The sequence below is a fragment of the Myotis daubentonii genome, chromosome 3, assembly GCF_963259705.1.
Source record: "Myotis daubentonii chromosome 3, mMyoDau2.1, whole genome shotgun sequence".
Lineage (NCBI taxonomy): Eukaryota > Metazoa > Chordata > Mammalia > Chiroptera > Vespertilionidae > Myotis > Myotis daubentonii.
In genome coordinates this window covers 126,708,142-126,996,499 of record NC_081842.1, presented here as the reverse complement: position 1 = coordinate 126,996,499, position 288,358 = coordinate 126,708,142, and the positions used below count along the sequence as shown (strand labels likewise).

Below are 288,358 nucleotides of genomic sequence, written 5' to 3'. Positions count from 1 at the left end.
CAGCCCTGCTCTGTGGGTGATAGAGGGCGGTGCCCTAACCCTCCCCCTCGCCCCCCCCCCCCCCCCCGCCACCGGGCCCTGCTCTGTGTGTGACGGGGGGGAGCTCCCCAACCCCCTGATGGGCCCTGCTCTGTGTGTGACAGGGTATGGAGCCCCAAACCCCCTGATGGGCCTTGCTCTGTGAGTGACAGGGGACAGTGCCTCAACCCCCTGATTGGCCCTGCTCTGTTCATGACAGGGGGTGGCGCTGCAACCTCCCCATCAACCCTGCCTTGAGTATGACGGGGCAGTGCCCAAACCCCCCAATCGGCCCTACCCTGAGCGTGACTAAGGGTGGCATCGCAACCTCCCAATCTGCCCTGCTCTGTGCATGACAGGGGGCGGCTCCCCAACTCCCCAATCGGCCCTGCTCTGAGCCCGACCAGGGGCTGCACCTAGGGATTGGGCCTGCCCTCTGCCACCTGGGAGCAGGCCTAAGCCAGCAGGTCATTATCTCTCGAGGGGTCCCAGAGTGTGAGAGGGCACAGGCTGGGCTCAGGGACTCCCCCATCCCCCCAGAGTGCACAAATTTTTGTGCACCTGGCTTCTAGTCCTATACTAATAAAAGAGAAAAATGGTAATTGGCGTACAACCGATACCTTTTTCATTGGCTAATCAGCAAGATATGCAAATTAACTGTCAGCCAAGATGGTGGCTGGCAGCCAGGCAGCTGAGAATAGGAGGCTTGGTTGCCCCAGCGATGGAGAAAGTCAAGGATCCCTGCAGCTGCAGGGCTCTGAGCTCCTGAAGCAACAACTCCAAAAGATACAATGTTTTAATTATAGAAGCTAAAAGATGGCGGTTAATTTGCATACTCAGGCTCCAAGCAGAGCGAAGCCAAACAGCCCTGAAGCAGCAGGGCAGAGAGGCCTCAGGGCCTGGGATCAGCAGAGTCAAGAGGCCTCCCGGCCCCGAGATCAGCGGAGCCGAGAGGCCTCCCGCCCCGGTGATCAGCGGATCCGAGAGGCCTCCCGGCCCCTGTGATCAGCGGAGTCCAGAGGCCTCCCGCCCGGTGATCAGCGGAGCCGAGAGGCCTCCCGGCCCCGGTGATCAGCGGAGTCCAGAGGCCTCCCGGCCAGGTGATCAGCCGAGAGGCCTCCCAGCCCCGGTGATCAGTGGAGTCCAGAGGCCTCCCGGCCTGGTGATCAGCGGAGTCCATAGGCCTCCCAGCCCCGGTGATCAGCGGAGTCCAGAGGCCTCCCGGCCCCGTGATCAGCGGAGCCGAGAGGCCTCCAGGCCAGGGATCAGGGGAGCCGAGAGGCGTCCTGGCCCTGGGATCAGCGGAGCAGCGAGGCTTCCCAGCACCGGGATCAGTGTGACAGGGTGCAGAGCCCCAACCCTCTGATCGGCCCTGCTCTGTGCGTGACAGGAGTGGCGCTGCAACCTCCCTATGGACCCTGCCTTGAGTGTGACAGGGGGTGGTGCCCCAACCCCCCAATCGGCCCTACCCTGAGCATGACTGAGGGTGGCATCGCAACCTCCCAATCCGCCCTGCTCTGTGCATGACAGGAGGCGGGGCCCCAACTCCCCAATGGGCCCTGCTCTGAGCCTGACCAGGGGTTACACCTAGGATTAGGCCTGCCCTCTGCCACCCAGGAGCAGGCCTAAGCCAGCAGGTCATTATCTCCTGATGGGTCCCAGACTGTGAGAGGGCACAGGCCAGGCTGAGGGACCTCCTCTCCCAACCCCGAGTGCACAAATTTTTGTGCACCGGGCCTCTCGTAATAATATAATAGTATAACTGAATGTTTGTGTCCCCCCACAAAATTAATATGTTGAAGCTCTAACTCCCCCCACAAATGCAAGTGCTTTCGTAAGAAAAGGAAGAAACACCAGAGCTGTCGCTCTCTCGCTGCACCACAAGAGGACACAATAGGAAGGGCCATCTGCAAACCAGGAAGGGGGCTCTCATTAAAAACTAAATCAAGGGGCACCTTTGTCTAGAGACGTTCCAATCTCTAGAACTGTGAGAGAAGTGTCTAGTTTTTAAGTCTGTGGTATTTTGTTACTGCAGCTCAAGTGGACTAAGACATGTACCTGTCTATCTCCCCAACTCAGTTTGTTGTTACATGTAGGTCATGTTCAGTTCATCTCTATATGCCCTGTGCCTGGCCCAGAACATGGTGCCTGCCAATGGTGGGTGCTCAGAAATGTTTGTAAAAATAACAAATATGTCCCAAGGACTTTTGTTTGGAGATATTTGGTTATTCTAGATTAAGATATTAATTTATCCTTAATAAATTAAAGATAACTGCTGATTGGACAGTCCTACTCAGATATCCCATAGTACCCTCAAATTCAGCTAAATGTATACTTTCATTCTATGAAATTAATGCCTCACCCTAGACTCCTAATTTCTTTCCCTCTCAGCACCATCATTTTTCTAGGCTCAAAACCTGGAGTCATTTTTGCTGTCCTCCTCCCCGTCTTCTTCTTCCATATTTGATAAGTCATCAGTCAACCACTTTTGCCTTCAAAGCATCTCTTGTCTCTAACACCTCCTCCTCAATCAGATGCCATTTTCTAGTCCAGGCCCATCACCTCTTTTCTAAAGTATTTGAATGATCTCTCTCTCTCTCTCTCTCTCTCTCTCTCTCTCTCTCTCTCTCTTTCTCTCAAATATATTTTTATTGATTTCAGAGAGGAAGGGAGAGGGAGAGGGAGCGATAGAAACATCAATGATGAGAACCAGTGATCGGCGGCTTCCTGCACATTGCCCACTGGGGATGGAGCCCACAACCTGGGCATAGGGAGATGCTCAACTACTAAGTGATGCCAGCCAGGCTGATATTACTTTCTTTCACAGGTAGTAATAATATATTACCTTTCTTTCTGTTGAAATATAAAAGTTGAGCAGTCACAAAATAAATGTATAGAGAAAAAGACTTATTTTTCCTCATTTCCCCTTCAATCCCACTTTCATAAAGCCAATCAATGTTAACAATTTGATATATATATTTCCATACATATATATATATATATATATATATATATATATATACATACATACATATATATTTTAAATAGGGCATATAGTACATGTAATCCAATGTACAAAAGATAGTTCTTTCAAGCAATGGGGCTGGAACAACCAGATATCATGTAGGAAAAACAAACCTCTACCCTATTACATGCCATATGAAAAAATTAAAATGAAATAGACAATAGACAAGAATGTAAAACTTAAAATTTCTAAAAGAAAGTACAGGAGAAGATCTTTGCAACCTGGGGTAGCAAAGATTGCTTGAATAGAACACAAAAAGCACTATTTATAAAGAGACAAATGAAAAGTGGTGCTTTATTATCAAAGTTAAAAAATTCTGGTTATTCAAAAAATGCCATCAAAAAATGAAAGCTTGAACCACTGACTTTAAGGAAATATTTTACTATATATCTCTAAAAATTGTGCCAGACATATAAGTAACTTACAATTCAATAATAAGAAAACAATGTAATTTAAAACAGAGGCAAGACTTGAAAAGTTGATTCACAAAAGTATACAAATGCCCATTAAGCACATGAATAGATGCTTATCATTAGTTTTTATGGAAATGTAAATTAAAACCTCAACATACACTGTACATCTAATTAAATACTTAAAATAAAAAAGATTGACAATACCAAGTGTTGATAAGGATGTGGAGCAACTGGAAACCTCATATATTGTTGATGGGAGAATTATTTTGTATTGCTTACAAAGTTAAGCAGACACTTACAATGCAACTCTGGAAGTTCCCTTGTAAATAGTTACCCAAGAAAAATGAAAAGAGTTTGTATAAAGACTTTGTACAAATGTTTATAACAGTTTTATATAATAGGCAAAAACTGGAAACAACCCAAACATTTAACAATTGATTGTGGCATGTTCCTACAATAGAATTATACTCAGAAATAGAAAGGAATGAATTACTGACACAGGCAACAATATGGGTGACTCTCAAAATATTATACTGAGCAAAAGAAGCCACACACAAAATAGTATGATTCCATTTATGTTAGGTCCTAAAAGAGGCAGCGTTAATCTATAGGGATAGAAAGTTCAATGTTTGCCTGGGGCTGGTAGAGGGAATCACTGCTAAGGGGCACAAAGGAACACTATGGATGATGACAGATTTTTGAATACCTCCATTGAGGTCATAGTGAATGAATGTGTGCATTTGTTTAAAACTCATTAAATGATGCATTTAATGGGTATATTTTATTGTATGCCAATTATAATTCCATAAAGTGTGTGTGTGTGTGTGTGTGTGTGTGTGTGTGTGTGTGTGTGTAACAAGAACATGCTACACCTTATTCTGCTTTTTTGCCCACCAAAGTGTCATGGACATTGCTTTGCATCAAGAGATAGAGGCCTAGCCCATTCTTTTTAATAACTACGTGATATTTTATGGTGTGGATACCTTCTTTTCTGTGGACATTTTGAATGTTTCCTTTCTTTCTTCTTGACAAACGTGGCTGCTATAAACATTTTTCATGTCTGTTTTTATACACTAGAGCTTTTATATCTGACTAGAGGCCTGGTGCACAAAAATTTGTGCACTCTGGGGGAGGGGTCCCTCAACCCGGCCTGTGCCCTCTTGCAGTTTGGGACCCCTCAGGGATGTTCACCTGCTGGCTTAGGCCCACTCCCCCGGGGGATCGGGCCTAAGCTGGCAGTCAGACATCCCTCTGGCAGCCCAGCAGCCCTTGGGGGATGTCCACTTGCCAGCAGGGAGCAGGCCTAAGCTGCAGTCGGACATCCTTAGCACTGCTGAGGAGGGGGGAGAGTGTCCCGCCACCACCATTGTGCTGGCAGCCATTGGCCTGGCTTGTGGCTGAGCAGAGCTCCCTCTGTGGGAGCGCACTGACCACCAGGGGGCAGTTCCTGCATTGAGCGTCAGCTCCCTGGTGGTCAGTGTGTGTCATAGTGACCAGTGATTCCCAGTCATTCTGCTGTTAGGGTCCATTTGCTTATTACCTTGTTATTATATAGGATAGAGGCCTGGTACATGGGTGGGGGCTGGCTGGTTTGCCCTGAAGGGAGTCCCAGATCAGGGTGGGGGTCCACACTGGGGTGCCTGGCCAGCCTAGGTGAGGGGCTGATGGGCTGTTTGCAGGCTGGCCACGGCCCCCAGTGACCCAAGCTCCCAGCGAGGCTGGCTGGAAGCAAGTATCTGAGATTTATTTATCTTCTATAATTGAAACTTTGTTGCCTTGAGCAGAGGCCACAGCCAGCCAGGGCAGGCGCTGGGGCAACCAAGCCTCCTGCTTGCTCCAGCTCCGTGGCTGCTGGCTGCCATCTTGGTTGGGTTAATTTGCATATAGTCGCTCTGATTGGCTGGTGGGCGTGGCTTGGGGCATAGCAGAGGTGAAGTCAATTTGCATGCTTCTCTTTTATTAGATTAGATAGGGCAGATTTACAAAGTTTGCATTGATGGTTCAAGGGGGTATGGGCATTTAAAATTTTAGTAGATATTGGCATATACTTTTTATAAAGAAAAGACACTCTCTTCAGCAATATATGAGAGTACTATTTCCTGTAGCATCAGCAGCACTATATATTGCCACTCTTTCTGCCATGTATTCAGTGAAAAATGGCATCTCATTTTAATTTGTATATCTCTTGCTACCAAAGGTGTTGATCTTTCTTTCCTTTCTTCCTTCTTCTTCTTCTTCTTCTTTTTTTGAGCATACTTGGATTTTATGTTTTAAAATTACCTACTTCCTTTGCCAAGTTTTCTTCAGTCTACAGGCCAATGCTCTATCCAATGAGCCAAACCAGCTAGGGCTATGAGTTATTTTTCTTTTTAAAAATTTAATTTTTCTACTAATATCTTAGTGGAGCTCTTTGTGTATTGACTTTTTGTTGTTAGAAAATTATTTTTGTTGCCTATCTCATTATTTAGGGAAGACAGTGTAGTCATTGAATGAACCTCTGTGAAATAACCCCTAGCACCTGTTAAAAGTAAATTCCCATGGGAAATTTCTAAAATGTTAAAAGTAATCAGAAAAGTTCTCCCTCTTTGACTTTACATAAATTTCTGATGATTCAAATATGCCCTCACCTGCAACTGAAAGTATACAAACAAGGTTATAAGAATAAAATGCTAAATTCAATAGTAAAGTTGCTTAAATGTAGTATGTTGTTTTTTTGAAATAAAAAACAAACTAACTAAGAAGACATTGTCACATGGCACCAATGCCAGATCAATGTCATTCCCATGTAACTAGGTAAATTATGTTCATTAATAATGGAATAAAGCCTCAATTATTTATATTGAATATTTTTTTCCCTTATAACTCTAAACCTCAGTCAATCCTTTTCCATTAGAAAACCTAGCAGTTTATTTCTCAAGAATTGTTCATCCATACAAATCCCAGTGGGATGCAGATGCATCGCAAGACTAGAAGAAGAAGGCACTTGAGATTTGAATGTTTTATGCACTGAATTAGCTCAGGATTATGAGATGTAATCCTTTCACTGTGAAAAGGAGACTGGGTCACTTTTGTCCATTGACCGGATGCCCACAAAACCTATGCTCAACTGCCATAATTTCACACAGACAATAATATGGATGACTCTCAAAAGATTATGCTGAGCAAAAGAAACCACACACAAAAGGACTGTGACGGATGGTGTCCCTTAGGAGGTGATCTTTGCATTATGGACAGAAGGAAGCTAGAAGTTAATAAAAAAGGTGGGGATAGGAAAGGGAGGGAAAGCTTCCAGCCAGGTGGTACTGTGCTGGAAGAAGCACGTTACAGCCAGAGAGTAACAAAAAGTTGAATGTGACTCAATGTAGAGCGAGCTGAGACATGGAGGTGAATGGAGGCCTGTCATGCAGGGTTTTGTAGGTGTGTTAAGAACACTGGATATCCATGGATGGTTTTAATGGGGAGACTGGAATACCAGATTGTCACCAGGGAAACACCACCCTGGCTTCAGTATCACCAGCGGAGGAAATGGCATCAGGATGAAAGTGAGGTACCCATTTAGGAGGCTATGCAGTGGCCCAAGTGAGAGGTAATGGATGCTTGTACTAGAATGGAAGGAGAGATGGAGAAAAGAAAGCTTTTTCGTTAAGAATTAGCAGGGCTTGGTGATAAACTCAATCGAGGGGTGAGAGAAAGAAGAGAGTACACAGGTACTGAGGTTTTTGAAGAGCAGGATGGACCATGGGTGCCATTTACTCAGGTGAAACACTGACAGAGGTCCAGACTGGGAGACAGATCATCATGACTTTGTTTTTGGATATGTCTCACTTGAGGTGCTTCTGAGATATCTGCAGCAGAGACTGATAATACTCTATCAACAGCTTTTCTCCTCTTTTTCTTTTAATAAGAAGTCTTCCTGAATTTAACTGCACATAGGGCTGCCCAGTTACAGATGATACTTCCCAACCTTTTTTGCATCTAGGTCTGTCTATGAAACTAACTTCTGGACCAATAGGATATGAATAGAAGTGACGTGTACAACTTCTGGGTCATGACTTTAAGAGGCATCATTTATGCTTCCCTCATCCTCTTCCCCTTCCTGCTGACTGGGATGCGGATGTGGTGAGGGGATTTGAATGATGATCTTGCACCTAGAGCTGAGAACTGCAGAAGGAGGATGGTAGAGCTCTCTATCACCTTGGCCAGCCTATCACTGGGTTGTGGTTTGAGAGGGAACTACGCTTCTACCTGTTTTAAGGCATTGTGTTTTTGCATGTCTTTGTACCTTAATCATATAGTCTCCAAAGGGAGATGTCAAGTTAGATATATGAATTCAGAGAGAAAGTTTGGAAAGGAGATGAATTTGAGAAGTCTTAAAATGTAGGAAAAATGAAAGCCATGAGTGTGGATGAGATTGGTGAAGATTAGAGAATGAGATTCTCAAGGAGTTTGTACTTTTGAGAAAGATGAATCATTAAAAGAAATGGAAGGCTCAACTAAAGTAATAGATCAGTGGTTCTCAACCTCTGGCCCTTAACTGTATTTAAAATACAGTTCCTCATGTTGTGACCCAACCATAAAATTATTTTCGTTGCTACTTCATAACTGTAATGTTGCTACTGTTATGAATCATAATGTAAATATCTGATATGCAGGATGGTCTTAGGCGACCCCTGTGAAAGGGTCGCGACCCACAGGTTGAGAACCGCTGTAATAGATGGAGACCCAGGAATGAGCAGTGTCATGAAGTCCAAAAGAAGTAGGTGAGTGCTTTAAGAGGGAGGGAGTGATTAGCACTGTTGACCTTAAACATTACCCTTTGGGGAGATTTTATTAATCATTGGCCAGCTTGGTCAATGATAACTTGAGCCCCATTCCACATCTCTGTCACTCCTACCAGTCTTGACATGGTTTCTTCTATATATTTTTAGTTACAAGACTTGTTCAGCTAGACATCAGGTGGCTGTTCTGTAGTTGTAATTTTGATATGGTCATGGGAGGATGTGAGTATCCATTTGCCTAATTTGCCATCTTAACTGGAACTCTAATGAACTAGGTTCATAGATGAGGAAGAAAGGAGAGAGGCATGCCATCACTTATGATCCATTCAGAAAATAGAAGTCATTCAAATGTTTTCAGCAGAGAGAATTTAATACAAGGAATTTATTACACAAGAAGAGCTGAGAAGCTCCATAGGGGATGATGAGTCAAATTAGAGCTTAATAAAGCAAGAAGCCTACACCAGCTTTAACATCAGAAGTGTGTGAACTAGAAGCTGGGGCACTGGGTGAAAATGAAACCAATCCAGGCCTGCTGAGAGGGAGCTGGGATCGTGGAGGGAGGGGCTATCTGATGGGAGATGGACCCACTGTCAAGAGATGCTGCCTGAGGTTTCTCTCCATTCCCAGGGCCTTTTGCTGATCCAAACTCTTATAAAGCCACTTGGCAAGGGAGTTTGAGAAAAGAAAAAAAGGGAAAGAGCATGGATGCACAAGTGAATAGACAGGGAGGTGGTGAGAACGGCCATAATGGACAAGGCACTGTGTGTCTTTAGGAGGTGCCTATTAATGCTGCCATCTTATCTCTGGGGATCAGAGAGGGATAAAAGGGATCAGAGAGATACAATAAATTGTTCGAAGTCATACTAGGGCAGAGACAGACTTTGAATATTGGGCTGTCTGGCTCTGGGTTCTCCAGCACCACATTGAGGAATAGGATGTGGCTTTCTGTTCTGAGGAAGAGGCTTTCTGGGGATGCTTGGGTGGAAGAGGACAGGGTTGAGAAGCCACTCAGGTGAGGGGGTTGTTAGGTGATTCATTGCTCCAGGCCAGCTAAGATCAGCTCAGGTGCCAGTTTTCCAGGATAAAAGCAAAGCCTGCCCATTGCAGTACCTTTGCCCTTCCTTGGCAATGGTATGAAGGTTTTGGTTTGGATCAAAGATGAAAAGGTATCTCTTATTGAGAGAAGGCCCCATCGATGGGCCAGAGCAGGAAGGACCTTGGAAAGCAGGATGTGATGTCTGCCCAACAAGTACTTTCCCCTGCTTGGATTCTGAACATCAGAACGTTAGGAGCAGCCACATGAAAAATGAGAACGCTGATTTTGGCCATGGTTTGGCTGATGGGGGAGGAAAGGGGGGAAACTTACAGGTCACACCAGCTGCAGGCAGAGCCCTTGCTGCCGTGCTATCTGTCAGGCAGCCAGCTACATTCTGGGAGGACAAAGGAAGCATCAAAGCCCCAATCTTTTGAGCTCATCTCTTCAGTGCACAGTTGGATCTTCCCCATGAACAACACTGTGGAGGCCTGGAATGGATCTTTGGGTCGCAGCAGTGTTTTTCAGCTGGTTGTCTCACTTAAGTGGTGAGTTTTCAGAACGTGCTGGGAAGATTTGAACTCAGATGATGAAGCCATGTTTACTGCAATGCTGGCTAGTTCGTGCACAGCACCATAGGATGGTCACAAAGTCATTGCCAATGTTTTTAGAATGTATAGGCAGGTTAATCCAGGTATTACTGCATGGGATATAACCTATGACAGGATTTGTGCTCTCTCTGTTCTCTAGCGTGATGGTTCAAAAGTGCCACTTAGAGTCCAAGCTTCTTTTCCTCACCCTCCCAGCCCTCTCATTCTGTTAGTGCCTTCTGACAGGAAGGAGAAGCATCTTACCCTGTCGGCAGCATCTAGGCCACAATGCCTCCTGCTCACATTGCAATCCCAGAGCAATGCTTTGCAAACACAGTCCTGTGTAAGTGATTGCTAAAGTGGAGGGCAGGAACTGCTTCAACAAGGCTAACCTGGGTAAACAGAAACCTTATCAAAGCAAGTGTTAATAGTTGAAAGAAAAGGGAAAATTAAAATGGTACTTTACCTCCATGCTTTTTACCATCTCAAACTGTACTCTGGTAGTTTTCTTATGTGAAGGGCATTGAGCAACATGGCCCTTTATCTGGGACTGGATAGAAACCATTCATTTTTGGGTCTGAACAGCCCAGTCTGGCAGTTGATGATCTCGTTCAAGGGACAGTTTGGCCCAAAGAGCATTTTATTAAATATAGTGTAGTCATCACAATGACATGCCCAGGAATCTGCTTCTGTGCTAGGAGAACAATCCCACTTTGTAACAATCCACTTTATTTAGCACAGTGTATACTTGGTGTGACTGATTGCTCTCCTGGGAGAAAGACGTGGGTAGATTGGAGAGGAGGAGGAGGGGCAGTGACTATTTACTACTAAATGGAAGCCACACAAATTCTGCCCTCACCCTGCCCCTCACCATCTAGTAAAATGGGATTCTATAGCCTTGCCTGACAGAATGGCTTGGCACTAATATGTCCTGGGCCCATGGTCCTTCCAGGGAGAACCAAAGTCTGCCAACTACAGCCATGGGGATGGCCAAAGGGCCTGGCACTGGCACACCCCAGCTCCCCTACACACCTCTTGGGCTCCAAATTCCTTCACTCTTTTGACAAGTATTGAATAGGTGAGTCCTCCCTCTCACCGTTTGTGGTGGGTGCTGGGCATACACTAGGAGAGGGTTCTTGTTCTCAAGGAATGTAGAGTCCCACATGGGAAAGGCACTGCGGGTGCGGTTAGTTGCTGATGCTTATTTTTTGGTGCTCACTCTGTTGTGCACTCCTTCTATATTTGCACACAGTAAGTTCTAATGGAACTATGAACTTTGGGAAAATCATCATAGAGTCCCTCTGTTTCCCTGTCTCTGTCATTCTTTCTCATCCCTTCCTCCTTTGTCTCTCCTCTCCATCTTTTCTGTCTCTGCAACCAGAAATCATGAACAGTGGTCATCTTTTCAAAGTTGGTCTATAGAATTGAGACCAAGTCAGTCACAGCAAGGCCTGGTTTTCAAAGCAGGAGTAGAGAGGACTGAATATGGAGAAACACCAAAGTCCAACTGTCAACTTAGAGACAGGGATCCCCAGGCCCGGCATGCTCAGAAATCAGTGCACAAGATGGTCGTGGGACAGAGGTGGGCCAGTAAGCAATGCATGGAACTGCAATTACTTACTGTGGGATTCCAGGAGGACTGCTGAGGTCAAAGGGAGCAGAAACAGGGAAGACAAGTGACCACTGCCAACAAGAACACATGGAAAGAAAGGCAGCCTCCTGGCCCAGCTGGGCAGCCCCTTGCATTCCTGTGCTGGACAGAGCCCATCTGAGAACAAGTTTCTTTGGGAACTGCAAGTGGGAGTTGGGAAGAGGCAAGTTTGGTGAGGAGTTTACAGCAAATGCATGGTCAGGTTTAGCACCTGTCTAGATTCAGCCTGAGCTATTTTTGTTGTTGTTGATTTCCTGAAGTGCAGATCCAAACAGAGTAGTCCTAATAATTTCTGAGGGAATTCAATTTTGGAGTAACTTCTGAGAGAGATCAAAATGTAAAGAAACATCTCATTGGGACACTGAGTTGTGGACTGGCTTTCATCTCAATTATCTTCAGCTAATTTCCTTCCACATTTAAAGAAAAAGGAGAGGCTGTTTGTTCTGTCACATGGAACTGCAGTTACTCACCTGTGGAAGGATGCCCCCCTTGAAAATCTGGCAAGAGCAAGGGAAATGTCTTTCACCACTAGCCTGGAGGAATCCTCATGATCCTGGCTTCCATTCTGGTCAAAACTGAGATGACAGGCCTCGATGCAGCATTGAGGAAAACTCTAATTTTGATCCCTTTTACCTGCCTCCTTGAGGGAAGCAGAACTAGATGAAAAAAACTAGGCTAACCTTTCTCTGTTCTATGTACAGAGACATTCTGGTTCAGGTCCCATCTCAAAATCAAAGCCTCTAGGTGAGAGGAAGCAACTGTGAGAAGGGGCTGATTTTTTTTTAACCAAAGTGTTATTAGATAATATTATTGTATGTCTACTGCCTTAGTCCTTTTGGGTTACTCTAAAAAAAAAAATACCACAGGCTGGGTACTTATAGACAACAATTCTGGAGGCTGAAAGTCTAAGATTGGGGGCCAACATGGTCAGTTGAGGGCCTTCTTCTGGGTCTCATAGTTCTTATTGTGTCCTCACAGGCAGAAAAGGCTGGGGATCTCTCTGGGGCCTCTTTTATGAAGGTACCAATCCCATTCATGAAGGGTCCACTCTCATGACCCAATCACCTTCCAAAGGGCCCATCTTTATCACCATCACCTTTGAGGGTTAGGATTCCAATATGAATTTTGGGGGGAGACAAACACTTAGATCATAGCATCTACCCTCTTTTTGTCTTTGTATTTTTGTAATAGTTTTATAAATACAACTAGAGGCCCGGTGCATGAAATTCCTTCAAGGGTAGGGTCCCTAGGCCTGGCCAGCAATCAGGGCCGATTGAGGCCTTCCTTCATTCGGTGCCCCCCTGCCCCCCACAGTGGTCAGCACACGTCATAGTGAGCGATCAAACTCCGGTCTCCCAGTTGAACTCCTGAGGGAACACTTTGCATATTAGCCTGTTATATATATAGATTAGGAATGGCAGGATTCCTAGAGAAAATTTCCAATTGGTACAAATGAAACATCTTATATTGGATGATTGCGGACATTTCTATTTGGAGGATATTTTTTTACACTTCCTTACTTACAGCCCCTTTGATATATGTAACTCCATGAACTTTATTATTTCTACATTTGAAATTCTTTTAAAAAATTTTTTATTGGAGGAGAAACCAAGATGGGAGCATAGGTAAACACCGGAAATTGCTGTCTACCACAACAAATTAAAAAATACAACTAAAAGACAAAACGGACATCATCCAGGACTACAGGAAGGCTGGCTGAGTGGAAATTGTACAACTAGAAGGAAAGAGAAAAGCATGCTGAGACTCAGAGGAGCTGCGGAAGTGCAGAGGTATGGAGGCTCACACGGCAAGGGCTGGCAACTGAGGACGCGTCTGTCTTTTAGAATTGGGAGGGAGTCACAAGCCCCTGACTGCTCTGAACTCTGGTTCCGGGAAGTCTCTGGGGACCCGGACTCGTGCAGGGAGAGACTGGACTGTCTGGCAGTGGGCAGAACTCAGAACTCGAGGGCGGCTTTCTCTCGGAGGTGCTTGCAACAATTACCAGGACACTGAGACTCTGGGCCCCTTAGGCAGGGCTGAGGATCAGCCATAGCTGCTTGCTCCACCCTGTTGATCCCCTGAGACCCTGCCCCACCCAAGCTGTGGCAGAGGCTTTTGCATATGAATGCCCTGGCCCTTTGCAATCTGAAAATTACCTAACAAACTGCAGCTGGGCGAGACAGACCCAGAACTTCCAAGAGAAGGCCCAAGGCCCCACAGCAGCTTGCATTGCTTCACAGCTGGGCCTCATCTGGGCACCTCCAAACCCCAAACAAGGAAGGGGAATCTTCAGATCTCTTCGTAGCTCCTGCTGGGTAGCCTCAGGCAGAGGCTAAATTAGCACCTCCTTAGATACAAGAGCCAGTGTACCCAGTGGTCAGAGTGGGCCCATCCAATTACAATTCCGCAGATCCATAAAGGACACACTCAGGGGGCAGACTCAGTGAGCACCAAAGCCCCACTGAAGCAAGTCTTGCCCCAGAAGGGTGTCTTCAGCACAGAAGTTCTCCCACTGTAGACACAGCTGATTCTCACAGCCAATTGGCCTGGAGGTCAATTCCTCCCAGTGATACCTACAACAATCAAGGCTTAACTACAACAAGACTGTGCACAAAGCTCACAAAGGGGTGTAACAAGAGTGTCCACCTCAGGTAATTAGGGAGGCTGAGCCACTGGGCCCTATAGGACACCTAGCACACAAAGCCACTCTATCAACACAGGGAAGCATAAAAAATGCGGAGACAAAGAAACAGGTCACAAATGACAGAAATGGAGGAAAGCAAACGACTGGATATAGAGTTCAAAACCACACTTTTAAGGTTTTTCAAGAATTTTCTAGAAACTGCCGATAAACTTAGTGAGACCCTTAAGAAATCTAGTGAGAACCTTGAAGTTATGATAAAGGACCAACTAGAAATTAAGCATACACTGACTGAAATAAAGGATATTATGTAGAGTTCCAACAGCAGACTAGAGGATTGCAAGAATCAAGTCAAAGATTTGCAATACGAAGAAGCAAAAAACACCCAACCAGAAAAGCAAAATGAAAAAAGAATCCAAAAATACGAAGATAGCATAAGAAGCCTCTGGGACAGCTTCAAGCACACCAACATCCAAATTATAGGGGTGCCAGAAGGAGAGAGAGAGCAAGATATTGAAAACCTATTTGAAGAAATAATGACAGAAAACTTCCCCTACCTGGTGAAAGAAATAGACTTACAAGTCCAGGAAGCGCAGAGAACCCCAAACAAAAGGAAGCCAAAGAGGACCACACCAAGACACATCATAATTAAAATGACAAGAGCAAAAGACAAAGAGAGAATCTTAAAAGCAGCAAGAGAAAGACAGTCAGTTACCTACAAGGGAGTACCCATATGACTGTCAGCTGATTTCTCAACAGAAACTCTGCAGGCCAGAAAGGAGTGGCAAGAAATATTCAAAGTGATGAATGCCAAGAACCTACAACCAAGATTACGTTATCCAGCAAAGCTATCATTCAGAATTGAAGGTCAGATAAAGAGCTTCACAGATAAGGAAAAGCTAAAGGAGTTCATCACCACCAAACCAGGATTATATGAAATGCTGAAAGGTATCCTTTAAGAAGAGGAAGAAGAAGAAAATGGTAAAGATACAAATTATGAACAACATATACACATCTATCAACAAGTGAATCTAAAAATCAAGGGAATAAATAATCTGATGAACAGAATAAACTGGTGAATATAATAGAATCAAGGGCATAGAAAGGGAGTGGACTGACTATTCTTGGGGGTAAAGGGGTGTGTGGGATGTGGGAAGAGACTGGACAATAATCGTGCACCTATGGATGAGGATAGTGTGTGGGGGGGTGAGGGCAGAGGGTGGGGTTGGAACCGGTTTGAGGGGGGCTATGGGGGGGAAAAGAACAACTGTAATAATCTGAACAATAAAGATTTAATTAAAAAATTTTTTATTAAAGTTTTACCTGTGAAAAGTATACATAACATGAAATTTGCTATATTAAACATTTCTAAATGTACAGTTTAGTAGTGTTGTGCAGTCACTTCATTGTCCAACCAATTTCTAGAATTTTTCTTCTTGTAAAATGAAAACTCCCCATTTCTCCTCCCCAGCTCTTGGCAAACATCATTCTACTTTCTGTCTCTATGACTTGACAACTCAGATAGGTGGATACATACTGTAGTTGTCTTTCTGTGACTGGTTTATTTTACCTAGCATTATGTCCTCAAAGATTTGATATTCTTTTATTTCATCTTTAGAATAGTATTTCTCTTAAAATCTGAGGGCTAACTCATTTATACTTTGAAAAGATCATCAATAGAATTTTTATTTATTTTATTTATTTTATTTATTGCTTAAAGTATTACAAAGGGTATTACATATGTATCCATTTTATCCCCCCACCCTAGACAGTCCCCTAGCCTCCCCTATCACCCAGTGTCTTATGTCCATTGGTTATGCTTATATGCATGCATACAAGTCCTTTAGTTGATCTCTTACCCCCCTACCTCCTGCCCCCCAACCCTCCCCGGCCTTCCCGCTGCAGTTTGACAATCTGTTTGAGGCAGCTCTGCCTCTGTATCTATTATTGTTCAAAAGTTTATAATGGTCTCTATTGTCCATGAATGAGTGAGATCATGTGGTATTTTTCCTTTATTGACTGGCTTATTTCACTTAGCATAATGCTCTCCAGTTCCATCCATGACGTTGCAAATGGTAAGAGTTCCTTCCTTTTTACAGCAGCATAGTATTCCATCGTGTAGATGTACCACAGTTTTCTAATCCATTCGTCTACTGATGGACACTTAGGCTGTTTCCAGATCTTAGCTATGGTGAATTGTGCTGCTATGAACATAGGGGTGGATATATCCTTTCTGATTGGTGTTTGACCCTGTGATCCCACTTCTAGGAATATATCCCAAGAAATCAATAGAATTTTTAAAAACTAGTTTATAAACCTGGAAATGTTAAAGACAAGTGTGCATCTGTAAAACAGCATATTGCTATAGTGGAGTAGAACATCTCAGAGGTGAAAAGTCAAATGGACAATGCCTTCCTAAGGAAGGGAGAGGGGTTGTGTTAAGTGGTGCCGGCTGGGAACCTCCTGTACAGCAGGGAGCTGAGCCCGAAGGACACACCAGGAGCAGAGGACATTCTGCAGATGTGCTGTGCTCCCGTTAGGGGCCCGTGGTCACGCTTTTTGCCTGGGGCTGCAGCAACAGCTGCCAGTGGAGTGGGCTGGCAGAAGCTCTGGAGGGAGACATCTGCCTGGCTGTTGCCAGAACGGAAGAATAGGAGGCAGCTGCCTAGAAGTGAAGACAAGGATAGGAGCACAAGTATTGAAAGAACACCCTTGACGTCCTTGCACCCCCACCCTCAAAGCATGGTGCCTGTTTTAGTCTGTTCTTGGACAGAGAAGCTCTTGCCTAAGCAACCACTCAGCTGAGTCACACAAATGCTGGACCCAGGGTGGGTGGGGGGTGGGGGTGGTGGGGGAGGGGAGGGGGCTGACGGGGGACCCAGACTGTTCCTCTTTCAGGTGTGGCCTTTAAATGCTCCTTAGAGTTTTCTTATGTGTCAACAGCCTTGCTAAAAATCTCTAGGAACCATGACATCTTTTTCAAAGAAATATAATTTGCTACTGTCAACGACACGGATTTACCACCCCAAAAAGTCAATGTGCTTTCTTGTTATTTATCAAACCTTTTACACTCTGATGAGTAATGAAGAGCACAATGGTAATGTGTTACTGTTTTGGCATTGTTTGCTATTAGAGATGAACTGGGGCAAAGGAGTAATCAGTTACGATTTCATTCACAATTTACTCTCTCCTGAGGGAGTGTACACACATATCAATAAGACTTGAAAACCACAGTGTGAGTAGCCTTTATTAAAGATCTACGGAGGAATTTTCACTCTAAAAAGCCTTGTTCCCATCAATCAGTTCCTTTGGGCCTCACAAGAGTGTTGATTTTATTGCTCTAGTTGACTAGAATGAGGCTTAAAGAAGAAATGGCTTGTTGAAGGCCATATAGAAAGTCAGAAGAGCTAAAATATGTTTCCTGAGTGTTGAACCAGAGCTCTTTTTACTAACTATACCTGAAAAGAAGAGCATGTCAGGACCATAGCAAGAGATGGAAGAAATGGGTTCTTTCTTTCCTTCTCCCACTGTCTGCTTTCCCCACGCCCAGCCTAAATGATCCTGAGATGTTAAATTAGTGATTATTTAAAAATTAAGGTGGACATAATTATTAGGTTGAACTGTATAAAACTATCATTTTTAAAAGATTGAAATAGTCAAATATCAGCAATTTCATATTTCAAACTAATTGAGCTCCCCAAATTTGTATAGGTTACATTTCCTATGCAGCATCAAATTTTTTGTTGTTGTTGGTTAATTTGGCCAGTTGCTTTCCTTTCAGTTTTGCTGCCCTCTGATCCAAATGGACCAGTGGCCTCAGACCATTATTTTAGTGGCCTCCAAACCCAACTGAGCCAGTTGTAGAGGCAGCAGGACAAACTGTGCAATTAACCCCAAGCCAGGCAATTCAGGGTCATGTAAATATGACTCACAAATGGCCATCCAGCAAGAATTTTCAACAGGTCTAACTGGCTCCTTGTTACTGCCGATTTTGCCTGAAAGGGGAATTAACTCAGTATTCTTTTTCATTCATCTGGCATAAATACATGTGTCCTGGTGAATGGGAGACAGCTGATCTGCAAGGCTGTTACAGGGGATGATTAGAAAATCAGAAGGGCATCTTGGCCGAATGTCAAGAATAAAGGAAGGGGCAGCGAGTCAAGTAGCTAAAGAGACACACATTAGAGTCATTCATGTGTAGCGCCGCGGAGCTGGAAACTTGCATCACTGGCCAAGCTTCCCACCATCTGGAGGGAAATTGAGACACTCCCACCAGGGGTGGATGGGCTCCAAGTGGGGACAGGCTGGCAGAAGGCCCCTGGCCACACTGAAGGAAAACAGAGCCTCCTGCTTCCGCAGACGGCAGAGAAGTGAGGGCAGCATTCTCTGCACTCGCTTTTCTTTGAGAACCACTTGATACTGGGCATGAAATACTGAAGCTGCGAAGCCCCTGGTGCTGCTTTGGAGGAGTGGTGTTTTTAAAGCGCCACACCCCAGGTTTCTCAGTGTCCTGTTTTCTGGCAATAAGGGATCCATTTGCCCTCCGCACTCCAAGTGGGAAGAGCTCACAAAAGGGCTACATTGGACTGAACAACCCTGGTTCCCACAGCAAGGTTACAGACTCCGCAAGCTCCGGTTAGAAAGACAGGCCGGGGCCGCGGCCCACAGTCCTAGAGCAAATGTTACAGAGCTCGGTGGAGGGGTGCTCACTTCCACCAGATCAGTGATGGTGCTGTGCTAGGAAGCCAGCTCTCTGGAAAAAAAAATACAAAACAACCCTGATTTGTAACATCTTCAGATTTCCATGGTGTAAAACACTCCCACTGTGGTTAATTTCAAACCACCAATAACTTAACAACCGGCTCGCAAAATTTTTGGATGTTTGACAATCTCTCCTGAGCATGTAACATGGGCTTGAACACAGCACAACTTGGTGGCTTAAAACTGGAACTGGGCAAATGCATGAGCAAAGGTTAAAGCATAAGGATCCTGGGGGAAAGGTGAGTGTCTCGGGGCCGGACCCATCGCCTCCCCTATCTGCTTCCCTCTTTTCCTCCTAACTTGTCCTGAGCAGCTGCTCCCTTGATACATCACCGCTCAGGATAAGTGCCCTGGTCCTAGGCTTTATGTCCAAGCAATCTGACTCAAAATACTGCCCCCACTGGTCACATCCCTGAAGCACCTGAGCCCACGGTCTTCCTGGAGATGCCCTCACACACCTGAGCTTGCTGCACTTGCAGGTGAAGAGGCTGCCTGCTCGTGCTAGGAGGCTGCTGCTTGTGCCCTGGAGGGAAGCTCCTCAGGGGGCTACCCCATTGCTGGAGCATAGACTGGTCTCAGACACCCTCTTGCTGCGCCTCATGCATAACTTAAAATAGCCATCTCCATAAATAGAAATTTGGTTACATTGTTGGGAAGGTAGAACTCAGCTTTGAGCTGGAAAGGGTTTATGAAATGATTGGATGGGTTTATTCAGAACAAAGTTTGTATGGACTCCAACTTTTTTAAAAAATCAATGTTTAATGATACATTTGTCTTCCAATTATGCAAACACTAGGGCTGTACATATGTATTTTGGCAAACACACTTTTTTTTTTTTTTAAAACCTGAGCCAGGTTCCTTATGTGCAAAAATGAGTGGCAGAATGAACTGAGCTGTAAGGCAGCCATCTGTTCCGTCCTCTACGCTTCCGGGATTCTCTAAGGTTTTCAGGCCATTTATAAATTTGATGGTTGTGTTTTGAACTCCTGGAAGAGCTAGTGCTCCACCAAACTTCACTATTTACTGTACCACAAATAAAGGGTCTTTTTGCTAAATAAACTTGGGGTTACACTAACACCTTACTGAGCACTGTCTTCAGAATCTCTGTTACAGAGTGCTTTGTATGGTCTCCAAAAGTGAAACTTAATGGCTATGGGTTCCCAAACTTTTTGACTTCAAATCACCCTTTTCTAAGGGCAGTATGTTAATTTTCTAGGGCTGCCATAACAAAGAACCACAAATTGAACAGAAATTTATTTTTCAAGTTTTAGAGGCTGGAAGTTCAAAATCGATATCATTTACACTCATCACCATTTCAAAATCTCAGTGTTTATTAGACTTGATGCTAGATCTTGTCATTAAATATATATATATATATTTTAGAGGCTCAGTGCATGAAATTCGTGCACTGATGGGGGGCGGTGCTCAGCCCAGCCTGCACCCTCTCACAGTCTGGGAACCCTTGGGGGATGTCCACCTGCCAGACATCCTGACATCCTGACAGTCAGACATCCCTCTTGCAGTCCGGGGCTCTCGCAGTCTGGGACCCCTCACTCCTTATTGTCCGCCACTGCACTCACCAGCCGTGAGCCCGGCTTATGGCTGAGCTGTGCTCCCCCTGTGGGAGCACACTGACCACAAGGGGGCAGCTCCAATGTTGAGCGTCTGCCCCCTGGTGGTCAGTGAGCATCATAGAGACCGGTCATTCTGCAGGTCATTCCGCCGTTTGGTCAATTTGCATATTATGCTTTTACTATATAGGATATAAAATGAAGTAATATGCAAATGAGGTTGGGACTTTATAATGGTCATGACCAGTTCAGGAAGAGGGGCCAGGTGCGGCTCTGAGCCTGAGAGAACAACATGCAGGTGCAGCCCAGAGCCTGAGAAATCAACACAGAGGGGCACCTGCTCCGAGCCTCTGATGCGGCTGGGGGCAGGCCCCCAGTGGACACACACACACACACACACACACACACACACACGGGGCGCTTGCTCCGAGCCTCCGCGGCCAGCTGCGTCCATCAGTAGGACATCCCCTGTGGGCTCCTGGACTGTGAGAGCAGGCAGGCTGGGCTGAGGAACCCCCACCCTCCAGTGCACGAATTTCGTGCACCGGGCCTCTAGTGTGTTAATAAACACATAACACAAATCTTTTAATATTTTGATAACTGTATTTCAACATCATCTATTTTCTTAGTTATGCATTTAAAACACTATTCTGAGATGGAGACTGTAGGCTTTGCCAGAGGGCAGAGGTGTCCATGGCCCCACATGTGGAGAGCCTCTGTCATGGCCCCTGTGACCCGAACAACCTGGATTTCATAGAAGGGTTTAACCGAGAGACAAACACTGGCAGAATCTTTCCATTTTTTAAAATACAGAATTAACAAGTAAGCCAAGCACAGATATGATAAAACACTATTTGGAAATGCAATACCCAGTTAGAGCAAAATGTAAAAATGAGGTACACATAGGTTCAATAAGGTATCTTAGACACTAAACTTCAATTATTGCCACTCTGTGTTGATTATAAATACCAACCAGGTCACAGTACCAAGGAAAGATTTGTCTAGGTATCAGGATATATTTTGGAAACTCTCTATGTATGCATAAGGGTGTCTGAATAACTTACTAGAAGACACACACTTTGTTTTGTGTGTGTTCAACTGTATCAACGCTACTCCCTGTGAACACTGCAAAGTCTGGGGCACACTGGGCTGAATCTTTGAGCCACACGAATGAGCATGGTCACACAGAGTCTTGGAAGTGGTCACCCCGACTGAAGGTTTCTCGTACGCGTCACCCCAGGAGCACTCTGGCCTTGTGAGAGCACAGGAGCGTTGAAAGGCTGACACAGCCGGCTCTGTCTCCGCAGCCATGGGACTATCCATGCTGCCTAATCCTCTCAGCCTGTTTCCCAGTCTGTGGTAAATGGAGATACTGGTGTGTCCTGACTTTCTCTCGGGGCTGCTGGGAGATTCAGTTGAGAGAACTGATGGAGAAGTACTTCGTAAACTGTAAAAGTGCTATATAAATATAAAACAGAGAATAATTCTTTAATTTCACATGGCAACATCAACCTGGGAATAAATTGGCATCATTCTCTTGTATTATAAGACGAAAAGCAGCCTGTCCCTCTCATCCTTTCCCTCAAAGACTCTCAAACCCCAGGTCCCCTATCAGTGCTCAGAAAGGCATTGGCACCCAGCAATGCTGCAGGGAAGTGGCCCTGGGATGCTGCTAGGCTTCCATTTGCTGCCCAGTGCCCTCATCTTTCTCCTCTCTGGCCAGGCTCTCCCTCACCCTGTGCACCTCACCCCAGGCCCATGTCCATTGCTTCCATCAGCCTCACAGCATTCTTCGGGAGAGCTAGCCTCCGTTTCAGTTGAGAAAGCTCAGGCTCCATCCCACTGTGGCTGTGCCGGGTGGAGCAGTGGTCTATGCTGAAGCCAAGCACACTGGCTTCCACAGGGCATGGCAGAGCCCTTCTGATGAGCAGGCCCCTCCTGCAGGGAAAGGCAGCTGTACCAGCTGCAGCTCACACTGGATGCCTTGCCTCCCTCTCTGCATGCTGCTGTATTAGGAAGAGGATTTCTTAGTTCAGGAGAGGAGGAGTGACTTCTGCCCCCTTGACCCCTTCTCACAGGCACTGCTCACCTCCATTGCTCTTCATATTTACAGGGAGGAATGGGTGGAGGGGGCTGGGGGATCATACTCCAGCAGGCAGGCACACAGCCCTGCAGCCTGCAGTGAGGTACAAAGCCTAGGAGCATGGTCTGCTATCTTCCTCAACCTGGGCCCCTCATCTGGTTTGTTACAGGGGGCCTGGAGTCCTCCTGCTCAGGGCCCAGGAACTTCTCCAAGAGGCTATTGCCCTGTGGTAAGGCTCTGACTTCCTGTGTCATGGGCAGCTGCCAACATGGTGAGATTTGAAAGACCTTACAAAAGGACCGGCCTATTGGGTTTCCCTAGTCTTCCCAGGTCCCTGAAGTTACCAGCTCAAAGCCCCTCCTTCACCAAACCATTACACCTCCAAGAGCTCTGTGTTGAAATGTTTATACCCTATGAGGACCTATCCATTATTTATCTATTCCCCTCTAGAGCTGTGACAAAGCATGAATGGATTCAGGTCTGAATGCTGAGTTCTTGGGCAAATCACTTGCCTTCTCATCAATGAAATGAAGACTTTTGTCTTTTCCTAACATATTTCCACAGAACAAATTGCCTCATGTTACAGAAACGAATAGGGCAGCCCAGAGAAGTGATGTGACTTACCTACAGTCACACAGTAGAATCATTGGAGACAGTGGCAAGAAGTGGAGTTTTGTACAGCAAAGCCAATATGACAACGTGGAAGATAGCTTCACTACTATTACTGGTAACACGTTTGTCTGCTTTCCAGGGTGGCTGCTCAGTGGGAGTGAGAGAGGCAGGTTTGAAGAGGCGAGTTTGGAGAAAAAGGTGCTGTCTGTGGAGGTCCTGGTGCACTCAGGTGCTGCAGTGGGGAGCTCCTGATATCCTGAGTGCAACCTCAGAGCCTTGGGAATCTGGAGAAGACAGCCTAAGTGGGGAAGAGAGAAAACTAAACAGAAAATGCAAGACAAGCCCACATTTTGTCAGGCATTAGCTCAGCCCACCACTGAGGCAGGTGATGAAGAAACAGCAGCCCCTCTATGAGCTTGTGTGTACATGTCAGGCCCAGCAGGAGGATGGGACACTGACAAAGAATAATGCAGACCAGCAGGCAGGGCAGGAGACACCCTGAGGGAAACAGGAAACTGTGCAGCTGGGCCCGGCCTCCTGCGGGTACTGGCTGACAAGCACCAGGTGACCTAGGGTAGACCCTGGGTGTGGTGGCTGAGGGGCCAGTAGAGCATTCTCCAGGCCCAGCATCCAGGCCTTGGGAAAGTTGATTTGTACAGTGGGGAAGGACCCTAACCTTGCAGCCAGACTGAGTGAAGGCAAGCAAAATCCAGAACACTTCCTGCTCTGGGGGCTTGTGTCTCTTGTGATTAGAGGCATTTGGGCACCTGTTTCTTCAGGTGCACCTTCTGTGGCTCAGTGGATACAGTAGTGGCATGGCCCAGGCTCTGCCCGCATTCTTTTCCCAATAGACTGTGTGGCTTAGGTACACACAGTACCTCTCTGGGCTGCCCTATTTGTTTCTGTAACATGAGGCAATTTGCCTAGATGACCTCTAGGATCCCTTCCAGCTGGGCCTCAGGTTGCTTTATGATCCAAGACTAGTTTCTAAGGAGCTTAAGAAACAATATTATATATATATATATATACGGCTGCAGCATGTGGGATGGGGTTTACACATTTTCTAAAATTCTAGAATCTTCATGTTAAAAGCAAATACTAGAATATGGCATGCCTTAAAAAATTAAACTAGAAGTTCCAAAAGAATAGACTAGAAAGACTCAAATAATTACATACCAATGTTCATAGCAGTGTTATTTCCAATAGCCAAGAGGTGAAAACAACTCATGTGTCCATTACAGGATAAATGGAAACAAAATGTTATATAGTACAATGAGATATTATTCAGCCTGAAAAAGGAAGGAAATTCTACAACATTAAGAACATTATGCTGAGTGAAATAAGCCCGACAGAAAAAGACAAATACTGTATGATCACATGCATATGAGGTACCTAGAGCAGTCAAATTCATAGAAATTAGAATGCTGGTGCCAGGGCTGGGAGGAAAGGAAATAGGAAGTTAGTGTTTAATGGGAACAGAGCTTCAGTTTGAGAAGATGAAAAAGTTCTGGAGATGGATGGTGGTGATGGTTGCACAACAATGTGAATCTACTTAATTCCATTGAACTATACACTTAAAATTGTTAATTTTATGTTATGTGTATCTTATCACAACAAAACAAAAATATTGTTATATTTATGTGTTAATATTTTAAATTTGGTATACAAAATAATGGTAGTAAAGCACAGTTTGTGCTGGTTTGTAGACCTCTTACTGATATAAATGAAACCAATCACTAAACAATTAATTAAAAAAAATTAAAGTGGGAATTATTAAAAATAATGTTTCTATATTATATTTTAACTCTATCTAAATGTACATTTATTCACTGATCTTTGGGTCTTTTTCTCTGTGTATAGGTTTGCTGAGTAGAGTTTAGCATGGTGTCTCTTGCACAAACCACACGCAAGGCATATCATTTACAAATTCTAGTTTCAGAGTTTTTAACATGGCATGAGATCTTAGAGACAGTTGTGAATAAAAACAAATGCAGAATTATTTTAGATTTTTATGACTCTTCTTCATTCTCAGTTCTCTTATAATTGCACTAGAGGCCTGGTGCACAAATTTGTGCATGGGTGGGGTCCGTTAGCATGGCCTGCGGAAATTGGGCCAAAATCGGCAGTCCAATGCCACCTACTGCTCCCACTCATCCCGGCCCCACCGTGCCTGTTGCGGGCTTGCACCCAGTCAGTCCTGATCAGGAGATGCTTGTGCTGCCACAGCAGTGCTCGCCAGCCATGAGCCCTGCGTCTGGCACTCCGCCCCAAGGCGGGTTGGGGGGGAGGCCAGGACGCGATTGGCCCTCTGTGTGGGCGGTGGGACGCCCTTGCTGGCCTGGAATCCAGATCCGTCCTGCTGATGTTTGCGCTGGTTATTGGGAGCCACCTGGTGGCCGATATTGTTTCTTCGTTGCGGAGTGTCTAGGGAGGGGAAGTGGCCATGGTGCCCGAAGTCGATTTCCAGGGGGCCAGCAGCACTGTTGGGATCATGCTGGCGGCACTGATCCGTTGGTGCCTGGCCCATTCTCCAGAGATTGGACCTGCAGGACTATTGAGGGAGTGAGTCGCTGCTGCTGGGCTCGTAGGCCACTGGGACAGGTCAGTCAGCTGAGTAGCACTCCCACTGTGGGAGTGCACTGACCACCAGGGGGCAGCTCTAGCATTGAGCATCTGCCCCCTGGTGGTCCGTGCACGTCATAGCGACTAGTTGTTCAGTCGTTCTGTCGCTTAGGTTTTTATATATATAGATTGCCTCACATATTCCATATCTCTGTATCTAAATAACTATCAGTCTATGTAAATATTTTTAAATAACTAATCTTCATAAAGTTTTCTCAAAAGCATTCAATGCACTTTGCTACGGAAACAAAATAACAATTATAACCAACCTAAACAGGCTTGGGGACAAACACAATTCCCAGTGCATAAACGCAGAACTCAATGAACAGGGAGCAGGATGTGCAATACACGGTAAAATGAGTGAAAAGGTAAGCCATAACGGGGAGAAGATGTTTGTGAAAATAAACTGACAAAAGACTAGGATGTCAAATATGCAAAGAATTTAGCAAAATCAGTAAGAAAAGGAAATAACCCAATAGAAAAGGGGGCTTAACAACTGGACAGGTGTAAATCCAAATGGCTAATAATAAAAAGAAGTTCAACTTTTTAAAAAAAAACATATTTTATTGATTTTTTACAGAGAGGAAGAAAGAGGGATAGAGAGTCAGAAACATCAATGAGAGAGAAACATCTATCAGCTGCCTCCTGCACACCCCCTACTGGGGATGTGCCCGCAACCAAGGTACATGCCCTTGACTGGAATTGAACCTGGGACCCTTCAGTCCGCAGGCCAACACTGAGCCAAACCAGTTAGGGCAGTAGTTGGCAAACTGCGGCTCGTGAGCCACATGCAGCTCTTTGGCCCCTTGAGTGTGGCCACGAAGTTTCAATCGCACTGTACGTGCACACCCGCACGTGGTATTTTGTGGAAGAGCCACACTCAAGAGGCCACAGTTTGCCAACCACTGGGTTAGGGAAAGAAGTTCAACTTTATTAGTAATCAGGGAAATGCAAACTAAAATCACAGTGAACACGCTATATTCTTCTACTTGTTTATATCTTCCTCTATCTCTATTTTCAATGTCCTATAGTTTTCTGAGTACAAGTCTTTTGCTTCTTTAGTTACGTTTATTCCTAAGTATCTTAATTTTTTTGTTGCAATGGTAAATGGGATTGTTTGTTTAGTTTCTTTTTCTGAGAATTCATTATTGGTATATAAAAATGCCATCAATTTCTGGGTGTTAGTTTTGTACCCTGCTACATTGCCAAATTCATTTATTAAATCTAGTAGTTTTTTGGTGGAGTCTTTAGGCTTTTCTATGTAAAATGTCATGTCACCTTTGAATAATGACAGTCTTACTCTCTCCTTTCCAATTTAGATGCCTTTTGTTTCTTCTCATCTGATCGCTGTGGCTAGGACTTCCAGTACTATGTCTAACAGAAGTGGTGAAATCGGACATCCCTGGCTTGTTCCTGTTCTAAGGGAAAATGGTTTTAATTTTTACCCATTGAGTATGATGTTGGCTATAGGTTTGTTATATGTGGCCTTTATTATGTTGAGGTATGATCCTTCTATTCCCACTTTGCTGAGAGTTTTTATGAAAAATGGATATTGGATTTTTTCAAATGCTTTTCAGCATCCATTGATATGATCATGTGATTTTTGTCTTTCGGATTGTTTATGTGATGTGTCATGTTTATTGGTTTACAAATATTGTACCAGCCTTGCATCCCTGGAATAAATCACACTTGGTAATGGTGTATATTTAGAGAGATATAAACAAATGGAAAAATATACTGTGGTCATGGATTGGAAGAATTAGCATCATTAAAATGTCCATACTACCCAAAGCAACCTATAGATTCAATGCAACCCCTATTAAAATACCAATGGCATACTTCATAGATGTATAACAAATACTCCAAAAATTTAGAGGGAACCAAAAAAAGCCTCAAATAGCTGCAGTATTTTGAGGAAGAAGAGCAAAGTTGGAGTAATCACAACACCAGATATCAAGTTACACTACAAAGCCACTGTAATCAAAACAGCTCGGTACTGGCACAAGAACAAACATATAAATCAATGGAACAGAACAGAGACCCTAGAAATCGACCCAAGCCATTAAGCTCAATTAATATTTAACAAAGGAGGCAAGAGCATACAATGGAGTCAAGAGAGTCTCTTCAATAAATGGTGCTGGGAAAATTGGACAGATACATGCAAAGAAATGAAACTAGACCACCAACTTACACCATACACAAGAATAAACTCAAAATGGATAAAAGACTTAAATGTAAGTCATGAAACCATAAAAATCCTAGAAGAAGAAAATAAACAACTGGGACTACATAAAAATAAAAAGCTTCTGTACAGCAAAAGAAAGCATCAACAAAACGAAAAGGAAGCCCACTGCATGGGAGAACATATTTGGCAATGATTCATCTGATAAAGGGTAAATATCCCAAATATATAGGGAACTCATATAACTTAACAAAAGGAAGACAAACAATTCAATGAAAATTTTGGCAAAGGACTTAAATAGACACTTTCCCAAAGGTGACTATAATTGGTTAAGAGATATTAAAAAAATGCTCAAAGTCACTGATCATCAGAGAGATGCAAATTAAAATGACAATGAGGTATCACCTCACACCTGTCAGAATGGCCACCATCAACAAATCAACAAATGACAAGTGCTGGTGAGGATGTGAAGAAAAGGGAATACACTGCTGGTGAGAATACAGACTGGTACAGCCACTATGGAAAACAATATGGAGTTTCCTCAAAAAATTAAATATGGAACTGCCATATGACCCAGTGATCCCATTTCTAGGAATATGTCCTAAGAAATCAGAAACATCTATCAGAAAGAAAATATGCACCTCTATGTTCATAGCAGTGCAATTTACAATAGCTAAGATCTGGAACAGCCCACGTGCCCATCAGTAGATGAGTGGATAAAATAACTGGCACAGCCTTAGCTGGTTTTGCTCAGTGGATAGATCATCTGCCTGTGGACTGAAGGGTCCTAGGTTCGATTCCAGTTGGGGCCACATGCCCGGGTTACAGGCTCGATCCCCATAGGGGGCATGCAGGAGGCAGCCAATCATGATTCTCTCTCATCATTGATGTTTCTATCTCTCTCTCCCTTTCCCTTTCTCTCTGAAATCAATAAAAATATATTAAAAGAAATTTGTGGCACATCTATGCCATGGAATACTATGCAACAGTAAAAAGAAGGATCTCTTACCCTTTGAGACAGCATGGAGGGACCTGGAGAGTATTATGCCAAGTGAAATAAGCCAGTCAGAGAAAGACAAGTATCACATGATCTCACTCATATGTGGAATCTAATGAACAAAATAAACTAAAGAACAAAATAGATCCAGAGACATAGAAGCATGGAACAGACTGTAGCATCTCAGAGGGAAGGCGGGGGAGGGTGGGTGGCTGGGAAAAGATCAACCAAAGAATTTATATGTATATATGCATAATCCATGGACACAGACAATAGGGTGGTAAAGGCCTGGGGCAGAGGAGTAGTAGTAAGGACAGGATAGAAGAGGTCAAAGGGGGACACACATAATACTTTCAACAATAAAAATAAAAAAAAAAGACACCCCACAATGAAATACCATTATATAAGATAGGTGAAAACTAAAAATTCTGAAAATAGTATTGGGCAGCAAGCATTTGGAGCAGGTGGAAGTTGTATACTCTTATTATCTATCTGGAAAGAGGCTTGCATTACCTAGTATGACTGAAGATACACACACTCTGTGGTCCAAAAATCCAGTCTTAGGTGCATACCCAGAGAAACTTAAGCAAATGTACAGCAAGATACACTACATAGAAGAAGCTCATGGCAGCCTTGTCAACCTCATTTGCATTGGGAAACAATCCAAATAGTCACCACCTCTAGAACAGATACATAAATTGGTCAGACAATGAAATACTATATATAACAATGAACATGCTCAGTCTTATGTCTGCACAGAATATGAATAAATCTTCAGAACATAATATTGAGCAACAGAAGCAAGACAGAGAATACAATGTGATCACACTTATTTAAGGTTAAAATCAGGTAAAACAAAACTCTGATATATTGTTTGGTGATATATATATATATAGGTGGCTACCTTTGGGTGTGTTAGGGTTGAATGTTTGTGTTTCCCCCAAAATGTATGTTGAAGCTTTACCCTGCAATGTGATAGTATTAAGAGGTGGGGTCTTTGAGAGGTGATTAGATTTTGGTGAGGTTATGAGGATAGAGCTCTCATAATCCTACATAATAAAAGCCTAATATGTCAAGTGTCCAGTCATTCAACCAATCAAAGTGTAATATGCTAATGATATTCTAAGGCCGCTCAACTGCTTGCTATGACATGCACTGACCACCACGGAACAGTTGACTGGTTGACCAGTCACTATGACTTGCACTGACCACCAGGGGGCAGACACTCTGACCGGTAGGTTAGCTTGCTGCTGGGGTCCTGCCGATCTGATCTGAGCGAGACAAGCCGGACTGGCCCTGGGGCTCTCCCGCGGCCCCTCCCTGGCTGGCCAACCTCCCATGTCCCTCCCCCGCCTCGATCATGCACTGATGGGGTCCCTTGGCTTGGCCTGCACCCTCTGACAATCTGGGACCCCTGGGAGAATGTCAGAGAGCCGATTTTAGCCTGATCCCAAAGGCCAGGCCGAGAGTGCACGAATTCGTGCACTGGGCCTCTAGTAGGTTTTATAAGAAGAGACACCAGTGACCTTGCTTTGCCTTGTGAAAAGGCAGCTGTCTGCAAGCCAGGAAAGAGGCTCTCATTAGAACTCAATCATGCTGGTACCCTAATCTCAGACTTTCAGTTTCCAGAACTGTGAGAAATAAATGTGTGCTGTTTAAGCCACCCAATCTATGGTATTTTGTTATAGCAGTCCCTATAGACTAATACAGGGAGGCTAGGGTATGTTTACAATTGAGAGGGACACAAGGAAAATTACTGGTTACTGGCAATCAGCCCTCAAGGAGGGTTACAGAGTTCACTTTCTGATTATTCATTAAGCAATATGTGTATGTTTTATTCATGTAAATGTATGTACATTTCAATACAATAATTCACACTAAAAATGAAAAAAGAAGAAATATGTGGGTGTGCAAGCAAATAGCTCTCTTGTTGCCCAGACTCCGAAGCATTGTGGCAGGTTTTATGAGGGACAGGGGAGTGGTGGTTAATGTAGCAACACAGTTAAGTGAAGCTGGGGTGGAGGAGATGAGTAGAGCCTCTGAAAAAAACATGGTAAAAATTAAATGCTGGCCCTGGCCGATTTGGCTCAATGGATAGAGCATCGGCCTGCAGACTGAAGGGTCCCAGGTTCGATTCCTGTCAAGGGCATGTACCTTGGTTGCGGGCACAACCCCAATAGGGAATGTGCAGGAGGCAGCTGATTGATGTTTCTCTCTCATCGATGTTTCTGGCTCTCTATCCTTCTCCCTTCCTCTCTGTAAAAAATCAATAAAATATATTTGAAAAATGAAATGCTGATATATTCAGGTTGAGAATAGAGGTTCTGAGAGGTTATAGTAACACTTTCTTTTCATTTTACATTATTTATCACCTAATCCACAATATGACAAATCTAATGCATTTTCCTCTTCTTGGTGACACTTCCATTCAGTTTCTTCTCTGGCCCAGTCTTTGTATTTGGGAGAAAATGAGCATTTTCTGGGTATTTGGAGATATAATTGGGTAAAGGCAGAGAAAAATTACATTCAGAAATAATCTTTACACAATATTTAAAGCATAATAAAAGGATGTAATTTCACAATATCCACAAAACAAAAATGATCCCCTAGAAAAATGATCCCATAGAACCTTACAAACTCCTATAGAAACATGTACTTTTTGCAATAGAGTTTGAAATTATAGGATGGAGGAACCCTGCAGTGGAGTGTGGAGGTGGGGGGAGAAAGGGATGTTGAATAATTCTGACTTTAATAACACATTTTTAATAACTCTATAGTAGCTTTGTTAAATCTCGGAGATGTTGACTCAGAAATCTGATGACTGAGATTCTGTGAGAACAGAAACTGCTGTCTCCTCCACTCCCTTCCCCCAGCATCCAAGCACAACTCGCTTTCATTTCCTTTGTATTTAATGCGTGCTTGTTAAATTAGATTCTTGAAAGCATCCAAATGGCGGTCAAAGAGCTTTAGGAGTTCAGAAGAATGAAACTATCTAAGGGATTATTTCTAACTGGGAAATGGGAGAAGACTTCATTACAGGGAAGGAAGCTGAGCTAAGTCTTGAATAAACCAGGGTTGTGGGTGAGATTGGATTTGAGAGAGAAGGTTGCAAAGGCACAGGTAACAAGGACAAAGCATATTTGGAGAATGGGGTAATGTTTGTTTGGCTGAGTCTGTAGAAAATTGGCGGGAGAGAATTAAATTGAGGTGGAATTGAGGAGGTTTGTGCTAGAACTAGAGGCAGTGCACTCTGCTTCACAGGCAATGAGGAAAATGAATATTTTTGAAACAGGTGCTTCTGGGGCAAAGGTTGCTGTAATGGCAGGATTGGTAAATGATTGGCTGGAGCCTAGGGAATGAGTTAGGGGGCTAGTATACAGTGGCCTTAGGCAGGAGGTGAAAAGGATCAGGCAGACAGGGCTGGTAGAGCAAATGAAAAGTAAGGAATAACTGATGCTCGAAGAAAAAAGTTTTAGCTACCAAACGTATTGAGGGATACAGGTGGGAACAGAGATGGCCAAGGTTTTCGTGACCTAGTGACAAGGAGTATGAAGATATCATTAATGGAAAAAGAAGCTGGTGTGTGGGGGCAGATATTGAGCTGTTTTTCACTTGCTAGGTTTGAGGTGCTACTGGGGCATCTATGAGGAAACATCGGACTGGAGCAACAGATTTAGTAGACAGGGGCCTGGAAGTGAGCCCTGGATGTGAATTACAACAGAGGGAAGAATGTGGAACAAGAAAAGAAGATAGGATTTTTTAAACAGAAGGAAAAAGAAGATATCGTAATCTAAAATCAAAGGATAATATACATTTTTGTCATTTTGTAGCTGAAGAAATTATTTGGCTTTTAGCTCTTTCCACTCAACCCTGATATTCCAATAGTCAGAGCAAATTATGCTTCCAGATTGGCCCAGTCCTGGGTTCTGTGAGGAAACCCATTATTTTGGTTTTAAGTGGTTCTAAAAAGTTTACTTGCTTAAATAGGCCTCTGATATACCATTTGTCTTTGTGTAGCTAAATCTTGTAAAAAATGGGGGGAAAATCATTGTGAACAATGAATGCCTATAACTATATGAGAAAAAAAGTCAGTCACTCTGTTAAGCATTTTGTAGGCATTATTTCATTTAATCTTTAATCTGCTTGACCAGATATTAACATCTTTCCATTTAAGAGAAAGAACTTATGCTCAGATCAAGTAGGCTCTCAAAGCTAGTAAGGAGCAGTGAGTTGGAGTTCAAACAAGTTAACCCCAAAGCCTTAGATTTTAACTACTACATTATTCTGAGAGAAAAATAAAAGAAGCAGGAATGAGAGTATAGATCTAAGAAATATGAAAGTGAGGGAACTTTCAAGAAGATTAGTTGAAAATGTTCATAACCAAAGATGCCTCGACCTGGCAGTAGGAGAGGTCTCTCAGTCCATGAAACCAGTAGAAGGTCTTTATATCCTGGACAGTAAAGGAGAGTTTAGGGTCTCCTAGATCTAGTGATGCTTTGATCCAATCTCCCCACCTAAAGATTTGCAGAAGCCATCTTTAATAAGAAGATTTAAGGCATTTGAGAATCATGGTATCTAAAACAAATCCTTAGGAGAGTGATGTTAACACAGACAGAATAAAAGTTTTCTACTATCATTTCCTGACCACCCTCCCCCACCGCCACATCCCAACCCCACCAACAGAACATTGGTTTTGAAATCACTTATGGATGAAAATACCTTTGTGTGAGTCCAGGAGTCCAATGGATAAGTTCCAGCACACTCTCATAGGGGGAAAAAAATCCAAGATTGGATGCAATGAAGAGGCTAAAAGAACAGTTTCACTTTACCTATAGGTGGCACATCTAGATGCTAAGAGAGACCCCTTTGGCATACATTTCTCCCTTGAGGGAAAGTGACAATGTGTGAGTGAGTACTCAACTTCCCCAGCTGTACAGTATGCTGCCCAAGAAGTTCACTTTTTTCTGGTCCTACCTAGCATACTCAAAGGATTTGCACAGCTGAGGGGTTAAAAGAGGCTGGGATATAGCATCTAGGGCTCAGGACTCATCAAAAAGATTCTATTAACTACTTTAGAGTTCATCTTACTAAATACTTCACAGACTCAATCAGGAAACCCACACACAAGCCACTGGGGGCACCTCAACTGTGATCCTGGCCCATGAGCCCTTACAGTGAACTTCAACCCCTTCCCCCCACTACCCCCTACATGGCCAGATCCTGGCACATGCTTCTGTGGGTGGTGAAGGCAATGCTTTGCATATGGCTGCAGCATTGGGAGAAAGCTTACAAATGAGCATTTTAGGGCACTAGTCTAAGAAGAGAAACCCAGGAGGATCTCAACCCCCCCGCCTGAGCTTGAGGATTGAAAGAAGGCACACGATCTTAAGAATTCCCCTCCAAGAGGGAACACAAAGTGTGAAGTGGATGTATGCATAGAAAAGGTCCAAGAAAGCCTCAAAATTTCTGACTTGATGGACTTGGTGAAGGTGTTTCTCTCCCAAATCAGTAAGTAAAGACTGGAGGAGGTGATAGCTTCTTCAAATGCAAAGACAGCAATGCAAGGCTTCAAGGACTATGAAAAATCAAAGAAACACGATACCACCAAAGGAACATAATAGTTTCCTAGTAACCCACCCCAAGAAATGGAGATCTATGGAACTCTCGGAGAAAGAATTCAAAATAATTGTTTAAGGAAACTCAATAAGCTACAAGAGAATACAGACAACTCAATGAAATCAGAAAAAGCAATACATAAACAAAACAAGAGCTTCAGCCCTAGCTAGTGTGCCTCAATTGGTTGGGCATTATCCTATGCAACAAAAGGTGCTAGTGTGATTCCTGGTCAGGGCATATGCTCCAGGTTCGGGTTCTATCCCTGGTAGGGGGCATGCAGGAGGTAGCCAATCCATGTTTCGCTCTCACATCCATGTTTCTTTTTCTCCCTCTCTCTTTAAAAATCAAAAATAAAATTCTTTTTTTTTGTATACCCAAGAGGTTCAAAAGAAAGATAGAAATCATAAAAAAGCCAGGAAGAAAATTTGGAACTTAAGAATATAGTGAATAAAATAAAATAAAATAAAATAACACACACACACACACAAACACACACACACACACACACACACACGCACTAATATCAAACTTGACCAAGCAGAGCTTTTTGAATTACTCATAAAAGAGAAAGAATGAAAAAGAGTGAAGAAAGCCTTTGTGATTTATGAAACACCATCAAGTGCAAGAATAGATGTATTATGAGAGTCCCAGAAAGAGGAGAAGGAACAAGAAAGGAAGGAAGAATAGAGGGGCAAGGAAGGAAGGATGGATGGATGAATGGAGAGAGGGAGAGAGGGAGAGAGGAAAGGAGGGAGGGACAGTGAGAGGGAGGGAGAACAAGCTTATTTAAAGGAATAATGACTAAAAACTTTCCAAATCTTGGGAGAGAGATAGACATCCAGGTTCATGAAGCTCATAAGTTCCAAACAGATTCAATCACAAAGGATTTCACTGAGACACATTATAATAAGGCAAAAAAAATCAAAGACAAAAAAATTTTTCAAATCAACAAGAGAAAAAAAATCATAGCATACAAGGGGACCCTCATAAGGCTATCCGTGGATTTCTCAGCTGAAAACTTGCAGGCCTGGAGTGAGTGAGATGATATATTCAAAGTGCTAAAAGAAAAATACCAACAAATAATAAAAATTACCAACAAATAATACTTTACCTGAGAAAGCTGTCCTTCAGAAATGAAGGTGATATAAAGGCTCCCGAACAAACAATAGCTGAGAAAATTCGTCAGCTCCAGACCTGCACTGCAAAAAACACTAAAAGGAGTTTTTCAAGCAGAAATGAAAGGACACTAAAATGTAACATGGAAACATTTAAAAATACATAATGATAAAAGTGTATAGCCTGGCTGGCATGGCTTGTGGTTGAGCATCAACTTATGAAACATGGTTTGATTTCCAGTCAGCGCACATGTCTGGGTTGCAGGCTTGCTCCCCAGTAGGGGGCATGCAGGGAGGCAGCCAATCAATGATTTTCTCTCATCATTGATGTTTCTATCTCTCTCTCCCTCTCCCTTCCTCTCTGAAATCAATAAAAATATTTTTTTAAAAAGTAAGTGTATAGTCAAATTCAGAACATTCTAATACTATGGTAGTGATGTATGAATCATTTAACTCTAGTATAGTTTAAAAGAAAGTATTAAAAAACCCATAAGTATAGTAATTTGTTAATAGATGTACAACATAAAAATATGTAAATTGTGACATCAAAAACATAAAATGGGAGGCGAGTAAAAGGGTAGAGTTTTTGTATGCAATGAAAATTGCTATATCAGCTTAAAATAGACAGTTACAATTATAAGACCTTCAGTGTCATTCTCATGGTAATTGCAAAGCAAAAACCTACAGTAGATACACAAAAGATAAAGGGAGAGCTAGCTAAGCATACCACTATGTTAAATAATCAAGTCACAAAGGATGACAGCAAAGAGAAAATGAAAAGAATGAAGAAACAGCCAGAAAACAATTAACAAGATGGCAATGGTAAGTCTTCACCTATTAATAATTACTTTAAATGTAAATGTATTAAATTCTCCAATCAACATTTGTATAGTGGCTGAATGGATAAAAAACAAGACCCAACTATATGCTGCCTATGAGAGACTCATTTTAGCTTTAAGGAAACACTGAGGCTGAAGGTGAGGATACAGAATAGACATTCCACCATGCAAATGAAAATCAACATTGAGCAGGGGTATAATACTTATATCAGACAAAATAGACTTTAAATAAAAAACTGGGCTGTGACGTCACCAGCTGAGAGGCGTTCCGCTCCGCCTTGCCTTGCCGCCTTGTGTCCCGCAGGTCCTCGCGGGGAAGTGCTGTGGCGCTCGGTGACTGGCGACCCGCGGACCACGTACCGGTGCGGGAGCCCTGCGCAGGCAGCCGCGGGGCTGCAAATCCTACAGGTATTTTTGTCATCAATTTAAGAATTGTAATTCTGGGAACCAAGATGGCGGCGATATAGGCAGACGTGTCCCAGGTCGTGTCCCGGAGCAAATGGAGCGAGCAGCTGAAGCTAGTAACACTCACACCGAATTGGCGAAATTGCTCAGCTGGTGAGAGGGTTTGCAGCCGGGAAGAGCAGAACTCCCCTGGAAAGGTAAAAAAAACCAGGGATTTGGGCAGGAAAGTTTGCCAGACCTCTGAGCCCAGAGAGTCGGAGGGAGACCGCGTGGCAGACAGCCGCGTCCCCTGGGACAGGCACAGCCCCTGACGGGGGAAAGGAGAACCGCGGGATTCCTGGCGCTGCCAGGGAAATTGAGAGCTGGGTTCTGTGACCGCGGAGGACTGAGCCTAAAGGGGGCAGCCTGAAGAGCTGACCTGATCATGCAGTCCCGGTAAGAGAAGAAGCTTACAGGAACCAAGCCTTCCCCGTTTCCGCGGCCGGCATTTGTTTGTTTTCACTGAATCCTGTTCATGGGACATTTCGGATACAGACACTCACCTGTGCTGAAGAGAGGGAGAGTGTGCTGAGGAGTGGAATCTGGGGAGAGACTGGGGAAAGAGGGGGAGCTGGGAGAGGTGGTAGTGAATTGAGTGCTGAGACACCCCTGAGCCCAGGACTGGGGCAGCCACCCGCTCCTGAGAGTGAGTCTCCTCCCCCCAGCCCCCAGGCAAGGAGCACAGCCACACCCAGATTCCACCCTGTAGGAGATCAAGGATTAAGATAACCTGATCAGTCCCTGGGAGTTAACAGGGTCTGGCCTATAGGGGGATTTTCAATCCCAGCAACAACATAGCGCCGGTAACTAACTATTATGCAGTCAGCTCTGGGCAGTGAACTTCCACTGGACAGAGAGGCCCTATAGCCTCAGAGGCCAACCCCAGAACACTGCCACCCAGAGGCTGACCCACAAACTGATTCTTTGCTAAACACAAAATAAGGCAGTCTGGGAAATAAATGCGGCATGCTTTAAAATAAGGACTGTGGTTTACAACACAGAGGAACAGTATATCGCAGGGAAACTCAACACTCTCCTGAATACCTGGAAGGTCTAAGGCGAGCCACACTGAAGAATAGAAGAAACGAAGGACCTCCACTACTGCAATTTTTTTTTTCTTTTTTCACTTTTTAACTAAGAAACCATTTTTTTTTCTGTTCTTTTTTTTTCTTTTTTCTTTTTTTCTTTCTTTTCTTCTTTTTCCATCACCTGATTTTACCCTTTTAATTACTACCTTCTTATTTTTAACCAGTATTATTACTGCTACCATTTTACCATTTTTTAAAGTGCCATTTTATTTTTTCTTTATTTTATTTTGGGATTAGTGTTCTCCATTCTATTTTCATCGTTATACTATTGGTTGTTTCTAGTTTGCATTCATATCCAGGGAGCTGTTGCTGGAATTTGTTGGGATTAATGGCTGTTCTATAGGAGTATTCTCCTCATATAAAAAGTCTCTTCCCTCTTCCACTTCATTCTCTCTTTTCGCTCTTTTTTTTTTTTCTTTTTTCCTCTTTTCTTTTCTCGCTTTTATTTTCCCCCTTCCTTTTTCCCAATTTCATTTTTGCACTCCCTTTTTTTGGTCCCTACTTTTCTTTTCCTTTTTCTCTTTTATCTCTTTCTCTTCCTTCTTCCTTATCCCCTAATTCTCTTAATTCAGGTGGTCACCTTTAATTGGGGTTATTAATATCGTGAATATATTTGTGTATAGTGCCTGGTACGTGGTGCCTTGTTGTGTTGTATTTTGTGCCTTTAAATCAACGCAGCAGATCCAAGCAACAGCAATCTCCTGAGCACCTCATCCTCTGCTGAGGAACAGCAGCTGTACGTGAAACCTTGCCCCACCAGCCGGAAGAGCCACCACAGCTGTGAACAGCACCCACCAGAGGAGCTGCTGACAACTGAAGAGCAGCTGCTACCGCAACCGCCCGAAGAGCAACCACAGACCAAGGAGTCACTGCCACCAAGGGAGCAACCACTGAACAACTCAACGTCTAGATATGTCAGTGAGATCAAACATGGGTAGACAAAGAAACCCCCAAAGGAAAGAGAAGGAGGACTCTCCAGAAAAGCAGCTAAGTAATACAGAGGCATGCAACATGACAGATAAAGAATTCAGAATAAGGATCCTAGAGTGCATAAACCGGATGGAGGAAAAAATCGACAACCTCTGCAAGAAGCAAGAAGAAACAGATGAAAAAATCGATAACATATGGAAGAAGCTAGAAGAAACAGATGAAAAAATCGATAACATATGGAAGAAGCTAGAAGAAACAGATGAAAAAATCAACAACCTAAGTAAGACCCAAGAAGAAATGAAGAGTGATATAGCTGCAATGAAAAACTCCATTGAAAGTATCAACAGTAGACTAGGAGAAGCGGAGGACCGAATTAGTGAATTAGAAGACAAGGAAGCAAAACACACCCAAAATGTACTGCAATTGGAGAAAAAAATTAAAAGACAGGAGGAGAGCCTAAGGGAGCTTTGGGACAACATGAAACGAAACAACATACGAATAATAGGAGTACCAGAACAACAGAAGGATGAACAAGGATTAGAAAACCTACTCGAAGAAATAATATCAGAAAACTTTCCTGAGGTGGGGAAGAAAAAAGTCACACAAGCCCAGAGCGTCCCAAACAAGGTGAACCTGAAAAGACCCACACCAAGACACATCATAATCACCATGGCAAATGTTCAGGACAAGAGAGAGACGGAAAGTTACATACAAGGGATCTCCCATTAGATTGTCAAATGACTTCTCAACAGAAACACATCAGGCCAGAAAAGAATGGACTGAAATTTACAAAGTGATGCAAAGCAAAGGACTGAATCCAAGAATACTCTATCCAGCAAGGCTATCATTCAAACTTGAAGGGGAAATAAGAAGCTTCACAGACAAAAAAAGACTAAGGGAGTTTGTCACCACCAAGCCAGCAATGCAAGGAATGCTAAAGGGACTGGTATAAAAATAAGAAATAAAAAGCTCAGAAAGAAAACAGCCACACAAAAAAAGAAATGGCTACAAACAAGTACCTTTCAATAATAACTTTAAACGTAAATGGACTAAATGCTCCAACCAAAAGACATCGAGTGGCTGAATGGATAAAAAAACATGACCCATACATCTGCTGTCTACAAGAAACCCACCTCATTAGAAGGGACTCACACAGACTGAAAGTGAAAGGATGGAAAAATATCTTTCAGGCAAATGGAAAGGAAAAGAAAGCTGGGGTAGCAATACTTATATCGGACAAAATAGACCTCAAAGTGGAAGGCCTTAACAAGAGATAAGGAAGGCCACTTCATAATACTAAAGGGATCAATACAACAAGAAGATATAACCCTGGTAAACATATATGCACCCAATGTAGGAGCACCCAAATTCATAAAAAAACTCCTGGAAAATATCAAAGGAGAGATCGACAACAATACAATCATAGTAGGGGACTTTAATACACCATTGACAGCACTGGATAAGTCCTATAGACAAACAACCAGCAAAGATACAGCAATCCTAAATGACTCACTAGATCAGATGGACTTAATAGACATCTTCAGAACACTTCACCCCAAAGCCAGAGAATATACGTTCTTCTCAGGTGCTCATGGGACATATTCAAAAATAGACCACATATTGGGTCACAAGCAAAGTATCCCCAAATTCAAGAAGATTGAAATCATAAAAAGCGTCTTCGCAGACCACGATGGCATAATATTAGAAATAAACTACAATAAAAACAACCCCAAATACTCAAACACCTGGAAGCTGAATAGCATGCTATTAAATATTGATTGGGTTACCAATGAGATCAAAGAAGAAATTAAAAACATCCTGGAAACTAATGACAATGAAAACACAACAATCCAAAACCTATGGGACACATTGAAAGCAGTCCTGAGAGGGAAGTTTATAGCTCTACAGGCCTATCTCAAAAAACAAGAAAAAATGGTAGTAAATCATCTAACTCTACAACTCAAAGAATTAGAAAGAGAGCAACAAGAAAACCCCAGAGTGAGCAGAAGGAAGGAGATAATAAAGATTAGAGCAGAAATAAATGACATAGAGACCAAAAAAACAATACAGAAAATCAATGAAACCAAGAGCTGGTTCTTTGAAAGGATAAACAAGATTGATAAACCTCTAGCCAGACTCACCAAGAAGCGGAGAGAGAGGACCCAAATAAATAAAATCAGAAACGATAGAGGCGAAATAACAACAGACCCCACAGAAATACAAATGATTGTTAAAAAATACTATGGACAGCTTTACTCCAACAAACTAGACAACCTGGAGGAAATGCACAAATTCCTAGAAAAATACAGCATTCCAAAACTCAATCAGGAAGAATCTAAAAATCTCAACAGGCCAATAACTATGGAAGAAATTGAAGCAGTCATCAAAAAGCTTCCATCAAACAAAAGCCCAGGACCAGATGGCTTCACAGGGGAGTTTTACCAAACATTCAAGGAAGAACTAAAACCTATCCTCCTCAGACTACTACAAAAAATTCAAGAGGAAGGAACACTTCGAAGCTCATTCTATGAAGCCAGCATCACCCTAATACCAAAACCAAGTAAAGACAACACAATGAAAGAGAATTACAGGCCAATATCCCTCATGAACATAGATGCCAAAATCCTCAACAAAATCTTAGCAAATCGGATCCAGCAGTACATCAGAAAGATCATACACCATGACCAAGTAGGATTTATCCCAGGGATGCAAGGATGGTACAATATCCGCAAATCAATAAACGTGATACATCACATAAACAAATTGAAAGAAAAAAACCACATGGTCATATCAATTGATGCAGAAAAAGCATTTGACAAAATTCAACACCCATTTTTGATAAAAACTCTCAGCAAGGTGGGAGTAGAAGGATCATACCTCAACATAATAAAAGCCATATATGACAGGCCCACAGCCAACATCATACTCAACGGACAAAAACTAACACCATTTCCCCTAAGAACAGGAACAAGACAGGGATGCCCCCTCTCACCACTCCTGTTCAACATAGTACTGTGCCGGGAGCCGGTCCATCCTTGCTGTTTCAAGGGACCTGGCATATATGGCATACGGCTCTTAATATGTTTGCTCACCTTCTTGGCGCTGTGTTTTAACCAAGGTCACCTCTCCGAGAAAGGTTGAATCCCCAGGTAGGGATTTTCCCCTGAAGTTAGGGAGGGAATAAAACCCCTCAACTAAGTGCCAGGCACGTAATTAATCCCTTTAACTATGAACAATCATGCTTAAACTACATAATCTTTTCTCCCTGGAATGGAGATAAGAAACGCCCTAACCTTTGTAATAGAGATTGATAGGATTGAATCAACTGGTATAAATACAGTTGTAACAAGACAGAAACACTCAGAATTTAGAACAGAATCAAGAAGACAGAACCTACACGGAGCCTAGAGACAGAAGAACTTCGCTGGCGAGAGCATGCCAGAGGATCCTGGACCGGGACTGGCCTCGGAGCCTAGAGACAGAGCCTAGCGGGAGAACATGGCAAGGGATCCTGGACTGAACCTGACTACAGAGATATGGCAGGAGAACCTGACTGGAACCTGGACACTGAACCTGACTGGAGAGCCTGGACAGAACCTGGCTGGAGAACCTAGCGAGGGAACATGGCTACAGAACCTCGCTGGAGATCCGAAGCAGAACCTCTCTGGAGATCCGGGCTGGAGATCCTGGCTAGGCTGCTGATCAACTGAACGCTGTCTCCGTGACATTCCTTCTTCGCCGACTCCGTCCACACCTTTGGGGACCCCTGGACCCGCTGGGGCTGGACCCCGGCAATAGTACTGGACGTGTTAGCCATTGCAATTCGGCAAGAAGAAGAAATAAAAGGCATCCAAATTGGAAAAGAGGAAATAAAACTGTCCTTATTTGCAGACGACATGATATTATACATACAAAACCCTAGAGATTCCATCAAAAAGCTACTAGACTTAATACATGAATTTGTCAATGTAGCAGGATACAAAATTAACCCCAAGAAATCTGAGGCATTTCTATACACCAATAGTGAACTTTCAGAAAGAGAGATTATAAAAACAATCCCGTTTACCATTGCACCGAAAAAACTAAGCTACCTAGGAATAAACTTAACTAAAGAGGTAAAAAACCTCTACTCAGAAAACTACAGGACGTTGAAAAAAGACATAGAGGAAGACATAAACAGATGGAAGAACATACCGTGTTCATGGATTGGTAGAATCAACATCATTAAAATGTCCATACTACCCAAAGCAATCTATAAATTCAACGCACTTCCCATTAAAGTACCAACAGTATACTTCAGAGATCTAGAACGAACTTTCCAAAAATTCATCTGGAATAAAAAAAGACCCCGAATAGCTGCAGCAATCCTGAAAAAGAACAAAGTAGGTGGGATCTCAATACCAGATATCAAGTTGTATTACAAAGCCACTGTTCTCAAAACTGCCTGGTACTGGCACAAGAATAGGCATATAGATCAATGGAATAGAATAGAGAGCCCAGAAATCGGCCCGAACCAATATGCTCAATTAATATTTGACAAAGGAGGCAAGAACATACAATGGAGCCAAGATAGTCACTTCAATAAATGGTGTTGGGAAAATTGGACAGATATATGCAAGAAAATGAAACTAGACCACCAACTTACACCATACACAAAAATAAACTCAAAATGGATAAAGGACTTAAATGTACGACAGGATACCATAAAAATTCTAGAAGAATCCAAAGGCAAGAAAATCTCAGACATATGCCGAAGCAATTTCTTCACTGATACAGCTCCTGGGGCACTTGAAACTAAAGAAAAAATGAACAAATGGGACTACATCAAAATAAAAAGCTTCTGCACAGCAAAAGAAACCCTCAACAAAACAACAAGAAAACCCACTGTGTGGGAAAACATATTTGCCAATGACATATCTGATAAGGGCCTAATCTCCAAAATTTATAGGGAACTCATACAACTTAACAAAAGGAAGATAAACAATCCAATCAAAAAGTGGGCAAAGGACCTCAATAGACACCTTTCAAAAGAGGACATTCAGAAAGCCAAGAGACATATGAAAACATGCTCAAAGTCACTAATCATCCGAGAGATGCAAATCAAAACAGCAATGAGGTACCATCTCACACCTGTCAGACTGGCTATCATCAACAAATCAACAAACGACAAGTGCTGGAGAGGATGTGGAGAAAAAGGAACACTTGTGCACTGCTGGTGGGAATGCAGACTGGTGCAGCCACTATGGAAGACAGTATGGAGTTTCCTTAAAAAACTGAAAATGGAACTCCCATTTGACCCTGTGATCCCACTTCTAGGAATATATCCCAAGAAACCAGAAACACCAATCAGAAAGGATATATCCACCCCTATGTTCATAGCAGCACAATTCACCATAGCTAAGATCTGGAAACAGCCTAAGTGCCCATCAGTAGATGAATGGATTAGAAAACTGTGGTACATCTACACGATGGAATACTATGCTGCTGTAAAAAGGAAGGAACTCTTACCATTTGCAACGTCATGGATGGAACTGGAGAGCATTATGCTAAGTGAAATAAGCCAGTCAATAAAGGAAAAATACCACATGATCTCACTCATTCATGGACAATAGAGACCATTATAAACTTTTGAACAATAATAGATACAGAGGCAGAGCTGCCTCAAACAGATTGTCAAACTGCAGCGGGAAGGCCGGGGAGGGTTGGGGGGCAGGAGGTAGGGGGGTAAGAGATCAACTAAAGGACTTGTATGCATGCATATAAGCATAACCAATGGACATAAGACACTGGGTGATAGGGGAGGCTAGGGGACTGTCTAGGGCGGGGGGATAAAATGGATACATATGTAATACCCTTTGTAATACTTTAAGCAATTAAAAAAAAAAACAAAAAACTGTAACAAGAAACAAAACATGTTATTATATAATGAACATCTAAATATATTAAGTAAATAATACCTCTAAAGGGAGAAATAGACAACAATGTAATAATAGTATGGGACTTCAATATCCCACTTTCAACAATAAATAGATCATCAAAAAAATCAATAAGGAAACATTGGACTTGAACCATACTTGAGGCTAAATGTACCTAACAGAACATTCAGTCAAACAGTAGCAGAATACATATTTTTCTCAAGTGTGCATGGAACATTCTCTTGGATAGATAATATGTTAAATCTCAAAACAAGTCTCAACAAATTTAAGAGACTGAAATCATATCAAGTATCTTTTCTGACCACAATGGTATGAAATTAGAAATCAATAATAGAAGGAAAGCTAAAAAAATTCAGAAATTAAACACAGTGCTGACCAACCAATGGGTCAAAAATGAAATCAAAGGGGAAATAAAAAAATATATTAAAGCAAACAAAAAATGGAAAAACAATATACCAAAATTTAAGGATGCAGATAAAGCAGTTCTGAGAGGATTTATAGAGATAAATCCTTACATTAAGAATAAACAAATATCTTGAATAAATAATGTTACATTATTCCTCAAGGAATGAGAGAAAGAAGAAAAACTAAGCCAAGAGTTAGCAGAAGGAAGGAAATAACAAAGACCAGAGCAGAAATACGTAAAATAAATGCTGGAAAAATCAATAGAAAAGATCAATGAAACTAAGAGCTGACTTTTTGAAAAGATAAACAAAATTGACAAAACTTTAGCTTGACTAATTAAGGAAAAAGTGGTAAGACACATAAATAAAATTGGAAATGAAAGAGGAGATATTACAAGTGATACAACAGAAATACAAAGAGAAAAATTCCTAGAAACATGCAAACTTCCAAGACTGAACCATGAAGAAGTAGAAAATTGGAACAGACTGAAAATGAGTTAGGAGATTGAATCAGTAATCAAAAATCTCCCAACAAGAAAAGGCCAAGGCCAGATGGTGTCACTGGTGAATTTTATCAAACATTTAAAGAACTAATAACAATTCTCCAAACGTTCCAAAAATTAGAGAAGAGAGAATACTTCCAAACTCATTTTAAGAGGCCAGCGTTACCTTGATTCCAAAGCCAGACAAAGAAGTTACAAGAAAATTACAAGCCAATACACATGATGAAAATAGACGCAAAAATCCTTAACAAAATATTAGCATGCTTAATTCAACAGCACATTAAAGTAATCATACACGCTGATCAACAGGAATTTATCCTTGGGATGCAAGAATGGTTTGACATACACAAGTCAATAAATCTGATTCAATACATCAATAGAATAAAAGATAAAAATCATATGATGATCTCAATAGATGCAGGAAAATCATTTGACAAGATTCAATATCATTTCATGGTAAAAAATGCTCAACAAATTAGGTATAGAGCAGTGGTTCTCAACCTTCCTAATGCCGCAACCCTTTAATACAGTTTCTCATGTTGTGGTGACCCCCAATTTCACTGTTACAAATTGAACATAACTAAAGCATAGTGATTAATCACAAAAACAATATGTAATTATATATGTGTTTTCTGAAGGTCTTAGGCGACCCCTGTGAAAGGGTCATTCGACCCCCAAAGGGGTCGAGACCCACAGGTTGAGAACAGCTGGTATAGAGAAAATGTACCTTAACATCGTAAAGGACCCATATGGAAAGCCCAGGCTCTTTTTCCAAGGCACTCTTATTGGCTTCAAAGTCAGTTTTTTTTTTTTTTTTTTTTTTTTTTTTTTTAATTCTCACCCGAGGATACTTTTCCATTGATTTTTAGAGAGAGTGGCCAGGGAGAAGTGGGTGCATGCTGCTTTGGGTCACCAGCAAAGAAACAGCAATCCTAAATGACTCACTAGATAAGATGGACTTAATTGGCATCTTCAGAACATTCATCCCAAAGCTACAAAATATACATTCTTCTCAAGTGCATATGGGACATTTTCAAAGATAGACCACATATTGCGTCACAGGCAAAGTCTTTCCAAATTCAAGAAGATTGAAATCATATCAAGCATCTTCTCAGACCTCAATGGCATAATACTAGAAATCAACTACAATAAAAAAAATTCAAACACTTGGAGGCTGAATAGCATGCTATTAAACAATGATTGGGTTGCCAAAGAGATTAAAGAAGAAATTAAAAACATCCTGGAAATGAATGATAATGAAAACACAGCAATCCAAAACTTATGGGACACAGTGAAAGCAGTCCTGAGAGGGAAGTTCATAGCATTACAGGCCTACCTCAAAAAATAAGAAAAAATGGTAATAAATTAGAGAGCAAGAAAAGCCCAGAGTAAGCAGAAGGAAGGTGATAATAAAGATCAGAGTGGATATAAATGACACAGAGACCAAAAAACCAAAAACCAAAAACCAAAAACAAAAGATCAATGAAACCAAGAGTTGGTTATTTGAAAGGATAAACAAGATTGATGAACCTTTATCCAGGCTCACCAAGAAATAAAGAGAGAGGACCCAAATAAACAAAATCAGAAATGAAAGAGGTGAAATAACAACAGACCCCACAGAAATATAAAAGATTGTACAAAAATACTATGAACAACTCCACTCCAAAAAACTAAACAACCTAGAGGAAATGGACATATCACAATACCAGATATCAAGCTATATTACAAAGCCTGTGTCCTCAAAACTGCCTGGTACTGGCACAAGAACAGACATACAGATCAATGGAACAGAACAGAGAACCCAGAAATCAACCCAAGCCATTATGCTCAATTAATATTTGACAAAGGAGGTAAGAGCATACAATGGAGTCAAGACAGTCTCTTCAATAAATGATGTTGTAAAAGGTCTTGTATGCATGCATGTAAGCATAACCAATTGACACAGACACTAGAGTGGTGAGGGCATTGGACAGATACATGCAAATAAATGAAACTAGAACACCAACTTACACCATACAGAAAAATAAACTCAAAGTGGATAAAGGATTTAAATGTAAGACAGGAAACCATAAAAATCTTAGAAGAATCCATAGGCAGCAAAATATGAGACAGATGCAGCAATATCTTTACCGATACAGCTCCTAGGGCAGTGATGGTGAACTTATGACACGCGTGTCAGAGGTGACACGTGAACTCATTTTTTGGTTGATTTTTCTTTGTTAAATGGCATTTAAATATATAAAATAAATATAAAAAATATAAATCTTTGTTTTACTATGGTTGCAAATATCAAAAAATTTCTATATGTGACACGGCACCAGAGTTAAGTTAGGGTTTTTCAAAATGCTGGCATGTTGAGCTCAAAAGGTTCGCCATCACTGCCTAGGCTCTAGGGCAATGGAAACTAAAGAGAAAATAAACAAATGGGGTTACATCAAAATAAAAAGCTTCTGCACAGCAAAAGAAACCATTGACAAAACAACAATAAAGCCCACTGCATGGGAGTACATACACTGAGTGGCCAGATTATTATGACTATCTGACGTTTGTAGGCAATTTAGCTATAATTTCGCGCTGAAGTTGCTAGAGGGCCAGACCATTATAAATAGGGAAGCAGGTTGTTTACCACGACAGTAGAAGTGATTTTTTTCTGAAGATATGGGTAAACAACGTGATTTAACAGCCTTTGAATGTGGGATATATATATATTGAGTGGCCAGATTATTATGACCACCTGACATTTGTAGGCAAATTAGCCGTACACTGCATTGTATGGGATATGGAAGCCGAAGGCCTGTCTGAACACCTTTGCTGTCTGCAGTTAACAAGATAAAATGTCTCCAATTCACACAGGAACACAAGGACTGGACAGTTGAGCATTGGAACAAAGTCATGTGGTCCGATGAATCATGTTACCAGTTGCATCATGCAGATGGCAGAGTGAGAATTTGGCAGAAACAGCATAAAAGCATGCACCCCACATGCATGAGTACAACCCTTCAAGCTGGTGGGGGCAGTATTATGGTTTGGGGCATGTTTTCCTGGCATGATTTGGGCCCTTTAATTTATGTGGAACAACATCTGAATAGCACAACATACCTAAGTCTCATTGCTGATCAAGTTCATCCTATCATGCTGATGGCGTATCCCAATGGAGATGGCTTCTTCCAACAAGACAATGAGCCATGCCACGGTGCTCGTATTGTGCAGGAGTGGTTTCAGGAACATGAGGGAGACTTTACCTTGCTTAGGTGGCCCCCACAATCACTAGATCTCAATCCAATTGAGCATTTGTGGGACCAAATTAAAAGAGCCATCAGGCAGCTGGTTCCACAACCATCAAATCTCACAGAACTGGACAGTGCTATTCATCAGGCATGGTGTCAGATTCCTCGCATCACCTTTCAACATCTCGTGGAGTCAGTGCCAAAAAGAATCGCCGCAGTATTGAAGGCAAAAGGTGGCCCAACAAAGTACTGATGGGGTGGTCATAATAATCTAGCCACTCACATTCAAATATATCCCACGTTCAAAGGCTGTTAAATCGTGTTGTTTACTCATATCTTCAGAAAAAAAATCACTTCTACTGTCATGGTAAACAACCTGCTTCCCTATTTATAATGGTCTAGCCCTCTAGCACAGTGGTTCTCAACCTGTGGGTCACGACCCCTTTGGTGGTCGAACGACCCTTTCACAAGGGCGGCCTAAAGACCATCCTGCATATCAGATATTTACATTACAATTCATAACAGTAGCAACATTACAATTATGAAGTAGCAATGAAAATAATCTTATGGTTGGGTCACAACATGAGGAACTGTATTTAAAGGGCCAGAAGGTTGAAAACCACTGCTCTAGCAACTTCAGAGAGAAATTATAGCTAATTTGCCTACAAACGTCAGGTGGTCATAATAATCTGGCCACTCAGTGTATTTGCCAATGTTATATCCCAATAAGGGCCTATTCTCCAAAATATATAGGGAATTCATACATCGTAACAAAAGGAAGATAAACAATCAAATAAAAAAATGGGCAAAGAACCTAAATAGACACTTTTCAAAAGGAGACATACAGAAGGTCAAGAGACATATGAAAATATGCTCAAAGTTACTAATTATCCAAGAGATGCAAATCAAAACTATAATGAGATATCATCTCACTCCTGTCAGAATGACTATTAGCAACAATTCAACAGATGGCAAGTGCTGGTGAGGATGTAGAGAAAAGGAACACTTGTGCACTGCTGGTGGGAATGCAGACTGGTGCAGCCACTGTGGAAAACAGTATGGAGTTGTGGGGAAGCACAGGACTTAGTTGGAATGTCTGTAAGGAGGATTCTCCAAAAGGTTGGGGGCCTCTGAGGGAACCTTGCCGAAGGCGGCAGCCCCTACCTTGACTTTTCCAAACAAGTCTGATGCCCTGGGATGTTTTGCTAGAATCTCAATGTTTAGATTGTAGACATTGCGACCTTGTAGAAGCATATACTTTCTCAAAGATTCCTACCTTGCTAATTGTATCTAGAGGTTAACTTTAGTTCAAGCTGTTATAACAGTAAAAGCCAAAGGAGGCAGGCAAACAAGGCTATTTGGTGGCAATAGCCAAGTAGTTCCTTAGCCCTCTCTTTCAGGGAAATGTGTGTTAGAGCAATCTGTTCATCCATCACTCAGGGTCTGCCAGTCAGCCCTGGCATGGAGCTTCCTCAAAAAATTAAAAATGGAACTCCTATTTGACCCAGTAATCCCACTTCTAGAAATATATCCCAAGAAATCAGAAACACCTATCAGAAAGGATATATGCATCCCTATGTTCATACAGCACAATTTACAATAGCTAAGATTTGGAAACAACCTAAGTGCCCATCAGCAGATGAGTGGATAAAAAATGGTGGTACATCTACACAATGGAATACTATGCTGCTGTGAAAAAGAAAGTACTCTTACCATTTGCAACAGCATGGATGGACATGGAGAGATTATGCTAAGCAAAATAAGCCAGTTGATGATAGATAAATATCACATGATCTCACTCATTTGTGGAATATAATGAGCATAACCAATGGACATAGACACTAGGGGGTGAGGGGATGTGCTGGGGGGTGGGGGTTGCCAGGGAGAGGTCAATGGGGGGAAAAAGAGACATATGTAATGCTATATGTAATACTTTACACAATAAAGAATGTAAAAGAAAAGAAATTGCAGGATGTTCCTTATTTTCCAAGCCCGATGTGTTTAGGCTCTCATTTGTCCAGCAAAAGGGCCTATTCATAAAGCAATTCCAATTGAAAAGCTAAAGTTAAAAAAGCATCCATTCATCCCCGCCTCTCCTTCATTATCTCAATTCTTATCTATAGCCTAGAGCAGTGATGGCAAACCTATGACACGCGTGTCAGAAGTGACAGGCAAGCTCATTTTTTTGATTGATTTTTCTTTGTTAAATGGCATTTAAATATATAAAATAAATATCAAAAATATACATCTTTGTTTTACTATGGTTGCAAATATCAAAAAATTTCTATATGTGACACAGCACCAGAGTTAAGTTAGGGTTTTTCAAAATGCTGACAGGCCGAGCTCAAAAGGTTCGCCATCACTGGCCTAGGGTCTCTCAACCCTTAACCCTTAGCTCCACCTTGAAGCTTTAAAAAAAGCTCATAGAAAGTCAGCCTGAATTTAACTCTAGACACAAAGGAAGAAAGAGAAAGCTCAACAGAGAAGACAGGACATGATCTGGTCCTTGAAGAACAGGTAGGGTTTGGGAAGGGGAGAGGCAGCAGAAGGGAGGGAGATGGTTGAGGAAATGCTCAGGGAAAGGAATGTGTTGTCTTTTCAGTGGTCAATGAGGAAACCAGCCAAGTGAGGATAGAGGGTTTGCCCACACAAATGTGGGAGAGAATTCTGATACCATGCTCTTTCCTCTTTGCCATCCTCATCACACTTCATTGAAATGACTTATTGAAGTCTCCATTCTCCCAGCCAGTTGTAAGCCCATGAGAGCAGAAACTGAGTTTAACCTAGCTCACCCCTGACCTATATCTCTAGGGCCTGATTATATATATATTAAAGAAATGAAGAAGTGGATCAATGAGAGAGTGGGTGGACTTATTGGGAAAGGTAGGTTATGGGCATATTTTGGAAGTAGGAACGGGATCCATTGAAAGTTTTGATTGGGGATGTTTTAGGGGAGAATAACCTGAGGGGTTAAAGAGAGAGAGCAGGTGTGATGGAGGCCAATGAGGAGGCAATTTGGGGTTATGGAGGCATCAATTCGTGAAGCCCTAGACTCAGCTATTATCAATGGGGATGAGACCAAAAAGAAGGCACAGCCAGGAGATGAATTAAACAAGTGCTCCACAAACATTTTCACCCTGTGAATTCTTCTGGTGGTTTCTGCAATTCTTAAGATTCTTCCTAATTTTCCCACCTTCAGAATAATAGTAAAATTCTTAAAATATTCCAAACAATTAAAAAGAGGAGAGAAAAAGCCTTAACTTCCCACTGTTTGTCCATCTGGCTCAGCTTTGGAAAGATGGGCAGAAGGCAAACCCAAGAGGGGGGTAGGGGCAAGGGTGTGTGTGGGAGGGGGGCTGAAGGGGTGGGCTCTGGGTCTGGAACAGTGAGAGGGCTAGGCCAGAGGGCAGTGCTGAGGGCCTTGGCACAGGTGCCACAGCATTCACCTCTTTGGAAAAGCTGGAAATTCCTGACTTCACTGGTATGAAGTAAGCATTATAAGAGGAGAAAAGATTGGTAACTTTTTATTTTCTGTTCAGTTAAAAACCATGACTACATATGCTTTTTGAAATGGTTATACATAATGTTCTAAGGATTTTAAATTCCTCTCTAAGGACAAGCCTCAAAGGATATATGCCCCAAGGGAATATACCTGTTTTGAAGAACAAGGTCAGAAGTTGGAGCTGAATATTTCCTCAGAAATGCAAACAATTCTCCTCAGATTAAAGGTTGTTGCATTGGGTTATATTTTGCCTTGTTGTAACTTCAGGTGTTCCAAAGATCAGTGTTTAGATAAGATCTACTTTCATGGATCTATGTAGACAACAGAAGCCTGACATTTCCAGTTACCACTGCAGAAAGGGATTTGAACTGGGTCCAGATGGGAAGAACACTGCATGATTTTCTAAGCCTGGAATCCTCACATTTGTAGTTCATATTATATCTTGTTTGTTTTGGTCATGGTTAGTAGCAAAACCTTGCAGACAAAATAAGACTGTATGCCTGTCTTTAGCATAGCAAGCTGGGAAAGCTGGACTCTATTCAGTCAGGCCCGAGGGCAAAAGAACCAGAGGGGACCCAGAGGTGTGGAGAGCCACAAAGAAGTGATGTAAGCCAGCTGGTCTTGGGGCCTTTGTCAATGAAGGAAAAGTAGAACATCCTAATTAGAGGCTGTAATGGTTAATTTTATGTGTCAACTTGGCTGGACCACAGTGCTCAAATATGTGGTCAGACATTATTCTGGATGTTTCTGTGAGGATGTTTTTGGATGACATTAATATTTTAATTGGTGGACTTTGAGTAAAGCAGATTGCCCTCTGGTTGGTGAGCCTCATCCAATCAGTTGAAGGCCTGAATAGAACGAAAGACTGATGTCCCTCAAGCAAGAAGGAATGTTATCGGCTGATGGCCTTCGGACTTGAACTGCAATATTAACTCTTCCCTAAGTCTCCACCCTGCTGGCCTACCCTTCAAAACTGAACATGCTTGAGTCCATAATCATATGAGCCAATTCTTCAAAGTGAATATCTTTCTGTATATACATGTGCATCCAATTGGTTCTGTTTCCCCAGAGAACCCTGACTAGAGGCCTAGTTATGGCAGCTCCACAGATTTCCAGACCGCTATTGCTAGGACTGTGCCCAGATAGGAAGAGAAGCTAGCTAGAACAGGTAGGCTCTTCAGAGGTAGTGTCCCTAACTAACTCTGTTGATTACTCCTACTTGCTTTGGTAATCTGTGCTATTAGCAAAGCCTGGAAGAGTGCAAACCACAGACAATTTCAAGCAAGCTGAAGTTTAGAGAAAAGTCTTTGCATCATTTATTAGAAGACTAGTAGCCTTGCACACAAATCCGTGTGCCAGTAGTTCTCTGCAGGGCCTGGCTGCTCTGCGCCTGCTGCCCAGAGGCTCTCCACGGCCCAGAGGCCAATCCATGGCTGGGCACAGAACGCTTGCCTTGTTGTCAGGGCGATGAGACAAGCATTCCCCCACCCCAACCTGCTCTGTGCGTGCTGCCCAGAGGCTATCCATGGCTGGGGTGGAACTCTTGCCTTGTCGCTGTGGCAACAAAGCAAACATTCAGCCAGGCCGTTCATGCTGCCCGCTCTCAGCAGCTGCTCCCCTACCCCCCGGGGCTTGGGGACTCCGGCAGGGCAGAGAGGACGGGGCGCTGCCATCTTGTGGCTATGGGCACCGCCATCTTTGTGACAGAGTGATGGTTAATTTGCCCATTACCCTTTTATTAGATAGGATGTTTGCACATTATTTAAATCAAGGATGCCATAATGATTACTTGCCAAATATGATTCCCTTGACTTGACATTAGAAACAGATATGAAACAGTCAGGGACCCCTTGCTCCTTACCACCCGCCTGCTCACTGCTTCTTACTGCTTGGCTTGCTGCTCCTTAGTGCTGCCTGGGAGTTGGGAGAGGCTTCCGCCACTGCTGCTGCACTCACCAGCCCTGAGCACAGCTCTGGCTGAGCAGTACTCCCCCTGTGGGAGTGCACTGACCACCATGGGGCAGCTCCTGCATTGAGCGTCTGGCCCCTGGTGGTCAGTGTGCATCATAGTGACCAGTTGTTAGACAGTTCAGTCAATTTGCATTTAGCCTTTTATTATATAGGACTAGAGGCCCGGTGCACAAAAATTTGTGCACTCGGGGGGAGGGGGTCCCTCAGCCAGGCCTGTGCCCTCTCGCAGTCTGGGACCCCTCGGGAGATAACGACCTGCTGGCTTAGGCCAGCTCCCAGGCGGCAGAGGGCAGACCCAACCCCTAGGTGCAGCCCCTGGTTGGGCTCAGAGCAGGGCCGATTGGGGAGTTGGGGCACCACCCCCTGTCATGCACAGAGCAGGGTGGATTGGGAGGTTGTGATGCCACCCTCAGTCACACTCAGGGTAGGGCCGATTGGGGGGTTGGGGCACCGCCCCTGTCACACTCAAGGCAGGGTCGATGGGGAGGTTGCGGCGCCACCCCCTGTCACGCACAGAGCAGGGCCCATCAGGGGGTTGGGGCACTGCCCCCTGTCACTCACAGAGCAGGGTTGATCAGGGGGTTGGGGAGCTCCCCCCTGTCACGCACAGAGCAGGGCCTATCAGGGGTTGAGGAGCTCCCCCCTGTCACTCACAGAGTAGGGCTGATAGGGGAGTTGGGGCACCGCCCCCTGTCACACACAGAACAGGGTGGATCAGGGGGTTGGGGTGTGGCACCCTGTCACACTCAGAGCAGGGCCGATGGGGAGGTTATGGCTCTACCCTGTCACACACAGAGCAGGGCCCGAGGGGGGCAGTTGGGGCGCCGCCCTCTATCACCCACAGAGCAGGGCTGATCAGGGGGTTGGGGCGCCGCCACTGTCACACTCAGGGCAGGGCCGATGGGGAGGTTATGGCTCTACCCCATCACACACAGAGCAGGGCCCGTGGGGGGGCGGGTTGGGGCACCATACCCTGTCACACACAGAGCCGCAGGACAATCAGGGGGTTGGGGATCTCCCCCCATCAGGCACAGAGCAGGGCTGATCAGGGGGTTGGGGTGCCTTCCCCTGTCACGAACAGAGCAGGGCGGATATGGAGGTTGTGGCCCCACCCCCTGTCACACACAGAGCTGCAGGGCGATCAGGGGGTTTGGGTGCTGCCCCCTGTCACGCTGATCCCAGTGCTGGGAGGCCTCGCGGCTCTGCTGATCCCAGTACTGGGAGGCATATTACCCTTTTACTATATAGGATAGAGGCCTGGTGCATGGGTCGGGGTTGGCTGGTTTGCCCTGAAGGGTGTCCTGGATCAGGGTGGGGGTCCCCACTGGGGTGCCTGGCCAGCCTGGGTGAGGGGATGATGGCTGTTTTCAGCTGGTCACACACACCCTTCAGGGTGGGGGTCCCCACTGGGGTGCCTAGCCAGCCTGGATGAGGGGATGATGGCTGTTTGCAGCTGGTCACACACCCTTCAGGGTGGGGGTCCCCATTGGGGTGCCTGGCCAGCCTGGGTGAGGGAATGATGGCTGTTTGCAGCTGGTCACACACACCCTTCAGGGTGGGGGTCCCCACTGGGGTGCCTGGCAAGCCTGGGTGAGGGAATGATGGCTGTTTGCAGCTGGTCACATACCCTTCAGGGTGGGGGTCCCATTGGGGTGCCTGGCCAGCCTTGGTGAGGGGCTGATGGCTGTTTGCAGCTGGTCACACACAGCCTTCAGGGTGGGGGTCCCACTGGGGTGGCTCCCAACCGCTCCTTTTTTTCTTTTTTCTTTTTTTAATTCTGGGCCAGCTTTAGCTCTGAGGCTTGGCTCCAGCTCTTAGGCCTCGGCTGCTGAAAGCAGGTATCTGATTTGTTTGGGTTCCATAATCAAAACACTGTTTCAACTCCAGCACTGAGATCCTAGCTGGCTGAAAGCAGGTTTCGGGGGTTTTGTTTAGCTTCTATATTTGTAACAATGTTTCAAACTGCAAGCTCAGAGGCCGGCAGCGGCAGGCGGGGAACGTTGGAGTCTTCCGTCACTGACGCAAGCAAGCCTCATGTTTGCTTCAAGCTGCCTGGCTGTCAGCCGCCATCTTGGCTGGCAGTTAATTTGCATATCTCGCTGATTAGCCAATGGGAAGGGTAGCGGAGTACGCCAATTACCATGTTTCTCTTTTATTAGATAGGATTCCTGTCTGCTACCCCAGTTCTTCCATGGAATGGATTTTCCTTCTTTGGATCTGTTTCCCTGGGCTATATCAGGTACCTGCTACTAGGTTTCCCCAGTTCTGATGCTAATCACATGTCCATTACCTGTTTACAGCACTTGGCTTAGATATGACTCTAGATCCTAGGCTTCATCCAAGCCATCACCAAATAGGAATTTTACCTTGCATTTCCTTCTCAGCCTGTTTTGGACATAATTTAAATAACTGACCCCTGGTGTTGCTGTGTGTATGTTCTAATACCGAGGTTTCCCCTTGCCCCGAAGGACCTCTTGGATTCTAGATCTTGGCTTTTCTGTTCTTCCCAACAGTTCCCAATTGTTGGGAATGAATTGTGGATACAATTCCCTAAGCTTAAGGATGTGTAGTAATGGGTATCAGAAACATGCTCAAAAGCCTAGATTTTCTATATTGGGAGATTCAAAGTTCCCCCTCCCCCCTACACACACACATGCACACACACACACACATGTTGCAAATCAAGGACCAGCTGTACTCTACCAAGAAAAAGCCCAAATGTATTCATGCCAGGTGGGGTCCTACTCCTGTGATGTAAATGCAGGCCTCTGTCATAAATAGATCCAATATGGTCCCCCAAAGATATCCACACCCAAATACTGAAACCTGGGCCTAACTTACATGGCAAAAGGTGACTTGGCAGTATACTTTAGGCTCTTGACCTTAATATAGATTATCCAGGCGGGCCAATCTAATCATCTGAGCCCTAAAAAGCAGAGAATGTTCTCTGAATGGAGTCAGAGAGACAGCAGAAGGGGAAGTCAGATCGCTTCTAGTTGTGACAGGGTTTCAATGTGCCTTTGCTGGCTCTGAGATGTAGGGGCCATGTGGAAGGACTCAAGAGAGCCATCTAGGAGCTAATGTCCCCAGGTGGCAGCCAGCAAGGACACAGGCACTTCACTTCTACAACCACAAGGAACTGAATTCAGCCAACACTCTGAGTAAGCTTGGAAGCATATTCTTTTTCAGAGTCCCGAGCAAGGAACACAGCCCTGCTGTTAGCTTGATCTCACCCTGTGAGATTCTAAAGAGAGGACCCAGCCAAGCCCCACTGTCCCCAGACCTCTGAATTACAGAATTGTGTGATAATGCATGGTGTGGTTTTAAGCTACTAAATTTGTGGTGGTTTGTTCTGGCAACAGTAGAAAACTAATACAGGCCTTTGTCAAGGTCAGAGTCTTTGGGAAGATTTGCCATTTCCTCTTATCTTCAAGAGTCCAGGTCTGCAAAGCCCTCTCTGAAGCTCATCCTTGTCTGCATGGTTAGTGAGGAGAACCCCATGAGCCAAGAGGGTGGATTTTCATCTCTGCTTCACAACAGCTTTCTTCCTGGTTAGAAGCTTTCCTGAGAACAACACTTTGGATTTCGGCAGCCTTCCTGCTGAGCCAGAATGTGGTCATTTCATCACCCCTCCAGAGAGGTTGCCCAGCTGAACCAGATTCTAAGGAAGCTGTCATAAAAATGCAGACATTCATTTCATGTATCTACCACCTCCAGCTGCAAAGTAGAGCGGTGCTTATTTTGCAGCAAAAACAAAGTATCAAGGCAAACATTTCTGAGAAAGACCTGTTACGCAGGTGAGTCACTGAAGACCGCCTCCTTTTCAGCAAAGTGAAATAGTCTTCTACGGAAAAGGGCTGGAACAAAGGGCTCTGGTGGTTTTGTCCTGCATTCCCAGTGAATGAGTGGTTCGCTTTCTTGGGAAGAATCCAATGCTAATGAGGTCAACCTCAGAGATTGGCTCTGTAGTCAGGCCAGTTAGCTTCAGTCTGTTCCATGGAGAAAGACTCCATCTAATTAAAAATGCCTTTACTGAGCACCTAATATTTGCCAGGCCCTGTGTTATGGGCCAGAGGGACAAAGAAAACCAAAGTCAGATCCTGCCCACAAAAATTCACAATGTAGTGAGAAGATGGGCCTGTAAATAACAATCTCTAATACAGAGAAGGATGAACTGATGTTACCTGAAGGTATGGGAAATCTTCTATGCACAGAGGCAGGAGATGTTAATTCAGCCTGCATATTCCAGAGGGGGTTTCACAAGAAAGATGCCATTTGAGCTAGACTTTGATGGAGAGGCAGGGACAAATAATTGATGACATATATTTGGTGCTTTACATTTTGTATCTTTAATTCAGTGGAACTTTGATAGGCAGAGCATGATAAAGGTATTTTAATGTAGGAAGCTGTAGGGTTAGGCATAAATTATCATTAAGAAGTAAAAGTTCATGATGTTTCCTTGAATAGGTGTTTCCATTAATCACTAAGGTTTTATTGCTTTTGATGTATCTAGGTCCACTCAGTGGACAGGAAATAGATCCCGATATGTACTTTCATTTATGTCTATACTAGTGGCCTGGTGCACAAAATTTGTGCACTGGGTGGGGGGGGGGGTTTCCTAACCTGGCCTGCCCCCTCTCCAACCTGGGACCCCTCAGGGGATGTCCAACCAGCAGTCAGACATCCCTGTCAAAATCCGGGACTACTGGCTCCTAACCATTCACCTGCCTGCTGGCCTGATCACCCCTAACTGCCCTCCCCTGCTGGCCCACTTGTCCCCAACTTCCCCCCCCCCCCCGCCCCCGCCAGCCTGCTCCCCCTAACTGCCTCTGCCTTGGCCCTGCCACCATGGCTTTGTTCAGAAAGATGTCCGGAAGGTCTCCTGGTCTAATTAGCATATTACCCTTTTATTAGTATAGATTTATTCCTATGCCCATCTATACATATTGAAATCTATGAGTTCATACCAATGTGTTTAATTCCAAACAATACCTTAGGGTTCAGTTTAGTTTTTCCCCATTTCCATTCTTTGTAACTCCATTCTTCAGCAGTGGAATATAGCCTGTTTCAATCTGTTCTGGTTGCTATAACAAAAATGATATAATAGACTGGGTGGCTTATAAACAACCAAAATTTATTCCTCACAGTTATGGAGGCAGTGAAGTCCATGTTCAAGGTGCTGACACACTCAGTGACTAGTGTGAGCCTGCTTCTTGATTCATAGGGAGCTGTCTTCTTGCTGTCCTCACATGGCAGATGGGCTAAGGGAGCCCTCTTTATCAGGCCACTAATCTCATTCAAGAGGGTTCCACCCTCATTATTCAATCATCTTCCAAATGCCCCACTTCCAAATACCATCATATTGGGGATTAGGTTTCAACATAAGAATTTTTGGAGGACACAAGCATTCAGTCTAAAGCATGGCCCTATGTTGATGGCATAGCTGGAGAATAACGTATGCTGCAACAGAGAAGACAAATGCAAAAGGGGGTTTGGGATCTGCTTAGGAATGACCTTGAGGGTCATGATAAGATAAAAACTTTATCTCTTAGATACTGGTGAGTTATTCAAGGTTTTTGAGCAAAGAATAATAAAATTTAACAAGAAGAGTAATATTAATACAAATTTAAATAGAACTAAATAAGGCTTTTAGTAGAAAAGGAAAGACCAGGGGAAATTTTTTCAGACTTGTAAAAATTCTCTTGAATTATGTTTCACTTAGTTACACAATAACTCCACTCAGTATTCATTTCAGTCCCACTGAGGTGCCTGACAGTGATGAACTAAGCATATTCCTTCACTCTCTGGCTTGCCTTTTACTTGGAATCTGAAGTCTCAGTGAATGGCTGTAGGAGATTCCTAGTGCATACATTTTTTTTCACTATCCATGTTGGTAAGCATGATCCATTTTATTTACCCAGGAGCAAGATTTCTATGTATGCATTTTATAAATGGACTGGAGGCCTGGCCATTGAAATTCGTGTGTGGGTATGGTTCCTAGGCTTGGCCTGCAATCAGGGCCATCTTCCCTGGCTGCCTGCAGCTGTCCCTGCCCCCTGCCACCACCCACCCGCAGTTCCCTGTTTGCCATCGGGCGATTGGAGCCTGATGGCCGGGGGAAGGGACTGAGGGGTAAGCCGTTCCTGCTCCCTCACCAGCCTGGTGCCCGCCACCGGTCACCCTCTGTGTGTGGGGTGACTGATGGGGCTGGGGCCTTGGCCTGGCACCACCCACATCCCCACCACCCACCCCAGTTTCCCGTTCACCATCAAGCGAATGGAGCCTGTTGGCTGGGGAAAGGGACCAAGAGGTGGTCAGTGTGCCTCATGGTCAAGCAATCATTCTGGTCATTCTGCCATTAGGGTCAATTTGCATACTACCTTTTTATTATATAGGCTAGAGGTCTGGTGTATGGGTGGGGACTGGCCAGCCTGCCCTGATGGGGGCCCCAGATTGGGGTCTGGGTCCCCGCTGGGGGATGGGGCCAGCTGGGGCGAGGGGCTGCAGGTGGTTTGCAGGCCAGCCACGCCCCAATCGGGGTGGGGGTCCCTGATGGGGGGTGGGGCCAGCTGGGACCAGGGGCTGTGGTCATTCTGGTCTCTGGTCATTCTGGTTGTTTGTTTCCAGTAATGGAAATGTGTCTGTACTACTCTTTAGTGTGCATTGTTATTGCTAACTCAGCACCCATTCTCCCTTCTTCTTTCCTAAGAAACTTAAAAAGGGCTACACAAAGGTAGTAAGTGGTGGAGAGGATGGAAACCAGACAAGGGGTACAACAGGGGAACACTAGTCAAAGCTTGGTCTTGTTGGAATGGGATGGTTAGTGTGTTGAAGAACAAGGAAGCTGGAGGATCAGGGAAATCAAGTGAAGAGGAGGGAATAGGAAGACTCCAAAGGTTTCTCTTGGTGTAGATGATGATACTGATGACTGAGAAGAGGGCATGGGAAGAGGGGCAGATTTTCAGGGCAAGATTATTTAGTTTTGGACTTCCTGTGATTGAGGCATTGGTCACTGGGCTTTTATTATATAGGATAGTATTTGTAATAATGGGTGTGGGATTGTTAGAAGACACTGGCATCCTTTTTAAACAATTATGAATGAGTCATGGAGCTTTTGATGGCAAATAATTGAAAACTAACACAACCAGCTTTGAAAAACAAGGAATTATAATAAATCTTGTAACTGGAAGTCCAGAGGAAGCCTGGGTTCTGAACTGACTTAATCCAGTGGCTTTGAACCCATTTGCCTGGATCCTATTGGTTCTGCTTTCCTCCCAGGCTTGTAGTAAAATCATTGCACTGTTCTAGATCACACCTCAATGCCTGACATTATCCAGAAGAGAAAGCTTTCTTCCAGAATCTTTTCAGGAGGAGACTAACTTTCATAAAAATTGCTTGCAGTGGTCTCCTTTTATCTTAAGCAAAAAGCTTTTACTTTTTTCTTTTATTTCTTTTTGTTTCTTGTTTTTGAAGCAATCAAATTTACAGAAAGGCTGCAGAACATTACAAATATTTTTTCTCTGAACTATTTGAGAGTAATTTGTCACCTTGAAGTTCCATCCACCAGAATAATTTGTTCCAATGAAAAAAAGACATTCTCCTATAAATTTTCACCCACAGACTCCATTCAAGTTTAGCTACTGACCCCAACAATCCTATATAATAAAACTCTAATATGCAAATTGACCTGTCCCTATGATGCACACTGACCACCAGGGGGCAGATGCTCAATGCAGGAGCTGCCCCCTGGAGGTCAGTGTGCTCCCACAGGGGGAGTGCTGCTCAGGCAGAAGCTGGGCTCATGGCAGATGAGTGCAGCGGTGGTGGCTTGAGCCTCTCCCACCTCTGCTGCAGGTGGGCGATAAGGAGCAAGCGGTCCCGGACTATGAGAACCCTGGACTGTGAGAGGGATGGCTGACTGCCGGCTTAGGCCTGATCCCCAGGGGGAGTGGGCCTAAACCAGCATGTGGACATCCCCCAAGGGATCCCAGACTGTGAGAGGGCACAGGCTGGGCCGAGGGACCACCTCAGTGCATGATTTTCGTGCACCGGGCCTCTAGTGTCCTTTATAGGATCCCTGACTTTCATTATTTCAATGTTTAAAAAGAGTATAGCCCAATTATTTTATGCAATTTGGGTTTATATGATATTTCCTCAAGGTTGTATTTGGGTTTCACATCTTTGGCAGAAATAGCACAAGGGTGATGTTATGTTTGTCTCCTTGCATCCTATCATCTGACACATGATTTAAATTTGTTTAATCATTGGAGATGCTTATTTTGATCATTGGGTTAAAGTTGTATCTGCTAGGCTTCTCTACTATCGAGTTATTCTATTTTCTTTTGTAATTAATAAGTATTTTGAAGGGAAGTGTTTTGAGATAATTATCTATGTATGTATTTATATCAGTATGGACTCATGGTTTCCTATTTCAATGGTTTACAATCTGTAATAACTGTTATTTATTTTGATGATCAGAGTATTCCTGATTTGGCAGTGGTAGACCATTTAAACTGGTTTCCGTGTCCTTTTGAAATGTCCTCTAATTTGGGGGCATTTCCTTACTTTCTGGTAGAACAAGATGTTTCAAACTCATCTGGTCCTTTCCCTGCTTGAATCTTCAAATCAACCATTTCTGCAAGAAGCCTGGCCCCATTTAGTGCAGAATAATATTTTGAAGAAAACATTTGGATACTAAGCATTCTTATTGCTACTAGGTGCAATTGCTTCTAGATTCTCTCAGTGGACAGGGCAAGGGAATATATCCTGGTATATATATATATATATATACTTGTATTTATTTACATTTGTATTTACCTCTACGTTGATATATATATATTTCTACATTTGTAACTTCCTACTCCAGCCGTGAGGAACTTGGCTCCGATAATTCTCATTATATTTGTTTATTTGATTAATTTCCCGTATGTAATTAACTTTGCATTGCTGTAGTCCCTTGCTGGACTCCAGATGGTTCTTCTGTCTGGAATGCCTTTCCTCAATCCACTCCTGGTTTACCTGGTAGAAACCTATTCTACTTTCAAAACTCCAATTAAAAGTTGCCACCTGTATACATTTTTTTGGCTACCCTGTACAGATTTTTATCATATATTTTATGCAATTTATTTGTTTGCATGACTAGACTCTGAGCTCCTGGTGGGCAGGGGCTAGATCTTATTTACCTCTGAGTCTATACTCAGCACCAAAACAGTACCTGGCATATGACAGACTCTCAGTTCATGACAAAGTAATAACCATGGGAGGTCTCCACTGAGTGTCAGCCCTGCTGGAGGAAGTGTTCAGACAATGAGGATAGAAGCCAGACTGCTTGGGCTGGACACTGGAAGGAAAGGGGCAGCAGTTACCAATAAAATTCTTTAAACAGATTTTAATTCTTTAAATCATCAAAGCCCTAGCCAAACAAAATATGAAATCAATGCATCATAAATTAAAGATTACTGTATTTTACAACATAGAAACAAAAAAATCTAGAAAAAGCTACAAAAAAAGGAAAAGAAAACAAAATGGGAAAAATACTTTCAATTAATATCAAGGAGTTAATTGTCTTAATATACAAAGAATCTTACAAAACAGTAAGAAAAAGATCAACCATTCAGTGAGAAAAAGGGGACAGAGGACATAAACAGGCATTCACCAAGGGGGGGGGGGGAGGGAGACTTTTAACCATAAAAAAAGATATTCAATTTTATTTATAATTAAAAAAGCAAATCAAAACAACAAAGCATGCCAATTTTATGTATCATATTGGCAAAAAAATTAAGTTCAATAATACCTGGTGTTGGTCCCAGTGACCCAGGTTTAGAGAAACTTGAGTCTATCAACGTTTTTCCACCAACACTTTGACGGGAGTGAAAATTTCTCCAACACTGTGATAGAGAACGTTGTTGATATTTTTATCATTTTAAAATCACATACTCTAATTCAAGTAATTATATGGGGAAAGGGAAAAGGAAGAGAGATTGGGGTAGGCTGTGACCTCAGAATATATTTATTCTGCCGTGGCTAAAGCCATGGGCTCTACTCCAAAATCCTGTTCACATTGTTTCCTGTCCATGGTGGCTGTTTACATTACTGGGCTTTTCTCAGAAGTCAGATATTATCTTTTGGCTCAGGAACCAAGGAATTATGCTTCTCATCATTGGAAAGATGATGCAAGGGACCTGCCTTTAGTGTGACGTGTTTGCTTGGTTGAGAGTTGTTTGTTTCCAGTAATGGAAATGTGTCTGTACTACTCTTTAGTGTGCATTGTTATTGCTAACTCAGCACCCATTCTCCCTTCTTCTTTCCTAAGAAACTTAAAAAGGGCTACACAAAGGTAGTAAGTGGTGGAGAGGATGGAAACCAGACAAGGGGTACAACAGGGGAACACTAGTCAAAGCTTGGTCTTGTTGGAATGGGATGGTTAGTGTGTTGAAGAACAAGGAAGCTGGAGGATCAGGGAAATCAAGTGAAGAGGAGGGAATAGGAAGACTCCAAAGGTTTCTCTTGGTGTAGATGATGATACTGATGACTGAGAAGAGGGCATGGGAAGAGGGGCAGATTTTCAGGGCAAGATTATTTAGTTTTGGACTTCCTGTGATTGAGGCATTGGTGGATAAGCACATAGAGACAGCCAATAGGCCGTTGGACATAAACAACTGGGGTTCTGGAGAAAGTCTAGACTGTAGATGCAGATTTCTACCAGTCATTGATCATGGTTGACAGTGAGTGAGGTGACCAGGTAATTTAGGAAAATCCTGCATCTTATGCATGTATTTTAATTTAAGAAATACTTATGTAGCATTTTCTAATAGGTGTTTTGCAACTATTTACTCATTTAATATAAATAGAACTTTGAGGAAGATACTATTATTATCCTCATTTTGCAGATGGGAGAACTGAGGCTAAGAGAAGTTCCCTAACCTGTCCAAGCTCTTGCAGGTCATAGTGACATAGACAGAGTTCAAACCCAGGCTATCTAGCCCCAAAATCACCCACTACATTATGTTACACTGCCATTTATCCTGGACACTGATTGTCAATGTGCACTTCAGAAATTTCTAGGAGCAAGAATTTCTACCACTTATTCTGTCCTTGGGCCCTGAGACTGTTTGCATACTGACTATTGCTGCCTTACAGGTAAAAGCTGAGATTCCTGGGAGTGGAGGGGCATCACCTGGATTTCTGAGTAAAGGTGCCATGTTATCCGTGTGGCTTACTTCTCCACGAATGTAAGATATAGAAATAACAACAGGAGACCCACAGGGGGGGCCATTGGGCTCACTTGCATTGCTTGTCCACTTTCAGTTACTATCTACCCACATTTTCTATTTCTTCCTCAGTGACTTTTGGTTGTTTGTTTTGCCAGGGTTCACATGATGTAAATTTACCACTCCCACAATAAAATTTTTCCAAAACCATTACATGTCAGTGACAGAGAACATATGAAAAGAAGACATTAACAGATACAGATACATTTGAAAACAAGACAAAATTTACACGGTCCAGACATGTAACAGAAACACAACTCAGAGGGACAAGCTGAAGTCATGAGCCTTCTGGGTGGGAGTTTATATTCAGCAAAGTCCTGGGCACTAAAAAAACATCTCTTGTTGGGGGAGGGGATCTGGGCCTGGTTCATTGCATAAAACTAGGTGCTGGAATGGGGCTCCCCTGCAGTGATAGAAGCTGAAAGAATTTAAGGGCTGACTGTTTATTTTATGTGGGGGTCTCTGCCTTATACAAATACCAGGGAGGAGGGAGGAAGCAGACCCAACTTTGTAACCAGGACCTGGGCCAAGCTGCCTGCTGCCTGGATGGTGACTAAATCTGAGATACCCCATTCACTGTAATATGGAAATCCTGAGTCACCAACATAACATTTGGTTCAAGAGTGGAAGAGCTGAGAGAGGGGTACATAGAGGTGACCACCAAACTGCTAGGCAGTGAGTGGTAAGTGGTAGATGAGGGAAGAGGAGACACTGAATAAATTTAACTTTGTTAATTATGGTTAATTATGATTGTTAAAAATTGAAGAGTAAAACTAAAAGAACAGAACAGTGTATTCTTTCAAAGCAGCCAAGGAAAGATGGTGAATTAAAGAAAGCATTATTAAAATTTAAGAGAAGTTAAGAAAGGAGAAAAGAAGAAACAAAAGAAAAAAACATGGCAAGCCCAAACCACAGGAATTTGACAGTAGAAATAAAGATCAGGCATCACAATAAATGTAAATGGTTGAAGCCTTTGAAAGACATATACTTATGGATTTCATTTTTAAAATTAAATTCAGCTTTGTGCTATTTACAAGAGACACACTTAAAAAAATGACATAGAATACTCAAAATTAAATAGGGAAGTTTAATTGAAAAAATTAAATTTACAGACAAATTTTAGGGCTAAGATTCATTAATTGGGATAAAAGGGAATACTCATAAAAAGAAAAGAACAATCTTGTAAGAAGAAGCAACAATAATAAATTTGTATATTATTAAAATACAGTGGGGCCTTGGCTTACCAGTGTCCCAACTAACGAGTTTTTAGAGATACCAGCTGTCTCTCAGCAGATATTTTGCATTGAGTTGATAGAGTAATTTGAGTTAAAGTGCTCCTTAACGAGCTACTTAATGAGCTCGGTCTCGGAACGAATTAAACTCGTAAGTCAAGGCCCCACTGTATACACTTAAAATATATAGCAAAAACTAATAATATTACAAATTTATAATGAAATTGGAAGATAAAACTGATAAATATCTATATGTATAAAACTCTAAGATGCAAATAGAATGAATGGCGGAACAACCGAACAACTGGTCACTATGATGTGCTGACCACCAGGGGGCGCATGCGAAACATGGCGGGCATTGGCTGTGGAGGGATGGTGGAGCAGGTGAGTGGGGGTGCCAGACCAAGGCGGGTGCTGGTTGCTGTCATTGGGGCAAGCCCCTTGTGGTTACTGAAAATTCGTTGCTTCCATGTGCCGCAGTCCCACCTGGTGCTTGCACCCACTACTGGTGCCAGGTGCTGGCCCTGATCGCTTGGTGCTGTCAGCGGGTGCAAGCGGTGGTTGCCAGCCCTGATCGCCCCTGAGGGCTTCTCCACCTCCCCCTGCTCTTGGGGGTGATCGGGGCCAGCAGCTGCCTCTTGCACCCACTGGTGATGGCCCCACTCGCACTCAATACCAGCGCCAGCTCTGCTTGCACCTGCTGCTGGCACCAGAGCCACCACTCACACCCACTGCTGGCGCTGGCCCCGCTCACATCCACTACCGGCGCCAGCCCCATTGGCACCCACTGCCAGTGCCTGGTGCTGGTCCAGACTGCTCAACACCCTCAGTGGGTGCAAGCGGGGCCAGTGCCATCAGCATGTGGAAGTGGCGGCTGTAGGAGCGGGGCTGCCAGCAGACAGGGGACTGGTGGCCACAGCGGGAGGGGCTGGTGGGGGCACAGAGGATGGGCCAAGACCTGCCCCTGTGCCCACTGCAGCCCCACAGTCTACAGTTTCTTTCAAGGTGCACAAATTGGTGCACTGGGCCCCTAGTAAGATATAAAGGATTTCAATAGCACAACTAAAAATTGGCTTAATTAGATAAAATTGGTTTAATTAGGATTCCTGCACCTAAGAGAGATTATACATTATTTTAAGTACACTTTAAATATTTAAATATTCACTCTAATTGACATCAATGAATAGATCTTCCACACAGCAAATCAACAAGGAAACAGTAGACTTTTTAAAATATATATATATATATATTTATTGGTTTCAGAGAGGAAGGAAGAGGGAGAGAGAGATAGAAATATCAATGATGAAAGAGAGTCATTGATTGGCTTTCTCCTGTATGTCCTACATTGGGGCCAAGCCTGAAACCCAGGCATGTGCCCTGACTGGGAATTGAAACTGTGACCTCCTGGTTCATAGGTTGATGCTCAGCTGCTGAGCCATGCAGGCCAAGTAAAATAGCAATCTTAAATGACACACTAGATGACATGGGCTTAATTGATACCTTCAGAGCATTTCACCTCAAAGCAGCAGAATATACATTCTTTTCAAGTGCACATGGAACATTTTGTAAAGTAGACAACATGTGATGACACAAAACAAGTCTCAATAAATTTAAGATTGAATTCATATCAAGCATCTTCTCTGACCATAACGGTATGAAACTAGAAACCAATCACAATAAAAATACTGAAAAACACAAAGATATGGAAGCTAAATAACATGGTACTAAAGAATGATTGGGTTAACAATGAAGTCAGGGAAGAAATCAAAAGATACCTTGAAACAAATGAAAATGATAACATAATGACACAAATTCTATGGGACACAGTGAAAGCAGTCCCAAGAGGGAAACTCATAGCATTAAAAGCCTATCTCAAGAAACAAAAAATATCTCAAACAATCTAAATTTATACTTAAAGGAACTAGAAAAAGAACAACAAACAAAGTCCAAAGTGAGTTGAAGAAAAGAAATAATAAAGTCAGAGCAGAAATAAATGAACTGGAGTCTAAAAAAACAACAAAAAAAACCCAACACTAATGACAATAAAAACAAGAACTGGTTCTTTGAAAAGATAAACAAGATTGACAAAACTTTAACCAGATTTATCAAGGGAAAACCAGATAGGACCCAAATAAACAAAATCAGAAATGAAAGAAAAGTGACAATTGACTCCACAGAAGTACAAGAGATTGGGAAAAAATATGAACAACTATATGCCAACAATTTGGATAATCTGGATGAAATGGATAAATTCATAGAAACATACAACCTTCCAAAACTGAATCAGGAAGAATCAGAAAACCTGAATAGAAAGATTACAACTAATAAAATTGAAGCAATAAAAACAAACAAACAAACAAACTACAAACATACAAAAGTCCCAGACTGGATGGCTTCACAGGTGAATTTTACCAAGCATTCAAAGAAGAACTAATACCTATCCTTTCCAAACTGTTCCAAAAAATTTAAGAGGAAGGAAGACTCCCAAGCTCATTTTATAGAGCCAACATTATCCTAATTCCAAAACCAGATATAAGACACTACAAAAAAAGAAAATTACAGGTCAGTATACTTGATGAACATAGATGCTAAAATCCTCAACAAAATAATAGCAAACCAGATCCAGCAATATATTAAAAAGATCATATAGCATTATAAGTGGGATTTATTCTGGGAATGCAAGGTTGGTACAATATCTGCAAATCAATAAACATGATCATCAAAATGAAGAATGAAAACCACATGATCATATCAACAGATGCACAAAAAGCATTTGATAAAATCCACCATCCATTTTGATAAAAACTGTCAGCAAAGTGAAACTAGAGGGAATATACCTCAACAAAATTAAGGGCACATATGACAAACCCACAGCCAGCATCATACTCCATGGGCAAAAACTAAAAGCATTTTCCTTCAGATCAGGAACAATGCAGGAATGTCTATTTTTACCACCCTTATTCAACTGGAAGTCCTAGTCACAGCAATCATACAAGAAGAAGAAATAAAAGGCATCCAAATTGTAAAGGAAGAAGTAAAACTATCATTATTTGCAGATGATATGATATTATACATAGAAAACCTTAAACCTTAAAGATTTCACTAAAAAAACTACCAGATGTAATAAATGAATTCAGTAAAGTAGCAGAATACAAAAGAAATATCTTGAAATTAGTTGCATATCTATCTATCTATCTATCTATCTATCTATCTATCTATCTATCTATCTCTCTATCATCTATGATCTTTCTTTGTATTTATTTATTTATTTATTTATTTATTTAGTTAGTTAGTTATTATCTTTAATTCTTACCCAAGGATATATTTATTGATGAGAGAGAGAAAGAGAGAGAGAGAGAGAGAGAGAGAGAGAGAGAGAGAGAGAGTTTCCTTTAAAAAATTAAAAATGAAACTGACTCATGACCCAGGGATTTCACTTCTGGGAATATATCAGAAGAATCCTGAAACACTGACTCGAAAGAATATATGCATTCCTATGTTTATTACAGCATTATTTACAATAGCCAAGTGCCCATCAGTAGATGAGTAGATAAAAAATTGTAGTAAATTTACACAATGGAATATTACTCAGCCATGAAAAAGAAGGAAATCTCTCCTGTCCAGCATGGCTCAGTGGTTGAGTGTCGACATATGAACCAGGAGGTCACAGGTTTGATTCCTTGTCAGGGTGTATGCCTGGATTGTGGACTCAAGCCCCAGTGTGGGGCATGAAGAAAGTAGTCAATCAATGATTCTCTCTCATCATTGATGTTTTTTTCCCCTCTCTCTCTCCCTCTTCTTTCCTCTCTGAAATCAATAAAAATATATTTGAAAAAGAAAGAAATCTTACCTATTGTGACAGCATGGTAACTCTGGTGAGTATTATGGTAACTGAAATAAGCTAGTCAGAGAAAGACAAGTACAAACAAACAAAATAGAAGCAGACTCATAGATACAGAAAACAAATTGACAGCTGTTAGAGGTGAGTGGGTTTGGGGGAGTGGGTGAAAAAGATGAAGGGATTAGGCAAATAATAAAATAACTCATAGCCCAGCTGATGTAGCTCAGTGGTGAGCATTGACTCATGAACCAAGAGGTCACTGGGTTATTCCCGGTCACGGCACATGACCGAGTTGCAGGCTCCATTCCCAGTAGAGAGTGTGTAGGAAGCAGCCAATTGATGTTTCTCTCTCATCAATGTTTCTATCTCTCTATCTCGCTCCCTTCCTCTCTCCTAAAAAATAAACAAAAACATATTTAAAGAAATGAAAACAATTCATAGACACAGATGTTCAACAGTATAGTGACTGCCAAAGGGAAGGGATGGTGGTGGGAAGTAGAAGGGGATAAATGGTGATGGAAGGAGATAAAAAGAAAGATGATAGATTGATAGATAGATAGATAGATAGATAGATAGATAGATAGATAGATAGGCAACTAATTTCTGGACATTTCTTTTGTATACTGCTACTTTACTGAATTCATTTATTACATCTGGTAGTTTTTTTAGTGGAATCTTTAAGGTTTTCTATGTATAATATCACATTTATTTATTTATTTATTATCTTTAATCCTTACCCAAGGATATATTTATTGATTTGAGAGATAGAGAGAGAAAGAGAGAAAGAGAGAGAGAGAGAGAGAAACATTGGGTGGTTTTCACTTCGGATATTCACTTTGGGTGGTGAATATACAATGCAATGTACAGATGATGTATTATAGAATTATACACTTGAATCCTTTATGATTTATTAACCAATATCATCCCAATAAATTCAATAACTTAAAAAATTGACTCTATTAATAACACAATCATATCCTCTGACTGTAATGAAATTAAATTAGAAATACACAGTAAAAAAGAGATAAACATATATTTGTAAACTACAAAACAACTCCTCAAATAGTTTTTAGGTTAAAGTGGAAATCACAATAGAAATGTCCAAGGAAACATTTGGCTTTCTACTTACTCCAATTAGCTTGTTACCTTGCTAAAGTAGCAACTTGTTTTATTACCTTGGTTTATGGGTAAAGAGTTTCTTTTATATTTTTCCTTTTCCCCTTCTACCCCTTCTCGTATATTCAAGACTTTTGCTTTGAAAATATTTCCCAAAAAATCTTCTTTACTTTTATAGCTTTTGTGTTTCTATTCTTGCTCATTAACCTTTAAATTTACCATCTCAATAGTTTTTTGCTTTCAGTGCCCACTCTTGTAAGTTTTTGTAATGTTTTTAATATTAACACTAAATTTCATTGACTTTTAATCTTCCCTCTGCAATATCTATTTTGCCTCATTATTCTAAATGATATCTTTTTCTAAAAATTTCTACTTAAAAAATTTTAGTTCTGCCCTAGCCAGTTTGTTCAGAGGATAGAGCATTGGCCCTCAGACTGAAGGGTCCCAGGTTCCATTCCATTCAAGGGCACTTACCGTGGTTGCAGCCTCCATCCCCAGACCAGCCCTGGTCAGGGCACATTCAGGAGGCAACCAATCAGTGTATCTCTCTCACATTGATGCTTCTCTCCCTCTCTCTCTCCCCCTCCCTTCCACTCTCTCTAAAAATCAATAGAAAAATATCCTCGGGCGAGGATTAACCAAAAACATAAAATAAAATAAAAATAATAAAAATTTTTAAAAAGTTAGTTCTTTCAGAAGTTTTTTCTTTTACCTTTAAAAAATCTTCTCTACCTCGTATTTATTATTTTACCTAAGTAGTTTTCTTCTGTTAGTTGTTTTTTTTTTCTTTCTTAATTTCTAGAATAAAACCCATCCTTGGAAGCTTGGAGTCAAAGTGGTGGCATGGAGGAAACTCCTGTGTACTTACAGAAGGGAGCTCGTGTCTGCTATGTCTCTTCTCCACGCAGCCCGCAAGCTAACCTTTGGCACCTGACGATGGATCTTGGGGTCCATTAGTGTTGAGTTTTGACTTTGAGTTACCTACTCTCAAGGTGGTGGTTTTCTCTGTGTAGACAAAATACTTGATTTACTGGAACAATTTTTCTTCCTCAGGACAAGGTCTCCAATATGAGACATTTGTAGTTTGGGCCATCTATACCAACAGCTTGCCATGAGGCTGGATGGAATGGGAGGAAAGCAAGAGGTCCTGTCTGGAGAACTTGGCCTGACCCAGTAAGGAGCTGGGTGGTTTTGTCATGAGGATCGCAGTGCTCTTTCTCCATGTCACTGGCTCTAATACTTTGTTTATAAATTGACCTGCCTCCCTTCTCAGTGGGAATGTAGAAACTTTGTCTTGATATATGGTTGTCCTTAGCTTCCTCTTCTCTTGTGGAATAAGTTCAAGGTTCTTCTGGATTAGGGTTAAATATCAGGGTGCTGCAATCCTGCTGCTAGAATGGCTTTCTCCACTTGGCAAGACCCAAGTAGGGCAGCCCAGAGCTACCTTGACATTAGAACTTACAGGACTGGCAGGTTAATTAGACTCACCTCTCCACTGAGCTCCCTGGGAGAATTCTCAAAGCACACAAAAATGTCTTTGCTTCTTGTCCATCCCCCTAAAAGGGAAGAGGACATTCTTCTGAAGAGGACAGAGTCCCTGAAAGAAAATGTGGCCAACTTCTGGAGCCTTGTCCATAATGACCACACCCTTGTCTTTATTCACCTTTATCCCACCATCACTTTTTTTTTTCTATACTCCCACTGGGGAAGTTCTTTTTTTTTTTTATTGATTAAGATATTACATATGTGTCCTTATCCCCACGTTACCCCCTACCCCCGCCCCCACTCATGCCCTCACCCCCCCATTGTCCGTTGTCCGTGTCCATTGGTTAGGCCTATATGCTTGCATATAAGTCCTTTGATTGACCTTTCCCCCTTACCCCCACCCTCCCCTACCTTCCCTCCAAGGCCCGACAGTCCAATCAAAGCCTCTCTGTCTCTGGATCAGTCCTTATTCATCAGTTTATGTTGTTCATTATATTCCACAAATGAGTGAGATCATGTGGTATTTATCCTTCTCTGACTGGCTTATTTCACTTAGCATAATGCTCTCCAGTTCCATCCATGCTGTGGCAAATGGTAAGAGTTCCTTTTTCTTCTTCCTCTTCTTAAAGAATACCTTTCAGCATTTCATATAATGCTGGTTTGGTGGTGATGAACTCCTTTAGCTTTTTCTTATCTGTGAAGCTCTTTATCTGACCTTCAATTCTGAATGATAGCTTTGATGGATAAAGTAATTTTGGTTGCAGGTTCTTGGGATTCATCACTTTGAATATTTCTTGCCACTCTCTTCTGGCCTGCATGGTTTCTGTTGAGAAATCAGCTGACAGTTGTATGGGTACTCCCTTGTATGTAACTGACTGTCTTTCTCTTGCTGCTTTTAAGATTCTCTCCTTGTCTTTTGCTCTTGATGTGTCTTGGTGTGGTCCTCTTTGGATTCCTTTTTTTGGGGGTTCTCTGCGCTTCCTGGACTTGTAAGTCTATTTCTTTCACCAGGTAGAGGAAGTTTTCTGTCATTATTTCTTCAAATACGTTTTCAATATGTTGCCCTCTCTCTTCTTCTGGTACCCCTATAATTCTTATGTTGGTACGCTTGAAGTTGTCCCAGAGGCTCCTTACACTATCTTCATATTTTTGGATTTTTTTTTCTTTTTCGGTTGGGTATTTTTTGTTTCTTCGTATTTCAAATCTTTGACTTGATTCTTGGGATCCTCTTGTCTGCTGTTGGAACTCTGTATATTATTCTTTATTTCAGTCAGTGTATGCTTAATTTCTAGTTGGTCTTTTTTCATATCCTCCAGAGTCTCACTAAATTTATCCACGGTTTCCATAAAATTCTTGAAAAACCTTATAAACGTGGTTTTGAACTCTATATCCAGTCGTTTGCTTTCCTCCATTTCTGTCATTTGTGACCTGTTTCTTTGTCTCCGCATTTTTTATGCTTCCCTGTGTTGGTAGAGTGGTTTTGTGTGCTAGGTGTCCTGTAGGGCCCAGTGGCTCAGCCTCCCTAATTACCTGAGGTGGACACTCTTGGTGCACCCCTTTGTGGGCTTTGTGCACAGTCTTGTTGTAGTTATGCCTTGATTGTTGTAGGATCACTGGGAGGAATTGACCTCCAGGCCAATTGGCAGTGAGAATCAGCTGTGTCTGCAGTGGAAGAACTTCTGTGCTGAAGACACCCTTCTGGGGCAAGACTTGCTTCAGTGGGGCTTTGGTGCTCACTGAGTCTGCCCCCTGAATGTGTCCTTTATGGATCTGAGGAGTTGTAATCTGGGTGGTCCCACTCTGGCCACTGGGTACACTGGCTCTTGGATCTCTAAGGAGGTGCTAATTTAGCCTCTGCCTGAGGTTACCCAGCAGGAGCTACGAAGAGATCTGCAGATTCTCCTTCCTTGTTTGGGGTTTGGAGGTGCCCAGATGAGGCCCAGCTGTGAAGCAATGCAAGCTGCTGTGGGGCCTTGGCCTTCTCTTGGAAGTTCTGGGTCTGTCTGGCCCAGTTGCAATTTGTTAGGTAATTTTCAGGTTGCAAAGGGCCAGGGCATTCATATGCAAAAGCCCCTGCCACAGCCTGGGTGGGGCGGGGGTCTCAGGGAATCAAAGGGCGGAGCAAGCAGCTATGGCTGATCCTCAGCCCTGCCCTAAGGGGCCCCGTGTCTCAGTGTCTTAGTAATTGCTGCAAGCACCTCTGAGGGAAAGCCGCCCTCGAGTTCCGAGTTCTGCCTGCTGCCAGACAGTCCAGTTTCTCCCCGTATGAGTCCTGGGTCCCCAGAGACTTCCCGGAACTGGAGTTCAGAGCAGTCAGGAGCTTGTGACTCCCTCCCGATTCAAAAAGACAGCTGCGTCCTCAGGTGCCAGCCCCTTTCCGCGCGCGCTCAAGCCTCCGTACCTCTGCACTTTACTTCCGCAGCTCCTCTGGGTCTCAGTGTGTTTTTTTCTTTCTTTCTAGTTGTAGAATTTCCACTCAGCCAGCCTTCCTGTAGTTCTGGATGATGTCCGTTTTGTCTTTTCATTGTATTTTTGAAGTTGTTGTGGGAGGCAGCAATTTTCGGTGTTTACCTATGCTGCCATCTTGGTTTCTCCCTACCATCACTTTTTTTTTGGTTTTCTAGAGATGGATGCTCAATAATAAAAGAGTCGTTTATTGGATGTTTCGGGTTCCAAAAACAAGGACCCTGATGTTTATTAAATATTTGAATGAATGTCATTGTGGGAAGCCTTAATTTTACAACATGCATCTTCTTATTTTCAAGAAGGTTTTGATCCCTTATCTTTCATGTTATTAAGGTAAAATACTTTGAAACAGAGTAAGTCCATTCCTACTCCTGTCACCTTTAAGCGACCCAGATGAACTGACAGGACACCTTCTTTTCAGATTTGCTTTAATTCTCTGGCAAGCTTCCTGTCTTAACATATGCATTCTCTCAGTCAACATGCATACTCAGACATATGGTCCGCTTTCCAGCTATCTTTTAAGTTTGTATTTATTTTATGCATTCTAAGACAGAATTAAACATCTCTGGTTATCTGAGAGCCAAGATTGGCTCATTTACTAGTACTCATTTAAAAAGTATCTATAGGGAGGTAAAGGGCGGGGGGAGATATCTGTAATACAATGAACAATAAAAATATATTAAAAAACAACAACACAAGTATCTATAATGTTTCCACTTTGAGCCATATCTGAACACCATTAGAAAATGGGTGAATTACTTCCCTATGAACCATTCTTTTTGAGGCAAATGTACTGGTCTAATGGGAAGTTTTTCTCCATACTTTGTTAAATATGTAAATATATTTTGCCCCATTGTTAGTGACCAGAGTAACTTGTTTTCTCTGCCCCTGGATCCAGCCAGTTAGGTCCCTTTACATGGTAGCTCTCATAACCCTTCACAGAATATGACAGTTCACAAAATGCCTTGTGGTAGACACTGACTATATATTTGCTCAATGAATGTATACTTCTCACTAAAAAGTTATTTAAAGGACTTGACCTTCTCTCTAAAGGCTGTATTCAGCATTTTCCACAGCTCTCCTTTTGGATTATAGTCAGCAACATTTCAGAAACAAGATGCCAAGTTGGAGCACATACTTTCTAAGGCACAGAGGAGGCCGTGGAGGTGCCCAGATGATGACTCAAAACTGTTGGGGGTTGGAAAATGGGGAAGGAGATGGTGTGCTCACCTTATAGCAGGACAGGCAGTTTAGTATGATGGTGGGTGCTTTGCATGCCACTAAGGAAATATCCCACAAACTACATTTGGAGTCTGTGCTGAAGTCTTCAATCCCCTGAGTTAATGAGCAGTCTTGCCCAGCTGCTCTCATGATGCCAGGACCCTGAGCTGATCTCTTCTAGGTGATGAGAAATGCCAGGATGGGGGTTTTATGTGCTGCTCCTGCGCTGCCAGCGCAGCTCTCTCCCCCAAAAGAACAGGGCACCCAAGAATCTCCTTCAGAATAACATCTGCTCTTGGAATAATTTATCTGCAACTTTATTTTGAGTTTCCTCTAATATTCCTTCCTCTCCCCTGACTTCTGCTCTCTGCATGATATGCTATCGAGCAAGATGGGACTCCATGAACAGTCTAGTCCAGTGATGGCAAACCTTTTGAGCTCAGCGTGTCAGCATGTTGAAAAACCCTAACTTAACTCTGGTGCCGTGTCACATATAGAAATTTTTTGGTATTTGCAACCATAGTAAAACAAAGACTTATATTTTTGATATTTATTTTATATATTTAAATGTCATTTAACAAAGAAAAATCAACCAAAAAAATGAGTTCGCGTGTCACCTCTGACACACGTGTCATAGGTTCGCCATCACTGCTCTAGAGTCACCCTCCCCCACTCCCCCTATCCTATGAGGTTAGGCCAAACCCACTCATTTTCCTCAAACTGGTTTGGGCAGGTGGGGTTGCCCAGCCTCTGCACTGAGCAGGCCCTGCTTCCTGCCCTGGTGCCCTGAAGGAAGGAAAGGCATTGTGAATCTCACCATTTTATAGGGCTTGCTTTCACCAGGGCCTAGATATATAGCTGATGGAAACTGAACTTAAAAACAAAGCTTTTCTTTTTTTTAAATTAAATATTTTACCAATAGTTTAAAATGTAAATCACTGACATTTTTATCCATAGTTTAAACTTTTTTGCTGACCTGTGTTTTTCTTTAAATTTAAATTTATTGGGGTGACAGTGGTTAATAAAATTATATAGGTTTCAAGTGTACAATTCTATGACATGATCTGTATATTGTATTGTGTGTCCACCACCCAAAGTCAAATCTTCTTCCATCACCATATATTTGACCCCTTTTACCCTTTATGATTTATTTTACTAATTTCCCCCTTGGTGATGAGCAAGAGGCCTAGGCTGTATGGTGAGTCGGGTGGGGCTGTCTGGGCCCCAACCCTCTTTCTTTCAGGTAACCACCACACCGTTGTCTGTGTATATGAGTCTTTGTTTATTGGAGTTTATTTTGTTTGTTCATTTGTTGGGTTATATGGCACATATGAGTGAAATCACATGGTTCTTTGGAGAATGGCAGACAATGTTATGGAAGGTTCTCTGTGGTGGCTTTTAAAAATCCCTATTCAAAGAAGCACAGACAGAGGAAAGGATCGTGTGTCCCAGCCAGACCAGGGCAGAGGCATTGACCCCAGCCAGGGCCGATGGCCTGGTGAGGAGAATGACTGGTAACGTAACTCCACTGTGTAGGAGTTGTGGCTTCATATGGGAGAATGATGCTTCAGTTCACTCTGCCGTCAATGGCAAGTTTTTCTCATTCTTTCATGTATAGTTCAATCATACTCAGTGATTTCTTTTGTGAAAGAACCTGTGTAGTTCGGTAGGGCCGCCATAATGACTACCACAGGCTGGGTGGCTTAATACAAAAAATTAATTTTCTCACAATTCTGGAGGCTGGAAGTTTGAGATCCAGGTTGGTTTCTTCTGAAGCCTTTCCCTGAGCTTGTAGACAATAGTCTTCTCCCTGTGCCCTCACATGGTCTCTCTCTGTGTGTCTGTGCCCCAATCTCCTCTTCTTATAAGGACACCAGTCCTGTTGGATTAAGACCCACCCACATGACCTCACTTTAATTTAGTTACCTCTTTGAAGGACCTGTTTCCAAATATAGTCATGAGGTCCTGGAGGTTAAGACTTCAACACATGAATTTGGCGAGGGGGGGTGGGGGGGAGAGGGCATATTCAACTCACAACAGAACACTTCTGGATATTGTTAAAGATGCATATCTGGCCAGGCTATATATACCCCAGTGACAGTTTCTGCCAGGACTCTGGGGTCTAGGCTGTGCAGAGCAGATAAACAATATTCCCTTAAAGAATACTGCCTTATGGGGCTTATTCCTTTCATCATCTAAATCCATGAAGCTGGATACACCCATGAACAAAAAGGCCCAGACTCCTCATGGTTGGGTCATGGTCCTGTCCTTGTGAAGGTACCGCACAAACGGTGGTTCTAACATTTTCCATTAGCTGATCCCTCAGTGAGGAAATGCATGACGTAAAACCCATTGTCTCCACTCTCTGACATCCAATCCATATTCTATATAAATATGTGTCAGATTTAAGCATGAAATTTCCTGCTCCGAGGCTGAAGTTTCAGGCTGGCCCTGTGAGTGAACTGGCAGTTAGCAGGAGAGCACCCAAGTGTAATTATCCAGGTGTAATGAGGTCATGGAAGTGAGATAGCAACTCTTGCTAGATTACTTTCCCATGTCCATTCTCACTCCTAACAAAACCCCAGTTTCTTTGGGGTTAGTAAGTAATATGCTCAGTTAAAAATGCTACACATCTGATCCTCCCATCCCAGGTAAGAAGGATGGTTTAATATACTTATGGCCAATGAGATATAAATGGAGGGGACCAGGTGGGCTTCCAGACTTCATAAAAGTAGTTTGAAGGGATCTACCTCAGACAAGTCTGTTCCTTTTGCTCTTTGCCCTTCCTGCTTCTCCCTGTCTGGGATGTGGATGTGATAGCTGGAGTCCCAGCAGCCATTTTGTAACCATGAGCATGAAGATGGTAGAGTGGAAACCCAGACAGAGCCTGGGTTCCTTATGCTGTGGGGCACTGCCACACCAGCTCTGCCCTGTCCTCTCATTTCTTCTTACAAGATAGTAAAACAAGCCCCTATGGGTGCTGGCATCCACAATGGCTCCTCCAGGAGCACAATGTAAACTGATCTCCCTGGCATAGGCCACCTAGTGTTCCTTAATCCTTATCTTATTTAGGCCACTGTTTGGGAGTTTCTATTACCTACCACCACATTTTGCTAACTGATGAAGGTGGGTTGCAATCATTAGAATCGTTCCCTTATTCTCCCTGGATGCACATACAGCATCTTCTGAAAACCTCTGTGAAGCCTCATGTAGATACAAGTCTCTCTGGAAAAAATGCTGAGGAAACCCAGGCAAACTCAGATTTACATATGCCTCTATTATTATGGTTTTAGCTGTGTGACCTTGGGCAAAATATTTAACCTCTCTGAGCTTTACTTACATGAGGGCTATCATACAGGGTTGTTGTGAGGATTAACAAGATAATGTATGCAAAGTGCCTGGCTCTATCCTTGCCACACAGGTGCTAAGCAGATGGTTCTCACACTCTGCCACTTTCTCCTTGAGACTTAACTGGAGCATTTCTCTATGCAAGATCGCCCTCTCAGCGCTGCTAACAAGGTGCTCCATTAATTAAACTCATGAAACTGTGTGTGTGTGTGTGTGTGTGTGTGTGTGTGTGTGTGTACTCTTACCTGCTGAGAGGTCCACTCCGCTTTGTAAATTTTTGCTGACTCTCTTGGCCTCTTCCTACTTTCTGTGTGATACTATCATCTGTGGGCTTTCCTCTGCCTCTGGTGACATAGTCCCTCTGTTTACACCTACAGGTCAGTTTGGGGCTGGAAGCCTTTCCCCGTCGACCCCAGCGTTACTAACGCACGCAGAAGTTCTGAGCAGAAGTAATCGTCAGTCTCCAGGTCTGCTACTACGGCCACCCCCTGGAATCGGCCATCCCAAGTCTGTCTTCCATGGGTCACTGTGGCGCTTGGTTTCCACCTCTGCAGCAGCTCCCCTTTGTTGGTATCGCTTCGTCATCTTATCCCCTTGAACGAAGACGTTTCCAAAGGATTCGCCCTTGCTCCTCTGTTCTCCTTCTTTCTCTCCTCTCCTCTCTGTACTAGTGCTTCTGAAACGTTTCAACCGTGCTTCCAAGAGATATAAGGTAAGGTAAACACTGGCTTAAAGCAAATCAGAGCAATGGCTTTGGTACAGACTGTTTACACTCCCACCCCCACCTTGGCCTCAAAAGCAGGCTCTAACAAGTCCTTTGAAAGGGTGTGCACTTTCTGATCCCAGCTCAGAACGCTCTGACAGGAAGTCTTACTTGGAATGAGGTGAATCTGGGTTCACATAAGCTTCCACCATTTCCTAGCTGTGCGACCTTGGGCAGGCCACTTCTCTGAGCCTCACTTTCTTGCGTGCTATCATCCAGGGTTGTTGTGAGGATTAGTGAGATAATCATGCAAACCACTTGCACTCGTCTCTATCCCTGTAAACAAGTGCTCAGCAGACTGGCCTCCTGTTATTATGCCAGCACTTGTCCCCTCCAGAGGAAGACTCACATCCACATGCCCAGGTCTTACTTTTCCATTGGGTGCTCAGTTAGCTCTCCTGTGTTCCTTGTAATCTAGTTCCCAAACTCCCTCTCTCTGATGATATCACTGTCCATCCTATATCTAGTTCTCCTGCCCGTTGGTTCAACTTGGCACCCCATGCCATGACATGAACCATGCCACACCATGCCCTACCACACTAGACCATACCATGCTATGCCATGGAAGCCACACTATGCCCTACCACACCAGACTATAATATACCGTACTGTACCATGACACACCAGTTGTACCACACTATGCCATGCCTCCTGGACTATGCCACACCATACCAGACCAGACCATGCCATGCTATGCCAGACCAAATCACATCATACCACACTTCACTGTATCACATTACACAATTCCAGATTGTACCACACCATACCATGCATGCCATCCCAAACTGCATTACACCATGCCACTGTATGCCATGCCACACCAGGCCATACTACACCATGCCCTGTCATGTGCTTATTAACAAGCTCCAGAGGTTGCCCCAGACTTATCCCTGTTCATTTGGGGGCCCTGTCTGTGTTCCCCAGGGTTCATCCTCACTTTGCCCCCATTGGTTGAGTTAACCTACGTGCATTCCAGTTTTGACTTCTAAGGTGGCTCCCAGCGCTGCTCCCTTGGATTTGGAGTCCCCTCCAGCCTCGGGGAGACACTCCCTTATCTTCCCCAGGCTTACAGTCCTTCTCTCCTCCACCCCTACCAGGGCCCGGAACCGCTACTTACAGGAAACAAAAATTTGCTTTCATATTAACATAAGCTATATGTTAACCTAAAAGTTTAATTTTTAAATTTAATTTGTTAGAGTACAATGTTCAATTTTAAAAATTTACTGTTATCTTAAGATTGACAAATAAGGGTTTTATCTGTATCTATATACCTATATGTGTTTATAGATATACATATCCTATCTAATAAAAGAGAAAAATGGTAATTGGCGTACGACGATACCCTTTTCATTGGCTAATCAGGGCTATATGCAAATTAACTGCCAACTAAGATTGGCAGTTAGCTGCCAACTAAGATTAGCAGTTAACTGCCAACAAGATGGTGGTTAATTTGCATATGTAGGCACAATGCAGGGAGACGAAAGGGAAAGCAGGAAGAAGCCCCCTGCCAAGGAGAATCAGGCGACTTTGCTGCCCTGGCCAGTGATAGCAGGAAGTAGGGGTGGAGCCAGCGATGGGAGCTGGGCACGGTCGAAGCTGGCAGTCCCAGGAGCTAGGGGTCCCTTGCCTGGGCCTAAAGCGGAGCCCACGATTGCAGGGCCACTGCAGCTGCGGGTCCCCGCTGCCTGGGCCGGACGCCTAGGCCAGAGGTGTTAGGCCTGGGCAGGGGCGGAGCCTGCAACCACGGGGAGCTGGGGGTCCCCTGCCCAGGCCTGACACCTCTGCCGGAGGCCTCAGGCCTGGTCAAGGGGCCGATCCGGTGATTGGTGATCGGAAGGTGATGAGGGTCAACTCTTCTGGCCGAGGCATCAGGCCTCGGTGGGGGGCGGAGCCGGGGATTGGAGGGATATGATGGTCCCCTTGCCCAGGCCTGAAGCCTGGGTCAGAGGCGTCAGGCTTGGGCGGGGGGTGGAGCAAGTGATCAGAGGGAGATGGGGGTCCCCTGCCCAGGCATGATTCCTGGGCCAGAGGCCTCAGGCCTGGGCGGGGGCCAGAGCCAGTGATAAGGGGGAGATGGGGGTCCCCTGTCCAAGCCTGACACCTCTGGCGGAGGCGTCAGGCCTGGGCAAGGGGTCGATCAGGCGATTGGAGGGTGATGGGGGTCTACGCCTCTGGCCGAGGCATCGGGCCTGGGCTGGGGGCAGAACCAGTGATGGGGGGAAATGAGGGTCCCCTGCGCAGGCCTGACGCCTCTGTCAGAGGCGTCAGGCCTGGGCAAGGGGCCGATCCTGCGATTGGAGGGTGATGGGGGTCAATGCCTGAGGGCTCCCAGTATGTGAGAGGGGTCAGGCTGGGCTGAGGGACACTCCCCCCCCCCACACACACACACCCAGTGCACGAATTTCGTGCACCGGGCCCCTAGTATACATATAAATATTTTTAAGAATTAAGGTTATTATATATAATCAAAATGAAAAACAATTTATTTGTATAGGTCATGCTTGGATCCTTTACAAATTTATTTCCCCCAAAATAGCCTGGCCAGTGTGGCTCAGTGGTTGAGTGTCAACCCATAAACCAGGAGATCATGATTTGAATCCCAGTCAGGGCACATGCCTGGGTTGCAGGCTTGGTCCCCAGAGGGGGACATGCAGAAGGCAGCCGATCAATGATTCTCTGTATCATTGATGTTTCTATCCCTCTCCCGCTCTCCCTTACTCTCTCTGAAGTCAATACAAATATATTTAAAAAAATTAAAAAATAATAGAAAGGTATGATCTACAAGAAAATCCACCTCATTGGTCGTGATTTCTTATAATTTATGCTTCTAATGCTCTTCTTTCTCTTCATATGTACAGTGTCCTGACCAAGACAGTCTCCATTCCTTCCTGACTGCTTCCGACCATGGAAGAGTTGAAAGAGAAACTATTTAGCTACTGAACTCGTCAATCATTTTTTCTACTAGTTTTTCTCCAGTGATGAAATGGGTTAGTGTCACAATAGACTGAGAACAATAAAATTATTTTTGCATAGATAGAGGTGTGTGAATATAGGTACGTATTTTTATTATTTTATTTGAACCTAACATTTAAAGTGTGCTTTATTATTCTGGCAGCTAGCATCACTAAGCACATATGGCAAGCAGGCTGTTTCAGTGATGTGATTCCGAAAGAGAGTTTCTGATAGGACTCTTGCTCAGCACATGACCATTTGCCCAGTTAGCTTTCCTTAAAACCTTCAGAGTCACCTGTGACTCCTCTGCCATTCATTCATTCATTTTCCCAGTGAGAAGTTCAAAGTTGGGTGGTAAGAAGTGTGCTGGAGGTACAGAAGGGAAAGTAAATAAACTCTCTTGGGGAAGGGCTAGCAGAGGCGGTGACATTTGAGCTGAGTCTTGAAGGATGTTGGAAAGTTTGGCAAATTGGGGGGAGTGTGGAAGAATGTATTCCTTCTTTGTGATTGCACATAGTAATTAAAAACGCCCCCTTTTTCTTGGAGTCACAGCTTGGATTTATTCCATTCCTCCCTTATTGGTGACTGTCCTAGTTCAAGCTTGAGTCCTACCTTTACCTTGGGCTACAGCTGAACTCCTCTCCCTGCCGCCAGTGCTTCCTGCGTCTTACTCAGCATCTAGCACAGTCCCTTGGACATGAAGTGCTTATTGAATAATTTATGGACTAAATAAGTCATATGAAATGCTGCTCCTATTACTTTCTGGTTCTCTGTTGTCTGTAAGTGTCCAAGATGAAGCCTAAGCTCTGTATCTAGCATTTGATGTCTCCTGCACTCTGGCCCTAACCCAGTGGTCGGTAAACTCATTAGTCAGCAGAGCCAAATATCAACAGCACTTCTTCAAAACAGACTCGCCCAGGCCGAAAACCGACTTCTGCGCATGGGCCACGAATTTTCTATCGTACTGTATGCACGCCCGCACGTGGTATTTTGTGGAAGAGCCACACTCAAGGGGCCAAAGAGCCGCATGTGGCTCGCAAAGCCGCAGTTTGACGACTATGGCCCTAACCGGGGGGGGGGGGGGGGCAAACTTTTTTTTTTTTTAAATATATTTTTATTAATTTTTTACAGAGAGGAAGGGAGAGAGATAGAGAGTCAGAAACATCGATGAGAGAGAAACATCGACCAGCCGCCTCCCGCACATCCCCCACCGGGGATGCGCCCGCAACCCAGGCACATGCCCCCGACCGGAATCGAACCCGGGACCCCTCAGTCCGCAGGCCGATGCTCTATCCACTGAGCCAAACCGGTTTCGGCAAGGGGGCAAACTTTTTGACTCGAGGGCCACAATGGGTTCTTAAACTCGACCAGAAGGCCGGAACAAAAGCATGGATGGAGTGTTTGTGTGAACTAATATAAACTCAAAGTAAACATCATTACATAAAAGGGTACAGTCTTTTTTTGCAATAGTTTTATTCATTTCAAACGGGCCGGATCCGGCCCGCGGGCCGTAGTTTGCCCACAGCTGCAACCTGTTCTCTCAGCTTGCTTTCCCGTACATGTCTGCACCAGCTCTCCTTTCCTGCCCAGCACATCTGCTGACTGGCCAGTAAACTTACCTGGAAGGTTTGGACTGCCATGCCTTTGTTCATATTCTTCTTCCTGATTTCTCTACAACTATCCTGATCTTAAGCAGCCCTCAGGACCCCATTGTAGGAGTTTTCGCTTCACAAATTTCTCTTCTCCTCCATCCCACAGCCTACTTTTCTCTCTTTCCTAATTATTGGTTCCCAAAACTGCTTCTTTTTTTTGTTGTTGTTGTTGCAGGGTCTCAGAGCTGGATCCTAGGATGCTGGGTCCCAGTGGGCTGGTGAGGAGGTCTGTCAAATTGCTTCTTTAAAAAAACTCATAATTTGAATTATAATATTAACCCATTTTGAAATTAAGCATTCCCATTCCTGTTTTGTAAGTATTGCGATTGCCTTGTCTTACACTGAACACATTTCCATGTGTTTTAGTTTAATGGAAAGTTTGTAAGCTTCCTGAGAGCAGGAATTTTGTATTTACATGTATGCCTGAGCCATGCTATTCAAACTGTGGAGTGCAGACCAGTACCCATTAGCAAACTCTTAGGCCCTGGAATGAGGTAAGTGTGGGAATTGAGAGTAAGAGTTTAGAAACTTTCAAGCAGTGTGCCATTGCCATGGCATTCCTATCTAAGCACATGCCAGGGGCTCTTTTTATTGAATGGGGAACAGACCAGCCTGGGTGTTGTTGAGTTCTGTGTTGAGTCTCGTTGTGAAAACTGCATACAAGCCACGTTCAGGAATGCCTCACATCAGTCTGTACAAACTGGGAGCAGCAGTGGCTGGCCCTTCACTAGAGAGTTTGTGAGGCACCACCTGGGAGCAGCTAGGGTGGAACCTCGCACTACACAAGGGCTTATATGGTGCTAGTAGGTGATAAACACCACAGAATTGAAGACTTTAATAGCCCTTCAATGTCTGCAATACAATCAGAAGCATCAACAAATGCAATGAAATTCAATTCATATCACATATGTAACCCAGGTGTTTCCTGGGTTACCCTGATCCTTAAGAACTAAATGAAATTGCCTTATTCTTCTACAAATTATGGAAAGATTAATGCCTTCCTCAAGATTTGTACAAGTTTTGGAGCCTTGTCTGTCCTCAGTTACTGTATTTTTCAGTGTATAAGACATCCCCATGTATAAATGCTCCCCACTTTTCCAACCCCAAATTAAGAAATCAGTATTTTAAACATTTTCCTGGTTTTCCTCATTAGGCCCTCTTCTTTTTTGGCATCTTAAGGAGTTGTTCCTCCTGTTTTCTCCGCTGTCTGATCATACACTCAGTGGGAGGAGGTCCAAATTGTCTCTCTGCAGCTCTATTTCCATGCCCTTCTGCATAGGTGATTACATTCAGTTTGAATTTTGCAGAGTAAAACAGTCACTTACCAGTATTTATCTGTTTATTTTTTGACATCTTTATGGGCTCAGAACACTCTGGTCCCTGTTGCATCTGTGCACTCTCCACCTCCACCTTCAATTGCAGTGGTTCTCAACCTTCTGGCCCTTTAAATACAGTTCCTCATGTTGTGACCCAACCATAAAATTATTTTCGTTGCTACTTCATAACTGTAATGTTGCCACTGTTATGAATCATAATGTAAATATCTGATATGCAAGACAGTCTTAGGCGACCCCTGTGAAAGGGTCATTCGACCACCAAAGGGGTCGCGACCCATAGGTTGAGAACCGCTGAATTAGGGCATTAGCTAACATCAGTAACAATAAGGCTCATGATTGGAGGAAGCCTGTTTGACAAGGCATGGGCAGCCACACATCTGCGCAGCTCCCTCCTTGGCTAACTTCTGTGTATAAGACGCCTCTCGATTTTCAGTCTAATAATTTTAGAAAAAAATAGCGTCTTATACACGGAAAAATATGGTACCTCTGGCTCTTAGCACTTACTTGCACATCTTACCACACTGTGCTCCCCATGGCCTTGACCTAGATGGGGATGGTAGCCTTTGTTTAAATTTTTATAACTCCCTCTGCTCTCAGGTAGAAAAAACCCCCACCAGGGCCTTTGTGTGGGCAGCACACTTTAGCGAAGATCTGGGGACACAGACAAGTTTTGTTTCAGAGGCATTAAAAGGTGAGTTGCTCAAGTGTCTCACTACTTGTGACGCTCTGGAAGCTTCTCAGGAGTCTGACTCTCTGGTCTTCCCTTTCATCCTCACCTTGGTCCTTTGCAGATACCATCAGCTCCTCCAATGTTCCCTAAGTAGGAGTTTTTTGTTGGTCCTGGATGGATGTTTAATCCCCTGGGATGCTGGTGCAGCCATCATCATCTCTTACTAATGGAAGTTGTGGCTTTAGTCAACCTGAAACTCTTAAAACTATTCAAACATTTTTTTCCACCATTTCCCAAATGTATATGATATGGACCGTACATGGGGACTGAAAGAGGCGATCCACACCTCATATCCCTCTCTGCCCACTTGGGGGCTTATGCTCATGCAGTGGATTCATGGGCATTAAATGCAAACACAGTGGACTCCATTTATCACCTCAGAGCCTTCTATTCTATCCCCTTAAATTTTCGTATAAGAATGAGACGGAGCCGGGCCAGTGTGGCTCAGTGGTTGAGTGTCGACCCAGGAACCAAGAGGTGACTGGTTTGATTCTCAGTCAGGGCACATGCTTGGGTTGCAGGCTTGATCCCCAGTAGGGGGCATGCAGGAGGCAGCCTATCGATGATGTTTTGTTCTCATCGATATTTCTGTTTCTCTATCCCTCTCCCTTCCTCTCTCTCTAAAAATCAATGAAAACATAAATAAAAAAGAATGAGGTAGGGTGTTTTTCCCCCATTCCGTATATGAAACCACTTATCATAAGTGACTGGCAGACTCAATTGCTACTTCCTAAGGTGGGAAATTCTTCCTGTCACCCGCTCCTTTGTAGTTAACATCATGAATTGCTGGTAGAGACAGGGACCGCAGAGCAGCAGGAAGCTTTTGGACGTGTGAGCTCACTCTCCCTCGCTCTATGTACTGCATTTTCAGCAATGAAACCAAGTGGATGAAATTTAAACCAACCACAGCTTCTCCTAATTCTGTGGGGCTACCTATTTTCTATTATATTGATATTTTGCTACAAGACACTTCCCCGTTATATTTTCAAGAGCCTGAGGATGCATCCCAATTGTGGCATTGTGAGAGGAGGGAGAGGGCATTGTAGTCTAACAATAGGAGAAAACCCCTCGGGACACGTGGTGATGTCATCCGGAGGCAGATAAAGGCTATTGTGTCTGGGACAGGCCCAGAACTGAGAAGGAAAAAACTGTAGGTTCATGGAGTGCTGAGATGGGCCATTATCTGCCCAGAGCCCGAAGTCACAGAATCTGGGGTGTGACAACCAATCTCCCTGCAGTCTGGTCAGGGAAATGGCTCCTGCCAATCCCAAGGGAGGAGGGACCGAGGGCGGGGGGCGGGGGGCGCGGAGAGGGGGGTAAGTGGAGTTAGGGGCAGCTGTCTACAGGAGGTGGGTGGCAGAGGGCTGCAGAGAAGTAACAGTTTGCCTCACTGGGTGGTCAGGGGAGGCTGAGCCTAGAAGAAAGAAAGGAGGGAGGGGCCACAGGGACCCGACTGTGTGGCCAGCACTACCTGTTTCCAGGGGTTGGGCTTCAGTGGCTCCCTTTGCCTTCGCCCAGCGTCCCCTAAACCCTGCCTCTGTACAACATTGGGAGAGTCCTTATCAGCTTCTTGGGAGTCGACAGCTGGCACTGTGTCCCCGAAGTCTGACAAGGGAGGAGTGTGCCGGCCAATTTCTGTGGTTTCCCTCCTGGGTGTGGCTGAACGAGTCAATTGACTCCTCTCTCCCTACAGCCCAAGAGCAGTGAGTGAGAACGTTGCTGGGATTTCTACAGAAGGAGGCAGAGATCTGGCGGCTGAGACAAAATGAGCCAGGGATGAATCTCCAAGTGCCACTTCTGGCGGCTTTGGCTTCTGTCTTCCAGCTTGGGGGGCGCCAAGCCGACTTTTCACGAACCTGTGGGGGCCTGAGCTGACCAGCCTGTGACATGTGGCTGTTTGCCTACATGTAATAGTCGGCAAGGCATTGCCTGCAAAGTGTCCCTGGCTGCACTGTTTTGTCCATTGATTTTGTGGGGACACACTCAGATGGTTGCCGAAATCCATGACTGGCAGTGTGCATCTGCTTTTTTTGTTGTTTTCTTTTTGTTTTGACATGTTCATCCTCCAGTCCCTGTAACTGGGGCAGGTCATGTGTCCCTTTGAGCCACTGTGCTTGTGTCAAACCTCATTCATGCCTCCTCCCATTCTTTTTGCCTCCTGCCTGTCCCAGGAAGCTGGAGTGAGGCAGGGGTGTCTCTGAACCAGACCCTCTGCGCCTTGAACTCCCTGGGGGGCTTCAACAAAGCTCACCCCCATGTGCTCCTCCCCCAGAAGTGGAATCTTTGCCAGGGGGAGCGGCAGTATTATAAAAACCTCCCCAGGGCATCATTATGTGGATCCACGTGGAGAAGCACCACACGAAACCCACTGCACAGGTGCCAGAACTCTCGGCCGCCCAGTAAATTCCACCAATGGGCTTTCTCATTCCTACACAAGGCAGTTTGGGGCCCCTCCAGCGGCAAAGGGAGTACAGATGAATAAGGTACATCAGAGGGTTGCACCGTTAGGGGGAGGGGTGAAGGCAGCATCCCTATTCCCCAAAGGGCTCTAGTCACTAGAGTCTAGTGGATTTCACTCCCCATATTTGACACCAGAGAAACACGATGCTTTGCAAAGTTAAGGCACCCAAGACTACACAGCTGGTAGGTATTCGAGTCAGAATTCAAACTCAGATCTTTTTGATTCATAGGTTCATACTCTGTCTACCCTCTTTGTCTCCCAGGACAGAGGAGTAGGCTGGGGGATTTGGAGGAGGTGATTTTTGAGCTGGTCTCTAAGCTGGCGCAGAAGTGTCTCGGGCAGACCCGGGAGGAGCAGCCTCTCAGGCAGAGGGGAGAGTGTGCACAAAGGCAGGGAAACTGGACGGCCCCAAGGCTTGCGGGGGCATCGGCCGGATCAGGAAAGGGCTCGGCACACATTCTGAGAATAGCTGTTATCCTGAAGGCAGCGGGAGTCATAGGAACGTGCATTCAGAGATGGCCAGGATTGTGTCTCAGAAAGATCCCCTGCAGATGGGTCCTTGGCCAGGACCCACGGGAGACCCTGGGGAGCCTCGAGAAGCAGCGCTGCCCAGGAGGGTGGAGCCCAGCCAGGCCGAGCCAGGCTGAAGCTACCAGGCGCCTCCTGCACTTTATGAGGACCCAGAAACAAAGCTGACTGTCCTTTAAAAAACACTGCGGTCAGTCTTCCTGGCTTAGGCAGCAGGGCTTTCCTCTGAGAATAGCTGTTCCTCCTCCCTCACTGAACGCTTTACACGTTTCTAGGCCTTGTATATGGGTCACATGGGGTTCATTTTTGAAGTGACTAAGATTTCACCTGGCTCTAGCATCTCCATGCCCCAGAAGCAGCCTGCTGCCCGTGTGGACTTCCAGGAGAGGCTCTCTGCATTGCACAAAGCCCGGCTATCGCCTGCAGCTGTTTGTCTACTCATGAATTCCCTGCATTGATTGGTGTCAGCGGTTTTGTCCCAGCTTTCTTTAGAGATGAGGAAAGAGTGGTGTGTGCTGTGGCATTTCAGCCTGTGCTCCCAGGACCTCATGAGCCATAGTGTGCCACTGTGAACCACCGGCAGGGTGAACACAGCCCAGCGTCCGTCCACATAGCCCTTACTTTGTCCCTGTAGTAGGGAATCACATTTCAGATATTTTCTGACAAAGTGTTCCAGAATATAACTCCTGAATCAGATCTGACCAATGTTATGACAAATTGAAAATATAAAGTTGCAGCTGAAGTCCAAGTGGGGAACTAATACAGATACATTTAGAGGATACAGGTATAGCATGAACATGGTTGGATGATGAAATAGAGAAATGAAAATCTGAATTGGAAGTCACAATAGCTTGGAGGGACCTGGAGAGTATTACGCTAAGTGAAATAAGCCAGTCAGAGAAAGACAAATACTATATTATCTCATTTATATGTGGAATCTAGAGAACAAAATAAACTGATGAACAAAATAGAAACAGAGGCACGAATACATGGAACAGACTGGTAACTGTCAGGGGCAGTGGGGTTGGGGGGCTGGATGAAAGAAAGTGAAAGGGATTGAGCAAATAAAAGAATGTATATAACACATAGATGTTTTATGTGTTATATACATAACAGTGTGGTGATAGCAGAGGAAAAGGAGGTCCTCACATATATACAATATTATGTTTTTATTGATTTTAGAAAAAGAGGGAAGGAGAGAGAGAGAGAGACCAAAGGAGAAACATTGATATGAGAGAAAAACATGGATCAGTTGCCTCTTATATGCACTCTGACCGAATAGGGATCAAACTTTCATCTTAGGTATGTGCCCTGACTAGGAATCGAACCCAAAACCTTTTGGTGTATGGGCCAACACTCCAACCAACTGAGTCATTTGACAAGAGCATCTCTTAAATACTTTAAAATTTCTCTTACATGGTCTAACGGTTAGACCTAACTTAGGACAATAAAAAAAGTGGCACCTGGAGGCATGGCTCAGTGGTTAAGCATCGACCTATGAACCAGGAGGTCACAGTTTGATTCCTGATCAGGGCACATGCCTGGGTTGCGGGCTTGATCCCTAGTGTGGGGGGTGCAGGAGGCAGCTGATCAATGATTCTCTTTTATCATTGATGTTTCTCTCTCTCTCCTTTTGCCTTCCTCCTCTCTGAAATCAATAACAAAATATATATTTTTAAAAATGGCATATTTTTTTGTACTCCTTTTGCATTTGACCAGGGAATATTCAATCTGGGTCCAGTGTTCTCCAACTAGAAATTCAGGCAACTCAGATTTAACTTAAAAATATTCACACAAATATTTTTATTTTTGAAGTAATAAATAATACATATACAATATGGAAAATCTGGAAAATAAAAGAATGATGAAGATAAAATCACCCTTATTATAACTCACCCTTTCTGTAAAAATTTTTAGGAAAATGTATGCATAATAAACTTATCGTCCTATAATTAAAAACAACAACATTTAGTGATACACTGAAAACATTTTCCCATGTGACAGACTATTCTTTGACAATATGAGCATTGATTGTGTAGTGGCAGTGCAACACTTTGTTTCACCATGCCTCACTTTTGTGCATTTGCTTTAAATTGTTGTAGGTACATCTGGTGAACATCTGTGATTATTGCTTAAGATGAAATGCCTACAAGTGGAATTGCTGTGTTAGAGGACATGCACATGTAAAAGGCTTTCATACATACATATCTCCCTCAGAAAGTCATATGGAGGGACACCCCTGGCAGTCTTCTGTTTCTTTACATCTTTGATGACACGGTAGACCAAATTTTGAAAATATCTTTTTCTCATTGAAACTTGGTCAAATTGGGGTGCACTCACCTATCTTTTTTTCTTAGGTCACAGATGCCTTGTGCTTTAAGTTCACAGGGTCACTATTACCGCCCCCCCCCCTTTTTTCACTGTGATAAAATACACATATAAATTTACCACTTTAACAATTTTTAAGTGGACAGCTCCGTAGTGGTACATATATTCATAATGTTGTACAAACATCACCACCATCCATTTCCAGAACTTTTTTATCTTCCCAAACTGAAACTCTGTACCCATTAAACACTAACTTCTCATTTTCCCATCAGCCCCTGGCAAATACCATTACTTTCTATCTCTCTGAACTTGACTACTCTAGAAACCTCATATCAGTGGAAATATCTAGTATCATCTATCTTGTGACTGGCTTATTTCACTGAGCATAATGTCCCCAATATTCACTCATGTTGTAGCATATGTCAGAAATTCCTTCCTTTTTCATGGCTGAATAATGTTTCATTGTATGTATATATCATGTTTTGTTTATTGATCCCTCCATTGGTGGACATTTTGGTTGCTTCCACCTTTTGGCTATTGTGAATACTGCTGCTCTGAACATGAGTGTACAAATATTTATTTGAGGCCTTGTCTTCAATTCTTTGGTGTATATAATAATTCTATTTATTTTTTTTCTAGATAAACACCTTTCTTACATGAGCTAAGCTAGGGAAAAGGATTTATTTGCCCCTCCGGGCTTTGATTTTCCTCAGATAGAACTCCAGCTCTTGCCCTGAAGCACATAGCCATCTGCTCGGCCACACTGGCCTGATCTTGAAGTGATGCATGCAAGAAGACTGCTGATTTTGGCATTCTTTTTACTTTCATCATATTTCTTCTGAAATTTCTTTGATCATTTTTTGTTTAAAATCTCTTCTTCCTCAGGAATCGGCTTGGCCCCCTTCTTGCAGCCCGGGGACAGTGCATAGCGGGACTCTTAGTGTTGTTGGTACAGTGTGCTGTCAATGAGAACGATGCAGTTTTTTACCAGGGTCTTAGTGCGGACCAGTTTGTTGTTAGAAGCATTGTAGACAATGTCAATAATCCTTGTTTTGTGCATACAGCACTCTGAGCCCCAAGAGAAGTTGCCCACGTCCAGCCTCAAGGCTCAGTACTTGTTGTCGCCCCACACAGGGACTGTGTGTGCTGCGGGGTCCAATCTTAGTATTGGCAGCAGGGATCCCAGCTCATAGTTTTGCTTCTTGTGAGAGGGCTTCCTCTTGCCCTCGGTCTTGTGGCATTTGTGCCATTTGTCCTGAGAGATACCCACTGCTTGGCCTTAAATTTTTTAAAAAATATATTTTTATTGATTTAAGAAAGGAAGAGAGAGAGAGAGAGAGAGAGAGAGAGAGAGAGAGAGAGAGAGAGAGAGAAACATCAATGATGAGAGAGAATCATCAGTTGGTTGCCTCCTGCACGTCCGACACAGGGGATCAAACCTGCAACCTGGGCATGTGCCCCGATTGGGAATTGAACCATGCCCTCCTGGTTTCATAGATTGATGCTCACCCACTGAGCCATGCCAGCAAGGTTCTATTTTAAAATTTTTGAAGACCTACTATATTCCACAGCAGCAATAGGATTTTACATCCCCACCAACAGTGCATAAGGATTTCACATCCTTGCCAACACTTGTTATTTTTGTATTTTCAGTGTTTGTGGGTTTTGTTTTTTTTATAGTAGTCATCCTAATGGATAGATGTAATATCTCATTGTGGTTTTAATTTGAATTTCCCTAAATATTAGTGATGAGCAACTTTTCTTGTGCTTGTTGGCCATTTGTATATCTCCTTTGGAGGAATGTCTATTCAAGTCCTTTGCCTATTTTTAAATCATGTTGTTTATTTTTTGTTGTTGAGTCAGAGCGTTATTTTTAGAGGCTCCTACAATTCCCATTTTCTGCTTCCCTGCCCCCTCTCTTCCTCAGGGTCTGGCAGGCTGGCCATCCTGCCCCCAGGGAGCAAAACAGACAAGTAGGAACATGACTCATCACAAGGCATTTTTACCATTTGCATTTTGGGTCCACATAAGTATAGGCTCCATCAAACATATCAACATGGGAACTTGCAGAACAAGTAAATTAGGAACTGAATGCTTAGATTACAAGAAGTTCTGGCCCTCGTATATAATTACTTTCAGAAAGAACAGCTACAGATCAAGCATTTAAAAATCTGCAATAGATATGTCTTAACTTTAATCTTGTTTTTATTTATTTTATTATTTTTTAATTTAAATTCTTTATTGTTTAAAGTATTACATATGTCTCCTTTTTCCACCATTGACCTCTCCCCAGCTGTTTCCCGCCCCGAGGACATGCCCTCACCCCTCTACTGTTTGTGTCCATGGGTTACGCTCATATACATGCATACAAGTCCTTTGGTTGATCTCTAACCCTCTTGCCCCTGCCTTCCCTCTGAGGTTGGACAGTCTGTTCAATGTTGTTATGTTTCTGGATCCATTTTTGCTCATCAGTTTATGTTGATTATTATATTCCACAGATGAGTGACATCATGTGATATTTATCTTTTTCCAACTGGCTTATTTCATTTAGCATAATGCTTTCCAGGTCCATCTATGCTGTTATGATAAGAGTTCCTTCTTATTTACAGCAGTGTAGTATTCCATTGTGTAAAGCTTCTGCACAGCAAAAGAAACCATCAACAAAACAATAAGAAAGCCCACTACATGGGAGAAGATATTTTCCAATGTTACATCCAATAAGGGTTTAATCTCCAAAATTTATGGGGAACTCATACAACTTAACAAAGGAAGATAAACAATCTAATAAAAAAATGGGCAAAGGACCTAAATAGACACTTTTTGAAAGAGGACCTACAGAAGGCCAGAGACTTGTGAAAACATGCTCAAAGTCACTAATCATCCAAGAGATGCAAATCAAAACGACAATGAGGTAGCATCTCACACCTGTCAGAATGGTTATCATCAACAAATCAACAAACGACAAGTGCGGGCAAGGATGTGGTGAAAAAGGAACCCTCATGCACTGCTGGTGGGAATGCAGACTGGTACAGCCACTGTGGAAAACGGTATGGAGTTTCTTCAAAAAATTAAAAATGGAACTCCCATTGACCAGTAATCCCACTTGTAGGAATATATCCCAAGAAATCAGAAACACCAATCAGAAAGGATATATGCACCCCTATGTTCATACAGCACAATTTACCATAGCTAAGATTTGAAAACAGCCTAAGTGCCCATCAGCAGGTGAGTGGATTAAAAACTTTGGTACATCTACACAATGGAATAATATTGTTTTTAATACTAGATAGCAAGTATTAACTATAGCAAGATAGATACCAAGGCTTGCATATTATAGCTTTGTAATCCTGAAGGGCACACCTACTAGCTCCAGCTTTCGAAGCCAGACATTCTATAGGTGCTCTATAAAATTCTTTCATGTGGGAGATAACCATGACTTAGGGTTTTTTCCAAGTTGAAATGACTGTTTCCATCTTAACGGCATAGAATATCCATATTCTAATGTTTAAACATAAAACTTTTTCTTCAGGAAAATCATGCTTGAAAGCTATGAATACCGTCAGTAGAGATGAGTAGTTGAAGCAGTGTTGGGAGACCTATGCCCGGGCCTTGGGTCTCCCTTCCCCCTTCCTCCACTTAAGTTGGGGGCTCTAATTTGTGGAAAGATTTCTCATTATAATTATATATTTTTAAGCTATAAAATATAATTATACTTTTATAGCTCTACTTAGCGTTTCTATTTCTTAAGTTTTAGTCATCTAAGCCTTTCTAGAAACTTTTTCATTTCACTGAATCATCTAACTTGTTGGCATACAGTTATACTTAGTATTTCTTTATTAGCATTTAAATTTTTGTAGAGTTGGTAGTGCTGTTCCTTCTTTCATTTCTACTATTAGTTATTTATGTCTTCTCTCTTCCTTTCTTGCCCAGTCTAATACACACACAAATACACACACACACTCTCACAGGTGTCCAAAAAACAGGAATAATTATTGATTCCAATGGGTTAAATCTGAAAAGAAAGAGACATCAATTGAACTATCAGTTATTAAGTTTATATACATATTTGGGGGATAGCATATATATTTTAATCCTCACCTGAGGATATGGTTTTATTGATTTTTAGAGAGGGAGGAAGGGAGAGAGAGAGAAACATTGATATGAGAAACATAAATCTGTATCCTCCTGTTTGCACCCTGACCAGGGATCAAACCCACAACTAGGCATGTGCCCTGATAATGAAATAATGAAACCATAATATTTTGGTGTACAGATGATGTTCCAGCTAACTGAGCCACCCGGCCAGTGCCTAGCAAATATTTTTAGTGTATTATTTAAAATTTCTGTTGACTATTTTCTTTTTATTTTATTTTATTTTTTTAATTAAATCTTTATTGTTCAGATTATTACATTTGTTCCTCTTTTTTCCCCCCATAATTGCCCTCCTTCCAGTTCCCGCCCCTCCCTCCACCCTCACTCCCCACCCACTGTCCTCATCTATAGGTGCATGATTTTTGTCCAGTCTCTTCCTGCATCTCCCACACCCCTTTCCCCCCCAAGAATAGTCAGTCCATTCCCTTTCTATGTCCCTGATTCTATTATGATCACCAGATTATTTGTTCACTTGATTCTTAGATTCACTTGTTGATAGATGCATGTTTGTTGTTCATAATTTGTATCTTTACCTTTTTCTTCTTCTTCCTCTTCTTAAAGGATACCTTTCAGCATTTCATATAATACTGGCTTGGTGGTGATGAACTCCTTTAGCTTTTCCTTATCTGTGAAGCTCTTTATCTGACCTTCAGTTCTGAATGATAGCGTTGCTGGATAAAGTAATCTTGGTTGTAGGTTCTTGGTATTCATCACTTTGAATATTTCTTGCCATTCCCTTCTGGCCTGCATGGTTTCTGTTGAGAAATCAGCTGACAGTAGTATGGGTATTCCCTTGTAGGTAACTGAGTTTCTCTCTCTTGCTGCTTTTAAGATTCTCTCTTTGTCTTTTGCTCTTGGCATTTTAATTATGATGTGTCTTGGTGTGGTCCTCTTTGGATTCCTTTTGTTTGGAGTTCTCTGCACTTCCTGGACCTGTAAGTCTATTTCTTTCACCAGGTGGGGGAAGTTTTCTGTCATTATTTCTTCAAATAGGTTTTCAATATCTTGCTCTCTCTCTTCTTCTGGCACCCCTATAATTCTGATGTTGGTACGCTTGAAGCTATCCCAGAGGCTCCTTATACTATTTTTGTATTCTTTTTTCATTTTGCTTTTCCAGTTGGGTGTTTTTTGCTTCTTCGCATTTTGAATCTTTGACTTGATTCTTGCGCTCCTCTGGTCTGCTGTTGGGAGTCTGTATAGTATTCGTTATTTCAGTCAGTGTATGCTTAATTTCTAGTTGGTTCTTTATCACAACATCGAGGGTCTCATTAGATTTCTTGAGGATCTCACTACATTTATTGGCAGTTTCTAGAAAATTATTGAAAGACCTTAAAATTGCGGTTTTTAGCTCTATATCCTCCATTTCTGTCATGTTTCTTTGTCTCTGCATTTTTTATGCTTTCTTGGTGCACCCCCTTGTGGTCTTTGTGTGCAGTCTTGTTGTAGTTAAGCCTTGATTGTTGTCGGCAATACTGGGGGTGATTTGACCTCCAGGCCAACTGGCTATGAGAGTCAGCTGTGTCTGCAGTGGGAGAACTTCTGTGCTGGATCTCTAGGGCGGTGCTAATCTAGCGTTTGCCTGAGGCTATCCGGCAAATGGCTCTGTGCAGGGCTTTGGTGGGGCGGGTGCCCGGGGATCTACAGGGCGGGCGGAGTGAGCAGTTATGGCTGCTCTCAGTTCCGTCCCTAGGGGCTCTGCCTCACAGAGTCCCAGTAACCACAGCAAACCTCGGAGAGAAAGGTGCCTTCGAGTTCCCGACCGAAGCCAGACAGTCCCGCTTCTCCGGTTTGAGTCTGGGTCCCTAGAGACTCGCCCGGATCTGGAGCTCAGAGTCTGAAACTCCCTCCCGATTGAAAACAACAACTGTGCCCTCCACTGCCAGCCCGCTCTGCGCGCACTCCGCACCTGAGTATTTCACTTCAGCACTGCGCCTCCTCTGAGTCTGGGTATGATATTCTCTTTCCTCCTAGTTGTAGAATTTCCACTCAGCCAGCATTCCTGTGGTTCTGGATGATGTCCGTTCTGTCTTTTAGTTGTATTTTTGATTGTTTGTTCAAGGCAGCAATCTCTGGCGTTAACCTATGCCGCCATCTTTTATTTTCTTTTTAAAATTGAGATATAATTCACACCATAAGATCTATCCTTTCAAAATGTACAATTTAGTGATTTTTGTATATTAACAAAGTTTTGCAACCATCTCCATCTAATTCTAGAACATTTCATCCCCCTACACACACATACAAACCCTATATTCATTAGCAGTCACTCCCTATTTCTCCTCTTCCCACCACCTTCCAACCAATCATATGTCTACTTTTTGTCTGTATGGATTTTCCTATTCTAGGCATTTTATATTAAAGAAATCCTAGAAAATGTAACTTTTTGTATCTAGTTATTTCACTTAACATAATGCTTTTATAAGTACCGCGCGCTAACCGACTGCACCACTGGAGCTCCGAACATAATGTTTTTAAAGTTCATCCATTTTCTAGTACATATTAGTATTTCATTCTTTTTGTGGCAAATACTATTTTATTCTATACTTACACCACATTCTGTTTATCCATTTATCTGTTGATGGACATTTAGGTTGTTTCTATCTTTTGGTTATTATGAATAATGCTACCATGAATACTCATGTACAAGTTTTTGTGTGGACATGTTGTTAATTTTCTTGAATATATACCTAAGAGTAGATTTCTGGATCACATGGTATCTCTGTGTTCCACTTTTTGAAGAAGTACCAAACTGTTTCCAATGTGGCTGAACCATGTTACTGTACATTCACACCAGCAATGCGGGGAGCGGGCCTAAGCTGACAGTCAGACATCCCTCTTGCAGTTTAGGACCCCTTGCTCCTCACCTCCTGCTTGCTCGCTGCTCCTTACTGCTTGGCTCACTGCTCCTTAGCACTGCCCGGGAGGTGGGAGAGGCTCCCACCACCACCGGCTGTGCTTGCCAGCCATGAGCCTGACTTCTGGCTGAGTGGTGCTCCCCCTGTGGGAACACACTGACCACCAGGGGGCAGCTCCTGTGTGCCGGGAGCCGGTCCATCCTTGCTGTCAAGGGACCTGGCATATATGGCATACTGTTCTTAATATGTTTGCTCACCTTCTTGGCGCTGTGTTTTAACCAAGGTCACCTCTCCGAGAAAGGTTGTTTCCCCAGGTAGGGATTTTCCCCTGAAGTTAGGGAGGGAATATAACCCCTCAACTAAGTGCCAGGCGGGTAATTAATCCCTTTAACTACGAACAATCATGCTTAAACTACATAATCTTTTCTCCCTGGAATGGAGATAAGAAACGCCCTAACCTTTGTAATAGAGATTGATAGGATTGAATCAACTGGTATAAATACAGTTGTAACAAGACAGAAACACTCAGAACTCAGAACACAGAGCCTACACAGAACGTTCTCTAGAGACAGAAGAACTTCACTGGAGAGAGCATGCCGGAGGATCCTGGAGAGGGACTGGCCTCGGAGCCTAGAGACAGAGCCTAGCGGGAGAACATGGCAAGGGATCCTGGACTGAACCTGACTACAGAAATTGCCAAGAGAACCTGACTAGAACCTGGTGACTGAACCTGGACAGAACCTGGCTGGAGAACCTAGCGAGGGAACATGGCTACAGAACCTGGCTGGAGATCCGAAGCAGAGCCTCTCTGGAGATCAAGACCAGAACTTGGCTGGAGATCCTGGCTAGGCTGCTGATCAACTGAACGCTGTCTCCGTGACATTCCTTCTTTGCCGACTCCGTCCACACCTTTGGGGAACCCCTGGACCAGCTGGGGTCGGACCCCGGCATCTGGCGCCCGAACAGGGACCCCTAGGTAAGCGCCCCGCACTCGGGACGGCTAGAACTCCACCATAGGAAGAGGGTGGATAGTTTTCGCCGACTCCGTCCACACCTTTGGGAACCCCTGGAACAGGATTCCCATAGGTAAGCCCCCCCCCATTGAGAACCCCCACACTCGGGACGGATAGGACTCCACCAGGGTGCTGCAAACCCCCCTACAGAGGATAAGTAGGGTAAGAAGGTGGATAGTACAGAACTTAGATTGAGAAGATGTGCCATACTGAGTCCAAAGAAAGAAGACTGTATTGATCTTTACATTAAGAAGATGTGCCATACTGAGTCTAAAGAAAAAAGACTCCGTATTGATCTTTTAACACATATGCTTGCTAGCAGAGGAGTTAAGGTTACTCCCAGTCAGATGGAACATTTTATACAAGAAATATATCCATGCTTTTCTGAGGAAGGAAAGGTGCCGGAAAGGTAAATGTAGAGGCATGGGAGAAGGTAGGCCCAAGGAGCCTTATCCTTAACCCCACTGCAGCCTTTCCACCCCGGGAAAGTGCAGGATTGGCAAGCTCTCCCTGGGATGATAGATCAGGACTCAGGTAATAGCGGAAAGCGCCAATCCTACTCTTAAAATGGATATAAGAGAGCATTTCAGGTTTTTCTTTTCAATGCTTGCTTTTAAAAAATAAAAAAGGGGGAATTTGCCGGGAGCCGGTCCATCCTTGCTGTCAAGGGACCTGGCATATATGGCATACTGTTCTTAATATGTTTGCTCACCTTCTTGGCGCTGTGTTTTAACCAAGGTCACCTCTCCGAGAAAGGTTGTTTCCCCAGGTAGGGATTTTCCCCTGAAGTTAGGGAGGGAATAAAACCCCTTAACTAAGTGCCAGGCGGGTAATTAATCACTTTAACTACAAACAATCATGCTTAAGCTGCATAATCTTTACTCCCTGGAATGGAGATAAGAAAGGCCCTAACCTTTGTAATAGAGATTGATAGGATTGAATCAACTGGTATAAATACAGATGTAACTAGACAGAGACACAGAACTCAGAACACAGAACTTAGAACACAGGGCTTGGAAGACAGGACCAAGAGAGACAGAGTCTAGGCACAGAACCTACACAGAACGTTCTCTAGGGACAGAAGAACTTCGCTGGCGAGAGCATGCCAGAGGATCCTGGACAGGGACTGGCCTCGGAGCCTGGAGGCAGAGCCTGGCAAGAGAGCATGGCAGGGGATCCTGGACTGAACCTGACTGCGGAGATTGGCAGGAGAGCCTGACTAGAACCTGGTGACTGAACCTGACTGGAGAACCTGAGCAGAACTTCTCTGGAGATCGAGACCAGAACTTGGCTGGAGATCCTGGCTAGGCTGCTGATCAACTGAACCCTGTCTCCGTGTCCTTCCTTCTTCGCCGACTCCGTCTACACCTTTGGGGAACCCCTGGACCCACTGGGGCAGGACCCCGGCACCTGTGTTGAGCATCTACCCTCTGGTGGTCAGTGCACATCATAGTGACCAGTTGTTGTGGTCATTCTGCTGTAATGGTCGCTTAGGCTTTTATTATATAGATTTTTATTGTTATTGTTCAAAGTTTTACATATGTCCCCTTTTTTTCTCCCACTGACTCCTTATAGCCTATCCCAGCCCCCTACCACAGGCCTTCACCTCGCTATTGTCTGTGTCCATGTGATACCATAGATGCGTACAAGTTCTTTGGTTGATCTCTTTCCACCCATCCACCCTTGGTTATTTTATATAATTCTTTTTATATTACTAAATTCAGTTTGCTAGAATTTTGTTAAGGTATTTTGTATTCAAATTTGTGAGAAATATTGGTATGTAATTGTTTTTCCTTTGTGATGTCTTTATGTAGTTTTAGTTTCAGGGCAATTTTGGCTTCATAAAATGAACTCAGAAATATCCCCTCTCTTTTATTTTCTGGAAGTGTATGTGAAGAATTGATGTTAATTATTCCTGAAATTTTTTGTAGAATTCAGCAGTAAACCCATCTGGTCCTGGGCCTTTGTTATGGACATTTATTATTATTATTACTAGAGGCCCGGTGCACAAAAATTTGTGCACTCGGGGTTGGGGGTGGTCCCTCAGCCAGGCCTGTGCCCTCTCGCAGTCTGGGACCCCTCAGGAGATAACGACCTGCTGGCTTAGGCCTGCTCCCGGGTGGCAGAGGGCAAGCCTAATCCCTAGGTGCAGCCCCTGGTCGGGCTCAGAGCAGAGCTGATTGGGGAGTTGGGGCGCCGCCCCCTGTCATGCACAGAGCAGGGTGGATTGGGAGGTTGTGATGCCACCTTCAGTCACACCCAGGGTAGGGCCGATTGGGGGGTTGGGGCACTGCCCCCTGTCACACTCAAGGCAGGGTCGATGGGGAGGTTGCGGCGCCACCCCCTGTCACGCACAGAGCAGGGCCCATCAGGGGGTTGGGGAGCTCCCCCCTGTCACGCACAGGGCAGGGCCGATCAGGGGGTTGGGGCGCCGCCACTGTCACACTCAGGACAGGGCCGATGGGGAGGTTATGGCTCTACCCCATCACACACAGAGCAGGGCCCGTGGGGTGGGGGGGTGGGGGCGCCACACCCTGTTACACACAGAGCCGCAGAGCGATCAGGGGGCTGGGGAGCTCCCCGCTATCAGGCACAGAGCAGGGCTGATAGGGGGTTGGGGCGCTTTCCCCTGTCACGAATAGAGCAGGGCCAATAGGGAGCTTGTGGCCCCGCCCCCTGTCACACACAGAGCTGCAGGGCGATCAGGGGGTTTGGGCGCTGCCCCCTGTCACGCTGATCCCGGTGCCGGGAGGCCTTGCAGCTCCGCTGATCCTGGTGCTGGGAGGCATATTGCCGTTTTAGTATATAGAATAGAGGCCTGGTGCATGGGTGGGGGGTGGCTGGTTTGCCCTGAAGGGTTGCTTGGATCAGGGTGGGGGTCCCCACTGGGGTGCCTGGCCAGCCTGGATGAGGGGATGATGGCTGTTTGCAGCTGGTCACACACCCTTCAGGGTGGGGGTCCCCACTGGGGTGCCTGGCCAGTCTGGGCGAGGGGCTGAGGGCTGTTTTCAGGCTGGGAATGAAGCTCCCAACCGCTCCTTTTTTCTTTTTTTTAATTTTTTATTCTGGGCCAGCTTTAGCTCTGAGGCTTGGCTCCAGCTCTGAGGCCTCAGCTGCTGAAAGTAGGTATCTGGTTTGTTTCAGTTCTATAATCGAAACTCTGTATCAACTCCAGCTCTGAGATCCCGGCTCGCTGAAAGCAGGTTTCTGGGGTTTTGTTTAGTTTCTATATTTGTTACAATGTTCAAACTGCAGGCTCAGAGGCCGGCAAGGCAGGTGGGGAACATTGGAGTCCTCCGTCACTGAAGCAAGCAAGCCTCATGTTCAGTTTAAGCTGCCTGGCTGCTGGCCGTCATCTTGGCTGGCAGTTAATTTGCATATCTCGCTGATTAGCCAATGGGAAGGGTAGCGGTTGTACGCCAATTACCATGTTTCTCTTTTATTAGATAGGATTATTATTATTATTATTATTACCAATTCAATCTCTTTACTAGTTAGGGGTTTATTCAAATTTTCTATTTTTTCTTCAGTCTGTTTTGGAAGTTTGTGTCTTATTTCCCATTTCATTTATGTTATCTAATTTACTGGTGTACAACTGTTCATATTATTCTCTTAAAATTATTTTTATTTCTGTAAGTAGTAGTAATGTTTTGTATTTCATTCCTGATTGTAGTAATTGAATCATTTTTATTCTTCACCAGTATAGCCAAAGACTTGTCAATTTTGTTGATTTTTTTCAAAGAATAAAACTTTGGTTTTATTGATTTCTCTATTATTTCTTTTTAAAAAATCCTCACCCAAGGTTATGTTTTTTATTGATTATTAGAGAGAGGAAGGATAAAAGAGGAAGAGAGGAACATTGATGTGAGAGAGAGAAACATAGATCAGTTGTGTCCTGTATACCATGATCAGGGATCAAACCTGCAACCTTTTGGTGTATGGGATGATGCTCCAACCAACTGAGCTACCCAGCCAGGGTATTGTTTTCTTTTTTATTTGTCAATTACAGTTGACATTTAATATTATTTTATATTAGTTTCAGGTGTACAATGTAGTTGTTAAGCCTTTATATAATTTACAAAATGATCGCCTGGGTAAGCCTAGCACCCACCTGGCACCATAGTTATTTCTATATTATTAACTTCCCTATGCTGTACTTTACATCCCTATTACTATTTTGTAACAATCAATTTGTACTTCTTTTTTTTTAAATCCTCACCAGAGGATATTTTTTTCGTTAATCTTTTAGAGATGATCTTTTCGAGAGAGTGGAAGGGAGGGGCAGACACAGAGGGAGAAACATTGATGTGAGAAAGACAAATACATTGGTTGCTTCCTGCATGGGCCATGACTGGGCCAGGGTTTGAATGCAACTGAGGCACAAGCCCTTGACAGGAATCAAACCCTCGATCCTTCAGTCCAAGGGTCAATGCTTTAACCACTGCGCAACCTGCTAGGCCCCAATTTGTGCTTCTTAATCCCTTCACCTTTTTCACTCTCCCTATTGTTTTTCTGTTCTCTACTTACTTATTGCTGTGTTAATTAATGTTCTAATCCAGCCGTGGGCAAACTACGGCCCGTTTGAAATGAATAAAACTATTGAAAAAAAAGACCATACCCTTTTATGTAATGATGTTTACTTTGAATTTATATTAGTTCACACAAACACTCCATCCATGCTTTTGTTCGGGCCCTCTGGTCCAGTTTAAGAACCCATTGTGGCCCTCGAGTCAAAAAGTTTGCCCACCCCTGTTCTAATCTATTCTTGTCTTCCATATGCTGGATTTGAATTTAGTTTGTTCTTTTTCTAGTTTCTTAAAGTGGAAGGTCAGGTTGTTGATTTTAAATCTGTCTTCATTTTTCAGTGTAAGTTTTTTACAGCTATAAATTTCCCTCTGAGCACTAGTTTCACTGCATTCCATGTTTTAGTATGTTGTGTTTTTGTTTTCTTCACCTTCAAGTATTTTCTAATTTCCCTTGTGATTTTTTTTCTCTGACTCATTGGGAGTTTAAGAATATATTTTTTAATTTCCAAGTATTTGTGATTTTTCTAGAATTTCTTCGATTATTAATTCTATTCATTGTGTTCAGAAAACATACTTCAAATGATTTCAGCTTTTTAAAATTTACTGAGTCTTGCTTTGTGGCCTAACATATTGTCTAACCTGGAGAATGTTCCACATGCTCATGAGAATAATGCATATTGTGCTGTTGTGTGTTTTCTATGTGAGGAGGGAGGGCCCCTCAGCCTGGCCTGCGCCCTCTCACAGTCCAGGACCCCTCACTCCTTACCACCCGCCTGCTCGCTGCTCCTTACCTCTTGGCTCACTGCTCCTTAGTGCTGCTTCAGAGGCAGGAGAGGCTCCTGCCACCACTGCTGAGCTAGCCAGATGTGAGCCCGGCTCCTGTCTGAGCAGCGCTCCCCCTGGGAGAGCACACTGACCACCAGGGGATAGCTCCTGCGTTGAGCATCTGCCCCCTGGTGGTCAGTGTGTGTCATAGCGACCAGTCGTTCTGCCAGTTGTTCTGGAGTTTGGTCAATTTGCATATTAGGCTTTTATTATATAGGATTTGTGTGAACTCTTTTTTAGAAAATATATATTTTTATTGATTTCAGAGAGAAAAGGAGAGGGAGAGATAGAAACGTCAATGATGAGAGAGAATCATTGATTGGCTGCCTCCTGCATGCCCCCTACTGGGGATCGAGCCTGCAACTCAGGCATGTGCCCTTGACCCAGGGAGCACATTCTGGGACCTGGCTGGGCTCCTGACCCTCAGGGGTTTCATATTGCAGAGCCTTCTTGCCTGGGAATCTGGGATCTGGAATCCAGGGGCCCCCAGGACATGGAGCAGGCAATTTCCACACCTGCCTACATTGCCAGTTTAGCACTGGGGTTGGTAAGCCCAGTGAGGGCAGGGGGCAGATAATCACAGTGACAACAGTGAGTGCTTAGTACCTGTCAAGCACCTGGCTGTGAGCCTTACGTGCATAGTTTAATGCACACCCAGTAACATTCCAATGAGGCTGGTACTATTATCATACCCATTTTATAGATGAAGAAACAGAGACTCAGAGGTTACACAGGTCTAACTGGCAGAGTCTGTGTGACTCCAAAGTCACCACGTCACCACGTCCCTCTGCTACCCCCAACCCTCGGGTGGGTGGCATTGTTAAGTTCAGCTTTTCTGTCCCTCCTCCTCTGGGACACCCGATGAGCAGCAGGGCTGAGCAGAGGAGGAGAGACGGGGCTCTGGGGGACCTAACAGGGGACCTGGCCATTATTTCTCTAGATCCCAGCGATAAAGAATCAATAAGGAAAAAGACTTGCTGTTTCCAGGCTGTTCTAATGTATCTTCTTCCCACTAATGGAAACTAGTATGCCATGGGCTATTGGACCCTGCAGGCCAGGGGGAGGGACGGAGAGGTCAGCTGTTCTGCCTGCTTGCCGGCCTGCCCTTACCTCGAGTTGCCCTTTGTGTGTGGGGTGCCTTGGCCTTGGCCTTGTGCCGCCTGCTTCCCCGTGCCACCCATCCCTGATTCCCATTCACCATCGGAGGATGGGAGCTGGCCTGCTGGGGAAGGGACCAAAAGGTAGTCAATGAGTGGCCATTCTGATAGTTCAGCCATTAGGGTCAATTTGCATATTACCCTTTTATTGTATAGGATGATGATGTATTTCTCCTTTCAATTTTCTTAGTTTTTACATCACGTATGTTGAGGCTCCGTTGTAATATACACATAAATTTATAACTGTTATATCTTTTTGTTAAATCAACCCATTTTTCCTATTAATATGTCCTTGGTTGTAGTCTCTAGTAATTTTTTTTAAAGCCCATTTGCGCGACACTAGTATAACCACTCTTTTGGTTACTGGTTATATGACATATCTTTCTATTTTTTTCTTACTTTCAATCTATCTGTGTTTTTGAGTCTTGTGTATCTCTTGTAGACAATAAATATATGGTTGGAATATGTTGTTGTTTTTTGAGGTTGAAGAACAGGCATAGTTGGAGTAAAAGAAAGAAGTAGAAAGATAGTTGATTGCAGTCAGAGACTAGATCAGTAGTTCCAACTCTGGTTGCCTATTGGAACCCCCTGGGGAGCCTGAAAAACAGTCAGATGCTTGTGTCCTAAGCTGGATCAATGAAATTAGAAACTCAGAAGGTGGAGCTAAGGTGCTGGTGTTTGGAGACCAGGTGGTTCTAGTGTGAAACCAGGGTTGGAAACTGTGCATTGGAAGATCTGATGTTGCAATTTCAGAAATGCAGTATAAAGAGTACAGGGTGGCCCTGTCAGTGTGGCTCAATCATTGAGTGTCGACCTATGAACCAGTAGGTCACAGTTCAATTCCAGTCAGGGCACATGCCAGGGTTACCGTCTCGATCCCTAGTAGGGGGCATGCAAGAGGCAGCCAATCAATGATTCTCTCTCATCATTGATGTTTCTATCTCTCTCTCCTCTCCCTTCTGCTCTAAAATCAATAAAAATACATTTTTTAAAAAAAGAGTACAGGGTGTACAGAGACCACAGCACACCGCTGAGCCAGAATGAAGCAGTACACTGAAAGTGATGAGGACAGGGCCGAGTGGCTAGATGTTGGGTGGGCATGCATTTTGATTCACCCAGGAAACACACAAGTATCTGGTGAGGAATGAGAGCTAGACGCCAAAGTCTTTCAGGGATGAAGGGCGGTGACTGGAGGTTTGAAATGATAAGAGGAGTAGAAGCTTTTTCTTTTTTTTTTTTTTTAAGTAGATTAAGAATGGTATGGAAACAACAGTGAATGTGTAGGATGGAACTGCTCTGGTGCACCCTGAGGTACATGGTGTGGAAGAAAGAGCATCTGCCTGAAGTGGGTGCAGGGTAAACAGGTTTCTTGAGCAGATCCAGGTCTCTTTACGGTCAGGAAGGAAAATAACAACTAGTTTTGCAGCGTATTGCAGCGGTTCTCAACCTGTGGGTTGCGACCCCTTTGGGGGTCGAATGACCCTTTCACAGGAGTCGCCTGAGACCATCGGAAAACACATATATAATTACATATTGTTTTTGTGATTAATCACTATGCTTTACTTATGTTCAATTTGTAACAATGAAATTGGGGGTCACCACAACATGAGGAACTGTATTAAAGGGTCGCGGCATTAGGAAGGTTGAGAGCCACTGCCATATGGTCTCCTACAGTTGTGTAACTGATCATATATAGCTTGAGATGTTGGTTACCAGACAGCTTAGAGCTACATTTGGGGACCACCTCTGTGAAGTGCAAAGACTTTCACCGATTTGTGTACTTATTTTACTCCCGGCTACCATTATGTTCTGTTTGCCTTGAATCCATTATTGTTTTCAAATCGTTCTTATCTGGAATTATACATATGAATCTTCCTAAGCTGCCTGAAACATGTGTTTGGTAAGGGGTGGATTATGAATAAATTCATATAAGAGATTTTTTCAATACAAAATGATTCACTATAGCTTTTCAAATAAAAAGTTTCCCCTCGTGTATTTAATACATTATTCTGTTTATAAGTTGCTTTCCACGGCACATTTATTATCTGAGAAACATTTTAATTTGATCTAACTTTTCTTGCATAAGTAACAGAACATTTTAAAGGCAAGGAAGAGAAATAAAATTTTATATGACTTCCTAATGTTAAAACAATTACCTATATGTTATATATCAGAAAAACTGTTTCTTCTTTATTTCTAGCCAATAAGTCTGCTGTTCTTATGTCCACTTTGTCAAAATTGAAAAAGATGGACTGTTTATAAAGACAACCCCAAACAACTGAGATGACATTTTTAGCACCTGGCTTTGTCACAGATGCATCTGAGCTGTCTGACAGAGTAAACACAATCTTAGTAAATTTAGGGAGTTTGTTTTTGATGTTGATTGAGGACTGGAGGCAGACCCAATGCCTGAAAATGTGTGGCTTGTCTTGCTGCTTGTATCTGATTAAATGCTCAGAGGAACTATAACTTGGTGTGTAAGGACCTGGGCTCTGAACGTGGTAACTACCAAACTTTCTAAGTCTCTGTTTTATCATTTGTGAAATGGAGACAGCAACAGCATCTGCCTCAGTGAGATGAGATGGAAATTAAATGAGACAATGCATTTGAAGTATTAAGCATAGTGTCTGGCACATATTGTGAACTGTTTATAGATGTTAATTTGAATAAAAATAAAAGATTTCACTCTGATCTTGCTCACTATACTGTATAATTCTAATTGTTGCAGTGCATTTAGATACGTCTCTAAAAAAAAGATTAATTCTTTAAGGATAGAGAATCTCCCTGTTATGTCCCACAGTGCCAAATGCAATAGATTCCCTGATGGATTAATTTGGTTCTCTCGATCTGTATCTTAACAAATGTCACTGGTATGTTTGAGCCAACATGCTTAAAAAATTCGCCAGGAATCCCCGTGTAATGTGAAAACTACTGTCTGATCTCATTGATCCATTTGCCTTCAAATCTTTGTCATTTGCCTTTTTAGTTCACAAATGTATTTACATGGTCCTTAGATGATATGAGTATTTTTGAAAAAATATATTTTATTGATTTTTTACAGAGAGGAAGAGAGAGGGATAGAGAGTTAGAAACATTGATGAGAGGAACATCGATTCAGCTGCCACCTTCACACTCCCTACTGGGGATGTGCCTGCAACCAAGGTACATGCCCTTGACTGGAATCGAACCTGGGACCCTTCAGTCCACAGGCTGATGCTTTATTCACTGAACCAAACCAGTTAGGGCAAGGATATGAGTATTTTTGATGTAATAGTGTCTTTTCAAAGCCCACTTAAATAATGGTTTAATTTTAGTTGTGTAGTATTTGGTGAAACAGAATATTTCTAAGTAATTTCTCCAGGAGCGCTTTCTCTTGCTGTTCACAACAGCTTTGGGAATTGATGGTGGTGTCTGGCTGGTGGAGAGGTGAGGTTTTCCCCCTCCTTCTTAATAGGATGTTCCACCGAGAAATTTCTAATTTTTAGGTTTTGTGAGGTTTTTGTTTTGTTGTTCTTTATCAACAAATGTATTCAACAAATCCCCAAAGCAGAAACATGAGAAAGTGGGCAAGCATTCCCAGAGAGGTCCCTGAAATAATGAGCCTGGTGATCCATCAGGCCTGTGACGGCACCCACTTCCACACCTCACCGCACGCTCTGTGGCTTTTGATTCTGACTGACATGAATGCTGTGACTCCCAGTGGCTGGGAGACTTCTGGCTGGTGTGTGCAGTGCTCCTTCTGGGGCTCAGGACCAAAGGCAGGCTCAGCCGGGAGGGGGACAGTGTGACCAATGAGAAAACAACTTCCCGAAACCCTTTCTCTTCCTTCAAAAACAGGTGAGGGAATGTAGCGGATAAAATCTACATTGTTGAGAAAGCAGTTCAAGCATTGGGGATTTTTCCTTTCCATTTTCCTGGTACTTCAGTCGCCTGAATGACTACAACACAGGATCTAACCAGCATTCTGCATCCTAGCAAAGGTTCTGACTGTGGGTCTGACTCATAGCACTTGTTTTGTTGTTAACAGTGGTCTCTCATCAGCCTTCAAAATATATTTCATGCTGTTGGTTTTATCAAAAGATTTCATAGTTCACTGAGTTCATCATGCTATCTTTTCAAAATTGAAAAAGTGATACAAAAAAGTGATATGATAAAAAACAAACAATAGTTTAAAAGAATATAAGTGAAAAAGCAAAAACAAGTCTTTCTTCCACCCCAGATTGCCAGTTCTCTACGCTCCTTCCCCAGAGGTACCATTTTTAGCAATTCACTTTGTATCTTTCTGGAATTTTCCATGTATACAAATATTGATTTTATGCATACAGATCTAGGTCTTGTTTTTTCCACTTAATGTGTCTTTTCACCTCACCTCATATATACCCACCTCATTCTTTGTTAAGGCTATTAGACTTGTCCTTTACATTTTAATTTCATTTCTAGCACACTAAGACATTCATTTTCCTCTTCACCTCCTATTCTGGTCGTTCACAGACTGTCACACCAGGGCAGGCCTTGTGTGGTCTCATTACAGTGACCTGAGAACATCTCCTGGTAGCAACATTTTGTCCTCCCTGGCATTCTCCAAGCCTGTGATTCCTTAATTATATCTTCATCCTTTCGATTTGAGAATCTTGTGTTCTTTTTCATCTTGGTCTCAGTGCCAATAAATTTCTCAGATCCTTTGCTGGGAATAAGTTTAGCTGGGATAGGGACCTGACCAATTGGGGGCCTTAGGAACTGGGGTTGAGGGTGTGAGGAGGGAGGAAAGTTTGGGGTCCCTGTTTAGCTCACTTTCCAATTTTTTTCCATAGTCATGTCTATCTTTCCTCCCCCGTGGGTGACACCATAAATGGAAGACAAGGTCTGTGGAGGCTTTCTCTTCTGTTTCACTCATTCCAAAGAGCTTATCCACTTAGGAGAGTGGTGCAGAGGAGTTGAGGACGTCCACTCCAGTCTGAGCAAGAGTGCCTTTCTGCCTGGGAAAATGCCAGGCAGGACTGAGGATCTTGCTAATAATTTGATAAAAGCTGCCACTCGCTTTCTAGAAAAACAAACACATGCATAACAATGTATATACCACTGTAAGATTATTATGTTGGTGGGTATTTTTTGAGACTTTATTTATTTTTATTTTTATTTTTTTAAATAAATCTTTATTGTTCAGATTATTACAGTTGTTCTTCTCCCCCCCCCCCTCACATAGCTCCCCTCCACCCGGTTCCCACCCCTCCCCCTGCCTTTTACACCCCCCCCCCCCCGCACTGTCCTCATCCATAGGTGTATGATTTTTGTCCAGGCTCTTCCCGCACCTCCCACACCCCCTTCCCTCCGAGAATAGTCAGTCCACTCCCTTTCTATGCCCCTGATTCTATTCTATTCACCAGTTTATTCTGTTCATCAGATTTTTTATTCACTTGATTTTTAGATTCACTTATTGATAGATATGTATTTGTTGTCACTTTGTTGTCCATAATTTTTATCTTTCCCTTTTTCTCCTTCCTCTTCTTAAAGAATACCCTTCAGCATTTCTTATAATACTGGTTTGGTGGTGATGAACTCCTTTAGCTTTTTCTTATTTGTGAAGCTCTTTATCTGACTTTCAATTCTAAATGATAGCATTTCTGGGTAGAGGAATCTTGGTTGTAGGTTCTTGCTTTTCATTGCTTTGAATATTTCTTGCCACTCCCTTCTGGCCTGCATGATTTCTGTTGAGAAATCAGCTGACAGTCATATGGGTACTGCCTTGTAGGTAACTGACTGTTTTTCTCTTGCTGCTTTTAATATTCTCTCTTTGTCTTTTGCCCTTGGCATTTTAATTATGATGTATCTTGGTGTGGTCCTCTTTGGATTCCTTTTGTTTGGGGTTCTCTGCACTTCCTGGACTTGTAAGTCTATTTCTTTCACCAGGTAGGGGAAGTTTTTTGTCATTATTTTTTCAAATAGGTTTTCAATATCTTGCTCTCTCTCTTCTTCTGGCACCCCTATAATTCGGATGTTGGTATGCTTGAAGTTGTCCCAGAGGCTCCTTACACTATCTTCATATTTTTGTATTCTTTTTTCCTTTTGCTTTTCTGGTTGGGTGTTTTTTGCTTCCTCGTATTTCAAATCTTTGACTTGATTCTTGGGATCCTCTAGTCTGCTCTTGGATCTCTGTATATTATTCTTTATTTCAGTCAGTGTATGCTTAATTTCTAATTGGTCCTTTTTTCATATCCTTGAGGGTCTTACTATATTTCTCCGAGGTTTCTAGAAGATTCTTGAGTAACCTTATAACTGTGGTTTTGAACTCTATATCCAGTATTTTGCTTTCCTCCATTTCTTTCATTTGTGACCTGTTTCTTTGTCTCCACATTTTTTATGCTTCCCTGTGTTGATAGAGTGGCTTTCTGTGCTAGGTGTCCTATAGGGCCCAGGGGCTCAGCCTCCCTATTTACCTGAGGTGGACACTCTTGGTGCACCCCTTTGTGGGCTGTGTGCACAGTCTTGTTGTAGTTAAGCCTTGATTGCTGTTGGTATCACTGGGAGGAATTGACCTCCAGGTCAGTTGGCTGTGAGGACCAGTTGTGTCTTCAATGGGAGAACTTCTGTGCTGGAGACACCCTTATGGGGCAGGACTTGCTTCAGTGGGGCTTTGGTGCTCACTGAATCTGCCCCCTGAGTGTGTGTCTTATGGATCTGAGGAGTTGTAATCTGGATGGTCTCACTCTGACCACTGGATAGACTGGCTCTTTTATCTCCAAGGAGGTGCAAAGTCAGCCATTGCCTGAGGCCACCCAGCAGGAGTTACAGAGAGATCTGTAGATTCCTCCTCTATGTTTGGGGTTTGGAGGTGCCCAGATGAGGCGCAGCTATGAAGTAATGCAGGCTGTTGGCTAGCCTTAGGCCTTCTTTCGGAAACTCTGGGGTTCTCTGACCCAGCTACACTTTGACAGGTTTTTAGGCAGAGAAAGGCCAGGCCATTAGTATGCAAAGGCCTCTGCTCACAGCTTGGGTGGGGTTGTAAAATGGGTGGGGCTGGGTCTCAGGTAATCACCAGGATGGAGCAAACCGCAAATGCTGCCAGTCTGCTCTGCCTCAGACTGGTCCTGGGGTCTGTGCCCCGTGACCCCGTGCAGGAACAATGAATGCTGCAAGCTCCTTTGCGAGAAAGTCGCTCTCACCTTCCGCCCGATGCCAGACAATACAGTTTCTCTCAGTATGAGTCTGGATCCCCAAATTCTTGCCTGGAATTGGAATTCAGAGCAGTTGGGAGCATGTATCTCCCTCCTGATTGAAAAAGAAAACAGTGTACCCAGCTGCCAGCCCCTTTCGTGTGTGCCCCTGTACCTCCGCACTTCCACACCTCTGCACCTCCTACCGGACTCAATGCGCTTTTCTCTTTCCTTCTAGTTGTAGAATTTCCACTCAGCCAGCCTTCCCGTGCTTCTGGATGATATTCGTTTTGTCTTTTAGTTGTAGTTTTAATGCGGTTGTGCGCCGCAGCAAGTTCAGGTGTTTACCTATGCTGCCATCTTCGTGGTTCTCTCCAGATTATTGTGGGGCTTTTTGTATGTTAATGCTAATATGTATTGAGCAGGTGTTTTGTGTTGGGTGCTGAGTCAAATGGGCCTGCATACTTATTTATTTTTTCTTAAACCTTACAAAAATAGCATTGTGAGGTTAGTGCTGTCACCATCATTTTATAGATAAAAAAGACTAAGTTTCAGAGAGTTTAACATGCACAAGGTAGCAGAGGATAGATTTGGCTTTGCATTTGTCACAAGATCAGAAGGTCCTGCTGAGGTCCCTCTTTGACCAGCTGAGGCTGACGGAGGGCCTGGCTTGGGCAGTGTCTGATGTAGGGGAAGCACGCTGCAGTGTTTGGAAAGAGGGCACTCCGAGCATGCCCGGCCAGAACAGCAGGGCAGAACACAGAGAACGGAGTGTCCTCAGTATTACTAAAAGCAGAAGGAAGGAGGGAGAGTTGGTGCTGTCATATTAGCATGTGGTGTGGAAGTGATAGAAGCTAATATTATTGAGTGCTATCCATTTTACAGATGAGAATACTGAGGGACAGCGAGGTTAATTAGCTTGCTTCACATCATACAGCTAGTAAGTGGTAAGATCAGAATTTGAATCAGGCAACTGAGCTCACGTCTTTCCTCTTACCACCCAGATTAAGGTGCCCCTGTATCATTTGTTTGCAATTATCTTGGTAAAATCCCTTATGGTGATTTTCAAGGCCAACTGGAAGGACCCATTTTCTGTGGAGTCTTTCCCAATCTCATTTCCTCCTTTCTCTGGCCTCTGAGGCATTAATCATTCCCTTTTAGGTGCCCTCATAACACTTGGATTTTGTAAATACTGTTTAATGGCTAGATTACAAGTGTCTTGAGGTTGAATAAGGCACCTTTTTCTTTTTTGCCCTTGTTGCTTAAAACAACACTGGTGACATGGTAGATGCTCTCTCTGTTTCCTGCATGGCTTATAGCTAGATTCCACTTTGTTACGATACTGTAGGGGACCCCGTGGAACTCCTGGCTATGGAGAGAAGTGGAACATACAGGAAATCACTGTAGGGGTTCTCACAGAATCATAGATGGTTTCTTATTAATGTTTAGGATCCAGTAGCAGCTGGGAACCTAACAACACTTATGATGACCAGACCCCTTGCTACTCACCTGGAAGCAGGTTTTATCTTTACTGTAGTGACTTCACTCGTCTTGCACACAACCATCTTTCTGCTCCTTTATGTCTGTCTGCTTTTTTACACATGGACAGTTGACTCTGCTTATCTTAGAGCAGCGGTTCTCAACCTGTGGGTCACGACCCCTTTGGCGGTCGAACAACCCTTTCATAGGGGTTGCCTAAGACCATCCTGCATATCAGATATTTACATTATGATTCATAACAATAGCAACATTACAGTTATGAAGTAGCAACGAAAATAATTTTATGGTTGGGTCACAACATGAGGTACTGTATTTAAAGGGCCAGAAGGTTGAGAACTACTGTCTTAGAGTCAAACTCGAGGAAAGGGATCTGGCTGCCGTGGCTGGTCACCATCCAGTGTAAAGTGTCCCTCTTGGGCAGAGTCCCTCTTGGCCAGGCTCCCTTCTAGACCACTGGCCCTTTGTATATGACCCACGTGTCAATTCCTGGATGTGCTGAATCTTGGAATTTCCCTGGGTTTTTTGTGCATGGTGAGAAATAGTCAATACAATTTCTACTTTGTTGATAGTTCAATTTATTAATCTTCAAACAATCAACATTCATCTAAATATTAGCCACTAGTTACACAATGATTAAATGAGAAAACCTTATGAATTTCCACAAATATGATTCCTCCAAATTTAAATATTGACTGCAAATTTAATTTGGGTCCTCCCAAACCTAATATTATTGAGTATTCTTGGTTGTTTGAAATGACTTAAGAAGGAGACAAAACATGCAAGCAGTATTTCAAAGATTACAAAGCTAATTGGTACTTGATTTAAAAATACCTACCATGGTGCTAATAATGCAGATTTAAATTTGTTACTCCATTGTCTGTATTTTTATTCCTTTATTTTATTCTTGTCATTATCCTTACCATTATTGTTTCTACTTTTAAAATTTTATTTTATTGTTGACGCTATTACAGATGTCTCCCATTTTCTCCCTTTTGCCCCCCTCCACCCAACCCTTGCCCTGTCTCAGGCCTTCCCCATGCTATTGTCTCTGTACACAGGTAATGAATATATGCATATATGCTTTTTGGTTAATCTCTTCCTGTTTTCCCCTGCCCATACTAAGATCTGTTATTTTGTTCCATGCATCCATACTTCTGGACCTATTTTGTTCTTTAGATTCCACATGTAAGTGAGAGCTTGTTATATTTGTATTTCTCTGACTGTCTTATTTTGCTTAGAATAATAATCTCCAGGTCTGTCCATACTGTGGCAAAGGGTAAGAGATCTTTTTTCTTTTTAACAGCCCACATAGTATTCCATTGTGTAAATATACCACATCTTTTTTATCCACTCATCTACTGATGGGCACTTGGGCTGTTTCCAGTTCTTAGCTATTGTAAATTGTGCTGCTATGAGCATAGGGGTGCATACATTCTTTCTGGTTGATGTTTAGGGATTCTTAGTATTTATTCCCAGAAATGGGATCGCTGGGTCAAACAGCCATTACTGTCTCTTTATTCATATAACCTAATCAGGACTGATAATAATCCAGAGCTTTTGTGTGAATGAGAGAACAGTAGTCCTTCCTTGAGTAAGAAAAGGAGTATATTATTTATTTCTCACTAATAATATTACAAAGAATAATTACAATGAAGTCTTTCTAAGAGAATTATAGAAATCAAATTACTAAACATAAAATGATAGTTCAAGTTTTAAATCATAATAATTAAAAATTTTTGAGTTAATTTTTTTGTTGTAAAATAGTTACATGTCTTGCTGTCATGGAAACCACTTTTTGAGGGACATTCTCAGTATTTACTAGATTCAATATTTTGCTTTCTGTAGAAATGATTACCATATTCTATAGTCTTTCTTATGACTTTATAGACCTTAAGTAGTTTTAAAATAAGTTTTAATGTTGAGTAGTTTCATTCTCTACTGATGAGATATATTGGCAAAATTAAATAGATTCTACCCTGGCCGGTGTGGATCAGTGGGTTGGGTGTCATCCTGTTCACCGAAGGGTCACTGGTTCAATTCATGGTCAGGGAACATGCCAAGACTGTGAGCTTAATCCACGGTCAGTCTGCATGGGGGAGGCAGGTGACGTTTCTCTCTCACATCTCTCTCTCTCTCTCTCTCTCTCTCTCTTTTCTTTCCTCTTTCTCTTTCAAATAAAAAAAATTTAAATAGATCCTGATAGTTTCAAAGTTTCATAAATGTATTCAGCTGACTGTTGTAGGAAATAAATTTCAACAACTCAATGGGTGAAATACTAGATTTTATAAAAACAATTTAAGGATTTAATTTCAACACCATACATCAAAGTCCCATCAATATTTTACTCCTTATTACATTCATCAGTCAATTTCAATGGTAAAATTTTGTGTAGTTGTTGTATTTATTTTCATTCTTATTTATCAAATATGTAAGTTATTTAAACATTGAAAAGGCCATAATATTCTTTTGTATAGTATTTCTTTTGTATCATACCTAAGAGAAATGATTTGTAAATATTTCTTTTAGGTATGATACAGAAAAAACTGATTTTTAAAATCTTTTTATTTTGAAAATTTAAACATATAGAAAAGTTGAAAGCAAGTAATGAATATCAATAATATTTTTACCTAGATGTGTCAGTTGTTAACATCTTGCCACATTTGCTCCACCCCACCCCATTTTTGTTGTTGAAATATTTGAAAATTACAGATGTCTGATGTTCCCTCTTCATACTTCCACATGTCTACACTAAGAACAGCAACATTCTCCTACATGTCCTTAATGCCATGTTCACACCTAAGAGATCCATTAATTCAATGTAATGTAACACATAGTTCATATTCACATTTTTCTAATTGTCTATCAATGATCCTTTGTAGATCCCCTCCCCAGGGTTTCATTAATATTTATTCAGCATATTTAGTTATTATGTTTCTTTACTTTCTTTGATCTAAAACAGTCTCCTCCTCTTTTGTTGTTATCATACTGACAATTTTGATGAGTTCAGACCAGTTGTTTTGTAAAACACGTCACAATCTGGATTTATATGTGCCCTCATTATTAGATTCAAGTAAAATATTTTGGGCAAGAACACTACCCAGGTGAAGTGTGAACTTCTACTGTGTAATGCTAGCAGGCTCATGATATCAGCTTCTCTCTTGTTGGTAATACTAAGTTTGACCAAGAAATCAATTTTGAATATTTGTTTGGGTCATGACATTTTTCAACTGAAATAAGTCTTCTTCTACTTTCTAGAATTTTCTTTCTTTCTTTCTTTCTTTCTTTCTTTCTTTCTTCTTTCTTTCTTTCTTTCTTTCTTTCTTTCTTTCTTTCTTTCTTTCTTTCTTTCTTTCTTTCTTTCTTTCTTTCTTTCTTTCTTTCTTTCTTTCTTTCTTTCTTTCTTTCTTTCTTTCTTTCTTTCTTTCTTTCTTTCTTTCTTTCTTTCTTTCTTTCCCTTTCTAGAATTTTCTACATTGCAAAAGTTGCCATCAGGGTTAAGAGACTGTGAGGTTCATTGAGTGTCTTCATAAATGGGAGAATTGAGTGTCTTCATAAATCGGAGAATTGTGGGATACAAAGGCATTCCAGGCAGGGAACAGAAGCTGCAAAGGCCTTGAAGCAGAACTGTGGTTGGCATTCCCAGAGAAGAGCAAGGAGGCCAGGGCTGAAGGACCATCAGCAGGAGAGAGGGCCAGGGATGAGAGCCAAGAGGAGGCAGAGAAGGCCTTAAAGGTCCTGTAAGAATTTTGACTTCAGGCTAAGTGTGATGGGAAACCAGTAAGAAGTCCTGAGGCAGAGAATGTGATCTGACTTACATATCTTTCTTATTACTTTTCTGAGATTTTTGTTGGATATTCTGCTTGTGCATACATAAAAAAGGAAAGCATAAGTGACAGAAATTGTTCAAGGCATTTCTAAGGTGACACAAGTATATCACAGCTGCCATCTGGCTGGCAGCAATTTAAAAACCACCCTGACTTCAGGGATGATAAACTGTGAAAAGGCCTGATAGGGAGCACCTGTGTACCAGCACTTCGCTCTAGAAATGCAATCCCAGCTCTGTTGAAGCCCCTGTGTGCCTCCCAATCACATGCCCCCCCTCCCCACCTTGCGGATATCCTCACCCACGACTTCTGTGTTTTTCATGCCCGCCTTTCTCTACTGTTATGCCAAACATGTGCCCTTAGCACACACGCTTCTTGTCTTTGAACTGCCCTGTAACATTTATTGTCACTTGCTAGTTCGCTCAACAGCGTGGGAGGTGCAGCTTGCTCCCTTGTGCCTGCTCCCCTTTCACTCTGGTTCAGTCCCACTGTGTGGCCTCCACACCTTCTCTGTTCTCCTGTTCAGGGACGCTTGGCGGCCCCGTGTTTGCTGCTACAAAGTACTTTCCTAGAACATTCCCACTGTGTCCTGGGCCCCGCGTGAGCATTTCTCCAGAGCTCGGACCTCCGGAATCACAGTCACAGGACAGACTTTCCGATTGTGTTTGCCAACAATCAGAGCATCCCTCCTGCGTCCCTGAGCGCCCCAGGGGACAGGAATCCTGCCCTGCTTAGCCCACGTCCTGGACAGAACGTCTGCGTTCAGGGCTGGGGGAGGGGAGCAGGGAGACTGGAGGAGGTGAGGGGCCGCGGGGGAAACCGAGGCCAGGGCTGCGGAGGGAAGGCTGCGCCTCGCACTGGCTCTCAGGTGAAGGTGTGAGGTGGGGGCACCCCTGGAGGGTGGGAACTTGCGCTGTGAGGTCACTACTGGGCTGTGGGACGCGGACTCCAGGAGAGGACGGGTGTCCCTCGGAGCTGCTTGCATCTCGGTCCCTTCTCTGAAACCGCCGTGAGGAGAGCCCGGGCCCAGGGAGCGCTGTTCTGAGCCCCCTGCAGCTTCCTGCTCTGGCTCCTGTTTCGCAGGGCCCATGGTTACCGCCTCCGGGCCGGATGAGGCAGCTGCAGCAGGACCCCGCCCGGCCCCCTGCTGCTCCAGCGCTCCGGATGCTCCCGCGGTGGCCGTGACCGCTGCGCAGGGCTGGGCTGGCGGTGCCGCCTGCTTTGTCACCCGCAACCTGGGCGGTGTCCGCTCCCCTGATGGGGAAGGCCAGCCTCCTTCAGGGCGGCGGGTCTGTGCGGGCAGGAGCCCCGTGGGCTGTCACTCCGCTGCTCAGCCGTTGTCTTTCAGTCCCCTCTGGTGGGGCAGCCCTGTGGTGAGGGAGCCCCCATGGTGGGTTCCGCCTCTCCCACTTCTTCCCTGAACCCCTGTCTTCCACCTGTTTGCTCCTGTCGCTGTCCCTCTGAAGGATGAGAAGAGGCTCCAGCTTCCGGGCCTCCAGCTGTCTCCACCTTAGACCTGGTGTCTGCTCCAGCAATCCCGCATCCAGGCTGCCCTCTGTGGAGGGGCTGGGCACGGCCCACTACCACCATGGTGGGACCCTGAGGCCCTGCTGGCCCCTCCTCCCCTGCTGTGCGAGCCCCTCTTCTCGGGAGGAGGGCTGCTCCTATCTTGGCCTTCCAGATTTGGGGGTGGCTGTGTTCACAGCACCGGCTGCTGCTCATATGGTGGCCCCTTTGACCACAACTGCAAACTTGGTGACTGCGGAAGGAATGAACTTGGGGCGGATGGAATGGGCATCCCATGAGCAGACCTGTGTGCGGGTGTCATGCTGCATTTTCCTCCCTCCTTGCCCAAAATGCACCATCACCTCCACGGAGGACAGGCCCACCTTACTGGGGGAAGAGGTGGGAGTCCTGCTTATATTTTACTGGTGTTGCTCTGGCTGCTGTGTGGGGAATAGACTTGAGGGAGCAGAGTGTAAGAAAGGTTACTTGGGAGGCTACTGCAATAGTCTAGGCAAGAGATGATGGCAGCTTGGGCAAACGGTGTAGTGGAGGGCTGACTGTGATTGGGTTGAAATACATTTTGAAGAGAGATCAGACTGAATTTGATGGTGGTATGGATGGGGTTGGTGTGCAGAGTTAAAGATGTCTCCAAGATTTTGGCTTCAGCAAGTGAGTGAACAGTGCTGCTCTTTACGCTGGGATCTGGCAAATAAAGGAGGTACAAGTTAGGAATGAGGGGGCATCACGAGCTCAGCTTTGGACAACTTTAAGTTTGGGGTGCCTATTACACATCCAAGGGAAGATTTACCAGCCTCGGCAGCCTGGAGTTCAGGGAAGAGTGTGGGATGGAGATATAAGTACATGCTATGGGAAAGCATAAAGGAAAAACCCCACTTAAGTGAGTGATTGTCCCAGGACAATCCCAGGAGCACCTCTAATATTCAGAGGGCAGGAGATGAGAAGATTCAGCAGCGGAGGCTGAGATGAGGCAGCCACTGAGGTTGAGGAGTATCAGGAGTGGGTGGTGGCCTGAAAGCCAAGGGACAGAAGTGCTTCAGGAACGATGAACTTATCCACTGTGTGAAAACTGCCCATGAGATCTGGCCAGTGAAGGTCCTTGTGGTTTAGTGAGAAGGCCTGGGTGGGGTGGACTAGGGAGAATAGAGGGTGAGAATGTGGGATAATGGGTTTCAACAACACTCTGGAGGGATTTTCAAATGGGAGCTGAGAATGGGCTGGTAGTTGGAGAGGCAAGGGGATTAGAAAAGATTTTAAATATTAAAAAAAACTTGTAAACTTGACTTTATTTTAAACACATTTATTAAGGTGTACTTTATCCTATATCAGGGATGGCGAACCTTTTGAGCTCGGCGTGTCAGCATTTTGAAAACCCCTAACTTAACTCTGGTGCCGTGTCACATATAGAAATTTTTTGATATTTGCAACCATAGTAAAACAAAGATTCATATTTTTGATATTTATTTTATATATTTAAATGCCATTTAACAAAGAAAAATCAACCCAAAAAATGAGTTCGCGTGTCACCTCTGACACTCGTGTCATAGGTTCGCCATCACTGTCCTATATAATAAAAGCCTAATATGCTAAGTGTCCGGTTGTCTTGTCGGCCGTTCAACCAATCAAAGTGTAATATGCTAATGATATGCTAAGCCCGCTCAACCACTTGCTATGATGTGCACTGACCACCAGGGGGCAGATGCTCTGACCAGTAGGTTAGCTTGCTGCTGGGGTCCAGCCGATCGGGACTGAGCAAGACAGAATAGACATGCCCTGGAGCTCTCCCACAGTCCCTCCCCAGCTGGCCAACCTCTTGTGTCCCTCCCTGGCTCCGATTGTGCACCTGTGGGGTTCCCCAGCCTGGACTGTGCCCTCTTGCAATCCGGGGCCCCTCGGGGGATGTCAGAGAGCCAGTTTTGGCCCGATAGCAGAATGACTGGTCACTATGAGGTGCACTGACCACCAGGGGGGCAGATGCTCAACACAGGAGCTGCCCCCTGGTGGTCAGTTTACTCCCAAAGGGGGAGTGCCACTCAGCCAGAAGCCAGGATCAAGGCTGGAGAGTACAGCAGTGGTGGTGGGAGCCTCTCCTGCCTCCGCAGCAGCACTAAGGATGTCTGACTGCCAGCTTAGGCCCTTCAGGGAGTGGGCCTAAGCCAGCAGTAGGACATCCCCCGAGGGGTCCCAGACTGTGAGAGGGCACAGGCCGGGCTGAGGGGACCCCCCCAATTAGGAGACCCCCCTAATTTCATGCACTGGGCCTCTAGTATACTATAATATTCAACCATTTTAAGTGTGCAATTGAGTAATTTTTAGTAAGTTTCTCAATTATGCAATCATAACCAAAACCCATCTTAGAATATTTCCATCACTGAAATGAAGTCCTTCTGCCCACTTACAGTTAATCCAGGTCCTACTACTTTTCATCTCTAAAGATTTACCTTTCCTGGGAAATTTATGTAAATGAAGTCATACTTCATATTGTCTTTTGTGTCTGGCTTATTTCACTTAGCATAATATCCATTCATGTTATAGCATGTATCAGTATTTTGTTCATTTTTTACTGCCGAATAGTATTCCATCAGAAGGATATACCACTTTTCCCCCCCCATTCACCATTTGGTAGGCATTTGGATTGTGGAAGATTATTAAGATGGGTTTGTATTAGCGTGCTGAGGATGCCATAATAAAATACCATAGACCGGTCAACCTAAACAACAAAAATTTGTTTTCTCAGAGTTCCAGAGGCTAGAAATCCAAGCTCAAAGCACCAGCAAAGTTGGTATCTGGTGAGACTTTTCTTCCTGGCTTGCAAATGCTGCCTTCTTGCTGTGTCCTCATGTGGACTTTCCTCTGTGCCCATAAAAAGAGAGAGATTGGTGGAGTCTTTTCCTCCTCTTACAAGGACACCAGCCCTATCAAGTTAGGCCCCCACCCTTATGACTACATTTAACCTTAATTAAAGGTGCTCTTTCAATATACAGTTACAATAGGGTTTAGGGCTTCAACATATGGATTTGAGGCACACAATTCAGTTCATAATAGGGTATTATATCACATTTGTGTGCTGAATGAGAAGGATTTAGTATAAGGTTTCCCAACCATGCTCTACACCCCACCAGGTCCTAGTTGTAGTCCCTTATCATGACAACAAAAATATTTCCAGTCATTGTCAAATGTTTCTTGGAGGGTGCAAAATCATTCTTGGTTGATAAACAGACTAGAAAGAAATTTGAGGGTGCAGGGGAAAGAGAAAATAATTTCAGGAACAAAACCCTTGAGTAGGCAAGAGGAGATAGGATTCAGTAGTGAGTGGCCCTGGGTGGAAACTGTCAGAATTTATGCAGAGACCTTACCCTAGACAGAAAATGGGAGGGCCTGTGGGAGGAGCTCTCACACACTATGTCCATCGCAGAAGCTTTATAGGAAGAACCCTGTGTTTACAACAGAGCTCGATGGTTATAACAGCCCCTCCCCTTAATTTCCTTTTCCCCTCTGTGAAAAGAGCTTCTTGCTTCTTCTTACTCTCTCTCTGTGCATGTCTGCATGTAACAAATTGCAATTCTTTATTTTTCCTGAATAAATACTTTTTGGTGATGAAATAAGTAGTTGACTTTTGTTTACAGTTGGCAGAGCAGGGAGAATTCATCCACTGGGACAGGACAGAGGTCACAGAGGCAGGACGGTGGTAGATTTGCTGATGGGAGGATGTGTCAGTTTTCTTCTCACACTCATCATTTCCAGTGAAATCAGCCATCTGTGGAGGGGGCAGGACTGTGTAGCACATGCATGGCTACTGGAGGACCCTCTAAGAGAACAGGGAATTGTTATTTCCTCAGGAGTGAATATCTACCACATTCTTCTTCCTTTGAATGCATAGCACATTGTGTTGTGTGTTTTTTAAAATACTCATCTGAGGATATGCTTAGAAAGAGGAAGGGAAAAAGGTATATGAGATAGATAGATAAATAGATAGATAGATAGATAGATAGATAGATAGATAGATAGACAGACAGACATTGATGTGAAAAACATTCATGGGATGCTTTCTGTATGTGCCCAACTGGGGATCAAACCCATAACCCAGGTATGTGCCCTGACCAGGAATTGAACTGGCAACCTTTCTGTGTGCAGGACGATGCTCAACCAACTGAGTCACTTTGGCCAGGCACATAGTGCATTGCTTAAACCACTTACTATATAATTCTCAATAGTTCTTGGTATGTGCACTACCAGATTGTTAGTTATTTGAAGACTAGGGGCCCGGTGCACGAAATTCGTGCACTGGGTGTGTGTGTGTGGGGGAGTGTCCCTCAGCCCAGCCTGCCCCCTCTCACATACTGGGAGCCCTCAGGCATTGAGCCCCATCACCCTCCAATCGCAGGATCGGCCCCTTGCCCAGGCCTGACGCCTCTGGCTGAGGCGTCCGGCCCGGGCAGCGGGGACCCACAGCTGCAGTGGCCCCGCAATCGTGGGCTTTGCTTTAGGCCCAGGCAAGGGGCCCCTAGCTCCTGGGACTGCCAGCTTTGACCGTGCCCAGCTCCCATCGCTGGCTCCACGCCTACTTCCTGCTATCACTGGCCAGGGCAGCAAAGGCACCTGATTCTCTGATCATGGCTGGGGGGCAGGGCAAAGGCGGCCCTGGGCCTTTGCCCTGCCCCCCAGCTCTTAGCTCCCCCCTGGGTTTCCGATCACTGTCAGTGGCAGGGGGCTTCTTCCTGCTTTCCCTTTCACCTCCCTGCATTGTGCCTACATATGCAAATTAACCACCATCTTGTTGACAGTTAACTGTCAATCTTAGTTGGCAGTTAACTGCCAATCTTGGCAGTTAATTTGCATATAGCCCTGATTAGCCAATGAAAAGGGTATCGTCGTACGCCAATTACCATTTTTCTCTTTTATTAGTGTTGATGGGAACTATCTTGTGCATATTTACATAGCTTATAACAAATAGCTGAGTTCACAGTAGGTGCTCAGTAAATGTTTAATTGAAATAAATTTTCATAAAAACTATATAAACTTTACTTTCTAAATCATTTTCCCTATACAACTAGCAACTCTCTTAGAACTCACTGGTGGGACTAATAGGTAGATAAAGAAATACATGCATTACTAACTATAATTTGGAAAATGTTTTCAATTAGAAAATGATCTTTTCTATAAGATGGGAATATAAACTAGTATTTCTCACTCTTTATTCTCCATATGAATTAGCTAATGGTGTTATTAAAATGCATATTCTGACTTAGTAGATCTGGGGTGAGACCTGAGATTCTGCATTTCTTACAAGCTTCCAGGTAATGTTGATGTTCTTGGTCCATGGACCACAATTTGACTAATGAGGATATAAGTCCACAGAAGATTGGATTGCATAAAGGAGTGAAGAGCTTAGGCAAAAAGCTCTCAAAGCTATTGCTGAAGATGGGAAGGAGTTCTCAGGGGGTAGTAAAAAAAGAGAGAACATACCTTTAAGTATCTCATGGATTCATCAGGCTGGAATGGGGACATTAGGAATCAGCTTCTTGTTATGGTTCAGAATTCAAAATGGCCTTGTAGCTTAAAGACATGGAGAAAAACCAGCAAAAGTAAGGTTTAGAAGAGATAATGGGCATTGTGCTTTCAGAGGAAAAACGCAAATCTATGCTGAGCATTGGCAGGGGCAGTGCATGTGCCGCTGGAAAATATCCTAAATAATCATATGAGCCCTGGCTGATCATGAGTCAACAATAAAGTACTCTCGTATGGAAATCAGGTATAAAAGTAAACCACAATTAGAAACCACAAAGTAATTCTTATTATATTTAGCACTGCTCAGAACCTTGCTAGAATTTTGCATCTAGCTTTGAGTTAAATGAATCTAGAAATATGCAAAGAGCTCAAAGTTTAGGTGAGAGTTTCAAGAGTGATTAAAAGTTTGAGAAATAAGATTTAATGGTTAAAGGAGAAGGCTGCCTGGTGATTTAACAATAGTATTTCATTCACAAAAGGATGTGTTATGCAGGGAGTGGTGAGCAGTACTTTCATATTTCTTTTGACTAAGGTGAGATGCCTTTAAATTACTCAAAGACTGACTTTGGTTGTACATGAAAATAGTCCCTTATGCAAAGGGTGGATAGTAAGGCATTGGAATGTGCTACCATGGGAAGTTCTTGAATACTTTTCCTATTTGTTAGGGATTGTGAAATGGAGCCCAACTTGAAGAGAGAGAAATGGCATAGCTAAAATTGTAACTGCATCCAGTGGTGGCACTCTGAGCCCCTGAGGACCAAAATGCTCGATAGAGTTAAGGTCAGTTACATCCTGAGGACAGGATGTCCTAGGACTCTCTAAAGGTACCAAGGTAAGGGATCACTCACTAGTGTCATTGCTGAGAGCTGCTAAGCTGACTGGACGCACTAACTGAGACAAGGACTAGGGAGTGTGTAGTGAAATTCAGGCATGGTCCAGGGGCTTTACATCTTTTCTCTTTGGTCTAGTTCTTCAGAGCTGGCCAACACCACCACCCAGTGAAGTGGAGTCCCACATAGTGCCCAGTGGGCTTGAAAAACAGGTCAAATCAAGATTCCACAGCAGGATTCATATAGAGTGGGGGCAGCGATTCATATTCATACTAGGACCTAGTATATGGGTGAAATAGTGAGATGGGTGTCAAACAGGGCCTGGTAGGAACTGGAGAGCTCATTCTACAGGAGGCAGCAGCTGCTCTGAGTCTGACACCTCTCATAAACCAAGAACTGATATGTGACTCGTGAGAGAGAACCAAGGGGAGCACAAGCCTAGAAGTGACAGTGCCAGCCATCGTGTCTGGTTTTTGCCCTGCTCTCACCACCGGGGTCAACATTACAGAAGGCTCCACAGCATGACCTTTATGCATTGGGTGACATACTTAAAACAGATGTTTCACTCTGAATTAACTGATAGCTAAAGCTGTGTAGACATTTCTTATAGTTCACCTCTAAGATGCTATTCAGCTGTCCCTTCCCACATAAATGTTATAAAACAATGTTCAATGAGCAGAGAAACCCAAGCTTCTGAATGTAACATCAGCTTCCTTATAAGCTGAGTTATTTTCATGGCAATACATTACCAGGCTGATTTCTGAAGGCCTGTGGACGTACTTGAGAATGTCCACTTTGTGAAGAGCCGGCATTCTGAACAAAAGCAGGTGGTAGGTGGAAACCACTAGTCATTATGAACAGAGCACCTTACAGGAAAAATGCTGCCCGGTTCTTGTAGGACATATTGAAGTAGCTGCTGTTGGCTGGCCCACTCTGGATGTAGAGTGCTTTGGGGAAGAGTGGTTGTCTTCTCAGGGCTTTTGCACACAGTGGTGATGCATTTTTTAAAAAAGAGTGACCATCTGTATATATAAAAGGCTAATATGCTGTGTCCGACCATCTGACCAGTCTCTATGATGCACACTGACTACCAGGGGGCAGACGCTCAATGCAGGAGCTGCTGTGACGTGCACTGGCCATTTACAAAGAAATGGCACCATGGACCTGATGCCCACAAAGCAACACTCAGCTTCCCTCATGTGGGACATAGACCCCACCACCACTCTGGAGTGACAGCCCACCAAATTGCAGCCAATGCTGCCAAGACGCCATGGAACAAAATGTGGCCCACAGCCCAGTTCAGCCTGGAAATGGTTGCTGTGGGCGCCAGGTAATGATGTCACATAGCAATGCCCAGCTTCCTCTCCCTAGTGACTACCCTTCTTGGAGTTTCTTCAGCCTAGGAACATGACTTGCTTTATAGCCAGGTGCAAACATTTCACACTTTAACCAAATGTCTGTGAAGCATTTTCCCGTGCCTCATTTCATTTGATCCTCACAGAAGTCCTGCAGTAGGTAAATAAGAGACTCAGTGGAATCCTATTTTCTTTTCATTAGCCAGAAAAACAGATTTAGAAAGTTTAGAAACTTGACCCAACTGAAAAGAAGTAAGAAATGGTGGACCTTGAAAATGACTTCAGGCTTTCTCACTGAACAGAATATAGTCAAACACTGCTACAGTTAAATATTTTACTCTTTATTCTCACTGCATGATCTACAATAATAATCTCCTTCGTGTTGATATTTACTGCTGTGTGGCTGACAATTACCTGAAAGAGAAGTTGGGGTGCTTCACTGGGCTGGAAAAAGTTTAGCTAAATCTGAAAGCAGGTCTAATTAAGCAAGTTTATTCTATACTAGAGGCCCAGTGCATGAAATTTGTGCACTTGTGGGAATGGGGTCCCTCAGCCCGGCCTGCACCTTCTCGCAATCCGGGAGCTCCCCATGAGTAGTGGGACTAAGCCAGCAGTCAGACATCCTTAGTGCTCTCCAGCTCAGGGCTTCTGGCTGAGCGGTGCTCTCCCTTTGGGAGTGTACTGATCACTGGGGGCAGCTCTTGCATTGAGTGTCTGCCCCCCTGTTGGTCAGTGTGCATCATAGTGATTGGTCGTTCTGCTGTTCAATTGATTTGCATATTAGCTTTTTATTATATAGGATATAATAAAAGGTTAAGTTGACTCGCATATGTGAGATACATATAGAGCTCTCGTTGGCACCAATTGCACACATGTGTTTCCATCTGTCATTGTTGATCGTGAATTTGGTTGACATTTCTATTATAGATAAAGGGCGAATAGCAATATTAAAATATTTCTTCTAATTAATTTCCTTTCAATGTGCATAAATTTGTGCACCGGGCCTCTAGTTAAATAATAAGATTTATCAAGGATCACTTATTGGGGCCTACAACAAGACTAAGGTATTCTGGGTGCCAGGAATCCAAAGTCACAGGAGTGCCAGAATTCCTGCTTCCACCTTACTTGCTCTGGGAAGAGCTGGGCAAATGAGACAATAATTTCTATTCTGCTTGATTCTATAACAGTTAGAATTTACCACAATGGAACATTTGAAGGGTTTGTTTTTGTTTACTTTCTTTCCTATGTATTTTATGAGATCAAAATAAGACAAAGAAGCTAGCAAGCTGACTGAGAAGCCGTTTGCCTTTCTGACTAAATTGCTTTATTCAATTGGGGAAGAAATTTTCAACTCTTTGGAGACGCCTATTGTGAAGGAATACATGAAGATGCATACATGATTCTGGCCAGGATTGAGTCTCCCATTTTACACAGCTTCTTTGCATCTCTGCCCTGAAGGAAAGAATGAGCTCCCCATGTACTGTGCACAGCATCATTGTTCAGTAAGCAGTGGACTGGTGGATTGGTTGCATGGTGGCACACCATTATCTCCTACAAGTCAGAGTTTCTGTTTCCCTCTCTCCATTTTAGCCTTTGAGCATGGTGCTGAGCTCTGGCTTGAGATTCAGAACTTGCAGGTGGTTCTCACAGAGCATCTCCTCCAGCTCCCTCCTACTCACTTTGGCTGGGGACCTGGGCCTCTTTTAGACTTCTCAGACTGCTCTAGGGTCATGGCAAAAGGACAGTACCAATTGCAGTCTTCCTTAGCTTTGCATCTCAACAGAGAGAAATAACTAATCCAGTGCAAGCCAGATATTGGCCTTTTGCTTCAAGAATCTTCTTCACAAGTATGCCTCACAAGGGAGTTGGAAGCATTTGATTTATCAAGAGCTCTTAATCTGTGGTCAACATGGTCTGGGGCAAGTTACTTAACCACCCAAGACCTCTGTTTCTTTTTCTGTAAAAGGGTGGTGGTGACAGAGGTGGGGCAATGATGATTACCTACTTCATCCAGTTGTTATTTGAAAGAGCACAGATTTGGCTGGCTTAACTTGAATTCATCTTCTAACTTGGGCCAGTAACTTCTTTGAGCCTCGATTTCATTAAGTACACAAATGAAACAATGCTTGCTAGGCCTTAGTTTTATTGCAAGGATTAAAAGAAAGAATATATGTACAGAGTGAACTCAGATCCTAAGATACAGAAAATGTTCAATATTAATTATTGTACTCTTATTGTGTTGTCCTGGAAGTCCATAGATGGCTTTGGAGGGATGCAGTCCATGAATCTTCTGAAACTACATGCAGATATTTGGGTGTGTACCATGGGCAGGCACCTTTTCTGGGTCAGGGTTCCATAACACTCACCTGATTCTCAAAGAGTCCAACCCTCTTCCCTCCTACCACCAAAGTTGAGAACTACTTCTCTAGATACTTAGAGGTGAGAAGAACTCATTAACACCCTAGATACAATGTCCAGAATAGGATTTAAAATTGGACCTGTCTATGCTTTATCTCCTGTGTTTGAATTTAAAATTTTGAGATTGATTCTCTTTTCAGCCTATATTTAGCTTTCTAGCCCACATCTTTTCTTCATGGCCACTTGTTCTTCATGTGCATGTTGTACATTGTGGCCTTTTGAATTTCTGACTAAACTGTAATCTAATTGAAGGCAAGGGTTTAATTATTCTTGTGTCTCCAATGATGGAAGGCTAAACACAGATCTTTAAATCGGTCTGAAAACACTTGTGAAATAACCAATGGTTTGGATCCATCGGAGCAGTGCTCTGAGGAAGCTCCAGGAGCCATCTACTCTGCAACCCAAGCTGGGAGAAGAATTGAGGGAAGACTTGAAACATTCAGACCCAGATCCCAATTTGAAGCTGAACTAATTTCCATCCCTCACTGGGACAAGTTTCCTCTTTCCAGTGCAATTCCTGGGACAGGTTGGGACAGGTTAGTAAAATGTGGAAATAACAACTTGGCTTGTCAATGCATTGGCTAGATTTGCTTAGGCAATTTTGGTGTAAAGTGAAAAAGATAGAACAGGTAATATCTGTTTTGCCTTGAAAAATTAAACTAGTTGGAGTAAAGGAGAATCTTTTGCTTAGTTTGGTCAAACAATTCCAGAGGAAAACAGTGGTAGCTGGCAAATTTGGACCATTGTCATAATCTCCTCGACTCAAGAAAAGTGGATTTTTAAATTTAAGTAGAAGGAAAAGAGCTACCTTAAATTCTGTTCACCTACTAAGAGGAAGTTTAAAAAAAGTGAGTTCTACCAAGTTTGGTAAAATTCAGAACAAGCATTACCTTCCTGTCTCTTATTTCTTCCCAACATCTTTCTTTTATACTACACTTGGATTGTTATTTTCCCCCTAGAATTTACATATCAGTCTATAGAAGGTAAAGCCCTTGATTTCCCTGCACTTTTTCAAATTGTGAATTTATTTTCTCATTAAAAAGTCATGTGAATAACATTAAAATCTGAAGACTAAGAAAAATAAGTCACTTAAAATTTGACCAACCAGCCAGGCCAGTGTGGCTCAGTGGTTGAGCATTGAACCTATGAACCAGGAGGTCATGGTTCAATTCCTGGTCAGGGCACATGCCCGGGTTGCAGGCTCGATCCCCAGCAAGGGGCATGCAGTAGGCAGCCGATCAATGATTCTCTCTCATCATTGATGTTTCTTTCTTTCCCTCTCCCTTCCTCTCTGAAATCAATAAAACTATGTTAAAAAGAAAAATTTGACCAACCATAATCACCATAATTCCTTACCCATTATTAGAACTATTTCTTCTTTGTGTATATGTAGTAATGATAATTTACATGTAAGTTTGTATCTTGCAACTTTCATTTAAACATTCACATAAGCACTTTTCTAGATGAGATATGATCTTTTAAACTGATCTTTTAATAGTTAGTGGTTGTATAACATCTTATTGAGTGTATGTACCATATTCTCCTATTGATGAATATTTAGATTGTTTCCCTGATATGCTGTTACACCAAATGCCACAGTGAACATCTTGTGCACAAAGGTTTTCTACTGTTTGAATAATTTTCCTAGGCTTGGTTCCCAGAAATAAAATCAGAGCCCTGGATCAGCGAGTGTTAAGGCTTGGCTGTTCTTGATGTGACTTCCCCACTGCTTTCCAAAAGGCTTGCACCAACTTATACTGGCAGCAATAGTAGGTGAAGGTTCCAGGATTCTCAGATGAGTTTTTATTTAAACGGTGATATGGAAACAGACGGCCTGGAATAGTCTCCTGGTAACCTCTTTCTCCTAGGAGACAGGCAGGAGGATGCAGGTCTGCCTCCTGGGTCACTAAGAATCTGAAATCATGATCTCACCTTCTTTCTTCCACGAGGGATTCCCTTTGTTCATGGACCAGCGCAGAGTTGGGCATTTTATAGCACTAAACTAGAGAAACTAAAAGGTAGAAGCTATAATTCATGCTGCAATTAGCCCCTTGAGACAACCCTTCCTCATTGCTTCCTCATGCTTGGTCCATTGAATGAGGAAGGGAAACCCCTGTTTTTGTATCAGTGTTCACTATGTTGGGCTAGTGGTGTAAGACAATCAATATGTATTGTTCTGCCAATCATGTCCATAGATATGTTATGCTGGATCCCAGAATCTAGAAGACGTCTAAAGAGGATAGGCATTTGATATATATTTGTTGAGTGCAAGAATAAACGCATGGTAGAATGGGAGTAGTAGAGGCCTTATTTCATATGAGGCATGTGGCAGACTTTGCTGTTTGCAACCAAACGTGTAATTCCTTCTTCTTCTTTACCAACTGAACTTTCTTTTTATTTTCACTCTCTCAGTGAAATTTCCTCAAGCCCCTTGCACTAGGGAAAATGAGCCACGTGACACAGTTTGAATCTACGAGGTGTAATTGAAGAATTTCTGGGGAAGCTGATTTTCTTCTTTTCTGCTTTCTCCTCTTTCTTCTTGTGAGGCTGAAGTTGGCAGAGCCATCTTGCCATCAAAAGATGATAAAGGTGAGGATGAAAGTCACAGGCTGAAAATGGCAGACTGAATACTGGGAAGCTGGGCGCTGATGCCATCTTCAGGCGCTGCAAGAGCCCAGGGCACATTATGCTTTTGAAAAATGTTCCACTTGTTTTAGATAAGCCACTGTGGTTGGGCTCTCAGTTCCGTGAAGCTGAGTGCCATCCTTACTGATAGGAGGAACTTGAGGCCCAGGAAGTTTCATCTTGACTAAGATCACAGTGATAGTGTGAGCCAGAAATAAGACAGAACCAGGTCTATTAATTAAACCAGCCCTCTGATTAACACCTCTTTCCACTGTTACCTATGTTAAATTGAAAGCACCCTCAAAAGTACAATAAAATTAAAGCGTTTTAAAGTATTTTTGAAAGAGGTTTGATAAATATTGTTTTCTGACTGATTTGGTGAACAAAGGGGACCTGAGGACACTTATGAACACAACAGTTTTACTTTGGAGTATATGCTCTAGTCCAGGGCTGGGCAACCCCTGGCATGTGTGCCAAACATGGCACGCCAGTAACTTTTTCTGGCACGCAAAACCCTCTCTTATAATCTTCCATTTACAATTTTTTTCTTAATATCTACTTTTTTATTTTTCAGATTAATTCAGTGTAGGTGCATCTTAGATAAATAAATAATTTTACATAAAAAGTTATCTTAAAGACCATAGACATGGATTGACGAGAGAGGGGAAGAGCAATTTCTATGCCTCTGCCTTAACTCTTCCCTGCCTTCCTAGATCCGACCAGTGTTTTGGTTTCATCCACATACGCTTGTGAATCTTTGTTCTCAGTGATGAATTTTGTTAAGTCTCATAATAGGAGTAGCCTGACAGATGAAAGTAGTAGCTCATGCATATCTCTGAAGGTCACGAAATATAAACCTGATGTAAAATCTCTGTCATCAGTGATGCAGCAGCAAAAGTCCCACTGATAATATCAAACAGAGTCATAGCTTTCTGTCGGACTATCAGTGTACATGTATACATTAAAAAATAAATGTATTTTTCATCATCATATACTGTGTTTTTGTCGCTCGAATGAATTTTATTATTTCTTCAAGGTTCTTCACATACATACACCTTAGGAGATATCAAGTAGGTGTAACATGTTCTCAAAAAATTAGGGTTGGCACGCAGAAGAATTTTGAGTCAGAGATTTTGCTGGTTTTGGCACGCACTCACAAAAAGGTTGCCCACCCCTGGTCTAGTCTAAATGGGAGCTCCTTAAAGGAATATTTATTTAGCAGAAGAGAAAATAGAATACCAGGAGAGTTTTCTTTCAGAGCTTTATTACTACTATTTACTCTGCCCTCTTATTTTATAGAAAATTGAAAATTAAATCTGGTAAATTTGATTTGGGTTTTGATATTTCAGAACTTTGACATAGCTTTCCACGTGTTTTTATTTTTTATTTTTAAAGAAGTCAAGAAAGGCTGGAGGTACAACTGACAATGTGGATTTTCTTGATGTTCTCTTATTGTGTTAGAGTATGGAACCTGGCAATACTTCTCAAAAAACTGTTCTTAAATGACATTTGGAAAACATCTTCACTGCTCACTTAGTTTGTTCCTGGGTAAATAGTCCTCTACATTTGGAAGTGACTTATATAGAAGAGAGCAGTTAAGGAGAGAAGAGGATCCAGTTCATATGGTAGTTCTTGTGCTGAGATGACTCAGCAGGGAAGCATTTCTATAAATCAACCAGAGAGTTTTCCTTTGTAAGCCACAGAGAAACTGCTCTGGAATTTTGCGCTTGGTGCATTTGTCAGCATCAGGTAATTTCCCACAGGTAGGATGAAGCAAAGCAAATGCTTCAGTCCTTTCTTTAGGAGTCATGCTACCTTTTAGAAAACAAGGTAAAGACATAGTTCAGACAGTGCCATCAATAACCTACTCCTCACTAAACTCATTAGTCAATTTCTATTATTTTACCCAGTTGCTGCACTCACTTTAATTGTTGTTCTTCATCCATTAATACATTAACACATGTCAGATAACTTCCTCCAACCAACGTGTTCACTCTGACTCAGTTATGCCCTTCTTTTCATGTTTTTCACTGGCCACAAGTCCAAAGACACATGGGACCCTGACTAGTTCTTCACTTTGTCCTGTTTTTCCACCGCAACTCAAAAGTCATGCCAACAACAGGCCAGTCTGGGGCTGATGCCATGTTGCTGCTGCCATCTTGCTCTCAGCCCTCAGGTAGAGTCAACATGGAGGATGACAAAGTGGACAAATGGAAAGTCCTTGGTGACATATACCACTGATCACACTGCCTCTGGAGCACAGCTCATTTGAGTCTTAGTTTCAAGGCACAGTAAATGTTCTGGTTTATGAATAATTTTTATAGCATAAACACATCTCAGATGGACATAGACATGCATGGGACATATTAGTACTAAAAACTTATTCCTTGTGTATCTGAAATCCAAATTTACCTGGGCATCCTGTATTTTAGCTGGCAGCCCAACTGTAGGCTCCTGAAAAGACTTCTGAGGTGCTTGTGGGGTGCAAGGATCCCTATCTTCCTGGGGTTCTGAATCATTTTTGTCTGGGACTCATTTTTAATTAAAGACCATCCTCTGGGTGAGCTTTATCCCAATTTAATGAAGAAGAACAGCAGGGTTTCGCAATGAACACTGGGCCCTTCCCTTGCTGGGCAAGGTGAGCCCTCTGCTCCTTTGTCCTTCCTTCTTTGCACCATTCTTCGCCTCTTGGTACTAGCTCTTCCCCACTTTCCAGGAAACTAGTGCTTCTTCTGCTGCTCTTTGTCCATCGGAAACCCTCTTGGGCCTGTGGTTCGAGCAAGCTCAGTGTTGCTTCTTTCTTGCTCCCTTTCTCCACAACCCACCCTCACCTCAGCAACACCCAGGGAACACTAGGCTGTGACTGGCTGGCTGACAGACCTGGCTCTTCTGGGAGCATCTGCTCTTTGACTCCACCACCCCAGTCCTAGGGACCCTCTGGTTCCTGACTGGAGAGCCTTCCCCTCTGTCTTGAAGGACACCTCTCCCTGGTCATCTTGCCCACCTGGACCCTCTAGCCCAGTAATAGTGAACCTTTTGAGCTTGGCGTGTCAGCATTTTGAAAAACCCTAACTTAACTCTGGTGCCGTGTCACATATAGAAATTTTTTGATATTTGCAACCATAGTAAAACAAAGACTTATATTTTTGATATTTATTTTATATATTTAAATGCCATTTAACAAAGAAAAATCAACCAAAAAAATGAGTTCGCGTGTCACCTCTGACACTCGTGTCATAGGTTTGCCATAACTGCTCTAGCCCAGCCCAGGAGTCTCAGAGCTCTGTCTCTATTTTTCTGTCTGGCTTGGTTTCTTTGGTGAAGGTCTTGTTCTCCCCAGAGGCTCTGGAGGTCGTGCAGCTTTGTGGGCAGCCTCCGCCTTTCCCTGTGATATGCCCACATCTCACCAGCTTCCTGTGATGGCCAGAAACAGACTTGTCTCTTCCTGTTTCTCTCATCAGCTCCCCTCTCCTCAGGCCCACCCACTAGGTTCCTGCTTTCAATTGGTGAGAAGTCTTGGGCCCTCAGTTCATTTGCTGCAAAGATAAAGATCTCAATTATAGATGCCACAATCTTCAAAGAGAAGGAGTGAAGTATTACATTATTTGGTTACTAAACATGTCTGGCTCCCTTACCTGGGGTCATAATGGTAGGAAGAGGGCAGCAAGAAAAACCAGTTTCTCAACAAGTTGAAAGATTCTCCAGAGTTCTAATTCCCATTAAGCAACCATATACTGAGCATAATTTTTACATATGTTACCTAATTTATTCCTTCTAAGAGTTTTTTTTTTAAAGACAAGGAAAGTGAAATATTTATGTCTCTCTTACCTTCAACCCAACACTGTCTCCATTATGGGACTGTCACCTTAAGAATGTGCTTGTGTTGGGCTGAAATGTACTTCCACCCCAAATTCATAGGTTGAAGCACTAATCCTCAGCACCTGAGAATGTGTCTGTATTTGGAGGTGATAAAGTTAAAATGAGGTCATGAAAATGGATAAACAATAGGACAGTTTATTTTTTTTATTTTTATTTTTTATTGCTTAAAGTATTACAAAGGGTATTACATATGTATCCATTTTATCCCCCCGCCCTAGACAGTCCCCTAGCCTCCCCTATCACCCAGTGTCTTATGTCCATTGGTTATGCTTATATGCATGCATACAAGTCCTTTAGTTGATCTCTTACCCCCCTACCTCCTGCCCCTCAACCCTCCCCGGCCTTCCCGCTGCAGTTTGACAATCTGTTTGAGGCAGCTCTGCCTCTGTATCTATTATTGTTCAAAAGTTTATAATGGTCTCTATTGTCCATGAATGAGTGAGATCATGTGGTATTTTTCCTTTATTGACTGGCTTATTTCACTTAGCATAATGCTCTCCAGTTCCATCCATGACGTTGCAAATGGTAAGAGTTCCTTCCTTTTTACAGCAGCATAGTATTCCATCGTGTAGATGTACCACAGTTTTCTAATCCATTCATCTACTGATGGGCACTTAGGCTGTTTCCAGATCTTAGCTATGGTGAATTGTGCTGCTATGAACATAGGGGTGGATATATCCTTTCTGATTGGTGTTTCTGGTTTCTTGGGATATATTCCAACAATAGGACAGTTTATAAGAAGACTAGAGGCTCAATGCACAAAATTCTCACAAGAGTAGGCCTTCCTTCCCCCAGCTGCCAGCACCAGCTTCCCTCTAGCACCTGGGACCTGGGCTTCCCTCACAGCTTCAGCTTCATCCAGAAGGTTGTCTGAAGGACGTCTGGTCTAATTAGCATATTATGCTTTTATTATTATAGATGATATTAGGACACAGGCACACATGTGAGGGCACAGGGAGAAGATAGCCATCTGCAAGCCAGGGAGGGAAGCCTCAGAGGAAACCAGCCCTGCTAGCACCTTGGTCTCAGACTTCCAGCCTTCAGAAAGGTGAGGGAGTAAATTCTGCTGTGTAAGCCCCACAAGTCTGGGCTACTCTGTTCTGACAGCCTTAGCAGACTGACAGCCTTTCATCACATATCAAGGTTACCATTTCCCTGGGCTGGTATGAGGCCTCAGGTGGCAGGTTGTGAGGGAAATGCACAGGGGCCAGGGATAATCCCGGGCAGCATTCCAGGTGCGATTACTCTCTGCTTGTCCTGGACCCTTGCCCTCTGTTCAAAGCCCCTTGTCCCTGTAGTTGCTGCCAAGTCTCAATCATAAAAAGGACTGGTGGGAAGGAAGGAATAGAGGATCGAGAAGACACCTAAGGGATATTCTGTGAGCTACATCCCAGTGATGTGGGGTCTTGCTTCCAAATTTTATAAAGGCTATGCTTATGACTGAAAGAATCCTCATAGAGAATGGCAGAAGCAAAGTAAAATGAAGGAAAGAGTGGAAAACTCTAATTTAATGGTAGTAATATCACCTTCTTTTTGCAAAATACATATAGGTTACCACACAACACTGTATGGTGGACGGAAGAAGTATGATACATGTAAGATGACTGAAGGTGAACATCTTGCCCAAAGGCATTTGAAGAGTAAGACATGGGGACAGACACAGCTTCTATACCTGGAGCTGCACAATGTTCAGTGTGTGTTCCCAGTGTCCATTGCTTCGGTGGCCCCTCATTTGTTGAAAATGTTGAGATTTCCCCACCATCACCCTGTGGTGGGGGCTTGCCTGAGTGGAGCCTGCCACTTGGAGCCCATCTCCTGTTCCCTGAGTTCTTTCACTTTCCCCTCTTCTCCACAGAAGAGGACCCTGTGACTTTGCCAGGTTTGACAGCCGTAACACCCACGTTGACAGCCCTCCAGGCTTCCCAGCCAGAGGCCAAACAAAGTCAAAGTTGGCTGTGTTTCCACCATCCCCAGAGTGGCTCCTTTTAAATTTTAAGCTCAGCATGTTACCTTTCTAAAATTTTTATTTTATTTTATTTTAATTTTATTGTTGACAGCATTACAGATGTCTCCCATTTTCTCCCATTTTGCCTCCCTCCACTCACTCCCCGCCCCACCAGGCCTTCCCCATGCTATTCTGTGTCCACGGGTTATGCATATATGCATATATATTCTTTGTTTAATCTCCTATCTCTCCCCTCCCCTTGCTACTGAGATCTGTTATTCTGTTCCATGCATCCATACCTCTGGATCGATCTATTTTGTTCATCAGTTTATTTTGTTCTTCAGATTCCACATATAAGTGAGGTCATGTGATGTTTGTCTTTTTCTGTTTCCTTTTCTTAAATTCACAATGTATTGTAAAGTAAAAAGAAAGGCGATCGCCCTAGTGATTAAGTTTCAGAAGGATCACCTTTAAGCATTGCTGTAAATGCTGCTGCTGGAAGGCCAGGGTATTCAAAGAATGTGAACAGGAATTCTTGTTTCCAAGCCCTTTATTTCATTTGCACAGTGCTAGGGCATTTGTCACGAGAAGGGCATTTCACAGCTATCAGGTCAAGTGCAATAAACTGGTGAGCAGCAGCCTGCCATGGAAGGGAGTTTGTTTTCAATTCTGAATAGTTAACAGTAGGGAAGACTGTCAGTCACCACCCATGCTTCTTGTTGCTCTGGGCTTTTCACTTTGGGAGAAAATAGCTGGGTTAGGGTTTGAAAGGTGCTCCTGGGAGCAACAGGAATTATTTGGTTGCTAAAGTTGCGTCTTGGTTAAGTGCTAGCTCTAATTCTTCCAGGCCGTGTTTCCTTTAGGGAAATACATGAAACCCCATGGCCATGTTCTCCCCTCTGCCCACAGTATCTTTGCAAATCAGGACCTTCTAATATTTGTGGGAAAATCTGGAAGGTTCAAGCTCTGGCTCAAAATATCAAAGAGGGCAAATTCTCAGTGCTTGGAGTCCTCTCCCTCTCCTTGAATTTGGAATTCCTGGTCATTTAGGCTGGGGAGTTAGATGCTAAAAGTGTATGGCAGACAGACGATAAGGTGGTCCTTATGAGTCTGGCCCTAGTGTTTATGCCTTTGTTTCATCCTGACCCCTTGAGTGTGGGCGGGTCCTGTGACTTGCCATCAACTGATAGACCATAGTGAAGGTGATGATCCCACGACTCTATTCCGTTAAATAGACTCTGTCTTCCTAGCAGACTCACTCTCACTCTCCTGCTGGCTTTAGAAGAAGTCAGCTACCATGTTGTAACTGCCTATGGAGGAGGCCGTGAGACAAGGAACTGTGGTAGCCGGTAGGAATGGAGGGCAGCCTCCTGATGTCAGCCAGAAAGAAATCTGAAGCTCTCAGTCCTACACCCACAAGAAAGAAAATTTTCCAACAACCTGAACGATCTTGGAGGCAGAGTCTTCCCGTCAGGCTTGCAGATGAGAACACAGCCTGACCATCAACCTTGATTGCAGCCTGTGAGAATCTGAGCAAGGCACCCAATTATACTATTCCCAGGCCCCTATGCCCAGTCACTGGGAGATAACAAATTCATGTTGTTTATAGCTGCTAACTTTGTGGTAATTTGTTATGCAGCAATAGATAACTCCTACCGGGGATCTGTGAAATGAACAAATAAAGAAAGCAATGTCACAGGGCTGGTGTGTAGCTACTAGAGAAGACAAGCTACACAAGCCCTTTTGGAAACACCCCTTGCATTAAAGGAAGAGCAACTTCTTGGACGTCTTAGCTGATCTGGGGAGAGCAGTGGAACTGTTACATCCTGGATAGGTGCTCCTGTGAAAGAGTAACCCTGACAAAAGGTGTGGTCAGTGGGTGGTCGTGTGGGACTGCGCTGGCCCATCTGATGCATAGGAGGCCACTGTGGCTGGAGAGCAGAGTAGGTCAGGGAGGTCAGGGAGGTCAGGGAGGGGCCTGGGGAAGTCAGATAGGCCTGTGAAGCAGCATAGGGAATTTGGCTTTGATTGAGTGGCATGGGAAGCTGTTCAAGGGTGTGAGGAGTGTGGGGGGATGACATGACCTGACACATTCTAAACCATCTGCGCTCGCAGGCCTCATAGAGGAGTTGTTCAGGAAAAGGTGGATGCTGGGTGGCAGAGACTTTGATTCACTTCTGTATCCCTCACACGACTTAGCATGGGTCCAACATTTAGCTGCCCAGCAAGTGTTTGTTGGGTTGAGTTGAATGTATAACCACCATTACTGCTATGAGACTTTTTAACATTGTGAAGAGTTTAAGTTCCAAGCAGTATCCGGCTGTTTGATCGGTCTATTGGAGCCATTGACATGACAGATGAAATTAAAGGTAAAGTTATGCTGATGAATAGGGCATTTCTGGATTTTAATTTTCCAAAGTTCATAGGAAAGAAAAAGAATGGGCAGATGTTACTTCAGGTGGGCAAGGGGAACCCCCTCCTTTGTCTGGTGATTTTGAAGAGAATGGGATGGAATAAGGCCTTTTCAGTTTCCCTGTGTGCGCTCACATGTGTGTGTGTATGTGCGTATGCGTGTATATGTGTGTTTCCTGCAGGATTCTGGTGGCTTTGTCCATCGTGCCTGCTACTTAAACTGTCATTGGCCTATTCACCAAGTTTAATTTGTGACTTCTACTCTGTTGATTTGTCCACCCCCCCCCCACCCCCCCTGCCAAATGTCAGAATCCCAGAGGAATTCCTAGGACCAATAATACTATTGAAATGTATGACCAGTTGGTAGGTTAAGATATGTGTGATGATTAATTTATGTGTCAATTTGACTAGACTGCAGTAGCCAGATATTCAGTCAAACAGCAGTCTAGATGTTACTGTGAAAGTATTTATTAGACCTAATTAAGTTGTTAGATTTTGAGCAAAGCAGATTATGCTCCATAATGTTGGTTGGTCTCATCCAATCAGTTGAAGGCCTTAAGAAAAAAGACAGAAGTCCTCCAAGAAGAAAGGAATTCTGCCTCCAGGCTGACCTCAGACTCAAGCCTGCAATATAAGCTCCTGCCATATTTTCCAGCCTGCCAGCCTGCTCTGCAGATTTTGGACTTGCCAGCCCCCACAATCCTGGGAGCCAATTTTATTTTTTTAAAATATTTTTTAATTGATTTCAGAGAGGAAGGGAGGGGGAGAGAGATAGAAACATCAATGATGAGAGAGAATCATTGATTGGCTGCCTCCCGCACACTCCCTACTGGGGATTGAGCTTGCAACCTGGGCATGTGCCCTTGACTGGAATTGAACCCCGGACCCTTTAGTCAGCAGGCCAACACTCTATCCACTGAACCAAACTGGCTAGGGCCTGGGAGCCAATTTTAAAAAATAAGTCTCACTTTTTCTCTCTCTCTCCCCTTCCTCCTCCTCCTCTCCCTTTCTCCCTCTCCCTCTCTACACATGGAACGTGAACCATGTTGTCCAGGGTGCAGGGCTCTCAGCTTCTGCCAGGTACCTCCCTGACATCTCTGGCTTCTCTGAGTGGATGCCTCTAGCTCCCTGGGTGCCCCAGTACAAAATGCTCTCCTGACTTTCCCTTTCTCTCCCTCCCCTCTCCTCTCCCTCCCCCGACCCCCTTCTCCTGCTCCTCCTTCATCTTCAGGAGCTCAAACAAATTTTCCCTTCTAGGGGTAATGACTGCAGAGTCCTTAATTTGGAAACCATTTGTTTCCAACACAAATCCTATAATCAAGCTTTGGGAGAATATAAAATGAGATCCCACTATTTATGTATTAAGAATAAAATATTCACGCTGGCCAGGTGGCTCAGTTGACTGGCCCATACACCAAAAGATTATGGGTTCGATTCCTGGTTGGGCACACACCTAGGTTGTGGGCTTGATCCCCATTTGGGACATGAACAGGAGGCAACTGATCCATGTTTCTCTCTCTTCCTTCCACCTTCTTCTCTCTCTAAAATCAATTAAAAGAAAAAAGAATAAAATGTTTTCTATTCCTTCCTCCATTTCACATTTGGTAAATGGACATGCTTGTTACACAAAGAAAATGGGCCGTGCAGGTGAGCGGTTATCTCCACAGTAAAGCACTGTGGAGGAAAGGGGAGGAGTGGGGAGCAGCTCTCCCCTGTGTCTATCAGCACAATAATATAGGGACACATTGTCTCCCTGACCGGGAGGGGAAATCTTGACATAAACGCTGCAGTTGCAGTCCGTTAAGAAGTGAACTGTACATTCTCCCCCGGTTTATGCACTAGCAGACAGGGTTATCCAGGAACAGACTGGGGGTGGGAAGTGTGCGACGCCAAAACCCTTACTGAGAGAAAGAACACAGCTTGATTCACTTTCACTACTGTGAGCATTTATGTGTGTGTGTGTGTGTGTGTGTGTGTGTCTGTGTGTCTGTGCGTGCTCACACAGCATGTGATCTGCGTGTCTTTAGGACTTTCTAGTTTCTGCCAACCTGTTTGCTGCTTCTCCATGCAGGAGGCTGGGTTCTCTGGTTATCGGCTACAGCAGACTGAGGGAAACTTAACACATTTCAAGCAAATTCCAAGCATCTCTCAGCATGCTCTGAAGCCCCAATTCGCAGGGCTTGGGTCAAGAGTAGCAGTCAGGTTGTGAGGTACCTGAGGGAATGTGCAGGTGTTTAAGGCTGCATTCCTGGAGACGGACCAGCACAAACAAAGGGGGCGCTGTCCTTGCTCGTGCACAGCTCCCTCCTCACTCAGCTCCCAGAAAATGAGGCCTCACTCCCAGGAGGAAGAATGCTCCCCTCCTTCACCCTCCCCTACCTCCCCCCATCACATATACTTCTCTGGATTGCCTACCTCATAGGAAGGGTTTGGACTCAAGTGTCTGAAAACCCTTGAACTCAATTTGGGGGAGACAACCTATAAAAGGCTGCTTTATTTATTATGCTCTTATTTTACTGTCATCATATTTCCTTACACCTGCCTTCATGGTGCCCTGATTTACTAATATATTACAGACCCGAGACAAAGCCCACACCCTTCTCCTAGCTGCATCCTGCCAATCACTATAGAGCGCATTCTGTGCCAAAGACCCACACCTTGTGGTCTCAGAGTCCCCCAACCGAGCCAGTGGTGGATGCAGCAGGAACATGGGGGTTACCCCAGGGTCTACCTGAGAGGCAGCATCTCAGGGGAAGTGACATCAAATGACAGGTGGAGCACCTTGTTCTGTGGAGGGGCCAAGCAGGGAGAGATTTCAGGTCTGAGATAATGAGGTAGAAACCGCAGAAACCAAACACACGAGAGACATTTCAAAGCGGAGGCTTGGAAATGGAGTCTAAGGACCTCTCCAGGCATGACAACAATCTGGCAGTTGAGTATCAGGAATGTGCTGAACAAACAAGATCATCCCTGCCTCACTCAAAGGGGTTACTCCTCAGGGGACATAAGACCAGGAGTGCGGTGGTGGGGGGGGGGTGTGGGCGGTGAAGTGTGTGTGGGGGGAGTGAGGGGAGGGGGGAGTGAGGGGATGCAATATGCCTGCATATGTTCATGTTTGTGTCCCCCAAATTCATGTTGTAGCCCTAACCCCCGATGTGATGGTATTTAGAGATGGGGTCTTTGGAAGGCAATTAATGTCAAATGAGGTCATGAGGAGAGTGGGTGGGGCTGTAATCTGACAGGGCTGCTGCCCTAACAAGAAGAGGAAGAGACAGAGCCTCGCCTTGGTCTGCGTAATGAGCACATGGTGAGATTCCGGAAGATCCTCACGGGGAACTGAATCCGCTGGCACCTTGATCTCGGACTTCCCAACTTCCAGACCTGAGAGAAACAAATTTCTCTTGTCTAAACCACCCAGCCTGTGGTGTTTGTTTTGGCAGCCTGAGCTGACTAAGGCAAAACCCAAAGGCCACGAAACAACACACCATTTACCATGTCCCGAGGAGAGTCCAAGTGCTTTCCACAGCAACTCACTTTGTTCTCACCATTGTATCCTCACAAACCCATGAGGTAAGTACTGCTTCCATCCCACTCAGCGATGAAGACATGGCATACACAGGTCAGGAAGCAGGACCCAAATTCACCTGGCTGGTGCGTGCAGCACCTGGACCTTGCACCCAAGCTGTCTGGCGCTAGAGCCTGGGTGATTAACCCTGGGATTGTAATGGTAGGAGAGTTAGGCAAGGATTGGACACTTTTGGGTTCCTGTGACTAGTGGTCTGAGGCTGCTGCCACCCCACCCTCTGTGGGACCCTCCTTTCAGGGCAGGGTCAGTGGGCAGGGAAAGGAAACTGTTGGAGGAGCTGCTGGTCTGGGGGTCAGGGAAGGTACAGAAAGGTCGGGCCTCCTGTTGATCCGTTCTTCTCTTTTTGTGCCCTTCTTGTCCTTTGTCCCTTCTTCTGAGCCCAGGAAAGCTCTCCCGTCATTTCTATGGGTGGACAGGGTAGAAGCTGTTACTCAACTGAGCTGCAGAACCAGGGACCCCGAGGGCCTGTTCCCGGCCCCATGGTCATTCCGAGGGTCCTCTCGCTGAGCACAGTGGGCAGAAGTTCAACATTCCCCACCTGTTTCTCAGGAAGGTGGTATTTCACTGCCGCCCAAGGGTACCCAAGGTGAGGGTGAGTGGGTACCATTAACAGAGGCTGCATGTGATGACCCATTGCTCCGTGTGAGTGAAAATGTCACAAACAACACGATGCTTTCAGTTCCTCTAAGAATAAAAGTAATACTTTAAAAGGAAGAATCCAGAAGAAGCATATAGACAGTATGAGAACACCATCTGTGCCACCCAGGCTCCCTAGGAGGCTTAATGTGGCATTTATTGAAACAAGCATTTGCAGGCACCACCTTTTCTGGGCAGAGAAGAGGCAGAGGAGCGGGAAGGAAAGCTTCAGAAGAACTCCCTGTCTCAATTCTCATGGGGAGGTGCTGAGGGAGCTCAACTAGGGGGCAGAAGCATCTTTCAGTATTAGTTTTCTACTTTGCTGTTTTCCTAATATTTGACTTTTATTGTGGATTTAAAACTTTTTTTTTTCATCAAGAATGTTGTGGTGCACATCTTTAAATCACAGCTTGTTATTAAAATTTCCACTTTATCAAGCATTGAAAATGCCATTCCAAAAAGCCATCATGATGATATGTTGCAGCATATATATTTACTTTATTCACTTAGTTAAGCCACAAAGTAGCAGTAGCCACAATGATAACAGTATCTGTACTGTAGGAAGTAAATGATGACGTATCAGGCACTGTGTCAAGCAAAAAGATGCGTCATCTCCGTTAAGCCTCCAGACAGCCATATGAGTCGGGGACTTTCCTTATCCCTGTCTCACAAATAAGGAAACATAGGGATGGAGGGACAGGGTAACTTGTCCAAAGTAGTTGGTGGGCACTTAAGAAATCAGAAAGAGAGACCGTACTTAGTAACGTAGCTGCCCTGGCTGGAAAGTAGCATATGCCCTACTTCCTCTGTGTGGCTTCAGGATTGGGGTCACTGAACTACCAATTAGAGATAGGCCTAATTCTAATTGGTCTTTTTCTCATTCTCTATTTTTCTCCATTTCTCTTTTCTCACTTCTAATTGCAATAGAAACACTTGTTTGTATTTACTAGCCAATCACTCTCTGTTATGGACTGAATTATGCCCCCCGCCCCCGCCCCATATGTTGAAGTCCTAATCCCAAGTACCCCAGACTGTGACTGACTACATTGAAAATAGGGCCTTTCAAAAGGTAATTAAGTTTAAATGAGGTCATTAGTGTGAGGCTCTAATCCACCCTAATGGCTGGTGTCCTTATACGGAGAGAAAATTTGGACATAGAGAGAAACACCAGGAGGATGTGAGGACACGAGGCAAGGAGAGGGGCCTCAGGAGAGACTAACCCTGCTGACCACTTGATCTTGGACTTCTTGCCTCCAGGACTATGAGTAAATAAATTTTTGTTGATTGAAACCATCCAGTCTGTGATATTTTGTTACAGAAGTCAGAACTGACTAATACACTCCCAAAGTGTCAATAGTTGAACATGATGTGGTCTCAATCATCACAGAGCTCCCAATCCAGTGAGAGAGATAGGCAAGTTAGCAACTACTGGCAGTGTGGTTTGATGAATGCTCTGAGCGAGCAGTCCACAGAGAGTGGTGGAAAGCCATGGGGGCAGTAGAAGATCCAGGAGGGAGGAGGTGAAGAGCAGCTGAGGGATGAATCAGGAAGAAGACAGGTTTATCAGGCCAACAAAAGAGAAGGCACTCTAGGGAGGGAGCAGCAAGGACAAAGGAAAGTGGAATTTCAGGAATCTCCAGTATAGTAGGTCCTTGACAATCCCAGATTTAACATTCACACTTTTGGCAGTACTTGAGTGAACAGGCAGTTCCTTAGCATGTGCTAATCTATAATTTTGCAAAGGAACAAAGGTGAATATGAGGGAGGGTGTGGGAGCATCTTCCCTTCCCTGCTAAGCGAGCTTCGGCACTGCAATGACTCATGCAACACAAGCGTGATTTCAGTCTCATAAAGGCTCTTTAAGAAGCTATGTTGCAGCTTAGGAAATTGAGGAAATTACATGAGTTAGAGTGATATTCATGACTCAGCATTTATGAAAGTCTCTAGGTGAGTCTCTTGTGGACATTAAGGGTCTGTGATTAATATCACCTTGTGTCAGAAAAGCACGTGTTCATTTCCCATCATTGTTCCTTGGTTAATTCAGCCGTTCACCTAGCACATTTTTTTAAATTGAGTATTTACATTCTGTGCAAGGCACGGAGCTAGCTACACAGTGTTGACAAGCATGTGGTCTCTGCCATCCTGGAGCTCACAAACTAGTGAGACAGGGGTAGCAACCAGGAGGGCCGACATACGCGGTTGCTAATGGTGATAAATGCTATTAAGGAAAAGAATCTGGTGATGCAAAAGAGAATAACAGGGATGGGGACAGATAACAGGAGTGAGCAAAGGGCTCTCTGGGGAGGTACAGGGTGAGCAAACCTGCCTTCCCTGCAGGCAGAGGGAGGAGCATGAGGGCTCTGGGATGGGTGCCAGGTGTGTTGGAGGAATGCAGAGTAGAGTGTAAGGGAGAGGTGAGCCAGGCCAGGTCAAGGACTGTGGGCTACAGCGGAGTTTGGAGTTTACCCCCATGAAATTGGAAGCCCCAGAGGATTTCAGTAGGGAGTGCCAGATTCCTGTTTCTACTTTTAAATCATCCATTTGACTCTCACATAGAGAGTGGATGGGAGGGGCACATGTGGATGCCTAATTAGAACACAGGTTCCCAAACTGGGCTGCAGATTGAAACCCCCTGGAGAGGGTAAAATAATACTGTTGTCCAGGTTCCCTCCCCTCCCCCACTTCTCCCCCTCCCCGCCCCCGCTTCCTTACAATCTCAGGTATTCTGATTTAATTGGTCTGGGGTGCAGCCTGGAATTTTAAGTAGGTGAGTCTAATGTACAGCAAAATTTGAGAACTTCTGAATCCAAAAGGTTCAAGATATGATTCAGTATAGATCTGATGGCTGCGGCCATGAAAAGGCAAGTCATGGACAGACAAGTGAGATGCAGTTTATAGGTAGAAACAGCAGCTTAGTCAGTACTCTGGTTATAAGGGGCAAGAAAATTTAAAGATTACTCAGAAGTGAAGTCTGAGGCATATAGACATTTGGGAGACATCAAAATCCTGGGTTGATATTTAAAGCTACGGAAATAGAAGCAATCTCATGGTGGAGAACATGGGTAGAGGAGAGGGAGGGCTCCATTTTAATGAAGAGGGGAGGGAAGAGGCTCCATTGCAGGGTGTCAAGGTGTAAATGGGAGGTGTGAAGGTGTCTGCTCTCCTCTTTTAAGAGAACTGCTGCAAAGTGGATAGTTGGTTGAGTTTGGAGGCCTGGCCGTGGAGGAGTTATCTGCAGAAGTAACTGGGAAAGAGAGGCCAGGAATGGAGGGAAGTACATAAAGAGAGCAGTGTGGTACCATCAGCAATGGAGGAAAACCACCGGAAAAGGTAAAGTAAGATGAAGAAAGAAAGGGTCCACTGGGTTGTTTTTTTTTTTTTTTCTTTTCTTTTTTTTAATTAAATCTTTATTGTTCAGATTATTACATTTGTTCCTTTTTTTCCCCCCCCCATAACTCCCCTCCTCCCAGTTCCCGCCCCACCCTCCGCCCTCACTCCCCACCCACTGTCCTCATCCATAGGTGCACGATTTTTGTCCAGTCTCTTCCCACATTTCCCACACCCCTTTCCCCCCCAAGAATAGTCAGTCCATTCCCTTTCTATGTCCCTGATTCTATTATAATCAACAGTTCATTCTGTTCATCAGATTATTTATTCACTTGATTCTTAGATTCACTTGTTGATAGATGCATATTTGTTGTTCATAATTTGTATCTTTACCTTTTTCTTCCTCTTCCTCTTCTTAAAGGATACCTTTCAGCATTTCATATAATCCTGGTTTGGTGGTGATGAACTCCTTTAGCTTTTCCTTATCTGTGAAGCTCTTTATCTGACCTTCAATTCTGAATGATAGTTTTGCTGGATAAAGTAATCTTGGTTGTAGGTTCTTGGTATTCATCACTTTGAATATTTCTTGCCACTCCCTTCTGGCCTGCAAAGTTTCTGTTGAGAAATCAGCTGACAGTCGTATGGGTATTCCCTTGTAGGTAACTGAGTTTCTTTCTCTTGCTGTTTTTAAGATTCTCTCTTTATCTTTTGCTCTTGGCATTTTAATTATGATGTGTCTTGGTGTGGTCCTCTTTGGATTCCTTTTGTTTGGGGTTTTCTGTGCTTCTTGGACCTGTAAGTCCATTTCTTTCACCAGGTGGGGGAAGTTTTCTGTCATTATTTCTTCAAATAGGTTTTCAATATCTTGCTCTCTCTCATCTTCTGGCACCCCTATAATTCTGATGTTGGTACGCTTGAAGCTGTCCCAGAGGCTCCTTACACTATCCTCGCATTTTTGGATTCTTTTTTCATTTTGCTTCTCCAGTTGGATGTTTTTTGCTTCCTCGCATTTCAAATCATTGACTTGATTCTTGCGCTTCTCTGGTCTGCTGTCGGGCGTCTGTATAATATTCGTTATTTCAGTCCGTGTATGCTTAATTTCTAGTTGGTTCCCCAATATAAGATCGAGGGTCTTATTAGTTTTCGTGTAGATCTCATTAAGTTTATCGGCAGCTTCTAAACAGTTCTTGAGAGACCTTAAAAGTGTGGTTCTGAACTCTATTTCTTCCATTGACAATTTTGTCCTGTTTCTTTGTCTCCGCATTTTGTTATGCTTCCTTGGTGCACCCCCTAGTGGTCTTTGTTCGCAGTCTTATAGATAAATCTTGATTGCTGTAGCTAATTCCAGGGAGGGTTTGACCTCCAGGCCAAGTGGCTATGAGAATCAGCTGTGTCAGCAGTGAGGAGAACTTCTGTCCCCTAGGGAGGTGCTAATCTAGCCTTTGCCTGAGGCTATCCGGCAAATGCCTCTGTGCAGGGCTTGGGCAGGGCGGGTCGCATAGGATCAACAGGGTGGGCCAGAGAGAGCAGTTATGGCGGCTCTCAGTCCTGTCCCCAGGGGCTCTGCCTCTCTGAGTCCCAGCACCCACTGCAAAGCTCAGAGAGAAAGCTGCACTCGCTCTGACCGAAGCCAGACAGTCCCGCTTCTCCCTTTGAGTCTGGGTCCCTAAAGACTCGCCTGTATCTGGAGCTCAGAGTCTGCGACTCCCTTCCGATTGAAAATGCCAACCACGCCCTCCGCCGCCAGCCCACTCCGCGCACTCCGCACCTCAGAATTTGACTTCAGCACTGCGCCTCCTCTGAGTGTCCGTATGCGTTTCTCTTTCCTCCTAGTTGTAGGACTTCCACTCAGCCAGCGTTCCTGTGGTTCTGGGTGATGTCCGTTCCGTCTTTTAGTTTCACTTTTGAAGTAGTTGTTCAAAGCAGCAAACTCCGGCGTTAACCTATGCCGCCATCTTGGTTCTTCTCCTCCACTGGGTTGTTGAAGGTTGTTGGCAACTTTGATGAGAACATTTTCAGGTATGAGTCAGCCCAGAGTGTGATAAGGGGTGAATCAAAGTTGAAAAAAAATGGAGCTAATGTTTGTAGAAAATTTTTTCAAGAAGACAGGCTAAGAGGAATAAGGAGATGAAGTGGTGGCTGAAAGGGGATATTAAATTGAGGGTGGGTCTTCGAAATTGAGAAGTATCAAAACAAGTTTGTGTGCTGATAGCAGCTTAGAGGGAGAGAGATCAAGAGAATAGGAAGAGAGAGAGAGAGAGAGAGAGAGAGAGAGAGAGAGAGAGAGAATGAATCATGGGAGGAAAGTGTATGAAGATGAGGTCCCGAAACATGGAGAGATGGGGAGGGGCTAGGCATTACTAGGAGGAGTGATGCTCCCTTCATTTTAATAGGAGGAATGAAGAAGGTAGCTTTCTAAATTAGTTATGGGAAAATGAGGGCAATTTTAGCTGATAGATTTCATTTTCTCAATTGAGTATAAGGCAGATATCAGCAGAAGGTGAGCGTCCAGGTATGAGCTGGGAGTGAGGAGGAGAGGTGAGAGGTTTGAGAACTTTAGAGAAGGTATGAATAGTCATTGGGGACAAGTGGGAACACACTTCTCCAAGAGTTTTGTAGGTCTAGGGTAGCACTACATGTCCATTTGAGGATAAAGATAACACATTTACAGTGAGTACCAAAGTACACCTTTTGTTTCCATCAAGGCCTCGCTAGAGAGGTGGTGAGCTTCGGCCCATGGTGGAATTCACAGGTCATTGGCGATTTTAATAAAAGCAGTCCTAAGAAAGGGAGGGAAAGAGGCTAGATTGTGGGGTTGAGGTGAAATGGGAGGTTGGGGCCCCTGGAGGTGTCTCGTTCCATCTTCCTTCAAGGCACCCTGCCTGACAGCACACTTTGATTCCTCCCTGCACCCTTGGTGAGACCCCGCTCTCCCAGGCTGTTCCCAGCCAGTACTGTGGGTACCCATGCAATGGCGGGGGTACTGGATTTACTTTGGATTTTTAAAACAATGTTTACATTAGTTTCTTATTGCTGTGTGAAAAATTACTACCAATGCAGTAACTTCAAATAACACATTTATTGTAGTTTTCATGGGCCAGGAATCCAGACATGTTTAGGGTCTCACTGGGCTGGGGTCTTATTCTAAGTAAAGGTGTTTGTTGGTAGAATTCAGCTCCTTGTAGCTGCACAACCCATGTCAACTTGCTTCTTCAAGACCAGTGAAAGCACAGAGAGACTGAGCCTCCCTTTGAGGCATTCTTTTCTCTCTGCGTGCCCTCCCTGCTTTTGCCTCCTCTTCTTGAGCCAAGAAGCCTCTCTAGTCATTTCTAGAGCTACACAAGGGTGGAAGCTGTCAGCTGTCACTCAACTGAGCTGCAGGACCAGGGCTTCCAGAGGAGGAGAGAGCATTGATGCTTCAGTTTTCTTACCTCTGGACTCACTTTTAAAAGGTTTGCCTCATTAGGTCAGGCTCACTCAGGATAATCTTCCCTTTGATGAATTTAAAGTTGACTGATTGGAGACTTTATTGCATGTGTAAAATCTCTTCACCTTTTGCTACATAATATAATCTCATTAGTGACATTCACAAATCCTGCCCACACTCCAGTGAGCCAAAGGAGTGGGCATATTGGGAGCCATAGTGGGATTCTGCCTACCACAGTAGAATGAAATTTTTTTAAAATGTCCAATTCAGGTGAAATTTAAAAAATTTGTTTTTCTTTTCTGATTGCAAAAGCAATATATATTCATAGGGTAGAATCTGGAATCTATACAGAAGTACAAAGAGGGAAATTAAAATCCAATCATAATATTATTTGTCCCCTAAAATCTGAACATCATTATAATTTTTATTCATTTTCTTTATACAATGAGATCATAATTTTAAAATTTCCCATTAGATTATGTTCTTTGAGAATATGACTATTTTTCCATTGAATGAATAAGGATTCAATTTATTTACTCTTTTTTTCTTTTACAATGTGGTTGCTTCCAATGTTTAACTATAATTAATAATTTTGATGAATTCACTCCAGCTCATCTAAATGCTTTCTCAGAGCTCACTGTTCACTTGAAGGTTTGAGGCAGAAATACTTAAAGTAGTGGGGCCAGATGCCAGTAAAAAAAATAAAAATCAATCAGAGAGGAAAAGCATCAACAACCTGAATGGATTATTTGGAAAATAAAATCGGTTTCTATTTGAGCACATTTATTTTCACAGGCATTTATTGAGGAAACCAAAATAGCTCTAAAGTGCTTTGGAGTGAGGCTTCAAAAATATGGGGGATGACATTTATCCCAGGATTCAGACTCACACAATAATCTCCTAGCACATGAATTTGGTTATGCTGCTAACAGTTTTATAATAGCTTCTGGATTAAAAGATTGGCGTGAGAGGAAAGGGTTAGAAAAAAGTGGAGATGACTTGGGATTGGGCAGGAAGGTGGAGTAGAAGGATGGAGGAGTTAAAGGGTCCATAATTGTAGAGGAAAAGAAAAGAGAATCCCCTTTGGGAGATTTGGTAGCTGAGCAGGCTGCCTTGGACTGGCATGAAAGCCGCCTATAGCAATGATTTAAAACAATACAGTGATTTAAAACATATTGATCTTTGTGTCTTTGTAGGTTTGAGTTTAATTTGGGAGGTTGGCTTACTTTAGGGCAAACTTGGTACTTGTGTGCAATGGCAAGCCAGAGCTTACCAGAGCCTCTGTCACTCAGTACCGACTTTAGTCTGCAACCCTGTTACAGGGCATTCAGTCCTGAAAGTGCTGTCAGGCCTTGCTCACTATTAAGTTTTCCAGTAGAGTGGGAGGGTATGAGAAGGCAGCACATTGTATTGCTTTCCGATTTTTCCCTTCCTTCCTTCCTTCCTTCCTTCCTTCCTTCCTTCCTTCCTTCCTTCCTTCCTTCCTTCCTTCTTTTCTTCCTTTCTTCCTTCCTTTCTTCCTTTATCTTAAATACTTATTGTTGAGAGTATTACAGATGCCCCCGTTCCCCCCCTCATTATCCCCCTACCCCAGGCCTTCACCACCCTACTGTCTGTGTCCATAGGTAAGATCTTTGGTTAGTCCTTCCCACACGCCTACCCTCTTCTCTCTGAGAATCAGCAATCTGTTCCATGCTTCCATGCCTCTGATTCTATTTTATTCACCAGTTTATTTTGTTCATTAGATTTATTGTTTGTTTATTTTGATTTTTATATTCAGTTATTGATAGATATTTATTTATTGCCATTTTATTGTTCACATTTCTTCTTCTTCTTCTTCTTCTTCTTCTTCTTCTTCTTCTTCTTCTTCTTCTTCTTCTTCTTCTTCTTCTTCTTCGTCTTCAATACCATTCAGCATTTCATATAATACTGGTTTGGCAGTGATGAGCTCCTTTTGCTTTTTCTTGTCTGTGAAGCTCTTTATCTGACCTTCAATTCTAAATGATAGCTTTGCTGGGTAGAGTAATCTTGGTTGTAGGTCCTTGCTATTCATCACTTTGAATATTTCTTGCCACTCCCTTTTGGCCTACAAAGTTTCTGTTGAGAAATCAGCTGATAGTTGTATGGGTGCTCCTTTGTAGGTAACTAACTGCTTTTCTCTTGCTGCTTTTAAGATTCTCCTTTGTATTTAACCTTTGACACTTTAATTATGATGTGTCTTGGTGTGTGCCTCTTTGGGTTCCTCTTGTTTGGGGTTCTTTGCGCTTCCTGGACTTGTAAGTCTATTTCTTTCACCAGGTAGGGGAAGTTTTCTGTCATTATTTCTTCAAATAGGTTTTCAATACCTTGCTCTCTCTCTTCTCAATCTGGCGAACCATAATGAGAATGTTGGTATGCTTGAAATTGTCCCAGAGGCTCCTTACTATCTTGATATTTTTGGATTTTTTTTATTTTTGGTCTTCTGATTGGGTGTTTTTGCTTCCTCATATTCCAAATAAGTGGTTTGATTCTCAGAATCTTCTACTGTTAAATCCCTGTAAATTATTCCTTATTTCAGTTAGCATATGCTTAATTTCATGTGTTTGACATTCTCACTAAGATCCTTTAAAGGCTTACTAAGTCCCTTGAAGCTCTCATGAAGATTTTTGAGAAAACTTATAACTATGATTTTGAACTCTGTATCCAATAGTTTGCTTTCTTCCATTTATTTCATTTGTGTCATGTTTCTTTGTCTCTGCATTTTGGCTGCTTCCCGGTGTTTATTTCTGTGTATTAGGTAGACCTGCAATGTCTCCTGGAATTGGTAGAGTGGCCTTGCATAGTAGGTGTCCTGTAGGGCTCAGTGGCTCAGCCTCCCCAGTCACCTGAGCTGGGCACTGTAGGTCGGCCCCTGTATGCACAGTCTTATAGTTGAGCCTTGATTGCTGTTGGCATCATTGGGAGAAATTAACCTCTAGGCCAATTGGCTGTGAGGACCAGCTGTAACTACAGTGGAAGAGCTGCTGTGCAGGAGACATCCTTATGGAGCAGGACTTGCTTCCGTGGGGCTTTGGTGCTCACTGAGTCTTCCCCCTTGAGTGTGTCGCTCATGAATATGTAAAGTTGTAATCTGGTATGGTCTGAAGCTGTCCACTGAGTGCACTGGCTCTAGAGCCTCCAGGGAGGTCCAAAGTCAGCCACTGTCTGGGGTCATCCTATAGATGCTACAGAGAGGTCTTTAAATGGCTGATATTTGTATTGGGCTTGGAAATGCCCAGGTGAGGCCTAGCTGTGAAGCAAGGCAGTCTAGTGCTGGTGTCAAGGTCTTGGGCCTTTATTGATAGGTTTGGGGCACACTGCAGCTTGCTTGAGAGAGTTTATCAGAGTCTGAAGCCTGATCCAGGACAGGCCATTCCTATGGAAAAGCTGCTGCAAACAACTTGGGTTGGGCTGCAAATTGGATTGGGCAGGTGCTCAGGGAATCACCAGAGTGGAGTAAACAGTGTGAGCCAGGCTGATGGAAACTCAGTTATGATTGCCAGTCAGTCTGGCAACAGGGGAAGTCCTAGCACAGGAACAATGACCTCTGTGAGCACCCCCATCTGGGAGAAAGCCACCCCCAAGTTCCTGCCTTAATGCCAGATAATCCAGTTTCTCCTCATATGTGTCTAGGTTCCCCAAAGCCACCTGGTGCTGGAGCTCAGAGGGATTGAGATTGGTAAGTTCATGCACGAGCTCTTTAAAAGGAACACTGGGTCTCCAGCAGCCTCAGTGTCACTCAGCCACAATCCCCACTGATTTTTATAGCCCAAAGTTACGGGGACTTTTCTTCCCAGCTCTAGAACCCTGGGCTAGGGGGTCTGGTGTGTGGCTGCGACCCCTTGCTTTTCACAGGCAGCCTCCACAGAAGTGATCTCCTTCCTTATTAAAAAAATGGCACACGTGTGTGGCGGACCAGCCCATTCTGCGCCTCCACCTCTCCTACTAGTCCCTGTGTGCTTTCATGTTTACTTCCCTAGTTGTAGGGTTTCCATTCAGCCAGCTATCAGGGGGTTCTGTTGATGGTTGTTCTGTATTTTAATTGTAATTTTGATGTAGTTGTGGGAGGCGGCAAGTAAAGGCATTTATTTACATTGCCATCTCGGTTTCTCCTGATTTTTCTAGCAGTACTAGAGGCCCGGTGCACAAAAATTTGTGCACTCAGGGCGGGAGGGGGGTCCCTCAGCCTGGCCTGTGCCCTCTCGCAGTCTGGGACCCCCTTGGGAGATAACGACCTGCTGGCTTAGGCCTGCTCCCGGGTGGCAGAGGGCAGGCCCAATCCCTAGGTGCAGCCCCTGGTCGGGCTCAGAGCAGGGCCGATTGGGGAGTTGGGGCGCCGCCCCATCATGCACAGAGCAGGGCAGATTGGGAGGTTGTGATGCCACCCTCAGTCACGCTCAGGGTAGGGCCGATTGGGGGGTTGGGGCACCGTCCCCTGTCACACTCAAGGCAGGGTCAATGGGGAGGTTGCGGCGCCACCCCCTGTCACGCACAGAGCAGGACCAATCAAGGGGTTGGGGTGCTGCCCCCTTCACACACAGAGCAGGGCCCATCAGGGGGTTGGGGCGCTGCCCCCTGTCACGCTGATCCCGGTGCCGGGAGGCATATTACCCTTTTACTATATAGGGTAGAGGCCTGGTGCATGGGTGGGGCCAGCTGGTTTGCCCTGAAGGGTGTCCTGGATCAGGGTGGGGGTCCCCACTGGGGTGCCTGGCCAGTCTGGGTGAGGGGCTGAGGGCTATTTTCAGGCTGGGAGTGACTGAAGTTCCCAACCGCTCCTTTTTTTCTTTTTTCTTTTTTCTTTTTTATTCTGGGCCAACTTTACCTTGAGGCTTGGCTCCAGCTCTTAGGCCTCCATGGCTGAAAGTAGGTTTCTGGCCTTTGCTTACAATTTTGCAAATCTGCTGGCTGAAGTCCGGCGGTATTTGTTACAATGTTTCTTAAATTGCCTTCTCAGAGGCCTGCAGCCGCAGGCGGGGAACGTTGGTTTCCTCCAACGATCCTCCGTCACTGAGGCAAGCAAGCCTCATGTTAGTTTCAAGCTGCCTGGCTGCCGGGCGCCATCTTGGCTGACAGTTAATTTGCATATCTCGCTGATTAGCCAATGAAAAGGATAGCGGTCATACACCAATTACCATGTTTCTCTTTTATTAGTATACATATATATATATATATATATATATATATATGTGTGTGTGTGTGTGTGTGTGTGTGTGTGTGTGTGTGTGTGTGTGTGTTGGGGATGGGGAATGGGGAGGCAAGTGTGAGACCAGGGAAAGAGCAAGAATGATGGGCCAAATATGCAGGGTCCCTACAGTGGGTCACTGAGAAATGCCAGAAAAGCTAGTCATTGGCAAAGTTATGCCTAATGAATGAGATATTTCATCCCACTCTGGACCGCACATGTGTGTTCTCTTTCTAGGTGCAATGGGAGCCATGTCCCATGACAATATGTCCAGCCCTTTGCTGTTACGTCTCTTGTGAGAACAAATTGCTATCCCCCTTGAAGAGGGTGTGACCTCTATGTCTCCCCTGCCAAGCAGTCCAGTAGGCTCTCTCTTTTACCCCTAGAATCTCTCCTGCTTGGTAGTGTCAACTTGGTAGAACCAATTCACATGTGAATTGATGCCCAGGGCATCAAGCTCTAACCACCATTTCAAAGGAAGCCTTGCTTTCTCTTTACCTTTGTGTAGTCTCAGTGAGAAGCCTAAGCCAGCTGTGAGGAGTGTGAGTGTATATTTTGGGAAGCGTGGTGATCCGTTCATGGTAAATTTCCAGTAAGTGGTTTTGCTCCTAGGACTTCCAAAATCTTGTATTTCTCAACTTCATAATTATGATGCTCAAAGGACCAAGCACAGGTGTAGACCAATGATTCTCAGCTGGGGGTGATTTTTCCCCTCAGGCAATATTAAGCAATAGTCTGGAGACATTATTGATTGTCAGTACCAGGGGAATGAGTGGAAGGTGGGTAGAGGGTGCTGTCCAGATAGTGGGTAGAGGCCAGGGATTCTGCTGAACATCCTATAATGCATAGGATAGCCCCCCAGCAAAGAGTTAATTTGCCCCAAATGTCAATAGTACCAAGATTTAGAAGCCCCAGTGTAGACCAAATTATTACCACTATTACCAGGAAACCTGGGTTCTGAATTTACAAGATGGAAACCAAATTTTGCAGGAGAGCCATCTGCCTGAACTCTATTTAGAGAAAGAATCATGACCTATTTTCAACACTGTCCCTAAAGCAAGATCAGTCAAAACATTTCAGATATCCCCAATGTGGGAGAAAACAAACAAGCAAATGCCCAAATCTAATGATTAGGGGTTAAAAGACTCATTTACATAAAAATGAGACACTCAAAACAAAGGAAAATCTGGGCTAGAATTGCCTTAGAGTATTGTTGGAGAAAGAATGCTAAACTGGTAAAATACTCTCTATTCTTCACACTCTTGCATTAAGCCAGAATTCTTAGTATTCAGCAATACTTTCAGTCTAAGGCAGGAGAAATAGAGCTGGCCTCCCTTAGGGCAGCTTATGCTAAATTAGTTTTGTGGACCCTTTGGGAACCAATTCCTCCAGACTTTCTCAACTACAGACAGTGCTTCTGGGACCAGTAGTGAGGAGATGTCTTAAATTACCAGCTCATAAATTTAATCTCAGAGACCACCTTCCCTTCCTGTACCAGGTGCCCATAACAAATATCTTTTAGTGTTTTAAGAAATGCTCACACTTTAATGAGATATCTGGGGTTTAGAGAATTCTTAGCCAGAGGATGGGTTTTATGAGCTCTGAAACTGTCATGCAAAATTGTGTTTGGGTTCAGTTTCCTGAGGTGAGAGTCATTGATTTCATCACATTCCCCAAGGAGCCTTTATTCCACATATTAAGACCATTGATATGATTCATTCATTCATCAAATATTTATTGAGTGCTTATATATGCCAGCATTGTGTTGTGCTCCAGAAATAAAGAGGACTGGATGGGTGAATCATTGATTGAAACTTAAAGAAAACAGGAAAGAGTATGAAGAGGAAAGTCTAAAATTAATCAAGATGCATTGAACAAAGCAATTGAAAAATTTGAAGAGCCTAAAAATATTTTTTGTTTGATATTGATAGACATTTTAATTTGTACATACACATCATTGGTAACAAAAGCATGGCAATCGAAACAAAGCGGAGGAAAATTATGGTGATGAATATTTAGATTATAAGGATTTTTATCTCTAATAAAAATCTCTAAACTGCTGACTCTGGAAAATAGAAACTAATTTGCTCCTCTCAAAAAGTTGTTTTTGAAATTTAATTGTTAGGGGGTTTGATCATCTGTTAGGTGGTTGATGACTCTCACTCTCATCTTGTATGGATAATCAGACCCAGCTCACCTTAGAACAACCACTGGATAGCTTATAATTAAACGTTTTGGAATGATATTGAAATGAAAGCTTGCTTTCACAAAGGCAGAAGTAAACTCTTATGTCTGCTACACCACGAGGACTTCTGTTCTAATTTTGTTTTTTTGCCATAAACCTTTACTTTTTGTCTTCTTCATGATACAGTTGCACAATCTGCTTCCTAATCCAGTCCTGACCCTGAGATTCGGCATGAAGGGAATAGAGGTGGGTGGGGTTGGGAGAGTAACTGTTCATAGGACTGTCATAGAAACCTGGCCTCCAGGCCCCAGGATAATTCTGGACTGGACCACTTATCTATTGAACTCATGGTTCTAAGCTAAAGGGAAAAAACGTCCACTCCCCTTTGGGACTTGTAATACATATTTTTTCGCACACACATGGCCTTTCTCATGTTCTCCCATGAATAAAAACTTCCCATCTTAATTTTGGATACTCTACCAGTATGGTAACCTGTATTTTCCTTTCACTTTAAATAAGAAAAATCATAAGAGACCACTGTTTCCATACCTAAGGAAATTGAGTTCACCCTGCTTGCCGTGGGGATGCTTAGAATCTGTATTTTATAGCATTTAGAAAGCCCCTGGGGGTTTATGTAGCAAATCTAAATGTCCTACTTTATAGCTGAGGAAATCGTGGTGCTGAAAAGTCAAGCTGGAAAACAGCAGAACCAAAACTAGAATCTCTATCCTGGCTTCTTTCCCAGAACTCTCTTCACAATGCTAAATTTCTAGAAGACATCAAACATCAAGATCTGCTTTTCTTCAGTCCTTTCTAGGAGTGGTCTGGTGGCTCCTGACAGTGCCTGGCTCACAGTAGTGCTGGTTTCATCTTGTATGGATGACCAGACCCAGCCCATCTCAGGACAACCACTGGACCTCCCATTCAGAAGAAAGCAAGTGAGCCTGCCCCCGAGTCAGTTTCTTGGCTAATGGGTAACTGGAAGGTGATCCCAGACTAGACAAATGCTTATTAGATGTAGACACAGGAGAAAGAGGAAAATGGTGCAATGGCTCACTCTGTTCTAGAGACTCCATTTCATCCAGTGTCGTCAGGGTTCTATTTCTCTCCTAGACCAGAACTCTGGTCTCTCTTCTTGTAAGGACACTAATCCCATCACAGGGTTCCACGCTCATGATCTCATTTAAGCCTAATTACCTCAATGATTTCCCCAGCACTAGGTGTGGGGACCCTGAGCAGAGGACGCCAGATGTTAAAGGCCCATTTGCCATACACATGTGCAAAGGCAATGACACAGCAGTTTTACTATGTGCAAAGGCAATGACACAGCAGTTTTACTATACGCACTGTGCAGGCCCACCCTGACTTTATGTAACTAGCTTGTAACACAGATGTCGCTAATTGGCAAGAAGTTCTTTTGTCTAAGTTAGTATAAAATGTGCTGCTGAACAGCCGGTGACTGGCTCTTTTGTTTGCAATAAAGCATGTCCCATCTCCGTGCGGCTGCCTGCATCTTCTTCCAGTTCCCAGCTTCCAAGAAGGTCCCATCCCTAGCAGAGGGACCCGAACCGAATACCAGGGAAGCTATGTGCTTCTCAGATGCTTAAGTCTTAGTAAAAAGGTCATATTATAAAAATCTGTTTGGTCTCTAAGGGTAAGACGGTAAGTTATTCCCTAATAGCCGTTCTCCCTTTTTAATAGAAAAATAATTTTTAACCCGGGCACTGGCCACCCAGGGAAAATAGATGGCATCATCCAGCTCCCTTTGCATCACATAGGGTCATGTGACCAGCTTCTGGCCAGTGGGATGCAGGGAGCAGTGCTGTGTGAAGTTTGTCTCAGTGGGGTGGAGTATGCTCTTCCTGTCCCTTTCTTCTTTCCTGCTGGCTGGAGTGCCGATGAGATAGGGAGCCCTATTGGAAATGAGGGTGCGAGATGCAGTAAGTTAAAGACTGACAGCACAAGAAGATTGTCTTGGTCACTTGAGCTGCCACAAAAAAATACCATATACTGGTCACCTTAAACAACAGACACTTCTTTCTCACAGTTCTAGAGGCTGGGAAGTCTAAGATGAAGAAGTCAACCGGTCTGGCTCCTTAGGGAGGCCTCTCTTCCTGGCGTACCTTGTTGCTGTATCCTCACATGGCAGAGAGAAAGAATTCTGGTCTCCCTTCCTCTTCTACAAGGACACTAATCCCATCCTGGGTCCCCACCCTCATGACCTCATCTAAACATAATTACCTCCCAAAGGCTCCACCTCCCAATACTATCACAGTGGCGATTAGGGCTTCCACATATGAATATGGAAAAGACACAAAGATTCAGTCCATATAAAGATAAACCTCACAAGGAAGGTCTCCATGTTGGCTTGGACTTTTATGAGAGAGAAGTGAATTCCTAACTTATTAAGTCACATTCAGGGCCTCTTTTGCATCCAGACAAACTTATAATTTAACAGAGTAATTTAGGTTTGTTCTTACTGACATCACAATGATGTTCTCCTCTGTCATTTTTATGGTAACAGGACAAAGCCCCACTCAGTGAAAGCGTATGGAGAATCTTACCATAAGCAGGGGTCTAGGCAACAGGTGGAGGAGTTTACATCGACTCTCCCCTCATGTGCCTGGGGTGGGGCTGTGAATGGTTCACTGCGGAACTTCACAGATTACACAGTGCTCTGGGGAGGCCACTGTGCACCATCTGCCCAATGGCAGATCTCTCATTTGATACAGAAGTCTTTCACTTCTGTCACTGGAAGGGAGGGAAGGAGGATGAACGTAACATGGAGTCATTAAGAGGGGCTATCTTCATTTGCTAGGGCTGCCCTAACAAAGTATCACACAATGAGTGGTAAACAACAGATGCTTACTGCCCCACCATTCTGGAGGCCAGAAGTACGAAATCAGGTGTCAGTGGGGCCCTGCTACCTCTGAAGAGGCTGGGAAGGATCTGCTCCAGGCCTATGCCCGGCCTCGGCTAGTTCCTTTGCTTCTGGCAGCACAACTTCAATGGTCACGTGGAGTTCTCTCTGTGTGAAGAATGTGCCCACCTTCCACATGTCTGTGTGTCCAAATTTCCTCTTTGATAGAGGCACTGATTGCATTGGACGAGGGCCCACCCTAATGACCTCATCTTGACTAGTTACATTTGCAATGACCTTAGTTTCAAATAGGTGGAATCCTGAAGTACTGGGGGTTAAGAATTCAACATATAAATTTTGTGGGGACACAATTCAGTCCACAACATGGGATAAGAGCTGATAGAATATTTCTGAAAAATTATTCCATCCAACCACTAGCAGGTGAAGGAGACCAAAGCATATCAGAGAACTGCACAGAGAGCCAAGCGTGTGCAGCACCCTGGGAAGGAGCAAGGAGACATTTCTTTATGGTCTGCACAGCGAGGCTCTGATTTCACTGAACGTCCTCTCCATCGTAGCCTGATCCCAGTGTCCAGGCCTGCAGAGTATGAGTGGAGATCCAGGACGCAGAAGCCAGGTGCTCCGGCTCCTGTCTGGCCCGGGTCCCTGCATTGCAGCTGCCTTTCCTTCCTGCCTGGGAGCCATGGAGGAAAATAATTACCTGCTCTGTCTGGAGGCCAACACCAGAGGCTGGTGATATAGTTTAGAAAGTTCAGTTTATTCTTTCTCAATGATAAAATATAGTGATGCTCATTACAGCTGAGTGGAAACAACACGAATTGAAAGCCCATAGGAATATCACCCCCAATTCCAAGATCCAGACAACCTCTGTTAAATTTTGACTCATATTTCATACACTGTTGTCTTCTTTTCTATGTATATTTTACAGTCTAAATGATGATCTTTATCTAACTACTAGAGGCCCGGTGCACAAAATTTGTGCACTGGGGGTGGGGTGACCCTCAGCCCAGCCTGCATCCTCTCCAATCTGGGATCCCTTGGGGATGTCTGATTGCTGGTTTAGGCCCGATCCTCAGGGATTGGGCCTAAACTGGCAGTCGGACATCCCTCTCACAATCCAGGACTGCTGGCTTCTAACCACTCGCCTGCCAGCCTGATCACCCCCTAACTGCTCCCCTGCTGGCCTGATCATCCCCAACTGCCCTCCTCTGCAGGCCTGGTTGCCCCCAACTGCCCTCCCCTGCCGGCCATCTTGTAACAACGTGGGGGTGGCCATCTTGTGACATGTGGTCAGCCATCTTATGGTGACGTGGGGGCAGCCATCTTGTGAAGCGAGGGTGTTAGGGTCAATTTGCATATTAACTCTTTATTATATAGGATATGCTTTGGTTTTTTGCATATTTCCTATGTTGTTATAAATTATACTTAATATTCTTTCAATAGTTTAATAATATTGAGGATGACCAAATCATAATAATATAGAGAAGCCAATATTTCTGCATTCCAGTCACTGTTGCAAGGAATAAATATATTTCATTTAATTCTTGTAAGAGTCCAAGAGGTAGGAATTATTCTCACATGTAAATTGACAAGAAAAATTGAGGCTCAGAGTTTTAGTAATTTGTCTATTATTACACAATTATTAAACATCCAAAGAGAATATTTATAGACAAGTTTGCTTGACTCTACTTTCCATCCTTCTATTTAATTTCTCTTGAACATGAAGTTTGCTTCCAAATTTTTACCACTATAATTATTGTAAGGTAAATCTTTGGATAGAACAATTTTTATCCCTGGATAAATTCATAGAACTGAAATTTTTAGAACAAATATTTGAACATTAAAAAATATTTGTGTTACATTATTGCCAATTGGTTTTCCAAAAGGGTTGCACCCGTTTTGGCTCCCTCCAGCACTGTAGGATGGATCTTGCTTCCCTGCACCCAGCACAGGACAATGGGGCTCGCTGAACATCCCTGCTACTTATGAGAGCTGAACATGGATTGTTTTGCTTTTCATTTTAATTTATTTGATTATCAGTAAGGTTACACATTTTTCATATGTTTTAAGCCATTTGTGCTTCCTACTAATAATCTGGGCCCATTTATCTGTTAAAGTCTTAGTGTCAAATTAAACCATGTGTAATTAACATTTTTGTAGGTCAAATAAATAATTGTTGACTATCAGCTCAACCAATTTTTTTCAAATGTATTAAGATTATTAATCTTTAGATATATTGGCTATAAATATTTTTGTTGATGTTCTGATATAGATGTTTTCATTTCCAAAATGAGGATCCAATTATCTGAAAAGTTTTTTAATAACAAGGATGGCATGCTAATGAATTCCATGGACTCATTTTTTAATTTCATGATTTCCTACTTTATTTGTCCCTTCTGTATCGTCTACTCCCCCCGCCTTTCCCTTCCCTACTCAGATTTGAGTCTGGAAAGATGTATCTTTATGAGGTAGATTGAGGTTTGGGATCAACTTTAGAGAAAGAATAGAAAATGCTTTGGAAGAATTAAAGGTGCCAGTAAAACAAGTAAGAGTAATACATCTTCATTATGGTTGATGCCTTCTTAGAGTAAAACAATTAAAATTGTAGCCAGAAGTCATTTGGAGGCAAAGCTTTTCCTACAGCAGCTCAGAGGCTCTTTGAGGGAAGAGTGATGATGGCTTAGGTCAGGGATACACCTTGTGTGCATGACAACCCAGCATTGGCTGTGTCTCATTCTCAGCCAAGTCGAAGACAAAGCCAGACCATCTGGCTTTGCAATAAAGTAATGTCTTCTTTCCCATAGGTAGACTGAGAACCATTTGAAAGAAATGTTCAAGGCGGCATATTGCACACACATTTTTAAACTTCTGAAAAGAAAAGAGAACTGCTGTAATGATGAGCCTCAAGTTGCTTGTCAAGTCTGAGTTAGTAGTAAGAGCAATAGAAATGCTGCTTCAATAGCCATGAGTATTTCAGAGATCACTTAAAAACATTTGCTTTTTAAAATCTGATGTTCAAGACCCTCATCTGTAGAATCCGTTTCTGACTGACTGTGTTCACATGGAGAGAATGGTGGGGTGGTACCCTAATCAAATTCTTTGGCTAAAATGATTTACACCAATTCTCTCTTGACCTTAAGTACTTTTTCATGTCAAGTATAAATTATCTTCCATAAAGTTGGGAAGCAAATCTTGGCTCCTCCCGTGCCCAAGACTTTGATCAACCCAATGGATCTCACTGCCATTCTAAAGACAAATTTAGCCTGAGTTTTATATCTGCAGTTGTTCCCCAAGGTAAACAGACATTACAGATGAGGTGTTTGCACATACAGTAAACTGTGGGTATAGATGACATCCCTGTCCTGCCTTCCGAGATGATTTGCTCACAGTTGGTTTTCCCAGGGAGAACACCGCTAATGTCACCTGGCTCCCATTTGTCAGACACAGGCCAGGCTGGGGCGCAGCTAGTGAAAACAAAGCTTTCTTCTGTGCAAAGCTAACTGACCCATTCACAAATCCCATGAATCAAACCTGCAACCTCAGTCTTCTGGCACCAGCCACAGACCAACGCAGCTAACAGGGACAAACTCTTTCCAAGTCACGTAAAAACAAATCCTCCAGTGCACTCAGTTCTGTGCACAGAGTTCAACCAGCTGCCTCTCCCCCAACTCCCATCCTCGCCCCCTGTACACTGGGCCTCCCTTGAGCTGGACTCAGATATGGGAAGATGACTTATGCACACATCCCAGATGTTTTTTTGTAACCCAGAGCCCTGGAAACAGCTACCTAAAAACACATGTGCTTTCTAAGGACCTGACTAAAATGTGGCCAAATGGCCTGGAGTTGTCCCATTACTGAGAAGTTTGAGGCCCAGCCCTGTTTCTCCGTTTCCTTCCTTCATTGTTGGGCCTCGATTCACTAATGGGGCAAGATCCTAACAGCTGTGGTTGTAATTAAGGCTCATTGTAAATACTTTGAATATAATAATTATACTTACACAGAAACATTAACACATTTTTAAAGGCAAGAACAGAAAGAAAGAAGTTGGTAGTGGCTTGAAATGAATACAGTTGTCTCTTGGTACCTATGGGGATTGTTTCCTGAGCCCTCCATGAATTCAAGTCCCTTATACAGTATTTGCATATAACCAGTATTTGCACATAGGCAGCAGTAGTGTACGCCTACACATCACATCATTTTGGTGGATTCAGCATAGTGTTCCGCATGTGGCAAATTAAAGTTTTGCTTTTTCCCGAATATTTTTTATTGTGGTTGGTTGAATCCACTGAAGTGAAACTGGAAGATACCAAGGGCCTACTGTTTGTGGGAACATGCAATTGTACTTTCAAAATGATAACATTGTCTCCTGTTTGTTTTCCATCAAAATTTATATATGTATTGCCGCTGCACTGGGGCCTAAAGCTCTCCCTTGGAAGAATATCAGTAATGACAAGAGGCTAGTCTATGTGACCAAGGTGTAAATCTTTTCTTTTTCTTTTTTAAAATATATTTTTATTGATTTCAGAGAGAAAGGGAGAGGGAGAGAGAGAGATAGAAACATCAATGATGAGAGATTAATCAACTTCCTCCCTCCCCCCAACCCCCTGCCCACCCCAGGGAGGATCGAGCCCACAACCCGGGCATGTGCCCTTGACTGGAATTGAACCCGGGACCCTTCAGTCTGCAGGCTGATGCTCTATCCACTGAGCCAAACCAGCCAGGACCAAGGTGTAAATCTTTTCTTAAATCAATTGCATTTGTCCTCCCATGTGATGTCCCTCCTAAATTCTCTCAGTGTTCCCAGATTGGCTCCCTGGCTTCCACTCCCTCTCTGTCCATGTAACCCTTCCTGAAAGCTCCGTTACGTGTATCTCCTTGGGCCTGCCCAGCAACAAGCCATTTCCCTAGTGGAGACCCTGCTTCTTGATGTGCAATGCACTGGGAATAAAGAGAAACTGCTTTTCCTTGGCTTTTGAGACCTTCCCCAGCCTGACATAATCCTGCTTTTCAACCCCCCTCTCAGCCTCCCGAGTCTGCGCTGATGCCCCCTGACACTTCATATTTCCCAAACCAAGTTAGACTTTCTGTCATAAGCTTTGTCATTATTTGAACCTCTTCTTCCCAGCCTTCCTCACAATCCCAATTCTTGCTGAACATCTTGTCCACTTCTAGGAACTCCATGCAGGCCAAGGCTGAGGTGTCTCCACCCCAGCCTCTGTAGCAGCTAGAAGACAGGTGTTCCATGCTTGCTTGCTGATGGGAGGAATGACTGTCTTAGCAGCCAGATTGTCCCTGCTCTATAACATTCCAGAGCATTCAGTTTTGTTCAACAGTCAGTTTTAGCCCCAGACCTAGACCCCTGTAGTTTTCTCTGCCTGGATGCCCTTCCTCCTTTCCATACCAGATACGCCTTACCTTTCCTAGCCCTGCTCCACCCTTTACCTTTACAAGGCCATCCCTGACCCCATAACTGGCTGACCCACTGTGAGTTCTCCCACTTCCAAATTCCTATCTTGCTCACTGCACCAAGGACAAGGGTCTTAATTAATACTACACGAGAGGCCTGGTGCACAAAATTCATGCATAGGTGCAGCCCCTAGGCATTGCCGGTGATCAAAGCTCGAGCGTCTGGCATGGAAGGGTGGGTCCCAGCTGACCTCTGGGCCCTGGGCAGCACCTGCGCCCCTGCTAGCACCCTCCTTGGCCTGGCACTGCCCAGTCACCTGCTCCACCATCCCGCTGTGGTTCCTCTCTTGTTGGGGTCCATCGGGGCTGGCAGTGCCTCCACTGTCGCCCGCTGCCAGCGCTGTGTCACTGACGCCCGCCATGTTCCATGCCACCCCCTAGTGGTCAGCACACGTCATAGCGAGCAGTCGAACGACTGCCCAAGGGGACAATTTGCATATTAGGCTTTTATTATGTAGGATTGCAGCCAGACTTGAATTTTCCCAGAGTCTGCACCTGGACTTCCTCAGCAAATTTGTATCCACATCCCCGAGCTCCTCATAGTCCTGAGCAGAGCTGAGCACAGATGAGCTGCTCCATAAATGTCTGATTGATTTTGATTGGGCACCTTCCCTGCTTCCCTCCAATTATCCACATCCCATTCATCACTCCAAGTCCATCTTAAGCCCTGCTTGGTCCGCAGTGGACCCATGGATGACGCCCCACATTGATCTCATGGTTGGCTCATGATCTGGATCTTTACTTTTTGGGTCTCTGCTCCCTGTGGGATGACATGTTTGGGCACACAGTCCAGTGCTTATGTATATCCCATTACTTGTAAACTTTGTATGTGCTCTGACTCTCTGGGTCACTGGTGGAGTCCTCGGGGAACACGCACCCCACGCTGGAGACTCAGCACTGAGCATGTCCCTTCCTGTGTTGCCTTCCTGTGCGGCTTGACCACAATTTCCTCTTTCATCCTCAGCATTTGAATGTTTGGAAGGCAGAAATGTACCCAGCCAAAAAGACTGCATTCCCTAGTTTCCTTAGTGGATAGGGGTGGTTAAAGAGATCTTCCTTCTTGCAGCCTGGAATGTGCACTGCAGCTGTAGCAGCCGTCCTGCACCACGATGGATGCCATGAGCAGGGAGCAGAAAGCTAAAAATAGTCAAGGCCACCGGTGATGTAATGGAACCAGTTTTTAACCATGGATTGCCGACCTTTGAACTACTTTTATGTCAGAGAAAAACAAGCAAACAAGCACACACAACCCTATGTTGTTTAAGCTACTGATCTACAAGTTTTCTACATGATCCTAACATTTACACTGATGGGATCATTGCTTTGTGAGCTGATTGACTAATATAGATTTCTTGTTTGCTGTTTACATGGCCTCTAAGAGATGCAAGACACCCTCTGCTGTTGCTAGAGCCTCTCCCAGTTCCACAGTGACCCTGAGGCTCTCTGCCCGTGTGACTATTTAATCTCTTAAATTACCTGAAGGGAAGCAGCTGGGCTCGCTAGTCTCTTGTAACATCAACCACATGGGTCTTTGCTGAATCTACTATGCCTGAGGAAGCCTGGAGGATGGCTTTATAGACTCCTTAATTTGGACCAGAGGTACCACACAGCAGGGAGTCTATTACTTTTAATTGTATATATTATAATTTTATGTTTAAATCTTTCAGTTTGTCATTGACACAAAGAATGCCTGGGTAGTGAATGCCAAGCTCATAAGGGAAAACTAAAAACCTTCCTAATGCTTTTGGGGAGGAGGGACTTCAAGTCTTCCAATACTAAGGAGCTTTTGCTGTCAAGTTCAGCGATCATCAGCAAGATCTAGATAAGCTGTAAACATCATCCTAGCCCAATGAAGCAAATATATATCTGTAAGTTGGTTCAGAATATTGTGCATGAACCTAATCTAGCTGAGAGAAGTCCAAAGAATCCACAGTGATCAAAATAGTAGAACAAGAGGTCTGAATAAGTGCACTAATGTGGACTTTGAGTCAAAGAGAACTGGGTTTAAATCCCTCCTTTGCCATCCATTATGAAATGAGGGCCAATATCCATCTGGCAATGTTGTGAGGATGAAATAAGAAGCCATGTGTAAAAGGGCCTGGCCACCGAGAGCACAGCATAGAGAGAGGTATGGGATCCCTGAGCCCAGCGACACAGTACAGGCTTTGCCATCCTTGAGACCGAAGTCCGAATCTAACCTCCTTTTCTTGTTTGCGCTTGTGAGCTTGGACACATCAGCTAACCATTCTAAGCCTCAATGTTCTGACTTGCAAAATGGGGATAATAATGTATCTTGCAGGTAGGGTTGCTGTGAGAATTATACGACATGCATGTCATACAAGCACTTAGCAAAATGCCTAAAACAAATCAGTACCTCAGTAAATAATGCTGCTTTGTGGCAGCTTCTTCTTGCCCTTCACACTCTGCTCCCCTCCTCCTTCTTCTTCTGCTTCTTTTTTTTGTTTTTACCCCTTCTCTTCCTTCTCTTCTTCCTTCTCCCTTCTATTACTTCTCCTTTTCTTCTTCTCCAATATTTCTTATCCTCCTCCTCACTTACAAGAAAGAGAATATTCTTTTCTCTTTTATACTGAAGAATACCATAACACTCTCCTTGGACTGGGACAGTTTATGTTTTCTATTACCTCAGTAAATGTTTTCCAAATTGTGTTCTGGGAACACAATTGTGACAGAATCATTTGTGACCTTGATGTACTTCTATGCAGGTAAGTTTGTGAACCTAGCCTTTCCTCCTTCTTGTTCTTGAAGACTTAGAATTTTATCTCCAAGTGGACACGTCTACATGAATGTCTCAGGTACCCCAAACTCAGCATTCAAACTAACACATGATCTTTCCCCTCTAACTCACTCCTCCTTCTGTTCTTCTCCTGGTGTTGGCCTTCTGGGAAGTCAGGCTCAAAGTCTCACAGATATTTCTACCTTCTCTTTCTCTCTAATCTCCCTTTGGTAGATTGCAGACTTCCTATTTCCTGTTTCACATCTGTTGCCTTAGTCCTCAACCCTCTGACATGGACAAATGAGATCGTTCCTAACTAACATTCCAGCCCTTACCCTCCCCAATTGGTGCCAAAGAAGAATTTGACAGAATTCAACATCTGTTCATTATTTAAATAAATAAATAAATAAACAAATAGGCTTTCTAACAACCTAGAAATTGAGGGACAACTATAATGATAAAGGTTGTCTATCTCAAACGGGCAGTCAGTACCATATTTTCAGTGAAAACTTGAGGCATTCTCATTATGGCCAGGAACAAGACAAAGATGTTTGCCATTATAATTAGCCAGAATAATAAGAAAAAATAGACATAACTCCAATAAAGAATGAGGCAAAACTATCTTATAGTATTTATTGATTTTTTTGGGATAAATGGATGAATGAATGAATCATATGGCATATTTATGATATGTTAAATGAAAATATGGAGGCTAAAATATAGAGTGCATGATCTTAATTTTGTGAGGAAAATAAATGTATATTTATTGAGTGAATGAGGAAAATTTTTATGAGTAAAGAAAATTACTTTTCTGGCTCATAGTAAATGCTCTGTAAATATTACCTCATTATTTTTGTTATTATTATTATTATTATTCAACAGACATTTATTATTCAACAAATGCCAAACCTTATTGGCCTCCCTCTCCTGCTCCGATATAGTACTTAATGAGAGTGTCTGATTTAGTGCTTAATGAGAATGTCTTGTCTTATTTATCACTTTTTCAGAAAAAGAGATGGGCCTTTAAGTGGTGTGTCTGCAATCTTAAAATAAGGAAAATAATGGGCCTGGGAACCCAGTCCAAGTAATCAAAGAAGTGTTTGTCATGAAAAATTTCTATATAAAAATTGGCCAAAAAAGAGAAGCCTACATACTGTAATCCTAATTTTATTTTATTTTTTAAAAATATATTTTATTGATTTTTTACAGAGAGGAAGGGAGAGGGATAGAGAGTTAGAAACATCAATGAGAGAGAAACATTGAACAGCTGCCTCCTGCACACCCCTTACTGGGGATGTGCCCGCAACCAAGGTACATGCCCTTGACTGGAATCGAACTTGGGACTCTTCAGTCCACAGTCCGACGCTCCAGCCACTGAGCCAAACTGGTCAGGGCATCCTAATTTTATTATATAGTGTTTTCCCAAAATAGATTTTCAAAGATGTAAACTGAGTTTTATTTTGTTTTTGTGTTCATTTCATATGTTCTTTAGAGAACTAGATTATTTTGAAATAAAATGTTAGATAAAAAAGCAAGTTTTAATTTTTAATTTCTAGTGTAATTTCTAGTTAATAGGTGAAGTTTGACTTCCCTGGCATTTTCCTTGTGGCCATGTAAAGATTAGCTACTGGTCACCCTTTTGCACAAGCTCTAATCCTTTCTCTTAAACACAAAATGTCTTAATCTGGTAAGCTTTGTTAGTATTATACCTTTAAATAGTATTAAGCTTTGTTCTGCTCAGCAGCTAAACTGCTTGAAAATCAGCTTGATCCTTAAAAGGCTGTTTTTAAGGTTTGTTAGGGCAAAGTCCAGAGTAGGCTTTAGGACTAGAAAGCCTCCCACTACCCCTTCTGTGTCTCTACTGGATGGATGCCTTGGGTATTTGAGAGCCCTTTACTCTGTGAGCCCTAGGAATTGTTGCCCTGAGTATTGTATTGTTCCTGATATTGTATCACTAGACCAAGGATCAGTCTTTATTTTTCTCTGTGTGCTTTATTTTCTAAATACAAGGAACATGTCCTTCTCTCCAAGAACTCCTGGGCATAAAACAACCCTAAGAAGACTTTTCTACTTAGAAATGATTTGTTAACTGATGTCTCAGTTCTCAGAAATATGGTGAGTAATCATGGACCCTAGAACTGGAAATTCACCATCCCAGTGATAAAGAGAGGAGGACATTTTTAGCTTGCTTGAGGCAAAGGAATTCAAAGAGAACCTTGAGCATTATGTCACAAAGAACACTAGTCAGCCCTGCTCCTGTTCGAAGTCAGGAAGACCCTTAGGATTCTTGTGACCAAAAACTGCCACACAAGCACCCAGTCCATTTACAAATTAACAAGTCCACTTGATTCAGAAAATTCAGCTGTGCCTCCCAAGATAGATAGATAGATAGATAGAGAGAGAGAGAGAGAGAGAGAGAGAGAGAGAGAGAGAGAGAGTTGTTGATAATCCTCACCCGAGGATATTTTTTCATTGATTTTTAGGGAGAGTAGAAGAGAGAGGGAAAGAGAGAGAAACATCGATATGAGAGAAACACATTGACTGGTTGCCTCCTGCATGAGCCCGACCAGGACCCGGGCCAGGGAGGAGCCTGCAACCAAGATCCATGACCTTGACCAGAATCGCACCCGGGACCCTTTGGTCCACAGGCTGATGCTCTATCCACTGAGCCAAACTGGCTAGGGCCATCTTTTTTATATTTGTACTCTCTTGTCCTGAACTTGAGTTGGTCCCAATTTTTGGATTTCTAATCTTATTGTGAATTCTGTTACCAGTTCCTGATATTGTATCACTGGACCAAAAATCTGGTCAGGGCTCTGGTTCCATCTCTGCCCAGCTGGAGAGGCTGGGCACAACATTGCATGCCAACTGCACATTGATTAGCTGATAAATCAGATTAGGCAGCAATGGTGGGTACTAAGACCCAAATCATAGGGTATGCTTTTGAGCATATTCTTACTTGGGTTCATTGAGTTTCTTGGAACTGTGATTTATGATAGTCATCAAATTTGGAAGATGCTCAGCCTTTTAAATCTTTTTTTTTCTCCATCCTTCCTTCTGATATCTAATTAACATATGTTAGACAATTTGTTATTATCCCACAGGTCTCTGAGGTCTGCTAATTTTATTCGGTCTTTACTTTTCTCTGTGTGCTTTATTTTTGATAGTTCCTATTGCTATTTCTTCAAGTTCACTGATCTTGTTTTCTACAGTAACTAATCTGATATCAACACCGTCTAGTGATATTTTTTCCCACCTCAAATGTATTTTTCGGTTTTAGAAGTTACATTTGGAACCTTCTTATAGTTTCAAACTCTTCTACACATTATATTTATGTTTCATTTTAAGACCTGAGCATATTTATAATAGCCGTTTTAAAATCTTTGCCAATTCTTCAATTGATGTCATTTCTGGTTCTGGTTCTATTGATTGATTTTTCCCTCCAGGTTATGGGTCTTATTGAGTACTTCTTTATAAATACAGTAATTTTTTAATGGATGCTGAGTATTGTGCTATTAGGTTGTATAATATTTGGATTTTGTTGTCTTCCTTTAAATAGTATTAAGTTTTGTTCTGCTCAGCAGCTAAACTGCTTGAAAATCAGCTCAATCCTTAAAAGGCTATTTTTAAGGTTTGTTAGGGCAAAGTCCAGAGTAGGCTTTAGGACTAGAAAGCCTCCCACTACCCCTTCTGTGTCTCTATTGGATGCCTTGGGTATTTGAGAGCCCTCTACTCTGTGAGCCCTAGGAATTGTTGAACTTATAGCTCCCTAGAAATTATTTATCTGCCCTTGTGGAATTTCACTCTCTGCAGACTCATGGGAACACCTTTGAGGATTTCTCTGTTTAACTGTCTTACCCTCCCCCCCCCAACCCCCACCACCGTATGCTGCCAATTGCAGTTGCATCAGAATCCCTGAACTCTGATCTCTATCTCCTCAATTCAGAGAGTTATCATGCTTTATTTGGGTTCTTTCTTCCCTTCTCTTGGGGAGAAGAGTATCTCCAGGCAAAATTGTCTTGTAATTGTAAGGCTTATGTCTTGTGTTTCTCTTCTCTCAAGCATCCTAGCTCTGTGCTGTCTTTTGTCTAGTGTTTTTAGTAATTGCAATGGGAGGGAAGTCTAGTATCTGTTACTCCAACATGGCTGGAAGTGAAGTTTCACTTTGCTTGTACTTTTAATATAAATAAATGGGATTGAGATGTACAGATCTCATTCTGTACTTTACCACTATTCTTTATTCTTTAAATTAAGAACTATGGTTGTCAGATTAATTCATCTTGATATGTTTGTACTAGTTTATTTCTTCTAACTGATGCATGATTGTACTATTTTCAAAATTAATCTACCTGTGCAATGAGGGCTGAATTGAAAAAGGGTTTTGTCATGTTTAGTCACATCTCTACAGTTTTTCTAAGGCTACTCTCATCAACAAAAACGCATCTGCTTATCCTCCCTATCAAAGTAAATCTATCACTTTCTTAATAATGAAAAATCTGAATTATTTTAAATATATAGAAAAATATGTAACTGCTATATGTGCCAATCATCTTGATTTAAATATATTAATGTTTCTATCTATGCTTTATATTCATGACATTTATAATAATGACAGAGAATAAGACATTTCAAAAACAGCTTAAGTCCACTCTCATAATTTCCCCTGTACTCTACTTTAGAAAAACACTGGAAGTTGGTGTGCCTTTTCCTGTGTATGATTTTGTATTTTTCTTATATATGCATTGCTTTAGGAATAAATATTTTTTTTGTGTTTTAAAACTTTTAAGAAATGGCGCCATGCTGTACATATCTTTTATTACTTTCTTTGGGTCTCAGTAGTAGGTCTGATATTTTAATTTATTAATTGTCAGATATAATTAATATATGTTAATTACTGTATGGCACTTAATCAATTATTTCATCCATAATCTCTTTATCCATCCTCTTACCAATGTACATTAAAGTATACCTTTTTTCCTTGTACATATTTTCTTGTCCTCATGTCTCCTTGTGCTCACTTTATTAAACTGGCAAAAATTAAAAAGCCCAATAACACCGAGTGTGGTAAGAATGTGGGTAAATGTGATCTCTTGTGCAACATTGATGCTAGTATAATTCTGTACACTTGCTTGGGAGATCATTTAGTGATACCTAGTGCTGACAGTGATCAAAGGTCCATTTTGTATTTTGGTTAGGAAAGTGGTAGAACCACTTTTATTTGGTTTTAGTTCATACATTTCAATGACAAATAAATAGGTTATTATTCTAGCCCTCTCAAAAACTGAAACCTGCTCTAAAACTTTTATGTTTTTGGGGGGACATAGAGTCCAAAAGGGCTGGAAAATATTTAAAGTATTAAAATTTTTTAAGTTCACTTTATTGTAAGTTCGGCCAAATCTGAAATTATTAATAGGAAGTAAAGTTACTGATCTTTCATTATGTCTTACACTAGTGATGCTTTATCATTTCCCACAGCTATTCGAACATGTTTTATATGTTAGTCCTCTCCCCTGCCCCTTAGCTCTGAATGCCCAGCCTCATCAATCTCCATCTCCTCTTGGCTCTGATAAGGTTGCCTCCCTCTCCCTCAGCCACTCAGTATAATCCTCATTTGCTTATGAACCACCACCAACAAAATCCAGTGACTCTCAACCCTGGCTGCTGATTAGAATCACTTGGGCAACTTTTAAAAGTACCAATCCCCAAGACTCATCCCCAGAGATTCTGATTAAATTGAATTTATCTCCACTGTTTTCAACTTACCAGTACAGAGTTTTATACAAAATATTCAATTATGTAAAATATAGCTATATATAATAGACATATATATATATTTTTTATCTTTCAGCTTTCTTTTGGAGTCTGTAATTTGGGCAGAATTGTCACATGAATCACCCCTCCTCTGGTTCCTACTAACTATGTGAATTTGAAGAAATTACTTAATCTTAATGTTGCATGTTTCCTTTCATCTATAAAACACAGATAATAACCACAGTGTGTTTTTCAGGGTTATTGCAAGCACCACATCAAATTATATGTGTGAGTAAAATGGAAAGCAGTTTACAATGTTAATGATTATGAGTCTCCTCATTCAACATGATCTAATGTGCTGTTTGCATTATATCCATAAACAGTTCTGTATATGTTGAATTGTTGTCATTTCTTGTTTACATGTTGTATGTATCTTTATATTTACATAACCTAAATCTTAATTCAACTAAGACTTCTGGGAGGGAAGAAGCAAGATTTATACTTCTTTTATTTTCCCATTTCCATACACAAAGTGAGAGGCAAAAACATTGAATTAAATGTATTAGTAGAACATAGTCCATAATTTTTAAAAAATCTCTTCTTTTAGATAAGATAACTTTGGCTAGAATATTTTATACACACACTATATTCTCATCTATTTATCATCTATCTATCAACATGTGGCAGAAAATTATTTTCAAAAGAGACCTTTGATCTTTTTTTCTTTGTATTTCTCTTTTTCCTTTCTACCAATTTCAATAAGATACTTGGCTAATTGTCTGAGGGGAGTGTTGTGTCAGGATCAAAAGCAGAAATAACCTTTGAATCCCAGACTGGAGAAAAAATTTATTGCAAACCACATATCTGACAAAGGATTGGAATCTGGAATATATAAATAACTCAAAATTCAGCAGTCAGAAACAATTCTTTAGAAAGTGGTCAAAAGACATGAGACATCTAACTGAAGAAGACAGACAGCAAATAAACGTATGAAAAGATGTTCACTGTCATTAGCCATTAGGGAAATGCAGATTAAATCAAAATGAGGAGATCTGAGATGGCAACAGAGTAGGTGGAAGTTAAACTCCTCCTTGCAGGTCGAAACTAATTACAATTAAATTGCAGAACAATGAACTGAATACCAACTGAAGACTAGCTGAACAAAAGTCTTAACACCAAGGATTTACAGAAGAAGCCACATCAAGCCTTGTAGAAGGAGTAGAGATGTGAAAAAGGCTGACCCCACAACCACATGTGGTGGTTGAGAATCTGGAAGGATATTTCTTCTGAAAAGGTCTCCTTTGAGCACTGAGGGGTCTCAACCCCACACTGGGCTCCCCAGCCTGGAGCACCAGAGCCATTAACAGGAGCTGAAATAACTAGTCAAAATTAGTGCAAATTCTACCTGACAGGGAGAGATGGGAATCTGCTAGAAACCCAGGTGCCCCTATAAAGAGCCAGCACACAAAATTTTGTTTGTGACCACTCACCCTGGACACTTGCAGGGATTGGCCAGATTGGAGTGGACTAAAGTTGTGTGAAGACAAGCTGGGTTGTGTGGCTCCAGGGAGAGAGCTAAAGGAACAGCTGCCAGGGTCTCTATGCTGAGTCTCCCAGAATGCCCACATATGCCATCTTTCCTGGATCAAGCACTCCCTCCATACTGCATCAACCTGGAGGAATGCACTAGCCCCATGCTTCCAACTCCCTGTCACCTTGCCTTGCCAAGCTCATGCCCTTTTGAATAGTCAGCTGCCTGGGCCTGTGGTTTGGAGGTCCAGGCAGAATCAGAGTGTCAGAGACTGAGTTGTATCGCTCTAGGATGGGGACCATTTCCCCTTCTCTCACTTGATAGACAGGTGCTGCCTCACCAGAGAGATCCACTAGTCATACCCGCTCTAACCATGCCCTGCTGAGCTCATGCCCTGAAGAATTGTCAGCTGACTGTGCCAGCCTGAGTGTGTGGTGCAGACTTTGTAGGAAGGCTCTCAAAAAGGTTTGGGCAAAATTAGAAATACCGAGTTGTGTGGCTCTAGGGAAGGGTCCACTTTTCCCTTGTATACCCAACCAGCACTACTACTTCTGTGCAGAGCCCTCCCTTTACACTGTCAAATCTTGGTCTGTTTGGGCCTGATGAACTCTGCTGGCCTTACCCTGGTTATTCCATGAGACTCCATCCCACTACAAAGGTCTGTGGGCACCTGGCGCATGATGGCTGGCCTTAATATACTCAGAGACTTTTGTTGAGTGGCTACGGTCTCAGGACTGGCACAGAGTTTGAATCCATATCATTCGGATAAACACCACTAGCTCCTAGCTGGTGACTCACTAATTACCTACCCCAGGCAACTCATGTACCACCAGAGGTTCTCGCAGTGGGTGAGCCTAACTGGTGGCCAACAAGTAGAAGTAGATCTCAGGGTGTCTTGGGCCTTTTGCCTACCTGCCCCTGGGCTCAGTGTGGGTGAAAGCCAGCCTTGGGGCACAGTTTTTCTACTCCAACCCACATCCAGGCCCAGCAGAGGCAGCCACAAACTCTGGTATGCTTTGTAGCTCCAAACAGGTAGCCTAGGGCCAGTCACAGGAAGCATCTGACATTGATCTTCACCAGAGACCTTCCCAAAGGCCCTGGAATCAACAAACCCAGTGGCAAGATTCAGATCACATCAGAGTATGACACCCAATTAGCTCTACAAGTGACACACCCAAAGGGAGATCTCAGCAGGCACCAAACTTTGCTGGGACAAATTCCACTTCATGGAGTCAGCCCACATACAGCAGATGTGGTCAATCCTAATAATCAGTTAACCTCAGGGTCAACCCACCACCTCACACACAGACCAATAACAATCAAGGCTCAAATACAACAGGAGGGTTCACATACAGGGGACACTCCTGGAGCACCTAGCTCACATGATCAGGGAAACTCTGTCACTGAGCCCTACAAGACACCTATTACATAAGGCCACCCTATTAAGACTTGGAGGCATAGAAGATCTACAGAGTACACAGAAACAATTACAGAGAGGAAGCCAAAATGGGGAGATAAAGAAACATGTCCCAAGTGAAAGCACAGGAGAAATCCCCACAAAAAAACTAAATGAAATGAAGGCAAACAATCCACAAGATACAGAGTTTAAAAAAAATGGTTATAAGGATGCTCAAGGAACTTAGGGAAAGAATGAATGAACTCAGTGAGAACTTAAAAAAATATAGTAAACATAATAAAGGGTGAAGATAGCATAAAAAAGAACCAATCAAAAATGAAGAATACAATATTTGAAATAAAGACTACACTAGAAGGAATAAATAGCATGTTAGATGAAGCAGAGGATCAAATCAGTGATTTGGAAGACAAGGTAGAAGAAAACACCCAATCAAGAGCAACAACACAAAATAAAAATTTTAAAAGAATAGTTTAAGGGACAGCATTAAGAAAAACAACATCTGTCCTAACCGGTTTGGCTCAGTGGATAGAGCGTCGGTCTGCGGACTGAGGGGTCCCAGGTTCGTTTCTGGTCAAGGGCATGTACCTTGGTTGCGGGCACATCCCCAGTGGGGGGTGTGCAGGAGGCAGCTGATTGATGTTTTTCTCTCATCAGTGTTTATAACTCTCTAAACCCGCTCCCTTCCTCTCTGTAAAAAATCAATAAAATATATTTAAAAAAAGAAAAAGAAAAACAACATCTGTATTATAAGGATACCAGAAAGAGAAGAGAGAGAGCAAGGGATTGAAAACCTATGTGAAGAAATAATGACTAAAACTTTCCTAACCTGGTGAAGAAAAATGACACACAAGTCCAAAAAGGGCAAAGAATCCCAAACAAGATAAACTCAAAGAGGCCCACACCAAGACACATCATAATTAAAATAGCAAAGGTTAAAGACACAGAGAGAATCTTAAAAGCAGCAAGAGAAAAGCAGATGGTTACCAACAAGGGAGCTCTTATAAGACTGTCAGCTGATTTCTCAACAGAAACATTTTGGGGAAGAAGGAATTGGCATGAAATATTCCAAATGATAAAAAGCAAGGACCTACAAGCAAGACTACTCTATCAAGGCTATAATTTAAAATTGCAGAAGAAATAAAGAGCTTCCCAGGTAAGAAAAAGCTAAAGGAGTCCATTGCCACCAAATCAGTATTGCAAGAAATGGTTAAAGGAACTTGATTAAGAAATAAAAGAAAACAAAAAGGAAGAACATAATTATAAAGAATAAAATGGCAATAAATAAATACCTATCAAGAATCACTTTAATGTACATGGATTATGTACTCCAATAAAAAGACATAGAGTAGGAGGAGCCAATATGGCAGCATAGGTACACACTTGTACTTGCTGCCTCGCACAACCACATTAAAACTACAACTAAAAGACAAAATGGATATTATCCAGAACCATGGGAAGGCTGGCTGAGTGGAAATTCTACAACTAGAAGGAAAGAGAAAAGTGAATTGAAACTGGTAGGAGGTGCAGAGGTGTGGAAGTGCAGAGGTACGGAGACGGACATGGAAACGGCTGGCAACTGGGTATGCTGTTGCCTTTTTCAATTGGGAGGGAGACACAAGCTCCCAATTGCTCTGTACTCCAGTTCGAGTGAGACTCTGGGGACCCAGACAGTCCAGACTCTCATATGGGGAAAAAGTGGACTGTCTGGCATCAGGCCGGAACACAAGGGTGGCTTTCTCGCAGAGGTGCTTGCAACATTCATTGTTCCGGCTCGGGGCTGTGGGACACAGAGACCCTAGGACCTCTCTGAGGCAGAGCAGACTGGCAGCCATTGTAGTTTGCTCCGCCCTGATGATTCCCTGAGACTCCACCTGACCCAATTTACAACCCTATCCAAGCTGTGAGTAGAGGCCTTTGCGTATGAATGGCCTGTTCTTTTGCAATCTAAAACCTAACAAACTGCAGCTGGGTCAAAGAGTGCCAAAGTTTCCAAAAGAAGGCCTAGACAGCAGCCTGCATTGCTTCACAGCTGGGCCTCATCTGGGTACTTCCAAAGCCCAAACAAAGAGGAGGAATCTGCATATTTCTCTGTAGCCCCTGCTGGATGGCCTCAGGCAGTGGCTGACTTTGTACCTCCTTGGAGATAAAAGAGCCACTGTACCCAGTGTTCAGAGTGCGACCATACCAGAGTACAACTCTTCACATCCATTAGCGACACACTCAAGGGGCAGACTCAGTGAGCACCAAACCCCACTGAAGCAAGTCCTGCTCCATAAGGGTGTCTCCAGCACAGTAGTTTTCTCATTGTAGACACAGCTGGTCATCACAGCCAATTGGCTTGGTGGTCAATTCCTCCTAATGATACCACCAGTAATCAAGACTTAACTACAACAAGACTGTGCACACAGCCCACAAAGGGGTGCACCAAGAGTGTCAACCTCATGTAATTAAGGAGGCTGAGCCACTGGGCCCTATAGGACACCTAGCACACAAAGCCACTCTATCAACACAGGAAAGCAGCCAAAATGCAGAGACAAAGAAACAGGTCACAAACGAAAGAAATAGAAGAAAGAAAAATACTGGATATAGAGTTCAAAACCATGGTTATAAGGTTACTCAAGAATCTTCCAGAAACCTCTGAGATATTTAGTGAGACCCTCAAGGATATGAAAAGGACCAATTAGAAATTAAGCATACACTGACTAAAATAAAAAATAATATACAGAGTTCCAACAGCAGACTAGAAGATCCCAAGAATCAAGTCAAAGATTTGAAATACAAAGAAGCAAAGAACACCCAACTGGAAAAACAAAAAGAAAAAAGAATCCAAAAATATGAAGACAGTGTAAGAAGCCTCTGGGACAACTTCAAGTGTACCAACATCCGCATTATGGGGATGCCAGAAGAAGAGAGAGAGCAAGATATTGAAAACCTATTTGAAGAAATGACAGAAAACTTCCCCTACCTGGTGAAAGAAATAGACTTACAAGTCCAGGAAGCACAGAGAACCCCAAACAAAAGGAATCCAAAGAGGACCACACCAAGACACATCATAATTAAAATGCCAAGGGCAAAAGACAAAGAGAGAATCTTAAAAGCAGCAAGAGAAAGACAGTCAGTTACCTACAGGGGAGTGCCCATATGACTGTCAGCTGATTTCTCAACAGAAACCATGCAGGCCAGGAGGCAGTGTCAAGAAATATTCAAAGTGATGAATAGCAAGAACCTATAACCAAGGTTACTCTACCCAGCAAAGCTATCATTTAGAATTAAAGGTCAGATAAAGAGCTTCACAGATAAGAAAAAGCTAAAGGAGTTCATCACCTCCAAACCAGTATTATAAGAAATGCTGAAGGGTATTCTTTAAGAAGAGGAAGAAGAAGAAAAAGGTAAAGATAAAAATTATGCACAACAAAATGACAACAAATACATATCTATCAACAAGAATCTAAAAATCAAGTGATTAAAAAATCTTATGAACAGAATAAACTGGTGAATAGAATCGAATCAGGGGCATAGAAAGGGAGTAGACTGACAATTCTCAGGGGGAAGGGTTTTTGGGGGGTGAGGGAAGAGACTGAACAAAAATCATACACCTATGGACGAGAACAGTGGCGGCGGGGGGGGGGGGGATAAAGGCACGGGTGGGGTGGGAACCAGGTGGAAGGGAGCTATGGGGGAAAAAAGAGGAACAACTGTAATAATCTGAACAATAAAGATTTATTAATTAAATAAAAGACATAGAGTAGCTAAATGTAGAAGAAAACAAGATATATATACACTGAGTGGCCAGATTATTATGACCACATGACGTTTGTAGGCAAATTAGCTATAATTTTGCGTTGAAGTTGCTAGAGGGCCAGACATTATAAATAGGGAAGCAGGTTGTTTACCACAACAGTAGAAGTGATTTTTTTCTGAAGATATGGGTAAACAATGCAATTAAATAGCCTTTGAATGTGGGATATATATATATATATATATATATATCTCCTATATAATAAAAGAGAAACATACAAATTAACCATCCCTCTGTGATGCCCAACACCACGCCCACCAGCCAATGAGTGAGTATGCAAATTAACCTGATAAATATGGTTGGTTAATTTGCATATACAGGCACCGGGCAGCCATGGGCAGGACAGGTACTTCCCCTGCGTTGCCATGGCGACGCCAGGGAAGTTCTGGCCCCTGGCCGCCTGCATGCACATGGACACCAGGGAGCTGGGGGTGGGGCAGCACACGCAGACTCCTTGCAGCCGGGGTTGGGGCGGGAGCTTCCCCCATGTCACCATGGCAACACGGGGGAAGTTCTGGCCCCGAGGCAGCTTGGACATGCACGGGTCCCAGAGAGCCAGGGGCGGGGCGGGCGCCAGCGGAGGTTCTCACTCTGCAGCCACTTGCACATGCGCAGGCACCAAAAGGCCTGTGTCCCCAGGACAGGTGTCCTTAGGAGCCAGGCCACCCCGAGCCTATAGGCCCGCACCTAGGCTGAGGGAACTCCCCCCACCCCCGTGCACAAATTTTGTGCACCGGGCTATATATATATATATATATATATATATATATATATATATATATTAAGTGGCCAGATTATTATGACCACCCCATCAGTACTTCGTTGGGCCACCTTTTGCCTTCAATACTGTGGCAATTCTTCTTGGCATTGACTCCACGAGATGTTGAAAGGTGATGTGAGGAATCTGACACAATGCCTGATGAATAGCACTATCCAGTTCTGTGAGATTTGATGGTTGTGGAAACAGCTGCCTGATGGCTCTTTTAATTTTGTCCCACAAATGCTCAATTGGATTGAGATCTGGTGATTGTGGGATCCACCTAAGCAAGGTAAAGTCTCCCTCAGGTTCTTGAAACCACTCCTGCACAATACGAGCACTGTGGCATGGTGAATTGTCTTGTTAGAAGAAGCCGTCTCCATTGGGATACGCCATCAACATGGTAGGATGAACCTGATCAGCAACGATACTTAGGTATGTTCTGCTATTCAGACATTGTTCCACATGAATTCAAGGGCCCAAATCATGCCAGGAAACATGCCCTAAACCATAACACTGCCCCCACCAGCTTGAAGGGTTGTACTCATGCACATGGGGTGCATGCTTTCATGCTGTTTCTGCCAAATTCTCACTCTGCCATCTGCATGATGCAACTGGAAACATGATTCATTGGACCACATGACTTTTTTTCCAATGCTCAACTGTCCAATCCTTGTATTCTTGTGCTAATTGGAGATGTTTTATCTTGGTAACTGCAGACAGCAAAGGTGTTTGAACAGGCCTTCAGCTTCCATATCCCATACAATGCAGTGCATGGCTAATTTGCCTACAAATGTCAGGTGGTCATAATAATCTGGCCACTCAGTGTATATATCTCCCACGTTCAAAGGCTGTTAAATCGCATTGTTTACCCATATCTTCAGAAGAAAACACTTCTACTGTTGTGAACAGTAGAACCTGCTTCCCTATTTATAATGGTCTGGTCCTCTAACAACTTCAGCACGAAATTACAGCTAATTTGCCTACAAATGTCAGGTGGTCATAATAATTTGGCCACTCAGTGTATGTTGTATACAGGAGAATCACTTGAGATCTAAGGACACACATAGGTTGAAAATGAAAAGATGGAAAAGCATATTCCATGCAAATAGTTACTAAAAGAGAGCAGAGATGGCTGTACTAATATCAAACAAAATAGACCTTAAGTCAAAAACTGTTATGATGGCCCTGGTCTGTTTTGCTCAGTGGGTAGAGAGTAGGCCCATAGTCTGAAGGGTCATGGGTTCAATTCCTATAAAAGGGCATGTACCTTGGTTGCAGGCTTGATCCCTAGCCCTGGTTGAGGTGCAAATAGGAGGAAACCAATTAATATTTCTCTCTCACATCGATGTTTCTCTCTCTACCACTCCATGCTGTCTAAAAATAAAAAGAAGGAAAAAGATATCCTTAGGTGAGGATTTAAGAAAAACAAAATTATGACCGACAAAGAAGCACATTATGTGAAGGTAGAAAGGTCAATTTACCAAGAATATAAACATATATGCAGCAAACATTAAACTCTAAAATATATGAAATGAGTATTGACAGAACTTAAGGGACTGGTAAAGGTCCCTGAAGGGATTAAAAGGACAAATAATCTGCTCTACAATAATAGTAGACTTCAATGAAATACCTAGGAATAAACTTTATTTTAATAATGGAATGAACAACCAGAACCAGTAAGGAAAGACAAGACTTACATAGCACTATAAACTCATTAGACCTAAAAGATGTATCAGAACACTCCATCCAACAACAGCAGAATATACTTTTTTTTTTTCTTTCCCCCAAGGGAACATGGAACGGCCTCCAGGATAGGTGATATGTTAGACCATAAAACATCTTCATAAATTTAATAAGATTTAAATCATACAAACTATATTTTCCAATTACAATAGAATGAAGCCCTAGCCAGTCTGACTCAATGGATAGAGCATCGGCCTGTAGACTGAAGGGTCCTGAAGTTTGATTCTGGTTAAGGGCACACGTCCGGGTTGTGGACTCGATCACCAGTAGGGGCATGCAGGAGGCAGCCAATCAATGAATGAGTCTCATCATTGATGTTTCTATCTCTCTCTCCCTCTTCCTTTCTCTCTGAAATCATTAAAAATATAATTAAAAAATAAAAATAAATGAAATGAGAAACCTTTTTCCTTCTAAAAAACAAAACAAACAATAACAACAGTAGAATTAAAATAGATACCAGCATCAGAAGGAAAATTGAGAAATTCACAAGTATGTGGAAATTAAACAACACACTCTTAACAACCAATGGGTAAAATAAGAAATCACAGGAAGATTAGAATATATCTTGAAACAAATGAAAATGAAAACACAACATACCCAAACTTATGTGATGCAGCAAAAGCAGTGCTAAGAGAAAAGTTTATAACTGTAAACACATTTAAAAACATGGAAAATCTCATATCAAAAACATAACTTTATATCTAAAGGAACTTGAAAAAGAAGAACAAACTAAACCAAAGCTAGCAGAAGGAAAGAAAAACAAAGATTAGAGTAGAGATGAAATAGAGAATACAAAAAAAAAATTAAATAAACAAAACTAAGAGTTGGTTTTATGTAAAAATCAACAAAATTGGCAAATCTTTAAGAAAAAAATGAGGGAATATTCAACTAACTAAAATCAGAAATGGAAGAAGGGACACTACTATTAATTTTATAGAAATAAAAAGGATTATGAAAGTACTGTGAACAATTATACACCAACAAATTGGATAATCTAGATGATATTTTAAACATTCCTAGACACATAATATACCAACACTGAATCATGAAGAAATATAAAATCTAAATAGATCTTCAACTAGTAAGTGAATTGAATCAGTAATGGAGAAAACAATAAACTCTGCCAACAAAGAAAAGTACAGGGTCACATGGCTTCCTTGGTGAATTCAACCAAAAATTTAAAGAAAGATTGACAATAATCTTTCTCAACTTATTCCAATGGAAGCTGATACCAAAACCAGACAAAGACACTGCAAGGAACTGAAAATTACAGAGCAAGATTCCTGATCTATACTGATGCAAAAATCCTCAACAAAACACTAGCAAAACCTACTAAAGAACATATTTAAATGACTAGAGGCCTGGTGCACGAATTCAAGCATGAGTGGGGTCCTTCGGCCTGGCCTAACCGGCTCTCCAACATCCCCAAAGGGATCCGGATTGCAAGAGGGCACAGGCCAGGCCAAGGGACCCCACAGATGCACAATTAGGGCCAGGGAGGGATGCGGGAGGTTGGCCAGCCAGGGAGGAACTGTGGGCGGGCTCCAGGGTGTGTCTTGCCCATCTTGCTCAGTCCTGATTGGCTGGACCACAGCAGCAAGCTCACCTACCGATCAGAGCTTCTTTCCCCTGGTGGTCAGTGCACATCATAGTGAGTGGTTGAGCAGCCTTAGCATATCATTAGCATATTACGCTTTGATTGGTTAAATGGCTGACCAGATGATCAGACACATATTAGGTTTTTATTATATAGGATTATACACCATGATCAAGTGGGATTTGCTCCTGGAATTCAAGGGTGCTTCAACATATAAAAATTGATTCATGTAATACACCACATTAACAGAATGAGGAAAAAATAAACACACATGATCATCTTAATTGTTACAGAAAAAGCATTTGACAAAATTCAATTCCCTTTCATGATAAAAATGCTCAAAAAACTAGGATAGAAGGAAACGATTTCAACATAAAGACCATATATATGAAAAACTCACAGCTTATATCATACACAATGATGAAATGAAAACCCTTTTTTAAAAAATCATAAACAAAACAAGAATGCCTGTTTTTACCACTTCTATTCAATATAGTACTAGAAGTCTTAGCTACAGAAATTAGGCAAGAAAAAGAAATAAAAGGCACCCATATTATAAAGAAAAAAGTAAAATTATTTCTGTTTATAGAAGACATAATCTTATATGTAAGAAAATTCCTAGATTTCACCATCAAATCTGTACTAATAAGTAAACTAATAAATGAATTTAGCAAAGTTTCAGGATAAAAAAATCAACACATAAAAATCAGTTGCATTTTTACACACTAACAATGAACAATATGAAAATGAAATTAAGAAAACAATTCCATTTGTAATAGTATTTAAAAAAATAAAATACTTAGGAATAAATTTAACCTAGGATACAAAAGTCTTGTACACTGAAAACCTTAAAATGGTACTGAAATAAATTAACGAAGGCATGCAGAAATGGAAAGACACCCCATGTTCATGAATTAAAGAGTTAATGTTGTTAAGATGTCAATACTATCCAAAATTATCTATAGATTCAATGCAATCCCTGTTAAAATTTCAATCACATTATTTTTCAGAAATTGAGAAACCTATCCTAAAATTTATATGGAATCTCAAGGGATCCTGAATAACCACAACAATTCAGGAAAAGAAGAATAAAGTTGAAAGTATCACACTTTTTTATTTCAAAATTTATTGCAAACCTATGTAATCAAACAATATGGTATTAGCATAAAGACAGACAAATAGATCAGTGGAATGGGATAGAGATCCCAGAAGCAAACCCTCATATACAGAGTCAAGTGATTTTTGATGATGGTGCTAAGAGCATTTAATGGGGAGAGGACAGTATTTTCAACAAATGATCTTAAAAACTGGATATCCACAAGCAAAAGAATGACACTGAACCCTTACTTTATACCATATACAAAAATTTAACTCAAAGTGGACCAAAGACCGACTAGTAAACATATAGAAAAAACTATAAAACTTTTAAAAGAAAATATAGGATAAAAGTTTTATGACATTGTATTTGGCAATGACTTATTGGATATAACACAAAAAACACAAGCAGGGGGAGAAAGATAACTTGGAATAGATCAAAATTAAAAATTGTGCATAAAGGAAACCAGCAACAGAGTAAAGAGGCAACCTACAGAGTGGAGTAAATATTTGCTAATCATATATCTGATAAGGGATTAAAATTCAGAATATATAAAGAATTCTTAGTACTCAACAACCAAAAAAACACAATCCAATTTAAAAAATGGGCAAAGAACTTAAATAGACATTATAAATGGTCAGTAAGTGCATAAAAAGATGTTCAACATCACCATCATAAGAGAAATTCAAATTCAAGCTACAATGAAATACTACTTCACACCATTAGGATGGCTATTATATAAAACAACTACAAAAACAAAACAGAAAATAACAAGTATTAATGAGGGTGTGGCAAAATTGAACCCTTGTGCACTGTTGATGAGAATGTAAAATGGTTAAGTCACTATGGAAAACAGTATGGTGGTGGTTCCTCAAAAAATTAAAAATAGAATTACCATATGAGATAGTAATTTTACTTCTGGGCATATACCCCCCCAAAATTGAAAACAGGGACTTAAACAGATATCCTTATACCCATGATCATAGCAGAATTGTTCATTTTAGCCAAAAGATGGAAAAAAATGCACAGTCCATCGACAGATGAATGGATAAACAAAATATGGCATATGAAAAAAAATGTAATATTATTCAGGCATAACAAGGAAACAAATTCTGATACATAATACAGCCTGGAAAAATCTTAAAAATATTATACTGAGTGAAATAAGCTAGCCACGATAGAACAAATATTGCATTATTCTGTTTATATGAGGTACTCGGAATAGTCAAATTCATTGAGACAGAAAATAGAATGGTGGTTATCACAGTTGGGAGATAAAAGTTGGAAAGTTAGTGTTTAATGGGTGCAGAGTGCATTTGAAGATAACAAAGTTCTGCAGATGGACGGTGATGATGTTTTCACACGAGAGTAACTTAGTGCCCCTGAACTATACATTTAAAAATGATTAAAATGGTAAGTCTTATGCTATCTATATTTTACCACAATAATAAAGTTAATTTAAATAAAAATTTTAATATTTTCCCCCCAAATCTCAATGAATTATCTTATGTGTCATCTGGGTTCATGTCCTTCACTTTGGACAACACTAATCTAGAGGATCCCTGATCCACCAAAAAGAGTTAAGATCTCAGATCCTCTTTCCTTACCATTCTGTTGTGACTATAGAGGACATCTGCAGGACCGCATGGACTAACTTCCAAGAGAGCTTGGTAAATTGGGCCACTTGGAAGATTTCACTTCCTCTGCCATGTGATATGTACAGCCTCCCATTTCACCTGCCCCACATGCTTGCCTTTCATCTCCCTGATCAAAACTTTGTCACCTAGGACTTTGGCTTCATGCCACACATGTCTAGACAATAATGAGTAAAGCTTCTGTTCACAGCATTGCCAAAAATAGTTCAGAGATGTGTCCTAAAATGATCAGCTTTGTTACCGAGCCACTCATCTCAACATGCCTTCATTTGTGTATGTGGAGCTTACTCAGAAATTTAATTTCTGTACCTGAACATACCTTGGTTTTATAGAAAAAAATGTCCTCCAAGTTGAGTGAGTCCCAGGATACTCAATATATTTTCAGATAAACCTGATCTCAATGTGTATATAATACAAGCACACTGTAATTATCTTTTGGAGGAACAAAAATATCTAATTAGATTGGCAGGTATCCAGAATTGGTGCCTTCTGAATTGACCAGTGATAGTTAGTGGATCTGATGCATCTTGGGATGCTTAATTGGTATATGTGGACTCATCGTAGTCCCAGAGATGATTATTGGCTTTGTTTTGATGTCTTTTAATTTCACATTTGTTTCAACTGCTCTACCAGACCCACCTTTTTATTTTTCTGCATCTGTTCCCAGAATGTTTCTATTTAGCAGAGAAGCAATATCAATAAACCTACTGTATTAGTAAGTTTTTCAGAGAGCAAAATAGCTGGTCTATGGGCCAGAAATTGTTGGTGTGATTTTTATTTTAGTTCTTTTAAAGTATATCTTGTAAGAGTTTATTTCCAATTTAAAAAATATTTTGACTTTGAGTTAGCCATGAACTTGTGAACTCACATAAAATCTTTATATCTGTACCAAGCTTTGAAATTTTCTAAGCATCTCCATACACATTGTCTCATTTAATGCACCAATAAGTACTACTTAGCTGTCATTAATTTTTTATAAGAAAATCAACTGATCTTCAAGATTTCTGAAAAAGATTTTTCAGTAACTCTTGAAAATGAGATAGGACTTTCAAAATGTGTGAAATAAATTACACTAGCATTTCTTTATTAGGTGTCCCAGGCTGCTGGAGGTATGCTGATATATTTTGTGTCATCTAAGAGATCCTTATGAGGATATTTAAATTTTGTGGCTTATTTTGGTGATGATAAAGTAAACATGTTTCAGATGATCTGGATAAGCACCTTATAACCAGATATTCGCATTCATGATCATGTTGGTACCAAGTGAGGGCTTAAAGTCACAATCTTTTGCTTTTAATATGGTATTTCTCATGGCAAGGTAGACAAAATTATTCTAGGGGATCTATCAGTTCAAACATCAACCAACCCTAAGCAAGGTATGACAGAAGGGGGGAAATTTCACACATGAGTATTTGCAGAAGACTTTTCTCCTTCCCTTGTTCTGAAAGAAGACTTTCTTGTTGTGTGGATAGTTTGGGGGCTGTGACTTTCCTTGTGTTGATCAACATGGTGATAGAGAATTAAAAGGAACTTGAAATGATTTATTTCTACTTCAAAGAGCAGATAGCCTTATACCAAATTAAGAGAATAAATCCAAAAAGGAGTAGGATCAAGTGGGTAGAAGAGATTGAGAGAGAGACCAGAACAGGAAGATAGATTCTGTCTAGCATTTAAGAGAAAGAAAAGGGAATAGAGGACTTTAACAAGTGGACTGTGTATTATGAATAAAAACTACTTTGGCATTTTTTAAATTATGTTTTTATTGATTTTTTTTTTAAGAGAGAGGAAGGAAGAGGGAGAGAGAGAAAAAAAACCTCACCCATGTGAGAGAGAAACATCTCTCAGTTCCTCATGCACATGCTGCGACTGGCATCTAGCCTACAAACTGGGTATGTGCACTGACCTGATCTTTCAGTGCATGTTGTTTTATTTTGATACTCACCAATTGTCCCGGGCATCTACTTTGTGTTTGTTTGTTTGTTAATTTTAACACATTGGGATATTTGCATTTTATTTTATTTATTTATTTTTAAATCTTTATTATTGAGAATATTACAGATGTTGCCCCCTTTTTCCCTCCATTGCCCTCCTCTACCTGGAACCCACCCTGCCCCAGGCCTTCACCACCCTATTGTCTGTGCCCATGGGTTATTCATATATACATGTAAGTTATTTGATTAATCTCTTCTCACTTGCCCCTCCCCCTTTCCTCTGAGATTTGTCAGTCTGTTCCATGTTTCTATGCCTCTGGTTCTATTTTATTCATCAGTTTATTGTGTTCATTAGATTCCTTATTAATTTATTTTGATTTTTAGATTCAACTATTGATAGATATGTATTTATTGCCATTTTACTGTTCATAATTTTTTGTCTTTTCTTCTTCTCCTTCTTTAAGAAGACCCTTTAACATTTCATGTAATACTGGTGACAGGGAACTGTTTTAAAGACTAAGTAGCTTTGCATTTGCTTTGGATTTTAGACTGGTGTCTGATTTGTTTTGTTTGTTTTATTTTGCTGTTGTTTTTGTTAATCCTCAGCGGAGGAAATTTTTCCATTGATTTTTAGGGAAAGTGGAAGAGAGAGGGTGAAACAGAGAAACATCGATGTGAGAGAAACACATCGATTGGTTGCCTTCTGCATGAGCCCTGACCAGGGCCTGGGCCGGGGAGGAGCCTGCAACTGAAGTACATGCCCTTGACCAGAATCAAACCCTGGACCCATCAGTCCACAGGCCAATGCTCTATCCACTGAGCCAAACCAGCTAGGGTGCTAACAGATTATTTTATTAGTTAACTTTAGCTTTCTGTGAGTGTCAGAAAATTGAAAATATAAGTGATTTAAAGCAGATATACAGTTATCTATCTATACTAATAAAAGCCTAGGTGGCCCTCACGCCTTCGCACAACACCCTCGTGTCACCACAAGATGGCCACCACAAGATGGCCGGCAGGGGAGGGAAGTTGTGGGCGATCAGGCCAGCAGGGGAGGGCAGTTGGGGGTGACCAGGCTTGCAGGGGAGGGCAGTTGGGGGCAACCAAGCCGGCAGGGGAGGGCAGTTGGGGGTGACCAGGCCGGCAGATAGGGGCAATTGGGCCAGCAGGCGAGGGCAGTTGGGGGTGATCAGGCCAGCAGGGGAGCTATTAGGGGGCGATCAGGCAGGCAGGCAGAAGTGGTTAGGGGCAGTCTGTCAGGCAGGCAGGCAAGCGGTTAGGAGCCAGCAGTCCCGGTTGTGAGAGGCATGTCTGACTGCTGGCAATCGGACATCTCTCGAGGGGTCCCAGATTGGAGAGGGTGCAGGCTGGGCTGAGGGACACCCCTCCAGTGCAAGAATTTCATGTACCGGCCCTCTAGTATTTTTATAAAAGCAGCCTAGGGTCCATGGTCATCAAAAAAGAAGGCCCCTATTATTTTGTGGTTCTATCATCCTAAATGTGTGGTATCTATCTTATGAGCCAAGATGTATGCCCCAGGTCAATTTACCACATCTGCATTCCATCCAGCAAGAAGAAGAAAATGCAGCCCAGGATGAACATTAGTATACCTTAAAGAAGTTTCCTAGAAACTGCTACATGACATGCTTACATCCTATTGGCTAGTTTTAGTTCATAAGTAAACCTAGCTGAAAAGGAACCTGAAAAAAATACAGATTTTGAGTGACTCTGTGCCTAACAAAAGATTATATTACTACAAAAGAAGGGGAGTGTATATATTAGGATCAATTGCAACAGCTCCATCACCTTGGCTTCCTCACCACTCACATGCACCCAGTCTTCCCTGTAGAAAGGCAAGCAAACAAACTCCAGATTCCTGTACATTGTGGGCCAGTTTATATTAACTATGTCTTTTATTGTCTATATTCTGATGTTTTGACATCAGGGTCCTTGCTGACCCTGGAGGGCCTACCCTTCCAGGGTTAGCCAATTTCTAGAGACAGAGAGCAATTGTGCCTTTCACATGCAAACTGACTGATCCACCCCATCACATCCCTTGTCGGGTGTCCACACTCAAGACCACTGTCCACCTGGTCTGAGCACCCCAGGGCTAGGTAACAGGAAACCAGGGATAGCCCCTATGCCCCAAAGCCTGCTGAATTATTCACACTAGCCAGTCATGAGACTGCTCACCCTGCCCTGCCTGATCTTCCCACAGAAACTGCAGTAGAGGCCTTTGCCAACAGTTCCCACTTCTACTTCCCGGCTGACCCTAGAGCTTCTCTGTATGGCCTCCTGTGACTGGTGTTTTCTCTCCTCTTGGGATCTGTGAGTAACAACCTGTTTTTTCAAAGACAGTGGTCTCCTGATCTGGAGGCCTTGCCATACTTAAATGAAAATGAAACCTTTTAAAATAAAATATACTTAAATACAAATATTTTAAAGCATAGTTCAAAGTCCAGCATCTCTGGGCCATGCACATCCTTTTTCTCTAGTACAGATAAATGCCTCATGTTCTGTGGCCTGGGTGAAAAAGACAAACTATCTCCCCCAACACATCTGATACATAATGTTGAGTAAGAACAGGGTAATCACAATAAAAATTCCAGTTAAAAAAACCCAGTTAAGGGAAAATAGGAAGCATCCATATCAATCTCTGGAGACAGAGTAGGAGAATTCTCTTCTATCAGGAGGGCATGCTTCCTGATTAGCCCATCTGACAGGCCCTGTGGGGACATAAAATAATCCAGTCAACAACCTCCCATTGCAATACAGAAGGAAGAACACAGTTTAACACTGAGTAAACATTAATTAATTACATGCATGACAGGTAGAATAAAAGTGTCTACAAAGTCTAGATTGAAGTTCAGACTTTTGTATAAAAAATAGGAGAAAAAACAATTAAACCTTTTCTTATCTGCTGTGATTGTTTCCAGTACCCCTCAAGAGGGACTTGGAAGCTCATTTTGGAGGTAAGTATTTCATGGCCAAGGATCAGAGAAGACTCATGACCTTGTATTATAAAATGAAAGTTTGGACCTCCTATATGAAAATCTATTATATTTTCAAGAAGATACCCTAAGCAGTGTGGAGAAGAATTGCCCCCTTCAACCAAGATTCTGCTCTCTGGGTGTGAACACGTGTTCATTGCACGCTGTGCTCCCTGGATCTGCCCTCTTGGGAGCGGGGGGATGGAGTGCTATTTTGCATGTTGTCTTTTTTTGGCTGCCTCTGAAGGGGTCACTGGAGAATGTTCCTTTTCACGATTGACACACTTCAAGGTAGGCCAGATTTTGGGTTTTGAGAGCTGCTAAAAATTGAGCAATTCAGGCTATTTCTGGCCAGTTTTCTTAGTAATTTAATATCCTCAAAAGTTTAAGCTTTCCATCTATTTGACTTTAGTCAGTTTCTTGTGCAAATAACCACAAATGAAAATCTGTGTAGATAAAGTTTTGAAACTGAAGACTGACTTAACAGCCTCTGTGCTCTGCCCATCTACTTTTCTTTCAATATGATGGTGGCTTTCTTGAGGCCATCTGGTGATTTAAGTGGGAAGATAAAAACCTCAATATGACGTTGCTGCTGTGAAGGCTCCTGTTGTCCAGCATAGATAACCTAAAGGAAGTTGCTTAAAAAATTTGTGGCCACAGGCTATCTTTCAAGTCACTGCCTATGACATTGTGAGTTTGGGCTGTAGAAGCAGTAGGCATTTCAGCTCAGAAATTCTAAATGACTCTCAGTGTATTTGGATTGTAGAACACAGGCAAAAAGAGTCTCACTTTTCAAAGTTATCCCCTTCATCTCTGCCTATAGATAAGCTAGCTACCATTGCAGTTAATTTCTCTCATGTAAGACTTCGTTGAAAGTGTCAGAAGTTGCTAATACATATAAGTATTCTGAATCTTCCTTACTGATATGCCCTTGGAAGACATGTGGTATAACCTCATAGGCAAGGCTGAAGCTGGGGTGAGGATAGTGAGACACTTGCCTCAAATGCAAAGTTTAAAGGGGCACACATCCCCCAGTAATTAAGATAAAGATAAAAAATATCAATGTGATATTTTTAAAAACAAAAATTTATGCAAAATATCCAGGATGTACAAAATATCAAAATTTCAGATGAAGGCAGGATCAACATTTCTGATTTTTCTTTTTGTCTTGCACAGCATTGCAAGACAAAATGTGCCAATCAAAAGACATTGGGTAGCTAAATGGATCAGGAAACATGACCCATTTTTATGCTGTTTACAAGAGACCCACCTCAGAACAAAAGACTCACACAGGTTGAAAGTGAAGGGATGAAAAAAATCTTCCAAGCCAATGGAAATGAAAACAAACCAATACAAAAATGGGGGTAGCAATACTTATATCTGACAAAATAGACTTCAAAAGAGAGGCCATGAAAAGAGACAAAGAAGCACACTACATAACACTGAAGGACTCATTCTGACAAGAGGATATAACATTGGTAAACATATATGCATCCAATATAGGAGCCCCTAAATATATATTTTTTAAAACTCCTGAAGCATTTTAAGGGAGAGATAGAGAGAATAGATTCATAGTAGGGACTTTAACATCTTATTGACATCATTGCATAGATCTTCCAGACAAAAAAATCAACAAGGAAACAGAGACCTGAAACAACACACTAGATCAGAAGGACATAATTGATATTTACAGAACATTCCATTCTAAAACTGCAGAATATACATTCTTCTCAAGTGTACATGGAAACATTCTCAAAGATAGGCCACACGTTAGGACACAAACCAAGTTTCAATAAATTTAAGAAGAATGAAATCATATCAAACATCTTCTCGGGTCACAATGGCATGAAGCTACAAATCAAGTTCAATAAAGAAACTCAAAACCATTTGAACACATTGAGGCTAAATAGTATTTTATTAAGCAATGGATGTGTTACCAATGAGATAAAGGAATAAATAAAAAAACTTCCTGGAAATAAATGATTCACAACAACATAAAATCAATGAGATACAGCAAAAGCAGTCTTGAGAGGGAAGTTCATAGCTTTAAGAAACAGATAAAAGCTCTAAAAAGCTATCTAACTCTACAATTAAAAAAATTAGAAAGAAAACAATAATCAAAGCCTAGAGTAAGTAGAATAAAGGAAATGATAAAGATCAGAACAGAAATAAAAGACATAAAAATACAAAAGACCAATGACACAAAGAGCTGGTCCTTCAAAAAGATAAACAAGATTGATAAACCTTAAGCCAGACTCATCAAGAAACAAAGAGAGAATACAAGCAAATAAAATCAGAAATCAAAAAGGCAAAGTAACAACTGACACTACAGAAATACAAAGAATTGTAAGAGCCTGGTCAGTGTGGCTCAGTGGTTGAATGCCCACCGATGAATCAGGAGGTCATAGTTTGATTCCTGGTGAGGGCACAGGAACGGGTTGCAGGCTCCATCCCCAGTAGGGCGAATGCAGGAGGCAGCCAATCAGTGATTCTCTAGCATCATTGATGTTTCCATCTTGCTCTCCTTCTCCCTTCCTCTCTGAAATCAATAAAAAAAAATTATATATATATATATATATATATATATATATATATATATATATATATATATTTGTAAGAAAATACTATGAGCATCTACATGCCAACAAACTAGACAATGTGGGTGAAAAGGATACATTCCTAGAAACACAATCTTTCAAAATTCATCAAGAGGAATCAGAAAACCTGAATAGGCCCATAACAACTAATGAAATTAAAGAAGCAATAAAAAAAAAAAAACTCTAAGCAAACAAAAGTCCTGCACTAGATAGATTTACAGGAGAGTTTTACTAAACATTCAAGGAAGAACTAACAACTATTCTCCTCAAACTATTCCAAAAAATTCAAATATTTTTTATGAGGCCAGCATTAACCCAATTCTAAAACCAGCTAGAGTCACTACAAAGAAAGAAAATTGGAGGCCAATATCTTCAATTAAATATTAGCAAATTGGGTCTAGCAACACATTAAAAAGATCATACACCATGACCAAGTTGGATTTATTCTGGGGATGCAGGAATGGCACAATATTCACGAATCAATAAATGTGGTACATCACATAAACAAAATGATGGATACAAATCACATAATCCTATCAATAGAAGCAGAAAAACTATTCAACAAAATCCAGCATGCATTTTTATTTATTTATTTATTTATTTTTTATTTTTTTCTTTTTTTTTTAAATTTTCTAAAGAATGCTCTCCTTCATTGTCTACCCTACCCTCACAACACTTTCCTGAGTGTCACTAGATAGTGATAAAAGCAAGAAAGGTAGAATCCTTTTTATTTTGGTGCTTACAGGCTAGCCAGCCTCTTCCTTCTTCCCAAGGCCTTTACATTTAATTAAATCTTTATTGTTCAGATTATTACATTTGTTCCTCTTTTTTCCCCCCATAACTCCCCTCCTCCCAGTTCCCGCCCCACTCTCCTACCTCACTCCCCACCCACTGCCCTCATCCATAGGTGCACGATTTTTGTCCAGTCTCTTCCCGAATCTCCCACATCCCTTTCCCCCCCAAGAATAGTCAGTCCATTCCCTTTCTATGTCCCTGATTCTATTATGATCACCAGATTATTTATTCACTTGATTCTTAGATTCACTTGTTGATAGATGCATATTTGTTGTTCATAATTTGTATCTTTACCTTTTTCTTCCTCTTCCTCTTCTTAAAGGATACCTTTCAGCATTTCATATAATCCTGGTTTGGTGGTGATGAAATCCTTTAGCTCTTCCTTATCTGTCAAGCTCTTTATCTGACCTTCAGTTCTGAATGATAGCTTTGCTGGATAAAGTAATCTTGGTTGTAGGTTCTTGGTATTCATCACTTTGAATATTTCTTGCCATTCCCTTCTGGCCTGCAAAGTTTCTGTTGAGAAATCAGCTGACAGTCGTATGGGTATTCCCTTGTAGGTAACTGGGTTTCTTTCTCTTGCTGCTTTTAAGATTCTCTCTTTGTCTTTTGCTCTTGGCATTTTAATTATGATGTGTCTTGGTGTGGTCCTCTTTGGATTCCTTTTGTTTGGGGTTCTCCGCGCTTCTTGGACCTGTAAGTCCATTTCTTTCACCAGGTGGGGGGAGTTTTCTGTCATTATTTCTTCAAATAGGTTTTCAATATCTTGGTCTCTCTCATCTTCTGGCACCCCTATAATTCTGATGTTGGTACGCTTGAAGCTGTCCCAGAGGCTCCTTACACTATCCTCGCATTTTTGGATTCTTTTTTCATTTTGCTTTTCCCGTTGGGTGTTTTTTGCTTCCTCGCATTTCAAATCATTGACTTGATTCTTGCGCTCCTCTGGTCTGCTGTCGGGAGTCTGTATAATATTCGTTATTTCAGTCAGTGTATGCTTAATTTCTAGTTGGTTCCCCAATATAACATCGAGGATCTCATTAGTTTTCTTGTAGATCTCATTAAGTTTATCGGCGGCTTCTAAACAGTTCTTGAGAGACCTTAAAAGTGTGGTTCTGAACTCTATATCTTCCATTGACAATTTTGTCCTGTTTCTTTGTCTCCGCATTTTGTTATGCTTCCTTGGTGCACCCCCTAGTGGTCTTTGTGCGCAGTCTTATAGTTAAACCTTGATTGTTGTAGCTAATACCAGGGAGGGTTTGCCCTCCAGGCCAAGTGGCTATCCCAGCATGCATTTTTAATAAAAACTCTCAGCAAAGTGGGAATAGAGGGACGATACCTCAATATAATAAAGGCCATATATGACAAACCTATACCCCACATCATATTCAATGGGCAAAATCTAAAATTGTTTCCCTTAAAACAGGAACAAGACAGGGTTGTTCACTTTCACCACTCTTATTCAACACTAGAGGTCCAGTGCACAAAAATTTGTGCACTGGCAGGGGTGGGGTGGGGGGGTCCCTCAGCCCCACTTGTCCCCTCTCACAGTCTGGGACCCCTCAGGAGATAACCACCTGCTGGCTTAGGCCAGTTCCCCGGGTGGCAGATGGCAGGCCGATCACTAGGTGCCTGCCCTGCCTCCCTGGGTCACGCACAGGGCAGGGCCGATTGGGGGGTTGGGACGCCGCCCAGGTCCTGCACAGGGCAGGGCCAATCCGGGGGTTGTGGTGCCACCCCCGGTCTCGCACAGGGAAGGGCAGATCCTGGGGTTGGGGCCCTGCCCCAGGTCACACACGGGATGCCTGGGTGGGCCGGCAGATCGCTGCTGCCCCACCTGGCCGCCCCAAGTCCGGTTGCACACGGGATGCCCCCGCCCCCCAGAATTGCAAATACCAGGCCCAGATAGCGGCAGGGCAGGCTGGATGGCACTGTCCTGCTCTGCCTGCAGTATGCAAATTAGCCACCATCTTTGCTGGTGGTTAATTTGCATATCACACTGATTAGCCAATGGGAGGTGTAGTGAAGGTATGGTCAATTACCATGTTTGTCTATTATTAGATAGGATAGTATGAGTAGTCCTAAGCACAGCAATCAGAGAAGGGGAAAAAAAGGCACCAAATTGGAAAGGAGGAAGTATAACTCTCATTATTCACAGATGACATGAAAACCCTAAAGACTCCACCAAAAAACTACTAGATTTAATAAATGAATCTGATGAAGTAGCAGGATAGGAAATTAAAATCCAAAAATCGATGGCATTTTTATACATTATTAATGAAGTCTCAGAAAGAGAAACTGGAGGAGAACCAAGATGGCGGCATAGGTTAACACCGGAGTTTGCTGCTTTGAACAACTACTTCAAAAGTAAAACTAAAAGACGGAAGGGACATCACCCAGAACCACAGGAACGCTGGCTGAGTGGAAGTCCTACAACTAGAAGGAAAGAGAAACGCATACGGACACTCAGAGGAGGCGCAGTGCTGAAGTCAAATTCTGAGGTGCCGAGTGCGCGGAGCGGGCTGGCGGCGGAGGGCGTGGTTGGCGTTTTCAATCGGGAGGGAGTCGCAGACTCTGAGCTCCAGATACAGGCAAATCTTTAGGGACCCAGACTCAAACGGGAGAAGCGGGACTGTCTGGCTTCAGTCAGAGCGAGTGCAGCTTTCTCTCCGAGCTTTGCAGTGGGTGCTGGGACTCAGAGAGGCAGAGCCCCTGGGGACAGGACTGAGAGCCGCCATAACTGCTCTCTCCGGCCCACCCTGTTGATCCTGTGCGACCCGCCCTACCCAAGCCCTGCACAGAGGCATTTGCCGGATAGCCTCAGGCAAAGGCTAGATTAGCACCTCCCTAGAGGAAAGAAGTTCTCTCACTGCTGACACAGCTGATTCTCATAGCCACTTGGCCTGGAGGTCAAACCCTCCCTGGAATTAGCTACAACAATCAAGGTTTAACTATAAGACTGCGCACAAAGACCACTAGGGGGTGCACCAAGGAAGCATAACAAAATGCGGAGACAAAGAAACAGGACAAAATTGTCAATGGAAGATATAGAGTTCAGAACCACACTTTTAAGGTCTCTCAAGAACTGTTTAGAAGCCGCCGATAAACCTAATGAAATCTACAAGAAAACTAATGAGACCCTCGATGTTATATTGGGGAACCAACTAGAAATTAAGCATACACGGACTGAAATAACGAATATTATACAGACTCCCGACAGCAGACCAGAGGAGCGCAAGAATCAAGTCAATGATTTGAAATGCGAGGAAGCAAAAAACACCCAACGGGAAAAGCAAAATGAAAAAAGAATCCAAAAATGCGAGGATAGTGTAAGGAGCCTCTGGGACAGCTTCAAGCGTACCAACATCAGAATTATAGGGGTGCCAGAAGATGAGAGAGACCAAGATATTGAAAACCTATTTGAAGAAATAATGACAGAAAACTCCCCCCACCTGGTGAAAGAAATGGACTTACAGGTCCAAGAAGCGCGGAGAACCCCAAACAAAAGGAATCCAAAGAGGACCACACCAAGACACATCATAATTAAAATGCCAAGAGCAAAAGACAAAGAGAGAATCTTAAAAGCAGCAAGAGAAAGAAACCCAGTTACCTACAAGGGAATACCCATACGACTGTCAGCTGATTTCTCAACAGAAACTTTGCAGGCCAGAAGGGAATGGCAAGAAATATTCAAAGTGATGAATACCAAGAACCTACAACCAAGATTACTTTATCCAGCAAAGCTATCATTCAGAACTGAAGGTCAGATAAAGAGCTTGACAGATAAGGAAGAGCTAAAGGATTTCATCACCACCAAACCAGGATTATATGAAATGCTGAAAGGTATCCTTTAAGAAGAGGAAGAGGAAGAAAAAGGTAAAGATACAAATTATGAACAACAAATATGCATCTATCAACAAGTGAATCTAAGAATCAAGTGAATAAATAATCTGATGAACAGAATGAACTGGTGATTATAATAGAATCAGGGACATAGAAAGGGAATGGACTGACTATTCTTGGGGGGGAAAGGGGTGTGGGAGATTCGGGAAGAGACTGGACAAAAATCGTGCACCTATGGATGAGGACAGTGGGTGGGGAGTGAGGGAGGAGGGTGGGGCGGGAACTGGGAGGAGGGGAGTTATGGGGGGAAAAAAGAGGAACAAATGTAATAATCTGAACAATAAAGATTTAATAAATAAAAAAAAAAAAAGAAAGAGAAACTAAAAAGACAAACACAGTCCTGTCCTGGCTGATATGCTCAGTGGTTAGAGTGTCAGCCTGCACACTGGTGGGTCAATGATTCAATTTCAGGTCAAGGACATATACTTGGGTTACAGGTTCAATCCCGGGCCTGGTCATGGCATGTGCAGGAGGCAAATAATCAATGTGTCCCTCTCACATCAATGTTTCTCTCTCTCTCTTTATCTCTCTTCCCCTCCCTTCCTCACTTCCACTCTCTTTAACAAATCAATGCGAAAAAATGTCCTCAGGGGAGGATTAAAAACAACAATAAAACAGAGAAAAAAAATGAAAAACAACAACAAAAACCAATCATATTTAACTTTGCAATGAAAAAAATAAGATACCTAGGAATAAACTTAACCAAGGAGGTAAAAGACCTGTACTCAGAAAACTATAGGACATTGAAAAAAGAAAAAGGAAGATACAAACAAGTGGAATTATATGCCGTGTTCATGTATTGGAAGAATTAACATCATTAAGATGCCCATACCACCAAAGCAATCTATAGATTCAATGTAACCCCTATTAAAATACTTTTCAGATTTAGAACAAATATTCTAAAAATTTATATGGAACCAAAAAAGACCCCAAATAGCTGCAGCAATCTTGAGAAAGAGAACAAAGTTGGAGGGATCACAATGCCAGATATCAAACTATACTACAAAGCCATTGTAAGCAAAATAACCTGGCAGTGGCACAAGAACAGGCATATAGAACAGAACAGGGACTCCAGAAACCAATGAATGCCTTTATGGTCAATTAATATTTGACAAAGGAGGCAAGAGCATACAATAAGTAAAGATAGTCTCTTCAATAAATGGTGTTGGAAAAATTAGACAGATACATGCAAAAAAAAAAAAAAATGAAACCAGACCACCAAATACACCATTCACAAGAATAACCTCGAAATGGATAAAAGACTTAAGTGTAAGTTGCAAAATCATAAAAATCCTAGAAGAAAACATGGGCAGTAAGATCTCAGACATCTCATGTAGCAGAATTTTCACTGATACATCCCTAGGGCAAGAGAAACAAGGGAAAACAATAAACAAATGGGAATACATCAAACTAAAGCTTCTGCACAGCAAAAGAAACCATTCTCAAAATGAAAAGGGAACCCAGTGAGTGGGAGAACATATTCACCAACCAAACATTTGATAAGGGGTTAATTTCCAAAAAATATAAAGAACTCATACAATTAAACAAAAGGAAGACAACAATCCAATTTAAGAAAGGGCAAAAGACCTGAATAAACACTTCTCCAAAGAGAATATACAGATGGACAAGAAACATATGAAAAAATGCTCAACATCACTAATCATCAGAGAGATGCAAATTAAAACTACAGTGAGCTATGACCTCACACCTGCCAGAATGGCTACCATCAATAAATCAATAAACAACAAGTGCTAGTGAGGATGTGGAGAAAAAGGAACCCTAGTACACTGCTGGTGGGAATGCAGATTGGTGCAGCCACTGTGGAAAACAGGATGGAGATCCCTCCAAAAAATAGAAATGAAACTGCTGTTTGACCTAGTGATTTCACTTCTGGAAATATATCCTAAGAATCCTGAAACATCAATCAGAAAGAATGCATGCACCCCTATGTTCATGCAGCGTCATTTGCAATAGCTAAGATCTAGAAACAGCCCAAGTGTCCATCAGTAGATGAATGGATAAAAAAGCTGTGGTACATTTACACAATGGAATACTATGCAGCTGTAAAAGAGAGGGATTTCTTACCCTTTGAGACAGCATGGATGGACCTGGAGATTATTATGCTAAGCGAAATAAGCCAGGCAGAGAAAGACAAATATTACATGATGTCACTTACATAATAAACTGATGAACAAATATGCGCCAAGACATGGATACATATCACAGAACAACAGATCTCAAAAGGGAGGCGATGGGAAGAGATTAACCAAAAACATATATGCTTAGCCCATGGACACAGACAATAGTACAGTGATGGCCAGGGGTGGGGCAGGAGCAGGGCAGAGTGGGGCAAAGGGAGGGACGATGGGGGACAAGAGTGGGGGGATGAGGGGACAATGGGGGGATAAAGACACATTTGTAATACCTTAATCAATAAAAAATTTTAAAAAAAATTTGAAAAACACACACACAAAAACAGATTATGTTCAGCTAAAAAAAAAAAACACAAAAAACAACAACACAGAAAATCCAAAGTAGCAAGACCTGAAAAAACAAACAAACAAACAAAAATGAGAAGTTTCTTTCTCTCTCACTTAAATGTAGGCAGGCCAAGGTTGGTGTGGTAGCTCCATGATCATCAGGGGCCCAGGCTTCTTCTTTCCTACTTCTCCATTATCATTAACATGTGGCTTCCACCATATGGTTCAAAAAAGCTGCTCTAGCTCTAGCCATCACATTTACATTCCAGCCAGCAAGGTGGGAAGAAAAGGCAAAGTGCATGCTTACATTGTTCCTAAGGAATGCTTCTACCAGTTACCACATAACACATATGCTCACATTCTACTGGCCAGAACCAACAAGACTACATTTAGCTTCAAGGGAAGCCGGAAAATGTAGTCTTTGTTCTAAGTTGCTATGTGTTTAGGTAAAAATGCTGTTATTATAGAAGAAATGGAGGCCAGGTACTGACGACACCCAACAGTGTTGTACAAGGTGAAACATTTGGCTATATCGCTGCATCAGCTTCATTAGGGTTGTTACAGGAGAGACCTGCCCCTATGCTGGCCAAGTATTCACTGTCCCAAACATTTTGTTGCATTGTGCCTTTGGTCGCAGTTGCCATTCGTTAGCTCCTATTTCAATCTATTAAGCTGTAATTTCAGTTACATTATTAAACCTGTGAGGTGAGAAAGATATTTTGAAATATTAATATATGCTTCCTTTCCTCTCTATATATCCTCCTGCTCCATCAGTCAGCTACCTATTTTCCAGAGAAGGCATAAAATAGTAGACTGCAAATACCAAGAATAAAGTTCTTACCTTTTGACCTTCAAAAGCCCATAACCAATGGACACTAGACACGGGGGTGGGGGAGGGCATGTGCGTTGGGGGGGGGGGGCGGGGAGGGGAAGGTAGGGGAGACCAGGGGGAGGTCCATGGGGCGGGGGGGGAAGGAGACATATGTACTACTATTTGTAAAACTTTAAACAATAAAAAAATAAATAAATGAAGCCAATGATAAATAACAAACAAACAAAAAGAAAAGCCTATGAGCTTGACCATGCTGATAGATTAGGGAGATTACATCCATAGCCAGAGCTCTCTCCCCAGGTATGCCTGCCTCCCTTCCTCAACATGCGTGCATTTCCCTAGACTGGGGCAGGATGAGAGTGAGAGGCTGGTGTGAGTCCTGGGAGCAGTGGGAGGGAGTGTAGAATCACCTGGATAAGTTTAGGACTCAGAAGCAGAAGGCTCTTATATCCCCAACCCCAGGGAAGAGCCCGGGAAGCCTAAAAAATGATTGCCACCTAAGGTGTCTCAGATGAAGGAATATCTGCATGATACATCCACTGTTTTAGTCATCTGCAAGCTGGTGCTATAATTTCAGTCCAAGTCCGAAGGCCTGAGAGCAAAGAGAACTGATGCTGTAAATCCCAGCCTGAGGGCAAGAGAAGACCGATCCCAGATCCATCAGCCATGCAGGAAGATTCACCCTCCCTCCACCTTTTCATTTCTGTCAGGCCTTCAGCGCATTGGATGAGGCCCCCCACACAGGGAAGGGCCATCCGTTCTACTCAGCCTACTGAATCAAATGCCAATCTCCCCCAGAAACACCTTGGCAAGCACACCCCAAAATAACATTTAACCAAAGATCTGGGCACCCCATGACCCAATCAAGTTGACACATAAAATTAAGCATCACTTCCGGGCCTAAGAGTCTGCTTCCTACAGTCAGACATTCATTCTATGTACATACAACAAGGTGCCATTGGAGAGTTTGATCAGGGAAAGACAGGATGCAGTGGACATTTAAAAATGATAACTCTGCCCTAACCAGTTTGACTCAGTGAATAGAGCATTGACCTGCGGACTGAAGGGTCAATGGGCAGGTTCGATTCGGTCAAGGGCATGTACCTTGGTTGCAGGCACATCCCCAATAGGGGGTGTGCAGGAGGCAGCTGATAGATGTTTCTCTCTCCCGGATGTTTCTAACTCTCTATCCCTCTCCCTTCCTCTCTGTAAAAATCAATAAAATATATTTAAAAATAAAAAAAGATAACTCTAATGTTAGAAACTTGAGCATGTTTAAATGCTCCTGGGAAAGACGGTCCAGAGGAAGGGATAAAAATCAAGGAATGAGAGGTAACTGAAGCAGATGTGGCAGAAGTATTCGGTGGGATGCTGTCATCATCATCAGGGCTGATGCAAATTGCATGGGCCTGGGGACAGCAGGTTTCCGGTGTGGCCGTATTGCCTTTACTTTTTTTAAGTTTTAGATATTGGATTCCAAGCACCTCAGGGAAGTCCCTAAGCTCGCTCCAGGTCCAGCAGTGCAGGGGTGGAGCCTGTGGAGCAGTGGCTCCCAATCTGGAGTGTGCATCGGAATCACCTGCAGGGATTGTCACAGTGTAGCTTTCTGGACCCCAAACCCAGAGTTTCTGGTTCACCTTAGACGCAGGTGATGCTGCTGCTACTGGTCTGGGGACCACATTTGAGAACCGCTGCTGTTGAGAAAAAAACAACTGTCAAAAAATGGGGCAGGCAGAGAGTAGAGTCTCTTTCCTCCAGGGACTCAGCTCAGGTGGCCCTCTGCCACATTGGTTCATGGCCACCATCACTTGAGAGCACATGTTTATGTGCCCACATATGTAATATTGAAGTTTTTATTTTATTTTTTCAAAATCTCTAAAGTTAAAGGGCTTGCTCCTGGTGACAACACTAGGAGCAGGAAACCATGGATAGGGCGCACCTTGCACACCTCAAACATTCATTGAGGGTCCCTAGGGGCTGGGCACTGTTTGGGGAGCCATATGGATTATATAGTATCTCTTGTATTCCTTATGTGAAGTGGGTGAAGTTTTACCCCCATTTTACAAATGAGGAAGCAGGGGCAGAAGCAGATTTTTAAAAATTGTTCAAGGTCTTGCAGCCAGATTTTGGATGAGTGGGGCCCCGAGCCTGGGCAGGCTAAGCTTCTCACCAGGTCTAACCATGGTGCCCTACCCACACTCACTCACCTGCTGCCCCTTCGCTCTTTTCCCTTCTGTGAAATTAGTAGGAGAGGGTACACTGTGCTCCTGAGCGGGGCAGTCAATGCAGCCCTACTCTCAGTCTGGGGGAAGCTCACCCTTTCCCATCCCCCATGCCTGGTGGCTCCGGGGTCAGCCCAAGGCTTACAATCCCCAGGGCTGCCCCCTCTGTCCTAACAGAAGGAGTGTATTTTAGAGTATCAGTTGCATCTTCATTCAGCAGATCAGCAGATGACAGCCATTGCACGGATAGCTTGTTATGTTCACTGGTCCCAAGAGGCAGGGCGTGCCATGCCCTGGGGGCCAAGTGGAGCAGCACCACGGTCCATCAGGAGGCAGAGGGAAGGGGACTGTGGCAAGTCTTTATTGCAGTTTCTGTGGACAGGGATGAGGGACACTGGATGTGCAGGTTTAGGATTGACTAGCGGGAGTAAGTTCAATGGTCTGGGGCACAGGGGCTGTCCCCATTGCCTGATACCTGGCCCTGTAGTGATTGGGGCAGGTGGTCAGTCAGTGCTCTGAAGCGTGAGAGCCCAGAGAGGAGGTGGGGGGTATGGGCTCTGGATCGGTTGGTGTGTATATGAAAGGCATGCTCACAGGTGAGTCTTATTCCCAGAAATAGGCTGACCCTGAGGTGCAGTTCCTCCAGGCCTCAAGATGTCTAAGCATCAAATACAGAAACTAGAAAACATGTTTATTACAGAGAGGCCACACCACGACTGCATTAAGAGCTACTTCTCCACAGCACTGTTTTGTCTCCAGGGTCATTTCTTTGGAAAGAGACTTGTAATCTGAAGATAACAAAAAAGAGGACAGGTCAGAGTTAGGGGCAAGGAAGAGATTGGTTTTCTTGATGTGGACCCAAAGGGTCTAAGTTGTAAAAGGACTCATTTTGAACGGGGTGTGTGAGAGATGGCATCTCACCGGGAAGGCAGGGCAGGATAAGAAAGAACAGGCTCGGTGAGACTGCCAAGGGGGCTGTGAGCAAAGACAATGATCCATGTACACCCCTGGGTCTGATCATGTGGACTCATGGGGCATTATCTGTTTTCCCCTAATTTCCACTTTTCCTCAGTTGGCTTGTGTGTGAGCAGATCCCAGGAGCTCTGTAAAATTGCTAGAGCAAACCACCATGCTGCGCCAAATTCCCTGGAGGGCTCATCAACATAAATTTCTAGGTCCCCCACCAGGCATTTCTGATGGGGGGCTTGGGGGCCTGAGAATTAGAACCTGTTTTGGACCAATTCCAGGGTGATGCAATGCTGCGGGCCACAGTTGGAGGGCCACTGACCTTGGGATTCTAGTACAGTAGGTCTGGAAGGGCCCCAGGTGGCATTAACAGAGATGTTAGAAGCCACACTTTGAGAAACATGCCCCTGGGACTTAATGAATTCTGGCATGAGCATTCTAAGGATGCTGCCACAGTGCTATGGAGAATCGAGAGAAAAGTCATTTGGCCCTGCTTGGGAGGTCCAGGGGCAGGGGGGCATGGTGGTGGCTGCAAAATACTTTAGCAGTGGTTCTCAACCTTCCTAATGCTGCGACCCTTTAATACAGTTCCTCATGTTGTGGTGACCCCTAATTTCATTGTTACAAATTGAACATAATTAAAACATAGTGATTAATCACAAAAACAATATGTAATTATATATGTGTTTTCCGATGGTCTTAGGTGACCCCTGTGAAAGGGTCTTTCGACCCCCAGAGGGGTCGCAACCCACAGGTTGAGAACTGCTGCTTTAGAGGAATGGACACCATCTTTCACCACAGGCCTTCCTCCTCTAGGCCCCCTGGAGACACCTCCCCTCCTGTGCAACCCACAGATTCTCTTATTTTTGGTTCATCAAGGAAGATTGCGTTTTCTGAAAGAGAAGGTACCCATATGACTTGCCCAGGCTCTTCTCTTCCTGGCTGGACGTTGGCTGCTGGTGGACCCCCTCCTCTGATGAGTCACCCAGCCTCCAGCAGGACCCTGCTGAGCCTTGCGGGTGCCTCCCACGCACCCTGATCTGCGTGTTCTCCCCCCACCCCGGCACTAGGGGTGCTGGCACTTCCTCAGACCCCTGGGCTCTCACTCCCTTCTAAGGAGGGATGATGGTTCTGTAATGTTTAGATGTTTTACAAGTTTGGCTAGAGTTTAGGTTGCACATGAATCCCTTTCTCAACGTAAAGTCTGTGAGACATCACATCCTAAGACATAATTCTACCAACACCTCAGCGATCCTTAATGCGTTAGCCCACACCTCTGACAACCAGGTGAGGGAAGGAAAAGCACACAAGAGAAGCTCCTGAAGGAAGCCAAGGAGCCCTGAGAGGAGGGGCCGAGCACTGAGGTGGGTGGCTAGCAGTGCCCGCCTAGCCTTTGCAGTTTTGTGTAGAGTAGGCCTGGACTTGTCCCTCCAAATGTCTTGGAAGTGCCATTGGTACAAGTGCCTCATGCAGTTAAAATGGCGCCCTTTATCCTGCATTTTCTGTATAGTTCTTATTTCATGTGATTTTGTTGTTTTCAAGAGGCAGTTCATTAAAGCTATCATTCGAGAGGCCTGCCCCTCACACAGGGACACCCGCCATGTGCAGCCCTTGGCCCTTCTCTTTTCTGCACCTCGGAGGACCTCCAGCCTCATAGGGACATGTGTTGGTTGTCCAGCCCCGTCTCCTGCAAACAGTCACCCTTGGGCAGTCATTTAAAAGGCGACTGTCCTCAAGTGGGACTCTCCCCTACTCGACCAGGATCCTTGGCCTTGTAGGGAAGGACACATCTGGAGGAAGGCCAGTGCGGGCCTTCCGAAGTGTGGGGCCGCGCTCAGGGACCTCAGTCACCCGGGTCTAAGAGTTATACCCAATGAAATATTTCATTCTAATATCTGTGGGGCCTGCCACAATGTTAGAAACCCAAAACTTGCCAAATCACCTGGCCTCTACTTGGACTTCAAAAAAGTCGGATCATCATAGATTTAAAGAGTGTCCCCCAAACTGTGAGCCCTCCTGTGGTTAGAAGGCCCCAGACCTAGGCCTGGCCCCAGGGCCCAGTGCTGTGGAAACATAACACAGGGCCAGGACTACAAAGTTTCATCATCCAAGGTGTAAGGGTGACCTCTTTGTGGGATTTTTACTCTTTCAAGGAAACTTAGTCCCTTGCACTTCAAAAGCTGCTTGGAAAATTTCAGGCAACGATGAAAGCGAGTACCAACTTTAAACTTCCGCTTGCTCCCAGCCTTTTCATATTTGCCGCAACTGCTAAAGACTTCCAGAGAAATTTTTTAAAAGGAGGGGGATGAAGGGAAATGAACAACTTTGTGTTGGCCCTGTGATCTATGAATGCAAATAAGGAACTGGAGTCAGTTTCTGATGCAGGGAAAGATGAGTGACACAAGCGCTGAATGGAAAATGCACTTGCTACTAGCTTTCTGCAGCCGGAACAAACGCTGATTCCATCTCAGCTGGGCTGGTAAGTCCGCAAAGGGGACGTCTAAAATGCCGTTTGTGCGAGGATCTGAATTTCAAAGGACAGCCTGGTCTGGAGAGATTCCACCCAGAACAATACAGGTTTAATTAAGATGAAGGCTGCAGGTAGGATTTTATTTGGTAATAGATTACTGACCAATCGCAAGGGAAGAGTGGCCAATTTGCATAAATTACTATTCATGACCTCAGGACTAAAGGAATCAGAATGACAGCAGGCAATATCTCTGTCAGCCTGCTGTTTCTGGAGGGAAAGGCAGTTTGGTGTGCAGATAAATAGATGTTTTATGCTGCTTTTTTGCCTCTGTACCTTGATGTCCTGTCAAATCCAAGTGGGAAATACTCCTCTGAGGAAAAGGGAACACTTTGATGAGATTAATTAACCCAAATACCAAACAGTCATTTGTGGCACCAAGATGGGGAGCCTGTGGGCAGGGTGAACCCAGTTTATATTCAACCCGGAAGGAGGCAGAGGAATTCCTAGCACATCTCAGCCACCATGGTCAGAATGAGGGGATGTGACACCAGGACTGTAGGGTTGTGGGTGCTGAGCTGCCCCTTACCTGCTCACCTAGGTGAATAGGGCCTCAGGAAGAGCTTTCTAGAATTAATAGACTCATGAAAGATGACATCGGAAGACAGGAGCAAGGCAGAGGTACAAGTTGGTGGCATGGGGGTACCGCTTTTCTCCAGGGACCTCAGCCTCCAGTTTCTGCATTTCTTTCTCTTTTGGATGACATTCTCTTTCCAACTGCCCCACCCCCATCTCCACCCAGAAATAGTAAATCTCCTGGTGCCCGATGCTTACTCCCCATTGCCTTCTTCTAAAATTGCTCTCCGGAAAGCTTCTCTACTACCAGCAATTCAAACTTTGGGAGGATTTTAATTTATATATTGTCTTCCATTTCTTTACATATGAATGTTGAGTTTCCCCAGCATTCACACTAAAAGACTATCCTTTATTGACTTGCCTTTGTTCTTTTGTCAAAGATTAGTGGACTATATTTGAGGGTCTGTTTCTGGGTTCTCAGTTCTGTTCCTCTGCTCAGTTTGGCCGTTCTTTTACCAATATCATGCTGTGTTGATTACCGTAGCTTTATAGTAAATGTAAAGTCAGGCATTGCTAGTCCTCTGACTTTTCTTTTTCAAAATTGTGTTAGCTATTCTGAGTCTTTTACCTCACCATATAAACTTGGCAATCATTTTTTCAACATCCACAAAATTACTTGCTGGAATTTTTATTGTGATTCTGTTCAATTTTATAGATCCAGTTGGGAAGATCTGACTTATAGCAATATTGAGTCTTCTTATCCATAAACATGGAGTATTTTTCTATTTGCTTAGATCTTTGATTTATATCACCAGTGTTTTGTAGTTTTTCCTATATAGATCCTGGAATTCTGTTGTTTAAGCCACCCAGTGTGTGGTACTTAGTTATAGCAGCCCTAGAAAATTAATACAGACATCATCATTATTATAGTTTTAAACAGTTATATTCTTGTATTTATTGTTCTTTATTCCTTTCTACATTGCTCTGCTCCAATCAGTATGATTTTTCTCATTCATGGGAAACTTCTTTAGTATTTCTTTTATAATTGTTATACTTATGACAAGTTCTCTCCATTCTTGTTTGTTGAAAAACATCCTTACTTTAATTTATTAATTGGGAAAATGTTAATATTAATTATATCAGTTTTGAATAATCACTGTGCCAAACACTATGATTGGTATTCTATATAACTCTTTTAGTAAATACTTACCATAGCCCAATGAAGTGGATATTGTCATCTCCACTTTATAAATAAAAAAACTGAGATTGCCAGAGATTTTCAAGGTTATCTAGATAGTAAATAGCCTTTATTTTTTATTTTATTTTTTGTTAATCCTCACTCAAGGATATTTTTCCATTGTTTTTTAGAGAGAGTGGAAGGAAAGGAGAGAGACAGAGAAAAAGAAACATCAATGTGAGAGAGACACACTGATTGGTTGCCTCCCACACATACTTGGACCAAGGCCGGGGATGTAGCCTGCAACCAAGGTATGTGCTCTTGACCGGAATCGAACCTGGGACCCTTCAGTCCACGGGCTGATGCTCTATCCACTGAGCCAAACTTGCTAGGGAAATAGCCTTTATTTTGAATACCCAGTGATATTTCCAGGGGGTATTGGATTCTAGATCAGTTATTATTTTCTTTTAGAATTTTGAAAATATTATCCAATTTTCTTCTAACTTCTATGTGTTGAAAGTCAGCTTTATATATTCACACATTTCACATACATATAAATGTGTGTGTACATATAAATACATATAGCAGGATATACAGGAATGTGCAATAGTTATTGCTTCTGAGGAGGCTAAGGAAAAAGCTGTGTCCTTGCCTTTTCCACCTTATGGACACTATTCACACTCTTTGGTTTGTGGCCCTTTCATCTTTACCAGTAAAGCCTAGATTTAAAAAAATGGAGTCTTATTGGTATTTTATGAAGTTCACATTAATTTTATGGATTAAGGATAATTGACATCTTTGCAATATCAGGGTTTTTCATCTAAGAACACAGTATATTTTTCTTATTCTTTAACCTTTCAATAATAGAGGTTTAATATGTTATATCTATAGAATCATGAACATTTTAAAAAGTTTACTCCTAGATGCTTTATCATCTTGGTTGCAACTATAAATAGAATATTTTCTTCCAGTTATACTTTCTAACTGGTTGTTATTTGTTCATGAAAACGAATGATTTTGCTTCTTAAATTAGTAACTGGTCACCATACTGATATCTCATGCTAATATCCACTTAATTACTTTTAAATAAACTCTTTTGGGTTTTATAATATGCAATCATAAATCTAGACATAAAAATTTTATTTTCTCTTTTCTGATTTTTATGCACTTATTTCCTGTATATAATTTTATTGGCTGGTACTCCCAAGCACTGTCAAATAAGGGTCTAGTGGTAACTTCCTGTGTTGTTACAACTTTAAAAAATAATAATTACAGCTGAAACCGGTTTTGCTCAGTGGATAGAGCATTGACCTGCGGACTGAGAGGTCCCAGGTTCGATTCCTGTCAAGGGCATGTACCTGGGTTGTGGGCACATCCCCAGTGGGAGATGTGCAGGAGGCAGCTGATTGATGTTTCTAGCTCTCTAGCTCTCTCCCTTCCTCTCTGTAAAAAGTCAATAAAATATATTTTTAAAAAAATAATAATTGCAAATCAGTTTTTCTGGGTGGCAATTGTTTCATTCAATTCAGTTCTCTTCAAAGTAAATGTATGGATCAAATTCTCTTGCAAGGTTTCGAACCTAGTAGAGTTTATAGCCTAAGGAGGCATATTTCTGTTAAGAACACAGAAAATTTACATACTATTCTCTGCAGTGAGGGGGCAGATAAATGACCAAGGCCTTACCAGTCTGGTAATTCTTCCCAGGTATTGAGTCAGGGGCTAATGATGGAAAGAAGCAGGGACTGTGATGAGAGACGGCCAAGTTTCTGGCTCAGGAGGGGTGGTGGCTGCCTGTAGCCTCCAGCACTGGGTTTGGGGGTACCAGCTCTTGTAAACACTGGGGAAGCAGTGCTCTCACCAGCCCATCTTATGGTATGACTATGGGTGTCAATTCTGGCTGTGGGGGCTCTGAGCCAGGTTCTCCAGGCCTTTCAGTAATCCAGTGAGTAACCACTGGCCTTCCAGCACATTTCTTTTCCTGCTTAAATCAGCTGGATTTGGTCTGTTACATGCTAATAAGAGTCTTGACTGCCCTAACCGGTTTGGCTCGGTGGATAGAGCGTCGGCCTGTGGACTGAAAGGTCCCGGGTTTGATTCCAGTCAAGGGCATGTACCTTGGTTGCGGGCACATCCCCAGTGGGAAGTGTGCAGGAGGCAGCTGATCGATGTTTCTCTCCCATTGATGTTTCTAACTCTCTCTCTCCCTTTCTCTCTGTAAAAAAAATCAATAAAATATATTTTTTTTAAAAAAGTCTTGACTAACACACCTTGTATGACCCCTATCCAAATTATGTTCCTCACTGTACTCTTATAGCTTCCTACCCTTTCCTTGTATGCCATTTGTAATGAAATCGATGTGATTGTTTCTATCTCTATCCTCACTGACAAGGCTCCACAGCACAGGGATCCTGTCTGGTTTGCCACTGAACTTCCCACATGAGTTCAATTAAGTATCTAATGATAAGGAAAGTCTTAATAATATAGGTGAGACATAAAAGTCGATACTTCATGCTGGAGAAAGGAAACTTGCAGAAGAATTTGGCAGTCCAAGTTCCTTGGGACGAGCTTGAAGAGAATGCTATTTCTTTGGTGGCGACAAATTACGGGTTTACTGGAGCAACTCCAACTTCATATGTCTTTTGTCCATTGTTCTCCCAAATACACTCAGGTCATGTGTCCTGGTTTTGATGTCCTAAATTATAATTACATAAGAGAAGGAAAGCCATGAATGCTAATTATAGGTTACGTCCCCAACCCTCAAGAGTGCCTCACTGTGGTCACATTTTCATCAAATTAAAAGTTACCTTCCTGAGTAAACAATACCTTCGTTTTGCCATGAGCCACTAGGGACCACAGTGGTGTCGAGTGCAGATAGACTTTGTGGTCTGACAGCTCTTTCACTTCTGTGCTATCCTCAGGAAATGTACAGTGGTTTTCTGCCTGTTCAAAGAAGGCTTCTGTTGGCAATCAGTGATTCTCAGCAGTAAATAATGACAGCTATGAGTGACTGTGTGTCTGGGACTGTGCCAGGTGTTTCACATATAAGCTCCATTCTGACTGTAGGCCTCCTGACACAAACCTTTGTTCTTTCTTTGTCACTTCTTCCCAAAGAAGGCACAGCCAGTAAAATTTTAGATTCAGGTCAGAAAGCTGAAGTCAACAAGAATCAACATAAGAAAAATGAGATTAACCACATGGAATGATGGCTTGTTGCTGGGAACACTAGCAATTTGTCCAAGTATCCATGAAGAAGGAAAGAACGTATCTTAAATTTAAGTGCAGAAACAGTTCAATCAAGGTGGTTGTAATGGTTAATTTTATGTGTCAACTTGGCTAGGCCATGGCACCTAGTTTTTAGTAAAACCTCAGTCTATGAAAATTTTTTTTAAATGTGATTAACATTTAAGTCAGTAGACTTTGAGCAAAGCAGATTACTCGTCATAATATGGGAGGGCCTCATCCAATCAGTTGAAGATCTTAAGAGAAATAGATTGAGGTCTTCCAGGAAGAAGTAATTCTGCCTCCAGAGTTGAGCTACAACATTAACTATTCCCTGGGCCTCTAGCCTGCCCTATAAATTTAAGACTTGCCAGCCCCCACAATTGTGTGAGTCAATTCCTTGAAATACATCTCTCTCTATATATAAATCTTGTTGGTGCAGTTTCTCTGGAGAACTCTGACTAATAGCAGGGTGTTGCTCAAGAAAAGAGCCTGGAATGCAGAGACTGAAAGAGAACTGGCTATGTTATAGTTCAAGTGTGTGATCATAGCCTGAGATCCTGTTGTGTTAAATCAAAAAGTGAGATCTTTTGGGTGCGTACCCTGAAAGGAGTCAAAGAATGTGTCTGTGTATCTCTGCCTAGGAGGAGGGAGATTGGTTATAGGACCATCTCTGCAGGATAATATTCCATTCATGATGACAGCTAAGCTATCAGGCTACCTGGAGTTAATAGAAACATCACTGAAAACCTTCCCATAGTCTGCTCTGATTCTTGGTTCATTTAGTGACTTTTGGACCTCAACCTAGTTCCATGCAAGTACTTCCGAGGGGCAAATACTACACCTTGAAAATATTGCTTGTAGATTTAGTTAGCAAATTCGTAAGGTAATTAATTTCCCAGCCTCTTTTGAGTTTGATTAGTAGAGTATCCTCTTAGGTCAGGTCCCAGAGCAGATCTTTAGGGGAGGATTTGTGTACGAGCGATTACTAAGGAAATGCTCCCAGGGAAAGCAGTAGGGGAGTATGGGGTAGCAGGACTGGAAGGGAGGGAAGCCAGGAAGGGTGTTCTCAGGAAGAGTGTGGGACAGGCAAAGTCCACCCAGCACAGTTTTAGCCCCATTCTGCAAGTAACCTGGAGTGTAGGTTATACCTCAGAATCTCCTAACCCACAGCAAGGGTGCTGGGTCTTCACACTTATTCAGCCTTCATTCTGTGCTTAGGGGCCCCTTGTGGGTTTTAGGCATTTCTAGCTCTCTACATGCGGCAGGTGGAAAAGCCATGTTGTCTCAGGTCAATCCTGCCAGGAAGAGCCGTAGGTGCTGGTTGTTGAAGCAAACGTACGCTAAAGTGGGGCGGTGTTGCCCAAAATGGATCCAGTGGGATTGGGCAGAGTATTGATATTGCTTTATACAAAGTCATTCCCCAGAATTGACTTACCAGCTTCTACCTGTGACCTTGCAATGACCCCTGTGAGTTCTTACCTGCAGACCTGAGGAGACAGGATCTATTGGACTGGACCTAATGTCTGCCCTTCTCCCTTTTCCATTCTTGCCATATTGTCCTGAGAGGCACTCTCTGCTCTCGACAGTACTGACAGAAACATGCAAACATGACAGACAGACTTTTTGTCATGTGAACATTTGTTTACCTGACACATTATTTATGAGGCAATGACCAGGTACTCAGGCAGTGGGGAAGAAGACAGACACAGCCCCAGACTTTTTAGAGCTAATGGTCTAGAGCTGCATGATTTAATATGTGGTCATTAGCCACACGTGGCTATTTCAATTTAAACCAATGAAAAATAAATAAAAAGTAAAAATCAGTGTCTCAATTATACCAGTCACATTGCAAGTACTCAATAGTCCCATGAAACTAGTGGCTACTGAATTGGACAGTGCAAAAGTAGACCATCACTGGTCTAGAGAACATTGAGGAAGGAAAATCTCCAGAGCATTCTGAGGACCGATTTCCTGTTCAACCATCCCATTAACCACTCTGGGGTGGCCATAGGCACCAGGGGTGCCCCTTACTTTCACATTTCCTTTAAAATCTCACAGATGTTCACATCCATGATTACATCAGCTTGGTGACATCTTGGGGTGGTTGGGAAGGGCTTGCCATTTCCAGCTAACAGAGGATAGAACTGCGGCCCAGCGTGCTTAGGCCTCCAGCAAGTAGGTGGCAGCGGTAGAGGCAGGCCTTACCCACAGGTACTCTGATTCCTGGGCAGAGCATGACCTGATGGCAACAGCATGTCGTGGAAACATCGAGTTCCTGGACAGGGGATTCCTTTAGGCACACTGTCCTTGTGGGTTGTCAATGTGACATCAGGTATTCTTATAAGGAGTTATGTCTAGGGGACATATGGCACCTAAAAATATTATTTGGTTTCCAACCCAGGGTAGTACACCATCTTTTATTCTATCCTCATGCTTTCTACATCTTCATTTTACTGTAAGGTCCCAAAGCCAACATGTTAATGTAAAATAACAATAATAACAGTGTATATGTGAGGTATTTACTAGGTCCCTGACACTGTTCTAAGCATTTTATATACATAAATTCAGTTCACCTTCATAGCAACCCTGTGATACAGGTACTATATTATCTACAACGTAAAGAAGAAAATAAGACCCAAACAGAGTAAGTGACTTGCTTAACATCTCATTGTCGGCCCACAATAGACTCAATGTTTGAACCCAGGCCACCTGCTCTAGCGCACCAGCCTTTGCATGTGCTGCCTCTCAGCTGCGAGAGCACACATTTCACATTGTTAAATACAAATACAACATGTATTTTGAGCTCTAACATACAATTGTTTCCAGAGGTGAAGGGTCATAATGATTTACTAGACTGATGTATTTTTCTGAAGCTTTTGGAAAGACGCCCTTTTGTGTAATAGGTTTATATTCTTTTTATTTGTCATTTTGTGTCCATAAATAGTCCAGAGTGTCTAAATGAATGAAAATTAACTTTAAATTTCTGAAGCTTCTATTGTCAACATTGTCCCCATCCAGAGCATTACTCAGGGCTCATACTAGAAGCCTTTCTAGCAGCATTAGCAGAAAGGGATTTGGGACTAGGTCTTAGCTGTTTACACAGTTGTTAGGGCTTTATGTGGAAATCCCGACAACTCTCGCCCCAGACTCATATGTATAACTTTTGCTGTGAGTGGGCACTTTGCCACTGAGGCCACAGATGGCAGAGGAACAGAAGGCTGGCTTCTGCAGCCACTGGGAAAGCTGAAGGGAGCTGCCCTAACAGGTTACTGGCAGCAGCGTCTGCCAAGATCCACATCCCAAACAGATGCTTTACACCTGCCTCTCCTTCTACTTCTTGCAGTTTCCAATTTAAGTCTGGCTGGAGTGCATCAGATTGGTAGGTCTTAGTGGCAATTCACCTGGGGAAATGAAACTTTTGCCTCTCTAATGTTAGCAGGATGGGTTGACCCATCACCAGAGAGCCGGGATGGGTGCCGGGAGAGCTGGCCCATAGTACCCACTGCAGACCATCCTTCGGGCTAGTCAACATCCACATGCGCCATCCCTTGTGTGGCTGAAGTTATTACCAACAATAGTAATATACTTCTCTGACATAACACACTATTCATGTCAAACAGACCCCAATTCCTCTCCTGATAGCTTTCAGCCTCTGGTGACATTCTTTTTCAATCCCCTTTTGATTTCCTGAAACCCAAACATAAAAATGTACAATTAATAACCAACAATATACTCTATGTAAAATAGCAGAAGGCAGAATGAGGGAATAAAAGAAAGTTGGTTAGTAGGCATAAATACATACCTAACAGAAAAATGAATAAAATTCAAGAGTAGCCATTATAATATTAGTCTTTATAATGGACGATAAGGCCATAGTTGTTATGTATAAATTCTTTTTCCCTACTATCCTATGTTTCTTTTGCCCTCAGTCAGAGCCTCAGTTTTCTGGATTTCTTCTACATGAGGAGTGTGAGGTCTGCTGGATCTATAGGACTCTGTTGCAAATGGGCTTACAGAGTAGTAGTGAGCTTTTCTCCCCCCTCTCCCCTCTCACCCCAGCCATAAATGTATTCTGGCTCTATTGGTCAGTATTTCAAGGCACATTCTACCTCCTTTGGAGCAGTAGTGCAGACTCACAGTGTCGTCTCTCACCTGGTGCTGTGAGTCTTCCACTGGATATTCTGCATTTTTAAAAACTGGCTGCTTTTGGGTTATGAGAAACATAGTAAGACAAGTGACCTCCATGGGCAAAGCCATTGACTCTTCCTTTTAGTGTGAAATGAAATTCCTTTGGTTAGAAGCAATCTTGAGTGAAATACCAGATGAAAGAATTTAATAAGCCCATTGATGGTGTCTTTCGAAGAAATAGAAAAATGCTGGGAAAGCAAGTCTATATCTTGAAAGTATCTACTCTTGTTAGGAATAAAACACTGCCTCCTCCATGTTGGGGGGGGGGGTCCAATGTTATCCACCTGTCACCAGGTAACTGGCTGTTCATCCCAGGAATGAGTAACTGAAGGAAGAGGCTGAATGGCATCCACAGACTGGGCCATGCTATCCACATCTGCTGAAGGGTCTTTTGGTGAACATTATATAAGATTCAATGTCTCCATGCTCTTGAGCCCTTTTGAGAGGTCCGTCCATAAGTATTATCTTCAAACATCCTTATCAGTAAGTCTCCTGTTTTGCATTTTCCATATCCTTGACCATCTGGCTAAGCATTCAGGAACTGCTTACAAATCAGTATAGATCTATACATCTAACACTGTTCTTCCAGATAAAATGGACAATCAGATGTACCACTCAAAATTCTTCTCTTCCCCACTGTGCTTCAGGGCCATCTCTAACTAGGGATTTAATGTTATAGTATTCTCTCTCTGACTGGAATACACATGTGAAAGTATCTTCAGAATAAGGTTGAATTACTTTCTTTCTCGGTCATTGGTCCTACAGAATGTCACATGAGGCCATAAGTATAGGTTGAAAGAGTAGCAATACTGCAGGATTAGAAGCCATGGAGCAGAAGCCATTTGTGAGAGCAAACTTTTTATACTTTCGGGGCTTGCTCAGATCTGATTTAGGCATTTCACTGTTACTAATGATGAGTACTTTTGGACATGAGTAACTGATGTATTGGTAGGTCAAAATAACAAATCCAAGATACACACCTCAAGTTTTATGTGCATTCAGACTCTAAAAGGTACTAGCAGCCAGCTAAAAGCAGTTGCTTATAGGTATAGCCAAGTATTTGTTCAGAACTTTGGGGACCTGTGCTGTTTCCTCTATCAAGTCTTGCTACAGGCTTCACACAGGACTGTATCATATCACAGACATTTTGAGGTACTAGGTCATAAGTCCCAAATGACAATGCTGCTTATACTTCAGCCTGAACCAGCTGGACAAGAAGTCTCTTGCATTGGGCCCCACTCAAACGGGCTACCTCGTGGTTACCCACTAAATGACTCGGATCAGTATAATCAAATTTGGAATGTTATCTGTGTAATACAAATAAACTCATAAAGCTTTGCACTTTTTAAAAAGTTAATGATGGGGGTGCAGAGTACAGAACTTGCAATCAATTTCAAAGGGTATATCTTATCATGCCCCATCTGATGTACTATACACTAGAAACTTGACTAAATTGACCTGTAACATTTTATGGAGTTTATCTGCCACTTTCCAATGCACATATAACATATCAAGGTATCTAGGAACCTGCTATATTTCCTGCTTCCTAGTCCTATCAGTATGATATAATCGAGGTAGTAGATTAGTGGGAAAATGTTCTGCAGGCTAAACATGACTCAAAGGCATAGAACTGATGAGTCTTGAGTATTGCAGTGAAAGTGTGTTGCCATCCTCGCCAGGTGAAATAATTTTATTGTGTTCTCCACCTATGGTAAAAGAAGTGTTCTCTGGATCAATAGCGGTATGGCAGATTCTAGCATTTATATTGATTCGCTTGAATGAATACTTTATATCTGGAGTACTGCAAGTAGAGTCCCCATTTGACTGATTTTGCAATGGTCCACTGTTGTTCTCCAAGACATAAATCTGTCTTCCACCCAGGCTAATGGTGAGTCAGAAGGGGAGTGATAGGAATCCTCACTCCTATATCTTTCGAGTGATAATCTTCTTTGAAATTTCCCCTTGGATGAGGCATTGCCTTTGACTGATTATTTTAGTTGGGAGGGTTCTTCCATAGGCCTCCACTGGGGTCTTCCTACCGTACTAACCCTCACTCCACAGGCTGGGGAGACAATTGGGGATTCCCAAACATGTCTATTCCAAATATTCCGTTCAGGAATTAGGACAATAACCACATATGACTTCAAGAATGCATTGAGTCCCAGTGGGACACACTTGATCCAAAACATTTTTACCAGGTAAACATCATAAGGTCTCCCTCTATCTGGTAGACCACAGTAGCATTCCTGGCCCTCAGGAAATCACATTAGCTTAGAGACAGGATCCAGTGATGAAACAGTTAACTTTAAAATGCTCAGAGGCCCCTTTTCAAGATGGTCAAAGGGAGTATTAATATTGTGCACTAACCCTGAGGATCATAAAAACCATGACTCCATAATAATGACCTGAGTTTCAGTCTAACAGCTTCTAGTCAGCAGGCCAGGAAGTTTTGTTGACTTGTTTGTTTATTTGTTTTGGTTATATGACTCAAAGTAAGACCTTGGTGAGTTTCCTAGAACTATTTTAGTTCTATGAACCACAGTTCTTCTGCAATAATTTTGGGGTAAAATTTATCAACATGGGCACACCCATTTGAGATTTTGGATTCTTGAATAGGTGGGGATGATTCTGTTTGCTTGTTTGGTAGACTAAAATGTAGGTAGTTGCATAAAATTAAGTGAAAATGACAGAAATTTAGATTGTCTAAAGGAAACATGCAAACACAGGGAGACAGAACTATTGGAGTAAATTAATTAACCTGCTCACCCATCTTCTAACTATGTCCCCAAGATGGCCCAGAGAAATACTTTTGGTAACAGAGATGCCAGCATCTTCAAGGTACTGTACTGATTGCTCACTGTGGGAAAAGTAGTAGATTGATGCTTCTGAAATGGGCTCAATGATTTCATTAGGGAGCTTGGACCCCAAAGGCACAGGCCAAGCAGCAGAGCTTCAGTGCCAGAGGCAAAATGCCGAGGCTCCTGGAAAGTCAGCAGGGCCTGAGTAGTACTCAGATTGACTTGACCTGCTGTCATGTTTGGCAGGAGGGTGGTTAATTATGGTCCTTCCTGGTTTCATAAACTACCAGAAAAGAAATAATGCCACTGATAATTTATTTCTAACTTAAAATAATAACCACCACCTCTGGTTCATCTTTCCCTGCTGGGGTCAACTCCAGCAGGTCCAGGGGTCCCCAAAGGTGTGGACAGAGTCGGCAAAGAAGGAATGACACAGAGGCAGCATTCAGTTGATCAGCAGCCTAGCCAGGATCTCTAGCCAAGTTCTGGTAAGGATCTCCAGCGAAGTTCTGGTTAGGATCTCCAGCCAGGTTCTGTGTCCATGTTCTCTTGCTAGGTTCTCCAGCTTCTCCAGCCAGGTTCTGTAGCCATGTTCCCTCGCTAGGTTCTCCAGCCAGGTTCTGTCCAGGTTCTCCAGCCAGGTTCAGTCACCAGGTTCTAGTCAGGTTCTCTTGCCATGTTCTATCCAGGTTCTGTAGCCAGGTTCTGTCTCTAGGTTCTTCAGCCAGGTTCTCTCGCTAGGTTCTATCTCTAGGTTCTGTGGCCAGTTTCTGTCCAGGATCTTTTGCCATGTTCTCTCCCTAGGTTCTGTCTCTAGGTTCTGTGTCTAGGTTCTGTGTTTAGGTTCTGTGTCCTGTTGTCTTGTTACATCTGTATTTATACCAGTTGATTCCAATCCTATCGACCTCTATTCCAAAGGTTAGGGCGTTTCTTATCTCCATTCCAGGGAGTAAAGATTATGTAGCTTAAGCATGATTGTTCATAGTTAAAGTGATTAATTACCCACCTGGCACTTAGTTAAGGGGTTTTATTCCCTCCCTAACTTCAGGAGAAAATACCTACCTGGGGAAACAACCTTTCTCAGAGAGGTGACCTTGGTTAAAACACATAGTACCAAGAAGGTAAGCAAACATATTAAGAACAGTATGCCATATATGCCAGGTCCCTTGAAACAGCAAGGATGGACTAGCTCCCGGCATTTCCCATTGATCCACATTACATAGCATAAGCCTAAAAGTTCCTTAGAGCAGAGGTTTTCAAACTTTTCTGTGCATTTGAATCACCTAGAATATTATCAAAATGCAGATTCTGCCTCAGCAGGTTCAGAGTGAGGTCTGAGATGCTGATGCTTCTGGTCCATAGTCCACATGTTCTGCCACCGTTTTAAGTAGAGCAGCTTCCCTTTCTTATAGAAATCTAATGTTAACTGCTATTTGAAAAAAAACAGTTCTAATAGAAAACATATTGAATTTTTTTAAATACCTGGTTTAATATATATCCTATCTAATAATAGACAAACATGGTAATTAACCGTACCTCCGACACGGTTCCCTTTGGCTAATCAGGGCAATATGCAAATTAACTGCCAACTAAGATGGCGGCAGGCAGCCAGGCAGCTGAAGCAAATAGGAGGCTTGCTTGCTCCAGTGATGGAGGAAGCCAAGGTTCCCCGCCTGCCACTGCTGGCCTCTGAGCTTGCACTCTAAGAAACAATGTTGCAATTATAGAAGCTAAAAAAACCCAGATACCTGCTTTCAGCCGTCAGAACTGGAGCAAGCAGGACTGAAACAATGTTGCAATTTTAGAACCCAAACAAACTGTAGATTCCTGCTTTCAGCAGCCGAGGCCTCAAGCTGGAGCTGACCTCAGAGCTAAAGACAGCTCTCAGATCCAGTGACAGCCATAGAAGGTAAATAAATCCCAGAATTAAAAAAAAAAAAGAAAAAAAGGAGCGGTTGGGAGCTTCGGTCACCCGCCAGCCTGAAAACAACCCTCAGCCCCTCACCCAGACTGGCCAGGCACCCCAGTGGGGACCCCCACCCTGAAGGGGGTGTGACCAGCTGCAAACAGCCATCATCCCCTCATCCAGGCTGGCCAGGCACCCAAGCAGGATCCCTACCCTCATCCGGGACACCTTTCAGGGCAAACCAGCCAGCCCCCACCCCTGCACCAGGCCTCTATCCTATATAGTAAAAGGGTAATATGCCTCCCAGCACCAGGATCAGCGGAGCCACAAGGCCTCCCAAACCCAGGATCAGCTGAGCTGCGAGGCCTTATGCCCTGGGATCAGCGGAGCTGCAAGGCCTCCTGCACCAGCATCAGCGGAGCCTCCCAGCACTGGGATCAGCGGAACAGTGAGGCCTCACTGCCCCTGTGTCAAGCGGAGCCACGAGGCCTCCCAGCACAGGGATCAGCGGAGCAGCGAGGCCTCCTAGCACCAGGATCAGTGGAGCAGCGAGGCCTCCTGGCCCCTGGAGCAACATGACAGGGGGCAGCGCCCAAACCCCCTGATCACCCTGAAACTCTGTGTGTGACAGGGGGCAGGGCCACAACCTCCCTATCCGCCCTGCTCTGTTCGTCACAGGGGAAGGCATGCCAATCCCCTGATCGGCCCTACTCTGTGTGTGACAGGGGGGAGCTCCCCAACCCCCTGCTCGGCCCTGCTCTGTGTGTGACAGCGGGGGAGCTCCCCAACCCCCTGATTGGCCCTGCTCTGTGTGTGACAGGGCACGGAGCCCCAACCCCCCTGATCGACCCTGCTCTGTGGGTAACAGGGGGTGACGCTGCAACCTCCCCATTGACTCTGCCCTGAGTGTGATAGGGGGCGGCAACCCAACCCCCCAATCGGCCCTACCCTGAGTGTGACTGGGGGTGGCATCGCAACCTCCCGATCCGCCCTGCTCTGTGCATGACAGGGGTTGGAGCCCCAACTCCCCAATCGGCCCTGCTCTGAGCCCAACCAGGGGCTGCACCTAGGGATTGGGCCTGCCCTCTGACACCCGGGAGCAAGCCTAAGCCAGCGGGTCGTTATCTCCCAAGGGGTCCAGACTGTGAGAGGGCACAAGTGAGGCTGAGGGACACCCCCACCCCCCGCCAGTGTACAAATTTTTGTGCACCGGGCCTCTAGTCTATATATATAAAAGCCAACCAAACGGAATGACAGAACAACCAGAACAACCAGTTGCTATGATGCATACTGCAGTGGCCAACAGCCTGATCGGCCCTCCACATTGAAGGCAGGGCTGGCTGACCTCCCATGCCCTTTCCCCTGCTGTCCCAGCCCCAATTGAGCCCCAATCAGGGGCGGGGGCAGCCAGCCAACCTCCTGCATCCCCTCCCCAACACTGGCCCAGCCCTGATCAGTCCCTATCGGGGTGGGCCAGCCAAACCCCACCTATGCACGAATTCATGCACCGGGCCTCTAGTTTATAATAAAATTTTGATTAAAAAAGAGCCAGATGGCCACGTAATTCCACTTCCCATTGTTAAGGAAGGGTAAGGAGTTTTACTTTTGGAAATTATTACAGATGTAATTTTCATTTATTCTAGATATAATATTCACAAGACTATTTTGTGCAAAGTACTGTAAAGGCTGAATTTGACTACTAGCAGATTTTGCAAAGTGAAATTCTTCATTTTAGGGCCTACTGACCTGGGAACCATTTCCCTCTGAAACTGCAGTAACTTTTGGGACATAGCAACTTTCTCTGCCTGGGCTGGGGTCAGGGTTTGGCAGTTTACATGAGTGCATTTGTGTTGACCTCACACTTCGTTTCATTCTCCTTTTGTAGGGAGAGGTCCTCAGTGCCCAAGGCCTGGAGAACAACAAAACATTTCAGATGGAGTTTGTGAGGACCCCTTTGTGGAGGGAAAACATTTCTGTAGATAAAATTATGAGGATATGAGGAAAGGCAGGAGAAAATGACTCAAATAGACCCATCACCCATGCATTTGATGTGCTCTTAAATTTTGAGAAATGCCAATGACATTCAATTCCAGAGAGGTAGATATTTATTGCTGGCTCACCTTTCATTGGTCACAATTCCTAATACGTTAATATTTTTTTTTCCAACTATTAAAATTCTATGCCAATCACACTCAAGGCTCCATTTAAATGTCACCTTCCCTGTGATGTCATTCTTGATAATCTCATTCTTGTCAAAAATAATTGGTCTTTTCTCTGCGGTAGTGTGTAGTTTTCCTGTGGTTCCCAATAGATTTCAGATATCAATAACAAATATATATATATGCAATTTTTATAAGGATATTGCAGTGTAGTCTTTAAAGCAACTTTGGTTAATATCTGATAAAATATACATGATTAAATTATGTATATATTTTTATTGATGCTCTGTATGTCTTTTTTAAAAATATATTTTTATTAATTTTAAAGAGGAAGTGAGAGGGAGAGAGTATAGAAACATCAATGATGAGAGAGTCATTGATTGGCTGCCTCCTGCAAACCCCCTACTGGGGATCAAGCCTGCTACCTGGGCATGTGCCCAGACCTGTAATCAAACCCCATGACCTCTTGGTTCATAGGTCGATGCTCAACCACTGAGCCATGCTGTATGTCTTTTGTTATTACCCTTAACACAGTCAGCCTTTATATGGTATACTATTTTTCCTTACAGAATGTAATCTAATAGAAGAAAGGAATTACATCTCTTTATTCTTCACAGAGGATTATTATATTTCATTGGGTATATATGCTGCTTAGCAAGTCTGTGAAACCCCCAACATTGTAAGTGAAATTTTATGTATATATATATGTGAACACAATTTTCTGGGGAAAGGATCAATAGCTTTAATTTCTCTAAAGAATCTGAGAACCTGTAGAAATTAATAACTATTGGCCTAAAGAATTTCTTGGTGAGTCTGTTTATGAAGCAAAAACACATATTATTAATACACATATATTTGTGATATTCACCATAAATGAATTTATAGGTTTTAAAATTTGGAATGTTTGCTATTACTTGTACTTGAAATGGTATACATACATAGCCACTCAATTATTCTATATTGTGGGATATTGCAGCTCCTTCTTTCACTGGATATCTGCCCATGGGCCTTTCAATACTTAGCACTCCCATTGGGATATAGACTGAGGCAAAGATAAAAGACAGGGATCACACCAACCAAGGCAGCTATGTTATTAGCAGCTCCAATAAGAGATTATTTGTAGGAGGAGTTGAAATTACTGGTCCACATGAGGTTTGGGGATTATTGATGGATACCAATTCTCCATGACCTATGGTCTCCTATAGCTACCAGTTATGTGGCCTATATGCTTAAATGATTCCTTTTCATTAAATGTAAAAGATCAAATTTATAAAGACAGGTAAGCCTTGTGAGCTAGAGCTAAGACAACATTACTTGGGCTGGAATTCTGGCCTATGGAAGAATTTGGTGAAAGTAGCAGAACTTCATTGTTCTCTGCTCTGATCCATGAATGCTATGGAAGTAAAATGGCATACCTTTGGGAGAATGTCCCTGAAAAGCACAAGGCTTCTCAAACAGGAGAGCACGAAAATCTCTGTGAAAGATGGGGAGGAGAAGAGTAACTGGTATTTGAGGTCTGAAAAATTCCCAGGGGAATTTCCAGTCAAAATTGCAGAGTAGGTAAACACTCTGCTTGCTTCCTCCCATGACCACATCAAAATTACAATGAAACTGCAGCACAACCACCATCGAGAACTGATGAACACTAGCTGAATAGAAGTCCTATAACCTAAGGATATACAGAGGAAGCCACATCAAGACTGGTGAAGACTCAGAATGGGTAGGTCTCATACTCACAGTGTAATGGTTAAAAATCTTAAAAATCGCCAAAACCGGTTTGGCTCAGTGGATAGAGCATCAGCTTGCGGACTGAAAGGTCCCAGGTTCGATTCCAGTCAAGGGCATGTACCTGGGTTGTGGGCACTTCCCCACTGGGGGATGTGCAGGAGGCAGCTGATCGATGTTTCTCTCTCATCGATGTTTCTAACTCTCCATCTCTCTCTCTTCCTCTCTGTAAAAAATCAATTAAATATATTTTTTAAAAAATCTTAAAAATCAAGAGGAATATCTTAGGTGCAGAAGTCCCCCCTGAGGAGTGAGGGGTCCTAGCCCCATATTGGGTTTCCCAATCCTGAGCACTGGTGTTGGGAAGAGCAGTCAGTACCCATAACTTCTGGCTGTGAAAATCAGAAGAGATTGTGGCTGAGTGAGATTGAGGGCTGCTGGAGCCTCAGGCATTCATCTTAAAGGGCCTGCACAGATTTATTTGGACTTATTCACTTTGAGCTCCAACACTGAGGCAGCAGCTCAAAAAGAGCTAGAGACATACCAGGAGGAACTGAATTGCCTGGCTACAGTATGAGGATTGGAGGAGCAGCTCTTACCACTATTTTAATCCTTTGTTAAGCCCTCTCTATACACAGCCTGCAGGCATAGGTGGGAGCCAAGTCTGAGTCCATCAACCTGGATAACACCATTCATCTTGCCCTGGTTATTTCCTGAGATCCTGCCATAACTTGTGGGCCCACCCAACCCACTTCTAGTGACTTTTCCAGAAGTTCTGCTGTGAACTTTACTAAAATCTCTCAAAGTTCTACAAACACAGACAAGCAGCATCTGGCCTCAATGTGTCACATACCTCTTTCTAAGTAGCCCCCAATCTGGTACTAGTGGCTGCCAGCCTCAGTTCAAAACTTGGCCTCTCCCAAGCACATTCAAGAGCAGCACAGTGTCAACCATCTACAAATCATTTTGTAGCTCATACCAGGTGGCCTCAAGTCAGGCACCGGCAGCAGTTGACCCAGCCTGTACAATAGTCCCTCATAAGAGGCCCAAGAACCAGCATACACAGTAACCAGTTTCAAACCACACAAGAGCACCACCCAATCAGCTCCACAAATGACACACCCAATGGGTGGATTCAGCAGTCGCCAGAGCCCTGTTAAATGGATTTCCCCTCTGCGGGGTCAGCCTCTGCATAATAGCTCCTCCATTGTAGTTATGGCCATTCCTCACAGCCAATCAGCCTGAGGTCAATCCCTCCCATTGAGGTGCCCGTGGCAATCAAGGCTCAACTACAACAGGAGTGCATACACAAACTATGCAGGGACAGACCTGGAGCACCCAGCTCAGGTGACCAGAAAAACTGCACCACTGGTCCCTACAGGATGTACTACATAAGGCTGCTATATCAAGGAGGAAACATAGAAGTTATACCTAATACATAGGAACAAAGACAGGGAGTCGGCCAAAATGAGGAGATAGAGAAATATGTTACAAATGAAAGAACACTAGAAATCTCCAGAAAAAGAACTAAGTGAAAGAGGCAAGCAACATACCAGAATTCAAAACACTGGTCGTAAGGATATTCAAGGAACTTAGGAAAAGTGTGGATGAATTCAATGAAAATTTCAAAAGAAATAGTAAAAAAAAAGAGATAGAAACTATAAAAAAGAGCCAGTCAGAAATGAACAACACAATAACTAAAATGAAGACTATATTAGAGGGAATTAACAGTAGATTAAATGAAGCAGAGGATGGAATCAGCAATTTGGAAGACAAGGTAGCAGAAAACAACCAAACAGAACAATAAAAAGAAAAAAAAAATTAATGAGGATAGCCCTGGGTAGCTTAGCTAGTAGGAGCATCATCCCATATACCAAAACATTATGGGTTTGATTCCCGGTCAGGGCACATACATAGTTTGCAGGTTTAATTGCTAGTTGGGGCACATATAGGAGGCAACCAATTAATGTTTCTCACATCAATGTTTCTTTCTCTCTTTCTCCACTTCCTCTCTCTCCAAAATCAATAAACATATCTTTGGGCAAGAATTTTTTTTAAAAGAGGATATTTTAAGGGGCTTCTGGAGCAACATCAAGTGTACCAACATTCACATCATAGGCATACAAAAAGGAGAAGAGAGAACGCAAGAAATTGAAAATCTATTTGAAGAAATAATGATGGAAAACTTCCCTAACTTGGTGAAGGAAAAAGGCATACAAGTCCAGGAAGCACAGAGAGTCCCAAACAAGATGATCCCAAAGAGCCCTACACCAAAATGCATCATAATTAAAATTCCAAAAGAGAAAGAATTTTAAAGGCAGCAAGAGAAAACAATTGGTTACCTACAGAGAGCTCTCATAAGACTTTTAACAGAAACTTTGCAATTCAGAAAGGGTTGGCACAAAATATTCAAACTGATGACAAGGAAGAACCTACAAGCAAGATTACTCTACCCAGCAAGGCTATCATTTAGAATTTAAGGAAAAATAAAGAGCTTCCCAGACAAGAAAAAATGAAAGAAGTTCATCACCACCAAACCATTATTTCAAGAAATGTTAAAGGGACTTCTTGAAGAATAAAAATATATAAGTAATAAAATGGCAATAACTACATACATATTAATAATTACTTTAAATGTAAATGAATTAAATGCTCCAATCAAGACATATGGTGGTCAAATGGATAAGAAAACAAGACCCTTACATATGCTATCTACAAGAGGCCCACTTCAGATTGAAAGACACACATAGACTAAAAGTAAATGGATGTAAAGAAAGATATTTTATTCAAATGGATGAAAAATGAAAAGATGGGGTAGTAATACTTACATCAAAGGTTATAATAAGAGAAAAAGAAGGACCCAGCACTTCCACTTCTGGGTATTTATTCAAATAAACCCAAAACACTAATTCAAAAAGGTATATACATTTCTATTTTCATTAAAGCATTATTTACAACTAGAGGCCTGGTGCACGAAATTCATGCATGGGTGGAGGAAGGGGGGTCTCTCATCAGATTGGAGACCTGCACCCTCTCCAATCTGGGAGACCTCAGGGGATGCAGATTGGAGACCTGCACCCTCTCCAATCTGGGAGACCTCAGGGGATGTCTTACTGACGGCTTAGGCCCGCTCCCTGTGGTTCTCTGCTCTCTGCGGGGCCTGCCAGCTCCACATCATGGCGACAGGCAAGCTGGACCTACTGGGTGCTGCCTGCCGTCAGTGCTTGCCTGCTCGTGGATCACTGCAGTGACCCCCCACTCCTGGCGACCCGCCAGCAGGCCCTCCAGGGTGCTGCCTGCGGGCTGCACTTGCCTGCTCGTGGGTTGTCACGGCAATGCCTGCTGGGCTCACGTTGCTGGGGTGACGCCGCCAGCGTCTTGCTCTGGCTGCTATGGGCACCGCCATCTTTGTCACAGAGTGATGGTTAATTTGCATATTGCTCTTTTATTAGATAGGATAGCCAAGATATGGAAGCAACCTAAATGTCTATCAATAAATGAGTGGATAAAGAAGATGTGATACATAAATGAAATAGAATATTACTCAGCCATAAGAAAGAATAAAATCTTGCCATCTGCAATGGCTTGGATTGACTTAAAAGGTATTATGCTAAGTGAAATAAGTCAGAGAAAGACAAATACATATCATTTCACTTACATGTAAAATCTAAAAAAACAAAACAAACAAAAAACTCAAAGATATAAAGGCTGCCAGATGGGAAGGGGTTGTAGGGATGGGTGAAAAAGTGGAAGGACTAAGATATACAGATTACCAATTATAGAAACAGTAACAGGGATATAAAGTGCAACATAGGGAATATAGTCAATAATATTGTAATAATTAAGTATGGTGTCAGATGAGTACTAGACTTACCAGGTTCTTCACTTCTTAAGTTATATAAATGTCTAATCACTGTTGTATACCTAAAATGAATACAATACTGTTTACTCTTAGGGGACTGTCATGTGCTCCCCTCCTTGTCTCCACTCTGAATTGAGAACACACAGGTCTGTGAAGAATGAAATAATATCTGTAAGATGCATTGTGCTCCTTGGCAAGACATGTATTTACCACCCATTGTGCTGCTATCTGGCAATCAGTAGTAAGCTCTACTTACTAGTACTGTAGGATATATGATCGACATATTTTATTTCAGTTCCTCCCTTTGTCTTTCTTCTCCTACTTACACCTGTCTTGGCTCTATCATATTTGTGCTATGTGAATTATGATAAAAAGTAGATAGTCAAATCGAAAATGCAGTGTAACATCTTAAATAATGTTTCTCCCTGGAAAGTGGGAATATTTTTTTGGAAGCATCTCTTATTTGCCTGACTTGTTGATTGCTGAGTAACAAAACTCAGCTACCTCTTCTCCCCTTATACTGGAGAGCAGAGAGAGAAAAACAACTCTGGGAAATTTTCCAAAGGGTGCTGGTATCTTAATGGGCAAAGCCAGGGACTTGATGCCACTAAGCTGGGTGTGTGCCTGGAGAATTTGCCCCACTGTAAAAGTAGAAGGTTCACCTAACAATAGAACATTGTATTTCCCATTAACTTTCTGGAAAAACAGAAAATAATAGCAACCTGGGCTCCTTGAATGCAATACCACAATATCACCCACAGCATGGTATTGCAGCATTATTTAGTACCGTTAGGGTTCTTTACATTGTCAGCATAAGCAGGCTCCGAAAACTATACAGGAACACACACACACACACACACACACACACACACACACACACACACACACAAAACAAACAAACAAAAAACTGTTCCTTACTAAAGCACTGTTGGATCATATGAGCAGCATAAGGCCCAGAGAAGTTAAATAACTTGCTCAAAATCACACACCATCACAGAGAGGACTGCACCAATTTGTAACTGTGTTTTTCAAGCCTGCAATTTAGTCCTGGGTGTTGCTGCTTTTGTCTCTTTTTCCTTTTAAATTTTGTTCCCCGAAAAAGAATCCCCCCCCAAAAAAAGTTTGCTTTAAGAAGAACAGAAGTACGCATTTTCTCATTTTGCTCACAGATCTTCAAATCCAGAAGAGAAGTTCGAGGGAATGAGTAGCAGGGATGGGAGCCAAATGGGAAGGCCACACACCTGTGACCCCTGCTTTCAGCCAAAAGTCATAGTACCCTGTTATGCCTCCCACATTTGTGGGGTCACAGAGCCAGGTACGCACTCCCAGCCCCTCTGTGGGTAGTGGAGGAGAGGACAAAGACTTACATTCAGAGGCAAACCTGCTCTGGCTGCAGTCCCTGAGTGGCTCTTCAGAAGCTAAGCCATTTTCCACCTTGGAACTTCTACTTCCTGCCTAATTCCAACCATTTTTTTTTCTGAAATCAATCAGGTCAAGGTCAAATGGCCAACGTGGAAGCCAAACTCAGAGAACTGAACAGACCTCATTGCCAACTCACAGGTGTGACTCAGTGAAAATTCGGGAATGTAGACACTGAGCTAAATGTTTGTGGAGGAGAACAGAATAGATGCTGTGGCATTGGCCGTGAATGACTAAATGGCACGGCCAATGAACAAATGAATGAAAGTGAACGAATAAAAGGGTGGGTCCCTCACTTTGCTGAGCAGCTCTGAGAAAATTTGCTTGAGATAAGGACTCGGTGCAATGGATTAGTTGGAAGATGCTTAAAAGGGTGTGCTGTAGTCCTCAGAGAAACCTAGCGTGGCATTTCGTCACTCTGCACCTCACCCTGTGCGGTTGGGCAAAACCTTGGGTGGTTGGCTTCTGACTATGATAGAGGAGAAAATGACTTGGAGAGGGCTCTTGGCTTTCAGCCATCAGATAACATACAGAAGCAGGATTGAGGGGAGTAAGAGACAGCTGGCAGGCATCCCTTGATGAAGGGACAGCAGCTAAGACACGCACTGATCTTTGGTAACCACCCTGCTCTTCAGAAGGAGCCACACCACAGGAAGAGGCTGTGGGGTGTGTGGGGAGGAGCCCAGTTGAGTCCAGGGCACCTGTGTTTGTACAGGGAGGAAAGGGTGTGTGCGTGGCAGAGGTTCTTGTCATGCATTCTGCCACAATGAGAACCTTGAACATACTCGGCTGAGAATGATAAAGCCAGACATCATAGGTAGCCTCAGACAAGGTAAGGCAGAACGTTTGGCTCCTGCAAGGGCAATAAACGAAAGTTCACTGCATGCCATTCTGACCAGCTGGGTCAGGGAAAGAGCGCAGGGAGGGGTACCAGGAAACATCACTACTTTCTACCAAGTAGAGATTCCTTCAGTTATTTTGTTTAATCCTCCCCCTTTACAGTATAAATACCCCTTTCTTAAAGTTATGCCACAGTCTGAACTACTTCAGATTCCCAGGTTGCTTTCCTTCAACACTCCAAGAGCACGAACTCACCTCAGTCAACATTTACTAGTGATTGTTTATAGGCAAGGCCCTGTGCCAGGTGACAAGGCCAAAGATTAATAGACAATAACACACTCATTACCAGAGTCAGACTTGAGTTTAAACCCCAATTCTAGCTCTCTGCCTTTACTCAGCAAATCTCATCTGTAAAATGGGTATGACAATGCCTGCCTCAGGAAGTAGACATGAGGGTTAACTGGCATGGTGCCTGATAAGTGACAGGCAGTTCATAAATGAAGGTCTCCTTCCCTGCTCTCCTCCCTTGAGGAAAGTGGCAAAGTAGTTGGGTGGGAAAGATGGTCATGGAGGCCACTACTGAATCCCAAACCGAGATGGGCATTTGTTCAACAACAAACAAGTGAGATGCTTGGGATTTCAACAGTAGGAGACATGGGGCCTGAGAAGAGGAGCATTTGAATGGTGCCTTGAAAGAAGAGTTTTGAACATGACCAAAGACTGGGGTGATACAAAAGAAGAGCAGGAGGACACAAAAGAGATGAAAGGACAGGGGACCACCCTGTCCAGGAAAGGCTGAGAAGGGAGGTAAACTGGGGAGGAGAAGGCTGAAAAACAACTTCATCATTCTTTTCTACTCAAATAAGTTTCCCCAAGATAAAAGGAAGTTTCCTTCCCATCTTGAAGACTAAAGAAGAGTGGAAGTGAGGCACATGGACTGGGGCTGTCACCGTGAGGATGAGTGGACGGCGATTTGTGCTGTCCCTCAGGACACCAGATGGAGCACACATGATTGGCAGGGATATGAAGGTAGGGATAAATTTCAACTGGCTCCAATAAATACTATAAAGACTAAAACATTTGCAAGCTTCCAGTGAATGCCATCTTCAATCATTTCAGCCCTCACCACTGGTTATGAAATGCCCATGTGCTGTGGCTGAGAAGTAAGTGCTGGTTTAGACCACAAACTCTGAGTGTTCCCAAATGGCCAGGTCCCTTGAGGAAGAGCAGGACAAGGCAAGGCCTCAAACTGGAGATGTGGGCACCACCTGGTGCCTGGAGGCTGGAGAAGTGAGGATCTCAGGGAAGGAGGTGAGAAGGAGAGACACAGGTCAAGTTACCTGGTTCCCTCCAGATTGTGGTTCTCAACACCTTTCTACAAGCTGAAGGGTGGAGGAGAGTGGCAGGGGCCAGAGGCAAACTTGGAGTCATTGCACAATGTCTACTAAGTAAGTGTTCAATAAATGTGTTTTGGAGGAAGAACTGCCTAGGAATCAGCCAGAAGTTGACTTTTGCCAGTTTCCTTTCTCTCATCCTTTCCTTTCATCTTTCTGTGAAGAAGGGAAGAGACTGGTGTGCTAGTCCATAAATAGGACAATATCTTTTCTTCACTTTCATTGCTGTAAACTGCTTCTGGGGAGCAGTGTTCAGAAACCAAGGGCAGCTTTAGCAAGAGGCTAGCCTGGGAGGACTAGATGTGCACCAAACAGAAGAAGTGCAGGAAAGGCTTCTCGGCTTGCACACGATGGAACGCTCAGCTGGGTGTATTTGCTACAGAGGGCCTGGAACCACCTGAGAGACCAGACGCTGGCACAGTCTGTGGGTCAGGGGACAAATCCTGGTCCCAAATAGCGGGCAGAATCAATAGATGGATAAGCAGACAGGTGAGGCCAGGGATGAATGTGGAGTTCTCTTTCAGTGCTTCATCCTCAACAAGTCAAGGGTCCTATTTTACTTATGAGAAAACTGAGATTCAGTTAGGCAGGTTCAGGCAGCTACAAATCGAAGAGCCATGATTCTACCTTTCCTTTACCCTACAAAACATCTGGAGAAATAGCCAGCCTTGATCAGAGTGCCTTCGATCTATGCTTCCCAAAGGCAGTCCCTGAATCACCTGCATCAGGACCACCTGAGAGCACACTAAAAATATGGATCGCAGGATTCCCATTTCAGCCTTGCTGAATGAGAATGTCAGGAGTCGGGGTGAGAAAGAGTCCCCAGCAGCCATGTCTCTGGCTGGAGTTGAGGACATGGCTAAGTGTTCCCAGAATGCCCTGTGACTTGTGTCCTACCTCTGACAGCTGTTGAGATTCATTTCCATTTTCTTTCACAGAGGCTTTAAAGGAGGGAGACCAAGTTGAGAAAATTACTTCTTGAGTAGATAGATTCATGAACAGGAAATAATTCAAACAATAACCAATCTAACCCAGGTCCACTTGTGTATGTATTGTGCGGCTCCTTTCTAAACAGATGCATTACATTCCAATATGCCTGCCTTTCCCCTGTTGACCTTCAATGTTAACAGGAAAGTTAGTGGACCAATGGCCAAAAGCGGGTGTTGTGAAACCTCAATCTCAATTCTGTCTTGACTTCATTTCACAAAACAATTACAAGGAAATTTTTAACCTTGCTCACAGAATTTCTGTATCAGTCAGAACTCCTTAGCCTGTAAGTAATGGCAAATCCCCAATCTCAAATAAACTTAAACAATGAGGAAATATATTCTCTCCCACCACAAGGGGGTTAGAGTGGGTGTTCAGAGTTGGTTCATTCAGTGGCTCTACACTGCCCGGCCATCCCCAGTGTTGACTTTATCCCCAGACTGGTGGCAAGATGAGCCTGGGCAGCACACCAGGCATCATAGATCACAGACTCTGTATAAAAGAGGTACCTTTCCCGGAAGCCCCGACAGAAGTCCCCTTGGGTCTCAGACTAGAATAGTAAACACAGCCTAAATTAGCCACTGGCAAAGGGAGGGGCTTAGACCTCTCAGGATCTCCCCTCTGAGCTAGAGGCTTTCCCTGGATAGAGGACAAGGGATATCAGAAGACATTCAGTCTTCTGCTCCAAAGGAGGATAGGTGATGAAAGAAACAGATGTTGGACAAGCAACCAAAAGGTGAAAGCTACAGTTTCTTTCCTAGAAGGGAGCTGGTTTGGAGAAGTGACTTCCATGTGGCTAATCTTAAGGATGTTTATTATCCTAGGAGGACAGCTGCCCACCACTCACTTAAGTGAAGGCTGAAATTAAGCCCCTTATGCTTTCTACACTTCTTTTGTTTCACTTGCTTGAAAAGATATATCAGAAAAAAATTACTGCTAAGAGAAATGTCTGAGATTTTGTTGCCTATGTTTGCTTCTAGGAATCTTATGGCTTTGAGTCTTACATTTAATCTATTTTTAGTTTATTCTTGTATATAGTGTAAGAAAGTGGTCTAGTTTCATTATTCGCGTGTATCTGTTCAGTTTTCCCAGCACCATTTATTCAATAGACTGTTTTTATACCAATGATACATCTAATAAGGGGTTAATATCCAAAATTTACAAAAAACTCAGACAACTTAACACCAGAAAAACAACTCGATTAAAAAGTGGGCAGAGGACCTGAATAGACACTTCTCCAAGGAAGATATACTGATGGCCAAAAGACATATGGAAAGTTGCTCAGCATCACTAATCATCAAGAGAAATGCAAATTAAAACCACAATGAGATACAACCTCACTCCTGTCAGAATAGCTATCACCAATACATCAACAAACAAGTATTCATGAGGATATGGAGAATAGGGAACGCTAGTGCACTGTTGGTGGGAATGCAGATTGGTGCAACCACTAGGGAAAACAGTGTGGAGGTTCCTCAAAAATATTAAAGATGGAATTATATTATAACTCAGAAATTCCACTTTTGGGAATATATCTGATGAAACATAAAACACTAATTTGAAAGAATGTATTCTCCCCTATGTTTATTGCAGCATTATTTATAATAGCCAAGATATGGAAGCAAACCAAGTGCCTATCAATAGGTGGGTGGGTAAAAAAGCTGTGGTACATATACAGAATGGAATACTACTTGACCATAAAAAGGAATAAAATCTTACCATTTGTGATAGCCTGGATGGTGTTATACTAAGTGAAATAAGTCAGACAGAGAGAGACAAATACCATATTATTTCACTTATGTGTGGAATCTAAAGGACTAAATAAACAAACAAAATATAAACAGACTCATATATACAGAGAACAGGCTGACAATTATCAGAAGGAAAGGGCTTTGGTAGCTGGTGAAAAAGGTGATGAGATTAAGCAAAACAAATTGGTAGTTCTAGATCAGTCACAGCGATCTAGATTACAGCATAGGGAATCTATATATATAAAAGGCTAAGTGACTGTCCGACCATCCGACTGGCCAGTAAGTATGACGTGCACTGACCATCAGGGGGCAGACGCTCAACACAGGAGCTGCTGAGCAACAGCAACTTTGCAGAGTGCCCTCTGGCACTCTGGGACCCCTCAGGGGATGTCAGAGAGTTGGTTTCAATCCCTGCAGGCCAGGCCAAGGGACCCCACTTGCAGGAGGGACCCCACTCACTCCACAGATGCCCTTCTAGCTGCGATGCCGCCCCAGGTGTGGCTGGCCGGCGAGGGACACAGGAGGTTGGCTCCAAGGCGTGCCTGGCCCATTTTGCCCAGTCCTGGCCCACCAGCCACCTTCTAATTAATTTCGTTTTAATGTTCAGAAATCCATGCACCGGGCCACTAGTATAGTCAATAATCCTATCTAATAATAGACAAATAGGGTAATTAACCGTACCTCTGCTATGCTTCCCATTGGCTAATCAGGGTGATATGCAAATTAACTGCCAACCAAGATGGCTGCCGGCAGCCACGCAGCTGAAGCAAACATGAGGCTTGCTTGCTCCAGTGATGGAGGAAGCCAAGGTTCCCCGCCTGCTGCGGCCTGGCTCTGAGCTCCTGAAGCAACAGCTCCAAAAGCAACAATGTTTCAATTATAGAAGCTAAACAAACCCCAGGTACCTGCTTTCAGCCAGCTGCAGCCTCAGAGCTGGAGCTGGCTCTCAGCTCCAGTGACAGCTATAGAAGGTAAATAAATCTCAGAATAAAAAGAAATAGAAAACAAGGAGAGGCTGGGAGCTTCAGTTGCCCACCAGCCTGAAAACGGCCCTCAGCCCCTCACCCAGACTGGCCAGGCACCCCAATGGGGACCCCCACCCTAAAGGGGGTTCAGGCAGCCTGAAAACAGCCATCAGCCTTTCATCCAGGCTGGTCAGGCACCCCAGTGGGGACCCCCACCCTGAAGGGGGTGTGACCAGCTGCAAACAGCCATCAGCCCCTCACCCAGGCTGGCCAGGCACACCAGCAGGACCCCCACCCTGATCCGGGACACCCTTCAGGGCAAACCAGCCAGCCCCCACCCATGCACCAGGCCTCTATCCTATATAGTAAAAGGGTAATATGCAAACTGACCCTAACAGCAGAAAGACTGGGAATGACTGTCACTATGACACACACTGACCACCAGGGGCAGACGCTCAATGCAGGAGCTGCCCTCTGGTGGTCAGTCGCTCTCACGGGGGGAGCTCTGCTCAGCCACAAGCCAGGCTGATGGCTGCCAGTACAGCAGTGGTCGTGGGAGCCTCTCCTGCCTCCTCAGCAGCGCTAAGGATGTCCGACTGCAGTTTAGATCTGCTCCCCTCAGGCAAGTGAACATCCCCGGAGGGTTGCTGGGCTGCCAGAGGGATGTCTGATTGCCATCTTAGGTCCAAACCCCCAGGAGCAGGCCTAAGCCAGCAAGTGGTCATCCCCCAAGGGGTCCCAGGCTGTGAGAGGGCACGGGCCGGGCTGCACAAATTTTTGTGCACCAGGCCTCTAGTCTATATATATATATATAAGCCTAAGTGACCATTACAGCAGAACAACTGGAATGACCAGTCGCTATGACATGCACTGAGCAGGCAGGCAGGCAAGCAGTTAGCAAGCAGAGAGGCACGCAGGTGAGTGGTTAGGGATGAGCAGTCCCAGATTGCCAGAGGGATGTCCAACTGCCAGATGTCTGACTTCAGGGATCTGGCCTAAACCAGCAGTTAGACATCCCCCAAGGCATCTCGGATTGTGGGAGGACACAGGCTGGGCTGAACCCCCATCCCATGCATGAATTTCATGCACCAGGCCTCTAGTATCATGATAACTATGTATGAGACCAGGTGAGTGCTTGAGACAGTGGGGGGACCATTCTGTAAAGTACATGATTTTCTAACCACTATGTTGTTCATATTAAATGAATACAGAATGATATTGAATCTAAACTGTAAGAAACAAAGGAAGAAAAAGAAAGAAAGAAAGAAAGAAAGAAAGAAAGAAAGAAAGAAAGAAAGAAAGAAAGAAAGAAAGAAAAAGAAAAGAGAAGAGAAGAAAAGAAAGCTGCTGAGGTCAGTGGCAGTCCTGGGACTGTGGCCTCATGGAGCTGTGATCTGATCCCACCCTTCAGTATATTCTGGAGACAATCCATAGGACCTGCAGCTGAGGTCAGCCTCTGGCGCCAACTCAACTCAACAACATGGGGATAAGGAAAACAATGACTGAAAATTGCTCTGCCTTAACAGGCTCTGCCTCTCTGTGTGGGCCTTGTGCCCTTTGTTTAGGCTCAGCTATCTCTCTCTCCATGGGCCTCGAAGCATGGATGTAGGGAGCTTGCCTATAGGGTTTAAGTTTATCTGCTTGACCTAACCACAGAGCTTGGTGAGCCCAAATCGAGTGCTATAGTTTTTTTCTATTAGCTATAGAATATAGAGTGAGACTTCCTTATTCAAATGTAGATAATTTTTATTAGAAAATATTTATTTTTGGTGATAGGTATCCTATAAATAAAAGGCTAATATGCAAATAGACCGAACGGTAGAACAACCAAACAACCGTACAGTCACTATGATGTGTGCTGACCACCAGGGGGCGTGCACAGAACATGGTGGGTGTTGGCTGTGGCAGGATGCTGGAGCAGGTGAGTGGGGGTGCCAGACCAAGGCGGAGTGCCAGTTGCTGTCATTGGAGTGCGTCTCTGGTGGTTACTGAAAAGTTTTTGCTCCTGTGCACCACAGTCCTGCCTGGTGCTCTCACTCACTGCCGGCGCTGGAGCAGCCTCTTGCACCCACAGCCAGTGCCAGAGCCACCACTTGCACTCACTGACGGTCCCAGTGCTGGTCCCAATTGCTCAGCTCCATCAGCAGGTTCGAGCAGCGGCTACCAGCCCTGATCACTCCTGAGGGCTTCTCTACCACCCCCTGCTCCAGAGGGGCAATCAGGGCAGCAGCCACCACTTGCACCCACTGCTGGTGGCAGCCCCAATCGCTCTGTGCTGTCAGCAGGTGTGAACAGGGCCAGTGCTTTCAGCACATGGGAGTGGCAACATCAGGAGCAGGGCTGCTGGCAGACAGGAGACCAGGGGCCATGGTGGTAGGGGCTGGGCAGGGGCATGGAGGATGGGCCGAGACCCACCCCTATGCCTACTGCAGCCTCGCAGCCCACAGTTCCTTTTAAGGTGCACGAATTTGTGCACTGGGCCTCTAGTTAAGAATATAAGAAAAATAACTTGAGCTTAAATATACTGATATGAAAACTCAAAGTTGCTAAACATGGAACATTTTCATATTGGTGACATTTTCATCATTCCATTTTGTGGAATAATGGAGATTGGCTATATTTTATTTTATTATTTTATTTTATTTTCTTTGGTTTGAAATTATAGGAATTTACTCTTTCACAGTTCTGGAGGACAGAAGTGCAATGATAAGGTGTCAGTAGGATTGGTTGCTTCCTTTTTTAAAAAAATGTTTAATTGTAAAATACACAATATGAAATTTACATTTTGATCATTTTTAAGTATATACATATACTCACACATTCATATTGTTCTGCAATCAATATTAAATAATTTTTGATTAAAGTATAGAAAAAACTGCATGCTACAGAAAAGTGAAAAATCTAAATGCACAGTTCAATGAATTTTCACAAAGTGAACATGCCTGTGTTATGCAACCCAGATCAGAAAATGCAATATTATCAGTACCTCAGAAGCATTCCTCCCAGTTACTACTCATCCATGCCCAAAAGGTAACCACAATCTTACTTCTATCACCATGTAAGTAAGTTTTGCCTGTTTTTGTACTTTATATAATGCTTCGACCTTTGCAGTGGGGTTCAGGATCTAAGGGAGGGGTTGACACACAAATGAAAATGCTATACAAGAAATATGAATTTAGGAGGCATTGGGGGCCAGGTGGAGAACTCTTCTTGAAGACGCACACCTAGACTGGGTCCCATCTGTTTTTTATTCAGTTTTAGATACACATCTTGCCCTCTAACAATGCATACAGGCATATCAAAAGTAAAGTTTGGTAAACAGGAAAAGAATTATCAGGTTAGGGAATTGCCTTGAGCCACCACTATCTCAACACAAACAATCAGTGCTTAGCGTCAGCCCTGCTAACGCCCAAAGTCCATTGGCCTTCCGAGTTCCTTAGTGCACTCTCATGACAGTATTGGCAAGTGGTGGCTTCCTGATTCTCCCTCATTTTGTTTTCTTAATAAATCTTGAAAGGTGTATGCCTTCTGCAGGGCTCATGTCCTTTTAAGACTCTTCATTTCACATCTGCTGATTAGAATCTATGTTAATAAAAGAGAAAGATACAAATTGACCATACCTCCACAACCCACCAGCCAATCAGGAGTGAGTATGCAAATTAACCCAATAAAGATGGTGGGTTAATTTGCATACACAGCCGCAAACGGGCAGGGGTGGGGCAGAACACTTGCATTTCTTTTGGCTTTTTCTTTTGGCTTATTCCAACACCAGTGTAATTCCATCAATGTTACAAGTGAAAAAATTTAAAATAATTAAGGCTTGGTGTTGTCTACCTACAGGAGATTTCTCCAGCATCACTATTCCCCCCCTTTTTTTTTCAGGTTGGGATTTTAACCGCTGATGTTGGCATTCTATAATTGCCTGTCCTTGGGAATTCTATGGTATCGCCATAACATGCCTGATGTAATACAGTATGCATTTCCTTTTGTTAAAGGACCAGGCAGGGTGGTATGAGCCCTGATATGAGTAATACAAAAGGGATATTGTTTTTGCTGTACAATTTGCTGTACCTGTTTAAATAGTATAAATAGACTTTGGTAACTGAGCTATTTGGTAATCAAGCAGTCTCAATTTTGTTTACCGGGCTAGCAGCATAGGTAGAATCAGAAATAATATTAAGAGGCTTTTGGAAATTCTGCAATGCAGCCTTGACAGCTTTAATTTTTAGTAAAGAAGTTGACTAGTCTGGATGACTTGGTCTGAAATTACTGTATAATAAGCAGCTTTACCATTAGATGAACTGTCAGTAAAAACAGTTAAGGCTTCAGGAATATGTTCCTGTCTAGTATTTTTTGATATAATAATAGGGGTGTAATATAAAAATTGTAGTTACTTGTTTTTAGTAGGTGATAACTAAATTCCCCTGAATAGTCACTTATTTCAAATTGCCAAATCAAATCAGTCTGAAATAATATTAATATTTAACTTTATTTCTCCTTGGGTGTGGACAGCAAATGACATTAATTGGATTTCTGCTATTAGTCTTTTTGAGTATATTGACATAAGCTATTTACCCTCTGTTTAGGGAGGCAAAATGCAAATTATTTACTTTTCAGTGTCCTTGGTTTAGGGAAGATAGGATTTACTAGATCAGCGGTTCTCAACCTGTGGGTCGCGACCCCTCTGGGGGTCGAACGACCCTTTCACAGGGGTCGCCTAAGACCATCGGAAAACACATATATAATTTCATATTGTTTTTGTGATGAATCACTATGCTTTAATTATGTTCAGTTTGTAACAATGAAATTGGGGGTCACCACAACATGAGGAACTGTATTAAAGAGTCGCGGCATTAGGAAGGTTGAGAACCACTGTACTAGATGGCCACAAACAACTTGGCATTTAGATTTTTCAGATGGTTGAAAATTGCTGTTACATGCTGTATTTGCCATCTCACTGCTCTAGTGAGGCAAGTCATGAAATTAGAAAATGATTCGGTAGGCCTTTGCATACACTTAACTTAATAAAAGCTTCCTTAGGATTCCCTAAGTACATTGAATAAATTTGTCATTTCTTCCATAGAGATTTTCAGATAAGGTCTTAATTAATTAGTGTTCTCTAATAATTTCTAAAAGTCATTTAAGGTCTTAAAACAATTCTTTCATATTTTTACCTTTTGAGGCCTAATACATTGATTTTTAATTACAGTTTCTAGATATTTGAGGGGCATTTCCCTCTGTATTTTTTCCAGAGAAATCTCTAAGCCCCATTAAGGAAGTTTATTTTCTATTTGGGTAAGCATTGCTAAAGTCTGCTTTTCCTGTGGGCTTGCCATAAATCACTACATTAAAGACTTTTATTTTCTTTTAAACAGAACAACCAACTTGGTTGCCTTTCAGAAAAACGAGTAAAAGAGAGATATGGTGGCCAATACTGCAATGCATACATCTCAAGTAAAAGCAACTTTCTTTTTACTTATGGTGTCTCATTAATGGTGAGATTTAATGCTTGAGCAATAACTTTAAGAGATTTTAAAATTTCTCCTTTTTAAGCTTAAATTTACTTCTAAACAGCATTTTTTTTGGGGGGGGGGGGGCTAGTGCTTATTTGCATATGTATGCAAATTTTACTTTGGACTTTAGTAGAACCAATTGCTCATAAAATATTGGCTTCTCATATAAAAGAGTTTATATGAGGCCTTGATTATATTGTAAAAAGCTAACTTATTAAGTAGTTGAAGTATGCACCTTCATTGAAAAAGCAAAATAAGCAAACCTATACATTTGACCTATGAAGTACAGATGCAGCCCTACCCCCAAGCCAATCTGAAAAGAAGGCTGGGTGGGGCTCTGAGGCCTTATGCATTCTCCTGTTTTGAAATTCTGCTGATGAATATTCTGGTTTTGCTTAACAAGTGTTCAGCAACCTTGTCCTGCCAAGCTTAGAGGCTGAAACCTTTTAACATGTAAAATATATGTATATAAATAGAACACAGTTATTAATTTTTATTTGACAAAGCTTACCATGTGATTTCAAATATATTAGATCAGTCTAATTTAGTTTTAAAATACTTCTTTTAAGAAGAGAGAATGAATCCTTGAACCATTCCAGGGCCCTTGAAATGTCCCAAACCTATCTCTCGGTAAAGTTTTGAAATTTAACTTGGAAAGACTATTAAATATACATAACCCAAAGATTATATTATACACTTTTTATAATTATTCTAAAAAATATCACTTAAATTTAAACTGGTTTTAATATTAAAAATTTGGTTCGGAACATAGAATTAATCCTCTTTTTTAATCAGGCCCATAAAATACTAGAGGCCCAGTGCATGGATTCATGAACTGGTGAAGCCCCTCAGTCTGGCCTGCACCCTCTTGCAATCTGGGACCCCTCAGGGGATGTTGGAGAGCTGGTTTTGGCCCGATCTCCGCAGGCCAGGCCAAGGGACTCCACCGGTGCACTAATAGATGCTCCAGGCTTCTAGTATGCATATAAGATCTTTGGTTAATCTCATCCCACCCTCCCCCGCTCCCTTTCCCTCTGAGATTCATCAGTCTGTTCCATGTTTCCATGCCTGTGGTTCCCACTTCTGCATTGAGCGTCTGTCCCCTTGTGGTCAGTGCACATCATAGCTACGGGCTGGTCAGCTGGTTGGCTGGTTGGCCAGTTGCTTAGGCTTTCATATATATAGATTATATCCTAGGTTGAAATTTTACTGAACGTAGTACACATAAAGACTACAATATATTTTGAACTACTAATTTTTCCAGAGAAAACACAAGAATTATTTTTCTCAAAAATGAATTTATATACTTTATGCATTCTATTATTACAATCTATAATTTCTACCAACTTAGTTTGAACTTGTAACTCTTAGAAGCCTCAAATTTTAGCTGGCAAGTTAAATACTTAGCATTTCTCAGATTAATAATATATTCATATTTAAAAGATATTTTTAAATAAAATATAAGACATATTTAATTAATAGATTCAAATGTATCCTCTAGATTTTTCTTATGTAGCAAACTTGGAATAATATTTCAGTATTCTGTTATTTCAAAAATACCTACATATTTAATAATTTTTATTACTTAATTCAGCAAACTCCAAAGTTTTAAGTTACCAACAACTTTGGAAAACTATGTTTAGGCATATATAATTACCACTCAAAAATATTTTTTACCATATAGTCTTCATTTTAGTTTTATACTAGAGGCCCGGTGCACAAAAATTTGTGCATTTGGGGGGGAGGGGGTGTTCCCCAGCCCAGCCTGTGCCCTCTCGCAGTCTGGGACCCCTCGGGAGATAATGACCTGCTGGCTTAGGCCTGCTCCCGGGTGGCAGAGGGCAGGCCCAATCCCTAGGTGCAGCCCCTGGTCGGGCTCAGAGCAGGGCCGATTGGGGAGTTGGGGCGCCGCCCCTGTCATGCACAGAGCAGGGTGGATTGGGAGGTTGCGATGCCACCCTCAGTCACACTCAAGGTAGGGCCCATTGGGGGGTTGGGACACGGCCCCCTGTCACAATCAAGGCAGGGTCGATGGGGAGGTTGTGGCACCACCCCCTGTCACGCACAGAGCAGGGCCCATCAGGGGGGTTGGGGCTCCGTACCCTGTCACGCACAGAGCAGGGTTGATCAGGGGGTTGGGGAGCTCCCCCCTGTTACGCACAGAGAGGGCCCATCAGGGGGTTGGGGAGCTCCCCCCTGTCACACACAGAACAGGGTCAATCAGGGGGTTGGGGCGCTCCACCCTGTCACTCACAGAGTAGGGCTGATAGGGGACTTGGGGCACCGCCCCCTGTCACACACAGAGCAGGGCCGATCAGGGGGTTGGGGCGCCACCACTGTCACACTCAGGCCAGGGATGATGGGGAGGTTATGGCTCTACCCAGTCACACACAGAGCAGGGCCTGGAGGGGGGGCGGGTTGGGGCGCTGCACGCTGTCACACACAGAGCCGCAGAGTGATCAGGGGGTTGGGTGGCTCCCCCCTATCAGGCACAGAGCAGGGCTGATCAGGGGTTGGGGCGCCTTCCCCTGTCACGAACAGAGCCCCAGGGCGATCAGGGGGTTTGGGCACTGCCCCCTGTCACGCTGATCCCAGTGCCGGGAGGACTCGCGACTCCACTGATCCTGGTGCTAGGAGGCATATTACCCTTTTACTATATAGGATAGAGGCCTGGTGCATGGGTGGGGGCCAACTGGTTTGCCCTGAAGGGTTTCCTGGATCAGGGTGGGGGTCCCCACTGGGGTGTCTGGCCAGCCTGGATGAGGGGATGATGGCTGTTTACAGCTGGTCACACACCCTTCAGAGTGGGGGTCCCCACTGGGGTGCCTGGCCAGTCTGGGTTAGGGGCTGAGGGCTGTTTTCAGGCTGGCGGGTGACTGAAGCTCCCAACTGCTCCTTTTTTTCTTTTTTCTTTTTATTCTGGGCCAGCTTTAGCTCTGGCTCCAGCTCTGAGGCCTCTGCTGCTGAAAGCACGTATCTGGTTTGTTTGTGTTCTATAATCAAAACACTGTATCAACTCCAGCTCTGAGATCTAGGCTCGCTGAAAGCAGGTTTCTGGGGTTTTGTTTAGCTTCTATATTTGTAACTATGTTTCAAACTGCAAGCTCAGAGGCCAGCAAGGCAGGTGGGGAACGTTGGTTTCCTCCGTCACTGAAGCAAGCAAGCCTCATGTTAGTTTCAAGCTGCTTGGCTGCCGGCTGCCATCTTGTCTGGCAGTTAATTTGCATATTGCCCTGATTAGCCAATGGGAAGGGTAGCGGACGTACGCTAATTACCATGTTTCTCTTTTATTAGATAGGATATTTTGCCTTAAAAACTTTGAGATTTTAAAGCCAATTATTATTACCCAAGGCATTTTCCTTGGCAAATTCTGTAACAGATAACTCACTGACTTTCAGTGGCTTTAATATTAAAGTATTTTTTAATTTTATTTTCCTTTATAAAAACACGAGTGCCCTGGGACCTGGGAGGCAACCTTGGAATGCGTTCCATTATTATTCAAAAACTATCCATTATTATGGAAACACTAATCATGTTGCCCAAACCTAGCCTGTATATTTTCCTTGTGTCATCTTCGCCATCTTTTAAAGAAAAACAGAGGCTGGATTTGTTTGCCTGTTCTATAGCATCCATGAAGAGATGGGGCTTAGGCCAAGAGACCACCCAAAATCGGGCAGGGCGCCTTCCTCTTAAACTTGCCTTTTTCTCTTCATGGGCATAGAAGTCCCATAGAAGTCTCCAAACTGTGAGACATGGCTTATTTATTCAGATTTCAAATGACCAACTGGGAAACAAAAACATGGTGAAAATTAGACTTTTAATAACACTCACAAGAGTGGGCATCTATTTTGCAGGATCACCAAGAGACCTAGTAATTAATGGGCTGAGGCGTTTTTTAGTTACCTTTACTTTACCTCTCTTTGTCAAGGGCAGTGATGGCAAACCTTCTGAGCTCGGCGTGTCAGCATTTTGAAAAACCCTAACTTAACTCTGGTGCTGTGTCACATATAGAAATGTTTTCATATTTGCAACCATAGTAAAACAAAGACTTATATTTTTGATATTTATTTTATATATTTAAATGCCATTTAACAAAGAAAAATCAACCAAAACAATGAGTTCACGTGTCACCTCTAACACGCGTGTCATAGGTTCGCCATCACTGGTCTAGGGGAATCTTTCTAGGACTTGTTCTATCGGCCACGTGTACCACTCTTATTCTCTCTCCCAACCCCCACATCCTGTTTGCTCTGGGGAAATTTAGTAATGGCCTGGCCACCTACTGTTTCTTTTCTATGAAGATAAATTAAAGGCATGTTTAATAGACTAACAATAAACACATTAAACCAAATAAAAAAGACAGATAAAACAACAATCAGCAGACAAGCGTGCATAACACATAGACAAGACTTAATAAATCAGAGTTATTTTCATGGATCTTTCAAATGTTTTACATTGCCTGGGACTTACAGCCAGAATGCGGCCTAGATATCAGCCGGTTATTCACAGATCTTATCATATTCTTCTCTCCATAGCACGGACTGGCTTCTAAAGTTATATCAGCTAAAATCTGCCAGTCCCAAGGCATCATATGGTAATTTTCAGACAGAGCATTAAAGAGTCTTTTTGTAAAAGGACTGTTAGCCCCACTTTCTCTAGTTGATGAGCTTTCCCACACTAGAGGCGGAGGATCCAGGGCCTTAGGTTTTACAGACTTTTGATTCTCAATATGGAGTGGGCATAATGCAGTTCAAACAAGAACCCATATAATTAAAGATGACAAGTGCACTCGTTTTCCTTGAGCCTGATTTAAGAGAGTACCTTTTGACACCTTAATTCCTTAATCCTTGATCATGCAAGCTAAAAATTTACGATGATGTTTTTGCCTTTTACTCAAATTTTTCCCCATTATACCCTGGATGATTACAAATGTCCCCATCCACTTACAGTCATGACTCCAAAGCTGGCATGGGCTGTGTGCACGGTGAACTTCCTACCTTTCCAGTGAATTTCCACTTTTTCACTTCATTTTTCACTCAGGTAAACCTTCTCCTCCAGTTCCTGTACTAGGCACCAGATGCCGCGACCTTCACACGGGTTTCAGGATCTGAAGGAGGAGCTGATGCACAAATGAAAATGCTATACAAGAAATATGAATTTAGAAGGCATTGGGGACCAAGTGGAGACCTCTTTCTTGAAGAGACACACCTAGACTGGGTTCCATCTGCTTTTTATTCAGTTTTAGATACACATCTTGCCCTCTAGCAATGCATACAGGCATATCAAAGGTAAAGTTTGGTAAACAGTATAAGGATTATCAGGTTAGGGAATTGCCTTGAGCCACCACTATCTCAACATGAACAAATGTAAGCATATACCGTGTTTATGGATTGGAAAAATTAACATAGTCAAAATGTCCATACTGCCCAAAGTAATCCATAGATTCAGCACAATCCTTTTTAAAATTCCATTAGCGTACTTCACAGATCTGGAACAAATATTGCAAAAATGTATATGGAACCAAAAAATATCTCAAATAGCCACAGCAATCTTGAGGCCAAAAATAGCTCCAGCAATCTTGAGGAAGAAGGACAAAGTTGGAGGGATCACAATACCAGTTTTTAACTATACTACAAAGCCATTGTAACCAAAATAGCCTGGCAGTGGCACAAGAACAAGCATATAGATCAATGGAACTGAACAGAGACTCCAGAAACTGACCTATGCTAATATTGTCAATTAATATTTGGCAAAGGAGGCAAGAGCATCCAAAGGAGTAAAGACAGTATCTTCAATAAATAGCATTGGAAAAATTAGACAGGTATGTGCAAAAAAAGAAACTGGACCATCAACTTACACCATACACAAAAGTAAATTCAAAATGGATAAAAGCCTTAACTGTAAGTTGCAAAACCATAAAAACTTAGAAAAAAACTTGTGCAGTAAAATCTCAGACATCTCATAGCAGAATTTTCACTGATACATCTCCTAGGGCAAGAGAAACAAAGGAAAAAATAAACAATGGAACTAAATCAAACTAAGAAGCTTCTGCACATCAAAAGAAACCATTCTCAAAATGAAATAGAATCCCCTGTATGCAGAAATATATTTTCCAATGATCTATTTGATAAGGGTTAATTTCCAAAATATATAAATAACTCATACAACTCAACAAAGGAACACAAACAATCCAATTAAAAAATGGGCAAAAGACCTGAATAGACATTTCTCCAAAGAAGACATACAGATGGCCAAGAGACATATGAAAAAAATGCTCATGTCACTAATCATCAGAGAGATGCAAATTAAGACTACAGTGAAGTATCACCTCACACCTGCCAGAATGGCTACCATCAATAAATCAACAAATAACAAGTGCTGGCGAAGATGTGGAGAAAAGGGAACCCTAGTGCATTGCTGGTGTGAATGCAGATTAGTGTAGTCACTGTGAAAAACAGTATGGAGATTCCTCAAAAATTAAAAATGAAACTGCCTTTTGACTCAGGGACTATATCCAAAGAATCCTCAAATACTAATCAGAAAGAATATATGCATCCTTATATTCATAGCAGCATTATTTGCAATAGGTAAGGTCTAGAAACAGCCCAAGTGCCTATCAGTAGATGAGTGGATAAAAAAAAAAAAAACACCTGTGGTACATTTATACAATGGAATACATGCAGCTGAAGAAGGAAGGATCACTTATCCTTTGAGACAGCATTAATGGGATGGAGATTATTATGCTAAGTGAAATAAGCCAAATATTATATGATCTCACTTATATCACATGATTTCACTGAGGAAAAGACCCATATAAACAAAATCAGAAATGAGAGAGCAGTCACAACAGACATCACAGACAAAGGGTCGTACTAGAATATTATGAAAGACTATATGCCACCAAATTCAATAACCTTGAAGAGATGGATAAGTTCCTAGAATTATATAACCTTTCTAAACTAAATCATGGTGAATTGGAAAATCTAAGTAGACCAATCAGCAGTGAGGAAATTGAAACAACAATCAAAAACCTCCCCAGAAACAGAAGTCCAGGACCATATGGCTTCACCCATGAATTCTACCAAATATTCCAAAAAGATTTAAAATCTATTCTTCTCAAACTCTTCAAAATTTGAAGATGAGGCAATACTTCTTAACAGGCCAATATAACCTTGATACCAAAATCTGGCAAGGATAACACATGCGCGCGCACACACACACACACAAACAAACAAAAACAAAACAAAACAAAAAACTACATACCAGTATCTCTGATGAATAATTCAGAGATGCAAAATTCCTAAACAAAATACCGGCAAATCAAATACAGCAGTACATGATCAAGTTGGGTTCATTCCAGAAGCACAAGGATGGTTTAACATATGCAAATCAATCAATGTAATACACCACATTAATAAAAGAAAGAATAAAAATCATACGATCTTATCAATAGATACAGAAAAAGTATTTGATAAGATACAACATCAATTTATGATTAAAACACTCAATAAAATATGAATACAATGAAATTACCTCAAAGTAATAAAGACCATCTATGATAACCCCTCAGCTAATATCATACTTAAAGGCTAAGAACTTAAAACTTTTCCTTTAAGATCAGGAACAAGGATATCCACTCTTACCACTCTTATTCAACATAGTGCTGGAAGTGCTAGCCAGAGCAATAAGGCAAGAGAAAAAAATAAAAAGCATCTAAATAGGGAAGGAAGAAGTAAATCTCTCACTTTTTGTGGATAACATGATTCTGCATGTGTAAAGACTTCACCAAAAAACTATTAGAAACAATAAACAAATACAGTATAGTTACAGGATACAAAACCAATGTACAAAAATGCACTGCCTTCTTGTATACTAACAACTTCAGAAAAAAATTCCTTTTGTAATTGCAGCTAAAAGAATAAAATACCTAGAAATAAACTTAACAAAGTATGTGAAAAACCTATATATTGAAAGTTATAAAGCATTATTAAAAGGGATTGAAAAAGACACAACAAAATGGGAAACTAGCCCATGTTCATGCTTTGGCAGAATCAACATAATTAAAAAGCATATACAGATTTAATGCAATCCCCATCAAAATACCAATGTCATTTTTTAAAGAAATAGAGCCCTAGTCGGTTTGGCTCAGTGGATAGAGTGTCAGTCTGTGGACTGAAGAATCCCATGTTTGATTCTGGTCAAGGGCACATGCCCAGGGCTACCGACTCGATCCTCAGTGCAGGAGGCAGTCGATCAATTATTCTCTCTCATCATTGATGTTTCTGTCTCTCTCTCCCTCTCCCCTCCTCCCTGAGATCAATAAAAATATGTTTTAAAAATAATAATAAATAAAAATAAAGAAAGAAATAGAATGAGAAATCATCAGATTTGTATGGAACCAAAATAGTCAAAGCAATCCTGAGAAAGAACAAAGCTGGAGGTATCACACTACCTGATTTCAAATGATACTATAGAGCTATGATCATTAAAACCACATGGTATTGGCAGAGAAACAAACACACAGAACAATGAAACAGAATAGAGAGCTCAGCTATAAAACCACATGTATATGGTCAGATAATTTTCAACAAAGGAGCCAGAAACACACAATGGAGTAAAGATAATCTCTTCAATAAATTGTGCTGGGAAAATTGGAAAGCCACATGCAAACAAATGAAACACAGTTTGTCCCCATGTACAAAAATTATTTCAAAATGGATCAATGACCTAAAGATAAAACCCAAAACAATACATTACACAGAAGAAAATATAGATACAAAACTTATGGACCTTGGTCATAGAGAACATTTTATGAACTTAACCCCAAAGACAAGGGAAATAAAGGCAAAAATAAATGAATGGGACTATATCAAACTAAAAAGCTTCTGCACAGCAAAAGAAACTGACAAAAAAACAAAGAGGCAGTCAACCAGATGGGAGATGATATTTGCAAATAACGGCTTCGACAGAGGTTTCATTTCCAAAATATATAAAGAACTCATAAAACTCAACCCCAAACAAAGAAACAACCCAATCAAAAAGTGGGCAGAGGACCTGAAAATGCACATCTCCCAAGAAGACATATGAACAGCCAATAGAAATATGAAAAGGTGTTCAACCTCACTGGCAATTAGGGAAATGCAAATCAAACTATAGTAAAATACCACCTTACACCTGTTACAGTGGCCATTATCAACAAGACAAGCAATAACAAGTGTTGGAGAAGTTGTAGAAAAAAGGGAACCCTCATCCACTGCTGGTGGGACTGTAGACTGATACAACCAGTATGTAAAGTAGTCAAGCAATTTCTCAAAAAATTGAGAATAGAGCTACCATATGACCCAGCAACCCCTCTTCTGAGTATATACCTGAAAACCTCAAAATCATGTATCCCCAAAGATATATGCACACCTATGTTCATTGCAGCATTATTCAAGGTGGCCAAGACATGGAAACAACCAAGGTGTCCTGTTATAGAGGACTGGATAAAGAAGATGTGGTACATATACACATGGAATACTATTCAGGCATAAGAAAGCATGAAATAGTGGCATTTGCAACAACATAGATGGACCTTGAGAACATTATGCTAAGTGAAATAAGTGTCAGAAAAAGCTAAGAACCATATGATTTCATTCATATGTGGGTTATAAAACTGAAATTCATGAACACAAATAACAGTGTAGTGATTGCCATAGAAAAGGGAATGGAGGGAGAAGAGGATCCTAATATATGGTGACAGAAGATTTGACTTTCGCTGGTGGGCACATAGTGCAATATACAGATCTTGTAACATAGAAACCCACACCTGAAACCTATATGATCATGTTGAACAATGTCACTTCAATACATTTAATTTTAAACAACTAAAAAAAAAATCCTAAACAATTTTAATATGTAATGATTAAAAAAAAAAGCAGATTGGTGGTTTCCTGGTGCCAGGGGTAGAGTTGGAGATCCACCCTGGCCACAGACTTTGATACCATTCCTTTTGGCATTTTGATGTCCCAGGCCTCCTTCATCACTTAGTTGTTAAAAGTTAGAGCTACTTGTAAAGAACTAACCAGGAACCTAATTACAGTCTTGTTTGATTTCAGGGCAACAACAACGAGATAATAACACAGTCCCAGATCCTCATGGGCTACTGGGTCAGATTCCAGTCTCAGCTCTTCCTCTAACTGACTGTGTGAGCCTCTCAGCCATGAACCCTTGGGTCTTTGTTTTCTCATATCTATATATTTAAAAGCCTAAGTGACTGTTATGATGAAACGACTGAACAACTGGAATGACTGGTTGACCAGTCACTATGATGCACACTAACCACCAGGGGGCAGACGCTCAAGGCAGGAGCTGCCCCCTGGTGGTCACTGTGCTCCCACAGGGGGAGCGTCGCTCAGCCAGAAGCTGGGCTCATGGCTGGAAAGTGCAGTTGCGGTGGCGGGTGCCCCTCCCAACTCCATGGCAGCAATACCAAGCAGCGGCAGCAGGCACAGTGGGCCAGGATGAGCATGAGTGGGGCAGTGCCTGGCCCCAGTTCTGGCTCCTCCCTGGCTGCCTGATGCTTGGCGCACTGCTACATCCCCCAAGGGGTCCCAGATTGCAAGAGGGTGCAGGCTGGGCTAAGGGACACTCCCCCCCCCCCCCCAGTGCATGAATTTCATGCACTGGGCCTCTAGTCTGCTATAAAAAGACTACATTAGCAGAGAGGGAATAAAATGGGCTTTGGACACTGGCACACTGTGTCTAACTGCAATTCCTACCATATTATAGCCAGACAAATTGTTTAATCTAAGCTTGCTTCCTCTTCAGTGAAATGGGCAAGTCCATACTTACCAGGCAGCCCTAGGAGAGAACTAAGTAGGAAAAACAAAGTGTAAGACACAAAGTAAGTGTTCAGTCAATGCTAGTTTTGTCTTTGCTCCCTGAAGGTGGTGTCCAGCTTTCTTAAATGCTGGCCTTAGTGTTGAAACACATGCAACTCACAGCCTCAGTTTCCACTAAAATCAAGTAGGACAATACATGTGAACACTTTTGAAAACATAAAAGACTGTCCAACTCAGAACATGAGGGCAACTTCTTCAGTTTACACTCAGCTGTAATGATCTGTTTTCACTGTTCCCCTCACTGGACCACTACTGCATACATTTATAAATCCCGGGAAGTGGATGTGGACGGAGTATGCCTTCTCAAACAATTCATATTTATGCTTCCATTTCTCATCCTGCCTCCTCAGTGAAGACTTCTAGAAACACTAGGCCAATCACCACCCGCCAAGAGACTGCCAAGTCCCAACTGGCAGGTGACTGAGCATGTAAGGATGTTCCCTCACCTCAGGAGCTTTAGTGATGAGGGAGGTGGAAGGCAGCACAGTTCCAAAATAAACAGATGATCCTGCCATGGGATTTTCGGCCAGTTGGGTACCCAGGCTTCTGTGTAATGGATAACTTGGTGTCAAAACATGACAATCTGTTGCTGACTTTCAGAAAAATGGAGCACAAAGGGCATCATTTCTCAGATTTCCTTTCTGGTCTCTTGGAGCCACGCATGGCCATGTCCATGACAGGACATGCACACCTGCATTCACACTCACTTCTTGCCTCTGTGTCCCCCATATATAAATCTCACATATTTTCTTCAAGCATTTCCCATTGCAGCCAACATCCACTTTTAGCTGTTCAGTCACCAGGAGCTTGACACTCAGCATTTTGGGTACCTGGATACATATTTTTTATAAATGACTAAGTTTAGGATAAGAATCAAGTGTATCCATCACCTTTGTGCACACTAGACACATGACCAGGAATGCATTTAATCAAACTGAATAGACTTTAAAATGACTGTTCACTGTTGGGATCTATATGGAGTATTGGGTGTTCACTGAGGCAAAAAGATTTTATAATTCTAACAACCCTTGGTGAAAAAGAAAGGTGGGGGGGAATGGCTATACAAAATAAAAATGTTTTCTAGAGATTTATGAAAACCCAGTTTCTCGTCTCCAATAAAGAATTATTTACACTTTTAGCCAAGAAAACTCATTATTTTGGCTCTACTGACAAAGAGAATGCCTGAGGTACAGGTGCAATCATATGGTGACATGGTGGATGCCCTCCCACTGGGGGTTTCAGTTCTCGGGGAATAGTAAGGGCAAAAGAACTGCCTCAGCATTGGTTCATCTTAAAAGGCTGAGGGCATTTTTCTTCAAGGAGAGGCAGTCCAATAGGAAACAGCAGCTTCTTGTCCAGTTTGGACAACACAGGTTAAGACTTTCACAGAATGATGCATATATTAGGGATGGGGGTAAAGGAGGGTTGAGACTCTGGATCCTGCTTCATGATGGGAACTGGGCTGTCTACACAAAGAAAGGGAGTGTTGTGGGCACATGGCTGTCACCCAGAAATAGGGGCTGCTCTTGTTTGGGGTTGCTCTTTAGGTTGCAATGGTGACTATTGGGGTCATCCACATTAAAGCAAATTGGGAATAAATAATCTCCTAAAAAAAGAAAGTAAATTTGGTAGAAATGGCCTTGTGTTTCACAATAGTCCTGCCTCAAGGAAGTTCACTACTGGATTGATTCAGCACCCTCATTCCTGCACCAGGAATGGGGACCTTTAACTACGTACCTACCCTGCCACGCCTTCTCTTGGGCTTGTCGGACTCTGAGATGTTTCAAAGGGCTGTCACCACGGGGTAAGTCAGACAAACTGGGTGTTGAGCACAGAGAAGCACCTCCCTCATTAGACACTCAGCGGACACATCTGATTGCCCTCGAGGGACATCCTCCTGGACTTTTGCAGGCAGGTCAGCTGGCTTAACTCCTGAGAGTAGCAGGTCATGATTGGGTGAAAGGTGGACAATGCCTCACCCCCTGGCCTGGCCCCTTTACCCTTTGCTGATCTCTGTGAGGATTCTGGCTAATGGGGATGAGTGGTACTCACCCTAGGAGAGGCTGAGCAGTCAGAGGGTGTGGCTTCACCCTCCTCTGTCCCTCCTAAATACCCTTCAGGAAAACACCTCACGTCTCATGGATTTCAGTCTACTCTGTCCTGTGGACTTGGGCAACTTCTATGCTCATCATTGTCTGCTCTGTCTCCCTGGATTGTGGGGAAAAACCCCACTCTACCCAAACCCTACATCTCCCTTTTGACCTTGTCAAGGGCAAGGCCTTTTCCACAAGGGCTTCCAGAAACCAAAGCCAGGATAAGACTCACAGGCCAGATTTCTTTTTATGCCATGTCTCATTCTGCCCCTGGGACAATGAGCCAGGAAGTGTGACTGATGTACACAGTGGGGAGGAATGTTGGTTAGTTTTTATATCAAAAACATTGTCCCTTCACACTTAGATTAAGTATTGCTAAGTGGAGGTGCCAGCCACTTCACATACACTGTCTCCTTTCATTTATTCATTCATTCATTCATTCATTCATTCCATTTCTCTTTAAGAACAATTTATTGTTTGTGCCAGACACTGTTCTAAGTGCAATGAATGAAACAGATGAACAATTTAGCACTTATTGTGAACACTACATTCTGGGAGTGAACATTAGTATCTATGTTCTTGCAGATGAGAAAATTGGGATGCAGAGAAATGAGGCTCCACTCTAAATACCAGGATATATTCTAAAGACCATGCTCCTTGCACCCAGCACATGGCAAGCAAAGTCCCTGTGGAATGAGCTCTTTGGGAAGGGGCGACAAGAGCAGTGTCTGATGGACGCGGAGGAATGTCAGGGGCGCCACTGACCTGTGGCAGGAGGGAAGTGACCTGGATGATGTCTAAAGACCATCTGACTCTAAAACATCTGTGGTTTCCATTGACCTCAGAGAGCAGGACTGGGAAAGTCAGCTTGATTGGAAGGAGGAGGAGGGAAGAAAATTGAGATTGTCTATAAGGCAGCCTCAAAGGAAGGTGAAGAGTAGCATATAGACGTTGCCTGGCAGCCTCCAACCTCACTCCATCATCAAGCACCTGTTGGGTCAGGTTGCTCCCAGGAGGTGGAGCTGGAGGAAACATTCCCTGCACTGGAGTTTCTCCCATGCATGCTCAGAGGTTCTCACCTTGGCTGCACACTGGGTTATCAGGAGCTTTGAAAAGTACCCCACTGTCTTTGGACTCTGAGTGAGTCTGACGTGATTGGTCTGGGGACTATGGGCAGAGATAAGCAGATAAACAAAATGCTGGATGCCACCATAAAGGTGGAGTGTTGCAGGAAGCACAGAGAAGGGCAGGATGAACTCAGCCTAGTAAAGTCAGAAAAAGACCTGGCTGAAGTGGTGGCACAGATGCTGTATATAAGGCATGAGCAGGCACTGGCCAGGTGAAGCAGAAAGGCAGTCCTCCACACAAGAGGGAGATGTATGTACACTCTACGAGAGGAAGAGGGAGATGAATTGTGAGTAGGAAGCAGCTCAGGCTGAAGATCCACCTGCCTGGGCTGCAGCAATCACACCCTCCCTTCATATCCTGAGCTCTCTGACCCAGAGCCTTGCCCCCTCGTCCCCATCCCAGGACCCTACCTGTCTTGTAGCTGACTTATTGTGATCCTGTCTTTCCTACTGGGCTCTTGCCTTCCTTGCACATTCATCTCCTCAGCAATTCCCTGGCACTGGTTTTCATTCTTACACCCTGGCTTGGAGGACACTGCTCCCCTCCATGGCTTCTAGACCCTTTGCCGATCACAGCCCTGAGAATTCAGGCCTGAGTCTACTTTGAACCATAATATCAGCTAAGCCAGACTTCAGCTCATAGATGGGTATTTTCTAATCAGCCCCGATAGAGCTCTGGGGTCCCAAGAAGGAGCCTCAGGGCCCATGAAAGGGGAGGGAGAGACTAAGTGGGCCTGGCTTCAGTCCCGTGTCCCCTCTCCACTTCTCCACGAGAATTTCACTGTCACTAGTTTCATATGTGGTTGTAGGATCCCATGTATGCTTTTGTTTGAGGAAAAAAGGGCCCTCCTGCTAAAGGAAATAACAAAAGCTTGACAGGCACAGGGATTAAGAACAAGGACAGCAGTTTGAATTCTGCCTCCTCCACCTTTTAGCTGAGTGACCTCTCTATGCCTCAGTTTTTGTTCTCTAAAATGGGAACACAATAGTGTTCTCCTCATAGATTCATATCAAGTTTAGATGAGTTACAACACACAAATTTTTTGAGGGGGGCATGGCACCCAGGGAGAGCTGACTGAGGGATGATTATGACTCTCACCATTGCTACAGGGGACGAACCACTGTGGAGTTCTGAACAGGGTAATCTCATGATTAAATCTGTGTTTTAAAAAATCTCTTACAACTTAACAAAAGGAAGATAAACAATCCAATCAACAAATGGGCAACGGACCTAAATAAACACTTTTAGAAAGAGGACATACAGAAGGCCGAAAGACATATGAAAACATGCTCAAAGTCACTAATTATACGAGAGATGCAAATCAAAACGACAATGCGGTATCATCTCACACCTGTCAGAATGGCTATCATCAACAAATCAACAAATGACAAGTGCTGGCAAGGATGCAGAGAAAAAGGAACCCTAGTGCACTGCTGGTGGGAATGCAGACTGGTGCAGCCACTGTGGAAAAACAGTATGGAGTTTCCTCAAAAAACTAAAACTGGAACTCCCATTTGATCCAGTGATCCCACTTCTAGGAATATATCCCAAGAAACTAGAAACACCAACAGTGGCAGTTGAGCTAATCAAGAAAGTACCAGACTCTGTCTAGGCACATGTATTCTTTCCAAATGACTCCATAGTGTGACTATCCTATCTAATAAAAGAGAAACATGGTAATTGGCTAATCAGGGCCATATGCAAATTAACTGCCAGCCAAGATGGCGGCTGGCAGCCAGGCAGCTTAAAACTAACATGAGGCTTGCTTGCTTCAGTGACGGAGGACACCAACGTTCCCCGCCTGCCTTGCTGGCCTCTGAGCCTGCAGTTTAAGAAACATTGTAACAAATATAGAACCTACACAAAATCCCAGAAACCAGCTTTCAGTGAGCTGGGATCTCAGAGCTGGAGTTATACATTGTTTCGATTATAGAACCCAAACAAACCAGATACCTGCTTTCAGCAGCAGAGGCCTCAGAGCTGGAGCCAGAGCTAAAGCTGGCCCAGAATAAAAAAAAAAGAAAAAAAGGAGCAGTTGGGAGCTTCAGTCACCCGTTAGCCTGAAAACAGCCCTCAGCCCCTCACCCAGACTGGCCAGGCACCCCAGTGGGGACCCCCCACCCTGAAGGGTGTGTGACCAGCTGCAAACAGCCATCATTCCCTCATCCAGGCTGGCCAGGCACCCCAGTGGGGACCCCAACCCTGAAGGGTGTGTGACCAGCTGCAAACAGCCATCATCCCCTCATCCAGGCTGGCCAGACACCCCAGTGGGGACCCCCACCCTGATCCAGGACACTCTTCAGGGCAGACCAGCCGGCCCCACCCATGCACCAGGCCTCTATCCTATATAGTAAAAGGGTAATATGCCTCCCAGCACTGGGATCAGCGTGACAGGGGGCAGCGCCCAAACCACCTGATCGCCCTGTGGCTCTGTATGTGACAGGGGGTGGGGCCACAACCTCCCTATCCGCCCTGCTCTGTTCGTGACAGGGGAAGGTGCCCCAACCCCCCAGTCGGCCCTACCCTGAGCATGACTGAGGGTGGCATCACAACCTCCCAATCCGACCTGCTCTGTGCATGACAGGGGGCGGTGCCCCAACTCCCCAATCGGCCCTGCTCTGAGCCTGACCAGGGGCTGCACCTAGGGATTAGGCCTGCCCTCTGCCACCCGGGAGCAGGCCTAATCCAGCAGGTCATTATCTCCTGAGGGGTCCCAGACTGCGAGAGGGCACAGGCAGGGCTGAGGGATCCCCCCTCCCCCCTGAGTGCACAAATTTTTGTGCACTGGGCCTCTAGTACTTATATAACATAATTAAGTCATGTCTAGCTAAATTTCAAGTTTTTTTTTTAAAAAAATAAATGCTCTTTACTATGTTAGCAAAGGTATAATCGCGCTAAACTAGAATTATCATAATAATAACTATGGCCTTTGAGTATTTACTGGTCACTAAATACCACTCTAACACATTTATTTTATTTTTCAACAACTCTATGAGTTGCTATTATTATCTCCAATTTACAGTGTGGAAACTGACCTCAGAAGCCAAATGACTTGCTCCAAGTCACACAGGTAAAAAATTGGGGATCCAAGGATTTACACTAAGTTTAATGCCTGAACCAAACCCACCACTAATGCTCTTTCTCCTATAGAAGACATTTGGAATGTTTATCCTGTGGAAGAAATACCTGGCATGGGTTAGGGTAGTATCTTCAAATATTTGAAGGGTTGTTTTAGAAGACATCACTCTCTGACCACCTTACCTTTTGATTAGAGGTTTTTGCTTTTTGAGACCTACTTTTTTTCTCAAGGTGTACAGTCCTGGTGAGACTGTTAGTCAGGGTGCCCTCCCCCAGCCAAAGGCTGACATTCAAGTTGAGCTGACTTTTGAGGGCCACTCTGTGAAACTTCCAATGGTGAGCAGAATGAATGACAGGAAGATGGAACATGATGGTATCTGACACACAGTGCCTAAATGACTGTCCAGTAGTTTTGAATATTGAGGTTCTCTGGGCACCAGCCTTCCCATCGTTCAGCCCTCAGTCACTCTACTCTGTGACCTAACATAGCTTGCTTTACAGAATCAGTTACAAATGCTGGAATCAAAAAATGGCAACTTATTTCTCCTTAGGCAGAAGAGGGATCAAACTTTTCCATGTGGTTTCAGCAAGACCAACTACGACCAGTGAACTGTGCATTGCTGGGAGGCTGACTTTGATTCAGAATAGGGGGCAAGGCTAAAAATAAAATAAGTAGACTTGGGAAGAAAATTCCTGACACTGGTGATGTTCCAGCAGAAACTGGTATAGCAGAAGGAATGTCCTCATTGTGTGGGAGCTTGGATTAAATGTCCTCAACACCCATTTCCAGAGATGAGAGTCTGCTGTTCTACATGGCTTTTCTTAATCCTTGCTATTATTGAGAATGATTGAAATGTAAGATGATCCTTAACTTCTCCTGTGTTAACAGAAGCACTTCTATCTCTCAACATCGTATAATAATATGTGACCTTTATTAAGCACTATTTTAAGCGCTTTATAACATTAAATAATTTAACTCTCATAGCTACCTGTGAAATTTGTACTATTATTATTCCAAAACTACGTCACAGAGAAGTTAAGTAAATGCCTGAGTTACAGAACTACTAAGTATTAAAGGAAGTATTAAAACCAAGGCAGTGTCATGCCCTTAACCTCTAATTTGTGGAGCAGATGTAGTGATGGTTAGTCTGTGTTTATTTCCAGGCATCACTTAACAAAGATAATATCCAAGTCCATTTTCTCTGCTAGAGCATCAGAATCCTTACTTCTTTGGGATGGGTGTCGCAAATGATAAGCTCTGGATGGAAAGTTCCATCGCTACAAGTTCATAGTCCTTGAGTGGAGATTGGGAGCAAGGAGTGAGGTCAGGGCAGGGGTGGATGGAGCTGACTGTGCACATCTCTTCTCAATTCTGTGTCTAGCGACCTCATGTTTGTAACTTGAAATAGGCCATAGAGAGACTATTTACACCAAGAAAATTGACAGATGCTATAATTAGTCATGCAATGAGAAAGAGAATTTTTTTCTCAACATGTGATAAAATTGTCTATAATATAGACACAATATCTGTGTCATGTCTTGATTCACATTGGGACATTTGAGGTAAAATGCTGTCACCTGCAAGTTCTTCTTCCACTCCCCTGGAGAGCCCTTCCTGTTGTCAGGTGGCTGGTGGCCCACTGCCCAGTTGAGGTGCACAAACAGTGCCCAACACCCAGCTTGTCTCAGCAAATCTTGGAGAAGGCTCTTTCCATAGATGGATCTTTTTATAGCCACGAAAAACCTCATGATGCAATTGGGCTTGTCACTGGGCCATGACTCAGGAGCTTTGGGTTCAGTTCTGCAACTCCTGCTGATGTGTTGGGTGACCTCAGGCAAGCCAACTACTTTCAGCAGAGCAGAAACATCAACGTTCACCAAAATATACCAGAGGACTTATAGAATAAAATGTGCTCCACAAAGCAGTCTGTTTGTGTAAAAGTTAACTGTTGGAGTACAACTGAGATAGGCCACCAGATGGGATCTAGAGGTTGCTTGTTGGTATATGTCCTAAAAGGAGAGAGGAAATGGATGGGACTTGCAGGAAGAGATAAGGACAGGAGAGTCCTATAAGGAAGATGGTGCTTTAAGAGACTGCTGACACAGATGCCTAGGATGTGGGCTGATGGAGCTGCCTCCTCGATACCATTATGATTGATTGGTTTCCTTGGACTCCCTGACCACAGAAAGTGACCTGCTTGCTCCAGGTAACAAACACACAGATGCACCCAAGAATTACACTGAGCCTTGTGTTCACATCCATCCCCACCTTTTCCTTGTCTGCTGTGTACAGAGAGAACTGCATTTCCCAGGATCTGGGTAGGTGCAGCCAATGAGAGCAAGCAAGAGATTGGGGGTTGGGGGGAATGAAGAGAGCCAGTGTCAGTGACTGATTCCTTATAAGGCTCCAGGCCCCACCCAACTTCCAGACCCTGAGACCTCTACCTCCTCTCACCTCATCCAGCTCTAAGCCTGGTAGGAGATTCCTCTGTGGCTAACCTGCCCCCAGTTTGCTTCCCAGCTCTTCCACCCCTGTGTAACCAGTTCCCTAAATTAAATCCCTTCTATTGAAAGGCCTAGAGCAGTTCCTATTTCCCGGCAGACGTTAGTGAAGAAGAAACCTGTGGTTGACAGGTTTGTGTAAAATCATTGCTACTGGGGGAAATAACTCCTCTCAGCTCTCACACAGTGCTCTGCACATGGTAGCAACACAGCAAATGCTTATCAGATGAACCTGGATCAAATGGCCTATGTTAAAGTCACTATGTTCTCCACAGGAGACTCTTGTCTCTGCTTACTCTTTTCTGCACATGATGGATTTAAGAAAAAATCAGGAGATTCAAGTCTTCAGGTGAGATGTCCTCTTGCTTTTCATTTTCAAGTCATGTTAGATTTGTCTTCTTCTTGTAATAAACCTTGGGGCATTTAGGCAGCACACAGGCATTAGACTCAGAGGATGCAGCCAGGAAAAGGTTTAGAGTGGACAAGTAGTGGGGTCATCAGAGCCTGATAGGCGGAGGAAAAGGCCAAACCACTTCCCCAGGGGCACCTTTGTGAAGCTCTTCTCCTCTTCCAAAGTTGTCCCACCCTGGAAGACTGGGAGACTGTCCATGTGGCCTGCCTACATGGGACCCTTCTCCTTTGGCTTCCATCTAGGTATAGTCCATGGGAAGACCTGGCAGGAGATAGGAGCGAGAGGGAGGAGTCAAGTTGGGTCAGAGGCGGGCTGGAGGCTGCTTGTACTCACTCACTAGAGCTGATTGTGCATATCTCTTGCCATTCTGCATCCAGATATCCTTTTGGGAGCTTGGAATAAGCCACACAAAGTTTATTTAAACCAGGAAAATGGGCTATCAGTTTAAACAAAATGTTTCCCAGTCAGTCAGCTATTAGACATTGACCAGCACACCAATGGGTTGCAATATTTATTCTGCTGGCTTCCTTCTTGTGAAGTAGCTTCAGACTGACTTTGACCAAAGGTTATTATTCTTCTCAAAGTTACCATCTCTACACACTTCTATCCTGGGGATTGCACTATCTCTTGTGGTTTCCCCACTTGCCCTCAGCTTTGTAAGTAGCTGTTTCTTAATGAACAATCTTCAGATTATCTTAATTTGAGTGGGCCATTTGTTTTCTGCAGAGATCATGGTTGATCCTGTCCATAGATGAGCCATAACCACTGGCCAGGTCATTCCTGGTGTGAATATGATCGTTAATCAAGCCTCTAATTGTGATAATTCTAGAACTTGAATCTAATGTCTCAAGCAAGCTAAAAGAAATCAGCAACCTGGAATAACATCCAAATTCTCTGTTTTAAAAACAACCTTTTCTCAGTATCTTTGCTCACTCATGTCTCCCTTTCCCAATAACTTCTCTAAGCCTAGAACATGATTTTTTTAAAAAAGAGATGACTTTAGACACCATCACTTTCTGCTGCGGATCCTGAGGAAGAATCCCTACAATGTGGGGTCAGTGGTCTCTTGTTTAGGCACTTGATTTAAAGTGAAAGCCCCAAACCAGTGGCTCTCAGCCTCTGTCGCACATGACAATCACCTGGAAGCTAGAGACAATCTGATACTTGAGCCTCCAAGTCAATTAAATCACATCCTGATAGACAGTAGCTATGTGAACCTGAGAAATAACCTTTCTAAGCCACTTTCTTCATCAGAAAGATGGGCAAATCCTATCTATCATAAGCTAAAAAGATTATATGAATAGTAAATAGTACTTGACTAAGTCACCATTCTACCACCTCCCTCCCTTAGCACTCCCAGCTCTATCCTAGGGCAGAAAGTACAAGGTGGTCACTTGGATGTCTAGACCATTGGCTTCTAAATTGTGGTTCCTGGATCTTTAGCATCACTTGGGACCTGCTAGAAACCCAAATCCTCTAGCCTCTTTCCAGAGTCACTGATTCAAAATCTCTAGGAATGGGCCCTGGCCATCTTTGCTCTGTGATTAGAATATTGACCTGAAGACTGAAGGGTCACGAGTTTGATTCCTGGTCAAGGGCATGTACCTTGGTTGCAAGTTCCCCAGCCCCTGTGGTGGCACGTGCGGAAGGCAACCAATCTATGTGTCTTTCTCATGTTGATGTTTCTCTCTCTCTCTCTCTCTCTCTCTCTCTCTCTCTCTCTCTCTCTCTCTCTCTCTTTCTCTCTCTCTCTCTCCCCCTCCTTCCTTCTTTCCACCTTCTCTAGAAATCAATGGAAAAGATATCTTCAGGTGAGAATTTTTAAAATATCTCTGGGAATGAGGTTCACCAGCTGATGTTCTATCAAATCATCCTGATGATTCTGATTTATTCTAAGTTCAAGAACCAGTGGTCTACATGTTCCTCTCAATCTACTGGTGACTTCTGGAATCTCAGCTGAACTCTTCTCCCTTCTTTGGCCCAGGTTTGTCCCTTTGGCTGACTGAACTCTCTAACTCTATGGACACCCCAGGCTTTATATTCTTATTATGCAGTTCAAGACTACCCCTGTTACCAGCACCTTCCACCAGCTCATCAAGGGTTATTTGGCTTGTCTGACAATAAGCTGGTTTCCAGTGTTCACTGTCCATGAAGCAAGGAATGGGGCAAACACAGAGATAACTTTCAACAGATCCAAAACCATCATTTTGGGAAGAAATTACTTTCCTATTTTGCTTTTGAAATGGCTACTGTGTTTACAAGTAATGACTCTGTTAATTCTTTTTCCTCAGCAGATGAGAATCTTGGGATAAAGCCATCTGCCCTGGGAGAAAGAGGCACAGGAGTGTCTCCTTTAAGGTCTCAGAGTACATGGGTGCATGTAGTTGCCTGGGTGCATGCTTGTGTGTTTGGATCAGTGTGGATAGGTACTAGGACTTAACAAGAGAGATGACAAGACTGATAAGCATATTCTCTCAGCTTACAGTTCTGCTAAGTGGTCTGGTTTGAAAGTTTTGGACCAAGAAGGGATAGAGCAAGAGTATGTTGCTATGGAGATTTTCTAGCCTAGGAAACTGGGTTTTTGTCTGTGTGCTCATTTCTCAAGCACCAGAGTGGAGGGCCTCTCCCTACCATTACCCAGTGCCACCAACATGATTACCAACCAGAGGGAGGCCCTCCTTCCCACAGCTTCCAGATGGGGCGTGTTTTTGTGCTTTCCTGAACCCCCAACAGGAGAATTAGCCTCCTGTTTGGTTAGGCAATTGTTAAGTATTGGCTTTAGAGAGAAACTGATTAGAGTTCCAACAGGAATCCAGTGTCCCTGGCTGGCAGGTTCTTGACCTTAAAAAATACCTCTTGCTTTTCTCTAAACTATATTCATTGTCTATCTCTGTGAATTTTACTGATGATCTCACATGTATATGAAAAGGATCCCAGGACTTGGAGGACCACCCCATATGCAGTGAATGCAAATTAGCTCAGACGCTTGTTTAGGAAAGATGAAATCAGCCCCTTGGCAGCTCTTCATTCCATGACATCTTCCAGGGGCAAACTTGGCAGCAATAACTACAGGTCATCCGAATGAATGAAGTGCTCCATCAAATGTATGCCTGAGTGTACGGAAGCTTCTCTCTACTAGGCAGCCTGGTCACTATCAGTTGTTGCCAATAGTTCCGCAATGAGCTATTTCTGATTTGTAGATTTTAAGCTACAATGTGATAGATGGCGATGGTGTTTAAGTAAAATTTGCAGATGGCTCTACAGCAGAACAAATGATGGAGACTCATTACTTGACCAAAACTGTTCCGGTCACTTTTATCTGTAGATACAAATATTTCAGCAGCATTTTCACACAGTAGCACAGGTAGACAATAGACAAGTCCATTACAAACTTATCATTCAGGTCTTGACACACCAATTCCCCCTTCAAATCTTTATCCATGAAGATTCTTTAGAGGTACCATTTTCATTTTCTCTAAATGTTTGTACATCTTAATTATAAAAAGCTCCACACAGACCTCTGTCATTCATCATACTGTTAGGATAATGATTATGATTATGGGGTAAATTAAGAGCCATAATCATAAACCATTTTGATATTTACAAATCACTGTGGTGAGACTGCTTTATATTTCTGTATAAAATCCTTATCAAACTCTATTTAAATGTGTTTTAAAAAATAATGTTCTGGTACATGCAGAATTTTGTAACAGTGGTTAACTGAAGGCACTCATGTCAGGAAAGAAACTGTTGCCATGGGGACTGTCAGAGGAACTTTTGGTTCTTACCAGGGCATTACTAGTTTGGTCAGAGGCAAGAGGCCAAGAGGGATGCTTTTCTCCACTAAATTAGAATAGAAAAGGTAAAGATGAGGAGATGGTGGGGGAACCTTCCTCTAACTGAGGAAAACAGCCAGAGGAATCTCACCGCTGGGTTGGGAAGCCCAATGGGACTAAGCTCTTCCTTTTACTGCATTTGTCAGAAAGGCTGGGGCAGGGGGTGAAGGAGGAGGTGTTGTCCCCTATCCTGGCAGGGTCTTCTTCATGCCAAGAAAATAAGAATATGGGTTGAGCAGCAAGGGTCCCAAACACCACTGGTGGAAGGGACCAGACCAGCCAACCTAGTTTCTCTGGTCGAAGAAGTTCAAATTGGTGGTTTCAAAATGGCGGTGAAGCCCTAGATACTTGAAGCCCTGGTTCTTTACAGGAATTGGGGTTTCACATAGAGATAAGCTGCACAAGTATATTCTTATTCAGAATAAGACAAGAACAAGAGTTATAGCAATGAAAGGGTAGTGGAAGAGGTATCTAAGTGTACTTACCTGTGCTTTATTTATTCTTGCTTTATACATTAGTATTTTATAATACAGTGTTCTTTAGAAAAACCTGATCTCAGAGAGATTTTTTTTTATAATCCCACATGATCCCCTTCAATGGTTCAGTGTACTCACTCCCCCCCCCTCCCATTTTCCCACCCCTCCCCTCGGTGCTGGGAGTTTGGCTGCTAATTGCTCTTGGACCATAGGTGACCCCTCACTGGGGTGGTTACAGCCCCACCTGCATGGGGTTGAGAGCCTATTCCAGTGACTGACTATTGTGGAAGGTACAAAAGGCTGACTCTCTGTGTAAGTGGGAGACAAGACTGGGCTGAGGTTTATGCTCCAGAGCTCTTCACTGTGGATGAGAATCATATCCCTGCTCAGCTCGCCTTGGCCTAGCCTGCTCCTTCACTCCCAGATAGTTCTTCCTGGAGAGTACTCCCACGATACATGATTAAAAAAAAAAAAATAGTATGCACTGTTTCAGGCTCTGCTCCTGGCACTCTGTCCCAGGACAATAATCACAGAGCACATGGAATCTCTGTGCTCACCAAGCCACAGGAAGGCATGTTGTCTGGCTGCTCACCCTGTCACAGCAAACCCATGACCTTTGAGGCATATCTTTGCAATTGGAGTCCCATAAAATGGCAACACTGTGTTGTTTTCATCTCAGAAACCTAAAACCAATGAAAAACGAGGAAAGGAGTAAAATTTGATCATTCTCTAACAAATTTTAAATAAGCTATTTTTGCATGGTGTTGGCAAAGACAATTTGAATGAATTGTAGTTAAGACCAGATCATATTCGTTAGGGCTATATTCATCTTTTAAGGACACTGATATAAATACCATTTAGAAATAAATTTATGAAATGATTGAGATCCAATTCAGGTCACAATATCAGTATGTTAAAGATAAACATGTATTTATCATGTGAAAACTGAAACCCAAAGAGTCATAACCACAGAAGAAGTCAAATGATAATACCAACTATTTTCAACTGCCAAACTGCAAAGAGTTAGTTTGCAGTTCTTTAGTGAACCAGACTGGCAACTCCATAATACTTGTTGATAAAACCAGCGAGAGTGTTAGATCACCAAATCCCACAGGCAGCCTGGCATATTCCATGGATCCTAGAACAGGCACCTCAATCGGTAAACATCCCAGCCCAACATTTGCTGCTTTGTGACCTTGGTCAATTACATGATCATCAAACTTCAGCTGTCTCAACTGAAAAACAGGTACAACACTGCCTGCCTCGTTGGGTTATTTATAGTTTAATGCAATAATGTCTACCAGGCACCCAGCATGGTGCTTGGAGGAGTGTAAAAGTCCATAGAATGGCAGCTGTTCATTCTGAGAGAAGGGCTATCTTCCTGATTTTTTAAACTCTAAGTGGATATTTACATAATAATTTTAAAGTAAAAATTTCACAAAGATCAAAATTGAATATGATGCTGTATTATTTCAAACTTTTTTGACCTTTGTCTATGTACATTAATGCATGTTTGGACATAGATGAACTAGCTATAGGTAGTACCTTACATGTGTTTTATTTTTTTTCCATTCAGCATTATTTTACATACACATGTCTATGTTTTGGTATAATCTACATATGTCATTTTCATATTTCACCCTGAAGGCAACACATACATAATATTATAATAAATTGGTGAGATACTGGACCGTGATGTTAATATTTGTCCCCTGAAAGCCCCAAGGCTCCAGGACTCACCAACCCAGTATGCCAAACCTGTTAGCCAGTCACTCAGTACCTACTAGGAGCCTCTGTCTAGCTATTGGTCAGCCTGACTAGATCCCTCACAAGTCTGCCCTCTGGTTCTCCTCAAGACACCCTCATATCCCTCTCTGTTTGCTCCCCTCTTGCTGAGACTACTTAGTTCCTTACAACTCCTTTCAGGAAAGGTTTCTCAATCTCTGCATTATTGATATTTATACCCGATAATTCTTTTTTAAAAAAAATATATATATATTTTATTGATTTTTTACAGAGAGGAGGGGAGAGGGATAGAGAGTTAGAAACATCGACGAGAGAGAAACATCGATCAGCTGCCTCCTGCACATTCCCTACTGGGGATGTGCCCGCAACCAAGGTACGTGCCCTTGACTGGAATCGAACCTGGGACCCTTCAGCCTGCAGGCTGATGCTCTATCCACTGAGCCAAACCGGTTAGGGCCCGATAATTCTTTGTTGGGAGTGGGGGCTGTCCTGTGCATTATAGAGTATTGAGCAACTGGATGCTGACAGTACCTCCCCGCAGTTATGTCAATCAAAAATGTCTCCAGACACAGCCCAATGTGCCCAGGGGTTGGGTGGGGCAGAGTGCCCCTGGTTGAGAGAGAGCCATAAAGGATTCTGGTCTGTGACATTTTTGCTCATTTGTGGGCCCAGGATGTCCCTGGCTTTGCCTCTGCATCATTCTAACAGCTGAACCGTCTCTTTCCCTGGAAGTTTAATCACCATCATAGAAATGAAACTGTGATTGAGTCTAAAATAGGACATGAGGTCTGGACGAAGCAGCGTGATTTCTACTCAGTATAATTACAAGTAGGATAAGAAGGGCAATCCAGTATAATGGAAAGTCCCTTTACCTTTCCAAGTCTGGGTTATTCATCTATAAAATGAAGGTGGTAACAGAGGAGCCTGCCTAACTTTAAGGGCTATTGTGATGATCAGTATGTTAATTGATTGACTCATTCATTCAACATTTATTGAGACAACATGTATGGTGCATGGATGCAGAGAGGTATCAATCAAGGTGTCCAACCTCAAGGGAGAGACAAACACAGAAACCTGTAAAACTCAGTGGTTCCATTCATAGGTGATTGGATACACAAAATGTGGTGTATACATACAACGGAGTATCATTCATCCTTACAAGGGTAGGAAATTCTGACATATGCCACAGCATGAATGAGCTTGAATGACAGTATGCTAATTGAAATAAGCTAGACACAAAAGGAGAGGTTTGACAATGGCTGGGGTAGGAAGGCAAGAGCTAGAAAAAATGGGGGAGGACATGTAGGACATGTGAACTAGAACAGTTTGATGTTCCTGGAACATGAAGTGGTAGGTGAGATGGAGAGGCAGTACAGGAGGCCAGCGAGAGAGCTGGTGGCCAGGGCCACGAAAACCTTGAATGCCATGGTAAGGAGACTGGGTGTCATCCTGCAAGCAGTAGGAACCACCAGAGGGTTACAGACAGGGAAATAACATGGTCCCATGTGTGACTAAGTGAGATGATGTATGTGAAAGCCCTTTGTAATTTGTAGACTCCTGCAGAAATGTCAAGTTTTATGATGGTTGTTACGGTTACAATGACTGCTGCAGGTGACATACATCATCGGGTGCAACAGCAGAACATAGGGTAGCAGGAAGTATTAGCTAGTTTACCGTGGATCATAGAAGCAAGTGCAGTAAGCTCACATGGCTCACCAAGGGCTGGTCTTGCCTGCAGGTGGAGGTCATGAGAAAAGGGTCATAAATAGAAGCAAAGCATGTGATGGAGGTGGCCCTGAGGAGACACCTGGAACGGAGCCACCGATCCAGGCGCACAGATGCTGCCCCTCACCAGGTTATTCACTAAAGTCGACGATGCAGTGTGGCTTATGCTGCTGCACTTCAGTGAGGCTCCACTGGATCTACACGAAAAAGACAAAGATACGTGGAACTCCATCAGGGGAGTGGAAACAAATGTGGGACCTGACAAATATGGAAGAAGGGCATTATTGGGGCTCCTGGAGCTCTTTTGCTGAGAGAAGTTGGACATTTTAAAGAACTAGAAACGCATTATTGTCTGGCATTTATTAAGAAATAGTGGGTCAATGGGTTTTTATACAGTCATAGAACCAGTTTTACCCTGAGGCAGTGGAAGCCTCCACTTGATGACAAGGCTTGGGAAAGGAGGTAAGCCCGACATTAGGGGAGGGATTTGTGCCTTAAATTTTGTATGTGATTCAAATTTTTGTAAGCTAAATCTTATTTCCCCATTGATTTATATTAGAATCTCCAGGCTGTAGTCTATTACTTTCTCATGGATTTTTTCACTTTGAAAGGGGTTGTCCTCTGCATCCTCCTCTCTCCACGCCATCTGGGGCCCATAGTGTTAAAGGAAGCCTGGGCCAAATCCTGCTAGGACATGAGCAACCATTTCTTAGCATTTCCGTTTGAGGGTTCAGACATTCCTATTTGGTTACATACTTGGAATATGTTAAGCTCAAAAATAAAATAATAAGAATATCATGAAGTCATTTCACACCTCTCATCTAAAACTCCAAAGCTAAGGACTCAAAAAATATTTATTTGGCACCTATTAGCATATCGCTGTGAGGAAAAATATTGTGGAAAAGCCTCCTTTTTTGTTTATTTTTATTCTGCCTGTCTCTAAAAAGTATTCATGGTACTTTCCAAAGTAGAAGACGATGTTTCCTACTAAGAACAGTATGCGATTCCCCTTGAATTGCTAGTGCTTATTTTGGTATTAATTCTATATTAAAAATTCTTTCAAAAAACAAAATCTCAAGGAGGGAAGGAGAGGAGGGAAAGCGTGTGAGCTGGGTGGAGGAGATGGCTCACCAGGAGAGCAACAGGGGCTTGTCATGGGCATGAATCACCTGTTACAGTTTCAAGAGGCCTCATGTCCCAGGACCTGGCTGCTCCAGGACATGATGCTTTTGTGACTGGGCCAGACTATTGAAGGCCCTTCAATTCAAGGCCAAAGGCTGAAATTTTATTCTGTGGCAACAACAGCCCATTAATATTCAAGCCTAACTTACATAAAACCATCTTCAAGGGAAGCTGGGATATTAAAGAATACATAGAAAGGGTAAGGAAACACTGAAGTTTTCTTTGCTGAGGATGAGATCTGAAATGCAAGCATGTTCTCCCCCACCCCAGTCTGTCCTGTATAAGGAGGACGCATAAGAAAAAAGCCGGCCACCTTTCCAGCCCTCCTCACATCTCCCTGGTGTGATCTGATGACCCTCGTGACTCAGACACAAGGCAGCGGAGGATGTGACCACAGCCCCACTCACTCCTGCAGTGGAGATGGCTTCCCATTTCACACTTTCATGCTCTCGGCCTGTCCTCTCTGCCTGCAGGGTGACTCAGCTTCCCCCTTCCTCGGCCTATCCCGGGCTTTGGGCTCTGCCTGGGATGCCAGGACAGTTCCTCAGAGGGTTGGCCTGGAATCTAAAGAGGCTCCAGGGCCCTGGCAATCTAAAGAGGATGGGACGCCAGAATGGGGGCAAGTCCCTGCCTGCCTGCTGTCCCTCTGAGGCCGGCTCCACAACTGGGGCCCCATCCAGGTGAAGCCCTGGTGGGGACATCAGTAAAAAGATTTGCTTCTCAGTAACAACAGGGCAGGTAAGATGCTGGTTTGACGATATGGATTCAAAACAGATTTGTAAATGGTCTCAGCAGAGCCAGTGCCAGGCCAAAGCCCCAAAAAGGATGGGTGGCATTGCTTAGACCACACCTCAGAGAGCAAACATTTCTCAGGGGATGAGAAGTGCATATTGATGTGCTGACTCTTCATCTGAAAGCCTCAAGGCTTCTTCTATGAAATTCTTCTCTGTGATCTGGGGCATTAAAACTGACAAATAAAACCTGCAACCTAAAGCCCCTCTCTTTCACTTCTCCCCCGTTCCCACTACACCAGCTCCTCCACTCCAGGCTCACACCCTCTCAGGGATTTTCATCCCAACACAACCCTCCCAGTTTCCCTTTCTCTCCCACACCTGGCTCCTTTGACACAACACTGCAAATTCAGGTTCCCTTTCTCCCTGGTCGGGCTGGGCTCACCCCATCCACCTCAAACCAGGGATCAATCTGTTTGGTTTTCTCTGCATTTCCTTATAGATCAGTGATTCTCAACCTTCCTAATGCCTCGATCCTTTAATACAGTTCCTCATGTTGTGGTGACCCCCAATTTCATTGTTACAAATTGAACATAATTAAAGCATAGTGATTAATCACAAAAACAATATGTAATTATATATGTGTTTTCCAACAGTCTTAGGTCACCCCTGTGAAAGGGTCATTCAACCCCCAAAGAGGCCGCGACCCACAGGTTGAGAACCGCTGTTATAGATAGTCAAGTTGTGTGGAAGAAACCATGGTGGCACTAAATGTTTATTGTCTCTGGTCACAGATCTTACCCACTGCCAGCAGCCCTTTTCCTGTCCCTGGCCAGATCCCTTTCTACTACTCGTAGCACCCATCACAAACCTACTCCCCTCCCTAAGGTTGGGGTGATGGGAGGGCATGCAGATGTCTATAGATGCCCAGCTCACAGCGGGAAGCCTCAGTGGTAGCAAAGCTGAGTGTTCTGAAGGAGGGCTTGTCACGCATGATTTAGGGCAGGGACCAGCATGATGGCAGATGAGTACAGGACAGCTGAGCACATGGAGATCTCCTTTGGGGACCTGCAAGCTGTTTGGGAGGAATTTGAGGGTCATAGGTTCCCACCCCCACCCCATGAAAGTAGAAGCACAACAAAAGAAATACTGTTGACCTGCTATGCTGATCATCTGAAAAAAAAAAAGAAATACTGTTTTGTTTCTATTCTTCTGAAACACTAGTGGCATGGTGCATGAAATTCATGCACATTAAAAGGGAATTAATTAGAGGAAATATTTTAATATTGCTATTTGCCCTTTCTCTATAATAGAAGTGTCAGAGATGAAAGAAAATTAGTAAAATGTATATGAAAATCTCCCTCCTGTCACAGTCTGGGGTGCGCCATGGGACCTAGAGTCAAGTCCCTGCCCACCACCCACACGTGCTTTGAAATTGCATGAGACCCAGACCCAACCGACCCCACCCCTGTCAAGACCCTCTGGGCAGGGGGCGCAGCCTCAAGCCCCCCCCCCGGCCTGAGTTCTCCTATCAAGCCCCACTGGGCAGGGGGCACGGGCTGAGGTCTCCCAGCCTGGCACTAGGGCAGGGAGCACGGCTTGAGGTCTCCCAGCTCGGTGCCGGGGTGGGGGTTGTGGCCTGAGGTTTCCTGGCATGGTGCCAGGGCAGGGAGTGTTGCCTGAGGACCCCAAAAAGCCCCGTCGGGTGAGGGGCACAGCCTGAGGTCCCCCATCAAGCCCAGCTGGGTGGAAGGGCACGGCCTGAAGTCTCCTGGTCTGGTGCCAGGGTGGGGGTGTGGCCTGAGGTCCCCCATCAAACCCTGCTGGGTGGAGCACAGCCTGAGGTCTCCCAGCCCGATGCCAGGGCGGGGGTTGTGGCCTGAGGTTTCCTGGCATGGTGCCAGGGCAGGGAGCATTGCCTGAGGTCTCCTGTTGAGCCCCGCTGGGTGAAAGGGCACAGCCTGAGGTCTCCTGGCCTAGTGCCAAGGCGGGGGGGGGGTGGCCTGTGGTCCCCCATCAAACCCTGCTGGGCAGAGGGCATGGCCTGAGATATCCTGGTCTGGCACTGGGGCAGGGGGCTCAGCCTGAGGTCCCCTGTCAAGTCCCGCAGGGCAGGGGCATGGCCTGAGGTCCCTCGCTCTGGCCAGGCACCATGAAGCCTCAGGTCCTGTTGTTTGGTCGTGACGTTATGGCATCCCAGCTATTTTGCATATTCCTCTATTATATAGATAGATCTTATTCCCAAGGTGTAAACCTGGAGCACACATGCAGTTTAAATAAGAGGCTCCTTATAAACTTGAGGGGGAAAAATGACCCCCTTCAATCTCAAAAAAGAGCTCATATTACATATAGCATGTATTTTTAAAGGAACAAACTTTTAATTTTATCTTTAATGCAAATGTCAGAGGGTGATTGGTCATCTCTATAAACCGGCATCTTTGCGTGAATATGGGTGAGGTATGCAAAAAAACAATAATTGATAGTTCTCTATTTAACAAAGCAGCAATCCTATACTAATAAAAGACAAACATGCAAATTGACCGTACTTTTGCTACACCTTAAGCCACGCCCACCAGCCAATCAGAGCGACTATATGCAAATTAACCCAACCAAAAAGGCAGCTGGCAGCCACAAAGCTGGAGCGAGCAGGAGGCTTGCTTGCTCCAGTGATGGAGGAAGCCAAGGTTTCCTGCCTGCCGTGGCCTGGCTCTGAGCTCCACTGAAAGCAACAAAGTTTCAATTATAGAAGGTAAATAAATCCCAGAATAAAAAAAAATTTTTTAAAAAAAAGGAGAGGCTGGGAGCTTACGTCACCAGGTTGCCTTGGCCAGCCTGAAAACAGCCATCAGCCCCTCACCCAGACTGGCCAAACCTCCACTGGGGTGGACATCCTCTGAGGGGTTCCACACTGCAAGAGGGCATACACCTGGCTGAAGGAACCCCCTGAGTGCACAAATTTTTGTGCACTGGGCCTCTAGTATTTTTATAATTGAAATACAAAAATATGACAAAATCCTAGAGGACTCCCCATTACATCCAGAATAGGCTAGATTCCTCGGGGCAGTGTTTGGGGGCCCTAAAATCTAGGGCTAACCTGCTTTATAATCTGTAGCTGGCCACTGTGCCTGAAGCCTCTATACTCTGGGAAAAGCCACAATTTCCCTGACTCACTGCCCTTATAAAAGCCATTCCTCCTTTTCTTGGGTATCTTCTCCTCACCCCATGTTGTCAGCTGGTGTTATGGGCTGAATGTTTGTGCCTGGGGCCACAAAATCATGTGTTGAAACTCTAACCCCAATATAATGGTATTTGAAAGTGGGACCAAAAGAGATAATTAGGGTTGAATGCCTCCAAAGGATGGAACCTCATGATGGTATTAGTGACCTTGTAAGAAGAAGAGAGATCTTGCTCCCCCTCCACACTCATGCATCAAGGAAAGGCCACATGTGCATACAGCAAGAAGGCGGCTGACTACAAGACAGGAATAGAGGCCTCACCAAGAACTGAGTCAGCCCAGCTGGTGTTGCTAAGTGGTTAAGTGTCGACCTATGAACCAGGAGGTCACGGTTCTATTCATAGTCATGGCACATGCCTGGGTTGTGGGCTTGATCCCCAGTATGGGGTCCGCAGGAGGCAGCCGATCAATGATTCTCTCTCATGATTGATGTTTCTATCTCTCTCTCCCTCTACCTTCCTCTCTGAAATAAATATATGTATACTAGGGGCCCTGTGCATTAAATTCTTGCATGGGGGGGAGGGTGTCTCCCAGCCCGGCCTGCACCCTCTCACAATCTGAGACCCCTCAGGGGATGTCCCACTGCCGGTTTAGGCCCAATCCATGGATTGGGCCTAAACCGGCAGTGGGACATCTCTCTCCCTATCCAGAACCTCTGGCTCCTAACTGTTTGCCTGCCTGATTGCCCCTAACTGTTGGGGTCCAACCCCAGCAGGTCCAGGAGTTCCCAAAGGTGTGGATGGAGTTGGCGAAGAAGGAATGACATGGAGACAGCGTTCAGTTGATCAGCAGCCTAGCCAGGTTCTCTAGCCAGGTTCTAGCCAGGTTCTAGTCAGGTTCTAGTCAGGTTCTAGCCAGGTTCTAGCCAGGTTCTAGCCAGGTTCTAGCCAGGTTCTAGCCAGGTTCTAGCCAGGTTCTAGCCAGGTTCTGTCTTTATTCTCCTGTTACATCTGTATTTATACCAGTAGATTTTAATCCTATCCATTCTATTCCAAAGGTTAGGGCGTTTGTTATCTCCATTCCAAGGTCACTACTCTATTGTTCTGTTAAACTACAAGGAAGTAACTGAAGGAGATTATCCTAAGTAAAGATTATGTAGCTTAAGTGTGATTGTTCATAGTTAAAGTGATTAATTATCAGCCTGGCACTTAGTTAAGGAGTTTTGTTCCATTCCAAAGTCCTGTTAATCCCTAACTCCAGGGAAAAATCCCCACCTGGGGAAACAACCTTTCTCGGAGATTTGACCTTAGTTAAAACACATAGCGCTAAGAAGGGGAGCAAACATATTAAGAACAGTATGCCATATACGCCAGGTCCCTTGAAACATATGCTGTGCAGATGTTTCTTCCCTACAGCGACTGTGTCAAACAGCAAGGATGGACTGGCTTCCGGCACCTAACCATTCTGCCTGCCTGCCTCATCACCCCTAATGGCTCGCCTGCCTGCCTGATTGCCCCTAACCACTTGCCTGTCTGCCTCATCACCCCTAACTGTTCACCTGCCTGCCTGATCGCCCCTAACCACTCGCCTGCTGCCTGATCACCCATAACCACCTCTGCCTCGGCCCCTACCACTGCAGCTTGTCCAGAAGGATGTCTGGAATGACGTCCGGAAGGTTGTTCGGCTGCCTGGCCTAATTAGCATATTATGCTTTTATTATTATAGATATATATAAAGAACTGAATCAGCTGACACTTTGATCTGGCATTTCCCAGCCTCCAGAAATAAATACCTGTTGTTTAAGCCACCCAGTTCGTGAAATTTAATTATAGCAGCCCGAATGGACTAAAACAGCTGGCAAACACTTACTCAGGCTTTCCAAAGCCTTTCTTAGCACTTCAAGATTAAGTTAGTCTTCCCCCTTCCTCTGCCTTCAAAGCCCCCTGGTCCAGCCCTTTGTATTCTTATCTGACTGAATCCGACCTATTTGACTTGGGTCTGTCTTTCCTATCAGACTATGAGCTCAAAGCAGGGATCAAGTCTTTCTCATCTTGTACTGTCATTACCCAACCCAGCTTATTACTGTCACCATTTCTGTGTCTAATATGTAATGGTGGCTTGAGAAATTCATTTTTTGAAGAAATAGTTTCTTTTATATTTCTGAATTTTTGCTCATCAATATTATCACAAATGTAACCTTTATTATTAAAAAGAATAATAATTATAAATATAACCATTATTAAACAGTATTTACATAGTACCGATGAGCATGGGACCATAAGAGTTAAATGGAATATAGGTCTAGTATAAAATTTACATATAACCCCTGATATCACTGACTTTGCAGTTTGGTCAGATTGCAAGACCTACACCAAATAGAATCATGGGATTTTGAGGTTGAAGAGGTGTATTTAGAGAAAATAAAACAACAAACAACTGTTTATTTAATTTTGATGTAGCAGATACCTGCTCAATGCTCTCCCACACAAGTACTTCCTGCAGCATAGCTGTCTTCCCAGCATGGCTGCTGCAGGCCTGTGGGGTGGTCTGCACTGGGAATACCTGGAAATCTTAAGGAGTTCACGCTGGGCTCAATATCAAAGTTGGGGAGTGTGAGCCATTCTCCCCATTCTCCCTGTTGGGTTATACTCTGGTAGAGGACCCCCAAAAGTGTCACAAAGTTTAATGAAGTTTTTGTGTCATATTCTCTGGCCTCAGAACACAGATAGGAGTCCAGGGAGGTTGGGTAGGAATGGATTCTACCCAGTGTAGATGACATGCTACACTGAGAATCTCTACTAGAAACTTCTACCAAGGTTTTGTTCCTGGATCAAGATAGTCATATTTTATTTTCTTACAGAATTCTTTCCAGAGAATTTCTTCAATCTCCTTTGTGTCATCTCAGGTTCTCTGTGAAGCAGATGCCAATACCCGAGTAGACATGCAAGAGATTTATTGGGGGAAACATTTATGATAAAGGGGAGGGAGCAGGAGGAGCAGGTGGGGAGTGCCTGTGAGAGAAAAAAGGGAAGGAAGATGGGGCGGGAAGAGCCTCAGGCCTCAGAGCAGTCCTGAGAGTCCCAGCTGGACAAATAGGGAGTTGCTGAGCCAGATAAGGACTCTATTAGCAAAGAGGAATGGCCTGGCTCTAGTACCTCTTTGGGCACCTGGAGAAGTGTAGCCTGGCATGACTGCCATGATGGACTCAAGGTGTAGCACTTGGATGCTGTCAGTTAGCTGTGCTCCATGAGAAGGCTCTGTGACTGCCACACCCTTCCTTTCAAGTAGAATGTTGTTGGATTGCTTACTGAGCTCTGTCAGATTCCCAGCAGCAAACATGATTTGACTTCCATCCCAGGAGGAAGCAGGCCCCAGCCAATAGGCCTGGGACTTCCCAGTCCTTTCCTGTCTCTCCTTCGCTTTCTTTTCCACTTCCCCCAGCTTTGGCCCCCAGCGTGGCCTGGCATGCCTGAACCCTAGCAATGAAAAGCAGGAAGGGGTCATTCAAACTGCCAACACCATGCAGCAGGTATGAAATTCATAGTCACCTGCAAAAATAATTCAGTGCTTTCTTAGGCAATTAAGTTGTTTCTCTGTCAGTTCAAGACTTTTTTGCCAATTTGGAATTATCTTAGTTAATTCAGGGTGTTACTGCTCCCGACTCTTCCTGGAGTTGCACACATGTTCCAGGTCTCACCTGCCAGCATGGCACTGGGGGAGGATGGCATGCCTGGTTTGCTACCCTGCCACCCTGGCCTGGCTTCACTGGGAATGTTCTCAGACCAGAGGGCCCAGGGTCATCAGCCTCTGTCTTGGCTCCCTCTCTCTATATACAACCCACCCTACAGCCACTGCTGGAATTGCCAGTCATTACCCAAGGTCATTTCTGACCTATCTTTCCTCTCTCTTTCTTTTTTTTTAAATCCTCACCCGAGTATATTTCTCCCACTTATTTTTACAGAGTGTGGAAGGGAGTGGAGAGACAGAGAGAGAAACTTTGTTGTGAGAGAGACACATCGATTGGTTGCCTCCTGACCAAGGCTGGGGATGAAGCCTGCAACTGAGGTATGTACCCTTGACCAGAATTGAACTCTGACCCTTCAGTCCGTGGGCCAATGATCTAACCACCGAGTGGAACTGGCTAGAACTCCTTTCTCTCTCTTTGCAAGTTATCTTCTGCATCAAGTTGTGTATGCAGCCGCCTATGGAAGGAGCCATCACTTTGGGCAAAGCAGCTCTTTCTGGAAGACAGTTGGCAGCTGAATACTGTCTGCTGGTGACATTGTGGCAGCTGGGGGACTAAATCATTCATTCCTGAAAGGGGATGTGGGAGGGTATCCCTAGCATGAGTACATGTGTGTGCAAACACTGAGAGAGCGTTGGCCATTACCACCTTCCTCCCCCACATCCTAGGAGGATGTGGAAGGAGTGGGATATGGAATCAATATGAAAATTAATTGTGATGTTCTGTTTCATTCCTCTCCATCTTGAGCGTTCATGTTAAAGGTCATGCATCCAAGTACTACTGACTTCCACGGGGGATTTCCCAATCCTTCCCTGTCTCTCCTTTGCTTTCTTTTCCACTTCCCCCTACTTGTTCACACTTCCAGTGCAGGTTGTCAGGGGAAATCAAAAGCACTGAACGCAGAACCAGCCTGAGGCCAGCTCAGGCCAAGGCTCAACTGATGGGAAGTGGCAGCTGCAGTATTGGCTAAATTGCTTTGGAAGGCTTTCCAATAGCCCTCGCTCATGTTTCCTTGGATGGGATCTAAAGTTGCCTACACGTATAGCTACAGTGTCCTCTCAGGGCGTTTTCCCAGCATGGCTGCTCCGGAATCACAAAAAGGCTCCGGTGACCAGTGGCAGCTCCTTTGTCACATACCTCCCACCCTGCCCATAAACACTTGGAATGGGGAATCCACATATTCATTGTCAGATCCAACACCACGTTCACACGAAGACTCTTCCCTAGGTCTCCACGGAACCCCTGTCACAGGGTAACTACTTCCCTGTCATGATGACATGTGGGTGAGTCACAGTCAGGCATGTCGTCTCAAACCCTCCTAACTGCAGCAGCCGGGAAACAAGCCCAGGGAGGGCAAAGCCTCTCCGAATAGAAAGCTCCTCTGTGCTTCCAGAGCTCAGCCTCTGTGACATTTCTGCTCTAGAAATTTCCGTTTTCAGTCTTCGTCACAGACATGTGAATGCCTGAAATCCCCATCTCTAGTGACTCATTCCTTTTGGCTAACAACAAGAATGCTTCTCTCACTTTATCTTTGTTTAACATGAAGATTCCCCAGGGTGAGTGTTGCTTTAAGTCATGGAATATGAGAGCTGGCAGGGATCTTAAAGATAACCCACTTCTGTGTGCTCATCCAACTGAGTGAGGTAGTCATGATGGAGCCTGAGGAGGCCACGGCATAAGTGAGCACACCTTGGAGCAGAGACTGTCCTGGACTCTGCAGAGTAAAATTGTCCTTAAACTAGACTATAACTTAAACCAGTTTTGTATTAAAACAAATAAGGATACAGTGTGATGCAGGATGTCAAATATGTGTGAATTTGTCAAAGAGATTGTGATGTGCTGGCCAATTTCGAAAAGCCAAGTGTTTCAATTCACTTACCACAGCTGTTGTGGGGATTCTGCTGGAAAGTTTGGGAAGCACTGCTTTAAAAAGAGCAAGCTGCACCCTGGCCAGCAAGCTCAGTGGTTAGAGCATCAGCCCTCTCACCCTTCAGTCAAGGGATTGATTCATGGTCAAGGGCATGTATCTGGGTTGCAGGTTACATCCTCAGCCCCATCAGGGCACATGCAGGAGGCAACCAATCGATATGTCTCTTTCACATTCTCTCTCTCTCTCTCTCTCTCTCTCTCTCTCTCTCTCTCTCTCTCTCCCCCCCCTTTCTCCTTTCCCCACTCCCTTCCACTCTCCCTAAAAAATTCAATGGAAGAAAATATCCTCGGGTGAGGATTTGAAAAAAAAGAGCAAGCTGATATATGCTCCAGCCAAGCATGTCAAACTTGCGGCCAGCCATGAGTTTGACATGCTTGCATCCAGCAGATCCACCTCTGGATGTTAGAATTCTAATACCAATTGAATGTGTGTGTTTTTCCACACCACCAAGCAAGAGACACTGTCTATCTGGAAATAGCATCAGATCTCATAGGTTAAGGGCTCACTCAGTCTGACAAGTCTTTCCTCTGCCCCCCACTTCAGACACCAATCACAAGTCCAGGTTATTTCTGTGTTTCTGACCTACCAGCTATAGGTGGAGGTTTCAACGGCCCCCTCCTTGGGTTCAATTAATTTGCTCGAGTGGCTCAGAGAACTCAGAGAAAAATGCTTATTAGATTACTGGTTTATTACAAAAGAATATAACTCAGTAACAACCAGGTGGAAGAGATGCAGAGGGCAAGCTATGGAAAAAGGGCTCAAAGCTTCCATTCCCTCTCCAGGTGCTCCACTCTCCCAGAATCTCCATATGTTCACCCATCTGGACGCTCTCCCAAACCCTTCCTTTTGGGTTTTATGGAGGTTTCATTACATTTAAATAATTGATTAAATCATTGGCCATTGATGATTGAACTCAAGCTCTAAGGCCTCTCCCTAACCCAGAGGTGAGAGGGTGAGGACTGAAAGTTCCAACTCCCTAATCATATGGTTGGTTGTCCTGGCAACCAGCCCTCACTTTTTGGTTCCCCAGGGCTTTCCAAAAAGTACCTCAGTAACGTAGTCATAGACCACGTGAATTATATATTTTATTATAAATCATAATATCACAGTATTTGGCCAAAAGAATTGAAAACAGGGACTCAACAGATATTTGTGCACACAGGTTCATAGCAACATTAGTCACAACAGCCAAAAGGTTGAAGCAACCCAAGTGTCCATTGCTGGAGAAACAAATAAACAAAAGTTGCATATACATACAAAAGAAATACTATTTAGTCTTAAAAAGAAAGAAAATTCAGACACATGCTACAGCATGGATGAACCTTGAAAACATTATTCTAAGTGAAAAAACTCAGACACAAAAGGACAAATACTGTATGACTCTACTCACATGAGGTATATAGGGTAGTCAAATTATTAAAGACAGAAAGTAGAATGGTTGTTGCCAGCAGCACAGAGGAGTAAGGAGTTGTTTAATGGGTAATTTTCAATTTTGCAAGAAGAAAAGAGTTCTGCAGATGGATGGTTAATGATGGCAGCACGCAATGTGAACGTACTTACACTACTGAACTGTACATTCAGAAATGGTTAAAGAGGTAAATGTTGCATGTGTTTTTACCACAAGCACAAAAAGGTGGGGAGCATGTGAGACAGGAGTGGAATTTCACAGTCAGTTCACCCCACCCACCCTGTCCATTCACGCTCGGATGATGGAAACCAAGTTCAGAGAGTGGCAGTCACCTCCTAGATGCCTGGTTAGTTAGTGCGGGAGCCAAGCCCAGGCTTCCTGAGTTTCATGCCCGTGCTCTCTCCTCTGAGCCCCACTATTTATTTTTGTTCTCCACATGGATAGGAGAGACACAGGTAACAGGATAATCAGGTCAGGTAAGTGTTGCAGTGGCACCTGTACCTCCCCTTTCAATGCCCACTGACACTGCCCAGTCCAGGCCTTTACCACCAGAATGACTGGCACAGCCCCTAATGGGTCTCCCTGGCTCTGGTGGAATGCATTCTTTACACACAGCAGCTGCGGAGGGGGTCAATCAGCTGTGCTTCTGGGAAAAGTGTCTCTTGAAGGCCAATCTGGTCTGAACAGGCACCCCTATGGCTGCCACGAGATTCTAGGAATTTTTGTGTTTGCATGCTGAGAGCATATAGATTCTGAGGCCATCCACAGGCCAGGATAAAGTGTCACAATCAATTCCTGCTGTTTCCCTGGGTTTGTGGCCGGGGTAGGTGTGGGAGGGAAATAAGCTGTGGCCTGTGAGCAGTGTGTGTGGTCTCCCCTCTCTTATCCTATTAGATGGAGCCAAATTCCTTAGTCTTCCACTCGGTAACCTCATTCTTGTGCCGCCAAGACAAAAAGCACCTTGAAATCTTCCTTTTGTCCTCTCTCCTTCCCAGAAGCCCCACACCCTCCAAGCTTTTCCAATGGCATCTACCATATTATGCCTTGTGTCTTTGACATATACAAGCTTTC

At 43.2% G+C, this 288,358-nt stretch overlaps 1 pseudogene; it reads right to left on the bottom strand.

Annotated features, from left to right (window-relative positions):
• Positions 1–93,962: 93,962 nt before the first annotated feature.
• LOC132231895 (small ribosomal subunit protein eS8-like) lies at positions 93,963–233,912 on the bottom strand (annotated as a pseudogene).
• Between the last annotated feature and the right edge of the window lie 54,446 nt (positions 233,913–288,358).